This window comes from Sciurus vulgaris, assembly GCF_902686455.1.
Source record: "Sciurus vulgaris genome assembly, chromosome: 8".
NCBI lineage: Eukaryota > Metazoa > Chordata > Mammalia > Rodentia > Sciuridae > Sciurus > Sciurus vulgaris.
In genome coordinates this window covers 232,202-462,171 of record NC_136468.1, presented here as the reverse complement: position 1 = coordinate 462,171, position 229,970 = coordinate 232,202, and the positions used below count along the sequence as shown (strand labels likewise).

Here is a 229,970-nt window from a genome sequence, read left to right as displayed (position 1 = left end):
AGAACACTCCAGGGCAACATGCGCTCGTGTCCCACGTTTGTGGCAGGCTTCTGTTTTCTGCACTGAAGCCTAAAGGTCTCAATGAGACTGAAATGACATGGCCAGTAGAGTGGCCCTTCCTGAGAAGCAACGTGAGCCAAAATGCAACGGTATTATTTAACTCAGTGCATCAGAAATACCGCTTCAGCCAGCAGGCTTCCAGATGTGCCACCTGGGGATTTGGATCACAGCTGGGAGTGCACAAGGGATGGGGCAGCTGCCTGAGCAAGTGACCACAGTGGGCACGACGTTCACAGCAACTGGAGCTGAGTTGGGGCTGTTGCCGCCACATACCTGCATCAGCCAAAGGAAGATTTTGCAAGAGCCACCATATTCCATCAGACTCCAGACAGGAGGTGGTGGCCGAGTCCACACGAAAATCAGTGAGTCCTTTAAAAAAAAACTATATTTTTAAGATGTTGAAAGACCTTTATTTTATTCATTTGTTTATATGTGGTGCTGAGAATTGAATTCAGTGCCTCACACATGCTAGGCAAGTGCTCTGCCACTGAGCCACAACCCCAGCCCCTCGCTGGGCCCTCGAGAGTGAACTGTGCCATCACCACAGACCAAACACACTTCTCTTCCCACAGTGTCAGAATTCACTGAATGACAATAAGTGCACGGCTACATACAGCACTGTAGGAGCCGCCTTTCACTGAACACCTGCAGGTTGCCTGATAGGCAATTGCAGGTTCCTTCATCCGTTCCAATCTGAATTTCCTATATCTAAACGTTCAAATCACATAGCACACTACAAACTTCACAGAAAGACCAGGAAAGGGCTAAAGGGACTGCAGGGTCATAGAAGGTGGTGCCAAGAGTGTGGACAGAGACAGATACGGATGCAAAGATTCCCTGTCCTGGAGACACTCCCCTGGCCACACCTGGAATCCCAGCCACTCCATCGGCCAAGGCAGGAGGACTGCAGGTTCAAGACCAGACTCAGCCACTTGAGGCCCAGAGAAACTTAACAAGACCTTGTCTCAAAATAAAAACTAAAAAGGCCTGGGGATGTAGCTCTGTGGTAAAGGCTCCTAAGCTCAATACCTCCTACATCCCCCATACTGAAACAGACAAAAAAGAGCCACTGTAGGTGGTTAGATAAGGACTTGTTTGTTCTATTCTGTTGCTTTTGTGATGCTGGGGATTGAATCAAAGGGTGCTCTGCCACTGAGCTGGTCCCAGCCCTTTTTGTTTTTGAGATAGAGTCTAACCAAGGTTTCCAGGCTGGCCTTAAACTTGCGATCTGCCTTAGCCTCCTGAGTAGCTGGTATTACAGGCCTGCACTGCCACAGTGCCCAGTTCCATAAAGGTTTTGACAAACTAGACTTGCCAAGGTGCAGGTGACAGTTTCAGCATCACCTCAAGGCGTCAGCTTGAGGTGGGCCCAGCTTCACCAACAAAAGGGAGGCCCAGAGGGACAGAACCAGAGATTGGTCACTGTGGTGATTTTCCTGGGCAAGGCTCATGACCAGTGGCCAGGTGATGGAGTCAGGAGCCAGGGTGTCCAGTCCTGGGGGTTCCTCCTTTTATGGGTCTTAGGTGAGGGGACTGCATCTGGTGAGGTTGATAAGCTCCAGAGGCTGGTATTCCTGCTATGACCTAGGATGGCCACATGTCCAGGGTCTCCTGGTTTATTTTGATAACTGGCATGTGTAAGTTATTTGTCACTTTGTGCCTTATGGTTTTGCTGGGCAGATGGTGGTTGTTTACTTGTACAAAGGACAGAGTCATTATACTTTGACTCTGGTACTCAACATAGAGTAGTTCATGGCCAGTTATGGTTCTACAAAATAGCCTCACTAAGAGCAAACACAGCCTGGAAGCTACTGTTCTACACCATGGAGTTACTCAGGGCAGAGGGAGCCTGAGAGATGCTGTTCTACACCATGGAGTCACTCAGGGCAGGCGCAGCCTGAGAGCTGCTGTTCTACACCATGGAGTCACCAGGGCAGGCACAGCCTGAGAGCTGCTGTTCTACACCATGGAGTCACCAGGGCAGGCGCAGCCTGAGAGCTGCTGTTCTACACCATGGAGTCACCAGGGCAGGCGCAGCCTGAGAGCTGCTGTTCTACACCATGGAGTCACCAGGGCAGGCGCAGCCTGAGAGCTGCTGTTCTACACCATGGAGTCACCAGGGCAGGCGCAGCCTGAGAGCTGCTGTTCTACACCATGGAGTCACTCAGGGCAGGCGCAGCCTGAGAGCTGCTGTTCTACACCATGGAGTCACCAGGGCAGGCGCAGCCTGAGAGCTGCTGTTCTACACCATGGAGTCATTCAGGGCAGGCGCAGCCTGAGAGCTGCTGTTCTACACCATGGAGTCACCAGGGCAGGCGCAGCCTGAGAGCTGCTGTTCTACACCATGGAGTCTCTCAGGACAGGCGCAGCCTGAGAACTGCTGTTCTGCACACCATGGAGTCACTCAGAGCAGGCGCAGCCTGAGAGCTGTTGTTCTGCATACCATGGAGTCATTAGGGCAGCACAGCCTGAGAGCTGCTGTTCTACACCATGGAGTCACTCAGAGCAGGTGCAGCCTGAGAGCTGTTGTTCTGCATACCATGGAGTCACCAGGGCAGGCACAGCCTGAGAACAATGGACTAAAGATCTTAACAGAAACCTCACGAGGGAGACACACCAATGACCAACAGCACGCAAAACGGTGTTCTGGTCATGTCATTAAGGAAAACCAAGTTAAAACACCAGCAGTGCACACCTCTCAGACGAGCCTGAATGATGAGCCCTGACCACACCTGCTGCTGCTGAGGATGTGCAGCAATGGGAATGACTGTCTATTACTAGTGGGAATGAAAAATGGTGCACACACACCTGTAACCCCAGAGATCAGGAGGCTGAGGCAGAAGGACCCTGTCTCAAAATAAATAGGGTTGGGGATACAGTTCAGTGGTAGGGCACTTGCTCAGCACAGGCAAGGCCCTGGGTTCCAGCCCCAGCACTGGAAACAAGCAAAAGAAGAAAAATCATTCCCTTACTATACAATCTAGCATCACCTTCCTTGATATTTACCCAAAGGAGCTGAAAATTTATGCCCACACATCCACAGGCACATGAATTTACAGCAACTTTATTCATATTGCCCAAATTTGGAAGCAACCAAATTTGTTGTGTACTGTGGCACATCCAGACAATGGAACGTCAGTCAGCACTGAAAAGAAATGAGCTAATAAGCCAGGAAAAGACCGAGGCAATGTAAATGTATATTGCTAAGTCACAGAATCCAATGTGGAAGGCCACATGCCACCTGATCCATAAAGATCAGTGGTGGTCAGGGCCTGGGGGGCGGAGAACAGGTGGCACACAGAGGGATCCTGGTGCTGCTATGTGGGAGACACACACCATCACACGTGTGCCCACCCTGCAGAATGTGCCTCCCCAGGAGCAGACCCTAATGCACGCGTGGCCTCTGATGCCATGTGCTGACGTGGGTTCTGGCTGGAGACACGGAGCACTGCCCTGGCAGATGCTGTGGGGGCCGTGTGTGTGTAGAGCAGGGCAATCTTGATCTCTGTGCCTTCTTCTCAGTTTGCTGAAGCTGAGAACTGCTCCACAGTAATGTCTAAAACTATTGATACTCACACACGAGAAATCTTGCCCCCAACAAGGAGAGATATTTGGATAATTACTAAATCCACAGAGATTACAAAAGCTGATCGTGATCAAGTCTCAAAGAAAGGCTTCAGCTTTCCTACAATCTCGGCATGGTCAGGCCAGCACTGGGAAGGCGGGTCAAACGTGCCAAGAAACTGTAAAATGCTGTCACGAGCAACTCTCGGAACAGTTGCAAGGTTAACAAGAATGCATAAATCCAGATCGCAACGAACTTGTCAAAATTGGGAGATGAAGCTAAAGCAGTATGAAGGGTAAATTACAGCCTTAAGTAAATTTAACTTTTTAAAAGAAAAATGGGAAATAAATCTGCTGTTTGGGCTGCAGGCTGCCACCCCAAACTGGGCAGCTCTGCTGGACCGCACGTTCTCCAGGCAGCTGCCCGGGGCCTCCATCACCCACGCCAGGACTCCCCAGCCAGGCTGTCCTTCGCCAGGCATGGCCTGCGTTCGAGAACTTCCAGCAGCACCTTGGTGGAAGAGCTGGAGTTGTCTTTCGAGGCTTGCTTTGGTTCTCTTGTGTGTCAGAATTACGTCAATGGCACCGATCAGGAAGAGATTCGAACTGGTGTTATCAATGCATCCAGAAGTTTCTGGATTTTGCACGACAGACAGAATGCTTTTTTCTACAAAATAGATTGCAGTTGTCTGTCTAGATACCAGAGCAGGTTATCCAAGAGGACGTCTCAGAACTAAGGAGTGAATCGCAGCTTCCAGAGGGATGCGCAGGTGCAGAGGCTCTTGATGGAGGGCGGGCACTGACAGCAGGTGCTGGAGGGCATCAGTGTGCAGCACAGAAAGCCAACAGAGGTCCCTCGGGGCTCCCTGGCCTGCCCGCAGCCTCTGCAGCAGACCTGGGAGGGGTCTGGCCTACAAGGTAGCCTCTCGCAGACAGTTCCATCAGATCTCTCTCTGTGTGGACGTGGCATTTCAGAACTATTTGCCAGAGAATGAGTTGGTGTTAATTTTTTTCCACCTTAGAATTTCCCCAATTTTTATGAGCTCTTAATTCCTTGAGTACTTTATAAAATGCCTCTAGCTTGGTAAACAAAGTGAGGTTTGTTTTTGTTTGTTTGTCTGTAGCAGAGTTTAGACTGTTAGTTTGACCACACAGATTCTTTCTTGTTTTTTTTTTTTTTTTGCTTGTTTTTAAATTTTTATATGACTTTTATATAGTTTTTTCCAGTTGTTAGTTTGTTATTATCTGAGGGGGAGATTACAATACTCCAGAACCGGGGTTAAAACATGCTGTTAGTGTAGTCGTACCCCAGTAGATCCCACGTTGATGCTGCCTTTGGTTTAGGTGAGTTTATGCGGTGCTGTTTTGAGGGGACTGTATTAGGAGCCAGACATGCTGGGTGCCCCGCAGGGACGAGCTGGTGTGCAGCAGACCCAGTCTGCATGGCAGGACACGCAGGTGGAGTATGAGGGTCAAAGCTCTGGTTCTTTTTCTTTTGAATTTTGTGTTGTTTGCTTGTGCTTGTGTTTTTGTTTTACTTTTTGGAGAAAAGGCAGTTTACATGAAGGAAGATTCTTGCTCATGAATTTGATTCCCAGGGACTAGGGCCTTGGGGTGGAGGTGACCTGCGCAGGGATCCTCGGCCACTCCACCTCCACAGAGAGCACGCAGCTCCCCTGGGGAAGGTATTTGCCCTCTTGTTGGAGGAGGCTTTCTGATCTCTGTTTTATGCTTCTCTCAGATCACATCCCTCTGCCAGTAGAAACCCTCCTCTGTCCTCTGAACAGTCGGTGGGTCTGTGGCTGTGTCCTCTCCAGCCCTGCAGATCCCTCCCCATGTGCTGCCATATCCACTCATGTTCCTGGTCTGGCCTGGAGACCACCTGGTCCAGGAAGCCTCCACTCCATCCCAGGGCGCAGGACTTGTACTCCTCCCACTGTCTTGTGGGTGGTGAATGGTACCTGCTTCTGTGCCCCTGGTGCATTGTACGCTCATGGGAAATAGGCATTACCTCCCTTGAATATACACAACATGTATTTATATGATTAAAAAAAAAGTCTGCTGTTCAATTCAAGAGGTACAAGAGGAAAAACAGAACAGATCTAAAGTAAATAGAAAGGAAAGCAAGAATGGAGTTTAATACAGTGAACAGAAAAAGACTTGATAAGAAAGAGAAGTCCTTACAATCAGATAGGTGGCCTTGTAGCTAGTCTGATAGAGAAAGGATGGAAATTGTAAATCAGTGTTATCAAGAAGCAGCTGCAGGGTTGGGGATATAGCTCAGTTGGTTGAGGCTTGCCCAGCATGCACAAGGCCCTGGGCTCAATCCCCAGCTCCACACAAAAAAAGCGGCAGCTGCAGTGTGGACATTAACACACAGGATGCATTCCCAGTGAATTTGAAAACCGACAAAACAGATTATTCTCTTCAAGATTCATTGGGTAAAAACTGGACAGCACAAATTTTAAAAATACAAAAATTTTAAAAGAATGGGTGTTCACAATTTCCCTACTGGCACCAGGCTGGGTACACTGATCCACCGGCCCCACCAAGTTCCCAGGAGCAATGATCGCGTGCCACCAAGCTGTTTCGGTTACCCGCGCAGGACTGCAGTCCCAGGATGGACGCCCCCACACCCACTCACAACAGTCACAGTCTCACGTACCAGGTGTGTGCATGCACACGTGTGCACTCCCACACAAGTGCATGCTTACCCCGCCACGTGCGTACTTGACCTGGGAGGACGGCCTCCTCACTGCCCTGTGCACGCCTGGCACGCAGCAGCTGTGTTGCGAGCACGGCGTGTAAGGGAGCTCTGACAGCATTCTGGCCTTCCAGTCTGTTTTGAGATAGTCAACGAGACAGGTGCACACTGAAGTCAGGGATGGCAGCGTGTGCGAAGTTCCCGTAGTTTCCTGCACTCGCCAGAAGAAGGAAATCACACTGTCTAGATACACTGTCAGGGGCTGGGCTGTGGCTCAGCGGTAGAGCGCTTGCCTAGCATGTGTGAGGCACTGGGTTCCAGTCTCAGCACCACATGTAAGTAAATAAAATTAAGGTCCACTGACAACTGCAAAATATTAAAAAAAAAAAAAAAAGAAAAGAAAAGAAAGAAACATTCTGTCAGGCGCTGCTGCTAGTATTCAGGCATTTGCACACTTAGACTTATGATCAGACACTTCCAGTGACTGTCTGCAGGAAGAAAACTGCACAAGGATAATGGGAGAGAGTTATGGTATTCGGCTTTGTGTGTTTGTTTTTGGTACTGGGGGTTGAACCCAGGGGTGCTAGACCACTGGCCACCTCCTCAGCCTCCCTTTTTTAAAATATATTTTTTATTTTGAGATAGGGTCTTGCAAAATTGCTGAGGCTGGTCTGAAACTTCCAACCCTTCTGCCTCGGCCTCCCGTCTCCGGGATTATAGGTGTGTGCCACTGACCTGATGTCGTTTTATTTATTTTTATTTATTTTTTGCCGGGGTCCAGCCCTAGCAGGGGTCGTGGTGGTCACAGGTGAGGGAGTAGGCGTCGGCGAGGTGGAGAACAAAGCAACACAAACCCAAGGAATGGATGCTAAGTTCTGAATTTTATTTTTCCCAGCCAGCTTTTTATACATTAAGAGGTAAGCAGTTACACGTTTTTCCAGAACAGGAAAAGGTCACAAGGAGAAAAACAAAACTATTTTGTATGATCATTACTAGACTAGACAATAAGTATTCTAATTATTCTAGTAATTGTTTACTAGTGATAACCTGTAACTAAACAATAAGACATATTTATATTGAACTGATCATAAAGGTTAAAGCAAGTTCAGCAGGGTTAAATAGGTGTCAGTCGTGTGACTACTGCTGTAGTTAATAAATGCTAGACATTTTAAGCTCACAAATATATGATATCATCTTATACTGTGTGAACATTGAGGAACCCTTTATTTCTTCTGTTTCTGTTTTTCCTTCCTGATGGGGTTGGAATTATTTGCCTACGTGTTTCAGGTCATCTGAGAGTAGTCAACAGGGGATCGGCAGCTAGAATCTGTTTTTGTATTTTCTCATAGCAATCTTGGTTACTCAGAGTTTCATAGCAAATGAGTAAATCTGAAATCACTGTTCCATTAGAAATCTGGTGTTTATGTTCTAACCCTGGTTCTGTTAAGACCCCTATTTTCAGGGAAAACACATAAAATATTAATAGTAAACCTAGACATATTAAGCAAGGAAGGAAGGAAAGCCCGCAACCCAAATTCCCAACGAGGTGAGACTTCGCAAACATCTTTATTACTCAGCAGAATCCTTGTCCAGCACTGAGGGGAATTGCAGGTGGCGCAACAATTTTTTTGGGGGGGCTACTGGGGATTGAACTTAGGGGCACTTGACCACTGAACCACATCCCCAGCCCTATTTTGTATTTTGTTTAGAAACAGGGTCTCACTGAGTCCTTAGCAACTTGCTTTTGCTGAGGCTGGCTTTGAACTCGTGATCCTCTTGCCTCAGCCTCCTGAGCTGCTGGGATTTCAGGTGTGCCGCACTGTTCCTGGCTGGTGTTGCTTTATTTGTTAAAATATTCACAAATAAAAAGTCTAACCTTTCAACTGAGAGGTGAAGCAGATTGAAAATCATGGAGAGTGCAAGGGCTCTGGGGCAAAAGAGGCTCCTGACGTGAGGTATCTGTTACAAAGTAGAGGAGAACTCACAACAGAAACCAAGTATCCGCCCACGAGGCCCCTCTGTGGCAGTCGGAGACGGCTGCTCCTCTGGCTCTGTGCGCCTCAGCGGCCTTTCTGGTCCTGGCCAGTCGCCTCAGGCAGGCTGAGGAGGCTGAGCGTGAGCAGAGAGCAGACTCGAGTTCCGTTCCGGAGTGTGCACTGTGTGCGTCTCATGCTGGGGAGCATCGTGTGTGTGCGTCGTCCAGGTGTTGCTCCGCTGCCTGTGTGACCATGTGTGTCCCGAAAGCGATGTGCGTATGTGTGAAGGGGGCGTGTTGTGCAAGGTGCTCTGTGTTGTACGTAGTGTGTTGTGCACTGCATGTATTGTGTACATGTGTTGTGTTGTGTCCCATCTGTACATCACTGTGTATACATGTGTGTTATGCATTATCGTGAGATAATGTATGTTGTGAGATGCATTGTGTGTGGTATGTGTGTGAATTGTGTGGTATGAATTGTACATCATTTGTGTGTTGTGTGTAGTATGTGTTGCATGTTGTGCATCATGTGTTGTACGTTACTGCATGTTGTATATTTGCCATGCATTGTGTATATATTGTGTCTATGAATGTATGGTAAAATATTGTGTGTGCACGTGTGTCTTGTGCATGTGTGTTGCATGACGTGTACGTTATGTTGGCCATGTGTGTTATGTTGTGTGTGGGGGATGTGCACATGAATTGTGCACATCCCCCACACATAACATGGAATTTCGGTTGTTTCTATTTTGTTGGACATGTAGTGTATCGTATATTGTCTACTGTGTTGCATTCTGTGTATATCATATGGAGTTGTATTTTGTGCGTTGTGTATTGTCCATGTGTGTTGTGTGTGTACTACATGTGCTATATGTGAATTGTGCTGCATGTAGTGTGTTGTGAATTGTTTTGTGTATTCTACATTTTGTATTATGTGTCTATTGTGTATGGAGTGTGTTGTGGTTTGTCGAGTGTGTGCCTGCAGGAGTGGCATTATATGTCTGTTCTTTTGAAAGTGTGTGTTGTGTGCCTGGGGTATGTATGTCTGTTGTGTGCTGTGTTGTGTGTGTTGCACACTGTGTGCTGTGCCTATGTCTGCTAGTGTGTGTATGTGTGTGTGTGTGCTGGATATGACTTGTGTACTGTGTTGTGCAAGTGCTGCAGTGTGTTGTGTGGTGGTTGAGTATGCAAGCCGTGTAATTCTGTGCATGTGTAGCGACGGTTCTTGGGAGACTCTGAGAGCAGCCTGCTGACTGACCCTGGTTGTCCACGCTGCAGGACAGCCAGAGCCGAGCCCTAGCCTGGGGAAAGCCCTGGGCCACTGCCTGGCCTGTGGGTCCTCAGTGGAGCTGCTGGTGGGGAGGTTGATTCTGGGGGAGGAGAAACTGGGCGGTGGGTCTTGGAAGGAGGCAGGCCTCCGGGCAGAAGCCCTTCCTGCAGGCCTGGCGTCCTGGGAAGGGCACGGGGCGTGCTGTGTGGGCGTGGCATGGGGTTGGCTGGATTCTGTGCCACCAGCTGGCCCTTGGCCTCTGGGGTGTGGAAGGGGCCACTTGTGGCTCGGGGTTGGGCCCAGTGCCTCTGCATCTTTAGCACGCCTGCGAAGGCACTGCCTGCCACTCACAGGCACGGCGTCCATGAGAAGCCAGCGGCAACAAGGGCACCAGTGTCCACGTCCACAAAGCTCAGCCAGGGACCCGGGCGTCGGGTATCCGACAGGCCCCCTGGAGGGTTAGGGCTGGGGGGGGACGACAGAGGCAGATTTGTGCTGGGATGAGTGGAACAGCCTCCAACGGCACCGGCTGGCTGCGTTGTGCACTGTGCGGGTGGAGCACCTTGAGCAACGCAGGAGGCTGGGAGGGCAGGTCCTGGACGTGGCTGGGGCAGGGGAAGCAGCAGAGCAGGGAGGGAAGGAGCGCTGCTGCGCACTGGCTGGGGGCGAGGCCCGGCACCTGTCCGGATGCCCGGTGGAGGCCCCGGCTGGGTGCCAGCACAGGGGTCTCGTTCTGCCCGGGCACTTCCCTTTGGATGAACAGGGTGGCCATCCTGCTTTACTGGCAGGCACCTGGACTGCTCCGCCTCACAGGGCGGTGTGCGGTTTGGATGTGGGTGATCTGACCTGGAGCCATGGTCTGTGCCCCTGGACTCCAGCCCCCGCCACCCGGACTACAACACACACCTGCTTCAAGAGAGTCTGCATGTGGGAGACCATCAATGCCTGCAAAGCCAAACGTGACATTTATCCTCTAGTATTGACAGGGCAGGCTGGCTAGCAACAACAGATTTTATAAAAAAATCTGGCCTGGTGTGGTGGTGCATGCCTGTGATCCCAGCTGCTTGGGGGCTGAGGCAGGAGGAGTTTTAGTTCCAGGCCAGCCTGGGCAACTTAGAAAGGCTATGTCTCAAAATGGAAAACAGAGGCTGGACCTGTGGCTCCGGGGTAGAGCCCGTGCCAGTGTGCATGGGTTCCAGTTGCAAACTGAAAGGTGGGTCATTTCCGCGTCAGGACCATGATGCCTTCATCTGCCACCGTTTTAGCCAGTGACACCCGGAACCTGCTCCTTCTGGGCTCATGGTGGCTGACAGGAACCAGCCTTCTCTCCCGGGGCTGGCTTGACTAGAGCGTGCCCATGCGTGGCTCTTTCTAAAACACATCCTACTCGAATCTCCTTGAGTTTTCCATCAAAATTGGTTTTGTTCATCATTCCTATTTTTTTTTCCTATTTTTAAGCTTTTTGTGACTTCCTGTGATCTTTCTCCTGTATGGACTTTTGATTTTCACCTTTTGCTCCTCCTGTCTTAAGTATTTTTCCTGGTGCTGCTCTCTTGGCTCCCTTGTGGGACTCTCACTCTAAGTTGGTGCCAGCACCTTCCTCTCCAGTCTGAGATCCTCAGCCTGCATCATCTCAGTGGACCTGGTTCTTCTGTCCATCAAGTCTATGCTAAGCTCCATTGAAATTTATATTCTACTTACTGTGTTTGAAATCCCACCGTTTCTTATATTTGTGATATTTGCTGCCATTGCTTTGGTGAGATACCTTTCTGACCGACCCTCTAGTTCTTTAGCACAGTATCCTGTACTTCTTTGATGGCACAGCTGATTCAGCCTTCTGCTTTAAATCCAACATCTGGATGACCTTGAGGAAAGTTTCTACTGACTTTTCTCCACTGCATGGCCACCCGTGTTTTACTGTTTCTTTGCAGGCTTTGTGGTTTTTTAGTTGAAAACTGGATATTTAATAAGAGTATGACAATGCTGTAAATAAGTCCCTTGTCTTCTTGGCTTTGCTGTTGCTTTCTTGGATGCTCTCTCTGAAAGATGTCTTCTCTGCAGTCTCTGTGTGGCTGGCTTATTTGGCTGGCTGTTAAGTGGATCAGGACTTCTTTAAATGTGCTGCATGGTCGGCCTTCCGGGCTTTGCTGGGGTGGTGCTGGGTGTGCACCTGCCAGGACTCCACAGCTCGCCTGGGCTTCCCCTCCTGCTGCAAAGCCCTATGCAGGTCTCTCCCGGGATGCACAAGCCCCTGTATGTGCACCGTCCTACATCCCAGGCCAGCAGCCTTTCTGGCGTCTCATCCCCTGGGTTTCCTTTAATGTGTCGGCCAGTCCGTTTTTCCCAGGGGTATCATGGACCAGGCAGCTGCGGTGTTAACTGCCACTGAGTGGCTTGCTTTCGTTTTTTTTGTTTTGCACTGGTGGATTATGATTATACATAGCCACTGTTTATGACAAACACTCTGGCGAGTTTTCCCAGGACCCAGACAGTTTACTTAGTGAAAATTCTCTGGAGATGGGACTTCCCTCTCCTTCGGTGGCTGCTGGTTTTCACTGATGTTGCAGTTTTTCCCATGATATTCTCCAGTAGCTATTAATGTTAGCATATGAAACACACAGACTTGTACATTTTTTGACCTCCCATTTGTTAAATCCAAGAGCTTTCAGATTATTTTCTTGAGTTTTTCAGGCAGACCATCTTGTGTCTGGAAACAACTTTCCCTCACAGCAAAAATTTAATCTATTAATTTTTATACTGAATTATCCAAGAGTTCCAGAATAAAACAGGCACAGACAGACTTCCTGGATATTTTCCACTTTCATGTCTCAATTGCTTCTCAGATAATTACATTGTTGGCTTTCTGTTTCAGTAGTATTACTATGCTTGTCTTTACTAAAGACTGTCAATAGGTTTCTTTATTTGACTAGAAGCTTAAGACAAATGAATGTTGTGTATGGTCTGCCAAACTTTGTGCAGCGTTTATCCAATAGATATTTGGTGCCTGGGTTGTGTGCCAAGAACGGCCATGATGAAAAGGTTCCAATGACACTTGAGTGATCCCCGCTCTTGGGAGTTTAAGAACCAGGGAGGAAAATCTTTACTAAAACTAAGGCATGAGCTGGGGCTGGGGCTCAGTGGTAGAGCACTCGCCTAGCATGTGTGAGGCACTGGGTTCAATCCCTCAGCGCCACGTAAAAATGAATAAAGTCATATGTCCATCTACAACTAAAAATATATATAAAAAACCCTAAGGTGTGAATATGTCAAGTACGACGAAGGCAACCACGTTTGCAGCAGGAGCCAGCTCGAGATGTGCATGGTGACAACGAGCGTCCTGGGAGGACTGGGGTTGTGGCTCAGTGGTAGAGCACTTGCCTAGCTAGTTTGTGTGAGGCACTGGGTTCCCTTCTCAGGACCACATATAAACAAACAAAAATAAAGGTCCATCGACAACTGAAAAAAAAAGCATCCTGGAGAGCGGGGGAACTGGCCTTAAGCTGAGAAGTGAAGGGTAGTGGCACTAGCCAGGCCAGTGTCATGGGAGGAGCATGCCTGGGGGGCAGAGGCAGGAGTCGGAGGCCGTCGCAGCTGACTCCGGAGGGCACTGCCGAGGGAAGTGGCTGGGCAGGCTGCGGGTCCTGCAGCCTGAGTGCTCTGGGTGCTACTGTAAGAGCAGTGGAAAACGGCAGAGTGAGGGCTGAGGGCTGTGCTTTTGGAGGATTCTTCTGGCTGCTGGTGGAAAAGGGAGGCGGAGAGGCAGGGAAAGGCAGAAACCTGGAGCTGTCAGGAGGAAGGGCTGGGTCCGGGCTGGGACAGCAGTTGAAGTGGACACACTCTCAAGCTGGGTTTCGAGGACCAGGGGTCTGCCCCAGTGGGCAGATGCTGTCCAGCTCTGTAGCTCAGGCACCCAGAGACAGCAGAGAACCCAAGTGTCCAGGCAGAGGGCTGCCATGGGGCAGCTGGGTGAACTGACCTTGAGCTCAGAAGAAAACCCTGGGGTATCAATGGTGTTAAGGCTGCAGAACAGAAATAAAAAGGAACAGGATAATGTGTCAATTCATGATTTAGAGTCTGGCTAGAAGAGATGACAACAAAAGATACTCTTAAGAAAGGGCCAGCAACGTAGAAGGAAAATTTAGAGTGCTAAGCATATGGCTCAGTGGCTGAGCGCTTGTCTGGCGTATCTAAGGCTCTGGGTTTGATGCCCTCAACACGGAAGAGGAGGACGAGAGAGTAAGGCCTCATAAAGATGGCAGCTGGGCCAGGGGTAAAGAAGCAGACTGAAGCTCTGAGAGGCTAAGGGAAGACTACCAAGTGCCCACTCAGGCCCATCCAGTTGTCCGAGAGGGACTTAAGCAGCACCTCCAGCATTCCCAAGGGTGTTCCAACACCCTGTCTCCGCAGCTTCTACCTCCTGAGTTTTTGGTGCTCTGGTTAGAAAGTACTCTTTCCAGTCTGCTTTTCCTGCTAACAACTGCCCTTCAAAGAGCTGCTTTCTGAACTCAGCTAGGCAGAGGGGAGTCACACTAAGTGCTTTCTGAACTCAGCTAGGCAGAGGGGAGTCACACTAAGTGTTTTCTGAACTCAGCTAGGCAGAGGGGAGTCACACTAAGTGCTTTCTGAACTCAGCTAGGCAGAGGGGAGTCACACTAAGTGCTTTCTGAACTCAGCTAGGCAGAGGGGAGTCACACTAAGTGCTTTCTGAACTCAGCTAGGCAGAGGGGAGTCACACTAAGTGCTTTCTGAACTCAGCTAGGCAGAGGGGAGTCACACTAAGATGGGGACAGGAAGGAGGATACCCAGTGACCTGAAAATGGAAGAGTACACACTGCATCCTGTACTTATTTTCTAAATTATCTGGTCCCACAGTAACAATTTCATTTCAAAAGACAAAGGAAAAACAAGTCACAAGTGAACTAATATAAAAATTTTATTGAATAAACACATGCACTGTCATGTAAAATTGGTTAAGCAAAAAGGACATTCTATGCTTTGAAAAGCCCTCTGCCACCCTCCACTGGGAGTGGCCCACCCGGCCGGACGCAGAGTTCTGCAGCAGCCCGAGGATGAACACACAGTTCCCCCTCTGTGTGCACCTGCCTCAGGCCAGGGCAGTGTCCGTGGAAGGAATCCCGGGGTGCAGAACATAAACTGGTGGACCAGCTCCAAGACGCCCCTGCCTCAGACTGGCACTTGTGAACAACACCTTCCCCGTTAAGGCAGGGGATGGGCAAGCTGCGTACACAAGCCAGCGGAATTGCACTTCAAATTCATCTGAGCGAATTCCCCTCCACTGGTTTGGCTCAAATAGTAAAGTAGAAGTTCCCTTTTCCCCAGACAAATCAATTATTAAAAACCCAAAGCTTACACTCTGAGAACAACTCAGGCACCTTCCCTCATCAGGATCCTGGGGTGCTGAGACACCATCCCCGCTGCTGCGCAGAACCCTGTCTGGGAGGCATGCTACTGCCCTGGGTCTTCTCTCTCCTCTTCTCTGGTGCTGGGGATGGAGCCACATGCTGGGTAAGCTCTCCCCCTGAGCTAGAGCCCAACCCCTTCTTCCTTTCCGACATGGGCCAGTTCACCCCTCCTTAGGCAACCTGGTGGCTCCCCGCTCCTGGGAGATCACCATATTGATGCCGAACTTAGTGCAGACACCCGATCGGCATGGCGCACTACAGCCCAGAACTCCTGGGCTCAAGTGATCCTCCTGCCTCAGCCTCCCGAGTAGCTGGGACCACAGGCACACGCCACCGCGCCCGGCCCCTTCTTCCTTTCAAAGAGAACTGAGATACTCCTACAGGTCTTCAGACCTGCCGTGGGAGCCCTGGACCCAAGGCCTGCTAACAGCTCTCCCTGCCCCACCGCAGCCCAGGGTAGTGCCTCCTGTGCTCACCTGGCCTCCTCCCGCTTCCTACCCTTCCCTGCAGTTACCTTGCCTGGTTGCTTGGGTAAAGCATTCCACTAAGTAAAACACTGAACAGAAGCAGCATGTGGGCGGAAAACCCAGATGCGTAGGGCGATGGTGGAAACTCAGGATGCTTCTTTTCCTTCACAGAGCATAACAGAAGCTCTTCAATAGACCTAATTTTTCAACAAAACGAAATAAAAACAAAAAACCTTCAAAAAAACACCTAAATACCATGAATAAGCAACTAGATTTAATAAGATTTTACTGCTCTCTGGCTACTAAAATACCACAATTAAATGTTTTGTGTGCATCTAGGTCACGTGTGTGACACATTCATTCACTTCTTGCCAGCACAATCAGTCCTGAACAGCAACTGGACGTGACTGACAGAGGCTTCAGGGAAGAGCGTCAGCAGACAGGCGGCAGTGAGATCACACTGGTCCTTACGGTGGGTGCACTGTGAGCGGAAGTAGCAGACTCCACTGCATGTAAACCGTGGAGTAGAGAGCACACACACGGAAACAGTCCGTCTGCTGGGCAGGAGGAGCTGGTAACAGTCGGCGTCAGCCACAGGCACTTTGGTGCGTCTGGTCGAGTGAGCTCCCACAGGCTGCCCAGCTCCAGGAAGCCATTGTGAGCTCCATGCCTATCCATGGCAGTGCTGTGTTCTCTGCCCAGGGCAGCCCTCTGTCCTGCCGCCGGGAACAGACGAGCAGTCCTTCTGCACAGGTGCGCCCCTGGCAGGAATGTGTGGCTCGCTGCACACAGCCTGGCTGGGGAGCGGGTCTGGGGATGCTCAAGTCTACCAACATGCTCTGCTAGTCTACACAGAGAGAAAGCCCCAAATCAGGGCTGCATGACCACACCCCACTACTCAGGTCAGCGATAGCATAGAGGAGGAGCCCCAGGAGCTGCTGGGACTCACAGCCATTGTGCTGGCAGTGGGAGGGCTCCCCTGGTACCAGGGGCCCTGTGTGCTGGCCGAGCAGCAAAGCTGGGATCTGAGTCCACCAGCACATGAACAGGCCAGCCATCAGGCCTCAGCAACAGCTGCCTGCTTGTCCTGATGTCCCTCACAACCTGACAATGGCACTCGCAGGCTGGCAACCTTGACAACCAGCCTGGCTCCTGACCTGGGGACAGCAGCTGACACACACGGAGGCCTCACTTTCAGGAAAGTCTAAGGTGCTTGTCTGCACTGCTGCATGAACCAGCTGCAACGAGCAGGCACACAGACGTCTCTCTTCATGTAAGGCGTCTTGGATCAGCACACCGGTCCCTGAGCCTCGCGGCTCCCCTCGTTTGCATCACTCGGGCACACGACTTCCTTCGGAGCCTCCTCTTGACTTCTCAAGTGATCTTTGTACTTATGAAAATGTCAATATTCTGAATACTTTCTTCTGTCATTTATAATGGGCAGAAATATACTAATATCTGATGATCCTTCTAAATTTTCCTTTTAAAAAGAAACACCACAAAATAGGTCACTGGGAACTTTCTGCTGCAAAGATGAAAATGATTATTTGTCACAAGAATCTAACAAGTTCTAGAAGAAAAATATGTATTTCCTTGATCCACTTTCTTCTGAATCCAAGTCAGCACACAGAGATCATAAAAAATAGTCTATTTACACGGCCAGGGCCCCTCGGGGTGGACAACCCAGGCAGCAGCGCAGCAGGTTCAGCTGTGCCAGGAGCAGCCACAGCCAGACCTGCTGCGCATGGCAGGCCAGGCAAAGCACTGCAGGGACCCTACACAAACTGAACGACCACAGTGGCCGAGTTTGCCTGAAATGTCAGCAGTTTTATAAAATCATCAAGGTGGGCGTAACTAAGGGTATGACATTATAAAAATAGCATTGGTACATCTGGAGGGTGCAATCGGGCACAGGCGGCAGGCCCCAGGACGCCCTCACATCCTGCGTGGCTACGTCACTAGCTGGGGTCTCGCCCCATCCTCCGTGAGGTCATACCTGGGGAAGACAAAGGGCAAGGCAGACAGGTCAGACCCCAGCCCGCACCCAGGGCCCGCCCGCTTGGCCCGCCTGCGGGGCAGGGACACTCACCACTGGGTCCAGCCCTTGGTGAGCTCTTCAGATGCCAAAGCAACCAGCACCTGTGGGCAAGACGTGGCTGTGAAGGCAGCTGAGTACGTCCTGCACCCAAGGGATCCTGCAGCCACGAGGAGTCCATCTGTGGGGACCCTGGCCATGTGCCATGAACGCATCGCGGCTGATGCGGGCTCCCTGTGCTGCCACCAAGAGTGGTGTCTGCAGTCCAGAAGCCCCTCCCCTAACTTAGCCTTCGTGTGCTCTAGCAGAAAAACGGGAACCGTAGGCAAAAGTTAACGTGAGCAGGACAAAGACTGCACGAAATTTCGAGATGAAGCCAACCATCTGCTGGAGAAAGGACCATGCAGTCAGCTGATGAGGTGGAGCTATACAGTACATTTCTTGTGTGATTTCTTTCTTTTTCTTTGTTTTTCAGTTTTACTTTATTTTATGGTACTGGGGATTGAACCCAGGGCCTCACATTTGCTAGGCAAGTGCTCTACCTCTGAGCTAATCTCCACTGTATTTTCTTTCCATGTGGGACAGAACAAAAATTTAAAAACCTAGAAACCAACTTTTCTTTAACTAAAGGTTCCTGGTATTAGTACAACTAATAAGCTAATAATCTGAAAGTGTGAAGACAATGAGAACAACTTAAAATACCTTGGGATGCACTGCTGTCCTGTGTAGGGCTTACTGATCAGACTGAGCTCCCTTTGCAGCTGGGGTGCAGAATAAGCCCTGCATGGGGAGGACTATCAGGCGCAGCAACAAACCCAGGCTCTGAGAACTTACTTTGCCAAGAAGTCCTTTATCTTTGGACAGGAAGCCGCCACTGTTCTTCACCGCCACATCCAGGGTTCTCCTCTGCACCTCAGGGAGTGACACGCTGAAGTCGAAGCTGAGGGGACATGGGGCCTTACCAACTTTCTCCACACTTTTGTGCACTTCAACTAAAAATGGCATTTCTGCTTAAGATCATTCAAACACAATGTTTGCTTTTTCTTGTAAAACTGGGTTCTCCAGTTGGTGCTTGCCTGCCAGTTTAAATCTGGCACAGAGACAATGAGCACACAGCACCTTTCTTGTGAGCCCACAGACACTGGTCCCATCCAGCGTTGCTGTTTCCAAACCACCACCAGCAGCCCCTGAGGTAGGGCCCAACCTGAACACACTACCTGGGTCCTGAGGGCTCTCAAGAAGTCACCTGGCAAGAGTGCACACAAGCAGATGACAGCCTGTTAGGTCAGACCACTGGAGGTTTGCAAACATGTAATAGCATTATTCTTTTCACCCATTTAAAAAAAATTGTTTTGGAAAATAGTTGTTTTCACAGAAATATTGTCTTTTACAATGTTATGAGTTTATTATGTTATTGTAAAGCAAATTTCAAAATATGGGTGGCTTTAAATCTTCAGTTTTAATTTATAGCAAACCAAGTATCAATGGTCTTTGCCCACCATAATGAATTTTCTTCAGGGCCATTAGTAGACCTTGGTTCAGTCACTGGTCTCCCATCCAGTGTCTGTGAGCTGAAGCTGCTCTGCTCAGCACTTGGGCTTCTGCAGGAAGCTCAGAATGCCCCCATCTGGTGCCTGTGAGCTGGAGCTGCTCTGCACAGCACTTGGGCTTCTGCAGGAAGCTCAGAATGCCCCCATCTGGTGCCTATGACCTGGACCTACCGTGCTCAGCACTTGGGCTTCTGCAGGAAGCTCAGAATGCCCCCATCTGGTGCCTGTGAGCTGGAGCTGCTCTGCACAGCACTTGGGCTTCTGCAGGAAGCTCAGAATGCCCCCATCTGGTGCCTGTGAGCTGGAGCTGCTCTGCTCAGCACTTGGGCTTCTGAAGGAAGCTCAGAATGCCCCCATCTGGTGCCTGTGAGCTGGAGCTGCTCTGCTCAGCACTTGGGCTTCTGCAGGAAGTTCAGAATGCCCCCATCTGGTGCCTGTGAGCTGGAGCTGCTCTGCTCAGTACTTGGGCTTCTGCAGGAAGTTCAGAATGCCCGCATCTGGTGCCTGTGACCTGGACCTACCGTGCTCAGCACTTGGGCTTCTGCAGGAAGCTCGGAACACTGTGTGCTTATAGTAATGAGCGCACAGGAGCAAGGTCAGGGTAAAGGCCCACACCTTTACCTTGTGGCCCTGAGATGGCTCTGGGCTCAGTCACCTGGCTGGGCAGGCCTGGCGCACTCCTGCTGCCTTACAGCAGCCTCCTCCCAGCTGAGCCAAGGCTCTGTCATACCTCTGATCGAACACTGGGTTTAATGTCTTCTTCGACACGTGTGTTTTTCTCCTTCCTGACCTCCTCTTGTCTGGCAGTAAGTACATGCGGACATATGGATCAGAGCCGTCTTCCGAGAAGGCAATCAGATTTCTTTTAACACAAACCAGAAGACAGGACATTAGAATGGAGGGAAAGGAGAACACCATCACAGCATATCTACTTCATCCAGCTGTGAGCTTGGACCAATCTGAACATCGAGAGGTAAACAGGAGAAGCCAAAGCCAGTCCCAGACCGTCTGCCTTCCCCACACGTGCTGGCTGGGGTCTCGCCCAAACGTCCTTACTGGCTTTGCCAGAGGTGACCTTGCCTCTGTGTCCCAGGCCCAGAGCCTGGGGGACATTCTGTGTCCTTTGCTCTGCTTCTACATATCTTGCCACAATTCTTCCACTGCTTTATCCACACAAGGAAACATGAGTTAGCCCCACAGCCAAGTCACAGGCTCCAGAAGGCCACCTGGACCCTTGTTGGCATGACCCTGGCCGCCCCCTTGCAGCAGCCTCTCTGAGACCCTTCCCAGGACCCACCTCCTCCAGGAAGGCCTCTTGGCAGGGTGTCTGCAGGCCCGCTGCACAGCCTCTGCTGTTCTGCCTGCCTGGCTCTCTCAGGAGCAAGGGTGCACAGGTGCTCTGTGATGACTGCACTGGACTCTGTTATATATTCTTATTTCTAAATATTACCAATTTTACCTTCCTATTTGTCCAAACTTAACAACACAGACAAAATCACATGAAAGGAACATAATTAGTAAGCTCACACCATCGTCCTTACTAAACAGATTCCAGGGACACTGTCAGACCCTTGCACTTCCTCGCTTGGTGCACAAGGCTGGTTGGGAGACCCTCGCCTGCTTGAGGGTAAGGCACCAAGCAGCACTGGGCCCCGGCTGCTTTCTGAAAGAGCAGCGTAACACCTATCACTGGTTCTTAAACACTGGTTCTTTAAAACTGATACCTACTCCTGGAAATTAATGCAAAAAGTTCTTCAATAAAAAAGTTCACTACCACAGTGCGTATGGCACAGACTTGTCTAACCGTGAGGAATACCACAGAGCACAGCAGGGCACGCTCAGGGGCCCTGTAGTGTGGCCTGCACAGTGGTGCATGCCACAGAAGTGCTCACGAAACGATGCTGAGACCACGACGGGAATGAATCACCAGGAGGGCGGTGACAGCCACACCTGGACAGTCTGCCGGCCTGCTGGCCGCACCCTCCACCCCAGCTACCGGGAGGTTGAGGCAGGAAGACTCAAGTTCCAGGCCCGCCTCAGCAACTCAGTGAGACCCTGCCTCAAAATAAAAATAAATAGGCCTAGGGATGCAGCTCAGTGCGATGGTGGAAACTCAGGATGCTTCTTTTCCTTCACAGAGCATAACAGAAGCTCTTCAATAGACCTAATTTTTCAACAAAACGAAAAAGGTTTCAAAAAAACCTTCAAAAAAACACCTAAATACCACGAATAAGCAACTAGATTTAATAAGATCTTACTGCTCTCTGGCTACTAAAATACCACAATTAAATGTTTTGTGTGCATCTAGGTCACGTGTGTGGCACGTTCATTCACTTCTTGCCAGCACAATCAGTCCTGAACAGCAACTGGACGTGCATCCGGAGTTTAACCCCCAATACCAAAAAACAAAAGCTAAAACCACAAGCGACGTGTGCCTGTGTGCGTGTGCTGTGGCACGCTCTGGAGCAGACGGAATCACGTGCTTTTCTCTGAATGGTCCACGTTGCTGTATCTTCATTTTTTTGATCAATCAAACAGCTCATTCTAGGTTGCGAAGTTTGCTGTTAGACTTGGGCAAACCTTTACTTCTTCTGACACCTTTGAGTTCGCATTTCTCTACATTCCAACAACCTAACAAATACATTAATCAACAAACTTTTCTTCCAGTTTGCTCAGACTTCTTTTGAGGGAGGGAATAGTAAGTCGACAAGGAAGAGATGTTCTTTTCTTAGCTCTCTGCACCGCCAAACTGCAGATAAACTAGCTCCCTATTCACAAAAGCGAGTGCGCTCTGTGTGGGCACGCCTTCTCCCTCTAAATGGCCTGCACCTTGCCACGAGCTGTCACAGGCCCCACGCGGGGGTCGCCAGGGCTGCGGGGCCGCCTCTGCAGGCCCGGCCTCACCTGCAGGAGTGCACCACCACGATGAGCTTGTTCCTCTGGGAGCTGTGCCGGATGGTCAGCTGGATCTGCCCCAGAGGAGACTGCCCCAGGGTCGTCCCACTGTGGAAAGCAGAGCAGACAGTCACCAGAGAGCTGCGGCTCAGGGGCACCGAGCACATGACGGCAGAGCTCCCACTCATGCGGGTCACCCATGCACACAGCAAGGAAGTCCCACTTCACCTGAGGGGTCCGTGAACTTACGAATTCACAGCTCAGTTTTCAGATGAGAGCCCAAGGTGACAAGGAGATACCCTGTGTCCCTCGTCCCTCCCCAGCAAGGCCCCCTGCTCCAGGTGGGAGAGGACTCATGCAAATGCTCCTGTTTAGGGTCCCAGGTGTTTTTGGATACTCCCCAGCGTCAGCTGAGAAAAGGTGGTTCCTTGTTTAAAATTCTGTTTCCTTCAGAAAGTGAGCAGGAAGAGTCTGATTTCTTTTTTCCCAAAATAATGGACACGAGATAGTGTTAAGGAAAAAGTGAGACTGGACCAAAGATGGCCTTGCAGATGTGGGCGCAGCAGGCACTGGCACCTGGCATGCTGGAGAGCCACCAAGGAGCAACGCCTGTCCCTCTGCCTCTGTGCCTCTCCTCCGTTTCCCACCACTCGACGTCCCTTACAGTGACAAAGAAGTTTCAAAGGTCAGCCTACTCCTTTCACTTAGGGGAAGTGTTCACATCTGAAGCTTTGATAACTGGATTGTTTTTCCTCCTTTCTGAAGAAACCATCAGCAACATCTATGGATCACAGGGCAACACGGCATCCAAAGACAGACACACAGGGACTGGACAGCAGCAAATTTTTGAAATTTTGAAATTTTGAGATGGAATCTAAGTTGCTGAGGCTGATTTCAAACTTGCGATCCTCCTGCCTCAACCTCCTAAGTCACTGGGATCACAGGCGTGCAACACTCGGCCTGATGGCCTACTCTTCTTCGTCGTCTTTTTATTTCTGTATTGAGAATGGAACCCAGGGGTGCTCTACCACTGAGCTACATCCCCAGCCCTTTTGTGAATTTTGAGACAGGATCTAGAGTTAATGAGGCTGGCCTTGAACTTGTTATCCTCCTGCCTCAGCCTCCTAAGTCCCTGGGATTACAGGCATGTGCCACCACACCCAGCTGGGCAATCTATTCTTTTACAACAAAGATAAACTTTCTGCCACACCTTCACACATGCCATACCGTTCACCAGGGCACCTTTTGAGTCTGTCTTCCTGGGATGGTGGGAGGTGCAACAGCTTCATGGGTCCAAGCCCTTTCCTTTTCCATTTGGACGACCTCTTACTCTACCACCTCCTAAACCTTAAATGGTAAGGTCCTAGAAAATGGCAGGTTCTCTTTTTTCCTTTTTTTTCCTAAATATATATACATACATAAGTTGTAGATGGACACAGTATTTATTTACTTTTATGCGGTGCTGAGGATCAAACCCAGTGCCCACATGTGCTAGACAAGTGCTCTACCTCTGAGCCACAGCCCAGCCCTTCTTTTCCTTGAGTCAGGTCTCACTAAGCTACTGAGACTGGTCTCCAGCTTGCTGTCCTCCTGCTCCACCTCTGAGTCCCTGGGACCACAGACGTCTGCCCACACACCCAGCTTGGCAGGGTCTGTCAGACGCCGCGGGCCCACCGGCACCGCCTAAAGTTCTCCAGTGAACTCAGGAGGACATCTCCCGCCCTGCTGCGTGTGGGACGTGGACTCTGCCTGCCTACAACCCGTGACGTGCCAGATGAGCACGGCTGGACGGCGACGACCCTCGTGCCAGGCGCATGGCCTGTGAAAGCCGGCGGCGGACATTTACTTTTCGAGCTGTCGCAGCCTCTGCCGCAGCTCCTGGGTGGCGATGGGCAGCGACACGTCTGAGGCGATGCTGGGGGTGGGCTCTTTGACGGAGGTATGACTTGGAGAGGCCAGGAGGCTGGAGGAGCTCCTGTCCAGCTCGCGCTGGGCCTTCTCCTCCACAGCAGGCTTATCCCCGCCCCCGGTGACTGGTGTGGAGAGGGCCGTGCTGCTGCCACTGGTGCCTGGGGACGCAGACGCCTGGGACGTGACAGGCGTGTTCCTCCCTCCCTTGGATACGGAGGGTCGTTTCACTTGAGCCGAGTGCTGGTGGTCTGCAGGCCTCTCCTGTTTTTCAAGATGGAGCACCTACGGGTGGAGATAAACGAACACTGAACGGTGGCGCTGGCCACACGGGACGCCCTCCTGCACAGGACCTCTCAGAGCCGTACTCAGTCTTCTCTTCACCGGCTCCATTACCACGGGGGCACTGCTCTGCAGAAAGTCTGATCAGACGTGGCTTCTGCAGCACCACTGCGGGGCCTCCTCCACATGCACACTTTCCCACTGCACCTGCCCTGACGGAGACGGAAGCCCTCGTGCTGCACAGGCGTGTGCGCCAGGAACCCCAGAAAGAGGAGTGACGCAGAACCCTGCCCTCCAGCAGGAGCATCCCGTGCGCGGCAGAGGGGGGTGGCCACACTGCCCATCGTTGGAGCTGGGGCTGGCATCCCCCTGAGCGTCTCCTCCACTCCGGGGTTACTGAGATGGTGGGAGGGCTTACATCTCCTTGCTTATGGCATCCCTGGATTTTTTCCAGCTTTTTTTCGATACCCAGTGTCTTGGCCAGGTGCAAGGAGACCACTTCCACTGTACCCTCAACAGACTAGTCTGTTTTAAATTTGTTTTAAAAGCTGGCTCTTGGGGTGCAGGGGGAGTAGCTCCAGTGGTAGAGTGTGAGACCCTGTGTTCAATATCTGGCACTGCCCCCTCAAAAAAAGGAAAGAAAAGCTGACTCTTCAATTTGTATATGCTGATTAGTGAATTTTTAGCATATTTACTGGTTTTATTTCCAAATTTCCTCAGGTATTTACAATGGTCTATTTTGGACAAATAAAGTTCTTCTAAGTTCTGCCCTCTTGCTGGGTTTAAATTCTCTCTCCTGAACAACTTTGAAAATTCTGCTTCAGGAGAGAACATGCGGATGGGGAAGTAGCACCTTCTGATCGCAGGTGAAAACGGGGTGGCAGGCAGAGGCGGCAGCGGCCCCATGAGTGGTCCTGGGCCTGCCTCGCCACCTGCAAGTGCTGCGGCCGTCACAGGCCGGGTCCCAGGAGCTCCCAGGGCCGGGCAAGGGGCTGCCCTCCTCAAGCAGCACCTCCATGGGCCCCTGGCACCACTTGCCCCGTTGACCAGGACCAGGTGCGGCCTGGCCAGCGGCTGTCTCTTCCCACACGGCACCTACTGCAAAGGCTGCACGTACCCTGAGGGCGAGCTTCATCTTCAAGGTGCTATTTGGGCCTGAGTTGCTGAGGTGGAACCGCTGGTTCATGGCCATGTCGTCGCTGGCGAGCAGCTGGCTGAGCGGGACCCGCAGGCTCCCCAGAGAACACTGGTGCTGCTCGTCTTTGACCTGCAGTGGAGCACAGGCACACGGCGCTCAGGGGCATGGGGACCACAGGATGTGCAGGGAGCCCACAGAGCCAGCCTCTGAAAACCACTTTAAAGAGCCCAAACGCGTTCAGCCGTGACCTTTAGGTGGCGCAGCAGGGAACTCCTCGGGAGACAGAGTATTGCCGCAGCAAGGCTCCTCCCGGCACTTCCTCCTGGCAGGCGCCACGAGCACCACAGGACATGCCCTGTCTTGGAGCCCTTACCACAAGCCTGGGTTTAGAGGTGTGGCCTGCAGGACTCTGGAGGGTGGAGGAACGGTCCTCGGGCCCTGCGAGAAGGCCAGTGTTCACGTGCGAGGCCTGCACTGGTGACACGTGGTCGTGCAGGAAAGGCTCCTCCAAGGACCGCTCGCGTCTTCCCTATTCAAAGTCTACACGGTTGGCTTGAAAACTGACAATATCTGCTTTAAAAGCCTGGTAATCCACTGGGCGTGGGGGTGCAGCCTACCACCTCAGCCCCTTAGGAGGCAGATCATAAGTTCAAGGTCAGCCTGGGCAACTTGGGGAGACCTGCCTCAAAATAGAAAAAAAAAAAAGGGGGGGGGGCTGAGGGTGTAGCTCAGTGTTTCAACGCTCCTGGGTTCGATTTCTAGTAATGCAAAAACCAGAATGCAAAAACTCAAACCACAACAAGAACCCTGCTGAACAATAGCATGGCCATCTTTAAAAGTAAGCTTTGGCCTTTGTCTGACACTGAGTGAAGATTAACCTGACACAGACCTAAATGCAAAGTTAGAAATACGACCTCCAGGAGGCTGCAGAGGAGAAACACTTAGAAACCACGAGTCTGGCAATTATCTCTCAGATAGGACATGGAGAGCATGAACTGAAAAGAGAACGGTGAAAAGCTGACCTTCAGCACACTCTCAAAGCTTGGCTGTTCCAAAGACTGCTACAAAATGCAAGCTCAAGTAACAGATCAAGAGAAAATATTTCAAAACATATATCCAAAAAGCAGTTGTTTCTAGAACATATTAACGCTTCTCACAGTTCAGCATTAAGAAGACAAATAACAACAGCGGCAGAGGCGTGAACGGGCATGGTGCTACGGCAGACATGCAGAGCACGGGAACACAGGAAGGCTGCTCGCCCTGCAACCCACTCCACAGCGCTGCGAGCAGCTGGTCCTGCCTCGGCCCGGCTCCAAGGCCTGTGGGCGCACGGAGCCCGGCACCACGTTCTCCTGTGCACACTGCCTGTGATAAAGTTTAACTGACATACTAGGCACAGCGAGATATGAACAGCAGTAAATAATGAAGTAGAATGATCTTTAATGATGTGCCGTCATAAAAGTTGAGTTTCGAAGTAACTTATACTGTACTCGCCCTCCCCACATCATTTTTGGTACTGGGGACTGAACCTGGGGTGCTCTGCCACTGAGCTACCTGACTAGCCCTCTTTAAAAAGTTGGGAAAATTTTAAAGGGTCTCATTAAGTGTAAGTTGCCTATGCTGGCCTTGGACTTGTGATCCTCCTGCCTCAGCCTCCCATGCTGCTGGGATTTCAGGTGTGGCTGTGGCACAGGGCTCACCCTTCCTGTGATGATGTGGCCTGTGGTTTGGAGCAAGGCTGACCACAGGTGACTGAAGCCACAGGTGACGATGTCGCGGGGCCTGCTTTACCTCTACCCGCTAAGCGTGGAGCCTTGGCAGCATGTGCAGGGACAGCGCCTGCCACACACTGCCAGTGGGGGTGTGAAAGGCACACCAAGACGATGAGGGTCACCCACATTCTGTTCCCAAGCACACCCAAGAGCAACGGAGGCCGGTCCTCACAAGGACTGCACGCCACACTTGGAGCAGGTGCGTTCGTGAACCTCCTGCCAGCCCTGCACCCTCAGGTGCTGGACAAGTCCGTGGGGGTGGTCTGTCCCAAGGAGTACTACACATATCCGTAACAACACCGCAAACCCCAAAAGCACTACACAAAACGATGCAGTCAACAGAAACACAGCTGTGTGACTCTAATCACACAACTCTAGAAAATCCAAGCAAGTGACAGTGAGGGCCCAAAAGGCGGATTTGCTTGCCTGTGTGTGTGTGTGTGTGTGTGTGTGTGTGCGTGTCCTGAGTTTCAGAGCAGCAGGGAGCTTTGCCTGGGCACAGGTACGGTCGTTATCCTGGTTGTGGTGATGTGCCTGTGGGTCTGTCTATGTCTTCATCCACAGCCACCTGTCACAACTCATCCAACTGCACATTTAAATATGGGCAGCTTATTACATGTCAATTCCATTCCAACACATCAGTTAAAAAGGTGCAAACAAAATACCTCAACTTCAAGGTCTTGGCGCTTAGGGTTGTGAACAAAGAAAGTGAAGTTTTCCTCCCACACGGGCTCACTGGTTTTGTACCGAATCTGGAAGAAATAAGCCAGTATCAGCTCTGCAATACTTTGTGGGAAAGGGATCCCAGTGCTGTGCTTACTGGTTCAGTGTGTTCAGAAGCACAGGATGAGTTTAATATAATCCAGGACATATACTCATTGTGCATGCACTATTACATTATCAAGCTTGGGAGGTGTTGAAAAGACGGAGGACACGCCAGGGCTTTCTGAGTGTGTCAGGAAAGCAACTGTGACGGACTGGACCCGCCTACTTAGCTGGCCTGTGTTCTCCCTCTTCCTCAGGGCCTGGCACATAGCCTCACGGAGTTGCTGAGGGTGGCTGTGCCCTGCGATCCTGCTGCCTCAGCTTCTGAGCTGCTGGGGTCACAGGCGTGCACCACTGTGCCTGGCGTGGGCCCACGTCTTGAAGGGTTGACAATTACAAATGGCCAGTGACTGTAACTGAATGATTTCTGAAGTGCTTTCTCTTTGATTAGGAAAGGAGAACGTATTTCAGCTACAGCGATTTTTGCTTGCTTCCTCCCTCCCTTTTTGTTTCCTTTCCTTCCTTTTACTGTGAATTGGACCCAGGGATGCTCTACCACTGAGTTGTACCACCAGCCCCTTTTAGTTTTAAGTAAAAAAAAATTTTTTTCAGATGTAGATGGACACAATGCCTTTATCTTATTTACTTTTATGTGGGCTGAGGATGGAACCCAATGCCTGGCACATGCTCTACCACTGAGCCAAAACCCCAGCCCCTTGTTTTTATTTTGAGATAGGGTTTCACAAAGTTGCTAAGGCTGGCCTCTAACCTGCTACCCCATCTCAACCACCACAGCAGCTGGGGTTACCACACCTGGCAGCAATACCTTCTTTCAATTCTTGAACCTATCTTTATTTGCTTAGTTTTAAGCACCGCTGGTTATCTTCACATATTTATAGAGCTCAAAAGAACCTTGGGGAATTTATTCTACACATACCTATAAAATCAAGGAATAACACATTCGTATGGTAATTTTTAATGTTATTTTAAAAAACATTTTTTTTTTTTAACAAATTAAGTAGCTGGTTATCAACAAAATTACTGTTCCAAGGAAACAAGGCTACGGGAAACCCAGGCCGCCTTGGACGCAGCAGTGGCAGTGACATGCAGCGAGGCAGCCCTGAGCAGCAGCCAGCTTGGGACTCACCTTACTCTCCCGAGCCTTGTGGCCAACCGACATTTGGACAAGAGGGTTTGGGCTGCTGTTCATTTTCTTCCCTGACTATCCAAAAAGAAGAAAAAATAGACAAAATAAATAGACATAGATTTTGAAAAGGGCCTACTAAACATGAGATCTTGGCTGATACTCAGAGTCACTTCTATTCACCTCTGACGTTTCAGATAGAGGGACTACATGGGAAAGTAACCACACAGCAACTGCTAAGCACACCTGGGCCATAACTGCTCCAACCACAAAGTGAACTTGAAAACTCACATTCATGTACGATTTTTCTGTTGAGACAGGTTTCACTGTGCTGCCCAGGCTCAAGCCACTTTCCTGCCCGGCCTCTCAAGCTGCCAGGACACGGGAGCTTGCCGCTGCAGCAGCCGAACCTGATTCTTATATGTGAAACTTTTTTTTTTTTTTCTTTTTAATTTTTAAAGCAAGCTTCTCTATGAAAGTTAAATCTTAAAAAAAAAAAACTTTAATGTTAACTACAGTTCTCAAAACTTGGTAATAAAAATATATAGAAGTGCAACGAATGGAAACCAAAGCACACGTGAGACGAGTGGTGCAAGAGTGGTACTTCAGAACACTCCTCTGGTTGGAGGAACAGAATGCCGCTGGTTCAGAGGCACGGCTTTACGATCTCAACTCGGCATGCTCCGTTCAGATACACACAGCTATCAGACATCAAATCCTGCTTACCAGCTGCAAGGCCATTTTAACTAGGAGAATAAATGTCAGTTTAGAATCATTAAATTCAGCAGATATAAACATGATGGGAAAATTCGGGAATAAGAAAAAACGGCAAGAAGCACAATAGCACATACAGCTTATAAAGGAGAACACAGTAGGACAAGAGGTATGTGTTCTGAGGTTTATTTACAACTTAGCCCCACGAGGAGATGCCATTAAGATCTTGTTAGTGGAACTTAATTAGAAGGTCACAAAAGTGCTTTTAGTTTAGTAATTCTGAGTCAATCCTCAACACTGCAGCCGTGAGAAAAACAGGTATCAAAATCAAAATTGTTGGAAAAAATATTCCTAGCCAAGATCTACTGTAATAATCTATTTTCTGGTTCATCTTTCTGATGTTCATACATTCTGAAAAATGAAATAAGTACTATTAAAAGCCAATGTCCAAGGCCGTGGAAGACTGGTGGAGAACCCTGACTCTGCCGCTAGCTCAGTTCTCCTTCCCCTGCAGACGCCAGGGGCCAGCTCTGCACTCACCCTCTGTGACCAGCTCCCCTGGGAATGGGCACAGCAAAGCAATTGGTTCTGGCCACTGAGAAGGGCAGGTCCCTGCCAGCTCCCTCCACAAGGTGGCGCCACCAGCGAGGGACTTGAGTGAGCTGTCCCTGCTGCAGGTCTTGGACACAGCAGCAGAGCTCCATCCTAACTGCTGACAACACTTCACCGCTGAGAGAGCCTATCTACTTATGGATCTCACAGTTTCAAGACCCACTTTCCCCCCTTCACTTTCTAACATCTCTGAAAACAGAATGAGGCTTGCAATTGCTGGCATTATGTGCTTGCTCCTGGGCAGTCTGCAGCAGTAAGACAGCTGTCACTGCCTGGTCAAGTTACTGCGCTTATGACTTCCTTTCGGATATGCACGTGATAGTAAAAATCTGTCTAATCTGAATCTAAAAAATTCTAAGTATAAAACAAACACGATCAAAGTACAACTGGCAATTTATAATCTCCCTTAGGGGTACATAAAATAGCAGTGTATCTTTTCTTTTCTTTTCTTTTTTTTTTTTTTTTGGTATGAGAGATTGAACCCCCAGGAGTGCTCCACCATTGAGTCACATCCCCAGTCCTTTTAATTTTGTTATGGGGTCTTGCTAAGTTGCTTAAGGTCTTGCTAAGTTGCTGAGGCTGGCCTCAAACTTGTGATCCTCCTGCCTCAGCCTCCCAAGCCACTGGGATTATAGGTGTGTGCCACTGCGCCTGCCCAACAGCAAGAAATCTTAAAATGGATGGTTAGGTTATATGAAAAAAGGGTAAATCATTACTAAATTTTGGACTATGACACAATATTCAAAATGCATTAGCAGAAGTCAAAGGCACAAAGTGAATGCAATATAAGCTGTTAAGTCGGACTGCCTCTCGACCCTTGAAACCTGTATGTCTCCATGACTATACCATGGGCGCGATGCCATCTCCAGAACCTTGGTGGAAGGCTTTCTTAAGTGGGCTAACATAACAGAACGATGGAAACACCTTTGCTTCCACCGAGGCACGTTCACATGCCCGTCTGCTTCCTCATCAAGTCAAAGCAGCAGATGCCACTCGCACCCCAGTACAGCACAGAGTGAACCCATCTCCCGGCTTTAGAGCCTGCCTTGCTGAGCGCTGTGCTGCTGGCCAGTGGCCTTCCTTGGCAGTGCCCAGCAAGCCCCCAGCGTGCTGTGGGCACGGGTGCCACCGCCTGCTGACTGGCGCACACAGACTGCTCCCTCCACCCGCGTGTCACTTCTCAGTGCAGAACAACAGACGTCAAAGAGCAGCCTTTGCCAGCGTCCTTCACTGCAAGCCGACTTATTTTTCTAGGTGAAATAACCATTCCTGTTTCTTTGGGTTTTTAAAAATGAATTATTTTAAAAACTTCCCCACTCTAAATATTTAAGCCTAAAATATTCAGAGAGATTAGGAAAAAAAAAAAAAAGTCATAGAAAACTAACAATTTAGCCAGCAAATACATGCTAACATTGTGTTTTGGGAGTGGAGCTCAGTTTTCAATAGACCTCATTTAAAGATTTCAAAGCTTTCGGAAAGATCTATCGCCCAGACCCACAGCACCAAAGCCACGAGGCTGTTGCCTCAGAGAGCCCTACTCAACATATTGGAAGAGGCGATTTCTTAAAAGCAAATTCACAATTTGCAAGGCGTGTCTTTAAGTCACAATCTAAAATTTGGTTGAGATTTTAAGTAGAACTTCTAGATCACCATTTTCACAAATTCAAGTTCAAATGAAATACAGATGTTTCAATTGCCCTAGAGGTAGCTGCCTCAGGCCGAGGGGAAAGACATGATTTGTCATTGGAGCTTTGTAAAATTCACCTTCCGAATTGCCATAAATTCTTCCACCGACCAATTCTTGGTAGTAACAGCAGGCTTTCTTCCACGGGGACCCCAGCCGGGGCTGGTGGGGGAGGAGCCTGCCCACGCCTCGAGCCCTCAAGTATCGTCTCTTTCAATATGCCTTGGTCGTGCTGCACCCTCCAGGGACACTTGTTACCTTCAGCGCTCTCTGAACCGCAGCCTTCTTCAAGACACCGGGGTTAAAGTCTAATGGGTTATTCTTTCAGGTCAGAAGAAAATGAATACACCAAGGGTTAATAAAACGTGCAATGAGGAGCTTATGGAAGGTTAATGACACGAACATCTAGGAGAGTAAACACAAACTTAAGCAAATTCCCCCACCATCGGACTCCTTATGCCCAAGATTTCACCTTAGAGGCTTTCAAAATGTATTTCCTGCTCTCCATGATCTTTTACTCCCCCAAACTCTGTCCTGTGGGACTTAAAAAATTTAAGAGTGAGATTTTAGGAAGGGCTCTGTTTATTACCATCTGCCTGAGTAAACTAGAATCGTTAACTACAGACCCGTGGAGCTTGGGAGCCTGGCCCTCAAGGGCAAGCACTGACTGTGCAGACCTCACAGCGACTCTGCTGATGCGCACGCTGGGCAAACGCGGCTGAAACAAATGTGATTGTTATTCCGACATGCGTCAGTTACAGGGAAACCAGGAGGGCTGCTGTGGTGTGGGGCCGGGGGTGTAGGAGGAGCCGTGTGGGGTCAGGGAAAGCTGTAGCTTGGGTGTGAGAGAGACCAGGTCACTGAAGTACTGTGGGCAGGTGTCCAGGCCCAAGGCTCAAAAGTCAGGCATCATGTCCCCTGGGCCTCTCACCACCAATGGAGGCAGCAGCAGCACCTGGACTTTTTGTTTAAAGGAGAGCCAAAATAACATGCATAAAGCATCCCTGCCGGAGGTCTGAGTGGTGTACAGCGGCACTGTCATGTTCGGTGGGCCCTTCCGAACCCCACTTGTCCCAGACACATGTAGTGTCCACACGTAGAATCATGCGCTCATGAACTAATGAAGTGACAGCTCCACACTCACAACCCTGCGGCCTCAGGCCTCCAGTCTCAGTCATTCTGTCCTCCGTGTTGTCCTGTCTCCTAATCTGCAAAATGACATCGACAGTGGAGGGACTGGCCGAGATGCAGCTGCAGGGCCTTCCAGCCTGCCTGGCTCCTGCACAGTGCTCCTTGATCTCGAGTCATGGTGTGCGCCTGGCTCTGGGAAGCTGGCCACTGGAGTCAGAGTTCAAGTGCAGGAGGTGACGGAGAGGAGGAGGGCAGAGCTAAGAGAGCCGCTGCGAGGAGAGGTGGAGCCCACTTGCAGCAAAGCTGCTCTTCAGTTCTGGGTTGGGACCCTGGTTGGAGAGCACTCGGCAGTGAGGAGACGAGGTGGAAGGCAGACAGCAAGGGCTGCTTGGCACTGTTACTCGTTACCACAGCCAGCTGTCAGGAAGACCCAGGGAGCTGATCTGACGTCACTCTGGATGGTGACAGAAGCGTCCACATTCGCATATATATCCTAACAGTAAAGCACCGTTGACCATGCCGGGGGAGCCCGACTGAGAACCCAGCAGTGCCACAGGCTAAATGCTAAACAGCAACGTAAAAGTCTGGCTCGGGTTCAGAAACACCTCCTTTTTACAAAAGCAGGCAGCTACGGAATGGCAAAAGCAACTTGGAAAAGCTCCTAGAGACAGAATCTACACACACAGCCACTCGGTCATCCACTAAGAAACGCCTGAAGCAGGACAGCACAAGCCTCCTGGTCTTGGATGGGTGGCAGGTGAGGCGGACCACTGGGAGGGCCACAGGGTCCACCTGCCACAGTGTCCACCTGCTGGTGTGACTCAGGCCCCTGCCTTTCCTCATTGGTAAAATGGGGCAGAATATCTATTCTTGAGGTGCTTTCCTGCACACCTTCTCTTTTGAAAAGCAGGAGTACGCTGAAGATGCGTGTGGAAAACTCTGGATACAGAAATAACGTCTCCAGGAGAACGCAAAGAGCTATCACGACAAGAGTCCAGGGGCGAAGGACTCTGGGACCTGGCCAGTCACAGAGTTCAGTCTGCAGGGTGACTTCTAGACTAACGAGTGAGTCGTTAGTGATTTTCTATAGCCCCTGAGCAAGAGAGAACACATCCTGACTGACAGTACCTACCCAGAACAGTACCGGGTGAAGGTCCCACACACGTGGTCATGGGAACCGATACAATGAAATCAAAACAAAAAGTGCATAGAAATCCTTCAAATTCCTTAAAAGGAGCTGAACAGTGAACTCAAAGTGGTTTTCTGGTCCTCAAGGGAGAAGGCTGGCTGTCCCTGGGGGGGCACTGCCTGTCCTCACGTGACCATGCCCTGTGACAGCGTGGACTAGAGGGATGGACTAGGAGAAGGGAAGCTCTAACAGCGCTGTGTTGGTCAGGAGGAAGAGGCAGACATGGGAGAGTCTTGGGAAAGGTAACAAGGAGATTTACATCTCACGTTGAGATGAACCACAGAACAATCAATTTTCACAGTATGGCTTCGTTCTTCTCATAGCAATTTTAAATTTTTTACAGGCCAGTAGCAATTGAGGCATCTCAGTGTAGTTCATCTCCCATCAGATGCACTTGCCAATGTTAAAGCAGTGTTACACTCTACGAAACCAGCACAGGGCGATACACAGAAACCGAAATCATGCAGGAAGATGACAGCAGCATGCCCCATCACTCCACACGAGCAGACTGCACAGAAGACCCAGGCCACACTCCGCAGAACCCACGCAACAAAGGAAGGAACCTGGAGGACTCACAAATAGTGTTCTATAGACTGAGGTAGTATTCTCACAAAACACTAGTCCCGACGCTCGCCTCTCTTTTAAGTAGCCACACCCAAAGTTTCCCTCGAAGATACTCTTAGGAAAGTGGAGATGGGAGGAAAAAGCAAAGAACGGTGGATCGTGGTCAATGTGCGCACCAGAAGCTCAGGAAAACGGTGCAGAGGCAGAGCCAAAGGATCCCAGCTCCTGGGGACCCCAGCAAAGGCGCTCACCCACACCACACGCCACAGGCAGCGCTGGGCCAGGATCCTTTGCCTCTGACGGCCACAGCATACATCATGCACAAAGTGCCCAGCTAACACAAGATCAGAACAGTCACTTTCCTTTTTTCATTTTTTGCTTATGACAGGATTGAAATTTCAACTTAATGGACAAAACACATCAGTTCTACAGATGGGCCTAAGTCTTTCTTTTCTTTTTTGAGGTGCTGGGGATTGAACCCAGGGTCTTGTGCTTGAGAGGCAAGCATTCTACCAATTGAGCTGTATCCCCAGCCCGGCCTAAGCCTTTCTTGCCAGTTCACCCACCCTATGCTCTATATCCTAAAATATAAAACAAGTTCACTTTCACTGGGCATAAGTCATTGTAACATTAAGACATTTTATAATAAACATCATTGGTTAAAATCAGAAAGTTCTGTATGAAAAACTATGTAGTAGGGTTAAATAATAATAAAGTAATGTCTCTCAAAATGAAATCATAATAGATAAAGCCATAGATTTAGATAGATTGACAAAGAAGTTAAGGTAAATTCTTTTAAGAAAACTAAGAATTTAAGAAGTTAAAACCAGTCAAGAAACCTTCACTGAAAGAAAGTAAAATGATAGGCTGTTACAACAGAGTAGTCATCCTCCCAGCATGAGAAGTACTAGATGCACAACTTCAGCAACCGTAGAGAAGCGTGGCTTACCCAGCAAGGTGGGACCAGACTGAATTGAACACACGTGGTGAAGTCCTTGTGTGAAAAACACTTGTGCAGTCTGCTTGCTTGTCTGTGTGAGTGGGCGTTTACTGTGCAGAAAGAACTAAGCAATGGCCAGTCTTGGGGCAACCTCAGTACCTGGTAGCAGTGTTCTTTCTTTCAAAGAAACTGGTCATTGACACAATGAAACAGAGAACTGCCTGGTGAGCAAGTATGTGCCCGAGCTGTGGGCTGAAGGCTGCAGTGTGCCCGCCTTGACTGCCTGCGGATCGCCCTCTCCAGGTCATCCCTAGCCCTCGACTCTGTACAGCGTGTCTGCTCTTCCTCGGGACAAAGCAATTCTGACGTGAACGAAGGCACGTCCTTTCAGGCTGCATGCAGCGTCTGTTTGCAGCGGGTCGTCAGATGCCCACCACTGCTTTCTGTCGGGAGCTTCCTGGTTCCTCCAGGGTGTGGCGGCTTTTGCACTGTCGTGCTACAGCGAGGACAAGTCTGGAGTCCCCTTCCAAGCAGAGGTGATTTCCACAGTTAGACAGTGAGGTTTACTGACTAGAGATGGATCTAGACATGCAGAGCAAACACTGACTTGTGCTCTCTGCTGCTACTCTTCTGCACTGCAGTGAAATCAAACAGCTAGACAACACCAGGCGCCACATTATGGGTGAACAAAGAAGTGGTTTTCAAGCAAGTTGTGCTATCTAGAAAAAAGCACCCAAATGAGTGAGCACTGCTGTCTTACCGGAAGGTTCCGCGCTGAGTCCAAATACAAAATCAGCAGTGCAGAAGAAAGGCCATCATTGGCTTGGTCTTTGTCAGCTCTGATGTCCATCAGGACCTAGGGGAGGAAAAGGCCTTCGTGTCTGTCCACAAGACTGCAGACTGTTCCTATCTGATGGTATATGTCAATTATGCACAAGAAAACCACAAAAGTAAGAAATTAACTGCTCAATACGTGCAACAGACTGAAAACTGGAATAACACGTGTCTTTGAAACAAGATTGCTATCCCACACAAATTGATCAAATGAAGTAAGTGATGGTGTATGGCCCTCCTAACCCTTTACTGCAGCAAGCAATTTTCAAGATGTATAAAGCAAGCACATGACCCACAAATCCCATTTTAAAAAATTCCATTATCTTTAATTCATCCTAATGCTACTATAGAGACATAGAACACAATAATCAAAATCACTGGCATAATTTTTTTTAGTTAAGGAACAACACTGTCTGAAGAACCTGATCCCGTGATCAGCAGTAGGAGGAGAGTCAGTGCACGGCACCTTGTCAAGGTTCGAGGCATCTGGCATCAGGGTGAGCCACTCCAGCTTCAAGTGCAACTTCCCTCTGGGAACCTCGTCCAGAGTGAACCACTGTGGGGAGAGTTTAAGTTTGCACGGCACTGCTGACCAGAGGCCCCAGATCAGAGCCACCCCCCTGCCCGAGCACGGCTGCTCAACGAGCCTGAAGTGCTGACCTCACATCGTCAAGGTTGTGCCAAGCAGCACAACCACCACCCCCATGCACACAGGACTCCAGCACTGGAAGTCCTATACGTGACTCGCAGGGAGTTCAGAGGCCAAGAGACGGCCAACACTGGTCCCCAGGCACCGAACACTGGCATCAAACATTGGCTTAAAAACCACAAAACGGTTCATCAAAGAGGGTCCCCAAACACTGAGTGATAAAAAGAGACAGCCCCAAGGCTGTGTTCTGTCTGCCTGTGCAATGCTGCACTCGGTGCTTGGCACCCAACAGGTGCATGCGAAACTGTGTCTCGTGGACACCGAGCAATTGTGGGCAGACGGCCACTCTGGAAGCAGCAGGATCTCAACGCCAATCTGGCTGGTTAGAGCTTGCTGCAGAAAACTGACCTCTTTTAGAAGTCTCTATACATTTTGCCTCTTTGATGTTTCTATTTTGATAGCAATATCCCTGCTTGAGGTAATATCTTCTTGCTGTAAATTCCTATAGTATTTATAGACATCTTATGATCTGATTGCACATGCCATTTCTGCTATTCACTCCAGATATCATTCTCATTACTGGTGGGGAGAGTTCTCAGACTCTGCCCCTAACCCTGCAGGATGCCACAGGTTGCCTGCCAGAGTCAGCTTTGTGTTTTGTGTCCATAAGAATTTCTAGCATGTGGCAGGTATTCTATGTGAATCATCTGATTTGACCTTTAAATTTATTTCTTTTTAGTTTATTTTTAAAGGCCTAATTCTTTTGTTGCAATTGTTTTATTTTTTGATTATTTTTCTTTTTATTTTAAAATTTTTTGTTATTTTTTAGGACCTGCATTCTTAATGTTTGTGGAGTGATGCTGTCCGTTCAGGACCAGCCAGGATTCCTGCACTGAGCAAGTGGGCAACAGCATGTTCGCCCACCTCTAAAACACAGGGGGCACTTAGGCAGTGTTCACTAAGTATACAAACTCAGAGAAAACTTACTTCATCCAAGAGGCGCTCCTTCTCAACTTCAATAAGATCAATCATAAGACTGCAGGAATAACAACAGAGACATTTAGGGCATGAAAACACAGCTCCTACACATGGAGTGACCTCAGCAAGCACCTGTCCACGGAAGACTACTCTAAGACACAACCCAGGTGATCAGGAAGCAGGATGTCTCCCAGAGGGTCAAGAGGAGAGGACAAGAGTAGGCTTGCACTTCTATGAGATCAGAGGCGGAAGTTAGAGCTGTCAAGAACTGACCCCCTCCGCGCAGTGCACACACCAGTCCTCGTGATCTACACGCTTTGCTGGGTACTGCCAAACATCACTGTGGACGCGCTGTGCACAGGTGGAGTTGCCCGTGGGCCCCCCCATTAGGGTCCCACTGAGGCCTTGGTCGGCCTGAGAGAAGCCTGCTCTCCTGCAGAGGGCGCCCAGCCTACGGGCAGCAGCGACTGCGATGGCCTGAGGTCTGGGGCTTCTCTCCGCGTGCCTCCTCTCTGCCCCACGCTGGAGGTCTGTGTGGACCCCTGTGGCCCTGCCCTGGCAGCAGGCAAGACACATGGGCTGCTCTTGACAAGGGTCAAGCCTCTGCAGTGTCAGGCATCTGTTCCTGCATTTTTTTCTGTCATGATAAATTAAATTAAATGTTAAAGATCAGGTAGAAGCCTATTTTTAGAGTCCATTATCTCCAGCTATATAAATTTTCAATTTAAAAGCATTATTATTACTACAATATGTACCATTTCATGCATATAATATTATTCTCCTGCAGTACAGTGCTGCTGAACTACACCCCCACAAATCAGTATCTGTGAACCACTGTAGGACAGCAAACTGAAGCAGCTTGAGAACCCCTTTTTACAGTCTAGAAAGAAGCACCCCTGAGCAAACCTGCAGAGCAGGCTCCCGGGTACTACTGAGTGTCCCAGCAACTTCAAGTCCAACCGGCGTGCTTCAAGCAGCCCCTGGGTGGTGGTCACTGTGATGGGCCACCAGAGCTAGAAGCTTTTCTCCTCCTCAGGGTGACTTTTTAGGAATTAAAGTGCCTTAAGAAATTGAATGTGAAAAAAACGTTGTATCTAAGAGCCATTGAAAGACACACACATGCAAGTACATAGTTTGAAGCTAGTGTCTGTGAGAGCAGAGCCTGTGTGCCCACCACCACAGGCTCCTCACCTTCCCAAGAAGTCATCCTTGTCTGGGTCTTCATCAAAGAGCTCGATCTCCAGCTCCTGTCCGGGGTGCTCGTAGACCAAAGCCTGGAAGACGAATGGTTAGCGCTATTGCATGTTTACTGAGTCGGTCTGCTATTGCGTATGACGGTGAAGCTGTCCCACTCACCACGCAGAGTGACACACAGGGACGAAGGACAGAAGGAGGGAGGGGCCAACGCCCTGTGCGCTGGAGAACTATAATCCATGATTTGATCCAGCTTTCCTGGAATGTACCTGGGGGAAACCAGGCCACGTCAGGAAATCCATGCCATCCTGTACAGCGCTGCCCTTGCTGCCCGACCCTGTGCGGCCTGTCCTGCGCAGTCAGGCCTCCCCAGGTAAAGCACCAGGTGCCACTCAGTGGGGCAGTACTAAAATCATGTAGCTCTCCTTCACTGACATGTAAAGCTGTCCAGATGTATCAAATGCAAAGTTTGCAAACAGTATGATTTCTTTTGTGTTTATGTTAACAACCACACATGACATTTGATAATTAAAAAAAGACAAGCTATTCACATTATGAAAAATATTTCTGCCAATTCTTCATTTTGACAGCATTACAGAATCAAGGTTTAAAATCCTATGTGTTCACGTGGCAAGAACACTATGAGGAAGGGAGAGAAGGTACGATGCTTTCAAAGATGGGAAGTCAATACAACAGAAGTTAAACAGTGGCCTCCTGACACCCAGCTCAGCACCCAGGGCATCATGCCGTACCTCGTACACCTCGTTCCACTTTGGACTCAGGTTCTCTTTGATGACCTTGCTCTGGAAGATTTGGTTACCCACCCGGATAATTCCATAAGGGTCTGACTTCCCCTTGACAAGGCCCTTAAGATAAGTGTCTTTCCCCTGAAGATCCTGAGCTTCGATGAAATGTATCCTTAGGACACCCTGAAAAAGAAGAGTGAACCATGGAGACCATTCACTGGTTAATTTATGGAGAACTGGGGGCAGCTGTGTGCCTGACCCTGTCCTAAGATCTGCTGAGGAACACAATGACCTCATTCCCTTGTAGCATATATCCCAGCAGAGTCAGCAAAGATGTGGCAGGTCAGAAAACAAGGCCTGAGAAAAAGGTGATAGTTGCTGGCCTTGTGGTGCACACTTGTAATCCCAGCTACCTGGGAGGCCAGGGCAGGAGGATCTCAAGTCCACCTCAGCAACTGAGCCAGACCCTGTCTCAAAATAATAAAGAAAAAGGGTTGGGGACATGGCTAATGGTAGAGCACTTGCCCATCACGTGTGAGGCCCTGGGGCTGGTCCCAGTACAGGGGCGGGGCTGGGGGATGAGAGCACAGGAGTGGAGCTGTCTGGAGGGGAGAGCAGCTACCTCAGACACAGGAGAGACTGAGCAGACGGTTGCGGAGAACTCTCCGGGCACCGAGGGCAGAGGCCTCGCGCGGCCACACCGAGCCGTGGGTCATCAACAAGCTCACGCTGTGGTCTCGGTAAGCAGTAACTAACAGGATAGGGGACACCAGATCTGTGACGACGTGCTAGATATAACCATGACACCCAGATTTCTGTTTTTTTTTTTTTTTTTTTTTTTTTTACCAGGGATTGAACCCAGGGGTGATTGACCACTAAGCCATGTCCCCAGCCCTTTTTAAAATATATTTAGAGACAGGGTCTCACTAAGTTGCTGAGGCTGGTTTTGAACTCCTGGTTCTCCTGCCTCAGCCTCCTGAGTGCTGGGACTGCAGGCGTGCGCCACTGTGCCTGGCAACACCCAGTCTTCAGAAGAGGATGAAATGCTATCGTTAAACCTGCTTTATAGAGGACAACACTGGAACTTGAAACAGGCATTCCCCATCAACTTTAAACAGTATTTTTTCTCAATTGTTGTTTGATAAAAATCATTTACTCATCTTTCTTTCAAGGCAAACAAAGGTGATAAAGTTTGGCAGGGTAGCATTCTGTCACTGAACTCCTAACAGAAGCAGAGGCCATGCCCCGGCTGGACTGGCACAGGAAGATGAGCGCTGTGGACGCACACCGAGACCGTTCTCCCTCAGGCTGGCCTGTGGCTGAAGCCTGGAGGATCTGGCCCTGCTTTTCAACGGCACTGGCTCTTAGGCCTGGTGGGTGAGGGGCAGCAAGTTCCAGGTGGGATCGGGGCTCACTGCACTCAGGACAAGAAGGCCCACGCCACGAAGGAGCATGAGGGTTTCCCCTGCAGGTCCAGAGGGAGCCTCCTGCATGAAAAGGGAAGACACTCCTATGCACACTGGCGTCACACTGCGTCTGTCAAAAGCCAGCAGATGACTACTCCGGACTCAAATGAAAGGTGCACGTGACTCTTAAAACTCGAGGGTGTTCATGCAGCTCTGCTGATCTGTGTACTACTGCCAAGATCTAACTAATTTAACCATAAAAGTAGGTGTGGTAAGCTGCCGCCAGTCCAGGAAGCAGGTGAGAACCACATGTCCTTGAAACAGCACCCGCCTGCCTCCTGTTCAGTGAAAACCGCCTGGCAGGTGTCCGTGGTGCCCCCCTGCAGACTGCACCACAGCAGCCGTCTCCCTGACCTCTGGAGGCTGACATCCAGACAGACGTGAGATGGGACCTGACCCAGTGGCTGGCACACTCAGGAACACCATCCCCTCAGGGCCAGCGGGGCTCCACGCTCAGGTGAGCGGGTTCACGACCTCTGCGTGAAGGGGATTCTGATATCTGGGACTCAGCTCTGTGGGCGTCACCCTGACTTAGGGTGCAGAAACTAAGGCCCAGCCGGGCCAGTCACATGTCCATAAAGCAACGTGCCACGAGGGTGGAGCGTCTGCTCATCCCACTTTGTCCAGGCGAGCTGTTAAAGCCCCTCTTCCACCACATTACTCGTCAGGTGGTCCAGAGAAAGCAAACACAAGTCACCATATCAAAATTCCCATCCTGTTGGTCACCGTGCTCGCTGCTGAGTCACAAACAGGTGGCGGGGCCTACTGAGGTGACCAGTCTGGAGAGCTCCGACCCCACTGCACCGTGAAGGCAGAGAGGGCGGGGTCCACCTGTGGCCCTGGAGTGGGACTCCAGGCCTGGTGGGCAGCAGCACTCTCAGGAGGGTGGCAGGCTGGATGTCCACCTCGTCAAGACCACGTGGTGGCTCGCGAGACCGTGTAGTGCCCGCCTCACGGGGCAGGCCATGGAGAAGCAGAGGGCGCTAGGGCACACTTACCTTTGGTACAGGAAACCGCAACTGGGCTATTTGAACTTCGCTGACGAGAGGAACAGTGATGCGATTGGGAAGCACCAGGTAGTTTGATATTATATCCAAAATGATAGTATCAGATAAGCCACTGTAGTTTGGGAGGTAAAAAGAAAAAGCAATCAGACACGTCACTTACTCACTATCAATAAACGTCGCCACCGACACAAGGCAGGGTCCGCTCACTGGGCCGGTGGGCTTGCTTCTCCAACAACACGTTCAAAGCCAGCACTCAGGATTTCAGCAGGGCTGAGCAGGGCAACTAGGAGGTGGGAGCTACTCTTGTTCTAAGTAAGTAAACAAAACTGGAGCTACACTTCATGATTCCTAAGTGACCTTTCATACACTCCTGCCCAGCCTCACCATAGATTTAATACTGAGCTAAGGTACATTTCATTAAACATGAATTTATTTCAAACATAAAAGTGCAGAGAACACACTGACCCATTCCGTGTTTCTGTGCACATTGAATTTCTCTCCTGTTGGTGCGAGCTCCCATCAAGGACAAGGGCTTCATCGCTCTCTTCACACTGAGTAACGCGCACCACTGCACAGTGCACTCGGTAAGAACACAATCGTCTCAAGGAACGTAAGTACTGTGTGTGCGGCACCTGGAACTGAACCCAAGTGCTCTAGCACTGAGCTCACCACCAACCCATTTTAATCTTTTATTTTCAGACAGCCTTACTGAGTTGGTGAGGCTGGCCTCAAAACTTGGGGTGCTCCTGCCTCAGCCCCTGCAGTTGCTGGGATTGCAGGTGTGGGCCACTGTGCCCGGGTTGGCTGTGGATCCTTCTGGAGAGACATGAAGGGCTCAAGCTAGTGGGCACTGAACACAGGCTGTCTGAGGAGGTACCAGGTGGTGCTGTGCTTAGGTACCTACTGTGTTCTCACATGGACATGCCCCAGAACATGGCTGGTTTGTACTGAAAGAGTCCCTGAGTGAAGTGTTCTGGAGCATCCCCTTGCTGCTGTGCTGGTGAGGGAGAGGTAGAAGGGCGTGGGCAGCCAGGGCAGGATGGCAAGGGAGGAGGTGGGGGCAGGGCCAGGTCAAAGGAGCATGGAGAGGGTCTCCTGATGAGGTCAGCCCCCTGGCTGATGAAAGTGCTGATGGACACAAGTGGGAACCCAATCGGACAGACATTTCCATACTCATGCTCCTAAGAAACAGAAAAACTGAAACAGACGTGTGGGCACAGGGCACCAGTCAATAAAAGTGAGGAACAGGTGGACAGAGGAGGAGACAAGGAGAGGAGGAAACTCCAGAGACTGAAAGGAACGGGCAGAAACCTGTTCCTGAGAAGGGAACAGGTCTGGGCCCCTTCTCTTGGAGAAGTCTGTCACTTCCACAGGAAACCTGCTGCTTGCTATCTCTGTGTGCTGTTCTTTGATTCTCTGCTGACCGGAGGCAACAAACCCAGCACCCCTGGACGGTACCTGGTGTAGTTCCTGCCACCTGCCCTGTGCCCAGGAGCCAGAGGTCACTGGCCAGTGCTCCACAGACCCTGCTCCCCACAGTCCCACCTTCCTGGACACTGGTGCAGATGCTGCTCCTGGCTTCCACGTAGCCTCCGGGCGAGCAGTGGCTAGTCCAGGAGGCGCCAGTCCCCAGCCTGTCAGGGGCACCGCTGCTGCTTGCCAGCTTCCACCCTGCCTGTCACCCTCGTCCCTGCACCGCCCCACGTTCCTCCTGGCAGGGATGCTGCAGTGGGGCTGGCCACGAGGTGGGGCGGTGAAGCACTCAGACACCACCCCATCAAGCCGTTTCCTTTCTGCAGCCAGTGAGGATGGCATGTGGATGCCCGGTTCATAAGCCGACACTAAAGTCCACTCTACCAGGCTGGCAGAAATTGAACACTCACCTTTTTATAAAATATCTATAACATGCTTGCTATAGTTCTGATTTACTTGACAATCTTTGAGAACTAGGCGGCCCAATTTTATATTATTTTATTACATATACTATACACTAGGGAATGTTGTATTATTCAAAATTTACATAATTATGTAAGGTTCATGTATAGCGTACATATAACCTTATTTTAAAGGGGTACTTTTTATATAGTCCTTTTATACCACAGATAGCTCATTTCTGAATGGTGTATATATATTTACCCCTGTATATGTATGTAAGAGTATTCCTAATACAATTCTATATACAGAGAGGATATATAGGGATATTTTACAGAATATATACGTAAGATCTATACCTAAGTCAATGGCTAGAAGCATATTAAATAAAACGAAGCCAGATGTGTGTACGTATGTGTGTTGTGTGCATATATCCCATTCATATAAAACAGTCTGGGACTGGCTGCAGTCTTGCCAGGGCCTGGTGTATCCTCGGATGTCATCTGCAGCTGGTAAGATGATGTGAGTTAGAGGCAGACACTCAATAAGACTGCCTTCTATGTCAGTCCTCCCACAACACTGAAGGGAAGCAAAGGAAAACAAAACTTTCTTTTTTCCTTTTTGCAATACTAGGGGTGGAGCCCAGGGAACTTACCACTGAGCCACATTCCCATCCTTTTTGTTTCGAGATGGGGTCTCACTAAGTTGTGAGATCCTCCCATCTCAGCCTCCCAAGTAGCTGGCACTGCAGGCATGCACCATCACACCTGACTAGAATAAACTTTTCTACACTAGGCTGAAGGGGTACACAAGAACCAAGCCTCATCACCAGAATCACAGAACTCTGTCCAAGATGGGTGGACACAATGCTAAACCAGGAACTTTTTCTGACTAGTGGGAAGGGTTCACTTTTGACACAGAGCCAAGGCTGGCAGCAGCTGTGTGAGGCAGGAGCCCAAGCAGAAAAGCAGGAGAGGCTCACACTCAGGGGACGCTCTGTGAGCAGGAGCAGCTCCCTGAGAGCAGCCATGGAGGACTCTGTTCAAGCTGCACCTGAGCTCTGAGAAAGTGTCTCGCTCAGAGTAGGCAAGGCACTCAAAGCCTCTGTGCTGGCTAACCAGACAGCCTTAAAGAGTCTATGATTTGGGCTGGGGATGCAGCTTAGTGGAAGAATGCTTGCCTAGCATGAGCAAGATTCTGGATCCAAACCCCAGTACTTAAAAAAAAAAAATATTTCTTAACTTACTTTCCTCTTTAAGATCATCTGAGGGAGTGGGCACGGGAATAGGAAAGACAGTAGAATGAATGGGACATCATTTTCCTATGTTCATATATGAATACATGACTCGTGAAACCACAGGTAATGTACGACCCCAAGAATGGGAAGTTATACTCCATGTGTGTATGATAGGTCAAAATACACCCTGTTGTGTATATCTAAAAAGAACAAAAAGTATATCATTTGAGTGGGTCTGTTGTTCCTAACGGCCATTTCAGAGGCATAAACAAACATGTGGGAATAGAAAAAATAGTCTGAAATCCAACTTTCATAATCTAATTTCTAAGCTATTTTAGGAAAAAATATCCACAGATTAACAAAACACGCTCTAGATATATAACTTTAAACAATAAGTTATGCATTTTAACCTTCAAATACAACAGTAAAGCCACACAGCACGTGTATGAGGCTGCAGTCCCAAAGGCTCCTGCCCGTGGTGACTGCTGACAGGCTCCCTGCCACACCCAGAACTGTACAGGGCCCTGGGGGCTGTAAGCAGTGGTAACACTGCTTTGCCTTCTTCCGTGGCACACGCCTTCCATGGTCTAGATGCTTTTACACATTATTTTTGGTACTGGGAACGGCCCCCAGGGGAGCTTTACCACTGAGCCACATCCCTAGCCCTTTTCGAGACAGGGTCTCACTGAGTTTTGCAGGCTGTCCTCGGACCTGGGATCCTCCTGCCTCAGCCTGCTGGGTACCTGGAACTACCCAGCTCCTGCCACCTCCTTGGCTCTCAGTTGCTTTTTAAGGGGCACTTTTCCTTCTTTTTAGATACTAAGTTGCTACAAATAACCAAAGGGATTTCCAGTGACAGGATACAGAAATGTCACACCTAGGCTGCCTTCTCGTTCCACTCCTTCCAAGGAGGAAGGACAAGGGCAGCCACAACAAAGGACAAAGAGGGTTTGTTTTGAAGCACAGATTCCTTTTTTCCAAGTTTTCTCTATTGTTTATGGGAAAACAGTAAAACACAAATTAAAAAAATTAATTTACAGAACACTAAAGGGCTGCTACTTTTCTCATATGCTACACTGGGACAATGCCTCAGGATGAATAAGCCAGCCAATGGAAGTGGCCCGTGAGCTCTCCTGACCTGTGGGGCTGAGCAGCGCCCCTCAAGCTCCCCTGCTCCTCAGGGGCCCGCTGGGCAGACCACCTGGGAGACCAGCTCTCAGCCTCCCGTCATTTCCGACACCGAGAGGCGAGGCCTCACCAAGCAGCCACTGCGACAGGATGCACACAGGACTTACTTCAATCCAGGGATGTCCAGGAGGTTGGTCAGTCCTGTCCAGTTAATCTCTAACAGCTGTTCAAAGAAAGGGGGGCAAAATGTTAAGCATCCATTTGCTTCCAGTCGTCCATCCAAATGCACATGGCTCACTTCTCGTCAGTGAAAGAGGACAGCACACACGCCTGCCCACGCCTCCCAGGGCTTGCGTGGGTGCGTCAAGGACATCTTCCTCCCCGTGTGTGGAGGCCTCTGGTTTTGTTCTGTTACACTGCATGGTTTTCTCCAGAACTGTACAATGATGCACGTGCCCCTCCTCTTACAGACAAGCACTGTGAATACCTGAAATTTCTACTGCAAGTGATGATTCAGTGAATGTCTTTCTACACACGTTTTCTCATATGCAGACCAGCATTCAAAAGTAGAATTTGATGTGTTTTCATAAATTAACCTAACTGACCTCCAAAAACACTACACCAATTTATATTTCCACCAAAAACGTGAAAATGTCTTTCCCATACCTTCACCAAAAATAGATGTTGAAAAGCAGCCCATTTGGCAGTTAAAACAAAAGTCACTTTAATACCTCTTTAATTTGCATTTTCCAATGAGTGGAACACATTTCATCCATTTATTTGACATTTGTTATCCATTCATCTCAGAAAGTAATTCCTACAGTTAGCTAAGATTCCATTAAGTGGATGTGGACCAGTTAAAACCCCTGACTGGAAACACTTTTTCCTATCAAATGGAAGCACACATCACATAGTAAAATCACTTATGTGTTAGACTTGTAAAAATGCTAGGTGGAACTGCATGCTCTCATAGCCAGGAAAACAAAACTCTTCAAATTTGTCCTGGAAGTCACTGGTTACATGTAAATAGGAACTGAAGAGTCAAAATTCTGTTGGATAGACTGAAACAAGGAAAAAAGCATCAATTTTTTTAAAAGATCCTTCATGACTAATTTTTTACAGAATGGGAGAAGTGCTACATGAAACCCATGAAGGAAAAGAATAAGTAGTCAATCTTACACAGGGAGTGCAGGGTCAGGGCGGATCTGTGTGTTGCCCAAGTCCCTGCTGCTTGGGCTCAGAGGCAATGCCTGCCAGGGGCAGCCACCACCCGAGCTGCCTAAGCCCAACAGAGCTTCTAGGAGGAGGACTCAGGCTTGGGAGCATGTCCGACTCCAGGGCTTGGCATTCCGGATCACCAGAAGGACTGCTGGGAGCTGGTATGGGCCACACCAGGGACACACGTTGTGCAGGGGCTGGACTGGTACTGCCTGGGCAGACTGAGAAGCACCATGCACTCTCATCAGGAGTGTGAGATGCCTCAGGATCCAGCAAGAAGGTGCTCCCCAGTGCCACCACCTCTGACCTCTAAAAGCAACTGTGTATCAGGCAGCTGAAAATTCATGAGCTTTACTCTTAGTTTTGAAGTTCCTTTTTCTTGATCACAGATGCATCAGAGGTGCAGTGTGGAATCTTTGTATTCAATTCAAGTTCAGATGCGAGCACCTCAAAGATGCTGTCACAGAAGACGGCCGCAGCATCTGCAGAGCTGAGATGGGGAGCCAGACCGACTCCAGGACAGGGACATCTGCTAAGGGGAGATGGAAGCTTCGACGTGCGAGTCTGTGATACCACTGCGGGTGAGAGAGCACCAGGAGAGAAAAGTCTGCTTCTAACAGCACCTCAATGCTAAGGGGTCTGTGACCATTGTGTCACTGTGCGGCTGCCTCAGAAACTGAGTCCTAACGCATTAGAGCATTTGACCCTAACACTCTGGGAAACAGAATTAACAATCCTATTAATAGGACTGTCAATGCAGTCATCTTTTAAGAAGACTATAATGCAGAATACTTGAGAGCTGTGTTATAATGAGACTTTATTATGTTTCCAAGTAGCTACGTGGTATTTTTGGACCTGTTAAATATTTGAGTGAGACAAGGGCTGGCTTTAGAACTAAAGTCAGTGTGAAGCTAATTTTAGTTGTTGTTTTGGACCTGTTAAAATACTCAGGTGAAACAGGGACTGGCTAGAACTAAGAAGGCTCAACTGCCACATAAATTGCCTTCTGGATAAAAATGCAAAAGATGACAAATGTAACTTGTCACAAATTGTCAAAAACAAGAACATATATAAAGTGAATGAAGAACAACCAAGAAATCTGCTCCCAGCCCTGTTTCCCCAAGATCCACATACTTTATGATATTACTACACGCAGCAATCTCAAGCACATGGCCACAACCAGTTTTGGCATCCTACTTGTTTGATCAAAAAATAATAACCCGGATCATAAGAACTGACTCTAGTTACAGTGACTCATTGGCTTTTCCTCCAGATGCACCCCGCTGCAGATCAGTGGAGAACAGAAAACATGTCCTGGGCTGACGTCAGAAACTCACTACGTCCTGTATGATTGTGCTGTGTGGAAATTCTTGCAGCTAGCTAGGTGGTGAGGAGGCTGAGGCAGGAGGAAAGCTTAGGCCCAGGAGCTCAGGGCCAGCTGGGCAACATGGCGAGACCTTGCCTCTTACACCAAACACAGAACAGAACAAAAGAAAAACCACTGTAAAGTGTATACCAGTTGGCCTCTAATTATTTTGTTTAAAAAAGTATGCTTCTGCTTTAACCAACGGAAACGTTGACCTATCTGTGGGTAGCCTATTGCATGAAGATTTAAAGGTCTGATATGGCACTAAAACAAACATTTTCCAGTATCTTAAATATTAAAAACTGCTCATAACTGGAAAGTAAAATCTCCACAAAAGGGTATTAGTAACTAGCTGTCCTTGTGAGCACTGAGAAACGACTCTCTGAAGGTGATCTAGAATTTTGAAAGATGTCATTCTGTCACAGAAGCAAGGGCAAAAGGCATCAAAAGTAGGAAAAATTTCTATTTTTTTCAAAGAGCATGAAAGCATATGTAAGAGCATAAAGGTTTACTGGAATAAGTCAAAGAACGAAGCAAAACAGATACATATCTTAAAATTACACATACAACTGGCTTAAAAAGTAGGTTCAAATTTAGAGTTTTTCACAAATCTGGGAAGAACCAAAGTTTGAATTGTAGAGATGAGAAAACTGAGACCCAGAGGAAGTGATTTCATCTGTAACCCTCTCAAAGTCATGCTGCATGACAGTAGAGCAGGGTCTCCCCAAGGGGCCACGTGGGAAGGAGCTCTCAGCCAGCCCTGCTCCCAGACTCTTACCCGCGTGGCCTTCCTGGCCCTCCAGCCACTCCCACAGGAGGGCCCTGGCCAGACCTGCTCCCAAGCCTCCCCACCCTGGCCTGGGTGGCGCTGGCTCCTGCTTCTTCCTCTCACAGGAGCCTCGCTGAGACGACTGAGATGCATACAGTGCTGCTGAGGTTCAGAGACACAAGCCATCACGGAGGCAGGAGCGGGACTCCAGGAAGGCAGGACTGAGCTGGGTTCTGAGAAGAGTGTCAATGCAAGATCGAAGGCCCCAGGCAGAGGAAAGGTCCCGTACTCAAGGAACTGAGCAAGTGCAGGGCTTGTCCCTGGGCACGGGCGCAGGGGAGCAGGGGAAGCCAGCATGGAAGATGGAGGAGCGATGGGGGTAGAACTGGGTAAGCTTGTGTGTGAGGATGAGCGTGAAGAAGAGTAGAAGGACAAGTGTGTGAGACCCGGCATGCGGTGAGCAAGGTCAAGGGTGAGAGTGAGAGCGCAGGGCGAGCGAGGTGGAGGTGAGCGTGACGGCCTGTGTGAACAGAGCTGGGCTGTGGCTCACGTGCAAAGCACTTGCCTTGCACCTGTGAGGCACTGGGTTGGATCCTTAGCACCACAGAGAGAGAAACAAATAAAATAAAGCCATGCTGTCCATCTACAAGTACAAACAAAGCAAAACAAAACACCAAAAAAAAAAAAAAAATCCAAAAAACAAAACAAAAAACAAAAACAAAAACAACAAAACAACACACTCCCTGGAAGTCGGACAGGATGTGAAGAGCCAGAGCGCCTGATGCAGGCAGTGTCTGGGAAGGGCCTCACAGAAGCTGTCTCCTGCTGGCCTTCACAGGGCTCCCAGATTCCTGGGGGAAACGCAGCCAGCGCTTCTGCATGACTAAGAGCTGTTTCAGAAGGCTGAGGAGTGTGTGAGGTGTTTCCAAGCACAGGAAGTTGTCTCTGAGCTGTGGTGAATCTTCCCTGAGAAGCAGAACATAAGACGCAACTGGAAAAGGACATGAGGTTTCACCTGAACAGCGAGCCATCGCCGCGTGTTTCATGGAAACCAGATCCTTCCCTGCTGCAGCGGCACGCACCGTCTGCTGGGTGCAGCAAACTCACGTCCCAAGCATGACTGGCCCTGGAGAGCTCACAGTAGGCCAGGCATCCAGGAAGTCTGTTAAGAACACAAACCGATGGCTATTGTACTCCTGAGGGGTTTCCTCCCTGAGTGTTTTTGATTGAGTGGTTTGGGTTGGATTTAAGTTCAAGAATACTTTTCTTACGTTTTAGTCCCAAGATGTCTAGCTTTCACTTGGAGTATAAAAAACTGGAACAAGTAACCCTCTTGATGGCATGGGAGAGCTGAGCATGGATGAGGACAAGGCCCCCACTGGGCAGGTGAGACGACTCCAGCTAGACCCTAAAGGAAGACCAAAGGCCAGGTGTGGGTGAGTCAGAGATCCACAGACACAGGCCATGCACACCCAGGAGCACCTGCACCTGCAGCTGTACAGATGGAGCAGGGAGAACACCTCTGCAGGAATGTGGTCAGGCAGAGGAGTGCCGCAGAAAGGCACAGAGACCATCCCATCTCCACCTGAAGGGACAGTGGCCACTGCGGGAAGGAAGCACCAATGAGGACCCACCAAAGAGAGTCCCTGTGGGTGGCAGGACAGTTCCAGTAACAGCCTACCATGCACAAGAGCCACCTCAGACACAGGACACATGGAGGAGGGGCAGCTGCTGAGAGCGCTCACCCTAAGACCCAGGCTGGACAAGGACCACAGGACTGTCCAAAATAATAAAAGACATCAAATCACAGTTCCAAGAAACTCCAGTGAAACTTAGCAGAATAAATGCCCCCCAAAGTTTCCAGGTCACTACGGGTGTGGTCTGCCTGCAGCTGGCCTGCCAGGATTGCAGGGGTGGGCTTCTCAAGCCTTTCCACCCTCTTTTCCCCCTTCCCCAGGCCTGGTCCAGGAAGAACAGGGAGGGGAAGAGGCTCAGAGCCTCCTGGAGTGCAGTGGGCATGGCTGCCGCATGTGAACTGGAGAACCAAAGCTGGTCTGGGAGGCAGGAGTGGAGCAGAGGTGTGGCAGCTGCACCTGATCAGCTCCTGGTTCCCGTTTACTTCTGGGACTTGCCTACAGTCGCAGAGTCTCATATATACGTTATTCTTATTTTTAAATAAAAGTTCCTCTCCTTTGCTGTCCCATTTAAAATATTTAAATTTCTTGAATCTTAGTCTAATATGACTCAAGTTCTTCTCATACTAACTCTAAAAGGAAGATATTATTTCCATTTGCCTGATGAAGAAATAAAGTCTGTGGCTCAATAGACTTCAGAAGCCAGCACCTCCCTCCAGGATGGAAAGAGTCCCTAAAGATGCACACCTCTGGAGCGAGCTCTGAGAGAGGCCTCCGGTTTCACCTCAGCTTCAGGGGTGCTTTTGGGCTACATCCAAAAACAGCCCTCAGCATGCGCACCTGAGACGGGTGCCTGAGGCACAGCACCAGGTCAGAGGTTCCCTGAGGTAACAGCCATGGGCAAACGGGCACTGTGTGGTTCTTATCGGAACTCGCTTGGGCAGTGCTGGGTACTGACCCAGGCCCTGGCTGAGCAGTACTCCATCGCTGAGCCTCAGGCTCAGTGGGACATCTGCTCCAGCTTGTCTCCTAGTGAGCACGGGACTCACCGCTAGTCAGGAACCAGACGTGAGAGCTCCGTATGGCAAAATGCTTGATGTCCTAGAAATCCGAAGACTTAGGTGAACTGACTGTTAATCCTCACATTTAATTGTAAGTATTATCGTCACCCCATGTTACGGACAGGGAAACTGAGGCTCAGAAAAATGGAATGAGCTGTTCAAAGCACACAGCAGGAAGAGAAAGAGTGGAGGGGAACCAAGGGGCAGGAAGCTGGCTGCACGACACTGCCTCTCCCTGGCTCCAAACCCACTGCTTCAGTAAGTTGCAGGGTTTCCCAACAAGCTCCTTATTATCAAAACTAACTCAGCAAAGAGCAGGCAGAAAAACATGTAAGTTTCACACAGGCCTCTGGTACTGTCCTTCCATCTCAGTCAGATGGCAAAGACAATGCACTAAAACACCCTTCTGTGTTTTTCACCAGGGTGAGGGAGAACTACTTGGCAGCTGGCAAGAGATCCATTCTCATAGTTTCCAGCTGAAAGTAACTTAAAAAATTCCCTTCCCTCTGAGGCATGCTTGGTGAATTTACTCACCATATAAGGAAATGGGCGATTCTGAACTTTCAGCCTCATCCTTTGGGTAAAAAAATATAATTTAGAGGCTAATACTGTCATGTTATTTTAAAGTAAATTACTCTGTGGAAGATCCAAACTAAGTAAGAGCACTGATAAATTTTGAGGAAGACTAAAAGATTTGGATTCTGTTATATTCCAGGAAAAAAGACCTTTCTGTAAACTGTTAAGAATGTCCCCAGACAAGGAGGAGTAAATTTAAACTACTGGCAATGTGTTAGATCACCTCTCACAGGGGTGCTGGGGATCAAGCCCAGGACTTCACACACGTAGGCAAGTACTCTACCACTAAGACACACTCCCAGCCCCATTCTCTCTAAGGACAGGTTCTCCCTATGTTGTCAAGGCTGGCCTTTAACTTCTGGGCTCAACTGATCCTCCTGACTCAGCCTCTTGCATAGCCGGAACTATAGCCACGTGCTACTGTGTTTAAGATTAACTTTTTATAAATATTAGTAGAGCCAATTTCTTATACATACTGTTTTTTAAATAATTGGTATGTGAAAAAAAAAGAATTTTATTTATTTATTTATTTTTGTGCTGGGGGATTGAACTGAAGGCCTCAAGCATGCTAGGTGAAGACCCTACCACTGAACTACATCCCCCAGATTAAAATATGAATTTGAAGTTTTTTATGGATTTCTTCATTTCACAAAATTTTAATCAATTAAATTTGACAAACTCTCTAGAAGCTTTTACATTTTATATGTTCTATATGCTTAAAATGCATTCAAAATAAGTCCATGATTTAAGCAATCAGTCAATGAGAACAAGGTTAATGGTAACAGAAAGCAGAGACACAATTCTGTCTTCACACAGAAAAGTACAACTGCACTACATTTAGTTTGACTTAGATAAACCCATATTTTAAAAACAATAGCACACACCTATAATCCCAGCAGCTCAGGTGGCTGAGACAGGAGGATTGAAAGTTCAAAGGCAGCCTCAGCAATTTAGTGAGGCTCTAAGCAACTCAGGGAGACCCTGTCCCAAAAAAAAGCATAAAAAGAGTGCTGGCGATGTGGCACCGTGGTTAAGCACACCTGGGTTCAATCCCCAATACCCAGAACAGAACAAAACAAAACAATACTGTTAATTAAGTTATTTGAATCAAACTACACAAATATTCCTGCTTTAAGCTATTAAAGGCAGCTTCCCAGAGGACTCCCAGGATCACACTTGAGTGGCAGACCTGGAAGCAGCTGCTCACCTGCAGACATCTGATGAATATAAGGAGACAGATGCCCTTGCTTTCAGACTTACCTGCAATGGCCTAAAATGGGACTCTTCCAGGAAGGGAAGTGTAGAAAGTTGCCGGAAATAAATGTGTGTGTGTGTGGGGGGGGGGGGGGGGGGCGCGCCGGGGGGGGGGGGCGGTTTGAAACCAGCATTCAGGAAGGAAGGAAAAAGTTGAGGGAGGAGCCACGTGCGGTGGCACATGCCTGTAATCCTAACAGCTCAGGAGGCTGAGGCAGGAAGACCATGAGTTCAAGGCCAGCCTCAGCAATTTAGTGAGGCCCTAAGCAACTTAGTAAGACCCTCAAAATAAAAACTTAAAAGGAGCTGGAGATGAGACCCTGTGGTTGCAACCCTGGGTTCAATCCCTGGTACCTCCCCCCCCCCAAAAAAAAAAAAAAAAAAAAAAAAGAGAGGGAGAGGGAGAAAAGGGAGGAAGCAATGGAAGAGGGGGTTGATAATTTTCCTAGTGTCATTCATTCCCTACGGCTGGAACTTGGGATGTGGGCTGGGACAGTGGTGGGAAATGAGTCTAGAAAGAGAAATTCCTCCGTGTCACTGAGATCTTGTCTGTAAGGGCAGGGGAACTTCCAGTGGTCAATTTGCATCTAAAATCAGTGAACACTGAAGACAGCACCAGTCAGAGGCTGCCGGTGCCTAGAGGAGGAGGAATCTGCTGGCAGAAGCCATAGCTGTGGTGCCATGTGTTTTGCTAATAACGTGATAAACACTGCCTGCTTACAGCAATAAAAGGAACAGCATACGTACCTAACATCATGAGACGGTTAACGTTACAGCTTATCCAAGTCAAGAAAAGTACTTCATTTTAAAACACGTACACAACTCTATGCACAGTTGATCAAATGCACCCCAAAAGAGGAAGGAAACACATCCAACAGATAGCTGCACTTGTCTCAGGAGGGAGCCGGGGAGCAGGGGAGGCACTGCACGAAGTGCTAGAAACATAGTTCTCTTTGGGCTAATCCAGATCGATGTGCAGGTTCCCACACTCAGCAGCTGTATGACCTGGACAAACAGACCCTCAATCCCACTTCCTGACAGTAAAAGCAAACACTAGCTGGATCTGGAGGCATGAGGCTTAAATGAGCAAGACTCTGTCACTTAACCTTAACAACAGGTGCTGAATAAAATAGTTGCTAAACCTACACTTTTTAAAAAGTTTGTTTTTTCAAATTTTCTACAACAAACATTTTCATAATCACAAAGGAATGTTGTTTATCGAGAGATTAAGTCCTTAGGGGCTTAAGCACAGAGAGTACGAAAACACAGCTCATAGGATGCGTGCATAGAAAAGGGAAGAGTAAGCTATGGATGGGATTTTGTCCTTCATTTTACCTATTCTTCTGTAGGTCCATAAACAAGGCATAAAGATTGACTTACTGGTTTCCTAAGGAAGAAGATGGACAAAGCTCCGACTAAAGGCATGTCTCCAATCAGAGGCTCCAGTATCACCCGCATTGTGCCATGGATCTAAACTCAAAAGGAAACCAGAATGTGTAAGAGAACATGGCTCTGCAGGACCATGGAGTGACTTTCAAGCATCTGATTTCATGGGTTCATTCCATGACCACAAACACAAACTTACTTTAAAAACTTTCTGAGCTAGTACAAACGTCTTAATTTTCTTTGTGAATACAGCTTAGAGAACTTTAGAATGAAATTTTAAAAAATGTACCTGTATACTTTTCACGCCAGCTCTACAAAAATATCGTTTGATCTCCAAATCAATCTCACAATTTCCTACAAAACTAGCAAAGAAAAAAATTCTGCATTACATTAAGTGAGTGAAATTAATCACCACAGAACCTCAAGGTTTACAATCAGAATATGACAATAGCAAAGCAACCAAAAGCAGACTGCAGGGGAAGGCTCGAGTCATGCACTGTGCTGCTCCAGGCACAGGCACAAGCTGTTACCAGAACTCACTGCTACAGCAGCAGGGAGGGTTGCCACACACACTCCTGTCACGCACAAACACTCAGCTAAAGCAAGTGTCCACTTCCAAAGGTAAAACATGAAGTACAATGTGCAGCTCCTGGGTCACTGTTTGGGTGGAGTGCAGTTCTTACTTGTCATATGGATCCTGTTTGTTTAAACAGAAAGGTCTTTATTTCATTTCATCACTGGGAAATGCCAGACCCTTTCTCCAGTCATGAGCATGCTGCTTAAGGTGCTCCACAGCCTTGTGATGTCAAAGGTTGAACACAGCAGGTCTGTTCAGGCTTGACTTTACCCAAAGACCAATAAATGTGAACCGACTGTGACACTGAATGCAAAATGTACTCTGTTTTCAAAATAAACTTGAAATGTCAAATAAGTGTTGCATATGATGGTGTAGGATTGGACCCAGGGCACCATATTCCTGCTTAGGCACACTTGTGGAATTTGACGAGCATTGGTCAGAGAGTGGCTAGGCAGATGCAAAAAATAGTAACAAAAGGGAACTTTTTCCAAGACTCATTTCCTAGTGTTCAAGCCCAAACCTACAGATTATTCTCGATGACAATTCACTTCCGAGTTGGTGAACTCACCAATAGTCTGTTACAAAAACCATCATAAAACCTTACCTTTTTTCACCTAAGACTTTTGCTTATTTCCTAATTCTTCTCAATTTCTCCTTCCCCATCTCCACTGCCAATGCAGTTAAGAACTTGAATTTGGAACACAGAAAAGGAGAATGCATGTGCTGCTGCAAAATGACACCTGTTAACTGGCTGATTCACATGTTTATTCAGTGAACTCATTTGGGCTATGGGAACTGAACAAAAGACTAGGTTTCCACCCTCATGAAACTCATCATCAGCCCTGTGGACAGGCCTTCTGGAAGGGGGCCTCCTGGGAGCTCACCATGAGCCCTGTGGACAGGCCTTCTGGCCACAGACTAACAAAGACATAAGTGGGTCTGCTCTTATTTCACTGATGACAATGTTTTTTGCACAAATGTCAAATATTTTAAAGATGCAGGTTTTCTGATATTAAAGACATCCTACGTTCTTTTCTAAATTAAAGGTAATTGGTACCAACTCTATTCAGTTATTGTATTATTGTAATTTAGTCTTTTTAAAAATTTTTAACTCATAAATGACAAAATGATCCTTAATCAAGGACAAACAAACAAACAAACAAAAACTCTGAAGTGCTACAATCACACAGTGTTTTGAGTCTACTGTGTTCAGTACTCACCATGCACAGCATGCACCTGTTAGGACTTGCCATAGTCTGACTCTCAAATGTTACCCAAAGGCCCATGTGCTGAAGGCCTGGTCCTCAGCCCCCGGCATTACCGGGAGATGGTAGAACTTTTAAGGGGTGGCTTAGTGGAAGGAAGTGAAGTCATTGGGGCATGCCCTCAAAGCGGGTATTGGGACCCAAGCTTTTCCCTCTCTCTTTACTTCCTGATAGTGTAAGGAGAGCAGTTTCCTTTACTATGTGCTGACATGACCTTCTGCCTCACCACAGGCCCAAGGGCATCATGGCCAAGTGACCGTGGACTAAAACCATGAGCCAAGACAAATTTCTTCCTCATAAATTGTATACTTTAGGTACCTGTCACAGTGACAAAAAGCTGACTAACAGGCCTCACACAGAATGCAGGAAGCCATATGCAAGTCCAATTAAGAATGAAGAAACAAGGTATGTTGGGCAGCTGTGTCACAATGACCAAGATACCCAACAAGAACAACCTAGAGGAGGAGAAGTCTACCAGGGGCTCATGATTTCAGAGCTTTCAGTCCATGGTCGGCCGACTTCCTGCTCTGAGACCAAAGTGAGGCAGAGCATCATGGCAGAACAGTGTGGCAGAGGAAGGCAGCTCAGGACATGGCAGCCAGGAAGCAGAGGGAGAAAGGGAGGAGTCATAGGGACAAGACACAATCCCAAGGCCATGCCCCAAGTGACCCATCTCCTCCAACCACACCCACCTGCCCAGTTACCACCAGTTAATCCATTCAAATTAGGATGCACTGATCAACTGGGTTGCAGCTGTCATAATCTAATCATCTTGCCTCTGGTTATTCCAGCATTAACACAAGAGCTCTTGGGGGACACCTCATATATCCAAACCATTAACACAAGAAAACCTACCTTTTTTATTCCGGGCATGGTACTTTGCAGACCCTCAGTTTTTTTTCCCCCCAATTTAAAAAATTGTGCTAAAATACACATAACATAAAATTAATCATCGTAACTATTTTAAGTGTTTACATTAGTGGTATTTAAGACATCCATAAGGCCTGCACTATTGCCACCATCCATCTCCAGAACATTCTCTGCTTGAAAAGTGAAGCTCTGTACCCAGTAACACTAACACCCCGTTCCTCCTCCTTCAGCCCCTGGTTACCCATCGATCTACTTTGCCTCCCCAAGTTTGTTTGCTCTGGACACCTTAAACAAGTAGCACTGCACTGCAGTTGTCTGTGTTGGGCTTATCTCACTTACATGGTGACCTCAGGGTTCTTCCACGTTGCAACAAGTGCCAAAATTTCCTTCTTTTCTAAGGCTGGGTAACTTGTTACGCCATATTTTGTTTATCTTTCATCCTTCCACAGACACTTGAGCAGCTTCTACCTATTAGTATCATCAATGCGGACGGGTGGGTTTAACAATGGGGATACGTTCTGAGAAACTTACCCACAGGGGATTTTATCATTGTGTAAGAATCACAGAGGACACTTATACAAACCTAGATGGCTACCATATCACTGGGCAAAGTCATCTTACGTGACTGCCATTGTGTATGTGGTCTACCATTGACCAAAGTGCAGTTATGCAGCACAAGTACTATAATGAACACTGGTGTGCAAGTATCTGCTCTAGTCTCTGCCTTCAATTCTTTCAGGTTTATCCTTGATAAGGTCTGAGTGTGTCCTCCAAAAGTTCACAGGTTAGAACCTTAATTCCAGTCTTGGAAGGCGGGGCCAAGTGAGAGGCATGGGTCGTGAGGTGGAGCCTCTTGGATGAACACTTTTTATTGCCAGAGTTCTTACTCCTAAGAACTGCACTGGCTTCTTTACAACACAAGGTGTCATAAAGCAAGTCCATCCCTCCTATTCTTGCTCCACTGCACACATCTGTGCTTGCCCTTTCACTTTCTGTCATGAGTCAAAGCAGCACAGGCCCTCACCAGATGTAGCTGCCTAATCTTAAAGTTCCCAACCTTTAGAACTGAGAGCCAAAGTAAACATCTGATCTTTGTGAATCACCCAGTCTCAGGTACTTTGCTCTAGCAACAGACAATGAATTATGATAATACAACAGAAGGTGGAACTGCTGGATCACATGGCAATCTTACTTTTAAGGTTCTAAGGCACCTCACCAACACTTGTCATTTTCTGCTCTTTGGCAGTCAACAGCCTAGTGAGTGTCAGGTGGTATCTCCCTATGGTTTTAATTTGCATTTCTTAATGATTATAATGTTGTGTATCTTTTCAGGTGCTTATTGGACTTTTTGATATCTTTCCTGGAGAAATATCTACTCAAGCCTTTTGCCAATTTTTGAATAGGGTGTCTTTTGTTGTTGTTGTGAGCGAGTTCACCATATATTTGGGATATTAATTCCTTGTCAGATTTCTGACTATAGGAATTGCATTTCTGTAGATTGCTTTGGCTAGGACTGACATTTTAACCATAAATTTTCCAAATCATGAACAAAGACTATTTTTTCTTTTATGTTTTCTTTAATTTCCTTTCAGCAGTGTTCCATAGTTGCCTCCTTAATTTCCAGTCATTTTATTCTATTCTTAATTTCCCTTTTGGGTTGTTCATTGTCAATGTACAGAAAAGCAAATGACTTTTGTATTGGCTTTGATTCACCTACTGTACTGAATTCATTTATGTTCTAATGTTTTTTTTTTTTTTTTTTTCTTTTGGTACAGGAGAACTTCTTTTTGAACTTGGGGGTGCTTTACCACTGAGCTACATCCCCAGCCTTTTAAATTTTTTAATTTTTATTTCAAGAAAGGGTCTCTCTCAGGTGCCTAGGCTGGACCTGAACTTGCTGTCCTCCTCTCTCAGCCTCCGAGGTGCTGCGTGGCGTATGTGTCACTGCACCCCATTTGGTCTTCCTCTTTTTGTGGAATCTTTGGGGTTTTCTACATACAACATCATGTCATTTGCAAACAGAATATTATTCTTTGTTTCCCATTTGGATGCCTTTCATTTCCTCTTTATATTTAACTGCTCTGGCAAGAATTTCCAATACTATGTTGAATAGAACTGGTGAAAGTGGACATTCCTGCTTCATTCCTGATTTTAAAGGGAATAATTTTGGTCTTTTATCACTGAGTATAATGGTCACCGTAGGTTTTTCATATACTGTTTTTATTATGTTGAGGTCGTTTCCTTCTATTCCTCGCTTTTTCAGATTTTTAATCATGAATTTTGTTAAATGCCTTTTCTGCATCAACTGAGATGATCATGTAGTTTCCTCCCCTTTCTTCTGTTAATGTGGTGTAATACACTGACAGATTTCCACATATTGAATCATCCTTGCATTCTGGGAATAACCCTTACTTGTTCATGGTGTATAATATGCTGCTGAATCTGGTTTGCTAGTAATCATATTGACTGGTCTGTAGTTTTCCTATAGTGTTTCAATTTCTTTTATTTTACACATTTTATAAATGATATTTATCTAGAATATTTAGTCAAATTCAACAAATAGCAGGTAAAAAGTGTGCTCGTTATATTCTTCACCTTGTAGATACAGTTAAGTGACATCATCCATCACTAACCATGACACAAATACAATACAAATAAAAAACTTACCTAATCTGAAGGTCCAGAATAATTTGCCTTTTGTCTACATTTTCAGTATACACCTTAACACCATTGACCCTAAGGGGCTGAAACAAAAAGCAGCTTATTTTAAAATACAGAGAGGTTAAAAAAATATAAACACTGAATATAGCATAGAGGTGATGAGAACCAGCTTTAGCACTAGACTAAGATTCTGCTTTCACAATATACCGGCTAGCTGCCTGACTCCATGCAAACTGTCTAACCCCTTCCTCAGTCTTCTCACCTGTAAGATAAAGGACTGCGTACACTGCCTGCGTGTGGGAGGCCCTTGGTGAACGCTGGCATCACTGCTGTTCTTAGCACATAATACTTCTGCACTCTTTTCCAAGCTCCTCACTCATCTCTTTTGATTTAATTAGATCCTTCCCCTGTGCTCCATGCTAACTATGCTGTTTGAAACCATTTCAATCTAGATTTTTCTGTATGACTTGCAATGCTTCATTTCTTAAGATTTTCATAAAAATGGGGCTTTTGATTAAATAAAAAAGACAAACTGTAGATGTAATATGAATACCCAATAGATGATAGAGGTACGTGCAAACACAAAAGGCAGATTATACATGGAGTATTTCAAGGGCCCAGGTATAATATCACCACTTCAAAGCCATTCTCATTTGTAAATTCAGGATTCCCTGGAGAAAAGTCCTTGAAAATTAACTCTGAAGATGAGACCCTTCCCCTCAGAGTACTGCTGCTTACTTTGAGTCTGAATGTCTTGAAGTCTGGCCTCTGGAGGAGCTGCAGAACTATACTTGGGTGTCACTGGAGAGTCCAAGCCTCTCCTGCCATCCCAGGCTCCAGCCTTCTCCCTTCATACTAGCTGCTATGGCTTGGGTATAGGTGCCTCCCACAAGCTCCTGTGTGAATGCAGGAATGTTCGGAGGTGAAGTGAATGGACTGTGACCTAATCAGTCCATCCTCGTTTGAATGGACTGCCTGGTAGTAACTGCAGGCAGGTGGAGAGTGGCTGGAGATGGGTTGCTAGGAGTGTGTCGAGGAAGAGCTCATCTTCCCAGTGACGGCTTTCACATTCTCTGACCCTCTCCTGGCTTCTGGCAGCTTCCCTCTACTACACCCTTTCCCCATGATGTGCTGCCTCACCAGGGGCCCAGAGCGAAGGAGTCAGCTGTCTATGGACTGAGACCTCTGAAACCATGAGCCCCAAATAAACTTTCCCTTCTCTAAGTTGATATTGTTGGATATTTTGGTCACAGTGACTAAAACAGAAATTGGTACTGAGAAGTGGGGTCATTACCATGTCTGACCTTACAGTGTGGTTCAGAAGTCTTCTGAGTTGGTTTGTTGGAGGATTTTGAAGTTTAGAGATGCAAACCAGAAAATTTTAGAATACTGTCAATGCACCTTAATGGGTGACTCCAGTGGGATCTCAGAAGGGCAGAATACCTACTGAGTGCAGACTGTGCTCATGAGTTTTCCCAGGGAACTGAAGATTCTTCTGGGAATTGGACTAGAGGCCACTCTGCTATATTCTGGCAAAGAACTTGTCTACATTTTGTCCATGTTCTGAGACTTTATGTGAGGCTGAATTTAAAAGTGATGGATTAATTAATCTAGTGGAGGAAATTTTAAGGCAGTACAACATCCATTTGGTGGCATGGATATTGCTGGCATCTTTTAGCCAGGTTTACTGTGAATATCAGGAGTAGAAAGTAGAGCTTAAAAGATTTTAAAAACTTGCAATTTGGCCAGAAAAGTGCTTGTAAAACTGGGGATAAGAAAGGTATACTTGTTAAATAGACTACAGTCCCTAAATTGCACAGAGACAATAGGAAAAATGCCTTTAGGACACCTCAGGAATTTTTAAGACCATATCCATTGCAGGCTCAAAGGTTCAGAAGAGAAATTCTCCTGAGAAGAGATCATGAGAGCACCCTGCTAGCACAGGGTGCCTAGGAAGCTGCTTCACCAGGCTGCACCTTCCAGGTACTTGGAGGCCACTGCACTTATGATTCCAGGGCCCAGGTACTGCACAAACTGGCAGCAGACTTTGGCACCATCCACATGGTGCTGGTTCTGCAGGAATGTAGGGTGCTAAAGTTAAGGAAATTGTGGAGGCTTCTACTGAGATTTCAAAGGCAGGCCTGGGAAGCCAGGCAACGTGTAGCAGGGTCTGAGTCCCTACAAGCTGCCCCAGAGAGAGTCATACATGAAGCTGTGCAATTGAAGCTGAAGGAATGGAGATCCTAGAAATTAAGAGATGTCAGTAATGTGCACTGTCTATTGAGAAAAGCTGCTGGCTGTGCAGAGAGCCAGGCTAAAAGAGACCGTGTGTGTTAAAACCAGCATGGCCAAAGAGGCCAGGCTGCCCAGACTTTTGGAGAACACATCTCCCTGACACATGTTCTAGATGCTGTACAGAGTCATAAGCAGAATTAGGAAACCTGTTTACTCAGCTGGGTTTCAGTCTTGGTTTGGCCTCACCCATTATTTTATGCCCCACTCCCCTATTGCTCTGGATGGGACTGTTCACTTTGTGCCACTGCACACTGGATATATATGACTTACTTTTGATTTTTACAGGGGTGCACAGCCAAGAATTTGTCTTGGGTCTCAGAGAAGACTTTGGACTTGGGCAATGCTAAAACTGTTAATACTATGGGAGTCCTGGGGGTGGACTAGATGCATTTTGCATTATGAGATGGACTTGAGCTTTGGGGGGCAAGGAGGGGAATGTTATGGTTTGGATATAAGGTGTTCCCCAAAGTTGCGATTTAATGCAGGAATGCTTAGAGGTGAAATGATTAATCGTGAGAGCTGTGATCTAATCAGTCCATCCTAGTTTGAATGGGCTGAGCGCGTGGTAACTGTGGGCAGGTAGGACGTGGCTGGAGAAGGTAGGTCACAGGGGACCTATCCTCAGGTGCTCTTCCCCTGAGGTCTGTTTTCTGAGCCTGCCATAAGCTGAGCAGCCTCACCTCTGTACCCTTTCTCTATGATGTGCTGCCTCACCTGGGGCCAGATTGGTGTCGTCGGTCATCCGAGGGTGGAGACCTCTAAAACCAGGAATCCCAAATAAACTTTCCCTCTTCTGTGTTGTTCTTGTCAGGTGTTTTGGCTACAGAGGTGCAAAAGCTAACTAACACACAAATTAAGACATGTGGATACCAAGGAACCACTCAGAAACCCATCAGTCACTATGTGGGTAAGTGAAAATGGGGTGTCCATGACTGTACTCACTTTAAATTCATGCAATAGCCAACAAATGCCCCTTCCAATACCGGAGTTTCATCTTAGATTAAGGGAAGAGCAACACAAACCACACTCCAGGTGACAGAGCGTGAACTCATATATGAGAAAGCACCATACGCAAGATTCCAGTCCCACTCCAGCTCTGGCAGGGGTAGCCTGGGTTTGTGGCCACTTCTCAGATGTTGGTGGGGTAGGTAGTAATATGAAAGCCACCTTTACTGACCTGCCCTCCTCCACCATCCTCTTCCCCTAGATCTCCAGAGACCCGCCCTCCTCCACCATCCTCTTCCCCTAGATCTCCAGCGACCCGCCCTCCTCCACCATCCTCTTCCCCTAGGTCTCCAGCGACCCGCCCTCCTCCACCATCCTCTTCCCCTAGGTCTCCAGCGACCCGCCCTCCACCTCCCCTGGTCCAGCGACCCGCCCTCCTCCACCCCCACTCTTCCCTGCGGTCTTCTCTTGCCGGCACTCATGGCTCTCATTCTTCTGCCAGGTTCTTATTAGTTGGTATCAAACTTACAGCACGTGTAACAGAACATGAACATCGTTAAATTCCCCTAAAATAAACCCAGTGAGGGTTAGAAGTCTAAATCTCCATAAACATGAGCATTCTTTCCACGGGGGACAGTAAACTTGGTCTGAAGCTACAATGTTTTGGCCCAGTTTTGTATATCCTGTAACTAAGAATGGTTCTCACCATTTTAAAGGATTTTAAAAGGAAGGGGAGTGGAGACAAGGAGAAGAAAATACCATAAAAGCTGGAGCAGTTATTGTCCAGACACCACAGAAAGGCTTGTGATCCTGCGTTCCATGTTTTTCCCAATTGCTTCTATCAGTCTAGCTCATGGAAAGTGAAGCTGCACTACCCACACAGGGTCACCCAGGCAATCTCTGGAGGCACTGGGCCACCTGAACAGGACAGCGGTGCCTCAGGCACATCTTATTTGGACACCTTAAAGGTAAGGGAAGCAGCTGCCATAGGCCGGGCCAGGCATGGCCTGTGCTGTCGACACTGCACATCGAATGACCGCAGAAGAGATGGAGTGATCTCCACAAGCAGAAATCAGTTGTGATGGGTAAAACTGACTTTCAGTCAGTAGAGGAGGATGGACACCAACACAGCCAGCAGATGACATGTGTGGCACCCACCAGACGCGCCCTTGGCCACGCCTGTTACAGGCTGAGCTACACCACAGGATGACACCTGAGCTCTGTCCATGCACTGAAGTATGTGAACCACGTGAGAATTTAAAGTACAGTCAGGCTCTGAGTTCTTATTAGGCGTATAGAACAGTGTTATCTTGAACTGTTGCCAATTCTGATAAAACTGACTAAAAAAATGATGCTTCTGAGCACGGGCACACATCACAGAAAAAGTGAACTTTAAAGAGAAACCGTGCAATAACGGCGGAACTGTCCAAAATAGCACCGTTAAGGATAAGGGACATGTGAGGACTCCCTCAGGCAGTGGCACAACTGAAGTTCCAGCTACTCAGAAGGCTGAGGCAGGAGGATGGCAAGTTCCAGGCCAACAAGATCCTGTCTCAAAATAAAACGTAACAAGGACTGGAATGTAGTACAGTGGTAGAGCACCCAGCCAATCCCCAGTACCAAAAATGAATAAGTAAGTAAATAAAACAAAAATGGAAACTTCAGGTGGCAGCTCACACCTGCAATCCCAGCTACAATGGAGGCTTCAGGAGGCTGAGGCAGGAGGATCACAAGTGTGAGGCAGCCTGGGCATCTTAGTAAGACTGTCCCAAAATAAAACAAAAAGACCTGGAGGTTTAGCTCAGTGGCACAGTGTTTTGCATACTATGCACAAGAAGGAAGAAAGGAAGGAAGGAAGGAAGGGAGGGAGGGAGGGAGGAACTTGCCATGCCCAGGCTATTTAAATGCAATCCTGAGGTTTTCATTAGAGGTAGTATTAGCAACCAGTAGCTTTCCTTTCATCTTGGAGATGAACATGACCCTACCATCCAGCAGGTGTCCTTAGCTGTTGCTCTTAACATCTTGAGAGGAATAAACACATAAAGGTTGTTGTCAATTACTGGACTGTCAGTGTGAATCACATGTCAAACTCTAACATGTCAGACTATACATCTGAAAGAGAATTCTGCCAGATGAACGTAGGGCAGAAAGATACATTATGGAAGACAAAGTGGACACCAGAGAGAAAGCACACAATGAAGGCTGAAATGGCAAAGAAGCACAGTCCAGTGTGTGGGCAATGCGGGACTGCCCTGGGCAGAAGGCACGCTGTGGGTTGCAGGTGCTGGGCAGCACTGCGGCACACTGGTTGGCTTCTGGTGAACAGTTCCTTCTGGAACATGTGGGATGGTTAAAGATGTCTTGTTCTGACAGTGATCCTACCGTGTGTACAGTAAGGACACCAAGAAGCAGCTGACCTGCTGGCCCACGTCCACCTTGGTAAAACTGAAGGTGCTGAGGTGGGTGTTGGCTCCCCGCACAGCTGGCTCTATGGTTTCTCGAAAAAGCTTCTCTACAAATTGGCAAATAAAAGGCCACATGTGCTTTACAGTCTGGAAGGAGAAAGAACTGATGTTAAACAATTGTGATACATATGTACCAGAGTTTTCCTGAAAAATTAAAATCCTGTAGTTTGCCAGAATCTGGTTTTTGAAAATTAAAGGGGGAAATGCTTTTCTTGTTTTATAAATCAACCCTTTACAGTTCAAATTTTAAAAAAACTTATGGTGATGAAATACTAATTAATCGTTATGTTGCAGGAAAAAGTCCTGATATTCTGTTTGTCAGCACATCTGATGACTGAAAACAGATTTCAACTCGTTGCTAGGAACCTTAAGCGGTCAGATTTAGTAAGCACCCATGACTCTGTTCAAGGACAGACTACCAGTGCTCCAGGGTTACCATGTAGGTGAGTGTTCACCACACAGCCCCAGACGTACCACAGGTACAAGACGGGACTCCAGCTCCAGGGTACTCATCCTGAAACTATCTTAACAGCATATATCACATTGCTAGGTTTCTTGGGGTTTATTTCCCTCCTTGTAATAACAATCCTGAATTTCTGCTTGTGATCATCATACAACAGACTCAGCATTCCATGTTCAGGAACGGAGACATGAGGCTGGAGACCAATACAATGCGAGCCCCAAGTCTTCTCATGTAAGCAGCCAGCCTTCACCCAGGAGGAACACAGCAGACGCTAGAGACCACGTTCTCTGGGGAGTGGAAGCCATCCCACTGCTGCCGAATGAGCTCTAGTCTTGCCAACATCCAAATTCTCAAATATGGAAAGATGATCTCTCATCCTCTAATTCCCACTGATAGTTGGTATTTGGAGTATTCTACTCTTACCTTATTTAGCCATTCTGCTCTTTCAGTGTCTGGAAAATGAACCTAAGAGAAAAAGATACAGACATGACTTACTAACTCCTGACCACTGTGAATAAATGCCCTGTGGGTTATTTTGTATTCCTATTGTCCTGTGTTTACATGAGGACTCTTTAAAACGGTCTGCTCCAACACTTGAGGAGGGATGCTGGAATGCCTGGCCCCTGGCTCACCATGTTTTCGGAACTTGAAGGCAGAAGGGCCAAGAACCAACAAATGCCACCAGAGCCTTCTCTGCCTCCCACTGTCCAGAGAGAGGGCTGTTCCTGGTGCCTGAAACATCAGAGGACACAGCAAACAATCTCTTCTTTAAAAGGATCATCATTGGCATTGACATCTCCGTGTTCCAGAAATCCAGAATCAGAGCTTCAAAACCCACCTCTTCCTTCTGCTCTCCCCTTTCAGTTCTACCCAGCCAGATGCCTTTCTTCAACAGCTCATCTCCACCCGGTCCCCTACCCTTTCCCAAGTGTGTATTATCACTGTAGTTCTCCAGGGTTAGGCCTGTGTACTGCAAGTGTTTAAAAGGTAAAAAGAAACCTATCAGAAAAAAGGAGGAAAAAATATGTTTTTTCTACTGTTGGAGCTAAATAAAGCATCCTTGCAGCAGAAAGCTAGCTGTTTTTGGCCACAGATACAGAGTTTTCAAAGAAAGAAGAACATATAGGCCACACCAATGCTATGATAACACTTTCGGTTTAGAGGTTTGGCAGAACCCAGGCAAGTCTGTAGTGGTGACTGAGGGGAGAAAGGTCTTGATGTCCAGAACTTTCCTAAGTTACAGAGCACTTGAGCCAATTAAAGCTCCGACCTTGTGCTACAGCAGGAGAAGCTGGACCAGGTGGAACAGCTGGGCAGGAAATGCTCTCATGGCAGGTGGGGAGTTTTCAAGAAGGGTTCTTGGAGATCCAACTCGTCTTCTCACCTCACACAACTGAGGATGCAGCCCAGCAGAAGGCAAGCCCTCGTCCCACAGAGGCCTGGCTAAGGCATTATCCCAGCTACCCAGCCCCTGGAAGCCCTGGTGCCTGCAGGAGAGGCAGCCACAGCAGGCCTGGCAGTGTTCTGGGTGCCTTTCTGTCCACAGCCTAAGCAGGCCTCATTCCTTTATACCACACGACATCAACTACTTACTTTGCTTGAACCAGGAGCTGGGCTGGAGTGAGCTGAAATAAGTTGTTTCTAGATTAAGTCAGCTTGACTCCATCATGACAACAAAAACCAAAGGGGCAGCGACCTTCAGAATCAGAGAGAGAGCTTAGAAGTCAGGAAAGAGACTGTCAGGGACGACTGCCTGACTTCAGGGGATAAGCTTCTGTCACTGTTAGGAGGCAGAGTTTGACCCAGGTGGAACCAGGGTCCATTAATGGGCTGCACTTTTCCCCAAGGAACTGGGAAAGTCAGGGATTTCAGTGAGAAGAGTCGGAGGGCTTGCTAGACTAATCGAACAAGATCACAAAATTAATTATATGCAATTCATTTGCAATGGGTACTCTGCCATTTCTTTCCATTACTATAGAATAGCTCAACACTCAAAGTCAGATCAGGAATGGGACGGGTTGTTGCTGCTCAGGGGTATTCTAAGCATTAAAGCAGATATTCAGCTCTGATCTCTCCCAATTTGCTGTGAGGCTGTCTCCCTTTCTGACCCTCCCCTGCAAATCTACCCCAACACTGGTGGCAAGACAAGGAATAAAAGGCAGATACTGAGCACCCTGTGTGTGGACAGCCAGACTTTATTACTGACATGCTCCTTCTGTAATTCAAGAGTGAACACCAAAGGACATCTCTGCAGGTGTCTACCTGAGTGTCTGACTGTCCCAACTTTGCTGAATTTAGCTACCAGACCCACTGTTCTGTTAAACAAGAATCTCATTCCAACTTACCTTACTCAAGACCTCAAGCTCCTACTTGTTTATCAAATAGTTCAACTTCTTCAACTTGATCTTCAAAGACAGTTGGAACCACATTTTTTCTCTGGCTCACCTTCAAAACCCTCCCTTTTACCACACTCCTGCTGAAGCCAACCAAAGCAGCCATGACTACACAGAACCATGCCCTTTTCTCCTCACCTCTTGTGTATTGCCTACATCCTCCTGAAGAGCCAGCAGGATCAGCTGGACAATGACTCATACGTCCACTTTCAAACTCTCCCCACAACCCTTAAGTGCCCCTCAGCCAGACCAGGGTGCCTCTTAGTCCATCCCTAAAGTTATCGAGCCATGTAAGGGGCAGCTTCTGTCTTAGCATCAGTGACTAGTTCACCAGCTGAGCCAATAAACAATAGTCCTGATATTTTCCAGTCAGTACATTATATCAAATCCATATTTTAAATACATCAAACAAACTTCTATTTTCCAACAAAGCCTTTAAAAATTATGAGAAATGACTATCTGGTAATAGACAATAGAGCCAGAGTTTCCAACCAATAAAAATTGACAAAAAGGAGCCAAGTATTCTTAAAACACTGTTAGCCTACACACACACACACACACACACACACACACACATATATATAAACATTTTATAAGTTACTTATTTCTATAAATGCAGATGTTTGCAAGAATATAACCCAAGCCAGTCAAAAGGAGAATGAAGCTTTACCTTCCCCTTTATGTATTTCCACAGTTTGGAATTCCTTATGAGGAACATAATTACTTTTCTAATTACTATTGTAACTTAGGATTAAAATAAGAAAAGCTTCTAATGAAGAAGTACTATTTTTATAAAGTAACCAAAACTATGTGAAAATGGAATTTTATAAATTAAAACATATTGTAATGATATTGGGAGAGAATGATAATTGGAAATAGGATTGTATTACACATGAATAATCTATTCCAAATTTGATTTTAATAAAAAATTTTGGTATATCAAGTTCTAAAGGGAAAATACAACCACATTGATCAAACACTTTATGACTGAATGTGGTGAAATGACTCCCACAAATGTTCCAGGGTGAAAGTGCTCTTCTCCTGAGTATAGTGGCTCACACCTATAATTCCAGCAACTTGGGAGGTTGAGACTAGAGAATTCCAAGTTCAAGGCCAGTCTGAGCAACTTAGTGAAGTCCTGTCTCAAAATAAAAAAGTAACAAAAGGACTGGAGATGTGGTTCAGTGGTAAAGCCCCTCTTGGGTTAATTCTCAGTTTTAAAAAAGAAAAAAAATACTCTTCTCCAACCCTGTTCACTAAGCTTGCTGACCCTTCTCAGGTGGGTCTGCCAGTCGGCCAGTGAATTCCTACTCCTGCCATCCTTAACACCAGGTTGACACCTAAAGCTGGACATTCGCAGTGCCGGGGGTCAGGACAATCATGCTTAAGCATCTCTACACACAGGTGCATACCAGGACAAGAAGAGTCTGATTTCAGTCACTGGGCCATTCTTTCTGAAGAAACCAGGCATGGAGCAGAGACCAGTTCCAGCACTAGGGAAGGAAGAACAATGGGAGGATAGGGAGGGGCCTTCTGGGGTCAGGAAGAAGACAACAGGTATACAGCTGGCTAAAACCCTTCTGGATGAGGTGCTAGGAGAACCTATGTTCTGAACTGGTTCCTGACACAGAGCTCCTAAATCCCTGCATTTCTGGGTGACAGGAAACTCTTTTGCTTTAATCAGTTGGCTCTAGAGAGAGATGATGTACTAAAGGGCTGGAGCTTCCGGCTCACCCCCTCCTCCTGCTCCTGGGGAGGGGATGGGGCTAATGACAGCTGGCCACCAAAAGCCAATGACTGAACCAGCTTGTAGCTACTTAATGACACCTCCACCAAAACCCCAAAGGATTCAGGTGGGAGAGCTTCCAAGCTGCTGCACACATGGAGTGGTGTGGCGTGGAACATGCCGAGAAAGGGCACAGAAGCTCTGGTCCCCTACCCAGACCCTGTGCCATGTATCTTTTTTTTTTTGGTACCAAGGAGAACCCAGGGGCACTTAACCACTGAGCCACATCCCCAGCCCTTTTTGTATTTTATTTAGAGACAGGGTCTCACCGAGTTGCTCAGGCCTTACTAAACTGCTGAGGCTGGCTTTTTTTTTTTTTGTGGTGCTGGGGATTGAACCCAGACAAGGCAAACACTCAACCAACCGAGCTGTATCACCGGCCTCTGAGGCTGGCTTTGAACTCTCGATCCTCCTGCCTCAGCCTCCTGAGTCACCAGGATTACAGGCAGGTACCACTTTGCCTGGCATCCCATGCATCTCTTTATTCAGCTGGCTGGCTATGTTCTTTGTGATGTTCTTGGTAATATACCAGTGAATGTACCTGTTTCCCTGAGTTCTGTGAGTCATCCTAGCAAATTAATCAAGTTCCTGGTGGTGTTGTGAGAGCCCTGATTTATAAGTGGCTAGAAGGAGCACAGGTGACAACCTACATGCAACTGACACCTGAAGGGGGACAGCCTGTGGGGGTCTGATGTTAATTCCAGGTACACAGTATCAGAATCAAATTGAATCACAGGACACCCAGCTATTGTTGGCTGTTGCCTGGTGTGAAGGGAATACCCCACCACTATATTCTGGTGATCACAGGTGAAGTGTTAAAAATGAGAAGAAAAAGGTGTGATTCCGCCCCCCCCCCCATCACTTATATAAGGCAAAGAAGAGAGAAGATTCTAAGCCACATGTAATTCCCTGTGGCTGAACTGGGGATGGAGTGGGAGGTGAGGAAGCCACAATGCATCCTGGCCACGTGAGGCTGTGATGGTTTTACTCACAGGCCTAGGTGACACCCAAGCTTGCTGGAGAAAGTGCGAGGTCAGACTCAGAGGGGACGCTCTGCAGAGGCCAGTCCATCTGGAACTAGCAAAGAACCACATGGACAAGAATGCAGCTTTCATTGTTAGAAGTGCATGCAGGACGAGTTTGAACACCACGCAGCTCCTTAGAAGTATCCCAATACTCACTGGTTCTTGGGCTTTTCATTTACAAGTGGCTATTTCAAGAGCCAAGGAAAATGAGAGAGAATATATCAAATTTGAAGAAAGTATATCTGTTAACAAATTTCTAATTCTGTTCACTAAGTAAAAAAATTCTGCTTCTTGCTAATACATATTCATAAACATTTGCTTAGGTTTCACAAAACAGAATTTAAAGTGGCAAAAACATCGTAGAGAAAGACTGGGATACCAGAATAACAGAAAACATGTTCCCAAGTCATATAAGAATGCATGAACATGTATCCACGTATCAGTTTCAAATCTCATCCTCCAACTAAAACAGGTGGTACTCAAATCTTAAGTTCCAACTGTAAAACAAGCTTTTATGTTTGTTGTTTGTATTACCTCTAGGAAGCAGAAGTAATCATTATAGCATTACTCAAGTTTGTTGTATTTAAGAGTCAACACACCCCCAAAATCTCTTTTTAGATGTTATCATTAAAAAGAACAAAAGTTCTTCAGTAGTGCAAAATAATACAAATAAGAAATAAAAAATAAAAAGAACAAAAGCCTATTTTAGGTCCTAATAAGCTGTTGATATTCATTTTACTTAGAAAAATTAAACTAAATATACAAAGACAGAACACTTGACTAATCCAGGAACTGAACATCCAGTATCGTATTCAGTGCACAAGAACCTTTGATCATCAAGGCTTCTACCTAGCAGATGAGCAGCAGATAAGGAGGGATCGGGACTCAGGGGACTCAAGTCCTTCCTGCTACACCCTGCTGAAGAGTAAAGAATGAAATGAACTTACAAACTGGCCAAAAATTTCTACTTTAGTATTTTCTTGTTTCTGAGCATTAAAAATATAATTTGGAATAACATCTAAAGTTGAAGTTAAAGAAAAGGCTTTCTTCAAACAGTGCTCCCCTTGAAGACCGATACTAACAATCAGGGCTGGGGAGACAGTTCAGTGGGTAGAGTGCTTGCCTTGTAAGCACTAGGCCATGAGTTCAATTCCCAGCACCACAAAAAAAGAAGGTGCCAATACTAACAATCAGCATTTGTGCAGGGTTTTTCTGCTCATAAATGCCACAGCTCAAGCAGACAGCAATACACTACAAATGGCACAGTGGGTTCTGCCCAGGGCAGGAGGCAGGGCTCAAAACCCCTTCAGTATGAGTGGAAGCATGCAGCACAAAGTAATCCTGTCCACTTCTCTTTACTAGGAAAATTTAGGGTCTGTTTAGATAGGTATCGTCAGGAAAATGCTAATGAGATAAAATGCTTTAAGTAAAACTTAAAGGTATACTATGATCATTTAAAAATCAAATTCATTAGCTCATATTCTTCCTCATTCCAAGGATTTGAGCTTTGCTCATCTCTAAATACCTTTAGGCACTATGTGAAAACAAGCCCCACAAAATTCTTACTTTCAGCAGTGTTCAGAGGAAGGACTTTCTCACTATCGGGGATCACACTGGAGGAGCTGAAGAAGGACCGACCCCAGGCTCCTGCCACAGCACAGCTGATATGCCCTAGGACAGGGAGGTGGTAAGGGTGGGTCTGAAAGACAGGGTCATTAAGGACTGGTCATCTGAACACACCAAACCTCCTACAGTATCGGGGAATTCTACATAAGTCTACAAACTGAAAAATTGAAGCAGGGAGTTTTGTTTCCATGTCTAAAGTCAACATTTTCAAAAACAGAATAGGTAAGACAAAAATGAGCATAACAGTAAGTTTTATGAAAACATTAGATGACTGTTTTCTATGAGATATATCACAAGAGAAAGTCATTTTGTAGATCTGAGCAATCGAACTAAAGGTCTGTAAATATTTAAATTGCTTAATATTGTTTAGTCCGCATACAAATTAATCTTAAAATCTGTGTAAATGGGGAAAAGACTTGTAGAAAGTTAAAATTTCTTAGAAAATGTTGGTTCATAACTCAAAGCAACCAAAAGGAGTAAAAAGTTCCAACGTCTAGGATTTAGACGCTATTGTTTCTGACAGGACAACACAGATGTGTGACCTCCTCTCTTTTCATATCCAAACTTCTGTACCAATTTCCCAGCCTCAAGGCCCTCAATTTCAGTCTGCCCCTCTCGGTCTTCTCCAGAGAGCTGATCAGTATCTGTGGAAAATAGAAACAAGGACAAGAAATCTTAATGTGAAGTGGTATTTTTCCTAAGATACTGGGATTTTTGTTCAGGTAGTTGCTTCTGTATAGAAAAGAGGATTCGATGTGAAAAGGCTGCAAAGAAGTGTTTCTCTGAAAATATGCGAATCTTGGAATGAACAAGCAGTGTCCAAATAGCTACTGTCCGTGCTAAAAATGAAGTGTACAAAGGAGCTGTTTCACCTACTTATAGTCTACATAAATCGCAGGTGATCGTTCACATAGTAAAGAAACAACTGATCTGCTGGAAATCCACAAGGTCATACTTTTCTTAGTAGTTCTGTCAGCTTTATGTGGATGTTGGTTACTGCAACAGTATAATTTGACACACCAAATAGAAGGCTGCCTCCTAACAGGAGACATCTTCAAAATTCTCTGCTAGGTGCTTTTTATGCTAAGGAGAAATCACACTAGGGAATGTGAAAAAGCACTAACAGCTGACGCCCTTCCCGAGTCCACGGTCACTCCCTCTTCTCCCACAGATCACACGAGGTCTACCAGAGTCAGAGTAAGCTGGTGACTCTCCCGTGTCTTTTCAAACTGACAGTTTGGAACACGGGCTGGCTGCTGAAAGGAACGCTGGTGGAACCAGTGGCAAGCCACAGCTTGAGACACCAGTGCCCTGGGCGCCAGCCTCCTGGTCGAAAGAGGGACAGTGGAAGCAGGGAGATCAAGTGTCGGCTATAAACGTTTGCGTAAGAAGTGTCTATCTTCAATAATCTGTTACTATTTCTTTGTTATATGAATGACCATTATCTATTCCTGTAGATCAGGGAAGAATAAAAGAAAACTTAGAAAAGTAGATCAATCCCAGTATACCTTGTATGACAAAGCTACTTAGATTTTACTTGAAAGCCAATTCTTCTTTTGTTTGTTTTTGTTTTTTGGTACCAGGAATTGAACCTAGGGGTTCTCTACCACTGAGCTACATACAGCCCCAGTCTTTTCTATTTTTAGCTTTTTTTGGTACCAGGGATTGAACTCAGAGGCATTTAACCACTGAACCACATCCTCAACCATTCTTATTTTTATTTTGAAACAAGGCCTCACTAAGTTGCTTAGGGCCTCACTAAGTTGCTCGGAGTGGCCTCAAATTTGTAGTCCGCTTGCCTCAGCCTCCCAAATAGCTGGGATTACAGGTATATACTACTACATGTGACCCAATTCTTATTTGATTTGCTAAGAGAATGTACATTGAATTTTGTGTCATATTTGACATACACCATTCTTCCACCCATTTATCTTGGAGCAGGGGGCTTACATTTCATTGCAGGTGTGGGATGGAAGCTAGGACCAATACTCAATGCAGAGTCAAAACAGGGACACCTCATAGTCCAGAGTCAGGAAACAGCAAGACAGCTCTTCAAAAACACCAAGACTGAGTTACTTAATGACATTTTCCCAAAGTGAAAGTATACTCTGACAAAACTCAAGTCCCCAGACATCCTTCTGCCACTGCTCACAGAAAAGTCAAACAAACAGATTATTCAATAATCTTGATGTAAGTTGAGGTTTTGACATGAAATACATCACAAATTAAAATGAGTCCAAGAGGAGGAGGTCTGTCTTCTTTCTCTTCTTCACTGAAACGTGTAAGACAATCTGGTTGGTTTTTATCTTAATTCACATCACATACTGCTATCAAAGGGGCACACCTGTGTTTTGACTGAAATGGCCCAAGAAGACAGATGAGCACCTGCGGCCTGGAGTTCACGTCACATCTGACTGTCCCTCATCAATTCAGCCCTGTTCTAACGCGCACACAACACTGAGACTGAGAGGGCAGCAACACGGTGGTTTCAGAAGTCACCTTGGGCTTATAGTTTTACTGTAAATTTTCGTTCTCAAGTAGTAGCTTTATATTATTTCCGAGGGATTAACAACAACCTCTCACACAGACAGCAAATATCTCAGGAGCTGTGAGAATGAATTGGACACTCTAAAGTCTATTGCTTCCAATCTTTGTAATCCTTTATTTGTATACAAAGAAACAGTAGGTAATCTGACTCATGAAAACGCTAGGACTTTTTTCCTGAATAAAATCATTTATCTTTTCTGGATGTTTAACATCATGATCCCAGTACATCTATCCCAATAATGGATGTTTGCCACACTGTTGTTAGTAACTATGATGTCAATACGGAAATTTTTTTAAAAAGCCTATAATTTTGGTATTACAGACATAATCCAGGGAGAATAAGCATGGTTTACTCTATCATTTACTGTTTTCCATACAAGATACTGAATAATGACAGGAAACTTCAGGAGGAAAAATTACATAATTTTGTATGTCTCCTGATCAAATTTCTGAACTTCTTCACTTTTTCTTGGAAAATCTACTAATGTATTCATTATACTTAAATCAATAATTAGATCATAAGATCATGGTGATAAAAAACAAAAAACAGGTATCTGGTGTTTGTCCTGGTTCCTGACACAGAACTCTCAAGTCCCTTGGAATTTTTGGGGTGACAGTTCTAATCAGGAGACTCTTGGTGGGTCCTTGGATAGTCTCAGGAGGGGGCTGCCCACCAGAACCACCATGCCAGGGCCAGAGGGTTGGGAGGTCCAGCTGTACCCGACCTCCAGGACGGGAGGGTCTGGAGCTCCAGCAGTGGACAGCACCGCAGTCAGTCCTGCCTGCAAACTGACACCTGCACGGAAACCTGGGTGACAGGTTCAGGGAGCTTCCCAGAGGGTGAACACCGGGGTGAAGGGTGGCAGTGTGCCCAGAGAGGGCAAGGACGCTCTGTGCCACACCCCACACCTGTCCCCATGCTTCTCTTCCACCCAGTGCTGCTGCCTTGCATCCTTTGGGATAAACCAGGGAGGTAATAAAGTGCTTCCCTCAGTTCTGTGGGCCGTTCCAGAAATGAGAGAACTTGAGGGGGATTTGTGGGAGTTGTGAATTTGAGGATGGATGGGAAGAAGTGTGGGTAGCCTAGGCAGCCCATTTGCAGCTGGCTTCTGAAGTGGGGGCGGTCCTGGGGGGTCAAGCCCTTCACCTGTGGCTTTGATGTAACCCTGGGTGGCGTCAGTCACACCAGCCACCAACCACAGAGTTACTGAATTAGTTTTGGGTGAAATAAAGTCTGCACATGTGATGTCAGAGGTGTTCTGAGCTCAGAACCATCCTCAAGGATTTAAAACAAATAATTATAGAAGTTGCAACAGCATAGAAAGGCCTGTGTGCCCTCCACCCAGTTTCCTTAAGGGCTCTGTCTTACACAACCACACCAAAACCAAGGACGGACACTGGCACCTGCCTCCATCACAGGGCCCTGTGTCACGGCCACCAGAGCCAAGACACACACCCACCCGCTGCCGCACCTCCCCAGCCCTGTGACCACTAAGAGCTCATCTCTACGACGTGGCAGTAAGCACGGTGTGTAAGAGGCCACACTGCATGGCCCTGGGAGACAGTGCCTGCTGCTTTCCGATGCCCAAGGGCACTTCGTGGTGCAGCTGCAACACGGTTTAACCACTCGCCTCCTAAAGGGCACCTTGGTTGTATTGTTTTTCACACTACAAATACACAACAACTACTTGTGTAAAGGTTTTTGTGCAGATATAAATTTCATTTCTCCAAGAAATGTCCAGGAGTGTGACTACTGAATCCCACGCTAAGGGTGTGTGTTCCACAAAACTACTTTCCAGAGTGTCTGTACCATTGTGTGTCCCCTCCAGCAGTATGTGAGAGATGTTTTCCTGCCACTATCTTACATTTTAGCCATTCCAGCAGGCATGTAGTGATAATTCACCACAGTCTTTTTAAAAATACATTTTAAAATGTACATAACGAAATTAAAATTTACCATCTTAGACATTTTAAGTGTACAATAGAGTGGTATTAAAAATATTCACTGTTGTGCAACTATTACCACAATCCACCTGGAGAACTTTTCCATATTCCTAAAAAAAACCCTTTTTACTACGGTGCATTTATTTTACTCAGATATTTCCAAACACAATGGAACCAAATAAGTAACATCAGAGGCCCAGAAGTAAATGAGGAGCTTAATTCAGAATTCCCCATATCAGATTACACAGGCCTTCAGTGATCTATGCAGTCCTTGAAGAACACCTGGTGCAGTCTGACAATACTGCCTGCCCTGCCTTCAGACACAGACATGCACAGGACACAGCCCAGCCTTCAGACACAGATACACCTGCAGGACACAGCCCTGCCTTCAGACACAGACTCATGCACAAGCCTCCACACTCTGCATCCACATGCACACACAGCACAACTGGAAATGCAGAAAAGTCACCCTGGGGAGAGGATGTGAGGGGCTAGCATTCAGAGATGGCCCAGAGCACTGACACTGTGGTTGCTCTCCCTTGGGGTGTGCACGAGTTGAGAAACCCAGAAATATGCAGCTGAGAAACAGAAGCCAGCAGGATTGAGGGACATCCTGAGACTAGGAGACCAGAACTGGAATCTGGGTCATCTGCGGAGGTCTGAGAAGCTCACCGATGCTCACAGACCTCTCCCAACAGGAATCTGCCAAACTCTTCATTTCCCTCTAATCAGCAAAAATAGAGCCTTAGGCCTACTTCTCACAGGGAGACACCACAATTAACTCTAAATGGACTGGGGGCGCAGGTGCCATTGCAGATTCAGTAACTGGACAGACACAGGTAGTAGACTCTCCCTGGGTTGAGGCAGCCTGCTCCCATCTGCCTTTCAGAGGACGGCCCAGCCTTTCCAGAGGTGCAGAACATCCTTCAGAAAGGGAGGGCAATGTTCACAGCCACTTCTCTGAGACTGCTGACTTTGCCACAATGTAAATATTCCTGCCACAGCCAATTTCAAGCTATCAAACTATCTCACTGAATGCAGAATTGGAAAGAAACACAGAAAATCATGTGAAAGTGGTATTAGTCATTAGAGAAATGCAAACCAGAACCACCATGAGATACCACTTCACTCGGATGGATACATTAAAACAAAAACAGGAGTTGGCAGGGATGTGGAGGAACCCTAATGTAAACAGTGCAGACACTGTGGGGAACAATCTGGCATTCCTGAAGGTGTTAAACCTAGTGTACACCTGAGAACTGGAAACAGATGTTCAAACAAGGATTCAAAACATGGACAAGGATTTTAATAGCAGCACCATTCAAACAACCAAAAGATGGAAGCAGCCAAATGACCATCCATGAATGAATGGACAAACTGGTAAATCCAGAAAATGGGATATTATTCAGTCTTCAAAATACATTAAGTACTGATTCATGTTTTGTGATAAACTTAAAAAATATGCTAAGTGAAATAAGCCAGACACTAAAGTCACATATTATGTGAAATATCCAGAGTAGGTACATCCCAAAAGGCAGAAAGCAGAGCAGTGGCTGGCACTCGACAGTGGAGAACAGACAGCAACCCAACCTGTCCTGCACCTGCAAACTGCCCTCCTGGCATCAGCATCTGTGCTTCAGCCCAGGAAGTCCTCTTGCGCTTTCCGCCACGCCTCTCCCTCTTCCTGGCCTCACAGGGCTGCTCCAGGGAGGTGTGGCACCCTTCCTTCCTCTGGCCAACTGGCATTACGCCACCTCTCTTGCTAAACCCCCTTTCTAAAACTTTGCTTCATACACAGAGCCACTCACTCCCTTATTTCTCCCAGTATAAAATCACAACTGAACTCAAAGTTATTAAGAAAAGAACACTTCGTATTACCTACTGGATATAGTCTAAGGTCTTCATATATATGGAGAAACATACCTAGAAATGGTATTATCATTTTGTATCAGATTACAAATTCTTAGTTTTAAAATCCTAGTACTCAGAAGCTAAGGTAGAAAGTATTAACATACCTTATACACTCACATGCTAGGCATTTAAGTATTTATAGTAGAAATGAAACATCAATAATCTCTGTAGGCAGTTTTCTTTTAGTAAAACGAGTACTTAATAATTCACTGTTTCAAGAGCCTGCCTAGGTTAAATGAGCACAAACCATATGCAAAAGCACTATGCTAGATGCTACAGCAGATATAATTATTAAAGTTTAAATGCTTTAATAAATATATAAACAAAGTTTTATAAGAAAAGAGAAGGTGAGAGTATCACTCAGATTAATGATTTCAGCAGTTGGGACACTTGGTTTTTCAACGTGAGCTGCATAATCCAAAACCAGGGTGCAAGGTGTTCTCCAGTCACCAGCCCAATGATTCCTACACCAATGATTTATTTCCCGCAGATCTACATTACTCTGGGAAACCTAAATCACATCAATTCCTCAGATGTAAACAGAAGGAAGCAACTCCACATTTAACACAGGCTAAAATAGAACTATATTGCACCTGACCCAGAAATAGGATGTGCGTTTTCAAGTCCTACGTTAGTCACTGAGCAACACTCGTTCACACAGGAAGGAAAAGAATGCACTCACATAGAGTTCCAACTCTTATCCACTGCATCAGGGTGGGGGCTGGATGTGGGGCAGGAGAGATTGCCAGGTCCTCAGGCAGTACTTGTGGTAAGGAAGCAGAAGACAGGAAAACTGGTCAAAGCAAGGATGCAGGGTCCTTGGAATTATTTTAGGGATATACAGGGGAAAAGGGAGAGAAAGTGAATTGTAAGGCATGCTTTCAGTGTTAAAAATAACAAAGCATTATGGTAGATAAATTCTTAGCAACAACACAAAATAAACACACTGCAGTGAAACAGAAACAAAGAAAAATTTCAAGGTTCAACAGCTCCATTCCAATCCAGTGGGGGCGGGAGGCGGGTAAAGACAACACTGCAGGAAAAGTGACTCAGGCCCAGCACTGAGAGGGCACTGGGACATCAGGCACAGCAGCCTCAGGTGGCTCCGCAGGCCACGCCTGTCTGCCCACCCGTGTCCAGGGTTTCACTGGTCTCTCCCCATTCCAGCCTTCCTGATGAGGAAGGCATGTCAGCAGGTGTGTGTGACCCAGCCAAGGGCACAGTTAGCATGGGAGTGGCCTCAGAGGCGCCACATCTGGGATGGAGGCCTGCCTGAGCTACGCGGCCTGCAGGGTCTGCCTTCATAATCAGAAACACAGCCCAAAGACACTGATGCTGGTCACAGGGGCCGCCGCAGTCAGGGAAGGAGAAGATGATCCATCAAGGCTCAGAAATCTCAAAGCAGTTGTCACTTTATCCTGCTAAAACCACTACTTGGGACTAATAACATTCCTGCTAACAGATCTTAACATCCCACATGGAGGAAGAAGAGCAGTCTTGAGGCTGTGACTCACTGGAGGAGGAATGCTTCCCCTGCAGGCTACTTCCATAAGAAGAGATGTGGATAGGGCTGGAGCTGTGGTTCAGTGTACAGCACTTGCCTAGCACGGGTGAGGCACTGGGTTTGACTCTCAGCACTGCATATAAATAAATAAAATAAAGGTCCACTGACAAATAAAAAATATTTTTAAAAAAGGAAGAGATGTGGATAAACCTACAAAGACTTTTAACATCTTACCATTCAAAAACAACACTATCTCTACAATTAGACTTTTCCTTATACATTATCACTCTAATGATTCAAAATAGTTCATGTAGTCTCTCCATACAGATCTACCAAATAGCTCAATATGCATCTGTAACTTGAAAACATCAGCTTAAATATCTCATTCTATTTTTATCTTTTCTCACCATATATCTAATAATTTCCCCTCCTCTTGGTACCAGGGATTAAACCCAGGTGTGCTTAACCACTGAGCCACATCCCAGCCCTTTTTGTATTTTATTTAGAGACAGGGTCTCACTAAATTGCTAAGACTGGCTTTGAACTCACGATGCTCCTGCCTCAGCCTTCTGAGCCACTGGGATTATAGGCGTGAGCCACCGAACCCAGCTACCTAACAATCTTTTAATCGTGTCCATCAGACATCATTTAAATAAAGAATAATACTTTCATTAAGATAAGTAATATTGCAATAATGATAGTCATATTTCCAAAGAATGAGATAATGTTCAATGAAGAAAGGAAGATACTAACATACACATACAAACATGTCAAGGATTAATGGGCTGGGGCTGGAGCTCAGTGGCAGAGTGCTTGCCTAGCATGTGTGAGGCACTGTGTTCAATCCTTAGTGCCATGTAAAAATAAACAAATAAAATAAAGGTATTAAAAATATTAAGGGGACTGGGGATATAGCTCAGTTGGTAGAGTGCTTGCCTTGCATACACAAGACCCTGAGTTCAATCCCTAGCACCAAAAAAAAAAAAAAAAAAGGAAATGTACCAAAATGTTACTAGTAGTTATCATATTAGTAGTCAGGATTCCAGGCGTTTTTCTGACATCTGAAAATTATATTCTTAAAGCCTATCTAGCCACACTATGACATAATAAATGAAAATACAACAGTATGTTCATTAAAAATAAAGGATCTGCACTATATGATTAAGCAAATTTAAAAAAAAAAAACTTCAAGTTCAATTTCAATAACAACTTTACAAATAAAAGAAAACACCTGAACACCATCATGTTGGTGTTTCACTCTAGCCACTGGGGTCCTCACCAACATTCTTGTGCAGTTGCCAGGTGCTGGGCAGGACTCCAAGAAAGAGGGGCGGCACTGGTACTCACCTGATCACCTTGCTGTGATCCACTGAAAAGACACCTCACCAACCCACAGATCCAGTAGAAGTGATCATAAACTGCCCATCAGAAAAACAAGCAAAGGTGGCATGGCACAGAATCAGACCAGACCCATGTGGGGCTGAGGGTGTGCTCATGACAGCACACTGGCCTACACAAGCAAGACCCTGCATTCTGTCCCCAGCTCTGCATAACAAAAGAAAATAAAAGGACATGACCCATATGCACTAGATAACTAAGCCCTAAGGTTTTAATTCTCAAGAAACTACTTGTTTTAAAAGGAACTGATACAAAGAGCTGAGCCGTTACCTTAGCAATGTACAAAATGCCCTAAGTGTTTGCCTCGGCAACACAAACACAAGACTTGGAATGATACAGGGATGGGTGTGGCCCCTGCGGAAGGATGACTTGGAAATGTGCAAAGTGCTCCATATTTTTCAGCACACTATACTGATGCATGCATACCCACGCTCAGAGCAGCAAAATTCACAAAAACTAAACCGTGGAACCAGCCTGGGTTCTGTCAGTGGACGAATGGATAAAGAAAATGTGGTATAGACACACAATGGAGTTTTACTCAGCCACAAGGAAAAATGAAAATACGTCATTTGCAGGAGAATGAAATAAGCCAAACTCAGCAGGTCAAGGGACGTATGTTTTCTCTCATGTGGAAGCTAGAGAGGAACAAGGAAAGGTGTGGGGGGAATCTCATGAAAACTCGAAGGCAGATCAGTAGAGCAGAGCAAATGGCGGGGGAGGGAGAGGAAGGGGACACTGGGGAAGGATATCGGTCAAACTGTATGGTTACATCACATGCATGAATGGATATTTAATAGTAAGTCTCACCACTGTGTGTAATTAAAATTTATCAATAAAGTTGAAAAAAATAAAATACCCCAAATAGCATATTTTAAAAAATGAACAAACTACTTCATCAACTGAAAGACCTAATAAAGGTTCCTTATGATGTAGCTATGAATCCAGAAAATACTAACGTTCTAAGCCAGATTTTACTGAAAAAATGATTTTCAGTACAGCCAGTCAGTACAAACTGAAAAATCCCCAATATTCCCATTAACTTATAATTTCCCACCAACTACCATCGTGGGTAGTTTGGCATGGATGATATTTTTGACATACTTTTCCTGGATTAAAGAAAAATGTGCCTCATTTGTGTACAATGAATCAAAATGCAGTCTGTAAAAACTAAATAAATAAAATTTTTTAAAAAAGGAAAAATGACTTATGTGTCACTTAAAAAAAAAAAAAAAGGAGCAGGTGCAGTGACACAGCTCGGGAGCCTGAGGCAGGAGGATCACAAGTTCAAAGCCAGACTCAGCAATTCATCAAGACCCTGTTTCAAAATACAAAATAAAAATGGGCTAGGGATGTGACTCAGAGGTTAAGTACCCCTGGGTTCAATCCCTGGTACCAAAAAAAAAAGGAGAAAAGCAGAGAGTAGTGCAGAGATAATATCAAAGCATACAAAACTTCAGTTGGTAGGGGAAAAAATGAAAAAGAGCACAGAGAAGAGATAATACCAAAGGACACAAAATTTCAGTTAGTAGGATTACTGTTCAAAAGTTCTATTGTGCAACATCAGAACTACAATTAATAACAATGTTATATATTCTTGATTATAGTGAAGTGATTTTAAAGAGCTCTCTCAAAAAAATAAGTATGTGAGGTAATGCATGTTAGCTCGATTTAGCCATTTGCAATATATACAAATTTTTAAAAAATGTACAAAGATATAGTTTTGTTAATTAAAAAGTAAAAATAATTTGCAAAAAAAAAAAAAAAAAGGCCCCAAATCACCACTATGACTTTATACAGATTTTTCTGTTGCCAGCTGATACTCTTCCTGGTTTTAAGGCCTTGTCTTCCTCATCTTGTGTCACCAGCACAATGCCTGAGGCGTAGCACAGGGTCGCAGGAGACTGCCCGAGTGAATGAGTGCACCTGTAGACACTTATGTTCAATTTAAGGCCTCATGGAATGCTGGCTCAGTAAATGACTGAACCCACAGACACCCACTTTCTACTCGTACACATGAATTGGGCTAGTTCCTTAAAATGTGATCTATTCAAGTAAAAATTCACCAAAATTGCCTGTAGGTATTTTAAAATAGGTTAGAAAAGGAAATGATGAAAAATTAATGATGGAAAAAGACATGAGAAAACCTCTGTAAATAAACAAGTTTAATGGAAATATGATCCTTGCAGAAGATGATTATGGGCATAGTGACTGTTTCTGTAAGAACCAAGCCCCACCCAGTTCCAAAGAACACCAGGTGACTCAGTGTGGAAGGCACGATAAGATCACTGAGTGTTCACTGAGTGTGAAAGGACTACTGGAGGAGGAGGGCGGGGTACTTCCAGCACCAAGAGGCACAGAACACAGTCCTGCAGAACTGCACAAAACACAGTCTGGCACCTTTTCTCGTGGCTGAAGCCAGAAGAGAGCCATACTGCACTACCAGTCCTTTCCCTCCTCCAATTTCACAAATGCTTAGATTTGAATATAGCACTCTTTCCCTCTCCTGCCACGTCCAAACACTGCATCTAAGAAACTTGGGAGTATTTATCCTTAGGTATTAGTCTCTGCTAACCGGGAGAACTGCCTTGGGAGTCCTAGTCTGACCAGCCGGAGCACTTCTATATTGAAGAGCCCAGGTGGGGCCCAGCGGGAGCACTTCTCTCCTATGCCTAACAGCCTGGTGGGGTCCAGTGGGAGCACTTTTCTCCTCATCCCTGAGAGCCTGCGTGGAGTCCAGCAAGAGTACTGCTAGGCCCAGCATAAGCTGCAGCTCAGTTCCACCGTCCACTGGGAAGGAACCATCACTTTCTCAGAGTCCCTTCTGAGAAGGCCCAGAAACCCACCTTTTGATTGCCCTCCTGCACCCTGCTGCCATACTGGGCTTTGGGGCCCATGGAACATGCCATGATTATTTTGCTGTTCCCTAAGAATTCCATACACATATATTTATGCATCCCTTACCATTAATCCCTCCCTGACCTTTTATTTGATCTCATGGCATTCTGGGGCAACCACCACAGGCCTTCTATGAGTTTGCCACATCTGCCCTGAAAGGGATGAATATGAAACAGGAAGATCTCTTATACTTTGTCAAAGCTAGATGCCCTTCAGTAGATGAATGGGTAAAGAAAATGTGGTACATATACACATGGAATATTATTCAGCCATAAAAAAGAATGAAATTATGGAGACGTTCATGTCAAATGAAATAAGCCAATCCCAAAAAACCAAAATCATTTAAAAAGTAAATATCATTACATTTAAATTTAAGCTAAAGTTTTATAAGCAAAAAGCATTTTGCACTGACTGCCTTTTCACTCTTTCATTTATTTATTTATTTTGGCAGGGCTGGGGATCAAACCCAGGGCCTTATACACCCTAGGCAAGCACTCTACCACTGAATTACATTCCCAAATGCCATTCTTAGTTTTATAGGAAATTCAGTGTCTCTATTTCTTAACAGTGCTATTGAGATATAATTTACATATTATTCAAGTCACTCATTTTAACTGCGCAATTCAATGTTTTTAGTATATTCACAGTATCTATTTCAAGAATAAGTGCTGTGACCAAAAATTCAGAGTAAAGGCCAGAGATTCATCAGGCCAAATGATAACACTAAAACACAAGTCTGTTTTCCATAACTCTTTCTTCATAAAATTTATAAATTATGTAAATATATGTATATCTCAATTTTATAAATTATATTTGACTTGTTCTCCCATGTTCAAATTTACAATGAGAATAACATTAATCTGAACTAGAAATATTACTTAAACCAGAGCATATAGGCCAGTGGACATGCATATCTTAAATTAAAATTATTTTTTCAATTTAAACAAGAAACAGGTATTTACTCCTTTAACTTCTTCTAACTCAGTGAAACATTTAGACACATACACAAAGCAATCAGACTGTCATGGTCCTTTCCTTCCTGCATCATGGCCACAATGTGGGTGTGAGCAAGAAACTCAGCAGCACCTACACCCTGTTTGCAGTAGGGCTCAAATTAAAAACAACCAAGTTCTGACTCCTCAATAAGCTATGTCAATCATTTTCTAGTATAAGTCTTCATAAAAAGTTATGAAAGTATTATTAAGTAAATGATTAAAAGTGAAGAAAAAGCAGATGTTTCCCCTTTCCTTACATAGGACCACATAGAGTACATTCTTTTTATTCATTTTGTTCTTAGACTATACATACTATATTTTGACCAGAGTTAAATTCCCCAGAACCTCCTCGAAGAACAACGGGGAAGGAAGTTGTTCCCAAAGAAAGTCTGTACTCAACAGCATAGAAAAACATATCCAAGGAAGCCAACTCTGCTTTGATTATCAATAATCCAAGTAAAAAACAGCAGTTGTTTGAACAGTTAAATAATACTGTACATGACAGGTTTGGATTTCAACATACTCGCAGCCATAACATCAGCACTTATTGGCAATAGTAAGTGCAAGAAAGTCACATCTTATCTTACCAAGTTCTAATAACATAAATACACCAGTGGAAAATTGTCTTTATTTTTATTTATCTCTATAAAAACTCTTCAAGAATATTCTTTGCCCAGAATCCAATTTCCTGGGTTCTATTACATAGGGTAGACCCCTCCTCAATCCATCAAGCCTTCCAGGCTTTTTCCCTACTTTTGGAAAAAGAATGGAAGACTGAATAATAACTGTCTGTATCAAAGCTATAGGACCAAACTCTTACAGAAATATCACGTTAAGTAAGAGCCACTTTTCATGCCCTGACAGTCTCAACACAGGAAGAAAACATATTTTTCTAAAAGCATTAATATTATTTAAGGATGTCATTTCAATGTCCAGCCAAAATTTTTACTTTACTAAATAAAAAGGAAAACTGTGAGTGTATTCAAAGACGAATGTAGGAAGTCAGTACCATATTAGTTCATGTTTTCTAAGCTTTCACTTCACTATGAATCAGTGGTCAATGACACTAGAAAACATGTTCCATCTCTAGGGTACACAAATACATCTGGTTCAATGAAAAATACCAGTCCAAAGTTCAGAAAGCCCAAGAATCCAGAGTAGAACTCAAAGTCTTAACTTTTCTTATGCATGGCTTCTTCTACTGTTGATTTGCTCCTCAATCCCTGTGCTTCCAGGTTATGGGACTCCCTGGTTTTATTATCAAAATAACACCTGGATGATATATATATATCTCAATCCCCCAAAAAAACTCTCTAAAGCCCTGGATATGATCACTGTCAAGTTTCACGAAAATCCTTAAAAGCAATCTAGAGGGGCTGGGACTGTAGCTCAGTGGCAGAGTGTCTGCCACGTGTGAGGCACTGGATTTTATCCTTAGCACTACATAAAAATAAAAACAAATAAAATAAAGGCATTCTGTCCATATATAACTTCAAAATAAATTTTTTAAAGCAATCTAGGCATGTTTAAGTATGCCCAAGTGTGACAGGAACTCAAATAGAAATTTGGAATAAACAAGTGAAAAATTCTGGAGAAAATATAAATTCTTTATGAGTTGAACATTATGATTCACCAGTTTAAGTAACACAGATGAAAAATCCAAAAAAAGAATCTTCAGTTAATCATTTTTTTATTCCATAAAAATTAGTTCTTCATGTGGCAGCAATTTATTTAATTTCTAAGTGAAAATAGCTTGTTTCACAAAGCTTTTTTCTAAGCAAATTTGCTCAATAAGCATCTCTGAAGGTTATCACCACCCTTTCCTGCAAATTCCAGCATTACTTATGGTGATTCTCTGGTAATTTATCTACTACTCTATTTTTAACCACTTTTCTAAGAGGATCTCACTCAGATACTATGGACACACGGTGCAGGCATCAGTAGATGTGGCTCAGTGGTAAAGTGCTTGCCTATCATGCATGAGGCCCAGGGTTTTTTGATCTTGAGTACCACTAGCAAAAAAATAAATAAATAAAAAGCCAATAACACAAGACACAAGATGTCACTTTAAAGTCCTTTTGCACTTCTGAAGTGCACCCCTGTTCTTGATTTTTCTCACCTTGTTTACTCTAACTTCCTGTTTTCCACAGATCCCTAGTGTTTTCCTGCAGCTAGCTAAAAGCTGTACCACAGTAGTTATTCTGATTTTCCAAAATACATCTTTCACGATGTACTGGCTGGATTTTAAGTTCCCAAAGTCTCTACTGTATTCTTATTGCAATTGCTATCTGTCATCATAAAATGCCACCGTGCCCCTGTTGGTCTTGGGCACTCCTGCTTCTGATTTCTGTCTGTTGGCCACTCGCGTCCGATGTTGCACGCCTCACAAGTGTCAGCTGGCTGGAAACGAAGCCTCCACGCCCTTTCCTCCAGCAACAGAAAACGACCCTCCGGAACTCACAGCTGGCTACTGGCACACAAGTTCACATCATGCCTAAAGCGAGCACCATTTATCTTAAAACAACAATATTCTCTGCAGTCTGAAACCGATGCCAACTCATGGCTAAGAAAGAATTAAGGAGCGAGGAGGAAAAGACGAGGCCAACTCCACTAAATGCTATACTCCACAAATACGCAGAACACCGCTCGAGGTAAAATACCGTAAATCTCGTTCGTTCTTCCAAAATTCACTGCCATTCATACATTCGCGCTGAATCTAGGCTGGCCCCATACAAAAGTGCTCAGGCTCACAACCGGCTACTTGCAAAAGGAAAAAGAAACAAGCGGATCAACTTTTCTAACACCAGCAACCTCTCGGGGGACACTTACTGCTCTTCGCTAAGGGAACACAAGCTCTGCTCCCGTCGGCTGTCACTTTCCAACCCCAGGAAAGGAAACTCGGCGGGGCGGGACGCGCGGCCTGCGGGCCACGCGCGGCGCCCGCCACCGGCGCAGCCCGCGAGCGGGGACGCCTCGCGGGACCCGGGCGCCCGAGGCGGCGGCGGGCGGGCGCGGCGGGGGCCGGGGGCCGGCACTCACCCAGGCCGGCAGGTCGCAGGCGCGCACCCCCAGGCGCACGACGCGCTCCTCGTCCTCCAGCAGCGCCAGCGCGCGGCACAGGCGGCTGGCCTTGAGGCCGCGGCTCCGGCGGCACCAGGCGAGCAGCCCGAGCGCCAGCAGCACCCAGCTGAAGCTCAGCCCCAGGTAGCCGAGCGCGTACACCGGCAGCAGCAGCGCGAAGCTGCGCGCCAGCTGCGCCAGCAGCCCCGGCACGTCCACGCTCAGCGCGCCGACCGGCGGCTCGGGCGCCGGGCGGCCCCCGGTCTGGCCCGCGCCGGCCTCCGGGGCCTGTTCCCCGGCGCCGCTCATCGCCTGCCGCACAGCGCTGTCCTCTCGGACCAGGAGGGCGCGGCGCTCCCGCGGACCCGGGCCCGCTCCAGCCCGCGAGCCAGCACTCTGAGGGGACCGCTCTCCCCGCCTCGGGAAGGGGTCGGACGCTCGACGTCACCGCGTCGGCCGGCCCCGCCCCCGCGCCAGCGCCCCTCCGAGGGGTCGGGCGGAGCCGCCTGAGGATGGGCGGTGCGTGGCGTCAACTCGCCAGGCCTGCCCCGCCCCGCCCCCGCTGAAGGGTGGGCAGAACCTCCCGAGGACGGGCGGCGCTGACGTCATCGCGCCGAAGCGGTCCCGCCCCCGCGCCAGCTCCCCTCAGGGGAATCGGCGGAACCTCCCGAGGACGGGCGGCGCTGACGTCATCGCGCCGGGCGGGGCGAGCTCTGCGGAGGGGCGCGGCCGAGGCCGGGCGTGAGGCCGGGCGTGGGCCCGGGCGCGGCCTGCCGGGCGGGCGGGCCCCGGGCGCTGAGGTCCTCGCCTGGGGCTGCAGGGCCGGCACCGGTAGCGCGCTGGCGGTCACTTCCTTGTCCCGGAGCGCAGCGGGCAGTTTGTGGTGCGGTCTGGTGGAGAGGGTTCGCCAGGAGCGCGGCGCTCGTCGGCCGCGGAAGCGGGCCTGGCGCGCGGGCGTCTCGGCCGGCCGCAGGGGGAACCGGCCGGGCAGGGCCTCGAGCGGGGAGGGGAGTGACTGTCCTTTCCTTTCCTCCACCCTTGTTTGCCTCCGCGCCAAGTTACGGCATGTGAGTCGCACGTACGTAAAAGGGTGTCGCGGCCCCTTACCGGTCTGCGGGTTGTGCTCCTAAGGCCGCCCGTCAGTCCAGATCGCCTGCGTTTTGGCGCTGGGGCCTGAAACCAGTGCACTCTACCACTGGGCTGCACCCCCAGCTACTTCCGCTTTTTACTTTGAGACAGGGTCTTGCTCAATTTTCCAGGCTGACCCCAAACTTGTGATCTTCCTGCCTCAGCCTTCTGAGTTGCCAAGGATTACCGGCGTTCACTGCCTTGCCTGGCTCCAGATTATTTTAATGCATCAAAGTGAGCGAGTCCCTCAGTAACGCGGGAAGGAGAGGAGCCCGTTTTCTGTGGTCTTTGCTCTAAAGCTGAGTTGTGCATCCTGTAAGGTTGTGTGAACATAAACTACAGGGGGAAAATCATGTCTTGTCTGCTCTCCAGTAATCGGCCTAGGGACCTAGGCTGTAAAACAGGTTGAAGAAAAAGGTCAGCATTGGGAGCCAGTCAGCCTCCTGTGACCCGGACTGAGCTGTTTACCCCGTATATCCTGTCGCCTCTTCTGTCCCTGCTATCCTCTGTAGACAGTTCCCCGAGAAGAGGCACAGCTTCTTGAAGTGAGTGTCACGAGTTTTCCAGTGCACCACTGAAATTTCAGCCTTTCTAGTTTCAAAGAGAAGTGCTACTTCTATATAAAATTTGATCCTTTCATTTTGAGATGCCCCTTCCCTCAGATTCTGTTTCATCATAGATGGTGGAGCATACAACCACAATTTTTTTAAACCATCTTGGAGCTCAGAAAACAATATTTCAGAGAGAAAGCCTTGGAAGTCGCCTTGGGACGTCTCTCTCAGACTTCCCGTCCTCCTGTGGCAGGCTCCTCTTCTCCCTCCGAAGACAAGCCATAGAATCTTTCCCAGTGCAGTTCATAGAAACTAGAACATCTTTTCCTCCCAAAGTCATAAAGCCTGAAAATGTTAATCTTCCACTGCTTATCTGTTGGAACTGGCCAGAAAGAAATTCTCTGACCTACTGTGTCTGATAAAGACATCAGAAGACCCCCAATTCCAGAAGGGGTTCTTCCCCATACTCTGGAGGAAGGAATGGCACACAGATCAAGAAGAATCTGAACACTCAGGACTAACTGGGTTTCCCCCTCAGTTCTTTGCATCACGCCCCTTTGGTCCAATCACATTCCTACATAGCTGTCAATGCTTTGTTGAATTCAAACATAAAAGCCGAGAGTTCACACTGGGTCTTTGGGTCTTCATCCTGAAGGTTCCTGCTATGACCAAGTAAATGCATTATATTTTCTTCTGTTACCTTGTCTTGGTGTAGGGTTTTGGGCCATGGTTCTTTACAATGGGCAGGAAACCAACCACTCCCTTTTCAGCCCCCACATCCCATACCACAAAGACAACTGTGTTTCTGTGATGTTCCTTGTATGATGGACCGACGTTCTCATAGTGAACATACTTTGCCTAGGCTTTTCTGAACAAGTTTCTATGATTTGTAAACATCTGATTGGTATTCCTTTAATCCTACCCTCCTAAAAAGCTGTCTAGAAAACTTCCATTCCGGCACAGAGGAGGCAGTGACAAAGACATGGTTGACAAAGTGGTAATAATCAGGCAGAGGGAACAGTCAGTCTGGTTATGCTTTCAAATAAATAGAATGATGAAAGCCAGACTTCTTACTTACAAATGTGTGGCTCACTCCTGTAATCCCAGTTACTTGGGAGGCTGAGACAGGAGGATTACAAGTTTGAAATCAGCCTCAGCAACTTAGCAAGACCCTGTCTCAAAATAAAAAATAGCTGGGCATCGTGGCCCACACCTGTAATCCCAGTGGCTTGGGAGACTTGAGGCAGGAGGAGCACAAGTTCAAAGTCAGCATCAGCAACTTGGACCCTTTCTCAAAATAAAAAATAAAAAGGGTTAGGGATGTGACCCAGCAGTTTGGCACTGGGTCCAGTCCTTCGTACCAAAATAAATTAATAAAATAAAAATGACTGGGAATGTAGCTCAGTGGTAAAGAGCTCATGGGTTCAACCCTAGTACCCCAGGAGACAACAGAAACAAAATAAAAACCTCAAAAAAAAAATAAATAATAAAAAACCCAACAACAAACCCCCCCCAACAACTTAGAAAGGAGGAAGACTAGAAAGAACCATGTCAGAGCAGATTAGAATTGGTGGTATTAGTACAAGCTCATGTTTTTGATGACTATTCACAGATATAAAAACAGTTATATGCCTGTGCCTGTGTGCATGCGAGTAGGTGTATGTGCTCAGGAACACAGGTGCACTTCCTAGTTCTGCCGGCTGAGTGGAAGCAACCGCAAGCCAGGACTACAGAGCACAACCAGCTCTCATCCGGGCATCACCTACCCAGCTGATGGAACTACACGTTACCAGTGTGTTTTAGTCAGGTTTTTCGCTGCTGTGACTAAATAAATGGGCTGACCAGCACAATTATAGAGGAGGAAATGTTTATTTAGGGCTCACGGTTTCAGAGGTCTTAGTCCATAGAAGACCGGCTCCATTCCATGAGGCTTGAGGTGAGGCTGAACATCATGGTGGAAGAGTGTGGCAGAGGGAAGCAGCTCACCTGCGATCAGAAAGCAGAGAGAGAGAGACTCTACTCTCTAGATAAAAAAATATTTACCCCATAGTGACACCCCCAATGAACCACTCCCTCTAGCCACATGCCACCTGCCTCTGGTTACCACTCAGTTAATCCCATCAGAGTTTAATTCACCAATTAGGTTAAAACTCTCACAACCTAATCATTTCTCCTTTGAACCTTCTTGCATTGTCTCACATGTGAACACCTCACATCCAACCATAACACACTTATCCAACAATAACAGGTTGGAATTTTGAGTCCTGGTATGGTGTTGACATTTCTGGAATATTTCTACCAGGAAGCATGACCTGCGGGAACATCAGAGAGGGCCAATATAAAAGCCCTCCTGTTTTCTTTAAATCTGTTCCAGATTGTAAGAGATCAAAGGCACACAGTTATTCTATGGATGTTCCTGAATAGGATCCTGGACAGAAATGTTGGCACATTTGGTGAAGCTCAAATGGGGTCTGTGGACTGTTTGGCAATGTTGGAGTCCTCTTTGGGAGGATTGTGTGGTGAGACCTGGTTGACTTGGAGAAGTATCTGGGACTGCTGTGGTCTGAAGGTGTCTCCCTCCATTCAGGTGTTGGGACTTAATGGCAGTGTGATAAGAGGTGATTATATCCTGGTGTGGTGGCCCACTCATAATCCCAGCAAGTTAGGAGGCTGAGAAAGGGGGATTTCAAGTTCGAGGTCAACCTCAGCAAGGGCTGGGCATGTAGCTCAGTGGTAAAGTGCCCCTGGGTTCGATCCCCAGTATCAAAACAAACAAAACCAAAATACCACCCCCAAAACAACAAAATGTAGCTACTAGAAAATATGTAATCATGTGATTCACATTCTATTTCAGTTGGACTGTGCTGTTATAGATACAATTATTGCTGAACACTCCTTCTTTCTGAATTTGTACCCAGATTTGTCTTCCCCCTCAAAATGTTCTCAGTGACTCTTCCTGATTAATTATTTATGCTTCAAGATCTAACTGAAATGAAGCCTTTCCTAATGTTATTCTTTTCTTCCATGGGGAACTACTGCTTTTTTTTTTTCCAGTGCTAGGGATTGAATCCAGGTCTTGACAATCACTGCATTTTATAAGTAGCGCTTACATTTTCACATCATTTAATAGTTGCTTGCATATTTCTCTTTCTTAACAATTATTAGTTGCTAGAGGTCTAGATAGTGTTTTATTTAGCTACGTCTAGCACTCCCTTGGTCACCAGATCATCACAATGAGCTTAGTCATTTGGTGAATAAATAAAGATGATGGAAGAAATATCAGATTGTAATGGATTGGCAAATGAGGTATTCAAAAAACAACTGTTTTAGTTTCCTCTATAGGACTAGATCCATTTATTCTACAAACATAACTGATCGTGGTAAGAAAGAGGAAATAGCATTTGCAGAACCCTGTAGATTGGTGCGTTTGAGCAACTCCAAGTCTCGCTGGTGAGGGAAGAGTGCGGTAAAGGCAGGGAGCGACAGGCGATTTACGGGTTAGATCGCTTTGTCCGCAGCGGAGGCGGCGCTGGTGGGGACTGGAGCGGCGAGACTGGACACACTGACATTCAGGAGAGACTCGGGAGCTCGTTTGACAGCAGCTTGTGATCGGGTGTCATTCCCGTAGCATATTGTGGCTGGCGCTGCATTTCCGTGCACTCTCACTCGAGAGGGCGAAGCTGGCGAGCGCTTAGGCTGGCTTTGCTGAAGCAGCTGCCCGCGCTCCTCCTCGCCCGCCTTCCTCTCCGGCGTGCGGGCCTGCGAAACGGACGGCGGGCTCAGCCCAAGTGAGGAAGCCGAGGCAGGGCAACCAGCTTTGTGCAGCCCCCGGTCGTGAACCGGCTCCTAACTGGGCCTGGAAAACAGCGCGCGGAACATCCCCAGCTGCAAAGCCGCGGCGCTGGCACAACCGCCGGGCCCCGCTGCAGCCACCACCCGAGTCCTGCGGGCCGCCTGTGTCCACGCCGTAAATAAGCTGCGCTGCCGAGTACGTGTTCGTTTCTCTGGTCTGCGCTCGATGAAGTCGCTCAACCACCCCCTTCCGAACACTCGATTCCATCCTAAGGACATGGCACCCACCCTTCAGGCGCCGACCCAGAGCGCTGTGCCAGCGAGCCTCCTCCCCAGCGCTGTTTATTTCGAATCAGGGTCTAAATTGCGTACGGCCTCGCTAACTTGCGGAGACTGGCCTCGAACCTTCGATCCTTCTGCCTCAGCCGCCCCAGTCGCGGGAGTCACAGGCGTGCGCCGCCCTGCCGGGCTTAGCGCCTACCTAAGGTGTTTCTTGTCAAGACAGGACAAAGGGATGTAACTGGGAGGGGTAAAGCCCTATTCCAACGCCAAGGTCTTTCATGATCACTCGCTGTCTCCGTGGAGGGTAGCACCGGGTGACAAGGGGAGCCGCTCCCGTCCAGCCAAAAACCGCGGGGAGAAGAGAACATTGACCCTTTGGCCTTTGAGGTTCTTGCCCGCCGGTTGCTAGGCGTCCAGAATACGAAGGCGCAAAGGACCAATCGGCTCTCTGCGGCTCCGACCGGCAGTGGAGGCGGGGATACGCAGGCGCAGTGGGAGGGCCGCGGTGCATGCTGGGCAGCGATCGCTGGGCCTTTTGCTGCCCCTGCTTACTGGTTGCTAGGAGTCGGGACGCCCGCACGCAGAGAGCGGCAGCTCGGCCCGCTTCGTCCGGCCGAAAAGAGTGGGCGCCAGCTGACTTGTCTCCTCCTGGTAGCCTGTGCCTGCCTGGGGCAGAGGATACCGCGGTACTCGGATCTTCGAGGAGCGATGGAACCTGGGAAGGTCGGTATGCGGCATGTCCTAGCGAGGCGAAAAGGCGCGTCCCTCACTCCGCTGGGGGCCCGCCCGCGCCCGACTCCTAAGGACTCGGGGAAGCGGGCCGGGCCGCAGTCTGAACGGCTGGGTCCGGGAGTTCCATGAGAAGACACCCCCCCAACCCCCAACCCTTCTAACAGCATTTGCCTCTGGGCTGCTTACCGGGAACCGGATTGGGCGTGAGGGGCGGGCCGAGAGGCCGTGTCCAGGACGTGAGGGCGGGGCGAGGGGCGGTGTTCATGGTGTGAGGGCGGGGCGAGGGGCGGTGTTCATGGTGTGAGGGCGGGGCGAGGGGCGGTGTTCATGGTGTGAGGGCGGGGCGAGGGGCGGTGTTCATGGTGTGAGGGCGGGGCGAGGGGCGGTGTTCATTCATGGTGTGAGGGCGGGGCGAGGGGCAGTGTTCATTCATGGTGTGAGGGCGGGGCGAGGGGCGGTGTTCATGGTGTGAGGGCGGGGCGAGGGGCGGTGTTCGGGTGTGAAGGCGGGGCGAGGGGCGGTGTTCATGGTGTGAGGGCGGGGCGAGGGGCGGTGTTCGGGTGTGAAGGCGGGGCGAGGGGCGGTGTTCATGGTGTGAGGGCGGGGCGAGGGGCGGTGTTCATTCATGGTGTGAGGGCGGGGTGAGGGGCGGTGTTCATGGTGTGAGGGCGGGGCGAGGGGCGGTGTTCGGGTGTGAAGGCGGGGCGAGGGGCGGTGTTCATGGTGTGAGGGCGGGGCGAGGGGCGGTGTTCATTCATGGTGTGAGGGCGGGTCGAGGGGCGGTGTTCATGGTGTGAGGGCGGGGCGAGGGGCGGTGTTCGGGTGTGAAGGCGGGGCGAGGGGCGGTGTTCATGGTGTGAGGGCGGGGCGAGGGGCGGTGTTCATTCATGGTGTGAGGGCGGGGCGAGGGGCGGTGTTCATTCATGGTGTGAGGGCGGGGCGAGGGGCGGTGTTCATGGTGTGAGGGCGGGGCGAGGGGCGGTGTTCAGGGGCGAGGGGCGGTGTTCGGGGTGCGAGGGCGGGGCTAGGGGGCGGCATCCAGGGCGTGGGGGTGGGGCGAGGGGCGGTGTCCAGGGGCAGCGCTGGGTGGGAGTCTGGGGTTGCTGCTGCGAGGGTAAACGTTCGACATGTTCGTGGTGGAGTCTAGGGCATGGTCTGAGAGCGTATTGGGGGCGGGGTTCGTCCTGTGGGACTGGAACTAGGTCTGCCGAGCTCCGCTGACCCCTCCTCACCTCTGCTGCAGGCCTTGGCTTCTGGAGGAGCCTCTGTGCAGGCCTGGCTGAAGGGAAACCGGCACGTCTGAGTGTCTCCTGAAGCATCGCAGGATGCTGCGCTGCAGGTGCCTGCCGTGGGGTAGTTGTCTTCGCCGTAATTAAAAAAATCTCCAAGAGTGTTGGACTGCGCTGAAGGAGAGGGCTGACAGTCTGCACCTGCTCCTAACGTTAGTGCTGCCTGGCGTATGCTTTTACCTTTACCTCTTCACTGATGAAATTCAACCAGGTGTGTAGCTGCACTTGGTACAGAACCGCATTGTGCATTTGCTTGCTGCGAGTCGTTCTGTGTTTGAATTGTCCAGTATGTACTGGCTGCATGCAGCTGTTGAGTACCAGAAATGTGGATGGAGCTGCTTATGACACAAAATGTAAATTTTATTCACCTTTAAATTTAAAGGGTTGCAAGTCACAGGTTCTGAAGTCGAGATCAAATTCTGGCTGCTGGTGTTTGAATTCTTGTATGACTCTGGGATGGTTACTTATCATGCTATATTTTCTGAGTTCATAAAATGGGCACAATAATAGCCATATCACAGGGTGTTTATGATGATTTAATGAAATATTACATGTAAGCGTGCTTACAGCACTGCTTGTTATTTCGTTAACACGTTTCAGTAAATGTTAACTAGTGTTATTCTTGTTGTCTATTGAATACCCACTAAAAGATGAAGAATTTAGTTTGCCTACATTTCCTCTTACCTTCTCTCATTTTTTCTGTTGTTTTCCTATAATAATGTTAAATAATTTGTGTTGTATCCATTCTAGGTAGTATCTTTTAACTTTGCTTTAAGTAAGTTAGGAAGATAAGTCCTAAATTACCCTCTGTTTCTCCTCAAACCCAACAATATCCTGACTTTTATCATCTTTATACCATTCCCTTTACATTTCCATGAATTATTCTGTAACTTTTCTGTGTTTTGCTTATAGGTTGATGCATGATGATGTTAGTAGAATTCACTGCAGACCCAGGGTGACTGGACCAGTAGAGAAGATACAGTCCCGGACCCTACGCCCCTTGTCAGAGAAAACACATAGGGTCAAATAGATAATCTTTTCTTATATTCAATTAATGTACTGCAATGTAATTTACTTCATATTTGGATCATATACTTCTTTCTTTCTTTCTTTTTTTTTTTTTTTTGTACCAGGGATTGAACTCAGGGACACGCAACCACTGAGCCACATATCCAGCCCTATTTTGTGTTTTACTTAGAGACAGGGTGTCACTGAGTTGCTTAGCACCTCACTTGTGCTGAGGGTGACTTTGAACTCATGATCCTCCTGCCTTAGCCTCCCAAGCTGTTGGGATTACAGGTGTGAGCCACCACACCCAGCTTGGACTGTACATTTCTTAAATGACCCTTTGATTTTCCATTAGTTTCTCTCTCTCTCTTTCTTTTTATTTATTTATGTTTGGATACAGGGGATTGAACTCAGGGGTACTTGACCACTGAGCCATGTCTTGCTAAGTTGCTTAGGGGCTCACTAAATGGCTGAGGCTGAATGAACTCTTGATCCTTCTGCCTCAGCCTTCTGAGCCTCTGGGAATTCAGACCACTGTGCCAGGTCATCTAGATCTTTTTATTTTCTATTTCGAGACAGGATCTCCCTAAGTTGCTGAGGACCTCACTAAGTTGCCTATTGTGAGTCAGCATCCGCATATCAGAGGGAACATTCGGCCTTTGGTTTTCTGGGATTGGCTTATTTCACTTAGCATGATAGTCTCCAGTCCCATCCATTTACTGGCAAATGCCATAATTTCATTCTTCTTTATGACTGAGTAATATTCCATTGTGTATATGTATCACATTTTCTTTATTCATTCATTGGTTGAAGGGTACCTAGGCTGGTTCCATAGTTTAGCTACTACGAATTGAGCTGCTATAAACATTGATGCGGCTGTGTTACTATAGTATGCTGATTTAAGTCCTTTGGGTGTAGGCTGAGGAGTGGGATAACTGGGTCAAATGGTGGTTCCATTTCAAGTTTTCTGAGGAATCTCCATACTGCTTTCCAGAGTGGTCGCACCGATTTGCAGTCCCACCAGCAGTGTGTGAGTGTGCCTTTGCCCCCACATCCTCGCCAACATTTATTGTTGCTTGTATTCTTGATAATCGCCTTTCTGACTGGAGTGGGATGAAATCTCAGTGTAGTTTTAATTTGCATCTCTAATTGCTATTGATGTTGTGATGTTGAACATTTTTTCACGTATTTGTTGACCAATTGTATTTCTTCTGTGAAGTGTCTGTTCAGTCCCTTTGCCAATTTATTGATTAGGTAACTTGTTTTTTGGTGTTAAGTTTTTTTTTTTTTTTTTGTGGTGCTGGGGATTGAACCCAGGGCCTTGTGCTTGTGAGGCGAGCACTCTACCAGCTGAGCCATCTCCACAGCCCAAGTTTTTTGTACTTTCTACATTATGGAGATTAATGCATGAGGTGCATGTGGTAAAGATCTTTTCCCATTCTGTAGGCTCTCTCTTCACGTTACTAATTGTTTCCTTTGCTGTAAAGAAGCCTTTTAGTTTGATACCATCCCATTTGTTGATTCTTGATTTTACTTCCTGTGCCGTAGGAGTCTTGTTGAGGAATTTTGTTCCTAAACTGGCATGATAGAGATTTGGGACTACATTTTCTTCTAGGCACAGGATCTGTGGTCCAATGCGTAGTTCTTGATTCACTTTGAGTTCAGTTTTGTGCATGGTGAGAGATAGGGGTTCAATCTCTTTGTTACGTATGGATTTCCAGTTTTCCTAATCCCACTTATTGAAGAGCCTGTCTTTTCTCCAATGGACATTTTTGGCGCCTTTGTCTAGAAGAGATAACTATATTTATCTGAGTTCATCTGTGTATCTTCTATTCTGTACCTTTGGTCTACCTGTCTGTTTTTGTGCCAGTACTGTGTGGCTCTGTAGTATGATTTAAGATCTGGTATTGTGATGCCTTTGCTTCACTTTTCTTGCTGAGGATTGCTTTGGTTATTCTGGGCCTCTTATTTTTCAAATGAATTTCATGATAGTTTTTTCTATTTCTATGAAGAATGTCATTGGAATTTTAACAGGAATTTCACTGGTAGTATGGCCATTTTTTTTTTTTTTTTTTTTTTCGGTGTTGGGAATTGAACCCAGGGCCTTGTGCTTGACAGGCAAGCACTCTACCAACTGAGCTATCTCCCCAGCCTGTATGGCCACTTTGACAGTATTAATTCTGCCTATCCAAGAACATGGGAGGTCATTCCATCTTGTAATGTCTTCAATTTCTTTCTGTAGGGTTCTGTAGTTTTCACTTTAGAGATTTTCACCTCTTTTGTTAGATTGATTTCCAAATATTTTCTTTTTGAGGCTATTGTGAAGAGGATAGTTCTCCTAATTTCTCTTTTTCAGTTAATTCAATCACTGATGTATAGACTGCAGTTGATTTATGGGTCTTAATTTTACATTTTGCCGCTTTTCTGAATCCATCTATGAGTTCTAGACGTTTTCTGGTAGATGTTTTTTGATCTTCTAAATATGGAATCATGTTGTTGACAAATAGGGGCAGTGTGAATTCTTTTCCTAGTTTTTTTTTTTGTACCAGGGATTGAACTCATGGACTCTCGGCCATTGAAACACATCCCCTGCCCGTTTTGTATTTTATTTAGAGACAGGTCTCACTGAGTCGCTTAGCGCCTTGCCATTGCTGAGGCTGGCTTTGAACTCGCCATCCTCCTGCCTCAGGCTCCCGAGCCGCTGGGATTACAGATGTGCCACCGTGCGTGGCATCTTTTCTCGTTCTTATCCCTTTAGTTTCTTCTGTCTAACTGCTCTGGCCAGGGTTTCTAGGACCGTGTGGAACAGGAGTGGTGACAGTATCCCTGTCTTGTTCCAGTTGTTGCTCGGCCCTTGTTTGTTGTTTTGAGACAGGGTCTTGCTGTGTGGCTGAGGCTATGCTTGCACTTCTGATCCTCCTGCTTCAGCCTCTCAAGTAACTGGATTACAGGTGTGTACCTCCTCACCTGCCAAGCCAGTGTTTCCTGAAGGGAAAATTAGTTAGGATGAATGTGATTGTTCTCCGCAGTAAGTATTCTCAGCTGATTTTCCTTTGCTGCAGTTACTTCTGTCGTCCAGCTGTGCCTTACACATGGGTAGGAAGCTGTGTGGCAGCTGTGGTGAAGGACTGTCACGTCACTAAAGCACAGTACTTAGTGACGCTCAGGATGGAAGGGCATGTGGCACTGGGGGCACCACAGGAATCGACTGTGATTCCGTCTCCGGAGGGCTCTGTGATGTCCGGGAGACCAACGCCGAGTATTAGTAGTGAACGTCATCACAGGTGTGTGTTTAGTGCTGAGGGGCGACAGGGAGTCGCCTGGGGTGAGGGTTGTCGGTGGGGGCTTTACCTGTTTCTCAACAGCAATACCCATGATTATGACCCTCTCGGTTTCTGTGGGAGGATTTGGAAATGGCTTGGGCAGAACATCAGGTTACAATCGCGAGGTCATCTGAAGGTGTGGCTGGGCCTCTTCCAGGGTGACCCATTGCTGGCTTCCCCATATGGAACTCCTCGCGCGTGCTTGAGCATCCTCTGACCTAGCAGCTGGCTCCTTCCAGAGTGAGGAGTGAGAGTGAGCACAAGCACCGCAGCTGTTGGGAGCTGCTGATGCGGGCCCCGGCGAGGAAGGTAGCAGGTCTTGCACCCTGTTCTCTTTACTAGTGTGAGTCAGTGTCCTGGACCACTTTCTTGGGAGGATTGTTGGAGAATTAGAAGAACTCTTTTAAGATCATGCACTTTGCTCTTTCCCACCTAACAAGATGGCGGGTGAAAAGGCTGAGAAGCTGGATGCTAAGGAGAAGAACCCTGAGCCAGGAAGTCCAATGCTGTTGACAAGGTTGAAAAGGGAGACCCTAAGGATAAGTAACCCAAGAAAGGGAAGCCCCACTGCAGCCAAAACCCTGTCCTGTGAGAGGAATCGGCAGATACTGCCCTCTGCTGTGTGTTCCCGCAAGGCCATGACAAGAGGACGTCCTCGCTGCTGGATCCAAGGTGGAGGAGGAGGAGGAGGAGGTTCTTGTTACTGCCACAGAACCAGTCGGTGGTGACAGCAGGGTGGAACCAGAGTGGTTAAGCTTCGCAAAATGCCTGGATGCTCTCCACTGAAGACGTGCCACGAAAGCTGTTGAGCAAAAAGCCCTTCAGTCAGCATGTGCGAAAACTGCGAGCCAGCATCACTCCCGGGACCATCTTGATCATCCTCACTGGGCGCCACAGAGGCGAGAGAGTGGTTTTCCTGAAGCAGCTGAGCAGTGGCTTTCAACTTGTGACAGGACCTCTTTCCCTTAATCGAGTTCCTCTGCGTGGAACACACCAGAAATTTGTTATTGTCACCTCCACAAAGACTGATATCAGCAATGTGAAAATCCCAAAACACCTTACTGATGCTTACTTCAAGAAGAAGTTGAGGAAGCCCAGACACCAGGAAAGTGAAATCTCCAACACAGCAAAAGAGAAATACAAGATTACAGAGCAGCGCAAGGTTGATCAGAAAGCTGTGGACTCACAAACTTTACCCAAAATCAAATCTATTCCTCAGCTCCAGAGCTGCATGTGATCTGTTTTTGCTCTAACAAATGGAATTTATCCTCATAAATTGGTGTTCTAAATTTCTTACCAAGAACCTAATTAAATAACTGATACATTTAAAAAAAAAAAAGATCATGCACTTTATTATCTTAACATTTCCCCTTTAATTTTTAGAACAGTTCAGGTAGCTGATGAAGTAAGATTGTTTTATAGGGATCCATAGTTCATATTTTTTTAAAGCTGAACTTTATGATATATCGTCATGTGTTGAACGGTACTTGGTGACTAAGACTCTGGGTTAGGGATTAGCTGAGATATGCATACTTGAAAGTTAGTTGGAGAGGCGTGAACATGCTTGGAAGATGGGTGGAGAGGTGTGACCAGACTTGGAAGATAGAATGGGCCAGGCTGAGGGTGCACCTAAGTGGAAGAATGCTTGCCCAGTATCCATGAGGTCCTGGTTCAATACCCAGCACCACAGAAAAGCAAAGCAAAGAGAAGAAGGATAGTTGGAGAGATATGATTGATGCTTAAAAGATGGGTGGAGACATGGCCATCCTGAGGGACAGAGGGAGGGATGTGATCTGTGGTCATCCTGAGGGACAGAGGGAGGGATGTGATCTGTGCTTAAAAGATGGGTAGGAGACATGGCCATCCTGAGGGACAGAGGGAGGGATGTGATCTGTGGTCATCCTTGAGGGACAGGGGAGTGAACTTGAAAGACAGCTCATCTAATCAGGAGCAAGAACTCTGTCATAGATGTTGGACATGTGAAATGCAGGTCTCTGAAGGGTGGTGCTTCTTTTCTTCTGCAGTGCTGAGTTGAAACCCAAGCCTTGCACATGCTAGGAAAGCACTCTGCTGCTGAGCTGCATCCACATCCCTAGTGCCTCTTTTCCAGAGTCGTTTCTGTCTACACCGTACTCCTTTTGGGCTGGAAGCTGGACATGTCTGTCGCTTGAGTGTAGGTGTTCTTGAGGGACAGAGAGACCTGAGCTTAGGCTGCCCAATTCTCTAAGGCAAGAAATGCGCTCACTAGTCCACTCATTCCTTCCACAGATCTCTGTCTAGTTCCTAGTATGTACCTAGCAATGTGCAGGACTGGAGGTGAAAGCTATTTAACTTCTCTATACCCCAGTGTCCTCATCTGGGAAATGGAGCCAGTGACTGACTTAACAGGGTTATGAGATTTAAAGCAGCATGGCCTCTGGCATGCATTTGAGGCTGAACACATTTCTGTCTGTCCATACTTCCCAATTGTTATTTCTACATAAAAAAATCACCACAGGCAGGTCAGAGTGGTGCATACCTATAATCAAAGCAACTTGGAAGGTCTAGGTAGGCGGATTGCAAGTTCAAGGCCAGCCTCAGCAACTTAGCAAGACCTTATCTCAAAATAAGTCTCAAAAAAAGGGATGGGAATTTAGCTCAGTGATAGAGCAGTCCTGGTTCAAATCCCAGTACTGCAAGCAAAACATAACAAATCAAAACAACAACAAAATTTCCCCAACCTTGTGGTACAAAACACCACAGCCTTTTAGTTGGCTCATGTGTTCTGTGGGTGTCTTAGCCATGCTCCCTGACGTCTGGGGTCTCAGCTATTAAAGTGCGGTTGGGAAGGGTATGTGGTGACTCGGGTGGAACCAGTCTTGTGAAATCTTGTCTCCTCAACGTTTCTGACCACCGACTGTGCAGGTGGGACTCTGGAGTCCTTGGCTGGGACATGCAGGGGACTCTGTGGCTTCTCCTTATGCCTTGAGGCCCAGGGAGAATTGGGTGGGACCACACAGACTGTAAGCTGCACAGCATCCCTCTGTCTTAGGAGCACGGAGCCCTCAACCTACCCGCCGTGGGCATAGCACTTGGCTGCTGTTGGAAAATGCACCCTAACAACATATTTCAAACCCACGAGATATTTGCCTTTGATTGGTTGTTCAACTGCCCTTATGACTTGTTTTCTCTTTTATTTTGTGTTATATAATGATTTTTGAAGGAGCCAAATGAATATATTCTATAATAATTATGGGTAATTTTAGATAGTAAATAACTTTAAAATCTATATTTCTGTCTTTTATTTTAGTAGGTGGATGAGTGTTTTCTTGCAAAGGAGAATTAATCGCCATTGATTTAAATAGGGTCATGAAAAAATTACTCACTGGAACACATAAAATTAGTAATTTGGAACTTTCAAAAGTCTAACTTTATACTTTTCTTTTTAGAGAAGAACCAAAGATGATACTTGGAAAGCAGATGACCTCAGAAAACACCTTTGGGTAATATGTTTTAAAGATTCAAGTTGGGATCTATATGGAGCCCTTATGGGTTTTTTGGACAGTCTTACCTGGTTCACAGCATCACACAACTCTGGTTGTGTGTGACTCACTTCAGAGGGGTTTTGACTCAAAGTGGAAGCATGTGGCCAGTGCTTCTGGAACTGCATTGGAATGGGCCAACCTTTGGGCTGGCTGCCTGTCCTGCTTCTCAGGCCACCTGACACCTGCCCACTCCTGAGTGGAGTGTCCTGGCTGTCCTGGCCAGGTACTCAGTGTGCTCCAGCAGGTGGTTCTCAGTGCACAGGGCTGCCACGGTGGGGTGGGCTGGGTGCGGAGTGAGATCAGGTGCTGCTGAGAGTTGTGTAGTGAAGGTGCTTAAAACACAGCTCCATCACCTCTCTGTAATCCATGTTATGTGTCAGCTTTGATTTACTAACAGACATCAAAGTCTCTGACATGTGGTCTCTAGTCAGCAGTTACAGAAATGAAAATAAGTATGAATCAAGGAACTTTGTGTTTTAAGTGCTCAGCATCCCCCCCCCCCCATCTTGTTAGGATCAGAAGCAGTTGAATCCAATGTTTTTTAAGGTACTTTGATATGAATATGATTCTCACATTCAAATACTAGGTTAATGGAGAGGTTGGGGGTGTAGCTCAGTGGCAGAGCTCTTGCCTGGCATGCAAGAGGCCCTGGGTTCCAGCCCAGCACGGGGGAAATAAAGTTAATGGAGCGTGCTTTCCTGGTCAAGAGATCCTTCTTCCTTCTGCTTTAGGCTGCACGATCAGGCAGCCCCAAGGAAGAGAAGAAACACAGAGAAAAGAAGCTGCACAAGGAGTCAGAAGTGGACCTCCCTGAACCCAGGGAGCACAAGTACAGGGACCCAGACCCAGACTCTCGTCACCGGGGCAGAATGATCGGGGGAGACACTCACACCTCCAAGGAGAGTCCTCGTGGGGAGAGAGACCGAGAGAAACTCCGAGAGAGGAGGAGAGACACAAAAGACCGGGAGAAGGAAAAATCAAAAGAGAAGTATCGAGAACAAGATGCAGAGAAGCCTCACAGCAGAGGAAAAGACAGAGAGAAAGAAAGAGACAGAAGAGCTCGGAGGGAAGAGCTGAGGCAGACGACCGCTTATCACAACCTCCTGGGTCGAGAGGTTCATGACTGGCCCCTGGAGAAGGTGGAGAGGAAGACTCGATCAGGTGCATCCTGGATGCTGGGTGGAGGTGGGGAGTGGGGGAGGCAATGGAACAGGCCGCTTTTAAGTTCTTGTGCTTTGGGGCATTTTCCTTTCCGTTCCTTTTTCCTTTTTTTTTTTGCATTGGGGATTGAACCCAGAGGTGTTTTACCACTGAGCCACATCCCCAGCCCTTTTTGTTGTTGTTGTTTTTGAGACCCGGTCTTGCTTAGTTGCTTAGGGCTTTCCTAAGTTGCTGAGGCTGGCCTTGAACCTATGATCCTCCTGCCTCAGCCCCCTGTCGTTGGGATCACAGGTGTGCACCACCATGCCTAACTGCATCTTCCTCTTTAAATATGTTCATTTATCATTTTGTTTTCTCTTCTACTCTGCATATGTTTCAGCTTTGAATTCAAGTTGTAGGCTCTAGTATGTGTGACTTTGATGTTTTCCATGCTCATTCAGTTAATGAAGTAACAGTTAACTTTATCTTATTTTCAGAAGTTTTATTATTGAAACATATTTTAGTTATCCTTTGTGGATAAAACGTATTTTTATCAAAAGTTCTTCGATTAAAGTATTCCTCAAAAATGTCAGTCTTATTTCAAACAGTATCCAAGTGTTACTCCCCTGAGCGTGTAGGAGTTCTGATGTGATGGTGCACGGTTTCCCTCTCACATGGACGTGTCTTTGCTCTTCTTTGGTTGTGCAGGTAGGCTTTGTTTTTTATCAGAGCTCACTTGACCCAACTGATGTGCAGCAGGGGTGCATTAGAGAGCCGACAAAGGCTGCAGCCTGGCTGTGCCAGATCAGCAGAGCCAGGACTGCCCGCTGTCTTGGTCACGTGCCATCCCAGCACAGGGCCGCCATCTGCAGCAGCCCTGTCAGGAACAGGGATGCGATGATGGGCATTCGGGCATTCCTACGCGGGCGTCCTCTGGTGTGCGCGCCCCGGTGTGGGAGTGCTGGGTTGCCGCTAGGTATTTGAGCAGGAGCTGTTTACTGTTCAGTGCCTGCTTCACCACTTCTGCCTGGGGTTCTTGGGGTTCTCTCAGGTATTTGAGCAGGAGCTGTTTACTGTTCAGTGCCTCCTTCACCACTTCTGCCTGGGGTTCTTGGGGTTCTCTCTAATGCTTCTTGTCTTCATCAGTGTCCTTTGGCCATGACCTTTGGCTGCTCTTCCTTCAACATGGGTTGGAGAGAATCACACCGTGAAGACTAGTTACGCGGTTAGACTCCTCGCAGTTCTCCTGGACTCCTTTCTAGGTCCATCTCCTCGTTTCTCTCTCCTGCGCATCACCCTCTGGGCAGTGTGGCCCTTTCCCTTTCTCCTGCATGGATGGATCCAGACTCACAGTTTAAGCCATTGTCTACTCCTCAGGTCAGGTTTTAGCCCAGCTGGGCTGCTCCCTGAGCCCCAGACTTGTGTGTCTGCCTGTACTGTGATGTCCAGGAGGTGTCAGAAGCTGCCACGCTACACTGGAGTCTGGGTTCTTCCTCCAGAACTTGCTTTATCCTTCCAGTGGGTGGTGATGCATCCTTCTGGTCCTCAGGTCAGAAAACCTGGGAATCCTCTGACTCCATGCATCTTCTTTGGGTCTCTGAGAGAGTCCTGGGGCTGTGCCTTCATGGTGCGCCTGGAGTGAGCCTGCCCCGTGTGCCTGTGTTTTAGACTTCCTGGAGAAGGACCAGTGCTGTGCACTCAGTGCGTGTTCTTTGCCTCAATCTCTGAAAGTTTGAGTTTGCCCCTACTTTTTAAAGTGTTTGTTTTAAAAATCTTTACTTTTGATTAACATGTGTCAATCGTACCTATGAGTAGGACTCAGTGTGCTATTTGAACAGGTATGTGTGTATGATGTGCTGAAGAGCTGATTTTCTTAATCACAAGCCCAGTGACTTTGGCTGCGCACACTCAGAAGTGAAGCCTGGTTTTCCTTGTGCTCCGGGCGTCCCCAGAAACTGGGTCCTCCCAGTCCCTCCTGCGACTTCTCTCTGGGTCACGCTGGGCCCTGGCTGAGCACCTCTCACCTGATACCTGATACTTCAGCCTCTCTTGGGGCAGGGCTGTACCTGGTGTCAGCTGTTCTGGGCCCTCCTGCCTCCTTTGTCTCCTCTGAGTAGAGGGTCAAAGGCTATGGGACCATGCTCTCTCCTAGGCAGTTCCATAGGCAGGGGTCTCCTTGGAACTGCAGGTGGCTAAGACGCCTGGCTTGGTGGGCTGATTTTCCTTCTTTGACTAGGTTCTGCTTCCCCATAGAACTCTTCTATAGATGCCCAGAAACCCTGGAGGTGTCGTGTGCTGGGCTGGTGCTCTCCTGGAGTATGGGGGAAACCAGGCATGGCCAGGTGCCTCGGTAACGAACTGGAGAGGCAGCATTATATCTGCTCCCCAGACTGCCATTTAAGTCTAGAACTTGGACTCGCCACTCTTGGGTTTGGGGACTGTGTTATAGTGGAAGAATATTTTAAAATACACGTTGATAAAAGGCAATATGTGCAGTGGAGCCTCCAGCAAGGTGTTGGATCCTTTCGATATATTAAAATTTGGGAATATTAAAGATGTGTTTTATTTTTGTAGTAAGCAAAGTAAGAATTGAAGAGAAAGAAAAGAGAGATGAAGACTCTGAAAGAGGAGATGAAGACCGAGAAAGAAGATACCGAGAAAGAAAGGTACACAGGCCCCGCCCCCCAAGGGCTTTCCATTGTGCCTGTGGGAGGCCTGGAGCCCTCACTGGGAGGCACCGATGAGAATCCCTGTCAGGCTAAGGCCCTGGAAGGGGCTGGGCATGAGGGGAGTCAGCGTCTGATCCCAAGGGCAGCTCTTGGTTGTTTACAACATTTGGAAGATACAGATAAATAATAAGAAAACGAAAACTGTCTATTCCCCACCCAGAGATAATTATTGATAATGTTTAAGTGAGTATCTGATCAAGTTTGTACATGAATCATATGTAAACTTTTTTCTTAAGTTAGATTTTTTAATGTTTTGTAGATTGTTTGAGTTTAATACATCTTGAGCATTTTCCTGAGTTATCATATTTCTCCGATGTTTTAAAGGATACATATTTTAATGATCTAAATGTTTTTGGACATTTAGATTGCTTCTAAACTTTTTTATTGTTAAGACATCCACGGGGTAAACTTTTTACTTTTTGTTTTTTTTTTTTTTTTTTGGTGGTACTGGGGATCGAACCCAGGGCCCTGTGGTTACAAGGCAAGCACCTTACCAACTGAGCTATCTCCCCAGCCCAACTTTTTACATTTATTTGTAATTATTTTATTTCTGAAAATAAAGTTGTTGGATCAAGGTAAATGTAAGCCCTATTTTTTTTTACACAAAAGTTATAATTATTGATATCACCAGAGTGTAGCTTCCCCATGTCCTAGGCAGCAGCTGGGAATTATCATGTTTAATCTTTGCTAATTTGATTCAGAAGAAATTGAAATTTCTGAACATTTTTCTTTTTTAATTGGCACACGGTAATTGTGTGTGCAGTGTGACCTTGTAGCACATACACAGCGTGTCATGAGCCTCACAGTTGTTTGGCATATCCATCCCTTCAGATGTCTATTGCACTTTGTGTTAGGGACACTGAGATCCCCTCTGCTGGCTGTTTTAAAATACTCAGTTGGCTGTTGTTAGTGGCAGGTCCCTCCTGTGCATGGGGCAGAAGTCTCCCTGTGTCTGGCTGGACCCTCTGCAGTCCTGAAGGTGTTCACTGTCCTCTTGCCAGTTTCCCCTGTTGCCCTTGCTCACTTTCTTGTGGCACAGCTAGCATTAAAAGTCTGACTCTGCATCGTCTGCATTGCTGTTGGTCTGTCCAGACTTTGACTGTGGGGTCTCTGTTGTACGTCGGTGCAGAATTGTGATGTGGGGCTGCCCTCCCTGTTCCTCTTGCTGCTGCGGTCCCCAGCCGTGCCCTGCTCCAGCTGTGTGAGTATCGTCTGTTTTGTTCTGGGACTTTGTTTTTAAGACTTCGACTTTCATTTCCCACTGAGTTTGTTTTGGTGAATGATTCGTGACAGCGATGTAAACTTTCCACTGAGGAACTGGCCAGAACACCTGACTTTCTCTGGGAAGGTCATCCTGGCAGAGGCGAGAGGCATGGGATGGAGTCTGGGAGAATGGAGCAAAGGAGAGGAAAGAGACCGCTGGGTCCCGGGAGGGGTGGAGGGACTGCAGGGAGTTCAGCAGTGAGGAGGGCGTCTGTAGGAGGACCCAGTGATCCCTGCCCCGACTGAGCAGAGGAGACCTTGGGGAGAGGCTGGGACAGTGTGCCGCGGGTCTGCTGACGGTGGACTGTCTGTGGCTGGTGCCCCAGGATGGAGTCTGAACCTAAGGCTGGATTGTGTTAGCCTCGTACACCTTCTGGTGAGTGTCAGCCATGTTTCCTGGGCACTCATGGTGGCTTTGGGGATCTGGGGATGACTAAACAATGGCCCCCATTTCCAGACTCTTCGTCTGGGTGAACTCAGTAAGAGCGAGTGACGTGACCCAGCATTGAAAGAGAGGCACATTGTGCTGTGGTGCTGGCTGAAGGGCCACAGAGGTATTCCAGGAGAAGACTTAGGGCCGGCGGGCTTGGGGTAGAGGTGGCAGGAATAGCGATGTTGTGAAGGCAAGGAGGGCCTAGATTTTGAGTGCTGCTTATGCTTTGCTGAGTGTATCAGTCAGTTTCATGTCAATGAGACCTTGACTTACAGAGATAAGAGGTTTACTTTGGTTGACAGCGTTGGAGGTTCTAGTGCCTGAATGACTGGTCTTGTCGTCTTGGGCCTGGTTGCCAGCAGCGCATCATGTGGGAGGTCCTGGTCCATGATTGACTGGCCCGGATGTCTTGGATCTGTGGTGAGCAGTGCATCATGTGGGAGGTCCTGGTCCATGATTGACTGGCCCAGATGTCTTGGACTTGTGGTAGGCAGCGCATCATGTGGGAGGTCCTGGTCCAAGATTGACTGGCCTGGATGTCTTGGACCTGTGGTGGGCAGCGCATCATGTGGGTGGTCCTGGTCCATAATTGACTGGTCCGGTTATCTTGGACCTGTGGTGAGCAGCGCATCATGTGAGTGGTCCTGGTCCATGATTGACTGGCCCAGATGTCTTGGACCTGTGGTAAGCAGGGCATCATGTGGGAGGTCCTGGTCCATGGTTGACTGGTCTGGTTGTCTTGGACTTGTGGTAAGCAGGGCATCATGTGGGAGGTCCTGGTCCATGGTTGACTGGTCTGGTTGTCTTGGCTGGGCCTCTGTGTCTGTTATGTGGGGTTGGGAGGCCAGCAGTGTCTAATAGAGGAGCAGTGGTATGAACAGAGCTTCGTTTTCTTCCCAGAGATAGCAGATTGTCCTGGGGAGACACCTGGCTGTGAGGGACAGTGATGGAGCAGAGGGTCAGTGGTGGCTCTGCCTGTCCCTGCTGGTCTCCACCCCAGTGTGCAAGGAGGGCCGCTGTCCACTGGCTCACGTGCTTTTCCCTGTTGCATTTCACAGTTGCAGTATGGGGACAGCAAAGACAACCCTCTCAAGTACTGGCTTTATAAAGAGGAAGGCGAAAGAAGGCACAGGAAGCCACGGGAAGCAGATCGAGAAAGGAAACACCGAGAAAAAAGCAGCACGCGGGAGAAAAGAGAAAAGCATTTGAAAGAAAAGAGCAACTCATTTTCTGACAAAGAAGGGGAAGAAAGACATAAAGAAAAACGGCATAAAGATGTCTTTCATCTTGATGAGAGGCACCGAAGTAGCATGGATAGAAAAGAGAGACTGTGGAAAGAAGAGCACAGGAAAAGGGGGTCCAAGGTATGGTCTCGGCGCTGCGTAGTGTCTTCACTCCTAAGGTGCTGCTGGGGCGGGGTGGAGGCAACCCAGCGATGCCCGGGGAGGGCCTGTGAGTGTGTGTGGGAAGTGTGGCTGAGTCTGTGCTGCGTGATCAGCGGAGGGAGGTTACTGGACTTTATGAATCATGAATGCAAATCTTTTGGTTATGGTATTGGAATACTATTTTCTTAACACCTGATTTTTATTTGTCTCATCCAAAGAGAAAGATAAGTACATCTGGTATCAGAATACTTTTAACAGATTTGGAAATCTAATGTGAAATTTAACTGTAACATTTAAAAGGAAACTGTAACTGGGTGTGGTGGTGCACACCTGTAATCCCAGCAACTCTGGAGGCTGAGGCAGGAGGATCACAGGTTGAAGCCCAGCCTCAGCAACTTGGTGAGGCCCTAGGTAACTTAGTATCAAAATAACTTAGTCTCAAAATAAAAAAAAAAGGGGGGCTGGGGAGGTGACCCAGTGACTAAGCAATTCTGGGTACAATTCCCAGCATCAAAAAGAGGAAAAAAAAAAGCCAATATATTTAAGGCAGAAGTGAATAAATTATGAAACAATTATTTTCAACCAGAATTGGTAGCATAAATTTGCTAAAAAACAAAACAGAACTATAAAGTCTTGATTTCTCTCCATGTATGTTGATTTCATCACTGTGAGTACTTAATGTTGGCATCTTCTCTTCTCAGATGGGTGCTTTGTGCTGTTTCTGCAGAGTCTGAAGCGAATGTGATTTACTTGTCCTGTTTCTTGTTGATGCTTCCTTTAAAGCAGAGACAGCATCTTGTCGGGAGGCCCAGGTGGTCCGGGGGGACATCCAAATCATCTCAGTCACACCGGGGTCCATGGTGGGAATTCACATAGCTGAGCCCAGGAACCACACTGGTGTTTGTGGTGGGTGAGACCCAGGAGTTCCCGTCTGGACGCTCTGTGGTGGGGCCGGCTCCTGCTGTTTCGGCCCTCTGCACCACTGCCTCATGGGTCAGCCCTCGGCCTCCCTGGCCCTCACCCTGGGCTTTCCTCAGCGGTGCTGAGATGTACTCTGAGCCCTATAGCCCTACCTGTGGATCAGAACGTCGGGCTCCTCCTTGCCCTGAGGGGGTGCCCTCTGACCGTGTGAGGTGCCCAGAGCCCCCCTCCCTCCACTCAGCCACCCAAGCCCCTTGTCAAAGGGCTGGGGGGACAGCTGCTGAGGCAGACCTGGCTGGGCAGGCGCTGAGGCAGGGCTGGGAGGGCAGGGGCTGAGGCAGGGCTGGGGCGGGCAGGGGCTGAGGCAGGGCTGGGAGGGCAGGGGCTGAGGCAGGGCTGGGAGGGCAGGGGCTGAGGCAGGGCTGGGGCGGGCAGGGGCTGAGGCAGGGCTGGGGCGGGCAGGCGCTGAGGCAGGGCTGGGGCGGGCAGGGGCTGAGGCAGGGCTGGGAGGGCAGGGGCTGAGGCAGGGCTGGGAGGGCAGGGGCTGAGGCAGGGCTGGGAGGGCAGGGGCTGAGGCAGGGCTGGGAGGGCAGGGGCTGAGGCAGGGCTGGGGTGGGCAGGGGCTGAGGCAGGGCTGGGAGGGCAGGGGCTGAGGCAGGGCTGGGGTGGGCAGGGGCTGAGGCAGGGCTGGGAGGGCAGGGGCTGAGGCAGGGCTGGGAGGGCAGGGGCTGAGGCAGGGCTGGGAGGGCAGGGGCTGAGGCAGGGCTGGGAGGGCAGGGGCTGAGGCAGGGCTGGGAGGGCAGGGGCTGAGGCAGGGCTGGGAGGGCAGGGGCTGAGGCAGGGCTGGGGTGGGCAGGGGCTGAGGCAGGGCTGGGAGGGCAGGGGCTGAGGCAGGGCTGGGGTGGGCAGGGGCTGAGGCAGGGCTGGGAGGGCAGGGGCTGAGGCAGGGCTGGGAGGGCAGGGGCTGAGGCAGAGCTGGGAGGGCAGGGGCTGAGGCAGGGCTGGGAGGGCAGGGGCTGAGGCAGGGCTGGGGCGGGCAGGGGCTGAGGCAGGGCTGGGAGGGCAGGGGCTGAGGCAGGGCTGGGGCGGGCAGGCGCTGAGGCAGGGCTGGGGCGGGCAGGGGCTGAGGCAGGGCTGGGTGGGCAGGGGCTGAGGCAGGGCTGGGGTGGGCAGGGGCTGAGGCAGGGCTGGGGTGGGCAGGGGCTGAGGCAGGGCTGGGAGGGCAGGGGCTGAGGCAGGGCTGGGAGGGCAGGGGCTGAGGCAGGGCTGGGGTGGGCAGGGGCTGAGGCAGGGCTGGGAGGGCAGGGGCTGAGGCAGGGCTGGGAGGGCAGGGGCTGAGGCAGGGCTGGCGTGGCCTGCAGTGTGTTGTGAGGCTCTCTCTGATCACAGCTCTTCATTGTGTCCTCCAGTTTTGTTATGGACATTTTAAATGCATCGCGAAGCTGACAGAATCTCACAGAGAATGCTACATACCCATCTTAGACTCCACCAACTTGTGTTCTGCACTTGTCTGTTGTTCATCCCCAGGTCACATTCACTTATTAGAAATGACTTGCTTGGCTGGTGTTTGTTTAATTCTGCCCAAGAAACACCTTCTCAAATGTGTCTTAGTACATATATTTTGCTTTTATTAAGGTGGATGTAAGAAATGGTCCACTAAGAACATCGTTCTGCATTTTCACTAAATCACTGCCTTTAACACTAGTTCTCGTCAGGTGCAGTGGTGCACATCTGTAATCCCAGGAGCTTGGGAGGCTGAGGTAGGAGGATCACAAGTTCAGAGCCAGCTTCGGCAACTTAGTGAAGACCCTAAGCAGCTTAGGCCCTGTCTCAAAAGAAAAAAAGGACTGGGGATGTGGCTCAGAGGTTCAGTGCCTCTGAGTTCAATCCCCGGTACCAGAAAAAAAAAACAACTTAAAAAACAACAACAACCAAAACTAGATCCAGTTGCTTCTGTGACTGAAAGCTTCCTTTTGTGGCCTGTTTGCATTCAGGTGGCCGCTGTGTGACAGGCCTTGTCCTGGGCGCTGAGAGTACAGCTGTGAACAAAGCGAGGTTTCTTTTCTCTAGTTGGAGAACCTCTGTGATGAGCAGGTGCTCGGTATAGCAGCAGGGGTGGTTATTGAGCGTTTATAAGGAACATTTTTTTTTTTTTTTTTTTTTTTTTTGCGGAGACTTTGAGGGACTCAGAATATGCTTTCCAGCTTCATTCTGTTAGTGTAGTATTGGATCTAAGTGTCCTCAGGTTCACCAAGTGCAGAGGGCATTCTTAGTAATTGTACCAGGATAACAGATATCAATCGGACTGTTCCCAGGAGTGTGTGTTTTCCTTGATTACTGCTTGCTTTCTCTAGATGGTTTTTTTTTTCAGTGCTGGGAATCGAACCCAGGGCTGTACCCCTGAGCTACACGCCCAGCCCTTTTTTCCTGCAATTTTAATTTCGAGACAAGGTTTTGTAATTTTCCCCAGGCTGGCCTTGAACTTGTGATCTTCTGGCAAGGCCTCCCAAGTCGTGGGGATTGTAGTCATGCCCCACCACACGTGGCCCTATATGATTTTTGGTTCATATTTTAATTAAAATTTTTGTCTTTTATCATAAGCATCCAGTTATCAATTAGAGATAGGGTGTGGTTAAGCTGATGAATATTGCAAGTGTGTTTTCTGCAGTCACTGACCAGGGGCCTGTGACCAGTCTGCCATGCTCTTGTTCTTTTGAAGGCTTCAGCCATCCATTGTCTGTCTATGCCTAGTATTTTTCTTTCTTTCTTTTTTCTTTTTCTTTCTTTCTTTCTTTTTTTTTTTTTTTTTTTGTGGTGCTGGGGATTGAACCCAGGGCCTTGTGCTTGCAAGGCACTCTACCAACTGACCTATATCCTAAGCCAATGCCTAGTATTTTGAGGAACCTCCACACTGATTTCCATAGTGGCTGTACTAATTTACAATCCCACAACAGTGTTAAAGTGTTCCCTTTTCCTCATAACCTCTCCAGCATTTATTGTTGTTTAATATGGAATATTTAATAATCATCTGAAGGGGCTGAGGATGTAGCTCAGTGGTGGAGCACTTGTCTGGCATGCATGAGGACCTGGGTTCAATCCCCAGCACTGCAAAAAATCAAAACAAAAAAAGAAACGGCCTGGGGCTGGGTGCTTTTGTGTATCTGTAATCCCAGCTACTTGGGAACCTGAGGCAGTAGGATCCTGAGTTCAAGTTCAACCTTGGCAACTTAATGAGACTCTCAAAATTAAAAAATGAAGATGGAGATGTAGCTCAGTAGTAGAGCACCCCAGGTTCAGTCCTCAGTATCGCAAAATAAAAATCCAAAAACCAAAACCATCTGATATTCCATCATGTGGTCAGAAGCTCATCTATTCAACAAGTAGCATAATGCTGAATACTAAGTTTATTAACATTTTTATTATTAATTACTTTGTGATGAGCATGTTGGAAGCTCAGTACAGTCTTTGATTGTTTTCCAGTTTTAGTGCATGTGCTGCTGAAGCACGCACTCTGTTTTCCGAGAGTGTTTCCTTTGAGGTCGAGCTGATAGGTCCAAGCCAGCGTGAGTATTGCTACCTCTTTTGAAGCTTTGAGACACCTGCCTTCTCCTGTAGATGGAGCTGTCTGGGTGGACGGCTCAGCCCTGTGCTCCTTGCCCTGTGCTTCTTGAGGAACCCCAAGTCTCTGGCCTTCCTTCACCTGAAGAGGCACCCTGTCCGCCAGCCATCAGGGAGTGGTCTCCTGCCTCCACCTCTGCGTCGCACTGCCTACCAGGACTTACAGCGCAACATCGCCCTTTCCAACCAGTCCACCTGTGCATATGGACATACCATCTAAGAGTTTTAATTTTATTTTAAAATATTCACTTTGAGAGAAGATTGTTTAAATTTGTGTGTGTGCAGTGCTGGGGATTGAACTCAGGGCCTCGTGCGTGCACTGGGCTATACCTTTGCTTAACGGTTCTGTTCTGTGGGTATGTGATGTGGGTCTCTTGGTTTCAGTTTACAATTTTAAGCAGTGTGAGGAACTTGTCAGATTTATTGGTGCATAATGTGATACTTATGTGAAATGGATGGCTTTCATACTTACTGAGGTGATGTATAATCACCCAATTTAATACACTTTCACAGATTTTCCTCATATTAGTTTTATAATTCACTCAAAATAGCTAGTAAATAGTTATTTTAAAAAACAGTTCCAAGTAGGGTTTGAATGCGTGCTTATCTTACAGGGTGGGTGACCACACGCCGTGCACTGTGATGCACCTGGTAATGGGTGTGGAACTCTTCCTTTCTTGATAGAATGGCGACCACAGAAGCCGAGGAGCAAGTCTGAGAAGAGATGGGACTGGCAACCAGTAAGGAAGTATATCCTGACTGTTTGGCATGGCACAGTTCTCATGGGATGCTTTAAGATGGGTTTCCTTGTTAGGTTTAATTAGAACTGGCAAATGGGAATGAATCATAGTTAAACTTTATTTTCTCTAGATTTAACCCCTCCAAATTTTCTTTTGGCTATACTAAAGGAGCTAGAAACTTGACATAACTTGCTATATTCCTATTTTGCTTTTTAAGTATTCATTCATACATTTTTTTCCTATTTTTTCTTTTTTTTTAGTACTGGGTATTGAACTGAGGAGTGCTTTACCATTGAACTTTGTCCTCAGTCCTTTCTTATTTTTTGTTTTGAGGCCAGGTCTTGCTAAGTTGCCCAGTCTGTCCTGGAACTTTGCCATCCTCCTGCCTCAGCCTTCCAAGTCTCTGGGATTGCTGGCGTGCACCCCCACACCCGGCTGCACATACAAGTTTAAAGCATGAATACCCACTGTGGGGAGAACAGCGTACTTGGGAGATTCTTGACATGGGAGGGGTGGTCCTCCTCTGCCCGGGTTCAAAGCGTCCACGGTGGGCAGTTGGACTTCTTCCCAGGTGCGAGCAAGCCTGGTGCTCCGACAGGTTGTCCCCTCCCCAGTGTTTGCAGCTTGTGAGTGTAAAGGGTGCTTCTCGCCTGTAGACCCCCAGTCAGGTGCGCATGGTCTGCGCCAGCCTGCACGGCTCCGTGAACCGCGATGCCGGTGCCGGGAGTACATGTGTGAGTTAATTTTGAATATCAGCTCTAGATTTTATTTATTTCATTTGGTTTTTTTCGTTCCTTTCATCTTGCTGCGGATCAAATCTGGGGCCCCACATATGCTGGGCAAGTGCTCTACCATTGACCTACGTCTCTAGCCCTGAGCTCTAGATTATGACTGATTCTTTGTGACAGCTAGCCATGTTTTGTAAGTTCCTTTTTCATGCTTTGGAAAAACTCAAGTTAAATGTCTTTCCCAAATTTTTATAAGCTTGAAAAAGCTAGCACTTAAACCCAGGGAGTCAGAGTCCACATTTTAAACTCACATCTGCTAGAGTGCACCAGGGACTTTGCTGTACTCTGATCTGTTAACTCACGGTTTGTACTGAGTTGGTCTGAATATACATTGTAAAAACTGAGGATCAGTTTGAAATTTGATTTATTTTAGGCCCAGCTAACATTATAAAATATTAAAAATTAGGCCAGGCATGGTGGTGCATGCCTGTAATCCCAACAGTTCGGGAGGCTGAGGCAGGAAAGTTGAAAGTTCAAAGCTAGCCTCAGCAACTTAGTGAGGCCCTAAGCAATGTAGCAAGAGCCTGTCTCAAGATATAACATGAAAAGGGTTGAGTCTGATTCAGTGCGTCAGTGCCCCTGGGTTCGTCCCTGGTAACTGCTCCTCCCCCACCAGAAGAAAATATTTCAGTGCAAACATTTAATGTGGAAGTATAAATGTTATTATATTAAACAAAATAATTTTCAGATTGACTAAAAATTATAGAAAATTTCAGGAGTTCCTAAAGGATGTAGATTTGCACACACATTTGTTAAAATGCTGAGAGTTCCCATCTACTGAAGGTGTTTTCTGGCTTGAACTACTGCCGACATAGTGAAAATGTGAGAAGATGGTAGCATTGATGTTGCCAGCTCACAGCTCTTCTGAATCATGTCACATGATTGCTGGAAGCCTTCTCTGAGATGCAGGAAGCTCCATGTTTTAGACGTCCTCCTTTAAAAACCTGTTTTGATGCTGGTTGTGCTTTCTTTCCAGGCATACGGAGAATGTAGCAAGGAGTAGTGGAAGAGAGAGGGGCTCAAGGTGGAAGGTAAGGCCCTGTGCACTGAGGCGGCACACGCCTTGTGTCGTGGTTCACCTGCCTGTCCAAGTGCGGGCTTCCCTCAGAGTGCAAGAAGCAGAAATCCACAGGATCGAGGGAAACGGTTCAAGTTGTTTCAGTCAGCCTTTCACTGCCGTGACTGAAGGACCCAGCCAGCACACTGTAGAGGAGGAGTTTATTTAGGGCTCAGGGTTTCAGAGATCTCCTTCCATAGTCAGCCGGCTCCATCCCTGGGGCTGAGGTGAGGCTGAGCATCATGGCGGGAGAGCGTGGCCGAGGGAAGCGGCTCACGTGGTGCTCAGGAGGCAGAGAGAATGTCCACTTGTCAGACACAAAGTGTCTGCCCCAGAGCCAGGCCCAGTGCCCGCCTCCTCCAGGCACAGCCCACCCTTCAGCCACCACTCAGTCCCTCCCGGCAGTTCACGCACTGATTGGTTAGGACTCTCACAACCCCGTTGTGTCTCCTGAACCTTCCTGCACGTCTCACACCCGAGCCTGGGGACACCTGGCATCCACACCCTAATAGAGGCTTTGCACCTCACCTTGAGTCGTGAACAGGAGAGTATTTTGTGTTAACAGATTCAACAAGTTAGATGAAAGGGACAAATTCCTGAAGCAAGAGGTACCAGGACTGCTTCAAGGAGAAGTCGTTTGAATAGACCTACAATGTGTCAAAACGTCGTGTTAGTGTTAGGGAGCCTCCACCAGGAGGCCACAGCTCAGATGCTTCTCAGGCATACCCTGCATACGCTTGCTGAGCATGGAGCATGCTGTGCCTGTCAGAGCCTGAGCTGGCAGCAGGGGTAAAGGCGGAAGTGAAGGAGTGAAGCAGTCAGGGGAGCATGTGTCCCACCTGACTCGCTGTCGCTGGCCATACCTTTTTGTCAGGTCTTACCATTCCTTTTGGACAGCAGAGCAGGTGTGCGGGGGTGGTGAGGTTTAACAGGAAGCGTGCCTTTTCCCCTGTTGGCATCCTTGGTCATGGTGAAGTCATTTGCTTGTGGGGCAGGAGGCAGTAGCTGGATTGGCGTGCACACTTGGACGCTGGAGCCTTGCTCATCTCGGGACCTGGGAGGTCTGCAAGGCGCTCTGCGGGGAGAGGTTGGTGCTGAGTGAGTAGAGAACCTTCTCAGCACTGTGCTGTGTTCAGTGGAAGGAGAGCAGGAGACCTGAGGAGCTAAAGAGCGTCACACAGGGCACGGTCCAGGCACTGCCGTGAGGATTAGACGGCGGCCGGTGATCTTCAGAACCACATGTGAGCCAGAGCAGAGGGGAATGCTGGCACCTTACATGAGAGGGAAAGGTTGATGCCAGGCGACTCCCACACCCTCGCCTGGAGCTCTGAGGCGCGAGGCAGAAGGTGCGCTGGGCCCAGGGACGCCTGGATCATCATGTCCCCAGCACTGTTGTAGCTCTGCAGGAAGTGAGTGCCTGTCCCAGGCCCCACCTCCTCACCTGTGCTGTGACTGCCTGGGGAGTGACTGAAGGACGTGATGCAGGGCCCCGGGCCGCTGCGCTAGGGCCCAGGGAGAGGCGATGCCGCCAGCTCTCTCAGAACGCCTGTGTTTCTTACCAGTTGGCAGGTATTTTCTGATGTGATGACTGAAGTGAGTGGTTTAGTGTGAGACGTGGTGGCTGTATACACTAGCGTACTGAGAGGACCATATCTGTTTTTTGTGAGACTTAATTTTTTTAGAGCGATTTTAAGTTTACAGAAAAATTGAAAGGAAGGTACAAAGATCTCCTTTGTGTTTCTGCCCCACACAAGCATAGTCGCCTTTTCTGTGAACACCCTTCCTCAGAGTGGCACCTGTCACGCTGATGAGCCTGCGCTGACAGGCCCCGGTCACCCAAGCCTGCTGCGTATGCTAGGGGGCTGCACAAATGCGTGAGGATGTGTCCTAGGAAATCCCACCGCAGCACACACCCCTCCTTCCATGTCCAGCCGAAGAGAGCGTCCATCCTGTTTACGTGGGTGCTCGTCTGCCCCCCGATTGCCAGTGTGACTCCAGGTTGCAGAGGTGGTTCAGCCACCATGGGATCCATGGGCCTGCGGCCCAGATCTCCATCTTCCTTCCTGTCCACCTGTCTGCTCCGAGTCAGGATGTCCTACAAGGCCCAGGGCATGGGGGAGCAGTGCCCTCCTGCTGGTCACCTCTCCTTTGCCCTGTCCCCAGCTTTCAAAAGTTAGAAGTCCCACATTGAGATGTTGACCACAGAACACCAGGCAGCTGAGCTGGGATGAGGCTCTGTCTTCAATATTCTCTTGTTTTTTGGTGGTAATAATCTTTGTACAAATAGAGTTAAGTTGCTTATATCTGCAAAATACTTTGCTGGGATTTTGAATGAGATGTCACCGATTCTATAGCTTAAATTTGGAAGAACTGACATCTTGTCGATATTGAGTCTTTTTTTCTTTGGTAATAGGGATTAAACCCAGGGGCCCTGTACCACAGAGCTACATCCCCAGACCCTGTAACAATTTTTTATCGCGCAGCCTGACGAGACTTGGCAGTCCTGTCATCTGTGGGCAGTGTCCTTCTCAGTTGGCATGCCTCCTTCCTTTTCTTGTGCCGTTGGATTAGCTGGGACTTCCAGGGCCTGTGAGTAGGGCTCATGAGAAGGGCTTTCTTGTTTGTTCCTGGTCTCTGGGAGGACTTGGAGTTTGTCTCCATTGAGTATGATGTCAGCTGTAGATGTTCTTGATTTAGTTGAGACCCTAGTTTGCTGAGAATTTTGTCATGGATTAGGTGCTGGATATTGTCAGATGCTCTTTCTGCATCTGTTGAGACCATCATATGATTTTTTTCCTTTTTAATCTGTTGATGTAATGGAATCTATGGGTCTTTGAATGTTGAACCAGACAGGTCCTGGCTGGTCATGGTGTATGATTGTTTTACAGATTGTTGGGATTGACTGGGCACAGTTCTATTGAGTTTTTTGGCGTCTGTATTCCGGAGACCTGCTGGTGTGTGGTGTCTGTGGTCACGTCTGTCTGGCGTGGTATTGCTGCAGTGTGGCCTCCCTGAGTGTGGCTGTGTCCTCTGGTGCCCATGGTCACGTCTGTCTGGTGTGGTGTTGCTGCAATGTGGCCTCCTTGAGCGTGTTTGTGTCCTCTGGAAGAGGTCACAGGAAGTCACAGCACGTCTTCCTTGACGACAGGCCAGGGATCCTGGGACCTCTGGCCCTAGCTGGGCCCGGTGCTCTGTGTTCCAGGAAACCTGACTGCCAAGTCGGTTTCCTTCTTAGACATGGGCCTGTTGAGATCATCTCTTTCTTATGGTGTGAGTTTGGTGGCATGTGTCCTTCCAGAGATTGGTCCATTTTCCTTAGTATCATACCTGTGGGCCTGGGGCTGTCCATAGTGTTCCTTGGTCATCCTTCATTCTTTTGTTTTTGGTGGTACAGGGGATTGAACCCAAGTGAGGACAGTGCGTGCCATATCGTGGGTGGGGGAGGTGGGCTGGAGAAACCATCAACCTAGGACAGATGTGGGATCCCACACTCAGGCAGGGTCAGGTGCGGAGGAGGCTGGAGGCTTCCTGGGGTGACTGTGGAGCTGGATCACCATGATTAGACATGGAGGAGTAGATTTTGGAGGAACTGGGAGTTTTCTGGATGCACATTGCATTTCTGCCTCCCTGGTGGCTTAGAACCTTGCAAGGGTTTCTGCTCCATTTTCCTGGCAAGCTCTTCCTCATTCCTTGGGACCCAGACCCCCAACCTGCACAGCCCAGCGGGCATGCCTCCCCCCGGGACTTGGAGGGCCCTTCTGCCTAATCCCTGTGCCCTCGTTGCTGCCTTAGTCCCCTCCATGAAGGGAAGGGCCCTCCCTCCAGGGGTCTCTCTAGTGACACCTCCCCCAGGTGGGCTCTGAGTGGCTCAGGCAGGACCAGGCACACTTCTGTGTGTTCCTCACAGAGCAGGTGGGAGGAGCCCTGCTCAGTAGGCCTCCTGGGATGGGGAGCTGCATACCAGAGGGCGTTCCCACAATGCATTGTTCCCCAATTGAATTAGAGGGGTCTGGAAACGCTGTTTCCTAGGTTACACTTACACTAACCACTTTCTCTCTTTGGTCATACCTACAAATTAACAAGTGCATCTCTTTCTTTCTTCCTCTTGGAATTTTTCTTTAGGTACATCTTTTTTGTTTGTTTTTAAATGGTATATAAACCATTTGTTTTTAAATGGTATATAAACAAAAATTGTGCATGTCAGTGGGGTACACATAAAGTTATATATATATATATATATACATAGTGCATACTGTTTAGATCAGGTTAAACCTACCCATCTTAAACATTTATCATTTTCTTATGGTGAAAACTTTAAAAATTCTTTTTCTAGTTTTGTGAAATGTACAGTATAGTATTATTACAGGTATATTCATTGTAAGCATTTGAAGTCAGGCACTGCTAGTCTTATAAATACTTATATATTGAAGTTGGTAACATCAAATGAATCTCAGGAAGCATGTATTTTGCAACTTGTTTGCAATATTTGAGTTTGTGATTGAATGTTTTTGTTTCATTTTTAATTTTGTCACCTCCAGGAGATTGAAAGGGAAGACATGGATTTAGAGAATCCCGGGACTAATGACTATCCAGTTGGTTTTGAAGATGATTTTGAAGTAAGCATAAAAGTTAAAATTTTTCTCAGCTTATTGTTCTCACCTTCTGTATAGCAATTTCATGTCCTTTTCTTTCTTCTTGCTACTCTTAGCACTCCATGTCTGATAAGGTTTGACTTATGTTTAGTTGCTCCCCATAAAAAGCTTGCTACATGTCTACAGTGTTTAACAAAATAATAGAATTGAAAGGTCTTAAACTTTGTACCCACTTCAGCACGCCACGTTCAGACGTGTGTATCCGACTATACACATACACACATTTTCACATTCTCAGAACAAATTCTTAAACACACAGGACCAGTTGTATTCCATCACATTATCTGAAAAATCAAAAAAGCGATTACATTTGCAACAGCATTAAAAAGAATGAAAAACTTGGGAATAAACTCACCTAAGAAGCTGTAGGACTTGCAAATTGAAAACTAAGAAAACTTGTTACAGGAAGTTAAAGAAGACCTTGCTTCAGGGAACCTGGTGTGTGGACGGGAGAGTCGAGGTGGCAGGGCCTGGCACACAAGCTTGCTTTCCAGATGCACATTTTATTACTCACAGTGCTTAGGTGTGTGTTTCATTGTTGTGTGGTTCATTTTTTGGGAACAAATACAGTAATGTGTACAGATTTATAATTCAGTGATGTTAAAATTAGTGATCTATAAAATCTTCTTTAGCTGTGATAAGGACTTTGCCTGTTTCAAATGATAAATTTTGGTGTTTTGTTCCTTGTGAGTGTTACTTAACTCTTTTGTCTTAAAGGGTGCCAAAATCGTTGTCATTGTTTGCAGGACTATGAAGATGACTTTGAGGTTTGTGATGGAGATGATGATAGCAGCAACGAGTCTGAGTTAACAGAAAAACCTGAAGAACTTCCTTTAGCCCGAAAAAGGGAGATACAAGAAATTCAAAAAGCCATCTATGCAGAAAATGAAAGGATTGGCGAGCTGTCTTCGGAGCTGTTGCAGAAGCGAGGGCCAGCGGAGAGCTACAGGGAGCCCAGGACAGGTGAGTGAGCGCGGCAGGCGCAGGTCCTGCTCTGGCAGCCGTGGCACCTCCAGGCAGACCCTCCAGTCCGGTGGAGTCCTGCCCTGCCTCTGACACCTGCGGCCACTCAGGCTTCTCCGTGTGTAGCGAGGATCTTCCTGTGAGAGGTGCGGGCCAGTTTGTGCTCGCACAGGAAGGGCTGGCCGTGAGCGAGCCAGCTGTCCGGGCAGCCTGGCTTGTCCTCCACCCTCCTGCCGGTCTGCCCACAGTGCTCTTGCTCTTTCTGGGAAGCCCTCCTTGAGTTCCCGCAGGAGGCCACCAGGTCTGGGCTTCCTTGGTGTGCCATGAAGACTGGGGTGCAGCCCAGTGGAGGTGCTGAGGAGATTGCTTCTGACCAGGGACTTTCTTTAAGAAATGAGGACTGTTTACCCCAGGTTTGTGGCATCTGGATGTGGTAAGTTACTTATGAGAATAGATGATGTTTTTGAGATGGGTTCTCACTGTGTCACCCAGGCTGGCCTGGAATGCGACATCTTCCCGCCTCTGCCTCCCAGGAGCTGAGGTTGCAGGTGCGCCTCATTGGCTCCCCACAGAACTCAGAGCCCTCATTCTGCAGTTGCAGATCCTGCTCTGTCACTTGGTAGTCACACGACAGTGGGTGGTCACCTAACAGCTCTGTGCCTCAGTTTCCTGAAGGGTACCTGTAGGGAAAGGCCTTCTTCAAGGTTGGGTGGCCAATGAGTGCATGTGTGGAGAGTGCTAGACCCACACAGAGCTCCAAGAGTGTCAGTGCGTGGCTGCTCAGCCACCACCAGAAGCCCGTGGTGCTGGCTTTCTGTGTCATGCTGGCTACCCAGCCATTGGGGTGTTATCTTGTGTGGATAGCCTGCTGCATCCTGTGGCCAGTGTGGTTATAAACTGCACACCTCAAAGGTAACTTTTTGTAGCGCACTAAGGTATATCGTGGTGCCTGAGAGCTCACCCGCCTTCAGGAGGCAGACCTGCTCCTGGGTCTGTGAGTGAGCACTCCTGACGCTGCCCCTGGCACGGGGGAAGTCAGCTCTGCCCGGGATGTCTTCATGCTGTGGAAGTAGACGTGTCTGCCAGTTTCCTCGTTTCCAGGAATGGTGCCTCTCTTCAGGCATGCGCATGCTTTGCCCGCGTATCTGGCCTGCATGGTAGTTGTTCTGGTAGGGAGGGGACAGAGGTGTACCTGTGTCACCTCATGTCATAAAGCTCATCCTGATGGTGCTGGGACTTGCTCTGTGGTCTTCTGACTGTGACGTGTGGTGTCCTTGGAGCCATACCCTCTGCCTTGGAGACCTCAAGGAAAAGGAGAGAATGTGTGGGAATGGGTTCGGAGTTCTGAAAAGTAAGGTGGCGAGATTGTTTGTTCTCTTCTTGGTCAATGCACACACATGTCCGGGGATAAGACTGATTAAGATACAGTTGCCATAAACACATAAACTAGCATGGGAATAACTGCACATGGGAGACCACAGGGACCCTTGGGGGAAGAGGAGGCCTATGAGACGACTCATTATGTCAGGAAGGGTGGTGACTGGAGCTGGTCATTCCATGGACATTCAGGTCAGCCAGTAGCCGGTTAGTCTAACCCTGACCTTTGGAGACTTTAGAAAGTCTTCTTAGCTCATACCCACATTCTTCTTTGTTCTGTGCTCAGCTGATTCAGTATTGATTTGCACTTGATTTTTAGCCATTTCTCTTGGTAGAAAGCAGAAGTCCCCCCTCATCTGAGGGGGATGCATTCTGAGACCCCCATGGGTGCTGAAGTCACAGTTAGTACTGAACTGCATTTGTACTGGGTTATTTCTGTACATACAGACCTGTGATGAAGCTTGGTTTGTAAATGAGGCACAGTAAAAGGTCAGCGACATAAACTAATGATAACAGCACTTATAACAATAGACCCTAATAGAAGCTAAGTGCACACGGTCTCTCAGAATATTGCCCTACACTCATCTCGCGACGAGCTGACGTGAGGTGAGTGACGTTCCGTGAGGCAGCCCGCTGCCCCGGTCTTCCCGTGGTAGTCGGGAGCGTCATCTGCTCTGGGAGCCCTGATGACGTCGATGGCTGGGAGCTCCACAGTGGAAAGTTCTTTTGCCGAAAACTTCGGAAGAGCTCTGTAACTGGAGGTTGTCGCCGCTTTCCTCTGAACTCACCGAGGCACTGCTGTGGGGGTTTGGCAGCCATGTGGCGACTTCAGTGCTGCCTTCCATGTGGAGACCATTGTTCTCGCTCTCGTCCTTGAATGTCCTGCGATTTAAAGCACTCTGGTGAATTTGGGTAACATCCACGTCGCTGGTTCTGCTCTGTTCCTTCTTCCTCTGTCCTCCAGACTTCTCCACCACCTTGTCTTGCTGCATGAATGATTTCCCTAACTTCTCAGTGGATCCCAGGAAGCCTTTTAGGACATCCAGGACTTCACTCCGTACGTTCAGAGCAGAGCATTTGCAGCACTGCGCCACGTCCAGAATAGGATCTGCGTCACTTGCTGATCAGACGTGATCACAGAGCAGGCCCCAGGCTGGATACACCCTGGTCAAGGGGCTGGGGCAATAAAGTGGTATTTGGAGGTTAGAATGCAACCTGGACGTTTTCATTTTCACAACAAACAGATTCAGGATGGTCAGGTGACTGTCTGTCATTAATAAGGCTTTAAATTCCAACCCTTCCTTGTCCAAGTAGAATATGGCAGCAGCTTCTTCGCTGGCAGACAGTCTTGCCAGCAGTTTTTGTGCTTTCAGTCCAAAGCTATCCCTGAATCATCCCTTACATGCAGTGAGTGACTTGGCGCCCCTCATTTCAGGGGTCCCTTTGCCGAAGGCGTCACAGGCTTCATGCTTTCTGCTGCAACATGTCGCCGTCAGTCGGAACGTGTTTTCTGTTCATGTCTTCCACCGCAAGTTTAATGCCTGTCCACTCAGCGGGGCCCTGTAGTGCTCCGTGGCTGTGGCTTCTGCAGCGTGAGGTGTGACAGCACAAACTCCCATTTCCTTCTTTACATTTCTACATGGACCTGAGCAACTTCGGCATGTGCCTTGCTTTCCTGAAGTGGAGAGCGGTCACCTTTTCACTTGAAGGAAGCACTTCAGAGCTTCTCTGTGGCATATCCAGATTGCCGGCACCACTACTCTTTGCTTTGGGACCGTTAGTAAGCAAAATACGGATCCCTGAAAGTGAGTGGGGTGATGCCGAGAGAGTGGCTCTGGCAGCTGGCAGCCGTTAGTGGCGAGTGCATGGGCGTGCTCTGCAGAGGGAGGCTGCATGCCCGGCAGGACAGCGTGGGAGTTCATCACGCCACTCAGAACAACATGTGACTTTGAAATCTACGACTTGCTTATTGCTGGAGTTTTCCATTTAATGTTTTCAGGCAATGGGTAACTAAAACCCCAGGAAGTAAAGCCATGGCTGAGGGACCCTGTGATAATCTTCATTTCTCATTATCATTGTTTCAGCGTGGATGGGTGGGTTGGGGCAGAGGACTGTACCCTATATATACTCTTAAATATTTCTAAAACTCCTGATATTGTGATCAGCTTCTGCAGTAGGTGACCAGTGCGTTTTGCCTTGTCTGAAAGTTCTTGGTACAGTCGGGAGGCCCAGGCCTCTCAGGTGCCCACCTATGGAAAGCACTCTCACCGCTGTCGGCATCCAGCAAAGAGCTCATCGAGTAGATCCTTACATGTGCTTCTGATTGTTTTACTTTTTTTTTTTTTTTTTTGGCTTGAAAGAAATATTCATTGTCACACAAATAGCTTTTTCTTTTTTTCTTGTGTAGATGTGAACAGCTCCCCATCCAGAGCCCCTGTTTGTGGGATTTTTGTGGACTTTGCCACAGCCTCGCACCGTCAGAAGAGCCGGATTCAGGCCCTTAAGCAGAAGTAGGTGAAACGTCAGAGGTGCCGTGGGGTCTCGAGGACCTTGTGGCAGGGTTGCAGTTTGTTCTCAGCCTGGCTGCTTGAGTTCTGGTGTGATCTGCTGCGCTCCTCTGTGCTCTCTGCTGGACATTCGACCTCAGGTCTTGGCTGACTGTTGAGGAGCTGCCTGGAGTCCATGGTCTGTTCTGGCTGACAGGGAATCACAGCTGCACATTTGTAAACCTGTAGTCAGAAGCCGGCTAAGCAGAGTGAGCCTGGCTGAGGTGGCCCTGCACCTCCGCACAGCCTCACGCCCGTGAAGGAGCCTGAGAGGGAGCACTGCTGCCTACACGTCCAGACGTGGAGAGGGCCGCCTTAGGACACGCGTGTCTTGGCTAGAGGGCCGCCTTAGGACACGCGTGTCTCGGCTAGAGGGCTGCCTTAGGAAACACGTATCACGGCTCGTTTTTATTTTTATTTTTTTGGTACTGGGGATTGAACCCAGGGGTACTGAGCCACATCCCCAGCCCTTTTTTATATCTTATTTAGAGACAGGGTCTTGCTAAGTTGCTGAGGCTGGCTTTGAACTCTTGATCCTCCTGCCTCAGCCTCCTGAGCCACTGGGGTTACAGATGTGCACCACTGTGCCTAGCTGTAGCTTATTTTTTTTTTATAAAGAACCACCAGTTGCTGTCTCCTCAGGCATTACCCCAAGCCCTTGGAACCCATTTTACAGATAAGGAATGAGGCTAAAGGTCAACAACTGTTGAATTGTAGAGCTGAGATTTGAACCCAGCGCTGCCATGTACTGAAGTCCAAACTTGTAATTACTGTAAACTTATGAATTTGTAAAATTTAGAAATTTATATTCTCAAGTCGAGTCTACTGTATTCAACTCAAATGGGACTGAGGAGCAAATGAAAAAATAATTAAAAAATTTATATCACTAGCTCAGTACACGGCCTCAGTAAATATGCAATAGCTATTTGCTAAGTGAACAGATAAATCATTAATAATAACATAGCAGTTTCACTGCATTTTTGTTGCCCTTATATTTTGAGCCCCCATTGAAATAGTGAAACTTAAGTTTCCTGCTGTATGGTGAGGCTTTTTAAAAAACCTGATTCACGTTCTCAGAAATGGTTCAACACAGTTTTTCTAACTCCAATGATCAAAACTATGCAGTATGTTGTCTAGATACATATAAATATGAGATAGAATTTTTTTTACAAAGTGAGAGGACGTCAGGCATCATGGTCAGCTGTGGCTGGACAGCTGGGTATGGGGGGCCCAGCTGGCTGTGGGGGTCTGGGTGTGGGTCCTGGGTGCTGGGTATGCTGTGATGTGAAGGGTCACATGGAATGTGTGCATTACCTTGGATCAAAAATGTATTAGGAATGCAGGCCTCTCATGCTGGAGGCCTGGGTTCGAGTCCCCAGCACTCTGGGATTGTGGAAATAACAAAAAAAAAAAAAAAAAAAAAAAAAAAGTGTTAGATATTTTAAAGGAAAAGTCAAAGGCTGAAACATACATGATTGATGATAAAAAATAAAGTTTTTGAGAAAAAAGTAGGAGTACTTTATAGAAATGCAGATGAGTTCTGGCATTTGTGCTTTTTGTATTTTAAGTCAATACATGTAAAAAGAGGAAAAAACAGTAAAAGCAGGGAGTGAAGGGAGTCGAAGGGGCATAGGGGAAGGAAGGACAGTAGAGTGAAACAGACATTTTTACCTCATGTGCATGTATGACTGCATGACCATGTGATCCTGCAACATGTACAATCAGTAAAGTGAGCGATTACACTCCTTTTATGTGTGATCTATCAAAATGTATAAGTGCATTCTACTGTCAAGTACAACTAATTGGAACAAATAAGAAAATTTAAAAAAAAATAAGAGCTCTTATACTACTAGATACAAATTTAGTATATTAACTAGAAATTTTGGAGAAAATAAATATCTGCTTCACAATATACACAAGATAAATTCCAAGTGGATTAAAAAGATAAATGGTAAAAAAAAAAAGAGCACAGGTAATATATGGTTATTTTAGTGACAGGAAGGAACTTTCTTGTAATAAAAGTGGGTATGAAATGAATAGTTAGTAGATTGTAACCCCCAAAATTAAATTTCTGTAAGTTGCAGAAGTTTATGAACTTGACAAAATTTAAAGGTATTGACCAGTAGTGAACCTGATGGTTCACTATTCTGATGCCTGAAACACTTTATAATTTAGTAAGCCTAGCTAAATATCCCTGGTTAAAAACCAGCAGAAATCACCTAGGACTCGATCCAGTCCGGGACAAACCCACTGTGGGTGCTGAGCGCGGGGAGGTATGCGGGGAGCTGGTGGCAGCAGTGAGGGGGCCGCAGACCAGCAGCTTCAGGAGGCCACGCACCTGGCTCCTTCTAACAGCCACTGAATACCTCAGGCTACCCCAGAATACCCCAGGGGATTTAGGCCTTGCCAGTGGCTGCAGCTAGCCCTGGGACCCCTTCTGTCCTCCCACGCCCCTGTGTGTGTTACTCAATTTAACTTTGTCTTGTTTCTGATTGTTTTAAAGGACTCGAAGTACAAAACTACTTCGGCTTATTGATTTAGATTTTTCGTTCACTTTCTCTCTCTTGGATTTACCACCAGTAAATGAATACGACATGTATATCAGAAACTTTGGGAAAAAAAATACCAAGCAGGTTAGTATAAGGTGTCTTCACTAAGGGCCAAGTTTAAGAGGTCTGCCTGCCTGAGTGCGGCCCAGGACCTCAGCATCTGGGAGGGCCTGAGAGGGGAAAGGGTGCCCTTCACCAGGTGGTGCTCCCTGACCTTGCACACAGGAGCAGGAGCGTGGATGAGGGTAGGTGCTGCCCTTCCAGCCTGGAGTGCAGCTCTGTCTGGGGCCAGCGCTGTTTTTGAGTCAAACAGAAAGCCATGTTTGGAATTGGCGCTCAGGCTCCCGGGAGTAGGCAGCACAAAGCCCTTGTGATTCAAGGGTCTCAGAGAATGCAGTTCTGCCTGCACCTCCCAGATCCACTTCCTGCAGCTTCTGTCATGTCTGGTTCTCAGGACCCTCATTCTCTGGCTGCTCTCCTGTCCTACCTAATCCCTTCCTCCTGCCCTTCTGCCCACACTGCCTGCTGCTCCTTAACGTTGATGCATTCTCCCAGTAAATCCTGTCCTGATACCTGCACTGAATCTTCTCTTCTTCCAGAGTTGGGTCAGTCCACCCCACACATTTGTACTTCCCAACAGTGTTTTCAGTCATTAATTAAATATGTGGAAATCTAACTTCACAACAAGGCTGTGAAGCTTGTTTTAAGTATTTAAATTTCTGTAATGGATTTTTCACACCCATTTTTACACGTTGCCCTAGTGAATTTATCAGAACTTAGCATGGAATATCATAACCTCTTGAAAACAACTGCAACCTCCTTCTGAGTTGGTTCCAGTTAGATACAGAAATATGAAGGGCTGGAAGGGTTTTTTTTTTTTTTTTTTGTGGTACTGGGGATTGAACTCAGGGCCTTGTGCTTGTGAGGCAAGCATTCTACCAGCTGAGCTATCTCCCCAGCCCTATGGGAGGGTTTTGAAGGCAGACATCCTGTCTTCTATTTTTCTTATGTCCGTTATTGGTCCCATCAGTCTTGCCAGATCTATTTGGTGCACTTGTTCTGAGTATGCTGTTTACAGCAGGAAGGCCACAGTGTGAACCAAGGAAGCTGGACTTGCAGCTCATTCATTCTGACCTTCAGTGGATTATCTAATTTCTTTGCCTGTTTCTCTCATCTCAAAGAGATTAGTAACAAATTTGCCTTTATTAAAGCATGCTACCTTTTTGAAATACAAAAATTATGTTCGATTTTGTGAAGCCAGAACATTTTGAATAGTAGGTGTGTGGGCTAGGTAGTAGTGTTTTCAAAATAAAGCTACATTGTTTGATGTGACACTTTGGAAATACTTTTGAAAATTAGACCTATATTTGTCAGATGTTCTGGACACAAGCAACCTTTGCATGATTGTTATTTATGCCATGATTCTTATTTCTGACATAAACAGAAAGAATTATAATTAAATTATAATTATTTAATTATTATTAAATTATAGTTAAAATTATAATTATCATTTTCATCAAATGACAGTTCACTCTGAAATTGAGACCAGATGCTAATTCCATCATACCTTTGCTCTAAGGCATATGTTCAGTATAATGAAGATAATGTTGAAAGAGACATTCAGACTGAAGACATAGACACCAAGGATGTGTGGACCCAGCATCCGGGAGAAGGTGCCATCGTATCTGGAGGTAATGACTTTGCTACTGAGTGTTGAATGTCTGCTGTGTTAACAATATTTTTGTTTTATTTTATTTTATTTTTTTAAACTTATAAAGATACTATACTTTATTAAACAAGTGATCCAAAATATCAATCCAGTTTTTTCTAGATCAATCTGTTTTTCAAGTTACTGTTTCAAACATAGAAATAAGTAAAAACCTTTTCTAAACCATTAAGTAATTTAATATGTGGATAAATTTTCTAATATTTTGAAGTTTATTATTCTCATTCACAGAACTCTTAAAAATATAAAATGCTGTACAGTGTTATTACTAGATCACCATATAATTTATCATTGAAATCTATGTTCTTCTCAGAGTAAATGTACTAATTATTACATTGGGACAAGAGATTTAAACAGGACTGTCCTAATAACTCACACACAGTCTCAAGTACTACCTTATAACTCTTCCAGTATTCATTATTCTGACATTTTGTAACTACCCACTGGAAAATTATATACATGCCTGCTCTGTAAAACTACTGGCTATCTAATTGAATACTACAGCATAACACTAAGAGAGAACTTTCTTTGCTAACTATCTGTTTAAAAAAGCAATTTTGAGCCAGGCACAGTGGCTCACGCCTGTAATCCCAATGTTCAGAAGGCTGAGGCAGGTGGATCAGAAGTTCGAAGTCAGCCTCAGCAACTTAGACCCTAAGAGATAGGGAGGTAGCTCAGTGGTTAAATGCCCCTGGGTTTGAACTACAACTAAGTGGTACAATTTGGGCTCAGATGCTGTAGGCCCTATGTCCAATTACAGTGTGCGTGCACACACACACACACACACACACACACACACACACACACACACACACAAGATTGTTCACACTTATATGAAATTCCAGTAGCCTAAGCCATACCTCATCCTGAAGTTCATCGCCACTCTGAACAGAAGTGGTCATGTCACGTGAAGTGCAGCAAAGGTCTTCCGCTCTTGGTGCTCCAGTCATTTCCTTCAAAGTTGCGTCTGGGTATTTCTCAATTTCACACCACAAAAAGGAGCCGATAGTTTTTTCCACAGGTTTGGGCCCTGGGGTGGAATGCTCCTGAAAATGTTCATTCAGAAACTTCTTGTAATCCAAGCATATAGTTTTCTGGGTTTCACCATTAATCGGCAGTTCATCAAAGTGGTTCAGATCATGCATGTCAAATGAAAATGCTAAATTTTTATCAAAAAATACTCGGTATCACTAGATTCATTTCTGTCATCTGGACAAGAGCAGTAGGATCATCTTGATTAAAATGAGAAATGATTCGATCAGTGGCATTACAGCTCTAGTGGCAGATGATGATGGAAGGGGCCAAACATCTATCTGCTTGACCGCCTTTGTCTACGTGTGACCAACAGAATCTGTCACGTGAAAGGTCTTAAAGAGAAATGCAGCCCCACTTTCAGTTGCTTCTCTCCCATTATCTGTTCCAGCTATTTGTTTTGCAGCTTGTAATCTGTCTTTTAAGTCTTCATTTATACTTTGCATTTTACTCTTGTCCAGGTTTTCATTCAAAAATTTTACTATATTCTTCCACGTCGGTCCCAAATCTAAAACTGGTTCATGAAGTTTGGATCACTTCAGCTTTAAGTCAGCTACTTCTTCACTATGATTATCTTGCTTGGTAACATTTGAAAAGGAGCGCAAGGCTCCTGCGAGGCCGGTAAAGCCGTCTGTCATTCAGTCGGTGATCCTGCGATGAGAGACCTCTTGGCCACGCTCCGCCTGCTCCTGCCTCCACGCCTCCCTCCCTTTTGGTTTTATTTCTATTTCCCACTCCTGGTGGGGAGCAGAGGGCTGTGACGGGGATGCTGGTGGGCGTCTGCATGCCCCTCTCCTCCCTGTCTCCCACGGGCCTTTCTGTTTTATTTTTACTTATTTCCTCTCTTTCTGTTTTTAAAAAACTTATTTCCTTTCTTGTCCTTCTTATTATGTGTTTCTCTTTGGTGTGGATCTTAGTATAAGAATATGGAGATACACAATATTCTTTAAAAGAAGTAGAATAAGTTTGGTAATGACAAAGTTGGAGCTGCTGAACTGTACGAAGGTCTAAACCTGGAGGCCTGTCTGCTCCCTGACTGGGACTTGTAACAAGAGGGGAAGGGCCAGGGCTCTGCCCCACTGCCTCAGGGCCGCAGCTGTCCCACACGCACTGCAGGGCCTGTCCTCCTCTTCAGCGTAGAGTATTCACTCCTTAGGTGCCGTCTGCAGATGAGTCCTTCAACACAGACCAAGGTCCTTGGAGTACATGGCTTCTGCTAGGTTCTTTGCAGCTTTTTACATGTTGAATATATTACTGGTCGATTATTTTTCTTGAGGAATTTTCTCCATATGGCAGGGAATTATACTGCTCTCTTTCCTCAGATGGACCTTACCTTAAGAAAGTAATGCAGGTGAGTTTTCTTTGTCTTAAATGCTTAGGACCATAAGTGTTCCAGATTTTGAATTTTGAATTAGAAATGTTCAAACACTTGGATAATAAATTAGTTCCTTTTAATGACTTTTCTTAAGATATTCAAATAAGGTTCAATTTACAGACTTCCTATAAACAATATGTAGTTATTTCTAGAAAAAAATTACTAATGCATCTGCAGGATATAATGCCAATTTTTCTTCAGGATTGTTACTGTTCATTTGTAACACCTCCTTGAACTCAAAGATTTATAGGTATGACTACTTTATAGTCAACTGTATTGATTTGCTATAATATGTTTCTTAGGTAGTAAAGAACAAGATATCTTTGATGCTACAGTTGTACCAAGGATTGACACTCCAAGATTATCCAGCTTTCTCCGGGCAGCATGTCAGGTAAACTCTACGTTGTGTGTTTTGTTATACAATCTGCATTGTATGTGTGAGTGCATAAAGTCGCGTTAGAAATAAAGGAGCTGTGGAAACCTTGGAGCTTTTACGGCGTAGATACACCAGAATCAGGTATTTATTTTCAAGTGTTCTTTTCAAACAAAATATTAGAGTTAGATTTATTAAACCTCCATGCAAAATGACAGCATGTAGGTATTGATATACCACAGATAGAGCTATCTACATATTTGGATTCTGTATTTTAATAGTAGTTTCTTATATTTTAAAATAAATATAGACTAAACCAAAATATTAAGTTGGCAAAAAGAGCTTCAATCTAGGATATTTGAAGATAATAAAACTCATGATTTTTAAAACTTACTTGGAAATTTAAAAAATACATACGAAGGAATGGAATAGTATTGTGAAGCTCCGTGTCCGTCATTAACTGTCACCGCACGGAGAGTTTTGGAGAGTTTGCCTGGTTCGACATATCTTCCTCATTTCCCTCAAGCCTGCACCGACCGATGAATAACTAGTCACAATCGTCACAAATATCCTTCCATAAACTGACCTATATAGCCACTAAAAACAAGGATTTCTTAAAAATAATTAAGAATAATATCTAAAATATTAAAATTGGAAGTCGGTCTTCAGGTTTCGTCAGTTGTTTCATGAATTCGTTACGTGAGCTCACAGTAAATAAGAGCAGAACTACAGGGCAGACCATGGCTGTGGCGTTTGACTGATGGACAGTGAACCAGGAGCCACTGAGGACCTGGTAGACACTGCACCCCAGAGCCACTGTTACTGGGATCTGGGGACGGAAACGATGATCACGCTTGACAAATTTTTTTATATGATCAAATTATCAGTGAGTATGAACTTCTTGAGATTAAGACCCAACACGTGTAAACAAGAGGTGAAGAAAAAGATGGGGTGCACACAAAAAGGAAGATGGGGAGATCAGAATGCAGTCGCCCCTGATTTCACCAGCAAGTATGCACGCGAGAGCCACCTGGGGCATCAACACAGTTCTCCTGTTCTGAAAACTGCCTTCCCCTCTGCCTCCCTCAGCCTCCCTCCTCCCCTCTGCTTCCCTCAGCCTCCCTCCTCCCCTCTGCCTCCCTCAGCCTCCCTCCTCCCCTCTGTTTCCCTCAGGCCTCCCTCCTCCCCTCTGTTTCCCTCAGGCCTCCCTCCTCCCCTCTGCCTCCCTCAGGCCTCCCTCCTCCCCTCTGCCTCCCTCAGCCCTCCCTCCTCTCCTCTGCCTCCCTCAGCCTTTCTCCTCCCCTCTGCCTCCCTCAGCCCTCCCTCCTCCCCTCTGCCTCCCTCAGCCCTCCCTCCTCCCCTCTGCCTCCCTCAGCCCTCCCTCCTCCCCTCTGCCTCCCTCAGCCCTCCCTCCTCCCCTCTGCCTCCCTCAGCCTCCCTCCTCCCCTCTGCCTCCCTCAGCCCTCCCTCCTCCCCTCTGCTTCCCTCAGCCTCCCTCCTCCCCTCTGCCTCCCTCAGCCTCCCTCCTCCCCTCTGCCTCCCTCAGCCTCCCTCCTCCCCTCTGCCTCCCTCAGGTCTCTCTAGCTTTTCCGTCCCTTCTCAGTCATCCCTGTCTTTTTCACTGTTCCTTTTCTTCGCTCTACCCTTGCTGCCTGCCTTGCTCTTCTGTGAGAGCTTCCGTTGTTCACTGTGCATTTTCTCTGTTCCTACGTGACTAGAACATGTTTTGAGGTCACACATATAGAGCATCTTCCTGTTTTTTTTGTTCTGTGAGTTCTTATTAAAGATTTCTTTCATCTCTCTTCACTTTTTCTGTTTTTTTTTTTTTTGTCTCTGATCTCTATCAAATCCTTCAGGTTAGTTGTAATTATGTTGTGCTGATTCATAAACCCAGCGAAAAAAGAGAGCCGTTTTCTCTGATTTTTCTTCAGGTGTGTGGTTGAAGGGTATTTAATATTCTGAGTTTTCTTCTTCATTGATTGTCAGCACTGTATTTCATCAGAAAACAACATGTATGATAGAAGTATGGCTCTTCATTGGCATTTGTATGTTTTGATCCTCTCTCAATTTCTCTTATTACGAAGAAAGAGCCGTACATATTTTGGGGTGTGTACCAGGCATTGAACTCAGGGGCACTTAACCACTGAGCCACCTCTCCATTGCTTTTTTATATTTCTTTGGAGACAGGGTCTCAGGGAGTTGCTTTGTGCCTCACCTTTGCATTGTGAACTTCTTTGTTGTGATGTTTGCTCCGCGTCTTTGCAAGGTGGTTGCCGTTTTGCTTGAAGAGGACCGCTTGGCTGAGCCCAGCTGGACCCTCAGGGCTGAAGGCAGCACTCTCTGCATTAGCGATAGCTCTTCTCCGTTGAACACTAGCCTGCCGTTCCTTGAAGGTAAGGGGTCTGTTGAGTTTGTTTTTAAGTCCAGCCACTAAACATCTGTGTTTATGGAATGATCTTTAATTTTACATTCTATTTTAATGTGATAGAATTTATTGTACATAAAGCAGAGACAGACTTTATTTTCGCCACATTGAAAAGTGAGTATCTAGGGTTTTTTCCAGAATATGTATGTCAAATTTATGATTAGCAATTTCCTTATGCTGATTAAAAGATGGCCTATGGAGACTTAGATGATGAGATCATTAACTGAGGTTTTCCACATTTGTTCTTGTTTGAGAGTCTTTTTCCTCCACTCATTTTCTTTCTATTTCTCTAATGGAAGCAGTTAGAGTGACGTGAGGATGCTGTGTTGTTCACGTAGACATGGATGTAAGACACTCATCTTTTGACACAAATGTTCTTTTGTACCCGTTTAAGTCAAGTCATGGTTATAGAAAGTAAATGCTCAACAAAGGATCATCATATCAAAGAAACTGTATTTGCTTGTAATTAAACTAGTTTAAACAAACTGAAGTCACAAAGACCACTTTAAACGTCTTTACTAATGATGTTTTACCTTTGAAGAGCATGTCCAGCCTGTGGCCATCGTGGTCCAGGTTTGTGGGGGAAGAGCCTCCACTGAGTGTCTCTTCAGGAGATTGGACTCTGAACATGCTCCCAGGCAGCGCAAGGTTGAGCAGTTGGGGCTGCTTGTTCTGAAAACATCTTCCCTTCGGCCTGCTGTTTGTAGGTTGCATCATGTTCATTCTTCTGTCCTTAAAGGTTTGCAAAAATTATGTTGATTTAGAATAAGTTGTACTATTTTTTATTTTTTGGGGGGGTACTGGGATTGAACCCAGGGCTTTGTGCATGTGAGGCACGCACTGTACCACCGGAGCTATATCCCCAGCCCTTAGCACACATGGAGACGTCGGCTAAACTGTGCTACTGTCGGGAGCCGATGCAGAGCAGAGTGCCAGCAGACACAGAGAACCTTGATCACACCTGAGTCTAGAATCCTCATAACAACTCATGTATGCAGAGGGGGTTTTTCTGGTTTGCTAATTTTTATGTTCTAGTAAAATGGATATTGAAATAAAAGCAGGAAAATGAGGCAGGGAAGAAGGATCTGACAGAGTGGGTGGGTTGTCTCACCTTTGTGAACTTAGGATCTGCCTCATTGTCTCCCAGTCTTGGTGCAGTGCAGTGGTATTTCAGCCGCCACGGAATCTGCTCACTGCCATTGTCACTCTTAAAGCTCATGTCCCTGGGTGAGGATTCAGTGTGTAGTGTCCTAGGCTCCGTGGCGGGGTGGATTCAGCAGTGAGTGGGCAGAAATCCTGCCCTCCTGGGACTTAGGTTTTGGTGGATCAGATAGACTGCAGACTGCTAGCCAGTGACCTGTGACCTGTTAGAAAGGGATGTGTTCCACGGAGAAAAATGAAGGCAGCTTCTGGTAGAGAAGGCCTCCCTGGGCGAAAAAGAGAGAAAGCAGGCTGCAGGGGCTGTGAAGCCTGGGCACAGAGCCAGGCAAGGGTGTTGTGGGGGCAGAGGGCAGGCTTCCTGCTGACCTCTAACACATGTTCCTGGAAACCACTGCTGGAAAATTGCCCTTAAGTCCACAGAGCTCATGGGCGGAGTCCCAGCACAGCATGCAAAAAAATATAGAAGGTGGTGGCAGGTTCTACACATGTTCAATGGTTAAGAGGCACAGGCGTCGTGACACTTTTTCTGGAGAAGGACCTAGAGTCTGCTTGTGCAGGGACCAGGAGGGCTGTGCCCGCATGCCTGTGAAGGGGCGACCCTGGGGTTTGCGTGACTCGGGTGCGGATGTTGTGGCCGTGGCACCCGTGGGTGTGGTGTGCACATGGCTTGGTGATCTGGGCACAGCCCTCTCTGTTCACCACGTACCTCTGTGCAGCGCTGTCTCATCTGTGACCGCAGCTCTCACCTGACATCCAGCCTCTTCCCTCTGTCAGCGTCTCCTGCTGACTTGTGGGCACAGTAAACTCCACCAGCAGTGAAGCCTAGAGCTGGGTCTTTCGGTAGAATCAAGCCGCATCTAGAGCAGAGCTCAGCTCTGCCTCACACTGGACGAGAATGTCCTTCCATGCGCCCCGGAAGGCTGTTGCAAGAGCTGAGGTTCCTGAGGGTAGTGTCCTAACGGGATCCGTTTGGCTCATGTCAGTGCCTCCCACCTGGGCTACTGACGCCTGAGCAGAAGCTCAGGCACCTGCATGAAGTACTTGTGACTGAGAGAAGGCGTGCTGCTCGGCTGCCTGGCTAGCCTGGGAGGTCACTCTCACCCGAAGCATGCTCACCTTTGACCTGGTGTTTAGGTACAGGCTGTGGCCATTATCAAGCCCAGATTTTGTGTGTGTTCTGTTTGTTTCTTCATTAAGTTGAAATTTATTTGAGTGTTCTGGGGTATGTTAATTTAACATGGTTTCCGGCAAATTGATAAAATGCAAAAATACTTTTCTTATCTTTTCCCCAGATCGAAAAGTATCCTGCTTGCATGCCTCTCGAGTTCAGAGGCAAACTGTGGTCTCTGTACACGATTTACCTGCGAAGGCCTCTGCCCAGCTGCTGGACCACAGATACATCCTCTGTGTCTGGGACATCTGGCAGCCTTCAGGGCCCCAGAAGGTCCTGATATGTGAGTCCAAGGTACACACAGGAGAGGAGAGGACACAGCTGCTCCCCGTGTCCCCAGCTGCCCTCAGACAAGACACACGGTGTGTCAGCTTCAACTCTAGACTCCCACAGGATCAGCTCAGCCTGAGAATCCCAGGTGTCACAGAGCCTCTTGACCAGTCGAGAACTTGGAAATGAGTGTAGTTCTGGGCCTACTGGACATGTTGGCCGACCTGGGCACACCACTGGGACCCTGGGACCCTCTTTGGCTTGTGCTGTGTGGATCCTGGACTGTCAAGGTCCCCAAGGGCCTGAGATTTCTTGAAGTCGTTTTGCACCCCATCACTACTTGGAGCATGCCCTCCTTCACGTGCCTCTGCTCCTGGCTACTTGCAGTCCACGGGAGGAGCTGCCCCTTCACAGTCATGTCCTTTTTGGTTAGAAAATGTCCTACTTATGTGTTCCTTGATTTCTCCCAAAGCTATAGAGAGGAATAACTTTTACAGGTACCAGTTTTAGGGGCTTGACTGTCAAAACTTTCTGCAACCCAGGGTGTAGATGAGGCGGCTAGCAGTGGAACAGTCCTTTTCAAAGCCCAGAGAATCATGTTGAGAGGAGGTGACTGTTGAGCATCTCTTATGTACAAGTCTGTGTGGACACCCTGTGGTCACTGCAGTCCTACACCAGGACAGTCTTCCCTACTGTCCATTTCAGGAAATTAAGAGTTTTATCTATGTGCAGGGATCTGTGTTCCACTGTGTCTCGCAGCCTCCCAGTGACAGCTACCTGGGGACGTCTCTCTGGGCAAGTGAACAGGTGCCGGGGTTGCATGAGCTGATCTGGCTGCTGTGAGCCCAGTGCTCTCCTGTCCAGCATCAGGTCCTGGTGTGTTTCCTTGCAGGTCACATGCTGCTGCTTCAGCCCTTATAAAGCATTCTTGCTGTTTGCTGGGACGGTGCATGGCTCCGTGGTCGTGTGGGACCTGAGAGAGGACTCTAGGATACACCACTGTGTGAAGCTGAGCGATTCCTTCTGGACCTTGCGGACAGCCACCTTTTCCACTGGTCAGTGTCGTGTCTGCCGAGCCTGTGCTCTGGAAAGCCACGCCAGAGCGGACACAAGCTTTGGATTCGTTGGCATTTATCTGTTCAGATTGTGCAGGGATGGGCTGCACCCCGTGGGCAAGGGAGGCACGTGATGAATAGAAAGAAATACTCATTCAGGTGGTCCTTACCCAGCGGCCGAGAAGGATGGGATTTCATGTCAGATCTGTGGAGCCCCTAGAATCCCCAGCATGGTGACCTGTGGGTCTAGGCGAGCTGAAGTCCGTTGGCGTGTGCGCCTGTGGCATGGCGCACGAGCGCTTGGAGTGGTAACGGGATGGTCGCCCCTCCTGGACGGCAGGAGCAGAGTGGCCCCTCCCCAGCACTGACCACGCTCCGCCCCCGCCACTGCAGCGCATGGCTGTTACCTCCTAGGGCCAGCTCTCTGTCCAGGCCCCGTGCCTGCCTGCTCACCACCTTGTCATGAGAGCCTGAGTCCCTGCTGCTCAGGAAGGTGACTGCTCGGGCGGGCTGCCCCAGACCACTGTCCGACCTGATGCCGCAGCGCCGCCCCACGGGGCTGGAGCCCTGCTGGCGTGGTTCAGCCAGGGCTCCTTGAGCACGCCTCCAGGCTCTCTGGTCCTTGTCTTTTCTGTCTTCACGCTTGGGGGCACGCCACACCACACCGAACCTGGGCTTCGCATCTCTCCGGTCCTCCTGGCCCCTGATCTGTTTTCTGTCCCTCTGGTTCTGCGTCGTCCACGTGCCAGAGCAGTACTCACGTGGTAGTTGTGCGTTGACTCCGTGCTGCTGTGTGTTGCGGAAGCTCACTGCTTTGCTGAGCCGTGTCCCTCGTATAGGTGTGCCACGCCCCTTGGGCCACTCTGCAGCTGCTGGACTGAGGTTGGTTCCAGCTGTTGGTGACTGTGGATAGAGTCTGTCCCAGGAACTGTCCAAGTGCTTTCACCATTTTGCATTGCTGCGGGTGTGGGAACCCCAGTCACCCCGCATCCTCACCAGCACGTCACTGACGTTGGGGGTGGGGTTTCTGGCGAGTGCGTGGCAGCTCTCGCCGAGCTCCTCCTTTCCTTAATGGCTGGTGTTCACTTACCATCCAGTGTCTTTGCCGGTGACATCTGTGGAAGGTTTTTAAATTGAATTGTCTCCTTATTAAGATTTTCTTTTTTTCCGTCCTGGGCATTAAACCCGGGCCCTCGCACAAACTGAGCAAGGACTTCACCACTGGGCTGTGTTCCAGGACTCTCGGGTCTCGAGAGTTTTTGTGTACACCGGGTACATCTGGCAGGTGTTTCGTAAATGCGTTGTCCCGTTCTGGCTATCTTCTCTCATAACGTTGTCTTAGGAGGACGGAGACATTTTAAATTTGATGAAATTCAATTACACATCTTTTTCTTTTGTGATTCTGTGCTCGTTTAACTGCTTTGCCAACGTGCCCCTGTGTCTTCTGGTAGAAGTTGTGTGACTTTAGCTCTCACATGTGAGTCTGTGTTCCACAGCTGGCTAGTTTGGGGCATGGAGAGGGTATTGGTTGGGGTCGGCTCTTTTGCATCTGAAGTCCAGTTATTTAATAGGACCGTGGATCGGCCTGCTTGTTCTTGGGAGGTGGTTCTGGAGGCAGGGAGTTCTGGGCCATGCTTCTTTTTCATCCCTTCTTTGTTCTCTCTTCTTCTGGCCTCCCTGTCTGTTCATCAGCTTGTTTCCGTGTGTAGTGCGGTTTCCGCTGCCTTCAAGGTCTGCTCTGTGTGTGGGATGTCCAGCACTTTGTTTACAGTGTAGGGCTGAGACCTCTCCTGTCACCTCTCCCTCCCCTGGCTTCTGGTCATCTCTGTGCTTTTCATTGTCCCCTTGGTTTTGTCTTTTCCAGAATGTTCTCTTGGAATTACTCAGCACGAGCCTTTTCAGAGTGCTTTCTTTCCTTAGTAATAAGCATTTAAGTTTGCTCTGTGTCTTTTTATGGCTTGATAGCTCATTTAAATCATTTTTTCTACAATCTTTATACACTGTTTATTCACTTTGCTGGATGAAATCTCACTGTGTGGATGGAGCCCAGATTACCCATTCATCTCAAAAAAATAACTATGAACATACTACTCTTGATGTGGACATGTCTTCAACTCCTCTGGCAAAGAAGTACCAGGGAGCTCAATTGCTGGAACGTATGGTCCACGAGTCTTTAGTTTGAGGGAAACTGTCAAACTATGCCAACGCAGCCCCGTTCTGTGTTCCCTCCTGTGTTCCTTGGTGCCGCGTCCTCCCCAGTGTTTGTGAGAGAGGCTGGTTCTGGGTGTCCTGCTGGGCTGCAGTGGCTCCTCAGGATGCAGGCTCCTCAGGATGGAGCATCTTTCTTTGCTTTCGTGACATCTGCCCACCCTACTTGACGAGGAGTGTGTTGAGGCCTCTGACCCATGTTTTATTTGGTTGTTTGTTTTCTTATGATGAATTTTTAAGAGTTCTCTCTCTATATTTTTTTTTAGTTAAATCATTATCCTATTGCTTGATTAGTTATACATGGCATTAGGATTTGTTTGACGTAATTATTAGAGCATGAAATAGAAATTACCCTCGTACAGTCCCCAGCACCGCCCCCCCCATTCCCTCCCAACTCTGTTGATACTTCTGCTGTTTACTTTTAGTTTTTCTTTTCTAAGTTAGTGTCTTCTGGATATACCTGATGGCAAGCTTCTGTGTACCTAGAAATGTCGTCAGATAACAGTCCTTTATTCAGATATGTGTTTTGCAAATATTTTCCTCCATGTTGTAATTCGTTTTATCGTAAGTAGTGCTTTAAAACTCTCGTTTCCTAAATGCCCCGTGAAGACTTGCCTTTCTGTTCATGTGCTGCGTATCTGCTTGAGAAAGGAAATGCAGAGGGGAGATACTGCTGCTCTTGAGTGTCTTGACTCCTAAGTACTTTGTGGATTTGGCGCTGTTATTCACACATGCGTACATACACATACATGTGGTCACATACCTGTGTGTGACTGGGTATGTGCATATGTATGCATTTTACACAGGGAAAAAACACACAAAATTTATTACATGCCCCAGGCCAGGGAGTTGTTAGACTCCACAATAATTCTTTCCAAACTAACTGCGTTTTCTAACTGTTGTGCTATTAATAATAAACCTTGGAATCCAGCACTGTTTTCAAAACGCTCACCTTCTGACCCATATGTAGCTGTCCCTCAGTCCTGGTGGCTGGTCCGGGACCCCTAAGGTTCCCAGTCCTCAGGTGCTTGTGCTTATGCCCTCTCACGAGGCTGTGTGGCGTGTGCGCATGCCCTGTGCACTCAGCCCTGTCCGCGGGACTTGTGTACTGGACAGTGCACGTGCCACGTGAGTCACTGTGCACCCTGTGGGGCCGTGACAGGAAGGCCTGTGTGTGCTCAGTGTGGGTACGGGTTTCCCCGCGTGTCTTCAGTCTGCGTTGGCTGACTCTGTGGAAGGGCGCCCCGGGTACAAATCAGTTGTTCCATGATGGCGCTCCCGTCCTTTTCCTTTGCCGTCCGAATACCGTCAATAAAATCTGCAGAGTCTTAGATAAAGTCTTGGAATTGAGTGCCTCCCCTCCTGGCAAGTGTCTCGAGGCTCGTGTCTGTCCCCAGCATGCTGTGTGGCCTGTGCTGCTGTGGCTCGTCTCTGTCCCCAACAGTGCCGTGTGGCCTGTGCTGCTGTGGCTCGTGTTTGTGCCCAACAGTGCCGTGTGGCCTGTGCTGCTGTGGCTCGTGTCTGTCCCCAACATGCTGTGTGGCCTGTGCTGCTGTGGCTCGTGTCTGTCCCTAACAGTGCCATGTGGCCTGTGCTGCTGTGGCTCGTGTCTGTCCCCAACAGTGCCGTGTGGCCTGTGCTGCTGTGGCTCGTGTCTGTCCCTAACAGTGCCGTGTGGCCTGTGCTGCTGTGGCTCGTGTCTGTCCCTAACAGTGCCGTGTGGCCTGTGCTGCTGTGGCTCGTGTCTGTCCCCAACATGCTGTGTGGCCTGTGCTGCTGTGGCTCGTGTCTGTCCCCAACAGTGCCGTGTGGCCTGTGCTGCTGTGGCTCGTGTCTGTCCCCAACAGTGCCGTGTGGCCTGTGCTGCTGTGGCTCGTGTCTGTCCCCAACAGTGCCGTGTGGCCTGTGCTGCTGTGGCTCGTGTCTGTCCCCAACAGTGCCGTGTGGCCTGTGCTGCTGTGGCTCGTGTCTGTCCCCAACAGTGCCGTGTGGCCTGTGCTGCTGTGGCTCGTGTCTGTCCCCAACATGCTGTGTGGCCTGTGCTGCTGTGGCTCGTGTCTGTCCCTAACAGTGCCATGTGGCCTGTGCTGCTGTGGCTCGTGTCTGTCCCCAACAGTGCCGTGTGGCCTGTGCTGCTGTGGCTCGTGTCTGTCCCTAACAGTGCCGTGTGGCCTGTGCTGCTGTGGCTCGTGTCTGTCCCTAACAGTGCCGTGTGGCCTGTACTGCTGTGGCTCGTGTCTGTCCCCAACATGCTGTGTGGCCTGTGCTGCTGTGGCTCGTGTCTGTCCCCAACAGTGCCGTGTGGCCTGTACTGCTGTGGCTCGTGTCTGTCCCCAACATGCTGTGTGACCTGTGCTGCTGTGGCTCGTGTCTGTCCCCAACAGTGCCGTGTGGCCTGTGCTGCTGTGGCTCGTGTCTGTCCCTAACAGTGCCGTGTGGGCTGTGCTGCTGTGGCTCGTGTCTGTCCCCAACATGCTGTGTGGCCTGTGCTGCTGTGGCTCGTGTCTGTCCCCAACAGTGCCGTGTGGCCTGTGCTGCTGTGGCTCGTGTCTGTCCCCAACAGTGCCGTGTGGCCTGTGCTGCTGTGGCTCGTGTCTGTCCCTAACATGCTGTGTGACCTGTGCTGCTGTGGCTCGTGTCTGTCCCCAACATGCCGAGTGGCCTGTGCTGCTGTGGCTCGTGTCTGTCCCCAACAGTGCCGTGTGGCCTGTGCTGCTGTGGCTCGTGTCTGTCCCCAACATGCTGTGTGACCTGTGCTGCTGTGGCTCGTGTCTGTCCCCAACATGCCGAGTGGCCTGTGCTGCTGTGGCTCGTGTCTGTCCCCAACATGCCGTGTGGCCTGTGCTGCTGTGGCTCGTGTCTGTCCCCAACATGCTGTGTGACCTGTGCTGCTGTGGCTCGTGTCTGTCCCCAACATGCTGTGTGACCTGTGCTGCTGTGGCTCGTGTCTGTCCCCAACATGCCGAGTGGCCTGTGCTGCTGTGGCTTCCTGTGGGGTGTGGAGAGCTGGTCTTTTCCACCCGGAGGCGCTCCTTGTCCATGTCTGACTTTTGTGTTCTGCGACTTGCTGCTGCGCGGCCTGCGGTCCACCCCAGATGGAGTCCTCGCCTCCGTGAGCCACCGAAGTCCTCTCCAGGCCCTGGAGCCCGTCTCCTCGCCAGCCTCCCGGAAGCAGAGCTCCGTGCTCTCGCCCTTCTCCCCTCAGGAAGGTCTGTGGCGCCCAGCCCGCGCGGCCCTCGAGCCCGTCAGCAGCTTGGCCGCCTCGCTCCAAGCGCTCTTTCTTTTTCTCCGGTTTCTCAGGCACGTCGGGCCTGTCCTTCCACATTGCTTCCTTGGATGAGAGCGGGGTGCTCAACATGTGGGTGAGTTGGTGGCCCAGGCCATGCACGTGGGCCCATGAAGTGGCTGGGTGTTGACGGCGCCTGGCTGGGGGCTGGGACCAGGGAAGGAGTGGGGCACGATGCACTGGGAAAGCAGGAGCGGGCCTGGGTCTGCTGGCCGCATGGGGAGGGCACGGATTCCACACCCAGCTAGTCTAGGGCCCGACTGGCTGCTGGGAACAGTCTCCTGCACGTCCCCTGCGAGAGTGTGTATGAAAACCAGAGGAGGGCCAGGGTGACACCAGGACAGGGCTGGGGGTCCCCAGTGAGTGCGGTGGGCAGAAGGGCCTGTGGCACTGGGCGTCAGTCCTGGAGCTGACGCCAGCCTTGCTTTGCGCAGATTGTTTGCTGATCGAAAGATAAATAGTCTTCATGTTCATCATTTTACTTCAGGTGGTTGTTGAATTGCCAAAGGCGGATATCGCAGGCTCGATAAGTGACTTAGGTAACTATTGAATTAAAAATCAACTTTAGTCAGTATTTGCTGAAACGAATAGAAACGAAGACATCGGTACCTGCTTTGAAACACGCGTGATCAGCCGCCTGAAAAGTGAAGTTGTAGACGGCACCTCAGTAGCTGTGACCGCGCGTTTTCTCCTGTAGCTTGTGAAGTGCTGCCTCCAGCTGCCTGCTGCTCTGCTCTGCGGGTCAGTCCAGGGCCTCTGCGTCCTGCCCTCGGGTGTTGGGAAGGGCAGCAGCGTTCGGGTGGCCTTGCCTGTGAGCATGTGTGCCATGATTTGCCTGAACCCTTGCCCACCTTGGGCCCTTCCTGCACAGGGTGGCCCTCCTGGATTCCTCAGGGCATGGTGACCGAAGTGACCAGAGCAGAAAGCCTGAGCCCCACAGATTGCGGTTCTGGTGCTTCGTGTGGTCCTGGGTGCCGGGAGGCCCAGTGGTCACGGGGCACTGGGGTCCTGTGGTGCGCTGTGGCCTAGAGGGACTGTGTCAGACTCCAGTTTCTCATTGCTGCCTCAGCTTCCAGCTGCTCACTCTTGAGACACAGCTCCCGTTTGCCAGCGGCTGTGTCCCTGGGTGGCTTCAGGAAGGAGGAGGAGTGATTCTGACTTTGTCCCCACTCCTCAGAGTGAGGGAGGAGGAGCTCTTTGCCTCATGGAGCAAACAAGGCTGCCTCCTGTTGGATGCCCACACACCACTTTGGCTTCCTGTGGAAATGAGGCTCTGCTGCTGCGCGGCCCTTCCACCTGGTGCTGGCCTGTCCAGTTCTGGACACAGGTGCCCTTGTCCTTCCTGCTCAGGACACCTTGCTGTTGTCCCTGCCGGCTGACCCTGCTTTACACCTATTCTCCCCTTGCCAGGACCCTGTGGCTGAGGCCACTCACGGCTGGCCTTGCTGCCGACGTGCCCTGTGTAATGGCACTGCCCAGCGACACATGGGAGTTGAGGAGTCTGTCCACTCTGCTGGGAGTATGGTCATTCTGATGAAAACGTTGTGTAGCATACTCGAAGCGTTGTGCAGAGGCAGGGCACGTGCTTGTGGTTGCGGAATGCTGCTGTTCAGGAACACCCTACGAGCCCCCAGCCGCCTCATGGCTGCCCTCAGGAGGGAGGACGTGCTCCTGGCAGCAGGCGTGCAGGGTGCCAAGCGGCCCTGTGGGCCTTCGCTGTGGCCTCCTGTGGACTGAAGCCATGTCTGCCTCTGTTCCTTTGTGAGGTGTACTCGGCTAGGTCCAGTCCCAGGTGCCAGGGAAACATGGGGGAGAAGACTGGCTGCTGCAGGGGCTGCGGGTGTAAGGCTAGGACATGGCGCTGCCAGGCTGAGGCAGGTCAGAGAGGCATCTCTGGAGAAGCCTGACTTGTGGGCACGCCTGCTGTGGCGGTGCCAGGCAGCTCTGCCGTGTGATGGCAGTGTGCCAGGGCCCTGCCAGCTGACGGCGCTGTGACTCAGCTGCTTCCAGGTCCTAGGCAGTATCCTGCTCCAAACTCATGGAGCTCTGATTCCTCCCTGGCAGTAATTTGAAAAGGGAGGGTGGTGCTGGGAGTAGGCAAGGAGGCTGAGCAGCACGTGAGCCAGGGTGGCACTGTGTGCATCTGGAAGCCCAGGGAAGGGAAGGGGAGGTGGATTGGGCCTGGGAGTCGTGATGTCTGTTCCAGGAGAGGAAGTTGGGAAGCTCCAGGGAGGAGGGAGAGCTGGAGAACCCTGTGTCTATCAGCCAGGCCTGGCCAGCTCCCCAGAGGTTCTGAATGGCCCTTGGGGACCTTTGCAGCATGGGGCTTGCTGCATCCAAAGTGGGAAGGCTGCAGGTCAGAGTCTTGCTGCTGCCTCAGCAGGGTACACACACCTTGCCCGCTGCTGGCTGGCACTGTGGTTCTCTTTGAACACAACTTCGGCAGTGAACGGCAGCTCAGGCTTACGAGGTGCACCCGTTTCTGCCTGTCTTTCTAGGCCTCATCCCTGGAGGGAGAATCAAGCTGGTGCACAGTGCTGCGCTGCAGGTGGGCGACAGGTGAGGCCCTGTGGCAGGTGAGGCACCCCCCCATCTCGTGACTCCTGCGGAGGGGCGGTGGTGTCAGCTGTTGTGTGTACAGCGAATGCCTGGTTGGGTTTTGCAGTGAAGGCATATTTTCTCACTCTCTTTTGCTATTGAAATTTTTACTATTTTTGCTTATTCATTTATTAGTAATGAGTCTATGTCATGTAACTTCCATGTAGAGAGTTAATATTATTTGGCCAAAAATGTTTTCTGTATTATAAATGGAAACTATTTGATTGTTTTTCATCCTGTTCTAATGCAACCCTGAAGTTTAACTTAGAAGTTGTTTCAGGATCTGGAAACAGTGATAGAAAGTTTTATTTAGAAAGTTGTATTTCTACTTTTAGTCACATAACACAGTGTATGGGTTCTCTTACTGAGTGTACAGACATTACAGGTTGTATTAGAAGGGTTATCTAGAGGAACAGAATGGACAGGAAGTGTGATTATAAAAGGGGATTTATTAGATGGGCTCACATGACCAGAAGCTGGACAGTCCACAATGGCCGTCTGCAGCTGGAGAGCTGGAAGAACCAGCAGCTGCACAGTTCAAGAGACAGAAGCCCCAGAACAAGAAGTATCAACAGTGCTACCCTAGTCCAAGACCGAGGCTTCTGGAAACTCCCTGGAGAATCACTGGCAGAGTCCGCTTTGGGAGAGTGAAGAATCGAGAATCCAATGTCCCCTGATGATCAAAGCAGCAATCAGGATCCCATTCATCAGGATCTTGTTCAGGAAGAGCGGACTTCATCTGCATCTGCTTACTTGTTCTTTCAGATTTTATTCCCTACTATTGGGCAGTGCTGCCCTTGCTTAGGGAGGGACTCCACTTTAGTTCACTATCCCACATGCCAATCATTTCTAGACACACCCTCATGGACATACCCAGAAGCCTCTCAATCATCAACATCTCTTAATCCAATCAAGTTGATAATTCAAATGCACCTGTAACTTAGATGTTCCAGTTGGTTTACTTCCAAAGATACCTTTTCTTATCACTAAGGTCTAACTTTCAACACTCAAAAACCCTTAGAAAGTCTTTGAGCCTGATTTCTCTTTACCTCACAGAATATGAATTCAATATGCTTAGAGGTTTTAAGTCAACCTCAGTTGATTTAAATGCAATTATGGAAGTGAATTACTTAGTTTAAAAAGTCATCAGATGCATTCCAGAGCCAAACCGTGTGCTCTCTAGCAGTTCCAGAACTGCGGTGTGTGCAGCACCTTTGATGAACAACTTTTAGACCATTTCTGTCTCTGTGTGGCCCTTCCCACTTTGTGCCAGGCATTGCATTTATTTTTACTCTAAATTTCTCCAGGACTTATGTATGTGCTCTTTTGGAGGAAAGTAACTGTCCCTACTCTCTTGGCAAGTGTCTTCAGGAGGTCTGGCTCCCGTCCCTCCTCTCAGCAGTGTCTTCTGGAGGGTGACACCCGTCCCTCCTCTCAGCAGTGTCTTCTGGAGGGTGACTCCCGTCCCTCCTCTCAGCAGTGTCTTCTGGAGGTCGGGCTCCCATCCCTCCTCTCAGCAGTGTCTTCTGGAGGGTGACGCCTGTCGCTCCTCTCTCAGCAGTGTCTTCTGGAGGGTGACGCCTGTCCCTCCTCTCAGCAGTGTCTTCTGGAGGGTGACGCCTGTCCCTCCTCTCTCAGCAGTGTCTTCTGGAGGGTGACGCCTGTCCCTCCTCTCAGCAGTGTCTTCTGGAGGTCGGCCTCCCGTCCCTCCTCTCAGCAGTGTCTTCTGGAGGGTGACGCCTGTCCCTCCTCTCAGAAGTGTCTTCTGGAGGTCTGACTCCCGTCCCTCCTCTCAGCAGTGTCTTCTGGAGTGTGACTCCTGTCCCTCCTCTCAGCAGTGTCTTCTGGAGGGTGACTCCCGTCCCTCCTCTCAGCAGTGTCTTCTGGAGGATGACTCCCGTCCCTCCTCTCTCAGCAGTGTCTTCTGGAGGGTGACTCCTGTCCCTCCTCTCAGCAGTGTCTTCTGGAGGGTGACTCCCGTCCCTCCTCTCAGCAGTGTCTTCTGGAGGGTGACTCCCGTCCCTCCTCTCAGCAGTGTCTTCTGGAGGTCGGCCTCCCGTCCCTCCTCTCAGCAGTGTCTTCTGGAGGGTGACTCCCGTCCCTCCTCTCAGCAGTGTCTTCTGGAGGGTGACTCCCGTCCCTCCTCTCAGCAGTGTCTTCTGGAGGGTGACTCCCGTCCCTCCTCTCAGCAGTGTCTTCTGGAGGTCTGACTCCCGTCCCTCCTCTCAGCAGTGTCTTCTGGAGGGTGACTCCCGTCCCTCCTCTCTCAGCAGTGTCTTCTGGAGGGTGACTCCCGTCCCTCCTCTCAGCAGTGTCTTCTGGAGGGTGACTCCCGTCCCTCCTCTCAGCAGTGTCTTCTGGAGGGTGACTCCCGTCCCTCCTCTCAGCAGTGTCTTCTGGAGGGTGACTCCCGTCCCTCCTCTCAGCAGTGTCTTCAGGAGGTCGGCCTCCCGTCCCTCCTCTCAGCAGTGTCTTCTGGAGGGTGACTCCCGTACCTCCTCTCAGCAGTGTCTTCTGGAGGGTGACTCCCGTCCCTCCTCTCAGCAGTGTCTTCTGGAGGGTGACGCCCATCCCTCCTCTCAGCAGTGTCTTCTGGAGGTCTGACTCCTGTCCCTCCTCTCTCAGAAGTGTCTTCTGGAGGTCTGACGCCTGTCCCTCCTCTCTCAGCAGTGTCTTCAGGAGGTCTGACTCCCATCCCTCCTCTCAGCAGTGTCTTCTTGAGGTCTGACTCCTGTCCCTCCTCTCAGCAGTGTCTTCTTGAGGTCTGACTCCCGTCCCTCCTCTCAGCAGTATCTTCTGGAGTGTGACTCCCGTCCCTCCTCTCAGCAGTGTCTTCAGGATGTCTGACTCCCATCCCTCCTCTCAGCAGTGTCTTCTTGAGGTCTGACTCCCGTCCCTCCTCTCCGCAGTGTCTTCTGGAGGGTGACGCCCGTCCCTCCTCTCTCAGCAGTGTCTTCTGGAGGTCTGACTCCCGTCCCTCCTCTCAGCAGTGTCTTCTGGAGGTCTGACTCCCGTCCCTCCTCTCAGCAGTGTCTTCTGGAGGTCTGACTCCCGTCCCTCCTTTCTCAGCCTTGTCTTCTGGAGGTCTGACTCCCGTCCCTCCTCTCCGCAGTGTCTTCTGGAGGTCTGACTCCCGTCCCTCCTCTCAGCAGTGTCTTCTGGAGGTCTGACTCCCGTCCCTCCTCTCAGCAGTGTCTTCTGGAGGTCTGACTCCCATCCCTCCTCTCAGCAGTGTCTTCTGGAGGTCTGACTCCCATCCCTCCTCTCAGCAGTGTCTTCTGGAGGTCCATGGGAAGAGGCCTGTAGGGGGAAGTGCTGCAATGAGGAATTCTGACCTGTGCCCCCCTGACCCAGGGCACTGAGACCCAGCAGCCTTTCAGAACCAGAAGGGGTGTCCCGGGAGGTATATCTCATTGGTTGAAGTATTTTTTGCAACTCCCTGTCCTCAACACCCCCACAAGTGTGCCATGAAGAGGGAAGCTGGGAGCCATTCCTTGTCCTCTGTGGTTATAACAGAGCAGGAAGTGTCCTTCAGCATGCTTGGCATATGGAGTGCAAAGGAGGGGACGGGTTGGGGCTAGAGTGAACGTGAGTTTGTGGAGAGGTGATAACTGAGCTTTACCTTTGAAAAATGGAAGTTAGTGTGTTCTGTTTCCAGGAGTAGTACATTTGAGGACCCAGAGCCATGAAGATGCACAGAGTGTTCAGAGCTGCCAGTAGGTCTGAGTGGAGGGATGGAGAGGAGTCAGTGGCCAACCCTAATACATCTGCTGGCAGTGCTAGCGGGTTTAGGTGAACCTAAACCCACAGGACTTTAATCCAAGGACTGGTATGTCTTCCTTGTCATTTAGGATGATTAACCTGGCAAAATTTTGAGTTTGGAACAGGGGAAATTAGAGTAGAGTCAGGGAGACCAGGTGGGAGGCTCCTGTAGAGGCCAAGGAAGGCAAAACTGAAGACCTGGGACTCACTGAGGGCACATCGGAGGGGAGAGCCTTGCACGGCTTGTCTTCCTATGTGTGGCTGGTCACAGGGTATGCTCTGAAGATGAGAAGCAGGAGGAGGAAGGGGTCTCTGGGGAGAGTCAGGCTGAGCTGTGGAATGCATGGGGGCCCAGAGGCAGTGGGCACCACAGCAGGGACCTCAGCTGGAGGCCCTCAGGTGGGGTCAACCACAGGGCTGACATCTGTGGTCCTGCTGCAGTGTGGGAGGAGGAGCAGGAAGGGGACTGAGAAGAACTGACCAGGACAGCAGCTGTGGGCTGCATAAAGCCAAGAACGTCAAGAAAACATAATAATATTTAAAAAGGGAGCCGGGGATGTGGCTCAGTAGTAGAGCACTTGCCTAGCACATGTGAAGCACTGGGTTCAATCTTCACCACCACATAAAAATAAATGAATAAAATAAAGGTATTGTGTCTATCTACAACTAAAAAAACTAGGAAAAAGAAAAAGTAGAAAGGGGGAAAAAAACTCTAAATGCCAAGAGAAAGAAGGGAACATTGGGAGATCCAAGATGGCGGACTAGAGGGAGGCTGCATTCCTTGTCGCTCCGTAATGCCGGATTTAAGCAGAGGATATCTGTTTCTTGGTGAGGCAGTTTTTGCTGCTTATCGATCCCCTGGTGTTTACCCATTTGTCTTCTGTGATGACCTGCAGTCTGCCAGCATATCGACGCCTTTTTTGAGAGCAGATTGCTCACTGTCAGGGGCCTATCATCCGCCATTTGCCTGCCTCTCGCCTGTCCATCGCCTGCCTTACACCTATCCATCACCCAACGCTTGAGGTTCACCTCCCGATCGTCTGACAACAGTCAGCAAACTGATCGCCAATCGCCAGTGGAGCACCAGCTGCCTGCTGTTTCCTGGAAGTTCACTGTAATAGTACCTGCAGGTTTGATTACACGTGACTGCCGCCATTTTGAGACAACAGCCAGGCCCCATAGGACCCCTGGCCGGACTGACTGAGCCCCGTCTCCAGGATCCCTCATCGCGACCGATCACTCCCTGCCTCCAAAGCCCTCACATCCACTGACTGCTCCCTGCCGCCAGGACTCCCAGACCAACTAACTGCGCCCTATCACCGGGACCCCAGACGGACTGATTACATCCGGCCTCCAGGATCCCACAACCACACCAAACACACCCGACCTCCAGGACCCCTGCATGACCAACCGCATCCCGCCTCCAGGACCTCCAGTTGACCACGTCCACCCCTGAGCTGCAGCTCCCCATTTGCCAACACATTTCGAAGCCAGAGCAGCCATCTTGGATAACCCTGGAAGCCATAGCTCCAATCTTTGGGTGGGGCAAATCCCATCCTGAAATGCCTGCTGGAGACTTGAAGCTCATTGTCAGGTACCTCTCATGCATCAGGCTGCTGAAGACTGGGAGGTTTCATTAGTATATGACTGTTATATTGTAGATTTTCTTTTTTCTCCTTATTGAACAATTTTAAGTTTTTATTTCTTTACTTTTCTTGCTCTCGTTTCCTTTTGTTTACCTGTTCCCTCAGAGTCTCTTTCTCCCTTTTGCATGCTAACATCCGATTTCTTTTGATTACACGCTCACCCTTTCTATTATCTAGAACTTCTGTATAGTCTTTTCTTATCCCATTAACAGCCACATTCTACATCCCTATGCATCCTCTTTGTCCTCCATTAGAAACTGCAGACCTTATTGCAAACCTGTTTGTTTTACCGAAGATAATATTTGAACTCACTTTGTTTATTATGACAATTTTGTTATTGTCCCCATAGGGGCTATTTGGTCTAGGATTGCATAGTGTCTGATTTGGGCACTGCTAATATTGATCTCTCCTTAAAGAAAGGGTTTTGGAAACCTATAGGGCCACTATAAGTCTATAGGGGGAAATCTGCAATACCCCAGATCTGCACTGCTAGAGGGGAAGACACATGAACAACATGAAAAAGCAAGGGAAGAAAATGATCCAAACAAATCTAGATTCTATATTAATAGAATCCAATGGCAGTATGTTAGAAGAAATGTCAGAAAAGGACTTCAGATTATACATGATTAAGATGATTCGCGAAGCAAAGGATGAGATAAGAGAGCAAATGCAGGCAATGAATGATAATACCAATAAGCTGAAAGAGCACCTGCAGGAAGCAAAAGATCATTTAAACAAAGAGATAGAGATTCTTAAAAAAAAAAAAAAACCAAAACGGAAATCCTTGAAATGAAGTGTTGGGGGCTGTGCCATGTTGACAGCGCCAGATCACATCAGCAGCAAGGAGGTTAATTGACATAAGCACACTCAGGTGATTTATCATCCATGCACACAGTGTATGCGCATGTATTCTCAAGCACTCCTAATTGTGCCTGCTTGGACATCTAGTGTCTCGCCTAATCTTTGCGTAAGAGGTGTGGCCCTGCTCTCCGCCTCCTGGAGGTGATAAAAGCGTAGGCGGAGTGAGACAGCGTGACACACACAGCAGCAGCCAGAAGAAAGGAAGCAGAAGCAGCAGCTAGAAGGAAGAAGGAGCGCAGCAGCTAGTAGAAAGAAGCACAGCAGCAGCTAGCAGAAGACACAGCAGCTAGTAGAAAGAAAAGACAGCAGAACGGCAGCTAGGAAGAAGAAGCGGCTAGCCGATAGAAGCAGCGAGTAGGGGCAACAGCGGAAGGCAGATCGCAGAACGGAGGACTGACTCGCATCACTAAAGCACCTTAGTTAGACGTACCCTTAATTCACAGGATGCAGGACGCACCAGTAAGAAGCAGCAGACCTTAAGTGAGGCGTAGCAAGTCTCTCTTCCTCTAAGCTCTAAGCAAAGCCTGTCCTTCTCTCAAAGTCTCCCTTAAGCAAAGTCTCTCTTTCTCTCTGATAAGCCAAGTCTCTCTCTCTCTCTCTCCTCTCAAAGCAAGTAAACCTCATTTCCTCTATCCTCTATAAACAAACAAGCAAGAAAGCAGTGCACTAAAGAGAAAGATAGAAGTAGCTCAGTTTCCAGTCCACCACCCATAAGACCCGTGCAAGTTGTTGCTGCAAGCAGTGACAAATATCCAAGGATTTTGTACCGCAAAGAGCCAGCGACATGAAGGAGACAATAAACCAAATTAAAAACTCAATGGAAAGCATCACCAACAGACTAGACCACTTGGAAGACAGAACCTCAGACAATGAGGACAAAATATTTAATCTTGAAAAACAGTTGCCCAAACAGAGAAGATGGTAAGAAATCATGAACAGAATCTCCAAGAACTATGGGACATCATGAAAAGACCAAATTTAAGAAGTATTGGGATTGAGGAAGGCACAGAGATACAAACCAAAGGAATGAACAACCTATTCAATGAAATAATATCAGAAAATTTCCCAAACCTGAAGAATGAAATGGAAAATCAAATACAAGAGGCTTACAGAACACCAAATGCACAGAATCACAACAGATCCACACCAAGGCACTATAATGAAAATGCCTAACATTCAAAATAAAGATAGGATTTTGAAGGCCGCGAGAGAAAAGCATGAGATTACATATAGGGAGAAACCAATATGGATAGCAGCCGACTTCTCAACCCAGACTCTAAAAGCTAGAAGGGCCTGGAACAACATATTTCAAGCTCTGAAAGAACATGGTTGCCAACCAAGAATCCTATACCCAGCAAAACTAACCTTCAGATTTGAAGATGAAATAAAATCCTTCCATAATAAACTAAAGTTAAAGAATTACAAATAGAAAGCCTGCGCTACAGAAAGTTCTCAACAAAATGTTCCACGAGGAGGAAATGAAAAACAACAATGTAGGTCAGCAAAGGGAGGAACTACCTTAGAGAAAAACCACTCAAAGGAGAAACCAAGCCAACTTAAAAACCAAAAATAAGCCCAAATGACTGGGAATACAAATCATTTCTCAATAATAACCCTGAACGTTAATGGCCTAACTCATCAATCAAAAGACATAGACTGGCAGAATGGATTAAAAAGAAAGACCCAACAATATGCTGCCTGCAAGAGACACATCTCATAGAAAAAGACATCCACAGACTAAAGGTGAAAGGATGGGAAAAAAACCTACCACACACATGGACTCAGTAAAAAAGTGGGGGTTTCCATCCTTATATCAGATAAAGTGGACTTCAAGCCAAAGTTAGTCAGACGGGATAAAGAAGAACATTTCATACTGCTCAAGGGAACCATAAATCAGGAAGACATAACAATAGTAAATATTTATGCCCCAAACAATGGTGCATCCCTGTACATCAAATAAATCCTTCTCAATTTCAGGAATCACATAGACCACAACACAATAATTCTGGGCGACTTTAACGCACTGCTGTCACCACTAGATAGATCTTCCAAACAAAATCCAACCAAAGAAACCATAGAACTCAATAACACAATCAATAACCTAGACTTAATAGACATATATGGAATATTCCATCCATCAACGAGCGGATACACTTTCTTCTCAGCAGCACATGAAACCTTCTTGATAATAGACCATATGTTATGCCACAAAGCAGCCCTTAGGAAATGCAAAAAAATAGAGATACTGCCTTGTGTTCTATCAGATCCTAATGGACTGAGAGTAGAAATCAATGACAAAATAAAAAAGGGAAATTACTCCAACACTTGGAGACTAAATAATATGCTATTGAATGAAACATGGATAACAAAAAACATCATGGAGGAGATTAAAAAATTCTAAGAGGTCAATGAGAATGATGATACAACATGTCAAAATCTCTGGGACACTATGAAAGCGATACTAAGAGGAAAATTCATTGCATGGAGCGCATTCCAGAAAAGAATGAAAAGTCAACAACTAAATGACCTAACATTACAGCTCAAAGCCCTAGAAAAAGAAGAACAGAATAAGAGCAAAAGTAGTAGAAGACAGGAAATAATTAGAATCAGAGCTGAAATCAATGAAATTGAAACAAAAGAAACAATTCAAAAAATTGACAAAACAAAAAGTTGGTTCTTTGAGAAAGTAAACAAAATAGACAAACCCTTAGCCACACTAACAAAGAGAAGGAGAGAGAAATTCAAATTACTAAAATACATGATGCAAAAGGAAATATCACGACAGACACCACTGAGATACAGAACATAATGAGACACTACTTTGAAAATCTGTATTCCAACAAAATAGAAACTACCGAAGACATTGACAAATTTCTGGGGAGATATGCTCCTCCCAAACTGAACCAGGAGGATATACACAATTTAAACAGATCAATCTCAAGCAATGAAATAGAAGAAGCCATTAAAAATCTACCATCCAAGAAAAGCCCAGGACCAGATGGATTCTCAGCTGAGTTCTACAAGACCTTCAAAGAAGAACCCATTCCAGTACTTCAGACCAGAGACCCTGCATCTTATAGAAGAAAAAGTAGATCCATATCTTCAACTTGTTGGCTTAGGATCAGACTTCCTTCACAGGACTCCCATAGTACAAGAAATAAAAGCAAGAATCAATAACTGGGATAGATTCAAACTAAATAGCTTTCTCTCAGCAAAGGAAACTATCAGCAACGCGAAGAGAGAGCCTACAGAGTGGGAGAAAATCTTTGCCACTCATACTTCAGATAGAGCACTAATCTCCAGAATATATAAAGAACTCAGAAAACTCTACACCAAGAATACAAATAACCCAATCAACAAATGGGCTAAGGATATGAACAGACACTTCACTGAGGACGCTCTACAAGCAATCAACAAACATATGAAAAAATGTTCACCATCTTTAGTAATAAGAGAAATGCAAATCAAAACTACCCTAAGATTCCATCTTACCCCAATTAGAATGGCGATTATCAAGAATACAAGCAACAATAGGTGTTGGAGAGGATGTGGGGAAAAAGGTACACTCATACATTGCTGGTGGGGCTGCAAATTAGTGCAGCCACTCTGGAAAGCAGTGTGGAGATTCCTTAGAAAACTTGGAATGGACCCACCATTTGACCCAGCTATCCCACTCCTCGGCCTATACCCAAAGGACTTAAAATCAGCATACTACAGAGATACAGCCACATCAATGTTCATAGCTGCTCAATTCACAATAGCCAGACTGTGGAACCAACCTAGATGCCCTTCAATTGATGAGTGGATAAAGAAACTGTGGTATATATACACAATGGAATATTACTCAGTTATAAAGAATAATAAAATGATGGCATTTGCAGGCAAATGGATGAAATTGGAGAATATCATGCTAAGTGAGATAAGCCAATCTAAAAAATGGCATTTGCAGGCAAATGGATGAAATTGGAGAATATCATGCTAAGTGAGATAAGCCAATCTAAAAAATCCAAAAGATGAATGATCTCACTGATAAGCGGATGATGACATGTAATGGGGGTTGGGAGGGGGGCAAGAATGGAGGAAGGAGGGACTGTGTAGAGGGAAAAGAGGGGTGGGGGGCTGGGGGGGAAGGAAAAAATAACAGAATGAATCAAACATCATTACTCTATGTAAATGTATGAATATGCAAATGGTATGCTGTTACTCCATGTACAAACAGAAACATATCCCATTTGTTTACAATAAAAATAAAAAAATAAAGAAGGGAACATTGTGTGGTCGGCTTTCGAGCTGATGTGTAACAACCCAGAGTCCTGTACCAGACTGAGCTGTCTTCGGCCTTCATGACCAGGGTGCATGTGGCTGGCCCGAGCCAGACCTGGGACCTCTGCATGGCAGTCTGCAGCTCAGTGCCCCGCGGCGGAGGGAAGGCAGGAGCTCTGAAGGACTTGAGACTGTGCTGGGTGAGGCCTGAGAACCTCAAGGTGAGACGTGACCATCAAAGACCCACACCAGTGGCCTTATTGGATATAGGGACATCTGCCTGGTGGAAGCGTTACTTTTACAAACTGTGGTTTCCAGGGTTCCCACAGCAGTTTGCCAAAGATGAATTCACAAACAAAACTTGATAGAAGTACAGCAGGAGGAAGCAGTCCACCACAGTGCAGCAAGTAGGTTGGTGGGCACACCAAGGACTTGCCTAAAGCCCTTCAGAAATGAAGCTCGTTTCTGTACCTTTAGATGATGAGGGTAAGCAGCATATCAGACATAGCTGAAGAAGAAATGAGTGAGTAGGACGATAGATCTCAAGAAATCACCACGTGTATGGGAAGAGGAAGCAGGGTTGGCAAGACCACAGAGGAGGTGTGGCACGGCCTGGCTCACTCTGGCAGTGTGTGGTCATGCTGGATGAGTGTTCAGAGCGTCACTGTCTTTAAGGCTTCAAAACGTACCATCTGTGCATGTCTACTTTTTCCCCAGCCTTTCCCGTAAAGGGAGTGAATTCTGGGGGCCCACACAGGCGCTGAGTGTCAGATTTCTGCCTTCAGACCCTGATCACTTTGTTGTTGGCACGGACATGGTGAGTAGTGTCTTGCATTTCACTCTACCACTAGTCCCCCACCCCGGAGTTGCCTGATAGATATCTTTGTTTTTGAGATTAACTCACTATTTTTTTACTATTTGCTTTTATTATAATGTGGAATAAATTTTTTCAAGAATATTGACTTCACCCATCTTATACCTAGTAGTTTCTTTGGCCACTCTTTGTCTTATTACTAGGGTCTTATAAGCCACGGCACAAGACAAGACTTGAGAGTATCTCCCAAACTGTTCCGGCCTTGGCAACGTGGTATCAGACCAGTGAAAGTTAATGTGATTGATTTTTCACCATTTGGAGAACCAGTTTTCTTGGTAAGAAAGTCTGTTTTTTACAGCACTCTTTTTCTGTTTTCTTAAAAAAAAAAATTTTTTTTTTTAGTTGTAGATGGACATGATACAGTCTTTATTGTATTTATTTATTTTTATGTGATGCTGAGAATTGAACCCAGTGCCCCACACATGCCAGGCAAGTGCTCCACCACTGAGCACTATTTTCCTTGGTATTATTTACCTATTTGGGAAGTACAATATAGTAACCTATTGGGAAATTTTGAAAGTTCATTTATTGGGCTATAAATTAATTATGTTTAGGCATCAGAGATATAAAGTGGAGAAATATGATATTAATAACAAAGAAATTAAGTAAATTAGGTAAAAATCTGGGTCTCTTAAGAAATACTATGTTCAGTCGCAAACTATTTAGAATTTAACAGAATATCAAACACCTACGGACTCTTGGTCACTGGTCCAGTCCTGAGAGCCTGCCTGTTCCTGCGAGAGGGGCACTGTTCCTCCCAAGAGTTCCCGGTGGGCCCCTGGCTGTCACCCCACAGTCTCCACCTCACCTGTGAAGGCCCAAACCTCTGGGTACCCTCTGCAGAGCACCGTGTCCAAGCCCCAGCAGCCACCTACAGTGCAGGCCCTGGGTGGCTCAGCCACGCCCCAGCCGGCCTGTGAAGGAGGAAGGGGCGGTTCCCGAGCCGCTCAGGCCCTGGCCGGCGCCTCCCTCCTCCCTCCTCCCTCCTCCCTCCTCCTGTGGCTGTGCTGCTTATTCAGATTTAGGTTTTTAAGTTTGTCTGTTTGCATTTCATTTTAGAACTCTACCCCCTTTCCTGTTGTTTTTCTTTCTCTTTCATAGTATGTGAAGTATTAACTAGAGTAAGAAGTAATCAATCTTCTTATTTATTAAACCGATTAAGTTTTCTTTTTAGAGATTTCAATCCAAGGTGAACATGTAACCATATTTTTGATGTGGTTATGTGTCATTTTTTAAATGTGAGTTATTTACTTCCACGGAGCCAAACGTAACAGCTTGTGCTTGAATCAGTGATAGTCAGCTCTGTTCAAAGCACCTGCTTATTTTCCTGTTGACTAAATGCCGGGATGATCAGCCCTTGGCGGGGTGGTGCAGCCGCAGCCTCCAGGGTGAGCACGCGCCTCCACAATGTGTCCGGGTTGGGCTGCTGCCACTCAGGTTCCGACAGCACATTCCCCGCACGTGTGGCTTGACCTGGAGGTCAGTGCCCTGGGGTCTCGCGGGCCCTGGGTCTAGTTCGAAGCAGACAGGTAACACTGCCTCCCCGTTGCAGGCTGGCTGCTCAGACGGCAGCATCAGGCTGCACCAGCTCACCTCCGCGCAGCCGCTGTTGCAGTGGGACGGCAGCACCGGGGGCCGCGCTGTGGCTGCGCTGCAGTGGTCCCCGACGAGGCCCGCTGTGTTCCTGGTGCAGGACGTCGCATCCAGGATTTACGTGTGGGACCTTCTGCAGAGTGATCTGGGCCCTGTGGCCATGCAGCCCATCTCCCCAGACAGGTGAGCACAGGCCCACGAGGCTGCGGCATCCCCACCCGCCTTTCTGCGTATCTAACCTGCCACTAGGCGGCTGCAGTTTAAAGGGCTTGATTTATTTTTAATGATATATTTATATTTTAAGGTATATTCATGAGTTTAAAATACTTAGTCTCTTAGAGCACTCAGGTTCACAGCAAGCCTGCTCCACGCAGCCTGCCCGCCAGCACCCACCAGGTAATCAACCAGAGCCACCTATGTTAGGTCCACTCTTTTTTTTTTTTTTTGTTACCAGGGATTGAACTCAGGGGCACTCAGCCACATCCTTGGCCCTATTTTGCTATTTTGTATTTTATTTAGAGACAGGGTCTCCCTGAATTGCCTAGTGCCCCACCGTTGCTGAGGCTGGCTTTGAACTTGCGATCCTCCTGCCTCAGCCTCCTGAGCTGCTGGGATGACAGCCATGTGCCACCACGCCTGGCTAGGTTCACTCCTGGTGTTGTTTAACCAGTATTTTGAAAGCTGCTTCACAACGTGGTTATCTTATGTTTAAAGTAGTCTGTTGGATTGAAAAATTTAGAGCATAGTATTTGCCCATCATCATTCCTGAAGGAAAAGAAGAAACTTTTTGTGAGTTCTGAGCTAATTTATAATCTTATAAAGTCAATCTGTATGTGAGTGATGTGAATGTGCCAACCCGTTTCTAAATAGGGGGCACCTGTGCTTGGTGACCCCATGCCCCATGCCCGGGCCTTGCTTTGCTCAGACCCTTGGGGTCCCCAGGGTCCCAAGGGCTCACGCGAAGTCCGTTATTGTGAGAATTGTCGGTGATGCTTCTTTTAGACAGTTATCTGCCATCATCCTGTCTATTTCAAAGCAGAAGTGTGGACGGAAGCTTTCATCATGAAGGGCTCTCTTGACCCCAGCTGTCTTTTCATCTGTGTTTTTTTTTTTTTTTTTTTTTTTTTTTAGTTTATGTGTGTGTGTGTGTGTGTGTGTGTGTGTGTGTGTTCTGTATTTTTCTTAGTTGTTTATGGACCTTTATTTTATTTATTTGTTTCTATGTGATGCTGAGGATGGAACCCAGGGCCTCACACATGCCAGGCAGGCGCTCCACCACTGAGCCACACCCCAGCCCCCACCTGTGTTTTTTTCTTGAGATCTTACATTTCTTTCCAATAACTTCTCTGTGGTGGTTTGTGAGAATTAGGAAGAAATCCCACCCTTCTTTTATAAAGGAAGAAGAGGATAAAATGCTTAGATAATGGTTTGATAGAAGGTTAGGGATATGCTGATAAGATCTGAAAAAATAAGAAATTGCATTTCCTTGGTTCACTTGCTGGGTGTACTGTTGTTATTCTAATCATTAAAAACACGTCGGATGCCAGTGTGGTGGTGCCCCTGCAGTCTCAGCACTCAGAGGCTGAGGAAGGAAGCCTGCTCGAGCCCAGGAGCTTGAGGCCAGCCAGTGTTTCCCTATCTCAAAAACAAAAAGAAAAAAAACAACACCACCAAAACTTAGGACTGTGATTCACTATGAGCACACAACACTTCCTGAGCTTGTTACCCCAGGAAGTCTGTCAGTCACCATTTGATGAACAAGTACGTATTTATCCGGCACTGACTGTGTACCCAGGGCTACTGTAGAGTGAGGAAGTTGGGATGGCCTCCCTCTAGCGGGCAGTCCATGTAGTGGCTGAGGAGTGAGGAGGCTGAGTGTGCAGGAAGGGAGGCCCGGGAGCGTGTGGAACTCCTGCATGGCCTCTGTTCCTGCGGGCTCTTCGGCCTCTCCAGCCTCCGTTCCCGTGCAGCTCTTGGCCCTCCCTGGCCCATCCTGGAAGGTGCTCCATGGCCAGTCGGGGGAAGCTCATCCTTGGCGTCCCTCCTACCTCAGGGTGGTGGGCCTCGGAGGCTGGCCCCACTCTGACTGTGAGCCTGCTGACTCTCCCTGGGAGGCCTCCACACGTGTGCCCTAGGGCTCAGAGGAGGGAGGTGGCCGCTGAGACACAGATTTCTCCACTCTGCTTACAGCAGAACCTTGTGGAATGGTGCAGAGCATTCTCTTCTGTGAACTCCTGTTTGAATGTCTGGCAGCAGCTTTGAAGTTGAAGAAGCGATGCTTGTGCTGAAGTGTTCAGCGTTAAAGAACGCAACAGGCGCAACACTCAGCGCTCAGAAGTAGGCAGTGGGGTGGGTCCACATGAGGACTCGGCGCCGTCAGAGCTGGGTTCTGATGAGTGGTGGAGACCAGCCTCCTGTTTCCAGCTGGTGGAAGGCCACTCCCGGCTCCTGTGGCAGCCCCAGCTCTGCGGGTGGTGGTGCCGTGTGGGGCACTGAGTGCTGGACTTTGTTCTGGTCTTCTGTCCTCTGCTTGGTTCTGTCCAGCTTGCACATCTGAAGGACATTTGAAAACATTGCAGTGACGGTACTGACCTCTGTTCATGCATGTGTTTTAAATGTTACGAGTTTATTCGCAGAGCTGGGGATTGAACCCAGGGGCTGCATCTCTAGCCCTTCATAATTTATTTTGAGACAGAGTCTCACCAGTCTTCCCCGCAAGCTTTGAACTTGTGGTCCTCCTGACTCCGCCTCTAAAAATCCCTGGGATTACAGGTGTGTGCCACTGCACCCAGCCCTCAATGTCTTTTAAAAAGCACCTGGACATGGTTCATCAGGGGCTGCAATTGCTTACCCAGCAGTCTTGGTGCCAGGAAGCCTCTGTGGATGCTTCCATGCTGTCCTGTGGGTCTCCCCCTTTCTGATGAGTTGGGGGGCAGGTGTGACAGTGCCGGGCAGCAGTGAGGGCCCCGCTGCTGGTGCTTCCCACGGTCTGCTCCTTTTAGGGCTTGGTTCCCATTCTGCTCCAACCTGTGGGTTCGCCCGGGGCCCGGAGTGAGCCCTAAGGGGCTGTCCTCAGGCCATGGTGCCAAGGGCACAGGCAGGCCTAGTGCGGCTCTGTCAGACCTGGGTGCGTGTGCTGGGAACGTTGAGTGTGTCTGGTGCGCAGGCTGGAGCACGTAGGATATCAGCAGCAGGCCGAGCTCGCGGGTCCCTGCCATTGCTGCTGGCTCCTCCTGCCTGCGGTGAGGGGCCAGTTCTGTCCTGCTGCCAGTCACGGTCCCACCAATGTGGTTCAGCACCACGCAGAGTCTGCACAGCCACCGCAGATCACTGCTGCGTGAGACAGGGAAGGTGTCAGGACACCTGCTGGGTTAGAAGTGCTTCTGTCCTTGGGTGCTTCCACTGCGACGGAGATATGCCCAGAATGCTGTGGGACTCCTGATGCAATCTGGGCACAGGGAGTGGGTCTTGGAAGGCCTCTGGGGGATGCCAGCACCCAGCCAAATCTTATGGATAGATAGGAGTGAACCAGACAAAGGTGAGTGGAGAGTGTCCCAGAGGCAACGGGAGAGATCGCCCAGCAGTCTTGGGGCTGCAGGTGCCGGAAGCAGGAAGGGGAGGGGGAGGATTGGATTTGGAGAGACACTGGGCCAGCAGAGACCCAGGGGTCACTGGGGAGAGACTGGGCACCTTCCCACTGGTGACAGGAAGGATTAGCACTCGGTAGTGTGTGAGAGTCTCTTGGCATGGGGAGGAGGTGAGAGTTGAGATAGGCCCGATCAAGAAACTGGCCAGGTATGAAAAAAGGTGGGATGAGACAGACATCACTCCCCCGTGCACACGTGTGCTTGCTTACACAGCGAATCCACACCGTGCACAACCACGGAAACGAAGAAAAGATGAACCCCTTTTGTGTACAATGAATCAAAATGCAGTCTGTAAAAGTAAAAAAATAAAAAAGAGAGAAACTGGTCAGCAGAGAGAGAAGGCCTTAGCATGGGGATGGTGTGGAGGAGGGACTGTGCGAGCAGGACCAGGCCCAGGGAACCCCAGGCTGCTCGAGTGGCGCCTGATGGTGGACGGAGTGGCCGTGTACCAGGAGGGAAGCTGAACTGAATAGCCTCGAGTTCCGGGCCGTCTGGCTACATGTGCAGCTTTGTGAGCTGTGACCCTGAACTTGTTGAGACTGGGGTGGGGAGAGACTGAGGCGCCAGGGCTCCCCAGACTGGGAGTCCCACGTGTCCAGAAGAGCAGACCCCATGGGTGGGGATTGGACCCCATGAGCCCCATCTGCCTCCTCCCCTGGCCCCACACGGGGCCGTGCTGGGGGGTGCTCGCCCAGGAAGCAGATGCAGGGCAGCGCCCTTCTGAGGCAGGCTTCCTGGCTCCCAGGTGTGTCCACAGCCTGGCCGCTTGCAGCTCCTCCCCAAGGGTGGGCCAGGCCGCGTTGCCAATGTGTGCCTGCGCGAGCGTTGGGTTCCTCACTCTCTCCCTGGTCTGACCATGGACACTGTAGAATTTGTGCTTCTGTTTGTCCTGGGAAGAGCCAGCCTGTGCTATGCACCAGCTTCTCAGCTCATGTCCCCTCTCCCTGCAGCCTGGTGGCCATGACTGTCCTGGGGGAGCCAGAGAAGGCCAGTGGCAGCTTCCAGGCACTGGTGCTTGCCAGGGCCTCTGGCACGGTCGACATTCAGTACCTGAAGAGGCAGTGGACAAGCCCAGAGGCAGATGAGCACAGCCGACTGCGTCTGTTCCTGCAGGGAGCCCTGCGGAAGGAGGGAGGCCTGCCCACTTGAGGACACCATCCAGGGCAGCGCTTTGCAAGACCTGCGTTGAGAGCATGTGATCAGACCCTGGACGGTTCCACGTCGTGTGTTCATGTGCACAGAACATGTGTGCTCTGTACATGATTTCTTTTACAAGAGCTTTTTCTGTATTCCCCTTAAATAAGTCACTATTTTGGAAGAGAAACAAACGAATATTTTAGTATATACTAAATTTCAAAGGAAATGTCAAGTTAAGTCTGGTATGCTCTTTTCTGAGAGTATTTCTAGTTATTTGTGTAATAACTGTAAAATATCATCACATTTATCACTAGATCTTAAATAGTCTACTATGAAAATGTATTTCAATAGACTAGGTTCTAAGGTGTCATAAAATGATAAACGCGTCTGAAAGGAGTTACTCCCTGAATGACCTCTTGGGCCTGTGTCTTCCTCAAGCTTGTCTTGGGCATCGTCTTTTGGCATTATTTGAATGTCACCTGCGGAGCCGCATTATGCTTTGGTATGAGATGCCGTCTGTGTGTAGAAACAGCACGGTCACTCCTCTGGGCCTGTGTCCCAGGCATGGGGTGGAGGTGCCGTGAGGCCTGGGGCACCAGACTGCTCTGCTTTGCAGCTGCTGGGCGACTGATCTGGAGTCCTGGCTTGGTGCCGTGGGCAAGTTCCAGCCTCAGAGTCCATCTTGCCTCCCTCTCTGCAGCCTCCTCTCTCTTGTATCTGAGAATCAGGCTGCTACCTGCTGCAGTTCCTCCATCCTCCTCGTTCCCTCCTCTGCATGGCTCTTCTACCTGGGAGGCCTTTGGACTGCTCAGCGAGTACCTTCGTGGAATCCAGTTTGTGGTGCTTCTGAGTCAGGTGGCTGTCCCAGGTCCCGAGAGCCACTTCTGGTGCCAAGCCACACACACTCAGTCGCGTGCTTTGCTTCAGTGAAAGTCAGGACTGATAACCTCCTGACTTGCCAGCGGGTTCCTTGATTCCTTTCCTGCAGCTCTTCTAGGATCCTTGCTTCCCCTGGCAAGGGGCCCAGGAGGCCCCGCCTCCCAGGAGGCCATGCGAGGCGGTGGAGGTGTGTGCAGGAGGCCCACGTTGGTTTCCTGAGCTCCTTGCTGGGGCGCCTGGGAAGACCATTTTGAGACTGCAGTCACTGTGTGGCCTGTGGCCACTTGCAGGGATGCGGACGGCATGGTGTGCCCCTGCCTGTGGCTGTGCACCTGCTGGGGTGCCTTGAACGCGTCCTCAGAGTCCCATGTCATGCTTTGTGAGCCCTCCAGAAATGTGAAGGTCGCAAAAAGAAAAAAGAAAAGCCTGGGGCCCAGCCATTCCCCCCAGCCTCCTCCGCAGGAGGACGCCTAGGGCTCTTGCCCCTACACCCCCACCTCAAAATAGACCTGCTCAGCCTCAGGTCCGGTGGCAACAGTCTTCCCTGGTGACACCTTCCCTGGTGACACCTCTGGGCCTGTCCAGAAAGAAGATGGCTGGATGCAGAATCGTGATTGCAGCCCCAGCTAATGACAGCAGCAGGGCATGCCACAGAGCAAGGACACCAAAGGAGGCACCCAGAGGGAAGGCTGCCTCCGCCTGGCCTTGGCCTCCCCGGGAGCTTCCCTCTAGCAAGGCGGTGTGGTCAGGCAGTCTCTGCAGAGCACCCCAGGAGTCCATGTGCTGGCCTGCACTTGGAGAGCCCAAGCCTGCACCCCCAAGAGCCTTGCATTTCCTTCCAGGGGCTGATTGGTCACTTGACACTCCTTTTCAATCTTCTTGTTTAGAAATCACTTTTGTTTCTAGAGGACTCATCATGTGTGTGAATGAAGCCAGTGTTCTTTGCTCCCTGTCCTTACGGGTCTGTCCCCAGGGCCTGTGCCCTGCCTTACACAGCAGGTACTGAGTGAAAACAGAGCCGAACCCTGTCGTAACAGGTTGCCGCGCGGGATGCCGAGGCTGTATGTGTGCCTGGGGATGGAACTTGAGCCTTGTGCACAGCAGCCCTTGCTGCATTTGAGACGGCATCCTGCCAAGTTTCCCAGGCTGCCTTTGACTGTGGTCCTCCTGCCTTAGCCTCCTGAGTGGAGGAGCACTCACCCCTCTCCTCCCCAGATCCCTGTTTGTGAAATTGCATTTGATCTAATCTGGATTTAAGAGGGTGGCTGACTGCCTTGATTTTACCTGGTTAGGCATATGTTTGCTGTCCAAATACATTCTGGGTCCACTCAATTATCCTTAAGGAAGTGGTTATTAAATACAACTTTTGGGAACCTTAGAACACATGGCAGAGGATTAACAACCTTATTATTCCTCCCAAATTTTCATCAAAATGCTCAGGAAGATGCAAAGAGGGGTTAAAATACCATAACAAAGACCAGTCCACCAGTTCAGAAGTGATCTCTCCTACCTGGAAGATGGACGTCCTGGCTGGAAAAGCCTCAACACCTGGAGCTGAGTGGTCTGTGTGGCCTGTGGCCCTGGTTCTCCCCTGCTTGCTGTGTTTCCTGAAGGGTTTGTTAGACTGTCTGAGGGATGGTCAGGCGAAGGCCTGTCGCTGCCCTCTGTGCTAGGATAGCATCCTAGGAGGATGCGTCCATCAGGCAGGTCCCTACCTCAGGGTCTGAGCAGTGGCTCCTGAGGAGGAGCCGCCCAGAGCACGGGCCTCGGGCCACACAGCCCTGGAGGAGCAGCTGAGGTAAAGGGGCAGCGGGCAGAAGAGGTGAGGTAAGGGGGCAGCGGGCAGAAGAGGTGAGGTAAGGGGGCAGCGGGCAGAAGAGGTGAGCGCAGGGGAGGTGGTGGGCGTGTTGCAGCCTGAGGGAAGCGACAGAGTAAGTGTTCCCTCTCCTGCTCCTCTGCCTCCTCTCCAGTGTTTGTCCCTCCAGTGTGTCCCCATTGGTGGCCCTGGGTTCTTCCCTGGGATAGCTCCCCCTCCTCAGAGGCCCTCTGGAGCCTTGCTCTGTGTGTGGGCAGGAGAGGAAAGAGGGACGGCCGCAGATGCCGCAGAGCCCGCTGTGAATGCCGCGAGTGTGAGGAGGCCACCACACGGGGCAGCCTCGGCCAGCCTGGCCAGACCCCGCACTGCCCGGCTTGCTCCGCCTGGGGCGGGAGAAGCTCAGACCAAGCGTGCTGCTGGGGCCCTTCACGGGGCAGCACCGGAAGCCTGCGTGTGACCCTCTTTGTGAGGGTGGCGCTCTCACCCCCCCCTTGAGCTCGTTTCTCAAAGGCTTTCCTTCTGATGGTACAATGTGAAACACCTGGGAATGTCCAGCCCTGGGGAGGGCCCTTCTCAGGGGAGCCCCATGCCCACACGCTGGGTTCTGAGGTCAGTTCGTGCCCTGGACAGAGCTGCAGGGGCCACACAGACCACAGACGCTGTGGCACGGGGCTTCGGGCCACCTGATGGATGGATGGTGGCCGCAGGATGGGCACAGGGGCCACATGGAATGCAGACACTGCGGCGCGGGCTCTGGAAGCCCTCTGGTTTCCGTGGTGTTTCCCTCACACGGCGAGTGGGCACAACAGTCTGAGAACCAGACGTCCCAGAGTTTTGCCTGCATCACGTGGAAGAGAAGTGGCCCTGAGTGAACTGGTCCACTTCTCTGCCGAGTGAAGTGAGGCTGTGGCGGGCAGCAAGCTGGGTGTGAGTGTGAGCAACTGTCTCATGCTGTGGGAGAGGCCTGGCCCCAGTGTGGTCCCTGCAGTGGTCTCTGGAGAAGGGCCACGGGGATGGGAAGACACGCCCACAGGTCAGCTCACTCTGCAGCATGGCCCCCTGACAATTCCCAGGCGCGTGTGGAGTAGTTTGAACTTCCCTGGTCTGACTTCAGCTGTGCTTTCCAGCTTAATAAACCACTGATAACAAAACTTCCCCAGGTTAATGGGATGTGCCACCCGCCAGGCACGAAGCCAAGGCTGCTTTTCATCTGAGTTGCCCAGGGGAAGGAGCTGGAACGGGGGGCTGGGTGAGCCCCGCAGGGGCCAGCGCCTGGCCTCCTGCCCCATGGTGGACTTGCGGCCCCCCAGTGCTGTGGGATGTCAGTTCCTCCTGCCCGTGAGCCCCTTCTGAGGTCAGCCTCCCTTCCCAGCCCTGTCCTCAGCTCTCTGCGTGCATTCCGAGGCTGCTCCCACCAGTGCTCTGAGGACGCGGCAGCACGGCCATGTGGATAAAGAAACATCTCCGCTAGCTGCTCTGAGCCTCGAGAAGCAAAGCAGTCCCTGAAGTGCAGAAGTGCCCTGTCCTCCCTCCGCCTTGGAGGACAGCACATGCTGACCAGGGCCGCACCACAGGCCCAGCCTGCAGGATACCAGGGAGGGAGAGCAGGCGAGACGGGCAGGCCGTGCTCCTCAGGCACCCACAAGGCACACTGTCCTGAAAGTCCCTGTCTGCAGTCCTTTTAACTGAATGGCCACCTCTGCACAGGGTGGGGCAGACTCTGGGAAAATACCAGCAGCTGTCTGCTGGGACCCTGCTCGGTGCTCAGGGCCTCTTTCTGTGCTTCCTGGAAGGCTGGGAACCCTGCCTGCTTCTCATCCACACAGTCGACCTGTGAAGACGCTGTTCAGAGCCGAGCTCTTCCCCTGCAACCCGTGTGCACGCATCCCGTGGTGTGGTGGTCAGGGGACCAACGCTCTGGAAGCACAGCTTCTCTGTTGTTCTCCTGCCAGGCGCAAGTAAACAAGTGCTGCCTAATAGCTGTTGCTGTCTTAGGGGACTAAAAAGGAACCTTTTCCCTCTTCTGCTGATGTCTGGCATTCTAAGGGGCTGGGGAGATAGCTCAGTTGGTAAAGTGCTTGCCTTACAAGCACAGGGCCCTGGGTTCAATCCCCAGCACCGCAAAACAAAAAAACATTCTAAGCATTCTCCAGCCTGCATTGCATCTTCAAACTTTTCCAAATTCCTCCTGCAAACCAGTTCCAAATGCTTCTGAACCACATGGTCTGATTAGTCAAGATCATGACCCCTCTTCTTGGTACCAGTTTCAGTGTCAGTCATCTTCGCATTGCTGTAACCAAAACACTTGACAAGGCCAAGTTAGAGGAGTAAAAGTTTATTTGGGCTCATAGTTTCAGAGGTTCAGTCCATAATAGGCCAAATCTATTCCTTTGGGCCAAAGGTGAGGCAGGACATCATGGGGGAAGGTCAGCAGCAGAGGAAAGCTGCTCTGTTTCTGACTAGGAGAGAGAGGTGGGAGGAAGCGGCTGCAATTTCCTTCCAGGGCACATCCCAGTGACCTACCTCCTCCAGTCACACCCCACTGCCTGCAGTTACCACCTAGTAGTCCATTCCAACTAGGATGGACTGATTAGGTCACAGCCCTCACTGCATAGTCATCTCACTTCTGAATGTTCCATGAGCATGGAGCTCTGGGGGACCTCAGATCCAGGTTGTAACAAAGGCATGTACCACCACACCTGACAAAGGGACTTTTTAAAAAACTTTAATTTATTTTTATTGTAAACAAATGGGATACATGTTTCTGTTTGTACATGGAGTAACAGCATACCATTTGCATAATCATACATTTACATAGGGTAATGATGTTTGATTCATTCTGTTATTTTTTCCTTCCCCCCACCCCTCCCACCCCTCTTTTCCCTCTACACAGTCCCTCCTTACTCCATTCTTGCCCCCCTCCCAACCCCCCATTATGTGTCATCATCCGCTTATCAGCGAGATCATTTGTCCTTTGGTTTTTTTGAGATTAGCTAATCTCACTTAGCATGATATTCCCCAGTTTCATCCATTTGCCTGCAAATGCCATAATTTTATTATTCTTTATAACTGAGTAATATTCCATTGTGTATATATACCACAGTTTCTTTATCCACTCATCAATTGAAGGGCATCTAGGTTGGTTCCATAGTCTGGCTATTGTGAATTGAGCAGCTATGAACATTGATGTGGCTGTATCTCTGAAGTATGCTGATTTTAAGTCCTTTGGGTATAGGCTGAGGAGTGGGATAGCTGGGTCAATGGTGGTTCCATTCCAAGTTTTCTAAGGAATCTCCACACTGCTTTCCAGAGTGGCTGCACTAATTTGCAGCCCCACCAGCAATGTATGAGTGTACCTTTTTCCCCACATCCTCTCCAACACCTATTGTTGCTTGTATTCTTGATAATCGCCATTCTAATTGGGGTGAGATGGAATCTTAGGGTAGTTTTGATTTGCATTTCTCTTATTATTAAAGATGGTGAACATTTTTTCATATGTTTGTTGATTGCTTGTAGATCTTCTTCTGTGAAGTGTCTGTTCATATCCTTAGCCCATTTGTTGATTGGGTTATTTGTACTCTTGGTGTAGAGTTTTTTGAGTTCTTTATATATTCTGGAAATTAGTGCTCTATCTGAAGTATGAGTGGCAAAGATTTTCTCCCACTCTGTAGGCTCTCTCTTCACATTGCTGATAGTTTCCTTTGCTGAGAGAAAGCTATTTAGTTTGAATCTGCCCCAGTTACTGATTCTTGCTTTTATTTCTTGTGCTATGGGAGTCCTGTTAAGGAAGTCTGATCCTAAACCAACAAGTTGAAGATTTGGATCTACTTTTTCTTCTATAAGATGCAGGGTCTCTGGTCTGATTTCAAGGTCCTTGATCCATAGTGAGTTGAGTTTTGTGCAGGGTGAGAGTTAGGGGTTTAGTTTCATTCTGTTGCATATGGATTTCCAGTTTTCCCAGCACCATTTGTTGAAGAGGCTATCTTTTCTCCATTGCATATTTTTGGCACCTTTGTCTAGTATGAGAAAATTGTATTCATTTGGGTTTGTGTCCGTGTCCTCTATTCTGTACCATTGATCTACCTGTCTATTTTGGTGCCAATACCATGCCGTTTTTGTTACTATTGCTTTGTAGTATAGTTGAAGTTCTGGTATTGCGATACCCCCTGTTTCATTCTTCGTGCTAAGGATTGCTTTAGCTATTCTGGGTTTCTTATTCTTCCAGATGAATTTCATGACTGCTTGCTCTATTTCTGTAAGGTACGTCATTGGGATTTTAATTGGAATTGCATTGAATCTGTGTAGCACTTTTGGTAGTATGGCCACTTTGACAATATTAATTCTGCCTAGCCAAGAACATGGGAGATCTTTCCATCTTCTAAGGTCTTCCTTAATTTCTTTCTTCAATGTTTTGTAGTTTTCATTGTAGAGATCTTTTACCTCTTTGGTTAGATGGATGCCCAAGTATTTTTTTTTTTTTTGAGGCTATTGCAAATGGGGTTGTTTTCCTCATTTCCCTTTGAGCTGTTTCGTCACTTGCGTATAAAAATGCTTTAGATTTATGCGTGTTGATTTTATAGCCTGCTATTCTGCTGAATTCATTGATGAGGTCTAGAAGTTTTCTGGAGGACCTTTTCGGATCCTTTAAATATAGAATCATGTCATCCACAAATAGTGACAGCTTAAGTTCCTCTTTTCCTGTTCGTATCCCTTTAATTTCTTTAGTCTGCCTAATTGCTCTGGCTAGAGTTTCGAGGACAATGTTGAATAGAAGTGGTGAAAGAGGACATCCCTGTCTTGTTCCTGTTTTTAAAGGAAATGGTTTCAGTTTTTCTCCATTGAGAATGGTGTTGGCCATGGGCTTAGCATAAATAGCCTTTACAATGTTCAGGTGTGTTCCTACTATCCCTGTTATTTCTAGTGTTTTGAGCATGAAGGGGTGTTGTATTTTGTCGAATGCTTTTTCTGCATCAATTCAAATAACCATATGATTCTTATCCTTAAGTCTATTGACATGATGGATTACGTTTATTGATTTATGGATGTTAAACCATTCTTGCATTCCAGGGATGAACCCCACTTGATCGTGGTGCATGATTTTCTTAATATGTTTTTGGATACGGTTTGCCAATATTTTGTTAAGGATCTTTGCATCTATATTCATCAAGGATATTGTTCTAAAATTTTATTTCCTTGATGTGTCTTTTCCTGGCTTGGGTATGAGGGTGACATTATTAGCTTCCTAGAATGAGTTTGGTAGGGTACCCTCCTTTTCTATTTCCTGGAATACTTTGAGAAGTATTGGAATGGGTTCTTCTTTGAAGGTCTTGTAGAACTCGGCTGAGAATCCGTCTGGTCCTGGGCTTTTCTTGGATGGTAGGTTTTTAATGGCTTCTTCTATTTCATTGCTTGATATTGATCTGTTTAAATCATGTATGTCCTCCTGGTTTAGTTTGGGAGGGACATATGTCTCTAGAAATTTGTCAATGTCTTCGGTAGTTTCTATTTTGTTGGAATACAGATTTTCATAGTAGCTTCTCATTATGTTCTGTATCTCAGTGGTGTCTGTCATGATATTTCCTTTTGCATCATGTATTTTAGTAATTTGAGTCTTCTCTCTCCTTCTCTTTGTTAGTGTGGCTAAGGGTTTGTCTATTTTGTTTACTTTCTCAAAGAACCAACTTTTTGTTTTGCCAATTTTTTGAATTGTTTCTTTTGTTTCAATTTCATTGATTTCAGCTCTGATTCTAATTATTTCCTGTCTTCTACTACTTTTGCTCTTATTCTGTTCTTCTTTTTCTAGGGCTTTGAGCTGTAATGTTAGGTCATTTAGTTGTTGACTTTTCATTCTTTTCTGGAATGCATTCCATGCAATGAATTTTCCTCTTAGTACCGCTTTCATAGTGTCCCAGAGATTTTGATATGTTGTAGCGTTGTTCTCATTGACCTCTAAGAATTTTTTTTATCTCCTCCCTGATGTTTTCTGTTATCCATGTTTCATTCAATAGCATATTATTTAGTGTCCAGGTGTTGGAGTAATTTCCCTTTTTTATTTTGTCATTGATTTCTACTCTCAGTCCATTAGGATCTGATAGAACACAAGGCAGTATCTCTATTTTTTTGCATTTCCTAAGGGCTGCTTTGTGGCATAACATATGGTCTATTATCAAGAAGGTTCCTTGTGCTGCTGAGAAGAAAGTGTATCCGCTCGTTGATGGATGGAATATTCCATATATGTCTATTAAGTCCAGGTTATTGATTGTGTTATTGAGTTCTATGGTTTCTTTGGTTGGATTTTGTTTGGAAGATCTATTTAGTGGTGACAGTGGTGCCTTAAAGTCACCCAGAATTATTGTGCTGTGGTCTATGTGATTCCTGAAATTGAGAAGGATTTGTTTGATGTACAGGGATGCACCATTGTTTGGGGCATAAATATTTACTATTGTTATGTCTTCCTGATTTATGGTTCCTTTAAGCAGTGTGAAATGTCCTTCTTTATCCCTTCTGACTAACTTTGGCTTGAAGTCCACTTTATCTGATATAAGGATGGAAACCCCTGCTTTTTTACTGAGTCCATGTGCGTGGTAGGTTTTTTCCCATCCTTTCACCTTTAGTCTGTGGATGTCTTTTTCTATGAGATGTGTCTCTTTCAGGCAGCATGTTGTTGGGTCTTTCTTTTTAATCCATTCTGCCAGTCTATGTCTTTTGATTGATGAGTTTAGGCCATTAACATTCAGGGTTATTATTGAGAAATGATTTGTATTCCCAGTCATTTGGGCTTATTTTTGGTTTTTAAGTCGGCTTGGTTTCTCCTTTGAGTGGTTTTTCTCTAAGGTAGTTCCTCCCTTTGCTGACCTCCATTGTTGTTTTTCATTTCCTTCTCATAGGATATTTTGTTGAGAACATTCTGTAGCTCAGGCTTTCTATTTGTAAATTCTTTCAACTTTTGTTTATCATGGAAAGATTTTATTTCATCTTCAAATCTGAAGGTTAGTTTTGCTGGGCATAGGATTCTTGGTTGGCAACCATGTTCTTACAGAGATTGAAATATGTTGTTCCAGGCCCTTCTAGCTTTTAGAGTCTGGGCTGAAAAGTCGGCTGTTATCCGTATTGGTCTCCCCCTATATGTAATCTGATGCTTTTCTCTCGCGGCCTTCAAAATCCTATCTTTATTTTGAATGTTAGGCATTTTCATTATAAAGTGTCTTGGTGTGGATCTGTTGTGATTCTGTGCATTTGGTGTTCTGTAAGCCTCTTGTATTTGATTTTCCATTTCATTCTTCAGGTTTGGGAAATTTTCTGATATTATTTCATTGAATAGGTTGTTCATTCCTTTGGTTTGTATCTCTGTGCCTTCCTCAATCCCAATACTTCTTAAATTTGGTCTTTTCATGATGTCCCATAGTTCTTGGAGATTCTGTTCATGATTTCTTACCATCTTCTCTGGGCAACTTTATTTTCAAGATTAAATATTTTATCTTTATTGTGTGTCTTTATTTATTTATTTATTTATTTATTTATTCTGTCTTCCAAGTGGTCTAATCTTTTGGTGATGCTTTCCATTGAGGTTTTAATTTGGTTTATTGTTTCCTTCATTTCAAGGATTTCCATTCGGTTTTTTTTTGAGAATCTCTATCTCTTTGTTTAAATGATCATTTGCTTCCTGCAGGTGCTCTTTCAGCTTATTGGTATTATCATTCATTGCCTGCATTTGCTCTCTTATCTCATCCTTTGCTTCGCGAATCATCTTAATCATGTATAATCTGAAGTCCTTTTCTGACATTTCTTCTAACATACTGTCATTGGATTCTATTACTATAGGATCTAGATTTGTTTGGATCATTTTCTTCCCTTGTTTTTTCATGTTGTTCACGTATCTTCCCCTCCAGCAGTGCAGATCTGGGGTATTGCAGATTTCCTCCTATAGGCTTCTAGTGGCCCTATAGGTTTCCAAAACCCTTTCTTTAAGGAGAGATCAATATTAGCAGTGCCCAATTCAGACACTATGCAATTCTAGACCAAATAGCCCCTATGGGGACAATAATAATATTGTCATAATAAACAGAATGAGTTCAAATATTATCTTCAGTATAACAAACGGATTTGCAATAATGTCTGCAGTTTCTAATGGAGGACAAAGAGGATGCATAGGGATGTAGAATGTGGTTGTTAATGGGATAAGAAAAGACTATACAGAAGTTCTAGATAATAGAAAGGGTGAGCGTGTAATCAAAAGAAATCGGATGTTAGCATGCAAAAGGGAGAAAGAGACTCTGAGGGAACAGGTAAACAAAAGGAAACGAGAGCAAGAAAAGTAAAGAAATAAAAACTTAAAATTGTTCAATAAGGAGAAAAAAGAAAATCTACAATATAACAGTCATATACTAATGAAACCTCCCAGTCTTCAGCAGCCTGATGCATGAGAGGTACCTGACAATGAGCTTCAAGTCTCCAGCAGGCATCTCAGGATGGGATTTGCCCCACCCAAAGATCGGAGCTATGGCTTCCAGGGTTATCCAAGATGGTTGCTCTGGCTTCAAAATGTGTTGGCAAATGGTGAGCTGTAGCTCAGGTGTGGACGTGGTCAGCTGGAGGTCCTGGAGGTGGGGTGTGCTTGGTCAGGCAGGGATCCTGGAGGTCGGGTGTGTTTGGGGTGGTTGTAGGATCCTGGAGGCGGGGTGCAATCAGTCAGTCTGGGGTCACTTTGATAGGACGCAGTCAGTTGGTCTGGGGGTGCTGGCGGCAGGGAGCAGTCAGTCGATGTGATCGGAGTGATCGGTCGGGATGAGGGATCCTGGAGATGGGGCTCAGTCAGTCCGGCCAGGGGTCCTATGGGGCCTGGCTGTTGTCTCAAAATGGCGGCAGCCACGTGTAATCAAAGCTGCAGTTACTGCAATAGTGAACTTCCAGGCAGCAGCAGGCAGCTGGTGCTCCACTGGTGGTCGGTTATCAGTTTGCTGACTGTTGTCGGACAATCAGGAGGTGAACGTCATTCCTTGGGTGATGGATAGGTGAAAGGCAGGTGATGGACAGGCGAGAGGAAGGCAAAAGGCGGATGATAGGCGCCTGACAGTGAGCAATCTGCACTCAAAAAATCATCGATATGCTGGCAGACTGCAGGTCATCACAGCAGACTAATGGGGTAAACCGCAGGGGTTCGACAAGCAGCAAAAACTGCCTCACCAAGAAACAGATATCCTCTCCTTGAAACCGGAGTTACGGAGTGACAAGGAACGCAGCCTCCCTCTAGTCTGCCATCTTGGATCTCCAAAGGGACATTTTTAAAGACAGAAATGATAGGATTTCATCGAAAATTTTAAACAATCATCTCTGGCTATGTTGATAAATAACTAAGGTGGCATCACTTGAGGTTGAGCAGACCTTTACTGGGCAGGTGTTTCGTGGAGGGCTTTCCACAAGCGTTTGCCAGGGTCTCTTACAGCTGGGATGTGGCAGTCTTCTGGGTCAGTTGCTATAGGCAACTCACAGCCTCCAGGATTCATTTACTTTTCTTTTATTAGAGTTGGCACAATTGACTCCATGTTGATTTTAACAAATTTCACATTGTTTTACGATCTCATTCAATTTATAATTTCAATTTTTGAACTTTTCATTCGTGTCTGAATATATCCCACCCATTATACCCTTTGCCTACAGAATCTGCAACACACCAATTGCAGTTACTTTGAAGTCCTTCCTGCCTGTTAGGAAACCTTGCTCACTGGTGGGTCTCTATCTATTGGCTGATTATTCTCTTAGTTATAAGTCACACTTCCCTATTTCTTCAGGAATGTTTTATTGTGTGCTGGAAATTGTGGTGAACATGGAGGGACTCTGGATCTGGTTAACTTCCTCTGAAGAGTGTTGAGTGTGTTCTAGGAGGCATTTACATTATTGGGATCATCTTGAACTTTGGAGGCTTGATTTTGTGGTTTGTTAGGACCAACCTATTAAAGATTCCCTGGTTCAGCATTGGTTATGACCCTGACTTTCAGGACTGACTCCTTCAGTGTGTCAAGGGCAGGTGCTTATCAGCTTGTTGAACTTGGTGAGTTTGAACTCCAGACTCTTCCTGAGGTCTGTGGGAGACTGTGCTGCTGCCCTTCCCATCTCCCAGCTCCTTCTAATCACAAGAGCCATTCGGGGATCCACTAGGACTGGAAGGAGTTAGAGTCAGGTCTTGGTTCTCTGTCTTCCAGAACTTCCCTGGATGCCCTCAGGCCAGCGTCCAGTCTGGCGTGGTCCTCTCTCGAGGCCAGCTCTCCACAGCCATCTGCATGTGGCCACTCTGCACAGCTTTCCTCTGTGCACTTGCGTTTTGCTCTGAGGAAGTGTTGGGCTACAGACCCCTCGGGCAGCCTGGAGTCCTCACTCAAGTCCTGTGTGTCCCTCAGGAGGCTGGGTGGAGTCCGCATGCCAGAGACCTCACGGAGCTCTGCACCTTCACAGCGTCTCCTCCGTCCTGGTCCTGAGCAGCTGGCTCTCTTCTCCCACTGCCTTGGCCTTTCGCCCTGGCAGGAGCTTGAGATCTGCGATGTGTTCTTCCGCTAGACTCACAGCCAGCTTGGCTTCTGATGCAGACGCCTTATGGCCTGGCCTTGGCTCCCTCAGAGCCCACGGCCCTCCTTCTGTCTTCCGTACCCTCTGTCTTCAAATGATGACACTCGGAAATGTGTCTTTGACCACATTCTTGTTACTTGGAGACCTCCCATTTCTGTCTGCTAGATTTTCTAGTAAGATTCTTTCAATTCTTACACAGAAGAGGAATACCTCTCTGTGATTTAGCCCAACTTTTATAAAGATGTTTTCATGCCAAAGAACCTAAAGTCTGTATCTCCCTGGCTTGAGCTTGTCCTGCGCTGTCCTGCGTACTGACCCTTGCCACGCCTCGGCCTTGTACATTCTAGAGTAGTGGCTTATTTGTAAGAAAGTTATTAGGTTGTTTCCGCATGTTGTTGGCCTCAGAAGTACTACATCCGAATGTCAAGCACTCACTGAGGCAAGCTTTCCCCAGGTTCTGAATAACACCAGGGTTAAGGCAAACCCCAAGGAAGCCATCATGAGGAACTGGCACCTTACAGTGCCAGTGGGAGTCTGGAGAGACCCAGACAAACACAGGCAGCAGCCACGGGCCTGGTGGCAGGGATGATCTGACCAGGGCCTTGCAGCCAGCACCTTTTCTAAATATCTGTGTCCACCTCTGGACCCTGGGCCCTGCCTTGCCACTGGAATCTGGACACCAACTGCATCTGCTGAAGCTTACCAACCCCTTCCCACCTTGTGGACTGTCCCCACAGAGCCCAAGTCACATCAAGTGCCCTGGGCCAGTGGCTGTAGAGGTTTCTACCCAGCCTGTGCCCACCTGGCCCTGGGGGTGGGCTTTTTTCAGGCTCCTCTCGGGGGCACCTGCCACGTCTCAGTCTTTGGCTCTGCCTGATCTTTCCTGCACTGTGTTTTGCAGGGAGGGGGCAACCCGGGACAGCATTAATGTCCCCCCCAAAGACGAGGCCAGCTGTGCCACCGTGGAGCAGTGGACTCCTGACTTGCTGCCTGTCACAGCAATGCAGCCCAGTGTGTGGCACCTGCTCAGCACCTGTGTGTGGTGGGCAGCAGGTTGGCAACAGCATGAGTCCCACAGTCGGGCAGCCTCCGTCTCCCATCCAGCTTTCCCGAAGGCTTGTGGCATCTGAACTTGGCTCCACGCATGCCCTCTGGCTGGGGCTTTGGGGGGCTGGGGCTCTCAGCACTGCTCCCCTGCTCCCCTGGCTACAGGCCAGTTGGCAGCACACCCGACTCAACCCTCCTCATGCCACAGGAGAACCCTGTCCCCCACTGAGTGGAGTGGCTGGCGTGGCACCAGCAGTCAGTGAGGCCCGGCCGGTGTCAGGGCAGGCATGTGGTGAGGAGCAGGCCCCAGGTTAGGGTCCGACCAGGCGCTGAGCCTGGGTGCGGCGGCTGAATCCTGCCCAGCAGGGACCTCCCCTCTCTGCACTTCTGCAGCCCCAGTCCCTCCTGATCTTGGGGACCTGCTCTCAGGACCCCGGGTGGCCTGTGTGGAGCGCATGGTGGATGACAGTGGCCTCTATAGAAGCTCAGCACATGGCCCCTCTGGAGTGCTGCTGAGAACCTCTCCAGAAGTTCTCCAGAAACTCAGTGCCTGGTCCCTCTGGCGTGCTGCTGAGAACCTCTCCAGAAGTTCTCTAGAAGCTCAGCACCTGGCCCCTCTGGAGTGCCGCTGAGAACCTCTCCAGAACCTCTCCAGAAGCTTAGCGCCTGGCCCCTCTGGCGTGCTGCTGAGAACCTCTCCAGAACCTCTCCAGAAGCTCTCCAGAATCTCAGAGCCTGGCCCCTCTGGAGTGCCGCTGAGAACCTCTCCAGAACCTCTCCAGAAGCTCAGTGCCCGGCCCCTCTGGAGTACCGCTGAGAACCTCTCCAGAACCTCTCCAGAAGCTCAGTGCCTGGCCCCTCTGGAGCGCTGCTGAGAACCTCTCCAGAAGCTCAGCACCTGGCCCCTCTGGAGTGCTGCTGAGAACCTCTCCAGAAGTTCTCTAGAAACTCAGTGCCTGACCCCTCTGGAGTGCTGCTGAGAACCTATCCAGAACCTCTCCAGAAGCTCAGCACCTGGCTCCTCTGGAGTGCTGCTGAGAACCTCTCCAGAACCTCTCCAGAAGCTCAGCGCCTGGCCCCTCTGGAGTGCCGCTGAGAACCTCTCCAGAACCTCTCCAGAAGCTCAGTGCCTGGCCCCTCTGGCGTGCCGCTGAGAACCTCTGCAGAACCTCTCCAGAAGCTCAGCGCCTGGCCCCACTGGAGTGCTGCTGAGAACCTCTCCAGAACCTCTCCAGAAGCTCAGCGCCTGGCCCCTCTGGCGTGCTGCTGAGAACCTCTCCAGAACCTCTCCAGAAGCTCAGTGCCTGGCCTCTCTGGAGTGCTGCTGAGAACCTCTCCAGAACCTCTCCAGAAGCTCAGCGCCTGGCCCCTCTGGTGTGCTGCTGAGAACCTCTCCAGAAGTTCTCTAGAAGCTCAGCACCTGGCCCCTCTGGCATGCTGCTGAGAACCTCTCCAGAACCTCTCCAGAACCCCTCCAGAAGCTCAGCGCCTGGCCCCTCTGGAATGCCGCTGAGAACCAGAACCCTCCCTGGGGAACAGCAGTGGTTGCTGTTTTGGTGTAGGGTGCTGGACCCCCTTAGGCCTCAGGGGCTTTTTTCTTGGTACTGGGGATTGATCCTGGGGTCCTCAATGATGAGCCACACCTGGCTTTTAAAAAAAATTGTATTTATTTAGAGACAGGGTCTCACTCAGTCACTTAGGGCCTTGCTAAGTTGCTGAGGCTGACTTTGAACTTGCAATCCTGCCTCAGCCTCTGGAGCTGCTGAGATTATAAGGGTGCATCACTGTGCCCAACTTCAGGTTTGATTTTTTTATAAAGTTTTTTAAAAATTATATCTTTTAGTTGTTGATGGACCTTTTATTTATTTATTTATATGTGGTGCTGAGGGTTGAACCCATGGCCTCAGGCATGCCAGTGCTCTGCCACTGAGCCACAGCCCAGCCCCTCAGATCTGATCTTGAGGCTCCCTTGCCCTGACCAGGTTGTTGTCCTAAGGAAGCTCTATTCCTGAGTCACTGGCCTACATCCCCCTCCTCGATTAGTTTGCAGACCCCTCACATGAATGTGCACACACAGAGGCACACATGCATTACACACATGTCTGTTCATGCACACACAGCCCACATGAGGGCATACACATGCACACATGCAGGCACACAAATCATAAGTACACATGCACAGCCCACATGCATGAGTACACACACAACACACATACATTTACATGCACACATGTACACACATGCACACACAAGCATATGCATGCACACATACATGTGCATATACATACATGTACACAATAGAGCAATGCATGTACACACAGGACATACCTGCACATACAAGTACATACATGCACATGCACACACGTGCACACATATGCACACGTGCACACAGGGCACACACCTTGCGTGCAGGGCCAGCTCCCTTTCCTCAGTGACTCTCAGCCCATTTTCTTCTCTGAGCAGCTCTCTCGGCCTCCCTGGACTCCTCAAAGCCTGTGCATGCTGTCTGCAGCAGCCCGTTCACCATGAGTCAAGCCTGGAAGCACCACAGCTTCCTGGCAGACGGCGGGATTCTGCCAGGCTATGTGCACAGCAGGTTGCCAGTGCTGGTTGTGAGTCTGGTTCCTGGGCTCTGGGGCAGTTTCTGCCCAGCATGAGGTGGAGCTGGGAAGGAAGGAACAATCGAAGGACAGTGTCCCACATGCTTCTTCAAACCTCTCATCTTGAAGCCGCTCCTGTTACAAAACAAAGGATGGAACAAAGACCAGTGTTGCCAGGGTTGAGAAGGGAGAGACCAGCAGTGCACACGGGTCAGGGCATAAGACTGCTCTGTGTGACCCTGGAGGGTGGACAGGGTCATCCAGGAGGGTGGACAGAGTCCTCCTGGTGGGGGATAGGGTCATCTGGGAGGGTGGACAGGGTGCTCCTGGAGGGTGGACATGAGCCATCTTGGACATGGACATAGGGCATCATGCTTTTGCCCAAGCACACAGGAGGACCAAAGCCAAGAGTGACCCTCATGTGACAGTGGACATTGGTGCTCACGAACCAGGTAGGTCCATCAGTTGTAACAGAGGCATGCTCTGGTGGGGGTACCATACATGTGGGCAGGGAGTGCACAGTAAATCTGGACCTTCCTCTCCATTCTACCCTGAAATTAAGACTGATTTAAAAAGGGAAAATCTTTAAAAAAGAAAGAAAGAAAGGAAAGGAAGAGTCAAAAGAAGGTGAGACAGGCAGCCAGGGGGCCCGGTCCTAGCGGCAAGCTCAGACCCCTTCCTCCCCAGCCTGTGGGGCCGGGGGCAGGTCCTCCCTGGGGGGCCCTGTGCCCAGCAGGGCGGTGCCCAGGAGAACCACATGCTCTGCACCCGCCCGGCTCCAAGGTTGGCAGTGCAGATGGAGGTGGCGGTGGGAACGTGAGGGGAGAGCCGGCCTTTCACTTTTCTGGGGCACACCCAGCTTCTGCCCTTGGGCCCCTCACGGCCACGTGCAGGCAGCTTCTCCCGAGCTGAGCAACGGCTGGTGGCCGCGTCTCTGACTCAGCAGCACTTGGCACCGAGACTCCTGCTGACAGCCGAGGTGCAGAAAGGACCCCTGCTGTGGAGCCCAGGGCTCTGGGCGCCTGGAGGACGCGCTCCCCACGCTGGGGCTCTGCCCAGCCCTCGGCCTGGCCCCCGCCCCTGGACACTGTCCCTTGGAGCCGACCCCTCTCCAGCGTTCACAGGTGGGATCTCTGCCCTGGGGCCTGCACTGTGGCCCCTGCTTGTGGCCTGTGGCAGGACCTTGCTCCTCGCAGCTGACCTGCACTCCCTGGTGCTGGCCACGGCTGTCTGCAGCACCCGAGGTCGTGAGCAGGTGATGGGCGGGTATTGGCCTCCTTCTTGGGCGTACACCCAGAGGAGGAGTCGCAGGGTCCCGGGGTCTTACTCTGCCCTCTTTATGAAGAACCTGAGGGAAGAGCGGTTTCGGCTCAGTGCTGGAGGGCGGGGAGCCGATCAGGCAGCTTCCTCTGGTGAGGTTCTCCCACCACGGTGGCCGACAGGGTTTGGAAGGGCAGGTGCATACCTGTGAGAGGAAGGGGGCTTGTCTCCCCAGAGAGCCCACCTGATCCACCCCGTGGGGCCCGCCCATCCTGGGGAGGGGCTTATGGTTCTGGGAGGCTGCACTGGGCCCGCACCTCTCTCGGCCGGGTCCTTCCTGACACGGCCGCTGAGGTGCTCTGGCTGCAACACAGGAGCTTCAGGGACCATGCGAGTCACGACCTATGGTCGCCTTGTTTTCAAGTGTCAGCGGAGCGGCCAAGCTGTGTCCACAGGGGCTGCTCCGTTCAGGTCACAGCCTGCAGAGGGCGAGGCTCGCTCCCACGTCCTCCCCGACTGGCCACTTTCCTGACCTCCCGTGTGCGGGGTGGCGCCTCACTGGCTCAGTTTGCCTTTCCCTGTTGATCTGGAAGTCGAGCACCTCTTCGTCAAGTCCTGTGGAGAGGCGTCTACCACTCTGTCTCTCTTTGAACTGGGCTTTGTATTTTTCCTACTGGAGTCTTGTTTTGGGGTCTGCCTGGGGCAGTCCCAGCCGGACGCTGTGGTTCCCCTCCTTCATGGCCCCTGAGATGTGGCAGCTCCGTGGGAGGTTTAATCAACATTCCCAAGTCCATTAATCTGAATTCCTCTTTCAAAATGACAGGAGACTTGCTTTGCTCTCTAGAAGGGAGGTTAGAGGCACTGAGTCAGAGCCCGCTGTGGTGTTCCCGGGGGCAGGAGTTCTTTGGAGCACAGCCAGGCAGAACTCAGTGAGCCATCCCTGGACAGGGAGGTGGCCCTTAAGGCCGGGGCCCCGGATGGTGGAGTGCCCCAAAGGGCAAGGTCGTCTAGCACCCAGGTGACGTTTGCTAGAAGCCAGAGACAAGGACCAGTGAAGCAGAGGGGTTGGCGTATGGCCAGGCTCTCTGGGCAATGGACTAACAGAGGAGCCAGAGTGCAGAGGAGAACCGAGCGGTCAAGCACTCGAGTGGCAGGAAGAGCAGGCGGAGAGGCCTGGGGCCTGGATCTCCACGGAGGGTTTCCTGGGAGGCAACGCCCGTCGGAGCGGCACTCTGCTGCCCGCCCACGCTTCCTGCTGCTTCACAGCTGCCCGGGATGGCTTGCCACGGGTCCTCTGGGAGACGGCTGAGCTCAGGGACTGGCCAGCTGGCAGGCTGGCCCTCCTGCCACGGGGACAGCGAGCCCCGAGCTCCCTCCACACCCTCCACGCAGTGTGCTTGCACTCGGGGTGGAGGGCCGAGCGTCTGAGCCTCATTTTGAACCCTTTCATCTCCTGCCTCTGCTACCCCTCGTGGTGGGGCAGAAAAGATGCCCACAGCCTCAGATGGGTTCTGCAGACCCAAGCCTCTGGGGCCGGGAGGTTGGGAGGGATGGCTTGCACTGTGGGGGCCCCTGCCGACTGTCCTCTGGCTGCCCTGAATGATCCAGGCTCACTCTATTTCTCTGTTACAAACCAGAAGCAGATGTGAGTCCCTAGTGCAGCAGGAGGCCCAGCCAGGAGTCCAGACCCTGCCTGGTGGAGGCAGTGACCCCAGGTGGCGAGTCTGCCTGCCTGCACCCTGTTACAAGCTCCGTGGCTCCTTAGTCCGGAATTCACATTTCTTTTCCAAAATGGCTGCTGAAGGACAAACAGAAAGAACATTTTTAGTTAGTCCAAAATCTTAGTGTTTTTATTTGAAAATTTCCCTGGGATGATTCTAGAAAGGCTTATGTAAATTAAAATGAAACCATAACTCAGTATTTTTTAGAAATATTTTTAGATGTTGATAGGCCTTTATTTTATTTTATTCATTTATTTATATGTGGTACTGAGAATCGAACCCAGTGCCTCACACATGCTAGGCAAGCGCTCTACCCCCGAGCCACAGTCCAGCCTCTGTAACTCAGTGTCTTGACAAGTCCCCTTTTTCCAGAATCCTCATCCCAATCCCAAGGGAAAGGAGGAAGCTGAGAATGCAGACATGAGGGGGAACAGGAGCCACAGAGGAGGCCTGCCCTTGGGGGAGGCTGAGTCCCCTGTGGCAGGGAGAGGCCACTTGTCGCCCCACACCCAGCTCTTGAGTGGGCTGGGGGCTGGTGATGCCTGCCCGAGGGTCTCCAGGCCACGGCAGCCCCCATCACCCCGTGACCTCCTCCGCAATGTGGGGCCTGCTGGTTGCAGCATTGTTCATTCATCAAAGACGCGACAGTCTGCAGGATGCCAGTGGGACCGGCCAGTGGTGTGGAGGGCCAGGGAGGCACCTGCCAGCTTTCTCTGGATCGCTGGCCAGTGGGAGACACCGATGCAGTGTTCTTCAGGTGCAGTGGCTAACCAGGATAATAGCCAGAATCGGGAGCACAAGGACACCGGGACTCAGCCTGCGCTTCTTGCCCTCCGTCCCAGCGTCCTCACACGAACCCTGTCTCTCGCACTGTGGCCACGAGATCTTGATGCTGATCTGCACTCCGGTCCCCACACAAGAGGGCGATGTCTCCCTGGGACCACAGCCATGGAGGGCCAGGCAGAGACAGCACACAGCCAGTGTGGGGAGGGCATGGGAGGCGCGGCGGGGCAATCAGGATGGTCTTCCCTGTGGCTGTGGCGACCGTGTCCTCCCAACTCTGGGGTCTGAGCCACCGTCTGAGCCCAGGAAACACTCTTGAGAGGTTTTGCCAGGAAGTTCTCGGAGTTCTGGCAGATCCAAAGCCGAAAGTAGACCCTTCGCGAGACGCTTTCCATGACCATCACTCAGAGTTTGTGGAGGCGTTCAGGACGCGTTGCACAGCCCCGACCACAGAGGGTGTTTTAGAGGTTGATTCCGGGCTGCATGTCAACTTGGGGCTTTTTCCAGTGAGGATATCCAGCCAGGTTTGTGGCTAACTCAGGTGCATGTTATCCTCTCAGGGCAGGGCTGCCCGGTCCTGCCAGGCCCTTCCTCAGAGAGCACCAGGGACCTGCCTCACAGAGCACCGGGGACCTGCCTGAGAGCACCAGGGACCTGCATGAGAGCACCAGGGACCTGCCTCAGACAGCACCAGGGACCTGGCTCAGAGAGCACCAGGGACCTGCCTCAGACAGCACCAGGGACCTGCCTCAGACAGCACCAGGGACCTGCCTCAGACTGCACCAAGGACCTGCCTCAGACAGCACCCGGGACCTGCCTCAGACAGCACCAGGGACCTGCCTCAGACAGCACCAGGGACCTGCCTCAGAGAGCACCAGGGACCTGCCTGAGAGCACCAGGGACCTGCCTCAGAGAGAACCAGGGACCTGCCTCAGACAGCACCAGGGACCTGCCTCAGACAGCACCAGGGACCTGGCTCAGAGAGCACCAGGGACCTGCCTCAGACAGCACCAGGGAGCTGCCCCAGACAGCACCCGGGACCTGCCTCAGACAGCACCAGGGACCTGCCTCAGACAGCACCAGGGACCTGCCTCAGAGAGCACCAGGGACCTGCCTCAGAGAGCACCAGGGACCTGCCTCAGACAGCACCAGGGACCTGCCTCAGACTGCACCAGGGACCTGCCTCAGACAGCACCAGGGACCTGCCTCAGACAGCACCAGGGACCTGCCTCAGACTGCACCAGGGACCTGCCTCAGACTGCACCAGGGACCTGCCTCAGACTGCACCAGGGACCTGCCTCAGACAGCACCAGGGACCTGCCTCAGACTGCACCAGGGACCTGCCTCAGACTGCACCAGGGACCTGCCTCAGAGAGCACCAAGGACCTGCCTCAGACTGCACCAGGGACCTGCCTCAGATAGCACCAGGGACCTGCCTCAGACAGCACCAGGGACCTGCCTCAGAGAGCACCAGGGACCTGCCTCAGATAGCACCAGCGACCTGCCTCAGACAGCACCAGGGACCTGCCTCAGAGAGCACCAGGGACCTGCCTCAGAGAGCACCAGGGACCTGCCTCAGACAGCACCAGGGACCTGCCTCAGAGAGCACCAGGGACCTGCCTCAGACTGCACCAGGGACCTGCCTCAGACAGCACCAGGGACCTGCCTCAGAGAGCACCAGTGACCTGCCTCAGACAGCACCAGGGACCTGCCTCAGACAGCACCAGGGACCTGCCTCAGACAGCACCAGGGACCTGCCTCAGAGAGCACCAGGGACCTGCCTCAGACAGCACCAGGGACCTGCCTCAGAGAGCACCAGTGACCTGCCTCAGACAGCACCAGGGACCTGCCTCAGACAGCACCAGGGACCTGCCTCAGAGAGCACCAGTGACCTGCCTCAGACAGCACCAGTGACCTGCCTCAGACAGCACCAGGGACCTGCCTCAGACTGCACCAGGGACCTGCTTCAGAGAGCACCAGTGACCTGCCTCAGACAGCACCAGTGACCTGCCTCAGACAGCACCAGGGACCTGCCTCAGACTGCACCAGGGACCTGCCTCAGAGAGCACCAGGGACCTGCCTCAGACTGCACCAGGGACCTGCCTCAGACTGCACCAGGGACCTGCCTCAGACTGCACCAGGGACCTGCCTCAGACTGCACCAGTGACCTGCCTCAGAGAGCACCAGGGACCTGCCTCAGACTGCACCAGGGACCTGCCTCAGAGAGCACCAGTGACCTACCTCAGACAGCACCAGTGACCTTCCTCACACAGCACCAGGGACCTGCCTCAGACAGCACCAGGGACCTGCCTCAGAGAGCACCAGGTACCTGCCTCAGAGAGCACCAGTGACCTGCCTCAGAGAGCACCAGTGACGTTCCTCAGACAGCACCAGGGACCTGCCTCAGACAGCAGCAGGGACCTGCCTCAGAGAGCACCAGGGACCTTCCTCAGACAGCACCAGTGACCTGCCTCAGACAGCACCAGGGAACTGCCTCAGACTGCACCAGGGACCTGCCTCAGACAGCACCAGGGACCTGCCTCAGACTGCACCAGGGACCTGCCTCAGACTGCACCAGGGACCTGCCTCAGACAGCACCAGGGACCTGCCTCAGACTGCACCAGGGACCTGCCTCAGAGAGCACCAGGGACCTGCCTCAGAGAGCACCAGGGACCTGCCTCAGACAGCACCAGGGACCTGCCTCAGACAGCACCAGGGACCTGCCTCAGACTGCACCAGGGACCTGCCTCAGACAGCACCAGGGACCTGCCTCAGACAGCACCAGGGACCTGCCTCAGACTGCACCAGGGACCTGCCTCAGACTGCACCAGGGACCTGCCTCAGAGAGCACCAGGGACCTGCCTCAGATAGCACCAGCGACCTGCCTCAGACTGCACCAGGGACCTGCCTCAGACAGCACCAGGGACCTGCCTCAGACTGCACCAGGGACCTGCCTCAGAGAGCACCAGGGACCTGCCTCAGACAGCACCAGGGACCTGCCTCAGACTGCACCAGGGACCTGCCTCAGACTGCACCAGGGACCTGCCTCAGACAGCACCAGGGACCTGCCTCAGACAGCACCAGGCACCTGCCTCAGACTGCACCAGGGACCTGCCTCAGAGAGCACCAGTGACCTGCCTCAGAGAGCACCAGTGCGTTCCTCAGACAGCACCAGGGACCTGCCCCAGACAGCACCAGGGACCTGCCTCAGAGAGCACCAGGGACCTTCCTCAGACAGCACCAGTGACCTGCCTCAGACAGCACCAGGGACCTGCCTCAGACTGCACCAGGGACCTGCCTCAGACAGCACCAGGGACCTGCCTCAGACTGCACCAGGGACCTGCCTCAGACTGCACCAGGGACCTGCCTCAGACAGCACCAGGGACCTGCCTCAGACAGCACCAGGGACCTGCCTCAGAGAGCACCAGGGACCTGCCCCAGACAGCACCAGGGACCTGCCTCAGACAGCACCAGGGACCTGCCTCAGACTGTACCAAGGACCTGCCTCAGACAGCACCCGGGACCTGCCCCAGACAGCACCAGGGACCTGCCTCAGAGAGCACCAGGGACCTGCCTGAGAGCACCAGGGACCTTCCTCAGACAGCACCAGTGACCTGCCTCAGACAGCACCAGGGACCTGCCTCAGACTGCACCAGGGACCTGCCTCAGACAGCACCAGGGACCTGCCTCAGACAGCACCAGGGACCTGCCTCAGACAGCACCAGGGACCTGCCTCAGAGAGCACCAAGGACCTGCCTCAGAGAGCACCAGGGACCTGCCTCAGAGAGCACCAGTGACCTGCCTCAGACTGCACCAGGGACCTGCCTCAGACTGCACCAGGGACCTGCCTCAGACTGCACCAGGGACCTGCCTCAGACAGCACCAGGGACCTGCCTCAGAGAGCACCAGGGACCTGCCTCAGACAGCACCAGGGACCTGCCTCAGAGAGCACCAGTGACCTGCCTCAGACAGCACCAGGGACCTGCCTCAGACAGCACCAGGGACCTGCCTCAGAGAGCACCAGTGACCTGCCTCAGACAGCACCAGTGACCTGCCTCAGACAGCACCAGGGACCTGCCTCAGACTGCACCAGGGACCTGCCTCAGAGAGCACCAGGGACCTGCCTCAGACTGCACCAGGGACCTGCCTCAGACTGCACCAGGGACCTGCCTCAGAGAGCACCAGTGACCTGCCTCAGAGAGCACCAGGGACCTGCCTCAGACTGCACCAGGGACCTGCCTCAGAGAGCACCAGTGACCTACCTCAGACAGCACCAGTGACCTTCCTCACACAGCACCAGGGACCTGCCCCAGACAGCACCAGGGACCTGCCTCAGAGAGCACCAGGTACCTGCCTCAGAGAGCACCAGTGACCTGCCTCAGAGAGCACCAGTGCGTTCCTCAGACAGCACCAGGGACCTGCCCCAGACAGCAGCAGGGACCTGCCTCAGAGAGCACCAGGGATCTTCCTCAGACAGCACCAGTGACCTGCCTCAGACAGCACCAGGGAACTGCCTCAGACTGCACCAGGGACCTGCCTCAGACAGCACCAGGGACCTGCCTCAGACTGCACCAGGGACCTGCCTCAGACTGCACCAGGGACCTGCCTCAGACAGCACCAGGGACCTGCCTCAGAGCGCACCAGGGACCTGCCTCAGAGAGCACCAGGGACCTGCCTCAGACTGCACCAGGGACCTGCCTCAGAGAGCACCAGGGACCTGCCTCAGACTGCACCAGGGACCTGCCTCAGACTGCACCAGGGACCTGCCTCAGACAGCACCAGGGACCTGCCTCAGAGAGCACCAGGGACCTGCCTCAGATAGCACCAGCGACCTGCCTCAGACAGCACCAGGGACCTGCCTCAGAGAGCACCAGGGACCTGCCTCAGAGAGCACCAGGGACCTGCCTCAGACAGCACCAAGTACCTGCCTCAGAGAGCACCAGGGACCTGCCTCAGACTGCACCAGGGACCTGCCTCAGACAGCACCAGGGACCTTCCTCAGACTGCACCAGGGACCTGCCTCAGACAGCACCAGGGACCTGCCTCAGACAGCACCAGGGACCTGCCTCAGACAGCACCAGGGACCTGCCTCAGACAGCACCAGGGACCTGCCTCAGACAGCACCAGAGACCTGCCTCAGACAGCACCAGGGACCTGCCTCAGACAGCACCAGGGACCTGCCTCAGACTGCACCAGGGACCTGCCTCAGACAGCACCAGGGACCTGCCTCAGACAGCACCAGGGACCTGCCTCAGACAGCACCAGGGACCTGCCTCAGAGAGCACCAGGGACCTGCCTCAGAGAGCACCAGGGACCTGCCTCAGACAGCACCAGTGACCTGCCTCAGACAGCACCAGGGACCTGCCTCAGACTGCACCAGGGACCTGCCTCAGACTACACCAGGGACCTGCCTCAGACAGCACCAGGGACCTGCCTCAGACTGCACCAGGGACCTGCCTCAGACTGCACCAGGGACCTGCCTCAGATAGCACCAGGGACCTGCCTCAGACTGCACCAGGGACCTGCCTCAGACTGCACCAGGGACCTGCCTCAGAGAGCACCAGGGACCTGCCTCAGACAGCACCAGGGACCTGCCTCAGAGAGCACCAGTGACCTGCCTCAGACAGCACCAGGGACCTGCCTCAGAGAGCACCAGGGACCTGCCTCAGAGAGCACCAGGGACCTGCCTCAGACAGCACCAGGGACCTGCCTCAGACAGCACCAGGGACCTGCCTCAGAGAGCACCAGGGACCTGCCTCAGAGAGCACCAGGGACCTGCCTCAGACAGCACCAGGGACCTGCCTCAGACAGCACCAGGGACCTGCCTCAGACTGCACCAGGGACCTGCCTCAGACAGCACCAGGGACCTGCCTCAGACTGCACCAGGGACCTGCCTCAGACTGCACCAGGGACCTGCCTCAGACTGCACCAGGGACCTGCCTCAGACAGCACCAGGGACCTGCCTCAGACTGCACCAGGGACCTGCCTCAGACTGCACCAGGGACCTGCCTCAGAGAGCACCAGGGACCTGCCTCAGAGAGCACCAGGGACCTGCCTCAGACAGCACCAGGGACCTGCCTCAGACTGCACCAGGGACCTGCCTCAGACTGCACCAGGGACCTGCCTCAGAGAGCACCAGGGACCTGCCTCAGACTGCACCAGGGACCTGCCTCAGACTGCACCAGGGACTTGCCTCAGAGAGCACCAGGGACCTGCCTCAGAGAGCACCAGGGACCTGCCTCAGACTGCACCAGGGACCTGCCTCAGACTGCACCAGGGACCTGCCTCAGACAGCACCCGGGACCTTCCTCAGACAGCACCAGGCACCTTCCTCAGACTGCACCAGGGACCTGCCTCAGAGAGCACCAGGGACCTGCCTCAGAGAGCACCAGTGCGTTCCTCAGACAGCACCAGGGACCTGCCCAAGACAGCACCAGGGACCTGCTCTCAGAGAGCACCAGGGACCTTTCCTCAGACAGCACCAGGCACCTTCCTCAGACTGCACCAGGGACCTGCCTCAGAACTGCACCAGGGACCTGCCTCAGACAGCACCAGGGACCTGCCTCAAGACTGCACCAGGGGCCTCAGACTGCACCAGGGACCTGCCTCAGACATGCACAGGGACCTGCCTCAGGACAGCACCAGGGACCTGCCTCAGACTGCACCAGGGACCTGCCTCAGAGCAGCACCAGGGACCTGCCTCAGACAGCACCAGGGACCTTGCCTCAGAGAGCACCAGGGACCTGCCTCAGAGAGCACCAGGGACCTTCCTCAGACAGCACCAGGGACCTGCCTCAGACTGCACCAGGGACCTGCCTCAGACTGCACCAGGAACTTGCCTCAGAGAGCACCAGGGACCTGCCTCAGACAGCACCAGGGACCTGCCTCAAATAGCACCAGCGACCTGCCTCAGACTGCACCAGTGACCTGCCTCAGACAGCACCAGGGACCTGCCTCAGACTGCACCAGGGACCTGCCTCAGAGAGCACCAGGGACCTGCCTCAGAGAGCACCAGGGACCTTCCTCAGAGAGCACCAGGGACCTGCCTCAGACAGCACCAGGGACCTGCCTCAGACTGCACCAGGGACCTGCCTCAGAGAGCACCAGGGACCTGCCTCAGACAGCACCAGGGACCTGCCTCAGAGAGCACCAGGGACCTGCCTCAGACTGCACCAGGGACCTGCCTCAGACAGCACCAGGGACCTGCCTCAGACAGCACCAGGGACCTGCCTCAGACTGCACCAGGGACCTGCCTCAGACAGCACCAGGGACCTGCCTCAGAGAGCACCAGGGACCTGCCTCAGACTGCACCAGGGACCTGCCTCAGACAGCACCAGGGACCTTCCTCAGACTGCACCAGGCACCTGCCTCAGACTGCACCAGGGACCTGCCTCAGACAGCACCAGGGACCTGCCTCAGACTGCACCAAGGACCTGCCTCAGACAGCACCAGGGACCTGCCTCAGACAGCACCAGGGACCTGCCTCAGAGAGCACCAGGGACCTGCCTCAGAGAGCACCAGGGACCTGCCTCAGACAGCACCAGTGACCTGCCTCAGACAGCACCAGGGACCTGCCTCAGACTGCACCAGGGACCTGCCTCAGACAGCACCAGGGACCTGCCTCAGACAGCACCAGGGACCTGCCTCAGAGAGCACCAAGGACCTGCCTCAGAGAGCACCAAGGACCTGCCTCAGACAGCACCAGTGACCTGCCTCAGACAGCACCAGGGACCTGCCTCAGACAGCACCAGTGACCTGCCTCAGACAGCACCAGGGACCTGCCTCAGACAGCACCAGGGACCTGCCTCAGACTGCACCAGGGACCTGCCTCAGAGAGCACCAGGGACCTGCCTCAGAGAGCACCAAGTACCTACCTCAGAGAGCACCAGGGACCTGCCTCAGACTGCACCAGGGACCTGCCTCAGACTGCACCAGGGACCTGCCTCAGAGAGCACCAGGTACCTGCCTCAGAAGCACCAGGGACCTGCCTCAGACAGCACCAGGGACCTGCCTCAGAGAGCACCAGTGACCTGCCTCAGACAGCACCAGGGACCTGCCTCAGAGAGCACCAGGGACCTGCCTCAGAGAGCACCAGGGACCTGCCTCAGACAGCACCAGGGACCTGCCTCAGACAGCACCAGGGACCTGCCTCAGAGAGCACCAGGGACCTGCCTCAGAGAGCACCAGGGACCTGCCTCAGAGAGCACCAGTGACCTGCCTCAGAGAGCACCAGGGACCTGCCTCAGACAGCACCAGGGACCTGCCTCAGAGAGCACCAGTGACCTGCCTCAGACAGCACCAGGGACCTGCCTCAGAGAGCACCAGGGACCTGCCTCAGAGAGCACCAGTGACCTGCCTCAGAGAGCACCAGGGACCTGCCTCAGACTGCACCAGGGACCTGCCTCAGAGAGCACCAGGGACCTGCCTCAGACAGCACCAGGGACCTGCCTCAGAGAGCACCAGTGACCTGCCTCAGAGAGCACCAGGGACCTGCCTCAGACAGCACCAGGGACCTGCCTCAGAGAGCACCAGTGACCTACCTCAGACAGCACCAGGGACCTGCCTCAGAGAGCACCAGGGACCTGCCTCAGAGAGCACCAGGGACCTGCCTCAGAGAGCACCAAGTACCTGCCTCAGAGAGCACCAAGTACCTGCCTCAGAGAGCACCAAGTACCTGCCTCAGAGAACACCAGGGACCTGCCTCAGACAGCACCAGGGACCTGCCTCAGACTGCACCAGGGACCTGCCTCAGACTGCACCAGGGACCTGCCTCAGACAGCACCAGGGACCGGCCTCAGACTGCACCAGGGACCTGCCTCAGAGAGCACCAGGGACCTGCCTCAGAGAGCACCAGGGACCTGCCTCAGAGAGCACCAAGTACCTGCCTCAGAGAGCACCAGGGACCTGCCTCAGACTGCACGAGGGACCTGCCTCAGAGAGCACCAGTGACCTGCCTCAGACAGCACCAGTGACCTGCCTCAGAGAGCACCAGGGACCTGCCTCAGACAGCACCAGTGACCTGCCTCAGAGAGCACCAGGGACCTGCCTCAGAGAGCACCAAGTACCTGCCTCAGAAGCACCAGGGACCTGCCTCAGACAGCACCAGTGACCTGCGTCAGACAACACCAGGGACCTGCCTCAGACTGCACCAGGGACCTGCCTCAGACTGCACCAGTGACCTACCTCAGACAGCACCAGGGACCTGCCTCAGAGAGCACCAGGGACCTGCCTCAGAGAGCACCAGGGACCTGCCTCAGAGAGCACCAAGTACCTGCCTCAGAGAGCACCAAGTACCTGCCTCAGAGAGCACCAAGTACCTGCCTCAGAGAACACCAGGGACCTGCCTCAGACAGCACCAGGGACCGGCCTCAGACTGCACCAGGGACCGGCCTCAGACTGCACCAGGGACCTGCCTCAGACAGCACCAGGGACCGGCCTCAGACTGCACCAGGGACCTGCCTCAGAGAGCACCAGGGACCTGCCTCAGAGAGCACCAGGGACCTGCCTCAGAGAGCACCAAGTACCTGCCTCAGAGAGCACCAGGGACCTGCCTCAGACTGCACGAGGGACCTGCCTCAGAGAGCACCAGTGACCTGCCTCAGACAGCACCAGTGACCTGCCTCAGAGAGCACCAGGGACCTGCCTCAGACAGCACCAGTGACCTGCCTCAGAGAGCACCAGGGACCTGCCTCAGAGAGCACCAAGTACCTGCCTCAGAAGCACCAGGGACCTGCCTCAGACTGCACCAGGGACCTGCCTCAGAGAGCACCAAGTACCTGCCTCAGACTGCACCAGGGACCTGCCTCAGACAGCACCAGGGACCTGCCTCAGACTGCACCAGGGACCTGCCTCAGACTGCACCAGTGACCTGCCTCAGAGAGCACCAGTGACTGCCTCAGAGAGCACCAGGGACCTGCCTCAGACTGCACCAGGGACCTGCCTCAGAGAGCACCAGGGACCTGCCTCAGACAGCACCAGGGACCTGCCTCAGACAGCACCAGGGACCTGCCTCAGAGAGCACCAGTGACCTGCCTCAGACAGCACCAGGGACCTGCCTCAGAGAGCACCAGGGACCTACCTCAGACAGCACCAGGGACCTGCCTCAGAGAGCACCAGGGACCTGCCTCAGACAGCACCAGGGACCTGCCTCAGAGAGCACCAGTGACCTGCCTCAGACAGCACCAGGGACCTGCCTCAGAGAGCACCAGGGACCTGCCTCAGACAGCACCAGGGACCTGCCTCAGAGAGCACCAGTGACCTGCCTCAGACAGCACCAGGGACCTGCCTCAGAGAGCACCAGGGACCTGCCTCAGAGAGCACCAGGGACCTGCCTCAGAGAGCACCAGGGACCTGCCTCAGAGAGCACCAGGTACCTGCCTCAGAGAGCACCAAGTACCTGCCTCAGAGAGCACCAGGGACCTGCCTCAGACAGCACCAGGGACCTGCCTCAGACTGCACCAGGGACCTGCCTCAGACTGCACCAGGGACCTGCCTCAGAGAGCACCAAGTACCTGCCTCAGAGAGCACCAGGGACCTGCCTCAGAGAGCACCAGGTACCTGCCTCAGAGAGCACCAGGGACCTGCCTCAGACTGCACCAGGGACCTGCCTCAGAGAGCACCAGTGACCTGCCTCAGAGAACACCAGGGACCTGCCTCAGACAGCACCAGGGACCTGCCTCAGACAGCACCAGTGACCTGCCTCAGACAGCACCAGGGACCTGCCTCAGAGAGCACCAGGGACCTGCCTCAGACTGCACCAGGGACCTGCCTCAGACAGCACCAGGGACCTGCCTCAGACAGCACCAGGGACCTGCCTCAGAGAGCACCAGGGACCTGCCTCAGACTGCACCAAGGACCTGCCTCAGACAGCACCAGGGACCTGCCTCAGACAGCACCAGGGACCTTCCTCAGACAGCACCAGGCACCTGCCTCAGACAGCACCAGGGACCTGCCTCAGAGAGCACCAAGTACCTGCCTCAGAGAGCACCAGGGACCTGCCTCAGAGAGCACCAAGTACCTGCTTCAGAGAGCACCAGGGACCTGCCTCAGAGAGCACCAGGGACCTGCCTCAGAGAGCACCAGGGACCTGCCTCAGAGAGCACCAGGGATCTGTCTCAGACAGCACCAGGGACCTGCCTCAGAGAGCACCAGGGACCTGCCTCAGAGTGCACTAGTGTTGCAGTTCCAGCCTGCATACAACCACTCCTCCCCTGATAGGTGTTCCTGCTCCACCCTGCACAACATGCTCCTCCCTTGTGAGTGTACGGGCTGTAGCCTGCACACACGTGTTCAGGGATCACATATCCACAGGAACTCTAGGTACCTCACACCACAGGAACCCCAGGGACCTCACACCACAGGAACCTCAGGGACTTCACACCACAGGAACCCCTGGACCTCACACCCACTGGAACCTCAGGGACCTCACACCACAGGAACCCCAGGGACCTCACACCCACAGGAACCCCAGGTCCTCACCCCCACATTGACTTAGGGTCCTCACCCCTTCATGGACTTAAGGACCTCACACCCATGCAGATCCAGGGACCTCATGCCTTGATGAGTGTGTCCATTTCCTGGGCCTTGCAGGACTTGGGCAGCCGTTGACTATGGCTCAGTGGGTGTTGTCAAGAGCTGGGGAGCCAGGGGACATGTCTTTCCTGCCCAATCTGTTGTCGCTGGTCTCCCCCCGTGTCTGCCTTGCATCCCCGTTCAGCTGACCTGGTCCGAGAGCTCTGTCCAGCCAGAGCACGTCTGTGTAGACCTTGGTCAGTGGCATTGCCTGTGGGGTGGTCTCAGGATCCCGGATGGCAGGGAGGGCGAGGTGGACAGTGGTTCTCTCAGGAGGTTCTCGGGCATGTGGCCAGGTGTGTCCGGGTGCTGGCAGGGTCTTCTCAAGGCATCTCTGCAGATCAGGGTGGACTTGCAGAGAACTTACCCACCCTCCTGCTGAGGCAAACTGCTTCTGATGTGATCGCAGACACCAGCCATCTTTGGAAATAAGGGGCTGTTGTCCCAATGCCTTCAGGCACCAAGGGCCCTGCGAGGCGTGCTGGGGACGCCAGCTCCCGGAGACGGGCTGTGTGTGCCCTTGGCCAGTCCCAGCCTAGTGAGGAGACATCCTTCCCTGGCTTCTCGTCTGGAACCCTTTCAGCCAGCCAGCCCTCCATGGCTGGGTGTCTGTCTGGGTCTGGGATGGGCTGGCGGTGGGCTGGAGGTCGGCCTGGGGCAGGGACCATCAGGGGCAGCCAGACGTGGGGAGGAGGCCACGTGCCGGGGTCCGTTATGCTGTTGCTCTGCTGGCCAGGACAGTGGGTCTGGGCACACTTCCAGCCGTCCTCCAGGCTGAGGGGATGCTGGCTTCCCTGGGCTGGTCTATGGGGTGGGGAGCCTGCGTCCTCTGTGGCTGCGGGCATGTGCGGATGCTTCTCCTCAGAAGGCCGGGCTCCCTTCCTCCAGTGCAGATGTCCTCCAACCTCGTACCCATTCGCAGCACCTGGGGTCCTGGGCCTCATCCGCCCCAGCAGGGGGCCTTCTAAGCCCTGTTCTTGCCCAGAAGTGAGACCAGTGTCTGCTCTGGGCAGGTTTCTCCATGAATGAGTTGGCGACTTCCGCCCTTGGCTGCTGGCCACGGGGCCGTCTCCTCGCAGAGAACTTCAGGACAGAGACAGGGTCAGGTCAGCCACAGAGCCGGGCAGTGGCCGCCTGGGCCTTTATCATGCACATTCTGATTGCTTTGCTGTGTTTCTAAAATGTTCTTTGATTTAGAAACAGTGACTGAAAAGATGACAAGAACTGTAGGAGAGAGAGGCCCGCTGGGTTGCCTGAGGGCGAAGGGGCAGGCAGGAGTGCCCTGCTGCCTCCACTCTGCACCCTCGGCTTCCTCGCCACACCCCAGGCCTGGGTTGCCGCTGGGCCGGAGTGTGGGGCTCAGCAGTCACCTGGGGGAAGGCAGCGGTCACTGGGTGCCTGCAGCACTCCGGGGCTCATCCTGGGGGTGGCGGGGCGAGTGTGGAGGGGAGGAAGGGGTAGGTCCCAGGCCCTCTTGGCCTGGCTCCTGGGAGCAAGAGCTGGAGCAACCAGGAGGGACCTGGGCACAGCTGCCCTGAGCATCCTCCCAGCCACAGCCCAGACCAGGGGCTCCGAGAAGCCCTGACCACCGCAGGCCTGGGAGCCACAGCTCCTGACTTGGTCTGAGGGTGTCCTGTGACCTGAGGTCCCAGCAAAGCTCCACAGGGAGCTAGACTCTGGCCCTGGTGACCTGTCCAGGCCATGAATGGCAGCTCCAGACTGGCCACCTCCAGCTGCGCTGCTGCCTCGCTGTGGGTGTCTCTGCAGAGAGACTGGGTGGACTGTGTAGAGCCGGGCTTCTTAGTGGCCTCCCACCAGGTTTCCATCACAAGGATGGATGACTGTCTCATGGCCAACCAAGAGGACCTTCGCTCCTGGGCCAACCAGGTCAAAAGAATCAAGTGGCAGAGGCCGTGATAGAAGCCAGTGGCAGTCAGTCGCATTAAATCCCACGTGGGGCTGACCCCGATCCAGCCCTTGAGATCTCGCCCAGCCTGTTGGGAGGCACTGCCTACAGAGTCCACGCATGAGAAGCTGGGCTCAGGCCCAGCAGGAAGGATGGGCAGCCCAGTCCTGGGAAAGCCAGGTGGGACTGGATACATGGAGGCTGGCTGGCTGTGGCCAAGCTCCAGGAAGCCGCGGGGCTAAGTGGCCCCACCCCGTCCCAGACCCATCCTGCCAGGCTCCTCATGGTGACTTTGGCCACCTCTGGCCTATCCTGAGTCCTGCAGGGCTGTGCCCAGCTGAAGTTTGCTGGGCCTCCAGGCTGGGAGGCATGTGAGCACTCGCAGGGAGGGGCCCAGCCAGGCGGGGCCTTAGACCCAGGCCTGAGGTGGATGGCCGTGGCAGGTGCCACGGGAACCCGGCTCTGGGCCGAGTGACCAGCTTCATCCTCCTGCTGGACAGCGTCCTGCAGCCTCTCCTGCACTGTGGCCTCCTGCCTGGGCAGCAAGCCCTGTAGCGGAAGCATGCTCGGCCACCCTAAGCGTCCGTGTGCCACGGTCAGCTGAGTGGTGGGCGTTGGTGGCGGGCGTTGGACTGAGGGGAGAGCTTGGGGAGGATGAGCCAGGTGTGGAGGGTGCAGGGGTCAGCAGAGCCTGCTTGGCAGTGAGGGGTCCCGTGAAAGGGCAGCACACAGAGGGAGGAGGAGAGGTGGGTCAGATGGAGCAGACCCTTCCCAGGAGAGATGTCGAGACCCAGCACAGACCCTACCACGGGGAGGGGTGGAGGCTGCTCGGGTGGAGGAGGCCACGTGGTCCTGCCCAGCCAGGCACCAGCAGCTCCGTGACCATGGGAAGTGCCCCCTCCTGCCGGGCTGGCCAGGAGCTGGATGAGCCAAGCTGCCTTGGGATCAAAATGCTAACTGAAGGGCTGACAATAGATCTGTCACCCCCGAAGGCTGAAGGACAGGTGTCTTCTTTCCATATCCCACCTCCAGAGCCAGCCCTGCATGCTCAGGACTTGCTCAGGCCTTGTGCAGAGTAGATGCTGGCCCCTTGGCCGCCTGGGAGGGCCAGAGAGACTCTGCCCCGGGAGAACAAAGCCCCAGAGGATGTCCACACACTGGACACTGGTGGAAGCCCGTGGAGAAGGCCCTTGGCAGAGTAGAGGCAGAATGGAGCAATCAGCCTGCGGCCAGAGGGAACAGCAGCGACAGGCCAGGAAGCCTTGGGACAGGCCCAGGGAAGCAGAGCAAGGCCAGGAAGCACTCGGCACGCCCAGAGAGGAGGTGGCGTGGCGGAAAGCCAGGAGAATGAGCCAGGTTCCTGCATCCAGCAAGCTGGAATCTTGGGGAAAATGGGTAGTGTGGGATTCTTGAAGACGTACAAGGCAATGTCCAGAGTGGAAGGACAATTCTGCAGGTGGATAGGCTGCCCAATGTCTGGAGTGGCGCATGGTGTCTGCCTGTCCTCAGGGGGTCTCCCATGTGCCCCCGTCTGGGGAGCCGCTGGGGGAGACACTGGGAGCCAGCGGGAGTCAAGGAGAGAAGGTGCGGGGCCGGGGGCCGGGGCCTGAAGAGAGATACAGAGGCCAGCCAGGCCCGGCCACCTCTGAGCCTGGGGGCAGGGAGGCCAGGGAGGGCGATCTGGAAGCTGGGAGGAGGCCACCACAGCACGGAGCACAGTCAGCTCTGCCCATGGTGACGGCCTCCTCAGGGGACAGCACCCTCAGTGGACAGCACTCTCAGTCGCTGGCATGGAGGGAGCTGTGAGTGACACAGTTCACCCGACAGGAAGTCGGCACAAACACGCAGGGACTAGTCAGGAAGCAGCATTTTGGGGCCACAGGAAACGTGGGGGGCTGTGTGGGCCGGGTTCGAGGCAGTGCGAGGCCGTCGTGGGCTGCTTTTGGTTCCGACGGCTTTTTCATCCTGCCACAGGCCCAGGGCTCCCAGAACAGGCTCCTGCCACCAGCTCTGGAGGCACTGCAGCTGCTCTGGGTCCAGAAACGCCACCCGAAGGAGAAACCGCGGTGACATTGGAGATGGGCTGGTCCCCACCCTGCCCCGCGGAGAGGGTCAGGCCATGTCTGGCCTGCCAGCAAAGTCCTGGGCGGAGCAGGGTCCTGCCTGCTCCTGGGCGCCCCGGGCGGGTGGGTCCGCCTGGGCTTCCAGGCACCTGCTTCTGCCTGTGCTCTCCCGGGCCCTCCACAGCAGCCCGCCTGGACCCCGTGCGCCCTGTGGCTGGGGTGCCGGCAGGTTTCCTGACCTCTCTGGACCTGACCCCCCAAGGACGCTGCTGTCGTCGCTGGTGTCCTTGACGACCTCCCTGCCATTGTCACTGCTAATGTCATCAGATGTGTCTGTTCAGAGACACATGGAAGGTGTGCCGAATGGGGCCAGTGACCTTGTCCCCACGGAGGGCTCTGCCTGGGCAGAGAACAGTCACGTGGTCCGCACACATCTGCTCTGCAAGGAGCCGGGGTTGCAGGGCCTGGCGGGAAAGACCGGGGTGGACGAGGCCTGGGGCGGGCACTGGCTGCCCTTCCACTCAGGGCCTGTCCTCGTCAGAGGGACTCTGAGTGCGTCGAGGTTCATCTCGGCTCAGAGCCGGGGACAGGTGCGTCTGAGCCAGCAGAGGACGCATGGGTGTCGGCAGGGGCCCAGCTCTGCTCTGGCCTGGGCAGGAACTTCGGGAGAGGAAGCTTCCGGATTCACGTTCTTCTCCTCAGTACTTGAGCCCTCGCCTGCAGCCTGGGCCCTGGCAGCCCTGGAGGAACGTGGCAGGGCCTGGGTCAGAAGGCTTACCCGTGGCAGGGGTCAGGCGATGGACAGAGGACGCACAGCCGGTGCCCACTCGCCCTTGTAGCCCTCTGGCTCTGTGGGGCATAAACGCCAGCGGGCCCCAAGCGCAGAGGGCTGGACTCCGCCGGACAGACGCAGGTCTGAGTGGGGGTGGGAGGCCGAGCCGGGGCCTGCGCTGACAGGGAGACGGCTGGGACGAAGGGCCTGGGGCAGCGGCCCCTCTCGGGCTGCCCTCCGTGCCCCGCGCCTGCTTGCCACCACCATGGGCAAGTTTGCTCTTTCCTCGTCTCGTTTTTCTGGCGAGAAGTCTGGACCTTTGGGTCAGCATGGAACACCAGTGAGCCGTCAGGACATCTGAGCACCTGCGTAGGGTTGAAGCCAGAATTGGGGGCAGGCAGTTAGTATAGAAATAGGGAGTCGGGTCATATCGAGGCAATGGAGGCCATGAAAGCCATCTGCCTCTGGAAGTTGGAGGCTGCAATGTCAAGGACCTGCGGAGCCCATTGATAACCACATTTACCTGCCCTTGTCAGACTGCAGGCAGGAAGTGCTGATTAATGCCTCCGGGCCCTTACCTGCCCGAATCACTTTGGGCCTCCCCTGCCCCATCACCTGCAAAACCAGGCCTAATCCCTAGGCAGGAAGGAAAGAGAAAAGGGGGAGAGAAGGGGAGAAAAAAACCCATAAAAAGGACAGGATTGGCTCATCCCACGGATTCCGCCTTTGGGTCCCCTTCTTCCACCCGGGAGAAGCCTGCTTTACTTTTCTCTAACAAAGCTGTGTTTCCACTCTACATGTGCCTCGGCGGGCTGCTCCGGCGTTCTACTTCAACACCTGAACCGGTGAAGAGCGGTATCAGGGTCACACCTGGCGACTGGCCTCTCGATCACTGTGGACAGGTGTTGGCCGCAGCTGCGCTCCTGTGCTTGGACCTAGGAGTCATTCCCTTGGCTTCCTCTGTCCATCGCCTGACCCCTCCCCACGGGTAAGCCTTCTGACCCTGGCCCTGCCACGTTCTGCCAGTGCCGCCACAGCCCCAGCAGCACACTTGGCCACTTGTGTGCTCACAAATGAGATGCCAGCCCCTCTCCACGTGGAAGCGTCTCCCTGGGACCTGGCCAGGCTGAGGCCTCCAGTGGAGAGCAGGCTGACATGGCCCCATGGTCACCGGGTCTGACTGGACATGCCTCTGTCATGGCCTCAGGCCTCTTCTGCTGCGTTCTGCTTTCCCTAAGGAGAAACGCCGACTTGGGGAAGTCCAGCTTGGGGTCGTGGGCAGAGTGCGCGTCAGTGCACCCCAGACCCCCGTCACAGGCTCGGCACTGAACACGGTGCCGTGTGCAGAGGCACGGACCTCGCAGCCTCAGATTCCACCTGTGAGGCAGAGTCCGCTGCAGGCACCCTGAGGCCCTCCTTCCTCAGAGCCGTGGTGTGAGGCCGGCTCTGGTCCTGCCTGCGACTTGGCACAGGAGGCTGGATCTGTGTGGCGAGGCGGCCCGGCCAGTTGCATTGTGAGGGGCTGACAGAGCTGGCTCCATGAGAATGTCGCAGGCCAGACTCTAAGGGAAATGACTGAACAGACTCCATGTTATGTAGGAAATAAGCTTCTCCCATGGGAACACCCGCCTCTGTGCCCATCATCAGTTCCTTGGTGTGACATGTTTAATAATATACAATGGCAGCTCCTATGTAGTAAAGAATTGCTCTCTTTTGATTCCTATTGCTCCTAAACAACGTGCCATGTGAATGGTGATTGTGTGGATGTTAGAACCATTCTTTAGTTTGTACCTAGGTAAGGGTCATTCTGACCCACTTCCCCTCTGTCGATGATCTCATGATGTTAATGTGTAATTTCGAATCATAGCAACAGACACTTATGATTGATGTGATTTTTGGTATAAGAACCCCTGCAACCCTGTGGTCGGGGCTGCTCTCCCAATAGCCATTTTTTGGGGCATTGTGTGAGACAGTCAGCCGGACGGTTTAATAAAGACTCTCAGATTTGGACTTCTCAGTGGTGATCGGTCTGTTCTTAAGTTGTGCCCCAGAACATTTGGAGGCCCCAGTGAGATCCTTGCTGCCTGGTGGGTAAGTACCGCTCACCACTGACCTGGAAACTCTCATGAAGGGGAGAGGCCACAGCGTTGCTCCTGGGGAAGGCCTCTGAGAGACGTTCCTCAGCCCAGGCTGCACAGTCTGTGGAGCCCCAGGACTGAACTAGATTCTCCGAGAGTCACCTGTTTCTGGACCCCTGGGGGACCGGTAAGTCTGATTCTGGCGGATCCACATCTGGGGACTCTGAGGAAGGCTGGACGCATCATTACTTCCCGAGTCCAGGTCTGGCAAGACGTTGCTCAGTCCCTCTGGTCTGGAATCTGGAGTGGCCACTTGTCTGTGTCTTTGGTGTTTTATCTGTTCTGTGTTTGTTTGTCCTTTTCTGTTTTTTGTTGCCCTTAAGTGTAAGCGTGGGTCAGTCTCCCTCACGTCAGTCATGTGCTCCCCTCCAGAGCATGTTAACTGATTTCCAGGAATTCCAGAAGAGAGCCAGTGACGACGGAACCCGCTGCGATGTCTTTTTTCTCTCTAAATTCTGGGAGAGAGAATGACCAACTTCCGAGGTCAGATGGCTCCTTCAGGGGACCACCAAATTGTCTTTGGGCAGCCTGAACATCTTGATCAAATGTTTTATAGTCAAATTTGAAAGAAAATGATTAAAAAGATTTTTGACCATGTTCACTTAAAGCTTACATTAAAATGTAAACTGCTGCCAATAGGAACTTCCAACTATTGGAGTTGGTTCACCAAAATGCCAGGCTAGAATTTTGATGGCTGCCATCCAAAAGACCAGAAAAATCGGTTTAGAAGAAGACCCCAACCTGAGGGGCTCTCCCAGGAGGCCAGTGAAGCAGCTCCCTTGCTGTCTCTTCGGGAAACTCCTTCAGGGAGGGATGGGGCACAACCTGGTCTATATTCTCTTAATCCTCTTCATTTCTGACGAGAGGGACCACATCAGGATGGAGGCCAAAAAGACTTTTAAGTTCTATCTTTTTGAGTTCATAATTTTGATCTGGTGTGTGTAGGTTAATTTTTGATCAGACCTATTTTATCCAATTATAAAGTTTTCTTAATGCTCTGTTTCATTCAGAGGCCAGTTTTCAAGGGTTAACTCTCAATCTAATGGGTTTTAAAAAATAAGCTATAAGGTCTTTGTCCATCTGTTTATTTTATGTATATGTACACCGACCGGTGTATGTCATGTCTACATATATTTGGTACCAAAATTGACATGAGCTCATAAATTAAAATTTAAAAAATGGATCCAAATGCTTTGATTTACATGATTTAAAAGGTATTTAAATTGGGTAAACAAAAATATGACTTTCAAGTTACTAACAGTTTTGTTTCTAGGTAGTCAAAAAATAAATTAAATGTTAGTTTTATAAAATGTCTAATATCCATTGTTTCTAGATTTTTCTTCAACAGGAAAGAAATGACTGATACGGTTCAATACAATTCTCTGATATCTTGGTTTTTAAAAAATAACTTAATTAGATTTAACATATATGGGATTGATCGTGGATGTGTTTGTTAGAGCCATCTGATTGCTTTAAAAGGTTAAAATGTTAACTGTTAAATATAACATCAAGTACTCTTAAGTCCTTAAATTCCACAAGGTAACATACTAAAACATTTTTGGTGTTTTCATACATTGGTAAATAAAAAAAGGGTTTAAATTTACTTTATGTTATCACCAGAAACATGATTACTAAAAGTCTTAACAGGCATTATTCTATATACAGGGTCCAAAAGTTTCAACTATGTTTAAATAGAGTTCTGTAAGTAACAAAGTATTTCATCGGATTAAAATGGAGTAATATATCTGAATTCAGAAATTAATAAAGGTTGCTTCAGAATATAAATTTTTAAAAGGGGATCAACAGATTAAAACATTACAAGGTTTTAGATATAAAAATATATTTAATAAAAATGTTTCTGGATAAAAAAGTCTTTATGTGATAAAATAAGGCTGTAATACATCTAAGTAAACAACAAGAGTGTCTAAGTGATTAAAAAATGTTAATTAAGAGTAAATTTTAAAAGGTTTACATGTATATATAAGTAACACAACAGTTAAAACTATTCAAGATTTTTCCTAAGGTCAAATATTAATGTACTGATATAAACCAAATTTCAGTCTATATGCTAAAATGACCAATAATTCTGAAAGCATTAATTTACTCTTAACATTGCATCTGTTAAGTTTTATTCTCTAGAACAACTAGTCTTAAAAATTGGGGGGTTTGTACAATTCTGGTTAAACAGCAACTGTTAGAGTGTTGTACTACATTACAAAGTATAAATTTTCTTTAAAAAGTTAAACATGGTTAATATAAAAACATCAATGCAATTATGATTCTATTGCTCTTTTTTATATACTAAATGTTCATATCTTCCAGGTATATGAGTCTTTAAAAGGTTTAAAGAACATTTTATCAAGGTGGTGTTCTCCAACCTAAAATTGTAATGGTAATTTTAAACTTATCAGAATAAGAAATTTTATTAGGGATTTATTTATATCATTTAGTGTTCTGTAACTGGGCCTGAACCTTATGTTGCCTTCTGCACTGGGATAAAAATGTAAATGTATTTCTAAAAGATAATGAGAGCCTGATCTGTTTGAAAGTTAATATCATGAATCAGGAAAACATTTTGCCACTTTACTACACAAAAGGAAAGGGCAAAGCTCTCTCAGCTTTCTTTGAATTCCATTTTGTATTTTCCTTGTGAACTCTGTAACTGTTGACTGATATTGTTTTACAGAGGCACTGCTTCAAGAACAATCTAAATTAATTTAGGATAATAAGCCATCACCTATAGGACAGATAATGGAGACCCCAGTTTAATAAAAGTCAGTAAATGACTATAAAGTCATAGACATTAAAGTTAAAACCTAGTACTCTTACTGAATGACTGGTGAAACTGACTTGCTGGATGTTTAAGATCAAAACTTAAAGATTGAGATTAAAATAAAGGGGTCAAGAGAATCAATATTTGGCTCTTGCCGCAGGGAACAAGAGAACTTCTCTAAGGAGCTTTGCAACTCTGGGTCACACAACCTTCCGATCAGGGAGATTAATGAGACCACTACAGGATGAGAAGTCAATCAGTGCACCTGCTGCAGAGGAGGGTCCTTGGGAAAGGGAGCCATCCCTAATGCTTCCAAAGGAAGCCACCTCATCAAGAAGACCCTCCCAGGTGAATGGCACTAAAGGAGCTAAGAAGCTGCTCTCAGGTTCCCCAAGAGTGAGCCCTGTGGGAACTCAGCTGACTCTTAACAGCAGATAGGAACATGGTCAATTTGACAAGCTTGGTCTTAAACACCTAGCAAAACAGTTAAAACCAAAACACAGTCATTCCTGGACATTTTAAAAACAAAACAATAGTTAACTAGAGGTAGCAAAAAGATTCTTAGACAAAAATGCCTGATAACTATCAAGAGAAACTGTTAGAGTTATAAGTTTTTAGTCAGTTTAAGGCCTACAGATCTTTCTTACCTCCGATACGGGTAGACTTAATCAACGTTTGCTAGTATGATTCTCTAACCCTAAGTAACAAAAATAAAGGGATCTCTACTAAACAAAGAGATCATGCCAATAAAAAGATATTTTACAAAAATCAGATGACAGTAAATAACTTAAGTAAATGTTATGTTTACATTCCTGATAACTCCTGATAACTCTCTGTAGGTGTTAAGATTTACAATTAAGGCCTCATCCTCTCCAGCCTTGTTAGACTTTGTTAGGCCTTTTATGGGAACAACTTCTCAGCTCTTCCACTTCCTGGTAAGAGATTATTGATTTCTATCAGCTTCATGATATTCATTGACATGTTCCAGATGCTATTTATTTTGTACTCATGTTTTTTGTTTCTTTCATGGAACAAGACTTTTACCCCTAGAAAGGAACTTTCTACTGCTTGCCCCACCCCACATCGCCCCCTCTCAGCTTGAAGCAGCAAGAGTGGTCATCGCCCTTTTTCCTTACAGCAGTAAAAAGTCCCTAAAATTAGAGAGGTAATAATAAGAATTTTAAAAGACAGACAATATAGATGGGTAAATTGGGTTAAATCACACAAATAAGGGCCTGTTTGGGTCCAGAAAGTTGGAGACAAATAACCTCTGAGAGGTTAAAATGTTAATGCTTCCAGAGCCCTTCCTCCACCCTTCCCAAGAACCCGCTCCTCTTCTAACCTGTTGTTAAGTCTCCCCAACAGGCTCAACTGATGAGAGAACCAGCCCCAAGGACCACTGATTTCCAACACCCATTTCAGTCAGAAGACTATGTCTACATCAAATGGTTCCAGAAAGGACTAATGCCCAGCTAAAATGGAGGGACCTTACTCACAACGTGGACTCATCACATCTGAGTCAAGACAACAGAGAAATGGACAGCCCTCAGAGACCCCAACCACCATCTAAAGATAAGACTGAAAAAATGTTAATCGTGTTTTTTTTTTCTCTTGCTTGAACTATGTCAGGAATACGAGATATGTTAGAGATAGAATCCAGTCTGTTAAGCTAATGGTGCTGGACACTCACTGCAATCACCTATCCACTACTAATGAATCAATGATTTGATTATGTACAAAAAAGCAGTGGGGAATGTGGTGGGCTGACAGAGCTGGCTCCATGAGAATGTCGCAGGCCAGACTCTAAGGGAAATGACTGAACAGACTCCATGTTGCTCTGAGACTCCATGTTATGTAGGAAAAAGCTTCTCCCATGGGAACACCCGCCTCTGTGCCCATCATCAGTTCCTTGGTGTGACATGTTTAATAATATACAATGGCAGCTCCTATGTAGTAAAGAACTGCTCTCTTTTGATTCCTATTGCTCCTAAACAACGTGCCATGTGAACAGTGATTGTGTGGATGTTAGAACCATTCTTTAGTTTGTACCTAGGTAAGGGTCATTCTGACCCACTTCCCCTCTGTCGATGATCTCATGATGTTAATGTGTAATTTCAAATCATAGCAACAGACACTTATGATTGATGTGATTTTTGGTATAAGAACCCCTACAACCCTGTGGTCGGGGCTGCTCTCCCAATAGCCATTTTTTGGGGCATTGTGTGAGACAGTCAGCAGCCAGCTTAATAAAGACTGTCAAACTTGGACTTGTCAGTGGTGGTCGGTCTGTTCTTAAGTTGCGCCCCAGAACAGCGTCACGCAGGCTCCCCTGTGTGGCTGCGAAGGTGTTTGAGCACGTGACTGGCGCCTCCTCCCAGCTGGTTTTAAGTAGCAGACGTTCTTGAGACACGCCGGGGCCTCATCCCGTCAGCCCAAAGATCCAGAGAGGGAGAGGAAGGAATGCTGCTGTGTCTGCAGGCCAGGTGCCCTGACCGGCCCAGCCAGGCCCCAGGCTTGCCCAGCAAGTACACGAGCCAGCGCCTTGCACTAGGCCTCTTCACCTTCCTGATCCTCACCTCTATGTGCGTCTGGCCCATGTGGCCGCCTCTACTTTCCCCAGGAGGATGGTAACCATTACACACCAACCATGAAGATGAAGGAAGTGGATATATTCGACACGGAGCCCTAGGTCGCGTTGACCGCTGGCTTGAATTCGCTGTGTTTCCCGGCTTTGCCTTGGTCCATGTTGCCATGAGCCAGCTCTGCTGGCACCTCTGCAGTGACACAGTGCCCAGTGGGGTGGTGCTGCCTGGGGAACCTGGAAGCTGTGCCTGGCCATCTCCAGGCCTTCCAGAGCGAGCATTGGGCACAAGGGCGCACAGACCTGCCTGTGAGTGGATGGCTGCTCTACAGAGGCCAGCTGTCCCTGGCCCTGTTCAATTGCCTCTGAAGACCAGGGCTGGCACCGTGTAGCTCTGACATCCACTTTATGACGTGGATTGTTCCAGAAGTTCTGTAGTCTGCTGAGCTATTGCCCAGCCATAATGCAGGCCAAATTCTGCTTCAGCAAATCATTCTATGAATAGTTTGTTTGATCAAAAATGACATAATCCTCAGGACAGGACATACTAATCCAAAAATCAACACCAGAGTTCTAGGAAAGCTTTAAAATAACGTTTGAACAGAGCGCCTGAGCAGATGCTGCGGCAGGGCTGGGGCCAGGGACTGACCGCCCGGCTCCTGTTGACCTGGTCCTCTGGTTCAGACACAGGGCCTGGGGCTGAGGGTGCACCTCCTGCCGCTGCCTTTCCTGGGTGGCACCTCAGAGGACGCACGGTTCATCTCTCTGGGGCCTGGGAGCCTCTGCGCCTCCTCCTGGTGCTGCTCTGCTAGGTGGGAGACGGACTCGGAAGAGAGGGTTGTCATTCCTGCAGCTCGGAGAGCGGGCGTCTGAGAAGTCAGCATCCGTGTTTTTCTGATGAAGAGCAATGATCCTGGGTCCGTGCGTGGAAAGTTCCCCTGCTCAGCAGGCCCCCTGCCCGCCCAGTCAGGGGGCAAGGAATCCCTGTGGCCTGCACTGCAGCCCAGGAAGCAGGCCCGTGCGGCAGGGTTACCGCTGGGGCAGCTCTGCTCTGCAGTCACGGAGCAGCCTGGGCCTGACCGCTGGCTCCATTAGGCTCCCAGCTGGCCCTCGTCTTAGAAGAAGCAAAGAACGAGGTCCACGGGAGAGGGAGCTGGCGTGGTGCTGGGCAGGGGTGCGGGCGGACTGGTCCCGCAGAGCCTCGCAGGTACCGGTCTGAACCCTGGAGACGCAGCACCTGCACCTGCTTGGCGGCAGCTGAGCCTGTGCCTGCGCTGGGTCGTGCTGGGGCTGCGGAGCCAGAGCCGTGGGAGGGGCCACTTCTGCTGCTGACGAGCTGCCCGAGGGAGCCCAGTACCCCGGAGGCCACAGAGAAGCACAGCCAGGAGCCCTGGACCCGGCCAGCACCTCGGATGCCGCCTGGCCAGGCAGCGCCCCTGGGGCTCCCCTGGGGAACGCGCCCCAGCCCCAGGTGGCGACCTGCCTGGGGGTGGGCCCGTGGGGGCCGTCGGTGCTGATGGCCCGGAGGCTGGCCCCAGGCCAAATGCTGGTCCACAGGAAGAGGCAGAGACCCAGTGGCCAGCTTGCACTGGGGTGCCCTGCACAGGGGCCCCTGCAGCCCAGCCCCAGACGCACAGCGGATGCCAGCGCCAGGCTGTGGATTTCCCGGCCTCCAGGGCCGAGAGCTCAGTGAGCTTCCCTCCCTGCTGGTCACCCAGAGCGCCTCCCATTAGAGCCACAGAGAAGGAGCAAGACGCCAGGGCCAGCAGACTCTGGCCTCCTGGTGTGCCTGCCTCCTTTGGCTGACCGATCCTTCCACCCCCGGTTTCTGACCTCAGCGTGGATGAACTCCTACGGCACCTGAGCCTCCGTCCCTGTGCCCTCAGGACCCAGGCGAGAGGGTCAGAGGGCGGGGTGCAGGTGAGGGGAGCTTGCCTGGTCAGCCTGAGGCCCTTGTTTCCCGCACAGCACTGCACACCCATGCACGCACACACACACAGACACACATGCACACAGAGACACACACACACCCAGTGGCACAGAGAGAGACACACACACATGCCCAGAGATACAGAGAGAGACACACATGAAGACACACAGAGACACAGAGAGAGAGACACACACACACCCAGTGGCACAGAGAGACACACACAAACACGCCCAGAGATACAGAGAGAGACACACACGCAGACACACAGAGACACAGAGACACACACGCAGACTCACACAGAGACACACACAGACTCACACAGAGACACAGAGAGAGACACAGACACACAGAGATACAGAGAGAGACACACACAGACTCACACAGAGACACACTTGCACATAGAGACACACACACACCCAGTGACACAGAGACACACATGCAGACTCACACAGAGACACAGAGAGACACACACAGACACACAAAGATACAGAGAGAGACACACACACACTCACACAGAGACACAGAGAGAGACACACACACACAGAGACACACTTGCACATAGAGACACACACACACCCAGTGACACAGAGAGACACACACACACACAGAGACACACTTGCACATAGAGACATACACACACCCAGTGACACAGAGAGAGACACACATGCAGACTCACACAGAGACACAGAGAGACACACACAGACACACAGAGACACAGAGAGAGACACAGACACACCCAGAGACACAAAGAGAGACACACACGCAGACTCACACAGAGACACAGAGAGACACACACAGAGACACAGAGAGAGACACAGACACAGACACACAGAGAAAGACACACACAGACACAGAGACAGAGAGAGACACAGAGAGAGACATAGAGAGACACACACCGACACAGAGACAGAGAGATACATACACAGACTCACACAGAGACAGAGACACACACAGACACACAGAGATACAGAGAGAGACACACAGAGACACAGATACACAGAGAGACAGAGAGAGACACACAGACACACAGAGACACAGAGAGACACACACAGATATACACATGTACACAGACACACACATACACAGATAGAGACACACACAAAGACACAGACACACATACACACAGAGACACAGAGACACATGTACACAGAGACACAGAGATGCAAAGAGACACATACACAGAGACACACAGATACACAAACACACACAGAGACACACACAGGTACACAGAGAGAGACACACAGAGATGCAGAGAGACACACACACGTACACAGAGAGAGACACACAGAGATGCAGAGAGACACACAGAGACACACACACAGACACACAGAGACACAGAGAGACACAAAGAGATGCAGAAAGACACATACACAGAGACACACACATACACAAACACACACACAGACACACATAGGTACACAGAGACACACAGAGATGCAGAGAGACACACAGAGACACACACACAGACACACACATACACAGAGAGACACACAGAGATGCAGAGAGACACACACAGAGACACACACACAAACCAACACACACACACAGACACATACATACACAGCCACACAGACATGCATACAGGAAAGACACATCAGAGAGCAGTTCACTCGGATTCCTACAAAGTGAGGGACACAAACCAACCAGAGTGGCCCGTTGACTGGATCATTCTGGGAACCCTGGTCTGGAAAGATGGACTTGCAGGTGACATGGTGCTCAATGAGGAACTTCCTGAAAGCCCACCTCACCACCTCTCCACCTGTCCACCTCTCTCCTTGTCCACCTCTCCTCCTGTCCTCCTGTCCAACTGTCCACCTGTCTACCTCTCCTTGTCCACCTGACCACTTCTCCTGTCCACTGCTGTACTTGGTGCTTATTCAGGAGCCTCCTGGAGGTTCTCTCTGTGAGTAGTGCTAACTCAGCCGACCCTCGTCAACATCACAGTGAATCTGGCCGGTGGCTCAGATGCCAGCTGTCACGCCTTCTCCAGGTCACCTCCCGGCCACTGGGGGAAGGACGGCACACTGGCCTCCCTGCAGGGAACAAGGGCTTACTGGACTGACTGGGTTGGGTCAGTCAGTAGGTCTGCCTGGGTCTGTTCCGTGGGACGTAAGTGATGGCGTGAAGGTGGCTTTTCCAGGGGAGGCAGGTGGGGACAGGACCGCTGGGGTTCACTGTGGTGTGGGGTGCCTGTGCTGGGGTCCGGGAGGTGGGCTGCCCCTCTGGCCACCTTGCCTGTTGGCACTGGCTCTGTGGAGCAGGTCTCTGCCCTGTGATAGGGACAGGCTTCTGCAGAAGGCCTCCTGGGTGTGCAGCCTGCAGCACCGAGCAGTTCTCTGCACGCAGGCTGTGAGCCAGCGAAGACAGACGCCTAAGGAGATATCAGGAGATAAGACAAAGACTCGAAAATGGTTGACCATGAAGCGGAGCCCGCGCTCTTCATTCAAATGGGTGGGAGCAGCGATGGATTCAGGGCGGAGGGCTTCCTGGGGAATATGGGAAAGGCGACCTGGTGGGCTCAGCCCATCTATGCTTCCAGGCTGCCTCTTTGGGACCTGGGGCTGTCTGGGCCAATGGGCGGTGTCAGCATCCAGGGAGGCCCAGGGGCCCTATGGTCACAGCCCAGCCAGTCTGCCTGGGGCGTCTCTTCCTGCAGAGGAGCCACGTCCTGAGCCCAGCAGAACCCGGAGACGTGTGTGTCCAGGGGAGATGACAGACAGATTGCCATCCCTGCAGCCTGACAGGTTAATGGGCCAGAGCTGGCTCCCAGGTCAGGGGGAGGTGGTCAGGGGAGAACAGGCGGGTGGGCTTCCTAAGACGCGAAGGGCTTTGCTCACGCTCAGGTTGCTTCCATGGAGCTGGAGGGAGGCCCACCCAGGCTCTGGCTGGGGAGCGGTCCCTGGGTCCCCTGGTTAAGTGCCGCAGCTCTTGGGCCTGGACAAGCTGAGGTGGCCAGTGTGCATCTTGAGGCCCTGGTCCCTGTTTTCCTCACGAGGTGACTGTTTACCAGTGTGAAAGGGCCAAGCTGCCCTGGAGGGCGCCCACCATTCATGTGGCGGTGACAGCGTGCCGTCCCCACCTGCGTGGGGACGCCCAGCTGCTCATCAGAGTGGAACATCTGGTCAAAGAAGGCATCCCAGAGTCCTTGCTTACAGTGCTTTGGCGAGTGTTTGATGGTGTGACTCGTGCTGGTCGTTAAGGGTCTGCTTGGCAGAGCTACCTGCTGTGGGACTCCAGTCGCACCCCCAGGAGGGATCCCTGGAGACGGCCCCCAGGTCAGGGCAGCTGACCGGTGCGTCCTTCACGGTTAGCTCTCTCGCCGCTCCGACGGCAAGGGCGCGGCTCTGCATGCCTGACGGCATGCTGGGGACAGTGGTGACCCAAGGGACAAATGCCTTGCAGTCCCCTCTCCCCCGAGCTTCTCCCATGCCAGTCTTATCTGTATTCTAAATCGTGATTTCAGAAATCATTCTGTTCGTGGTTTCCTACCGTCTTCTCAGCACGGTCAACTCTGTTTTCAAGAGTATATATTTTGTCTTCATTTTCTGAGGCTCTGTCTTCCAATTGGTCTAGTCTGTTGGTGATGCTTTCTATTGAATTTATAATTTGGTTTATTGATTCCAACTCACAACCTTAAAGAAGAATGAAATGATGGCATTTGCTGGTGAATGGATGGAACTGGAGACTATCATGCTAAGCGAAATAAGCCAATCCCAAAAACCCAAAGGCCGAATGTTCTCCCTGATATGGGGATGCTGACTCACAATAAGGGGGAGTGGAGAACAGTTTCTTTGGGTAGAGGGGAGTGAAGGGAGGCTAGGAGGGAGAGTAGAGAGGACCGACATATCACCCTATGTACACATGTGACTGTACAGCCGGAGGGATTCTACATCATGTGTAACCGGAAGAACGAGAAGTCATACTCCCACACGTGTGATGCATCAAGGTGCATTCTACTGTCAGGTATGATTAATTAACGCAGAATTTCAAGATCAAAAACACCTGCTTGAAGAGGAATGACACTAGTCCTTCTAAGAAGGCTGTTGTCCAAATGTTGACTGAGTGAACAAAACCATCTATTTCATTCACTGCCACGTTGCCAGTGCCCATAGCACAGACTGCCACGGAGCAGGTGCCCAGTGGGCATTCTGATACGTGACATGCAAGACCCCTGCTCATGAATACCCTGAGCACGCGGCGAACGACCCAGCTGTGCTGACTGGGCACCGTCCTGACTCTGAGCCCAGAGGCAGAGTGGGCTGCGGCTGCTGACGGGGGCATGGCGTGGACTCCGAAGACACTGGGGTGAGGAGGCCTCCAGACTGGGAGATCGTTCCGTGGTCGCTGGACACGGGGCCATCTCCAGGATTTAATAGTGATACTATAGACCACACCTCAGTGACCACTTTTATGCATGAACCATGTGTTGACTGAATAGTGAATCAGGGAAGTTTCCTAGAAATGTAATTATTGGGCTAAATGGAAGGAAGGCTTTAGAGTTAATAATATGCTTAAGGTTCATGGGGGAAAGAAACATGGTGAATGATACATGATACGACATAATAAATGTTATATTCATTAAGATAATGCTATAAAAAACATAGTCACTGCGTAAGGGTTTATGATACCACACTAAGTGGTATGGGATCTGAACTTAGTTCACACTGGTGACAGCCCAGGAGGGTCCCGACCTTGGGTCACACCACGTCACACAGCACAGGAGGGTCCTGACCTTGGGTCACACCACGTCACAGAGCACAGGAGGGCCCCGACCTTGACTTACACCACGTCACACAGCACAGGAGGGTCCCGACCTTGGGTCACACCACGTCACACAGCACAGTAGGGCCCCGAACTTGACTTACACTGCATCACACAGCACAGGAGGGTCCTGACCTTGATTTACAAAACAGGAGGGTCTTGACCTCAGTTCACACCATGTGACACAGCACAGGAGGACCCTAATCTTGGGTCACATCATGTCACACAGCACAGGAGGGTCCTGACCTTGGTTCACACCACATCACACAGCACAGGAGGGTCTTGACCTTGGATCACACCACATCACACAGCACAGGAGGGTCCTGACCTTGATATACACCACGTCACACAGCACAGGAGGATCCTGACCTTGGGTCACACCATGTCACACAGCACAGGAGGATCCTGACCTTGGATCACACCAGGTCACACAGCACAGGAGGGTCTTGACCCTAGGTCACACCATGTCACAGAGCACAGAAGGATCCTGACCTTGGTTAACACCATGTCACACAGCACAGGAGGGTCCTGACCTTAGTTCACACCATGTCACAGAGCACAGGAGGGTCCTGACCTTGGTTCACACCATGTCACACAGCACAGGAGGGTCTTGAGCTCGGTTCACACCATGTCACACAGCAGAGGAGAGCACTGACCTCAGATAACACCACGTCACAGAGTACAGGAGGGTCGTGATCTTGGTTCACACCACGTCACACAGCACAGGAGGGTCCTGACCTCGGTTCACACCACATAACACAGCACAAGAGGGTCCTGACCTTGGTTCACACAATGTCACACAGCAGAGGAGGGCAATGACCTCAGATCATACCACATCACACAGCACAAAGGGCCCTGACCTTGGTTCACACCATGTCACACAGCACAGGAGGATCCTGACCGTGGTTCACACCACATCACACAGCACAGGAGGGTCTTGACCTCAGTTCATACCACATCACACAGCACAGGAGGGTCTTGACCTCGGTTCACAACATGACACACAGCAGAGGAGGCCACTGACCTCAGATCACACCACGTCACACAGTACAGGAGGGTCCTGACCTTGGTTCACAACACATCACACAGCACAGAAGGGTCTTGACCTCGGTTCACAACATGTCACACAGTACAGGAGGTTCCTGACCTTGGTTTATACCATGTCACACAGCAAAGAAGGGCACTGACCTCAGATCACACCACGTCACACAGTACAGGAGGGTCCTGACCTTGGTTCACAACACATCACACAGCACAGAAGGGTCTTGACCTTGGTTCACAACACATCACACAGCACAGGAGGGTCTTGACCTTGGTTCACAACACATCACACAGCACAGGAGGTTCCTGACCTTGGTTTATACCATGTCACACAGCAAAGAAGGGCACTGACCTCAGATCACACCATGTCACACAGTACAGGAGGATCCTGATCTTGGTTCACACCACGTCACACAGCACAGGAGGGTCTTGACCGCAGTTCACACCACATTACACAGCACAGGAGGGTCTTGATCTCAGTTAACACCACATTACACAGCACAGGAGGGTCTTGACCTCAGATTACACCACGTCACACAGCACAGGAGGGTCCTGACCTTGGTTCACACCATGTCACACAGCACAGGAGGATCCTGACTTTGGTACACACCACATCACACAGCACAGGAGGGTCTTGACCTCAGTTCACATCACATCACACAGCACAGGAGGGTCTTGACCTCGGTTCACAACATGTTACACCGGAGAGGATGACACTGACCTCAGATCACACCACGTCACACAGCACAGGAAAGTTTGGCCTCAGTTCACACCACATTACACAGCAGAGGGGGGGCCTTGACCTCAGTTCACAACACATCACACAACACAGTAGGGTCCTGACCTTGATTTACACCATGCCACAGAGCAGAGGAGGGCACTGACCTCACTTCACACCATGTCACACAGAACAGGAGGGTCCTGACCTTGGTTCACACCACATCACACAGCACAAGAGGGTCCTGACCTTGGTTCACACCATGCCAAAAGGCAGAGAAGGGCACTGACCTCAGATAACACCACATCACACAGTGCAGGAGGGTCTTGATCGCGGTTCACACCACATCAGAAGGCACAGGAGGGTGTTGAGCTCGGTTCACACCATGTCACACAGCAGAGGAGAGCACTGACCTCAGATCACACCATGTCACACAGTACAGGAGGGTCGTGATCTTGGTTCACAACACGTCACACAGCACAGGAGGGTCCTGACCTCGGTTCACACCACATCACACAGCACAGGAGGGTCTTGACCTCGGTTCACAACATGACACACAGCAGAGGGGGCCACTGACCTCAGATCACACCATGTCACACAGTACAGGACAGTCTTACCTTAGTTTACACCACATTACACAGCACAGGAGGGTCTTGACCTCGGTTCACACCATGTCACACAGCAGAGGAGGGCACTGTCCTCAGATCACACCACGTACAACAGCACAGGAGGGTCCTGATCTTGGTTCACACCACATCACACAGCACAGGAGGGTTTTGACCTCAGTTCACACCACATTACACAGCACAGGAAGGTCTTGACTTCAGTTCACACCACATCACACAGCACAGGAGGGTCCTGACCTTGAATTACACCACGTCACACAGCAGAGGAGGCAACTGACTTCGGAAAACACCACGTCACAAAGCACATGAGGGTCCTGACCTTGGTTCACACCACATCACACAGCACAGGAGGGTCCTGACCTTCGTTCCCACCATGGTACACAGCACAAATGGTCCTGACCTTGGTTCACACCACATCACACAAAACAGGAGGTTCCTGACCTTGGTTTATACCATGTCACACAGCACTGGAGGGCACTGACCTCAGATCACACCATGTCACACAGCACAGGAGGATCTTGACCTTGGTTCACACCACTTCACACAGCACAGGAGGGTCCTGAGCTTGGTTCACACCAGGTCAAAAGACAGAGAAGGGCACTGACATCAGAACACACTGCGTCACACACCACTGGAGGGTCCTGACCTTGGTTCACACCATGTCACACAGCACAGGAGGGTCCTGACCTTAGTTCACTCCATGTCACACAGCATAGGAGGATCCTGACCTTGGTTCACACAACATCACACAGCACAGGAGGGTCTTGACCTCGGTTCACATCATGTCACACTGCAGAGGAGGGCACTGACCTCAGATCACACCACGTCACACAGTACTGGAGGGTCCTGATCTTGGTTCACACCACGTCACACAGCACAGGAGGGTCCTGACCTTGGTTCACACCATGTCACACAGCACAGGAGGGTCCTGACTTTGGTTCACACCATGTCAAAAAGCAGAGAAGGGCACTGACCTCAGATCACACCACGTCACACAGTACTGGAGGGACCTGATCTTGGTTCACACCACGTCACACAGCACAGGAGGGTCCTGACCTTGGTTCACACCATGTCACACAGCACAGGAGGGTCTTGACTTCAGTTCACACCACATTACATAGAACAGGGGGGCCTTGACCTCAGTTAACACCACATCACACAGCACAGGAGGGTTCTGATGTTGGTTCACACCACATCACAAAGCACAAGAGGGTCCTGACCTTGGTTCACACCATGTCACACAGCACAGGAGGGTCCTGACCTTGGTTCACACCATGTCACACAGCACAGGAGGGTCCTGAACTTGGTTAACACCACATCACACAGCACAGGAAGGCCCTGATCTTGGTTCATACCACATTACACAGCACAGGAGGGTCCTGAACTAGGTTCACACCACATCACACAGCACAGGAGGGTCCTGACCTCGGTTCACACCACGTCACAGAGCAGAGGAGGGCACTGACCTCAGATCACACCACGTCACACAGCACAGGAGGGTCCTGACCTTGGTTCACACCATGTCACAAAGCACAGGAGGATCCTGACCTTGGTTCACAACATGTTACAGAATACAGGAGGGACTTGACCTCGGTTCACACCACATCACACAGCACAGGAGGGCACTGACCTCAGAGCACACCATGTCACACAGTACAGGAGGGTTCTGACCTTGGTTCACACCACATCACACAGCACAGGAGGGTTCTGACCTCGGTTCACACCACATCACACAGCACAGGAGGGTCTTGACCTCGGTTCACAACATGACACACAGCAGAGGGGGCCACTGACCTCAGATCACACCATGTCACACAGTACAGGACAGTCTTACCTTAGTTTACACCACATTACACAGCACAGGAGGGTCTTGACCTCGGTTCACACCATGTCACACAGCAGAGGAGGGCACTGTCCTCAGATCACACCACGTACAACAGCACAGGAGGGTCCTGATCTTGGTTCACACCACGTCACACAGCACAGGAGGGTTTTGACCTCAGTTCACACCACATTACACAGCACAGGAAGGTCTTGACTTCAGTTCACACCACATCACACAGCACAGGAGGGTCCTGACCTTGAATTACACCACGTCACACAGCAGAGGAGGCAACTGACTTCGGAAAACACCACGTCACAAAGCACATGAGGGTCCTGACCTTGGTTCACACCACATCACACAGCACAGGAGGGTCCTGACCTTCGTTCCCACCATGGTACACAGCACAAATGGTCCTGACCTTGGTTCACACCACATCACACAATACAGGAGGTTCCTGACCTTGGTTTATACCATGTCACACAGCACTGGAGGGCCCTGACCTCAGATCACACCATGTCACACAGTACAGGAGGGTCCTGACCTTGGTTCACACCACATCACACAGCACAGGAGGGTCCTGACCTTGGTTCACACCACGTAAAAAGGCACAGAAGGGCACTGACCTCAGATGACACAACGTCACACAGCACAGGACGGTCCTGACCTTGGTTCACACCACATTACACAGCATAGGAGGGTCCTGACCTCGGTTCACACCATGTCACACAGCAGAGGAGGGCACTGACCTCAGATCACAGCATGTCACACAGCACATGAGGGTCCTGACCTTGGTTCACACCACATCACACAGCACAGGAGGGTCCTGAATTTGGTGCACACCACATCACACAGCACAGGAGGGTCCTGACCTTCGTTCACACCATGTCACACAGCACAAAATGGTCCTGACCTTGGTTCACACCGTGTAACACAGCACAGGAGGATCCTGACCTTGGTTCACACCATGAAACAAAGCAGAGGAGTGTCCTGACCTTGGTTCACACCACATCACACAGCACAGGAGGTTCCTGACCTTGGTTCACACCATGTCACACAGCACTGGAGGGCACTGACCTCAGATCACACCATGTCACACAGTACAGGAGGGTCCTGATCTTGGTTCAACCACGTTAGACAGCACAGGAGGGTCCTGACCTTGGTTCACACCACATCACACAGCACAGGAGGGTCCTGACCTTGTTTCACACCATGTTACACAGCACCAGAGTGTCCTGACCTTGGTTCACACCATGACACATAGCACAGGATGGTCCTGACCTTGGTTCACACAACATCACACAGCACTGGAGGTTCCTGACCTTGGTTCACTCCATGTCACACAGCACAGGAGGGTCTTGACCTCGGTTCACACCATGTCACACAGCAGAGGAGGGCCCTGACCTCAGATCACACCACATCTCACAGCACAGGAAGGCCCTGACCTTGGTTCACACCATGTCACACAATACAGGAGGGTCTTGACCTCGGTTCACACCACATCACACAGCACTGGAGGGTCCTGACCTTGGTTCACAACAGATCACACAGCACAGGAGGGTCCTCACATTGGTTCACATCATGTCACACAGCACAGGACGGTCCTGACCTTGGTTCACACCACATTACACAGCATAGGAGGGTCCTGACCTCGGTTCACACCATGTCACACAGCAGAGGAGGGCACTGACCTCAGATCACACCACGTCACACAGTACTGGAGGGTCCTGATCTTGGTTCACAACACGTCACACAGCACAGGAGGTTCCTGACCTCGGTTCACACCATATCACAAAGCAAAGGAGGGTCCTGACCTTGGTTCACACCACATCACACAGCACAGGAGAGTCCTGATGTCGGTTCACTCCATGTCACACAGCACAGGAGGGCAATGACCACAGATCACACCACATCACACAGCACAGGAGGGCCCTGACCTTGGTTCACATCATGTCACACAGCACAGGAGTATCCTGACCTTGGTTCACACCACATCACACAGCACAGGAGGGACTTGATATCAGTTCAAACCAGATCACACAGCACAGGAGGGTCTTGACCTCGGTTGACAACATGTCACACAGCAGAGGAGGGCACTGACCTCAGATCACACCACATCACACAGTACAGGAGGGTCCTGAACTTGGTTTACACCACGTCACACAGCAAAGGAGGGTCCTCACCTTGGTTCACACCACATGACACAGCACAGGAGGGTCTTGACCTTGGTTCACACCACGTCACACAGCACAGGAGGGTAATGACCTTGGTTCACACCATGTCACACAGCACAGGAGGGTCCTGAACTTGGTTCACACCATGTCACACAGCACAGGAGGGTCCTGAACTAGGTTCACACCACATCAAACAGCACAGGAGGGTCCTGACCTCGGTTCACACCACGTCACACAGCAGAGGAGGGAACTGACCTCAGATCTCAGCACGTCACACAGCACAGGAAGACCCTGATCTTGGTTCACACCATGTAACACAGCACAGGACGGTCCTGACCTTGGTTCACACCTCTTGACACAGGACAGGAGGGTCTTGATCACAGTTCACACCACATCACACAGCACAGTAGGGTCTTGACATCAGTTCACACCACATCACACAGAACAGGAGGGTCTTGACCTCAGTTCACACCACATTACACCGCACAGGAGGGTCTTGACCTCAGTTCACACCACATTACACAGCACAGGAGGGTCCTGAGCTTGGTTCACACCACGTCAAAAGGCAGAGAAGGGCACTGACATCAGATCACACCGCGTCGCACACCACAGGAGTGTCCTGGCCTTGGTTAACACCATGTCACACAGCACAGGAGGATCCTCACCGTAGTTCACACCATGTCACAAGCAGAGGAGGATCCTGACCTTGGTTCACATTACATCACACAGCACAGGAGGGTCTTGACCTCGGTTCACATCATGTCACACTGCAGAGGTGGGCAATGACCTCAGATCACACCACGTCACACAGTACAGGAGGGTCCTGACTTTGGTTCACACCATGTCAAAAAGCAGAGAAGGGCACTGACCTCAGATCACACCACGTCACACAGTACTGGAGGGACCTGATCTTGGTTCACACCACGTCACACAGCACAGGAAGGTCCTGACCTTGGTTCACACCATGTCACACAGCACAGGAGGGTCTTGACTTCAGTTCACACCACATTACATAGAACAGGGGGGCCTTGACCTCAGTTAACACCACATCACACAGCACAGGAGGGTTCTGATGTTGGTTCACACCACATCACAAAGCACAAGAGGGTCCTGACCTTGGTTCACACCATGTCACACAGCACAGGAGCGCCCTGACCTTGGTTCACACCACATTACACAGAACAGGGGGGTCTTGGCCTCAGTTCATACCACATTACATAGAACAGGGGGGTCTTGACCTCAGTTCACACCACATCACACAGCACAGGAGGAACCTGACTTCGGTTCACACCACGTCACGCAGCACAGGAGGGTCCTGACCTTGGTTCACACCATGTCACACAGCAAAGGAGGGTCCTCACCTTGGTTCACACCATGTCACACAGCACAGGAGGGTCCTGAACTTGGTTAACACCACATCACACAGCACAGGAAGGCCCTGATCTTGGTTCATACCACATTACACAGCACAGGAGGGTCCTGACCTTGGTTCACACCTCGTGACACAGGACAGGAGGGTCTTGACCTGAGTTCACACCACATCACACAGCACAGGAGGGTCTTGACCTCAGTTCACACCACATCACACAGCACAGGAAGGTGTTGACATCAGTTCACACCACATCACACAGAACAGGAGGGTCTTGACCTCAGTTCACACCACATTACACAGCACAGAAGGATCTTGACCTCAGTTCACACCACATTACACAGCAGAGGAGGGTCTTGACCTCAGTTCACACCACGTCACACAGCACATGAGGGTCCTGACCTTGGTTCACAACACATCACACAGCAGGAGGTGACTGACCTTGGTTCACACCTGGTCACACAGCACAGGAGGGTCCTGAACTTGGTTCACACCTCATCACACAGCACAGGAGGGTCCTGACATTGGATCATACCATGTCACACAGCACAGGAGGATCTTGACCTTGGTTCACACCACTTCACACAGCACAGGAGGGTCCTGAGCTTGGTTCACACCAGGTCAAAAGACAGAGAAGGGCACTGACATCAGAACACACTGCGTCACACACCACTGGAGGGTCCTGACCTTGGTTCACACCATGTCACACAGCACAGGAGGGTCCTGACCTTAGTTCACTCCATGTCACACAGCATAGGAGGATCCTGACCTTGGTTCACACAACATCACACAGCACAGGAGGGTCTTGACCTCGGTTCACATCATGTCACACTGCAGAGGAGGGCACTGACCTCAGATCACACGACGTCACACAGTACTGGAGGGTCCTGATCTTGGTTCACACCACGTCACACAGCACAGGAGGGTCCTGACCTTGGTTCACACCATGTCACACAGCACAGGAGGGTCCTGACTTTGGTTCACATCATGTCAAAAAGCAGAGAAGGGCACTGACCTCAGATCACACCACGTCACACAGTACTGGAGGGACCTGATCTTGGTTCACACCACGTCACACAGCACAGGAGGGTCCTGACCTTGGTTCACACCATGTCACACAGCACAGGAGGGTCTTGACTTCAGTTCACACCACATTACATAGAACAGGGGGGCCTTGACCTCAGTTAACACCACATCACACAGCACGGGAGGGTTCTGATGTTGGTTCACACCACATCACAAAGCACAAGAGGGTCCTGACCTTGGTTCACACCATGTCACACAGCACAGGAGGGTCCTCACCTTGGTTCACACCATGTCACACAGCACAGGAGGGTCCTGAACTTGGTTAACACCACATCACACAGCACAGGAAGGCCCTGATCTTGGTTCATACCACATTACACAGCACAGGAGGGTCCTGAACTAGGTTCACACCACATCACACAGCACAGGAGGGTCCTGACCTCGGTTCACACCACGTCACAGAGCAGAGGAGGGCACTGACCTCAGATCACACCACGTCACACAGCACAGGAGGGTCCTGACCTTGGTTCACACCATGTCACAAAGCACAGGAGGATCCTGACCTTGGTTCACAACATGTTACAGAATACAGGAGGGACTTGACCTCGGTTCACACCACATCACACAGCACAGGAGGGCACTGACCTCAGAGCACACCATGTCACACAGTACAGGAGGGTTCTGACCTTGGTTCACACCACATCACACAGCACAGGAGGGTTCTGACCTCGGTTCACACCACATCACACAGCACAGGAGGGTCTTGACCTCGGTTCACAACATGACACACAGCAGAGGGGGCCACTGACCTCAGATCACACCATGTCACACAGTACAGGACAGTCTTACCTTAGTTTACACCACATTACACAGCACAGGAGGGTCTTGACCTCGGTTCACACCATGTCACACAGCAGAGGAGGGCACTGTCCTCAGATCACACCACGTACAACAGCACAGGAGGGTCCTGATCTTGGTTCACACCACGTCACAC

At 49.6% G+C, this 229,970-nt stretch overlaps 2 protein-coding genes, 2 long non-coding RNA genes and 1 pseudogene across 15 annotated transcripts; 2 read left to right on the top strand and 3 right to left on the bottom strand.

Moving 5' to 3' along the window:
• Positions 1-14,488: 14,488 nt before the first annotated feature.
• LOC306668267 lies at positions 14,489-16,705 on the bottom strand. Its single transcript, XR_013765802.1, has 2 exons — positions 16,645-16,705; positions 14,489-16,608 (listed from the first exon to the last, which is right to left on the bottom strand). It is a non-coding gene; the product is annotated as an uncharacterized lncRNA (long non-coding RNA).
• A 319-nt stretch (positions 16,706-17,024) lies between these two features.
• ESYT2 (extended synaptotagmin 2) lies at positions 17,025-91,195 on the bottom strand. 3 transcript variants are annotated; one of them, XM_079150662.1, is made up of 24 exons: positions 90,766-91,195; positions 68,126-68,167; positions 67,192-67,326; positions 61,541-61,617; positions 56,451-56,523; positions 56,156-56,245; positions 47,065-47,120; positions 42,652-42,772; positions 40,194-40,370; positions 39,439-39,521; positions 38,257-38,305; positions 37,087-37,176; positions 36,547-36,642; positions 32,221-32,283; positions 28,956-29,030; positions 27,709-27,795; positions 25,251-25,400; positions 23,790-24,136; positions 21,953-22,051; positions 19,779-19,910; positions 18,333-18,438; positions 17,553-17,602; positions 17,229-17,459; positions 17,025-17,198 (listed from the first exon to the last, which is right to left on the bottom strand). In XM_079150662.1, exons 1-23 carry the CDS (start codon positions 91,093-91,095, stop codon positions 17,414-17,416), a joined length of 2,574 nt encoding a protein of 857 aa, XP_079006788.1. In that variant the 5' UTR covers positions 91,096-91,195; the 3' UTR covers positions 17,025-17,198; positions 17,229-17,413. The 3 variants fall into 3 exon arrangements, with proteins under 3 accessions (XP_079006788.1, XP_079006790.1, XP_079006789.1); XM_079150664.1 differs by lacking the exon at positions 90,766-91,195 and adding an exon at positions 90,556-90,577; XM_079150663.1 differs by lacking the exon at positions 32,221-32,283 and having other exon boundaries at positions 90,766-91,194.
• A 541-nt stretch (positions 91,196-91,736) lies between these two features.
• Positions 91,737-170,348, top strand: DYNC2I1 (dynein 2 intermediate chain 1). Of its 9 annotated transcripts, none has more exons than XM_079150648.1 (25): positions 91,737-91,853; positions 94,840-94,984; positions 106,320-106,373; positions 107,147-107,576; positions 110,130-110,221; positions 113,039-113,344; positions 118,589-118,644; positions 120,409-120,463; positions 125,028-125,105; positions 125,888-126,104; positions 129,889-129,991; positions 132,531-132,660; positions 134,156-134,267; positions 137,012-137,100; positions 139,349-139,475; positions 141,961-142,133; positions 143,002-143,164; positions 148,468-148,581; positions 148,673-148,734; positions 149,146-149,197; positions 151,157-151,217; positions 162,506-162,605; positions 162,806-162,937; positions 164,215-164,438; positions 168,853-170,348. In XM_079150648.1, exons 2-25 carry the CDS (start codon positions 94,904-94,906, stop codon positions 169,049-169,051), a joined length of 3,210 nt encoding a protein of 1,069 aa, XP_079006774.1. In that variant the 5' UTR covers positions 91,737-91,853; positions 94,840-94,903; the 3' UTR covers positions 169,052-170,348. The 9 variants fall into 9 exon arrangements, with proteins under 9 accessions (XP_079006774.1, XP_079006773.1, XP_079006775.1 ...); XM_079150647.1 differs by having other exon boundaries at positions 91,737-91,876; XM_079150649.1 differs by lacking the exon at positions 91,737-91,853 and adding an exon at positions 91,954-92,148.
• On the top strand, positions 102,860-104,194 carry LOC306667868 (large ribosomal subunit protein eL6-like; annotated as a pseudogene). The gene has a single exon. The product of its transcript is annotated as a large ribosomal subunit protein eL6-like (transcript).
• A 13,867-nt stretch (positions 170,349-184,215) lies between the features above and the next one.
• Positions 184,216-184,804, bottom strand: LOC306667435. The gene is made up of 3 exons (XR_013765549.1): positions 184,453-184,804; positions 184,326-184,383; positions 184,216-184,267 (listed from the first exon to the last, which is right to left on the bottom strand). It is a non-coding gene; the product is annotated as an uncharacterized lncRNA (long non-coding RNA).
• Positions 184,805-229,970: the final 45,166 nt, after the last annotated feature.

Bases quoted from the DNA above. Each gene is read 5' to 3' on its own strand.
- ESYT2 (XM_079150662.1), bottom strand. From the start codon at position 91,095: ATGAGCGGCGCCGGGGAACAGGCCCCGGAGGCCGGCGCGGGCCAGACC. The intron at 56,524-61,540 runs GTAAGTTTTTTA...TTTCTTTGCTAG, and splicing joins ATTCTGGACCTTCAGATTAG to TTTTGTAGGAAATTGTGAGA. The intron at 17,603-18,332 runs GTAAGTTCTCAG...TCTTGCCCACAG, and splicing joins ATAAAGGACTTCTTGGCAAA to GTGCTGGTTGCTTTGGCATC.
- DYNC2I1 (XM_079150646.1), top strand. From the start codon at position 99,477: ATGCATGATGATGTTAGTAGAATTCACTGCAGACCCAGGGTGACTGGA. The intron at 125,106-125,887 runs GTAAGCATAAAA...CATTGTTTGCAG, and splicing joins GTTTTGAAGATGATTTTGAA to GACTATGAAGATGACTTTGA. The intron at 149,198-151,156 runs GTAACTATTGAA...CTGTCTTTCTAG, and splicing joins AGGCTCGATAAGTGACTTAG to GCCTCATCCCTGGAGGGAGA.